The sequence below is a fragment of the Trachemys scripta genome, chromosome 4, assembly GCF_013100865.1.
Source record: "Trachemys scripta elegans isolate TJP31775 chromosome 4, CAS_Tse_1.0, whole genome shotgun sequence".
Taxonomy (NCBI): Eukaryota; Metazoa; Chordata; order Testudines; family Emydidae; genus Trachemys; species Trachemys scripta.
In genome coordinates, this window is record NC_048301.1 from 21,796,502 (window position 1) to 22,084,859 (window position 288,358).

At 45.2% G+C, this 288,358-nt stretch overlaps 2 protein-coding genes across 3 annotated transcripts; one reads left to right on the forward strand and one right to left on the reverse strand.

Moving 5' to 3' along the window:
• Window positions 1-1,022: 1,022 nt before the first annotated feature.
• Window positions 1,023-124,805, reverse strand: RCOR1 (REST corepressor 1). The gene is made up of 12 exons (XM_034768881.1): window positions 124,375-124,805; window positions 124,193-124,252; window positions 59,623-59,706; window positions 36,966-37,018; window positions 32,578-32,739; window positions 29,326-29,444; window positions 24,238-24,316; window positions 14,165-14,359; window positions 12,846-12,923; window positions 11,994-12,051; window positions 11,224-11,453; window positions 1,023-3,769 (listed from the first exon to the last, which is right to left on the reverse strand). The coding sequence occupies exons 1-12, from the start codon at window positions 124,568-124,570 to the stop codon at window positions 3,728-3,730; spliced, it is 1,356 nt and encodes a 451-aa protein (XP_034624772.1). The 5' UTR covers window positions 124,571-124,805; the 3' UTR covers window positions 1,023-3,727.
• Window positions 124,806-282,834: 158,029 nt separating this feature from the next.
• ANKRD9 (ankyrin repeat domain 9) lies at window positions 282,835-286,093 on the forward strand. Of its 2 annotated transcripts, none has more exons than XM_034769399.1 (2): window positions 282,835-283,244; window positions 284,862-286,093. In XM_034769399.1, the coding sequence occupies exon 2, from the start codon at window positions 284,942-284,944 to the stop codon at window positions 285,827-285,829; it is 888 nt and encodes a 295-aa protein (XP_034625290.1). In that variant the 5' UTR covers window positions 282,835-283,244; window positions 284,862-284,941; the 3' UTR covers window positions 285,830-286,093. The 2 variants fall into 2 exon arrangements, with proteins under 2 accessions (XP_034625290.1, XP_034625291.1); XM_034769400.1 differs by having other exon boundaries at window positions 284,873-286,093.
• Window positions 286,094-288,358: the final 2,265 nt, after the last annotated feature.

A 288,358-nucleotide genomic window follows, 5' to 3' on the forward strand; every position in this document is an offset into this window, starting at 1 on the left:
AAAATATACATCAGAAAAGCCACATCTCTTGTGACATTTTTTGCTGTTCATTGATCTGGAGTTTTTCAAAGTCCTTAAGCTCACAAATCCAGTGATCAAGTTAGCATAATGCACAGTTTGGCTCATATTTGGTATGCATGAATACCAACAGTATATTGGAGATTAAACTGGGGAAGGAGGCAAAACTAAAATGGGTTAAGTTTAAATTTAAAGTGACAATGAGCATATTTTAGTAAGTAATGTTTCAGATGCGTTTGTCCTGGAAAGAAAAATGTTTGTCAGGACATCACTGGGGAAAAAAAAAAAAGTTTAATTCTTGTATTAGTTTTTTAAAAAATGATGCTTTTTATTTAGAATCCAGGGGTCTTCCTGGTTGCAAACTTGTAAAAAAAAAAAAAAAAACACATTAAGAATCAGTTATCCCCATTGGTATTAAATATATCAAGACACAAACGTTGTGGCTTCGTTACCGGTTATGGCTACTATGGACTTAAGTGTTCTGATTGTACATTGTTGCTATACTGTTAAGCACAACTGAGGCATGTATTTTTTCCCTTGGTTATAAAGATTATATTACAAAAATTGATCACCGTGTTTCAGACCAGTTAAACACAATATTCAAGTAACAAGGTGTTTTAATGGATAAGTGAAAAAAAAAAAAAAAAAGTTACCTAGCACTTTACACAGCTACATAAAAATTAAATAGAACAAATGTAATTTGTTTATGCATATGTAATACACTTTTATATCTTTAAGATTTCTAAAACTAAAAGTTAAACTATCATTTGCTTTAACGATACCATATTTTTGCACAATAACTTATACTTAGGAGAAATAAATTCCCATATTCCACAAAATATATATAATTATAACATTCACATTGATAGTTTAAGAAAACAAAATTTAAGTGAATATTACATCTTATGCAGTAATCTTTGTGGACCCTTCTAATCTTGTTGTCACCAGTTGATGTATTTAATGCTTGATTCAAAAAAAAAAAAAAAGGGGGGGGGGCGAGAAGGTCTTCATATAAACAAGACCAAACCATTTAAACTTTCAAAGCTAAAATGATTTCTTGTATTTAAAAACATAATAGGTAAGAGAATAATGAAACCTAACAAAGTTAAAAATACAGGGCTATATTGTACGTATAAGACTACAATAAGATAGCAGTCCTCCAAAAAAGAATTAGACAACTTTTTTCTTCCTGATATCAAATGAATTATACATGCTATTTTCCTTTGGGGAGAAAGCCAAATACAACTTTTCTGCTCATAAGTTTGCCAGACTTGGTGGGAAGTGGGAGGTGATCGCGCAAGAACAACTCTACAGGAGACGCTTGGGCAAGGTCTACACCACAAATATTTGTTGGTATAATAATGTCTTAGTTTTGTTTGTTGCTCTGAGGTGGGGTAGACAGAAAATTGGGGGGCACTCACCACGAGACCCCACCCTTCTCTATAGCCCCACTCCCTGCGCCTCCTCAGTTAAATGCTGGCCCCGCTTCTTCCCCCCAAAGCCCCGCCCCCTGGCCAGGCTGGAAGCCTGAGCCGGGCAATGCGGGGCAGCTGCTGCGCTGGCTGGTGTCATGGTGCAGTCGGCCACAGTGCTCCCCCATCTCCTCTTGCTGCTCCTCAACTCCCCACTGCCCTTTGACTGCTCATAGCCCGTAAGAGCTGCCTGGGCAGGGGGATTCAGCTCCGGGGCTGAGAGAGCCCTTGGGGAGCAGTGAGTGCAGGGGGCTCCAGGAGCCTGGGCTGGAACAGGTCAGCCCAGACCAGGGGGAGCCCTGGATCCACCACCTGCCCTGGGCAGCTCACCCCAGCGGGCGGGAACACAGCCCAAGGCTGCTCTCAGGCACCCCAGACCTCTGCCTAGGCTTAGTTCTGTGCTGTTGCTGGCAGCGGTGTTGCCTTCAGAGCTGGGTGGCTGGAGAGTGGCGGCTGCTGGCTGGGAGCCAAGCTCTGAAGGCAGCGCTGCTGCCAGCAACAGAAGTATCTGTGTAAGGTTTCACCTTTGCGCTGGGAAGGGTGGCTACAGGGGGGCTAAGGCAAATTTTGGGGTGCTCCTCTTCCCCTTTTAATTGCATATTTTGGTTCTGAAAATGAAAGTGATGCGCGCTATAGAGCAGCAGCTCCCAAACTTCACTGGTTCACGTATCATCATCTTAAAAAAAAAAAAAAAAAAAAACCACCCCCCCTTAAGTGAATAGATGGAACATTAAGCAAATATACCAGTAGTGGTACATGTACCATAGCTTGGGAACTCCTGCTTTAGAGGAACTGGAATTGCTTCCAAAACCAAAGTGGGTCAAACTTGCAATGATACAGGGAAACCAGCTGTATCTTCCCAGAGCATTATTCTTGGCGCACTAGATCAGTTGTTTCTCAACCTTTTTGATACCAGGGACCAGCTTGCTACCTTCCTAAACTGTCTCAGAGAAATCTCAGGGACCAGCAAGGAGGCTGCTACGAACCGACGCCAGTCCATGGACCGATTGTTCAGAAACATTGCACTAGATTAATCAGATCACTTCCAGGTCCTGTACAGTATTGAGAAAGGAGATCAGAGTGACAAAAGGGGGAACAATACAGAACTGAATGAGGTCAATGAGATGGTCCTTGTCCTCCTCCACGCAAGATCTCCTCTAAGACTGAAATCTACATTTTAGAGTTGCACTTTCACGTCAACCTTTCCCCACCCTTCCACTGAGATGAGCAATTTGGTGGCTTTGGCAACCTCAGTGCTCTGAAGAGGACGACAATGACACTGGAATAAAGTGACTGTATGGTAGCCTAATGGGGGGTGGGGGGGAAGGGAAGGACATTCCAAAGGGAGAAGCATCAGCTAAAGTTGTTTTGACTTAATCCCACGGAGAGTCAGGAAAAAGGAAGTTGCGTGGCACTCACTTAAAAAGTTACAATGTGAATGCCGAATGCCATGGGTTATATATTGTATCTGACAGATTTCAGGTTATGTATTCCCTTTTACACTAAATAAAAGCTTTTAAAAATATCCAGGAATAAAACACTCAACCAGTTAGTGAGCTTTCTATGAAGCAAGAACATGTACAAACACAGCGGAAAGAAAGAATTGCACAAACCAGAAGTGTAATGAGTTATGTTTACAACTGTAGATAGACCCCAACCTTAGGAATAACCTTTCACATCACTTTGCATTATTTAAGAATGCTTGCTAAAATGCCTTGTAATTGCAGAGTAAGTATGATGCCATTGGCATGTGCATAAGCCTCTCCTTTATAGAAAGCTCACTAATAATAGTGTCATTGTAAGAATAATAATTACTTTATACAGGAAGCAGAGATCACAACGCCATGCAGCAATACATACTTATACCCTAGGGAGAGGACCAAGAGCTCCTACTGTGTAGCATTAGTGTGAGGCTGCTAACACCGGAGTTCCTTGCTGTGCAGACTTGCCAGATTTTACCCACGGGTGTAACTGGTTCTAGAAGTCCCCGTGCTTAAGCAGGATATTGATGAAATGGAACGCTATCTGGGAGCTTTTGAAAGAAAGTGGAGGCAGTATGGAGGAATGAGGAAAAATTAAGGCAGATGTAGCACAGGACTGGAAGCGTTTGCCTTTTTTTGGTAATAGCTGCTTGTCCACATAGATATGATGCAGATGGCTGTCTGAGGTTTGCTAATACCTGATATCCTGGATAACACAGTAGTCAAACACAAATTGTTCTAGTCTACACGAGCTTCTCATGAAGCAGATGCATATCTGACATCAAGAACAGAAGTAGCCTAGAGGGAAAAAGAAGAGACATTTATTTAACTGTGTATACACACACACACACACACACTTCCAAACGTCTCTCAAAGTGTAAGATACTGAAAGCAAAGACAGACAACTCTGACATACAGCAAGGCGACAGCAGCATCCTCTGCACTGAGATGAAACAGGACTTGTCAGCAGATTGTAAATAAATAAAGCTGAACTCAACACTAAGGCCACTTTATTGTCAGTGATTTCACAGGAAGCGTAAAGGTGACCGTTTGCCCAGGGCCGGCTCTGGCTTTTTTGTCGCCCAAGGCAAAAAAGCCTCCCACTGCCCCCCCGGAGCGCAGCAGGGGAGGGCGTTGAGCCCGGCCGCATGCCGCTCTCCCCAACTGGCCAGAGCGCCGGGGGAGGGCGGCGAGCCCACTGCAGCTCTGCTCTCCCCTGGCGGCTGGAGCACCGCGCCCCGCCACCCCCCTCCAGGTGCCGCCCCAAGCACAAGCTTGGTGGGCTGGTGCCTGGAGCCGGCCCTGCGTTTGCCATGAAACAACAATTCCAGGGGAAACCAAGGAAGGATGGGTTATTCACCTCAGATGTGTTGCACACATGCTCCATGAGCCCCAGACCAGAAATTTTTCCTTAGCAATGTCTGTCTGGTCCGTGCATGCGCCCCTGCTCTCCTCGTGCTCTGCACCAAGAGAACAAAGGGGGCTGCCAGATCCTCTGCCATTTTGTTTCTTCTCTACTGCCAGTTCACAGGAAGGGAAAACCAGGCAGTGACAAAGAGCGCTATCCAACCGTCCTTCACACAGGGCAACATAAACGTGCCTTTAAGAACTCAGGTTACCACAAAGCAAGCAACCCATCCTTCTATGAGTGATTGTCGCTGTGTGTAGTGCGCTTCAGGTTGCTTCACAAGCTACATCTCTTTAAAGAAGATGGATGCCTGGAACCTTATGACACAATACACTGCAGAACTCCCCTACCTAGAGAAACAGTTGTTTACACCAGTGCATAATGCCTAAAAATGGTGTGAACAGAACTCCAAGTCGCTGTCTGCTGATGTCAGTAAAAGGGACATCGGTAAAGGAAGCTATTGATGTTGCCTGAGCTCTAGTTGAGTGCACACTCATACCCTGCCTTTGAGGAGACGTTCATCTCGTAGCAGAGAAGGATGCTCCCTGAGATCCATTTAGTGTCTGGGAGGAAATGACCTCTCCTTTCACACACTCTATGAATGACAGAGTCTAGGACAGCGGTTCTCAACTAGGAGTACGTGTACCCCTGGGAGTATGCAAAGGCCTTCCACAGGGTATTCAACTCATCTAGATATTTGCCTAGTTTTATAACAGGCTACATAAAAAGCACTAGCGAAGTCTGTACAAACTAAAATTTCATACAGACAAAATGAGAAAGTAAGCAGATTTTCAGTAATAGTGTGCTCTCTTTTGGATTTGTATGTCTGATTTTGTAAGCAAGTAGTTTTTAAGTGAGGTGAAACTTGGGGTATGCAAGACTAATCAGACTCCTGAAAGGGGTACAGTAGTCTGGAAAGATCTAGGAGACTTCTGAAAAGATTTTATTCTTTGTGGATAAGGCGTAAGAGCCCTATGCACATCCAGTGGAGTGTCACACCACCTCTTCCCTGCTGGAATAACGTTTCGGGTAAAACACAGGTAGATGGGTGCTTTGGTTGATGTGAAAGTCCACCACCACCTTAGTATGAACTTCAGATGTAGTCCCATAGATACCTTGTCCCAGTGGAACACTGTGGGGGTGGGGAAGGGTTGGGGAGGTGGTCAGCTATGAGTGCACCTAGCTCCCTGACTCTTCTGGCCATCATCATGACCAAAAATGCTACCTTCATAGAAAGAGGCAGCAAGGAGCTGGATCCCAGGGGCTCAAGTGTCAACTTAGTAAGGGCTGATAAAACAAGGTCCAAGTTCCAGGCTGGTACAAGTCTCGCCTTTGGATGGAAGACTTGAATCATACCCTCCGGAAGCTGGTGGTGATTGGGTGGGAAAATAAAGTGTAGGTGTCTGCCAGTGGATGAAAGGCACTGATGGCTGCCGGTTTTATCCTGGGAGAGCTAACAGCAGTCCTGGACAAAAGTTAGTCCAGTGTACCCGGAATCTCTGCCTGTAAGGGTGTAGTTCCTTGTCTGTTATATATCACAATTTCAATCATTCCCATTTTGCTTTATAACCTTTCCTGGTAGAGTCCTATCTACCGCTGCACAGGACAGCCTGGACATCAGCCAAACAGGCCTTTTCTCACTGCGACATCCAAATAAATACCATGGGCTCAGGTGAAACGTGGCTGAATTGGGGTGGCAAGTCTGTCCTTCATCCTGGGTTAATAGCGGACGCGTCAGGGGAAGACAGAGAGGAGATTGGGCGGACAGCTGAAAAGCATGGAGGGTACAGGAACTGTCAGGCCCAACCCAGTGCTAGGAGGATGGCTTGCACCTTGTCTTGTCCGATCGTCTTCAACACCTGAGGTAAGAGGGAAATCTGCATGTGTTGATCCCAGGGCCCTGACCATTGCATCACCCAGAAAGCCTGGGCTATAACTCCCTCTGAAGCACAAGTCTTTTCCCTTGTTCACATGGGACACAGATTTGTGGATGAGACACCCACACTCAAAACACCTCCCAGACAGGGGAGTTCTGCAGCTCCCACTTTTGTTCTGTGGAGAAATGTCCACTCAGAGAATCCGCTAAGCTTTGTGGATCTCTGCCAGGTGCGCAGTGTCAAAGATCATCTGCCTGGGAATGCACCAGTTCCAAAGGGCAACGGCCTCCACACAAATCTGGGAGAAGTGCGCTCCTCCCTGCTTGTTGATGAAGGAGACTGCTGCCATGTTGTCTGATAACAAGTTCATCCACCACCTAAAGTTCAGAATGGTGTTAAGTTCCCTACAGTCCAGAATGGGTCTTCATCACCCTGTCTTCTTGGGGATGAGATAGTAACTCAAGGAGAACTTCTTTCCCCTTGCTGTTGGAAGATACTAGTTCTAGCACCCCCAGTTGAAGCAGCAACTCTGTCTCCTGCTGAAGAATCGTCTTATAAGGGATCACTGAAAGAGAAGGGCATGGGGGAGGGGAGGGAAGAGAACTGGATTGTGTACTCCAAGGAGATAGCTTCTAGTACCTTCTGTCATGATTTCCGTCCCAGTAGATAGGGAGTAGCTCTCCAAAGGGAGGGGGAAACAAAACAAAACAACCCCCCCACTCCACAGTGTGTTTGTGCTGATCTGGAGGGACAGCTGGTGCATGGCTTTCAAAGTTCCCATTAAAACACCAGTTTCAAAGGTGGCAGTGGTTGCGAAGTGAGAGACTGCTAACTTGGGGCACCCTTTCTATGCATTGGTTTGACGCTTGCACATCCTAGGCCATGAGCAGTAAGAAGAAACTGAGATAATAGTGGTCCGCCAGCCCTCTCTATTCCCTTCGTGCAGAACATGAGGAGAGCAGGGGTGCATGTGTGGACCACACTGACACTGCTAGGGAAAAATCTTCGGTCCTGGGAGCATGTGCAACCTGATGGACACTATACATAGGGACAATCAATTGAGGAACCAGAACTTGGATAGGGGTTTTGGGTGCACTTACTGGGCAGGGGCAGAGAAAAGCCCCAGAGCGGAGGGCATGGCTGAGGTAGAGAGTGGAGGAGATAAATGGGGCCTTGTGCCAGGCCAGCTAGCATTCTTGTATGCACTGTCAGACTGATCCTGAAGACTAAACCAGTGAGAGCAGAAGAGCCACAGACAGAGGCAAAGTGCTGAGCACTCCAGGACTGGGCCTGCCACAACAGTGCATTGCTATGCAGGAGGGAGGGCACAATCTCCTTCCTGCCCCATACAGAACTGACCTTCTTAGCGCATAAAACTATACAAAGTGGGAGCAAACTGATCTGGCTCTTTTGGAAATTCAGCTTGAGGACTGGATTTTGTTTCCTCTGAAGGCAATGAACACCATACGTTGACTGCCTGCTCCGTGAAGTAGCAATTGTTCAGGTAGGTTTTTGGCCATTAGTTTCATAGTACAACAACATTGCATCCCACACTCTTGTACTGGCAGGCAGGGCAAAAAGCAAGGACTTGTCTATTTTCAAAACTCTCTCCATAAGGTCAACACTTCTGCCTCCTTCCAGCAAGACATACCCAACAAATGAGCAGGAAGAGAGTGGAATCTTAGGTTGGCCCGTGGTTTACATATGCCTTTATCACATGCCTTTTCTTTTAGAAAATACGATGCATGACCCAAACTAATTTGTTCTTGGTTTGTGGCCAGTTACTAGTACTGGCACACGATTGTGCATTAAATGTTACATCAAAAGGAGAGAGGCATCTTTTAAATCCCTTGGTTCTGAAGCACCACTTGAGCAGCATGCAAGAACCTCTTCTATAGAAAAGGCTTTATCAGCACCGTAACCCATCTGGCATTGATTAAGCAAATGGCAAACCAAGACCTGCATTTTCTGCTCAATTGTTTATTTTGTTACCTCACCCTGCCACTCCTCCAACCAGTTTGTCCATTGTATCCTCCTATCACATCCTGCGTCACCTAGACTGCAAGTGCTTCTGGGTCACTGGTCTGTAAAGTGCCTAGGAATGCCTGGCCCTACTGTACTGAGCTGCAAATAAATAATAATCCAACGCTTCATAGCAGTCATTCCTCTCAGTTCTGCCTCCTCTCTTCCTCCCTCCGTTTAAAGAGGCCCTGCTGCTACTCTCAGGGTCCACTTTCCAGTCACATCTTCCTGCCTCTACTGATATTCCCAACCCATCCTCTCTCCGCTCCAAGCTACCTCTGCATAATACTCCCACCTCCTCAATGGAGGAAAGTGTAATGTATCCTACTCCACCCAATCCTCCCACCTCCTCAACAGCTGCTCCACCCTAGCCTGGCTTTCACATCCCTACTCTCCTGCCACTTAGCCTCTCCCACCTCCTCTCACTCTATCCAACCCTGCTCTGCACTAGCCACCAACTCCAGGCTGGCCTTCCAGAGCCCTTGTGCCTCCTGGAACAGATCCCAAGCTTTTAGCTGTGGCTACACACTGCATATACTTCCTTCTGTATCCACCCACTCACCTCCAGTCTCAAGGGAGATTCCATGTTTTAAAGAGGTTATTTAGGAACAAGGGTTAATCTGAGGCCAGGATAACTCCCTAAGGAATCGGGGGGGGTGGTGGATTGGGGGGAGGGAATGTTTTCTACAATCAGTAACACCGACTAATACACAGTAGCCCCTCATCCATGATGGGTAGAGACACCTGGCATCAAACAGGTAACTAGTTCCTGGCTACATATTTGAAATACATTATAGAGCTGGAGCAAAGGAACAACAGAGGTACTGGTGGGAGGTGAAGGGGTGTATGTATGTATGTGTGTGGGGAGGAGAGGGGGGGAGACACGGAAAATTTAATTATTCACCTTTCTACAGAAAGGGTCTTTACCAAGCTCTGGATATTTTTATTTAGGGACATTAATTCATTCACTCAAGGACATCTTTAAAAGTGGCCTGAAATATCAGTAGGATTGATGCAGCAATGAAGTGGTGTTCATTGTGTACCTGAAGTTAACTGCTGGTGCTGCATGCGCTAACTGTGCATGTTAAGAACAGCTGAGAAACAACATAAGCAAGGACAGTGACAGAAACCTTTAGTTCAGTAGGAGCCAAATTCTGCCACAGGTCATCTCAGGCCATGTCTATACCACAGGCACTGTAGCGGCATAGCTATGGTGCCACAGTTATGCCACCGTAACCCCATGGCATAGACACCCTGGAAGGGGTTCTTCCATCGCTGAAGCAACTCCACCTCCCCGAGTGATGGTAGCTGATTGATGGAAGCATTCTTCCAAGGACCTAACAGTGTCTACAGGAGGGGCTAGGTTGGGATAGCAACGGTGCTCAGAAATGTGGAGTTTCACACATCTGAGCGGTGTCGCTAAGTCAATTTAAGTTTTAAGTGTAGACCAAGCCTAAGGGTAGAATTTGACTACTGGACAAAGTTCTCTAGTATGAATTAGGACTAGGTCAAAGACAGCCCAAAGTCCATTTCAAGTGTAAACTCCAGTTTTGGTTTTCCTATTGCACAACTATAATTTATATTAAATCTTATAAATAAAATACCATATTTAAGAACTATAAAGTGTCTGGGTTATCTTTAAAGGCACAATCTGTGGAGAAATATTATCAAGAAAGAGACAGATGGAACAGTCCCATTGCACCCATCTGCTCAGAAACCCCATGAAGTCACCAGGAGTCCTGCTCATGGAGCAGCTGCGGGATCAAGCCCAAAACAAGCAGTTTTCACAATCCCACCTTGTTATTTATATACCCCTTTGGGCATACACAAACATACACAAGAGTAAGGTTTCCGTCTTAGAAAGTTATACTTGAGTCCAAAAAACCAAACCCTAGACTAGGAGCTGAGTAATTTAAGTCCAGCTGAAGCCTCCAACTGAGCTACAGAAAGGAATGAAGGTGAGAGGGTGCCAGTGATAGTCATAGATATTGTCAGAGCCTGCAAATTAGGAGGTCTCATCACCTTAAGTTACCCCTGGAATTTCCAATATTGTCACTGGGAACTGCATACACAGGGGAAATCTGCTCAAATACTTTATTTCATGTGTGTATATATATATATATATATATATCTATATATATATAGTGACAAAGTTCCTCCTCTATCTTGGTGGGTCCTGCGCTTATTGGCGGATTTTCTTGCCTCAGAGATTCGCCATGTGGGTTGGGGAACAGCCCAGAGACCTTCCCCTCTGGAAGAACCCACAGTCCAGGTCAATTGGGAGGTTTGGGGGGAACCCGGGCCCGCCCTCTACTCCGGGTTCCAGCCCAGGGCCTTGTGGATTGCAGCTGTCTATAGTGCCTCCTGGTACAGTTGCACGACACCTACAACTCCCTGGGCTACTGCCCCATGGCCTCCTCCAAACACCTTCCTTATTCTCACCACAGGACATTCCTCCTGGTGTCTGACAACACTTGCACTCCTTAGTTCTCCAGCAGCACACCCTCTCACTCTCAGCTCCTTGCACCTCTTGCTCCCAGTTCCTCACACCACAAACTGAAGTGAGCACCTTTTAAAATCCAGGTGCCCTGAGTAGCCTGCCTTACTTGATTCTAGCAGCTTCTTAATTGGCTCCAGGTGTCCTAATTAGCCTGCCTGCCTTAACTGGTTCTAGCAGGTTCCTGATTACTCTAGTGCAGCCCCTGCTCTGGTCACTCAGGGAACAGAAAACTACTCATCCAGTGACCAGTATATTTGCCCTCTACCAGACTCCTGTACCCCACTGGTCTGGGTCTGTCACAATATACATACATACATACATACAAGAATATAAGTTGGTTGAATGCTGTGAAAAATGGCTGTTAACAGTTTGGAATTCATTTATATATTTGAACCTAAAAGCAACCAGCATTTTACAGTCCCAAACTCTTTAGTAACAGATTTACCTCATTTTCCTCTTCTGACATTTTAGTGGAATTATCAGGCGATTTTACAGGCTTCTGGTTACTAGGTCCATTTGTCTCCTCTTTGCCATGTTCTGCTTCCCACTCCTGTAGAACTTCATCTATGTTGAAACGACGCCGGTAACTTACAAAAAAATGTTTCACTTGCACCACAGATTTATTTCCAATCACATCAGAGATTGCCTGGAAATCTCGGCCATACTTCCTGATTGCTGAAAACGGAAGAAGTAGAATTATATAAACAGTGACAACAGCTAGAGATGGGCATGAGCCACAATCCAAGGATCCAATGCTGAACTTCCCCAAGATTTGGGCCATCTCTGGTTACACCACCAAGAAAGATGGTACAAAGTTGGGAGTGGGAGAAAGAGATGGATGGTAGAAGAGTTGGGAGCGGAGACAGAAAGAGAGCGGCAGAGTTGTATATAAAAAGGAGTCATGTCGGATGAGCCAAACCAGAAGTCCTAAACCCACCAAATCTACCTGTAAGTTGCATGTACAAACAGCCTGGCAGTGACTGCACTAAGAGTGTCACCGTCTAGAAGCAGCGGAGTGATCTGTTTGCCCAAATGAACACGGCATGCCATGCATCATAAAAGGGAAGGAGTGTTAACCCCTCTTTCTTTGGCAACAATATATAGTAATGTCAAGATTTTTTCCATTAGCCACCGAAGGAGAAATCCCAGCTTGACCTGCAATAGGGTTCAACTGTACGTCACCTGCTGAAGTAGGAAAGATTTATAGTTCCATACCTTGCACAGCAAGAAGCTGCTCATCTGTGGTCCAACGTGCATTACATTTCTGAACGACCTAGGTGTCAAACAAAGTAATTCATTTCCTTAAGCAATGGACTTCTACTCATATCCGAGTTTGTAAATTCTTGTATGAATGCAGCAATGAACTAATTGCTAGATCCTTCAAATATGGTATTTTTCTTCCATTAAAATATTGCATTATTCCTTTTAGCAACAAAAGGAATCAATTCAGTTAACTGACAAATAAATTGATTCCATAGTTAACTGTTAATATGACACAGAAGTGTGGGGCTTGGTCCATGCTCTGAGTACAGGACTGGGAGTTAGGAGTTCCTCTTTTTATTCACTGGCATTGCCCACCAACTCCCTCTGTGATCTCAGTCAAATTTCTTATACCCTGATTATTAGAGGTGCCAAGTACCCAGATCTCCCATTAACTATGATGAAAATTGTGGGTGCTCAGCAGTTCTGTCAGTCACGCCACTAACTTCTCTGGCCAGTCCCCCAATCTGTGGAATGGGCTAATAATTACCTCTCTCAGAAGGGTGTTACGACAACACTCTGAAAAGAATATGGTGAGTGCGAAGTATTATCAGCAATCTGAATGTTTACATTTGAGACATGTTTTACAACCAGCCAAAGACAGACTGAAAACTATCTACTATTACCCTCTTCCACCCTCCCCTCCCGCAAAGACCAATTACTGTTAGATTGGTCTCCGGGTTAGTTGGCCGTAGATAGAATGATTGTATCTACATAGTGCCAGCTCTGACATTTAAGCAAGAATTAGGACTTGCTATTGGGAAATGCAGAAGAGATGCATACATAGCAGTATGTGAACTGGCATACCTCTGGAAGTCTGTATTGTTCTATTCCACCTTCAAGTTTTTCTTTGAGAGCGCTATTTGTCTGCTTGATATTTTGAATCTGGCCAAGGGGGAAAAAATGGAGCAGTGACTTTAAGCAAGAATAAATATGTTTCAACAAACCCTGTACCAGCCGCCCAGGCGAACACCCTACCAGTTTGACTTTGCAGTTCTCCCTGCATCCTCTTTTTATGAAAGGAGATTCTCATCTGTACCCCAAGTACAAGAAAGATCTGGTGCGATTATTAAATCTATTTACACTGTAAGCTCTTTGGAGCAGGGTCTGTTTCTTAGTCTACGTTTGTACAGTGCCCAGCACAATGGGACCCCAATCCTCTGTTAGCCCTCGGTTCTACCTTAAAACAATAACAAACACAATAGTAATTCAAAGCTAACAATGACTATAGTAGTTTGAAATGGACCTGAACTGGCTCTAAATACTGAAGTCAAGGGAGCATTCAGATCTAGAACATAGGCAAAAGGACTAAACCCAGGATGCGATTCAGTAGCACTTCTGTCTTGGCTATTAGATGTTCAGAGAACATTTGCCATTAATCAGTTTAAGACTGATCTACTGGCAGTGCAGAAATATGTGGGGAAGCTTGCCCAGTGCCTGCCTGCAAAAAGCACATGTCAAACCACAGGAGAATCTCAGCTTTGCATTTTGGGCTGATGCCAAAACTTACAAAAGGTGAAGGTCCAATTAAAAAACAAAAACCCCACCATCTCCCCTGATGCACACGCTCCACAGACTCAGAGTGAAGAATTGTGTGTTTGCCCAATGCAGAGTTCAGCTCCATCAGGGCTTCCTGTTTGCCAGCATGCAGGGGTGGGGGGACTGAAAAGATGCAACAGGGCTGTGGGAGATGCCACAGAACAGATCTATAGCCAGAAGTGGAGAGTGGCTCTGGCTATTCCAAAGGTGACATGAGAAAAACGTGAAGAAAACTAAATATGGTAGATGCAAAGCAGTTACTGTTGGAAAATACTCAACCCAAAGCAAAATTCAAGTTCAAAAATATGAGCAACACCAGGTTACAAGACAGACAAAGGGCTCACAAACTCTTTCGATCAAAATGAACTATTTCTTGCTGCTTTGCAACTACAAAACTAGATTTAAACAGTACTGGGCTAATTCACTTTGGTAGGCTGTCAGCTTGTTAATTAAGCCACATCCTGTTGTAAGCCATCACAGCCATGCTATAAATCCCCAGTAACAACCCACGTGATGACCGACCGCAGCACCTTTAAATTTATCAGATGACAAATCTACTCCTGAGCTGCCTTTGGCGTGATTCCTACCTGTCGCTTGATTGAGACCAATTCCATATCCAGTTGTCTGAGCACAGTGGTAGCAGCAGTGGCGTTGGCAGAAACGGCCTCCACATCCTCTTGAGAAAGGAACATTCCTTTGGGAGGTTTCCTCTTTGCTCTGTTTTTAGCCTGGGTACTGTGCTTCTCCTTCTTCACCGGAGGCATTGTCTCAGGTGGCGGCACCTGGGAAGCAGACATTTTACACAAACTGTTCTCAAAAGAAAGACAGACTCTCACTGAGACGGAAGTCAATGGGGTTGAGGCTCTTTAGTCACAAAGATGCCTTTGAAAATTACATCTCATCCTTCAGTTCTGGTGGAAAACAGAGTAAGTTGCAAAGTAACAGGAATTAAATCCTTTGTGTGATAGCATCATGCTATGGGGCACTATGTTCACAAATAAATGATGCTACATTAATCTTTTCTACACAACAACAACAGTCTTCCCAGGTACAGATATTTCTGTTGCTTTTTTAGTTGGCTTCCATTTCTGGTACAGGTGCCTAATCATCAATTAAATGTCATGGCCAGGCCTCAATATGTCAGTTTAATTCATTCCCAAAAGGAAATTCAATTTGATGGGGTGAGGGTGGGTGAATACAACATAAGAGTTTATGGAGCAATTTCCTATGTGCCAGACGCAGGGAAAAAACAAACACAACCCAATTTAAGACTGAACACGAGGGTTGAGGTGACTGCAAAGTAATTCTTAAGAACAATAATTGTAAGGAATTTTTACTCACTTTATTTTAGTACAGTGTTGACAAACAGAAGTTCCATTAGAAAGATACAGAGTTCTGCCTGTCTGAGAAATTCAAACTAGAAAGATCTCTTTTCCGGCGAAGGAGGGAGAGGGGGAGTAGGATGGTAGCATGGGGAAGGGGATATATTTCACACACATTAACCTCACATTTCTATAAAGAATTAGCTACCAAGATGATCAATCTATTTTGACCCAAAAAAGCTATAAATATTTTCCCACCTGTGTCTATAATCAGAGAAATCTTCTGGCAAACCACTAATTTTTCTAACCATTTCAGCAGTTTATTACATGGAAAAGTCATTTTATTACCCCTCACACTTCCCTCAAAAAAGCACATTTGCATCTCTTTAAGATCACCTCCAAAAAAGATCATATGTTAACTTGCAAAAAAAAGTCCTCCATCCTAAGATTAAAGTTGTTGTATAGGGGCTGGAATAGTGCCACGAACATAAACAAAAAAATGAAATGAGACCGAGGAGGACCCAAAATTGCATTCCTATATTTGCTCATCTGCAAGTTAAAATACTGGATATGGGTCTGGTTAGTGACACCTTATAACTGCAAATCAGGAAGAAAGTTTCCTCATGCTGTGCAGTGTTCATTTGCTAATTAGAAATCTTTAAACACTGAACACATATGCATGAAGGCACACAGAGTGAGGATCCAAATCCATCAGGCCCTAAGCACCTAAGCTAGCCCAGGAGCAAGAAGCTATTCTGCTTAGGAAATCTGCCTACAACAGATCTTCTTGCACAGGGGGCGTGGGAGAATAGCAGAAACACACTGCAATAGCCAGACAGATTTAATGATGGACCAGTGAGGCAAGTTTTGCATTCAGCTTTAGAAGTGAGAGCTTTGATAATTAAGTCAGCTAAATAGTTTGAAGTGAATTAGAGGTTTCAGATTGGTGAGTATTTCATCTACACACAGAAATTCACAGGCCTGTGCATGAGTCTAGTACAATGGACTCAAGCTACAGGATGACAACACCTAGCACCAGCAGAGTGAATCTCCCATGAGGCTGAACATCAAATGTATATTCCTTTGTAAGTGTAAGCAACTTCAGATTGTTATTCTACTGAGTTCACAGAATATGCAGCTGCTCTTTATTATGGACAAGAAGTCAGAGCTCTAGCAGAATAGCTTTTGACAGCTCCAAGCACATCGAGACCCTTAGTATATTGTGCAGGCTTTGAGAATTTAAAGATCTAACCTATCTTGGAAAAGTTGCTTTGCTGGCCCTAGGTATATCTTTGTAGAATTCAATCAACTTAAAAACCCACAGAAGAGAATCTGGATGTCAATATGGAGATCGGCAGTGCTTACATAGTGTCACATATGTACACAACTGTTCATAGATATCAGACAAGGTCTCTGTACCAAGGCTGAGGATTTAAATTGAAAAAAAAAAGTAAAGCTATCTCATACCACTTAGAAAGCAAAGAAAACGAGACATTAACTAACTCCAAGAAAGGGGAGGAGTTAAGAAAAATGGTTACAGTTTCATCTGTTGTTCTTTGAGATGTGTGGCTCGTGTTCATTCCATTCTAGGTGTGCGTGTGCCCACGTGCGCAGTCGTCAGAGATTTTTGCCTTAGTGGTATCCGTAAGGCCGGCTGTGCCGCCCCCTTGAGTGCTGCGCTCATGCATCATATCAGTGCCACCGGCCCCAAGCTCTCTCAGTTCATTCTTGCTGGCAACTCTGACACAGGAGCAAGAGGGCGAGTAATGGAATGGACATGAGTAACACATCTCGAAGAACAACGGTTACAAAAGGTAGGTAACCGTTTTTTCTTCCTCCAGTGCTTGCTCATGTCGATTCCATTCTAGGCGACCCACAAGCAGTGTCAATGGAGGTGGGCTTGGAGTTCACAATCTTGAAGCATGCAGCACTGTTCTGCCAAAGCCAGCATCGCCCCATGTCATCAAGTGCAACGCCGCCAGGCTCGGTTGCAGAAGACTGCTGTGGTTCTGGGACAGCAGGTCTAGCCAGAGAGACAGCCGCAGCAAGGCTGCTACCGAAAGGTCCAGCTGCATGCCGAGCCAGTGTTGGTGAGGCCACTTGCGGGCCATCAGGATAACCTTCGCCCTGTCCTGTTTGATATTCATGAGGACTCTGTGGATCAATGGCACTGGCGGGAAGGCGTACATCAGGGTCCCCAACCACGGGAGCAGGAAAGCGTCTGACAGGGAACCCCTGTCCATCCCCCCGGAGTGAACACCTGACATTTCCTGTTCTGACGGGATGCGAACGAGTCCATCCAGTGAGTCCCTCACTGTTGGAAGATAATACTGACCGCCTCTGGATGGAGCAACCACTCGTGGCAAGATGAGAAGGTCCTACTGAGGCAATCTGCAAACACGTTCCTGGTCCCAGGCAAATACATTGCTACCCGATGAATGGCTTGCTGCACACAAAAATCCCAAAGGTGGAGAACTTCTTGGCAAAGGGTTGACAACCTGGTGCCGTCCTGTCTGTTGATGTAATACATCGCGGTGGTATTATCTGTGAGGACCTGAACCACCTTGCCCCTCAGGTGGGGCAAGAAAGCCTGGCAGACCAGGCAAACCACTTTGAGGTCCCTGATGTTGATATGGATGGCCAGACTGTCTTGCAGCCAGTAACCCTGGGTGCTGAGCTCGCCCTAGTGGGCTCCCCACCCCAGGTCTGAAGCATCGGAGACCAGGGTCAGCGACAAGGCCGCAAAGGGAACTCCCTGCAACACCAACCCGGGGTTCATCCACCAATCTAGGGACAATAGGATGTGATCTGGCACCCTGACTATCCGGTCTAGGTCATGCCTGTTGGGGATGTAAACTGATGCCAGCCATGCTTGCAGAGGCCAGAGATGAAGCTGGACATGACTGACCACATATGTACAGGTGGCCATGTGGCCCAACAACCGCAGCAGGTGTGAGCCATGGTGAGCAGGTGGTTCTTCACATGGGAGATCAGGTCCAACATGGCCTGAAAACGCACCTCCGTAAGGAAGGCTCTGGCTCGCGTGGAGTCAAGAACCACCCTAATGAACTCTATTCATTGGACTTGCCTTAAGGTGGATTTTTTCTTGTTTACCAACAGACCTAGGTCACGGCAGATGGAACGCACCAGAACGAGGCTTCTCTGCACTTGCTCCTGAGACGTGCCCTGGATGAGCCAATTGTCGACATACGGGAAGACCTGGACCCCTCGACGTCTCAGGTAAGTGGCCACTAGTGCCATACATTTTGTGAAGACCCTTGGGGCCAATGAGAGGCCAAAGGCAGTGCCGTGAATTGGAAATGGATCCCCCACTATGAAACGGAGGAAATGTTTATGACCTTGGATTATGGAAATGTATCCTTCAAGTTGAGGGTGGTGTATAGTCTCCTGGATCCGAGGAGGGGATGATGGAGGCCAGGGAGACCATCCGAAACTTCAACTTCTTGAGGCGTCGCAGATCCAGAATGGGTCCGAGGCCCCCTTTTGCTTTCAGGATTAGGAAATAATGGGAGTAGAACCCCTTCACTGACATGTCCTGAGGGACCTCCTCCACCACCCCTAGGTTCAGGAGGTTCTCAACCCTCTTGAATGAGGAGTTGCTCATGAGACGGGTCCCTGAAGAGGGACAGGAAAGAGGGGGTTGGGAGGGAGGGGCAGCCGAAAACTTTAGGGTGTAGCTGGACACGACGTCCAGCACTCAGCGGCCCAAGGTGACCCACGATCAGGCCAAATGGTAGGGACGAAAACAGTTGAGAAAAGAACTGGATGCATTCTGGGAGTTGACTGGGGGGGGGGGGGGGGAGATCCCTCTCAAAATGAGTGCTTCTGGTGTCCAAGATGCTTTGCTGGGCCAGGCTGTGCGGGTAAGCGGGAGGAGAAAGGGTGGCGGTGGTTGAAACTTATGTCCCTATCCCTTCTCCTTGCAGACCCCATACGAGGCTGCCAAGGCCTTGATAGCAGGGATGGCCGGAACTGCTTCCGTGCAGACTACGGCGTGTGCATGCCCAGCAAGCAAAGGGTGGCCTGTGTATCCTTTAACCCATGCAGCCTCACACCAGGGTGCTGTATTCTTGGGCAAACCTTGCAGGAGAGACACCTTGAACTTATGGAGAGAGTCCCGTAAGTTAAAATTGTATCTGCCTAGGAGGGCCTGATGGTTCGCCACCGAGGAATTGTAGGCTGTCAATTGAATACATTTTCCTCCCAAACAAGTCCAGTCTTTTGGCCTCTTTGTTTTGGGAGCTGCGCTGGTATGCCCCTGCTTGTCTTTTTCATTGGCCGCAGAGACAACCAGTGAGCCTGGGTGAGGGTGGGTAAAAAGATACTCGAACCCTTTGGAAGTGGGAGGGATGGACGACTGGGTTTGCCAGAGGGCCTTGGCAATGTTGAGGACTCCGTCCATGCGACACGGGCAGGGGCAGAGGTTGAGAGGATGTGGAACAAGATATCCGCCTGCTTGTCCTTCTCCACTTCTAGACCCAAGTTCTCAGCCACCCATCGAAGCAGGGCCTGGTGTTCTTTAAAATCATCTGGCGAGCTGGTACTCGAGGGTCCTGCACCCATCTCGTCCGGGGACGAAAATGACGACTGTACCACCGGGGGAGGCCCTGGGGCATCGTCCACCGCAGGGAAAGGAGGTTGGGGGGGGGGGGTAAGCAGTCTCCTCTGCCTTGACCTCCGAGCATGCTTCATGCACCAAGCCCAGTGCCATCAGTGACGACAACTGTTGCTTCGAGGCGGCAGCAGATGAATGGGGTGAAGGGGACACTGCCATGACTGGCATGCACCAATAAGGCCACTGAGCTGGCCACTGGCCGTGCTGCCAAGGCAGCGCCATCCATGTCGAGACAGCCTCAGGTGCCCAATCGTGCCAGTGGAGTCTGTGCGAGGGCCTAAACTGCCCTTCTGTGCCAGAGGAATCCCCTTCCGGTGACCACGGTGGAGCTGTTGATGCCCAAGTCTGCCTGCTGACCATCGCCGCTGGAGACTGGTGCCCAGAGTGAAAAGACTGGTGCCGGTATCAAGCGGACCGGTGCTGGGAGGACTGGAGACATGACGAGGAGAGCTTCCATGGTGCAAGTGTCCGAGATCTGCGCCGAGAGGACGACCGGTGGGAGGGTGAATGATGCCAGTAGTACTGAGACTGGCACCTCCTGCTAGGCAATTCGCGTTGAGACAGTGGGGATCGCAAACGTGGTGCCGGTGACCGAGGGCGAGCCCCAGAGGATCTGTGCTGCAACTCTGGGGATCTGCAGCGGGGAGGTGGAGAGCACTGTCTTGTCTCGGGGGATCGGCAGCGCTCCACTGCCCCCGAGAGCTCTTGGAGACTGGCTTTCCCTCATGGGGAGCCTTTGCCATTTTCTGCAGCATGTGCAGTGTCGGTGCCGCAGGCAGAGGCATCTGCTCTCTCGGCGCCGGGGGAGCTGGGGAAGGCGTCTGTGCCATCAGCGGGTTGGGTCCCATATCGCTCCTGGGAGTTTGTGGTGGACCTTTTAAGGGGCTAAAGGACCCGATCGGGGAGGCACGCACATGTAGTTCCGGAGTGGCCAGTTGGCCTGAACTGAGTCCCTTGCCCAATGACCTGTGGCCTTTCTTGCATGGAGCCACCCTAGTTTTCTTTTTGGGCACCGGTGCTGGGAAGCGGTGCCGGATGGAGCCCGGGGTGCACTGCGTGCCAAGGCACTAGGTGAGTCTTGGCGGGATGGCTCGTAAGCCAGGAGAAGGGCAGACTCCATGAGGAGAGCCCACAAATGAATATCCCACTCCTTTTGAGTTCTGGGCTGAAAGTTTTCACAAATATGGCACTTGTCCTTCACATGTGATTCCCCCAAGCACTTGAGGCAGCTACTATGGGGGTCATTTACAGGCATAGACCTGTTCAGTCTGCACAGGGCTTAAAACCAGGAGATCGGGGCATGCCCCGCCTCGAGCGAAGTCCTTGCTGGGACTCTAACCTCTAACTACTAACTACACTTAACAACTACTATAAACAAACTATTTACAAGGCCCTAAGGCTCGAAGTCAATAGAAACGAAACTGCAAGCCCTTGCTATGCAAGGAAAGGTGCTCCGACTAACCACCATGGGCGGTAAGGAGGAACTGATATACCGACCCATGAGCGTGGCACTCAAGGGGGCACCACTGCCGACCCTACAGATACGCTAAGGCAAAAAACTCTGATGACCGCACACCTAGAATGGAATCTACATGAGCAAGCACTCGAAGAAGCAGCAGCTCTTATTCACTAATTCCGTGTGATGAAGTTATGATTATGAGAAAGCCTCAATCATTTCACAGTTAAACTGAAAAAGAAAGAAAGTATAATAAGGAAGCTCCCCATCTTCTCCTGAAAAAGGAAACACTAAGACCAAGCATTTTTGAGAGCCCTCCAACCCCCTCTCCAAGTTGTATGGCCCAGAGAAATCCCCGTATTGCCTAAGAAGTCATACAGAGAAGTCATACAGAGAACTCTGAGTCTCTGAGCTGACAAATATTTTTTTGTTTGGGTTTTGGGAATGGGGTGGAGGGATGATTCACTGCGATTACAAACCTGACCAACTCACTGCAGAAGTGCAATGATGAAGAACATATCCACCTTCTGGACTGTTCTGCTCTCTCTCACAGTATTTTGGATTCAATCAGCCCTCAGGCTCGGGTACTGCAATATCAAACCTAATTAACGCTGCACAGGCTATGCAGATTGTAAAGGAGAATAAAATGAAGCTGGCAGTCACTTTCCAGTGACAAGCCCTCAGAAGGCTGCTTGTCATTGCACATAGAGAGAGTGACTGATTGTGCTTGGTGAGCTTTTTCGGGGGAGAGTGGGAGGGCAAAAAAGTGGTGGCACGGACTATCTGAATTAGAGAGTGAGAAATAAATAGGATATATAATCCCATGTAAAATACTTTGCTACAAAAGGGACCTGAACCCCAAAATTGTGACCATCTGTTTCCTTTTGGAACGCATGTAGATACAAATGAACTTTGACTTTCACCATGCACAGCTAGATCTGTAAGAAGCCAATAGTAACCCAATGTTTTAGATGGGTGAGTAGAAATAAAAAATGAATAGTAAAAGCTCTCTTTTAGATTCAGAGTTTCTCAAAGAAAATTTCAGTTTGAAATCTTAAATCACTCAAAAAACTGCTTATTATCCCTTATTTATTTTTTATGAACAGATACTACTGAAGATTCACAAACAGCAGAAAATGGAAATGGGGGGTGTTAAGAAAGAAGCTCTTTTTCACTAATTCTGTGTGATGAAGTTAGGATTAGGAGAAAGCCTCAATCTTTTTACAGCTAAACTGAAAATGAAAGAAAGTATAATAAGGAAGCTCTGCCACAGTGTACAAGATGATCAATTGGGTAACTAAAGTTTAAGATGTAAATTTATACTCAGTGCCATAGTAAACTACCAAATGCATGCCTTTTGCATGTAGCTTTGCACTAACTGTACTGGGATTATGACATTGGAGTGTGGTTTTTAAAAGAGATTTTATTGCAACAACGGGGAATTTTGTCTAGTTAAGTATTTACTTCTTTAAAAGACAAAACAGTGTAAGTATGTGCACAGGATACGTAGGAACTAATTTACAGCAAGTATATTATCAGAGTTCATCCTTTATATGAGATTGCTTTAGAAGTGACATGAACTGTATGCAAAATTAAGATTTTTGTCTTGCTCAGCCCCAGTTAAAGGGTTTGCTAAACATAACCCATAAATACCTCTTTCCAATCCCTGTTTAAAAATTATTTAGAACAAAACCAAAACTCTGTCAAGGTATTTTCCAGACATTTTCCAATTTTAACACTGATGTATGCCACCATCTTTGATAGTTCAAAGTCACGTCTTTCTCTTTATACACTGCTTTGTTACTATAGGACCACCCTCCATGAGTGCCAAAGCTTGTAACCGGACTCCTTGTTGTTTTTGTGGATACAGACTAACACGGCTACCCCCTGATACTTGAAAGCTTGTAACATTAGTTTGAGGTATATCCCTGGCACATTTGTTTAGAAAAATAACACAAAGAATCCCATAGACTTTGCAGATGCAATACAAGTCAAATTTAAGTAAAATGAATAAACCCATTCCCTTTGATATAATTTAAGACACAGGGAAACTCTATTTCTTAAATCTTAACCATCATTTCTCATTCTGAATGTTTGGATCGTGCAACAGGCAGCTGCAAAAAAACCACATTTACTTCAGTGGAAATGTGTGTGGGTGCTGGGATCAGCCCACATGGATACAGTTACACAATCACAGCCTTCATTTGTATCCGAAGGCCCCAGGCAGCTAGGGTGAGTTCTGCTGTATACTGCAGTGCCTCCTTTTGTCCCGGTATGGATTAAGGTACCACAGTCCTTATACGTGCTATTTCTGAAGGAGACAGGCTGACTACCTCTTGCCAAGAGCAGTCAGTGCAGTTCTACTGACTTCAGCAGACTTGCACCTATTACACCACTGGTGAGTCAGGCCTGCATCACCTAATCACACAAAGCTCCTACACCGTGGGACTTGTGGACGTTACAAGAACATAGCTTTCCATAAAAGTAAATGTCAATTTTCCAGTTCACACCCAGCCCTGTTCCAATGAAAGTCAATCGGAATGTTGTCACTTCAACGCTCTCAAGAGCAGGCACCTTCTGGATGGATAGGCTATACAGAAAATGCCCACAAGGACTGAGAGCTTAAGTTAACTTCAACCTGATGCGTCTTGACTATAAATGTTATTTTTCTACTAGGAAGGAAAAGAAGTCTTTTATTAGGTCACTTAATTCCCCTAACAGTTATTTTAATAAAACATGTAACATCAAAAGAACAGGCATGTAGCAGTTAGCATATGTTCCAACCCTGATTACAGTTAAAAACATGTTAACTATTTTCTCCCTCCAACTCCCTGTTAAAACACTATGGGCTAAATTTTCAAAGGTAACACCTATCTCCTCCCTGCCCCCCAAATTCACAAACAAGGATTCGGGGGAGACTGTTGTGTTGCCCAAACACAAAATTTCAGTAGCCAGGTCAAGGCCCCTTTGGAAAGGGGAAGGGAACATTCACAGCCACACAATCTTTCTCCTTTGAAGTCACTCAAAGTCTTGGCATTCACTTCAAATGGGATCGAGGATTTTGACTACTAGTTACTCTAATCAGAATTGTGAGTCCCTATTATTCCTGTGCTGAATGTCAACTAAGCACAAGCACAAATAAAACTGGGCTCTGTCAGATCCTCTGTGGCACAACAGAATAGTTCACAGTAACAGGTGAAAACTTTCATTAGCCTTCAGTACAGTATTAGGGAAAAAACTACCTACCTCCTTTTTGCTCTCCTTGTTTTGTTCAACTTCAATATCAACAGGGTTAGTTCCATTTGTTTCCTCCATTTCATCCTCACTGAAAGACAAAAGCAAAGCATGACCATATTTCTATGAGAATTTCTATTTCTCTACAATAGTCTGCTGGAAGTCAGGCATGGATGGAACATTCAATCCAATGGCTTTTCTTTTTGGTGAATTTTAAAGTCAATTACCTCTTTAAAATAACCACATTAGGGACCATGCATTTAAAAGCTTTTACATAAACTTTTCTGTGGTATATCTGGGCAAAATGAAGTCTGTTCAACCTCAAAGGCAAAAATAAAATTAAAAAACAAGTCAGAAATTCTCTGACTGTTAGAGTCAAAGAAAACTAGCTGAATATTTTTTAACTTCAAGCAAACTCAGACAAACAAGGATACAGAATTAGAGCAAACAGCTTTAATGTGGATTTCATACATTTAATTAAAAATCTTAAATGTAACAAAAAGCCACATGCACAATTAGTTCTCCCAGGGATTTAAAAAAAAAAAAAAAACACCACCACCAAAACACACACAGAGACATGTTTAGCACTCCCATAATCTCATCTTTAATTCCTCCCTTAGTGGAAAAAAGAAAAGAAAAGCATATTCTATCAAGTACTGAATAATAATAATAAGCAGCATCAAATTGGGGCCATACTGAATGTGACCTTGGAACACCTAGCCAGTTTAATTTTACTGGAATTCTAATTTAGTGTTTGACTACCATTCACATTAAGGTATACTTCCATGTATGGTTTAGAATTAGTGTTCCGTATATTGCTGAAGTTAATTGCTCTGCTTTTTATGATGTTCCCAGAGTGCAAGGATAAGATTATTTGGCCTATGTTTATTTTAAAAAGGACACATGCAGGTTTCACTGGTCCCATAAAATCCAGCAACCCATTAAGTTAGCCAAGTTGTAGACCACCTAGCCTCCCAGCAATTATAGTCTTGATTCAGCCAGACCCTTATGTATATGGTGTACACATGATGAAGAAGAAGTCAGAAGTCAGTATTTAGTCAGCATTTTATGACATTTAGAAGCATTATATTCTACATACCCTCTTAAAATTCCAGAGTACACTGTCTGCACAGTCCAGTCATTTATTCACCATTTAGATTTCAGTTTTTATTTGCTTTATTATTTTAAATTATAAACCAAGTGAAGAGTATGAACAAGACACGTGCATCTGTTCTGTCACTGAGGGACACATTTTAAGGTGGCATTAACGGTCTCCATTTTCAGTCACTTGTACAAACCTTCCTTTTCCTCTAAGCTGCACGCTTTTCTGTACAAAACTGATTCCCAAGCTAGTCTGTGCATGCAAATTGTCAGTCACTTCTAGGCGCAGAAGACTGCATGTACAGAGTCCCATGCACGCAAATAAGAGAACAGGTTTTGAAAACCGAGTCCCACATTTGTTTGTGGTTATTTTAAAGTGATTTTAGTGCTGCTGAAAGATGCCTTGGGAATTCCTCTGTTTAGTCACAGAACACATTCAGCGACAGGGCAAGATTCCTCTAACTGCCCCTTTAATTAGCCTTAACTATAAAGGGCAAGAGTGCAATTTTACCTCCACACTGATTCAGTTTTTGGTGTCTGCTGAGACCAACACCAAAAAGGTGCCAACTGTGCTGGAAGTTTGTGTCTAGAGGGTCACATAACTACTACGAACTAGACTGAGACCACTAAACCGAACCCATTTTGCAGAGGTTTATTACAGTCATTACTTAACCTAAGCACAATTTAATCCACAAGTGAACAGGCCTGGAACACAAACTAGCTTTAGAATTCACACATTCTAGCCTCAGGCTCAAATGACAGCACTGCTCTCCTCCCTGCCCCACAAAGCAGAGACACACATTCCATAATTTTTTTCCTGCAATTGTTCTACTTGGCCATTTGATTTTTAACTAAATTAAAAACCTTCCAATCATTCTTTAGCTTGCTAAATATGGAAAGCAAACACTATGGCTTGGTCGACACCTAAAACTTAAGTCAACGTAGCTATGTCAGTCAGGGATGTGAATAAGTCACATTCCTGACTGATGTATCTTTGCCAACCTATCCCCGGGTGGAGATGTAGCTAAATCAATGGACGAATGTTTCCAATCAACATAGCTTCTGTCATTCAGGATGGTGGTTTTCCCTATACTGATGGGGGTGGAGGGGAAAATCAAAACAAAAACCTTCCACCATCTTAGGCTGCGTCTACACTACCAGGTTATGCCAGCATAGCAACGCTGACGTAGCTAACCTGATAGAGTATATCTACACTATGGAAACTACAAGTATCTCTGCTCCTGTTGCTTCTCTCAAGGGCTTTGAAATTCAGAAATGGAGCAGCCCATCCACTCGCTCTCCATGAAGTTTATAGCACCTTAGATACACCATCTATAAAAGACTATACTATAAAGATATTTCTGGGTGGCAGTAATTTCAGTGTGGTTTACAAGTACAGAAAAAATGCCAGATACAGCCTTTTTGAATACTAAACTATACAGTATGAACTAAAAACAAGCACTCCTTTTAGGAAATGCAATTATTTTTCCACTGAATAAAGTTAATAAATAAAACCATTTGGGGGATGGAGAAAGAACAGTATGAAAGGGAGGCACAGAGAAAGGAAAGCCAAGCAAGTAAGGGATTAGTTGGATGGTGGTGTTCTTCTTTGAGCCCACTCTCTTCTTTCTAATTAAGCAGGTGTGGTGAATCCAGCTGGAAGATGAAGACAGTCTTGCTGGCTCATTGTTGCAGTGTGGTTCAATAAACTCCACCATAGGAATGGCCCTCTTCCTATAGGGATCTCCTATTTGAGGCACAGGAGCTAGGGTCTGGCTAAGCAGTCATGAAATAGGAGCCGTTTGATGGGAGGCATGTGCAGAGCATTTCCAGCTTGTGACAGATATCTCCTTTCCTGGGATGTGGCTCTAAGAGAAGTTCTGACTCTACAAATGTCTAGATTGTGTTTTAGGGTGGGTTGGGAAAAGCACCTGTTCACACGGACAAGAAACATCTGGAGCACGGCAAAAGCACCATGCTACGTAGAGAGGGGAAAGACAAGGAGGAGGAGGATGCAGAGAACCTTTGCAGACCATCAAACCCCTCAGTGTGCCAAGGAGCCATGGCCCACCGAGGCCCCAACTGCCCTAGGTTCAAGTGGGGTTATCCAGAGAAAGAGGATCTCTATCTCCAGGAAGTATCTGTGTAGCTAAACACATAAACTATCGGCCAAACCTTCCTGAAGGGTGCTGCAGTGTGTGGTAGGCATGGCAGCCATGGAGACTGCTGCAGGCCTGAGGCTGAAGTAGTGGGAACAAAGAATCTATTGAAGCTCAGTGGCTTAGGGACCTGTAGAGTGGCAGGTACATTTGTACAGTAAAGCACATGCACAACTAATGGAGGGGTGGTGTAGTGAGTCGGTGTGGCTCCCCTCCTGCCCAGAAGAGGGAGCCCCCGTGCAGGCACCAGAGTGGGTGGAGCCACTGCCGCCTGTCCCCGCCCCCCCGGAAGTCAAGGGGCGGGACAGGAAGTATAAAGGCCGGCCGCAAGAGCTCAGTCAGCGGCCAGCCGCCACAGGGAGCAGACGTACGTCCGGGAGCTCTCGGCCAGGAGACCTCCGAGGCCAGGACCCTAACTGGCCAGAGCTACCCCGGGCCCGCTACGAGGAGGAGCCGCCGCAACCCGTCCGCTCCCGTCGCTGGGAGGAACCCTGGGAGCCCCCCTACACCAACCCGGAAGGCGAGACTGCACCCGAACCCCTCCGCCCCTGCTGCTACCCGGAGGAGCCGCCCGAGTGCAGTTGGCCTGAGTTCCCGGCGGAGCTACCGGACCTGCCACCAAGCCCTGGCCGAGAGGAGCCCATGCAGATGGACTGGCCCAAGCCCGGTGCGACGAACGAGGTAGGCTCTGAGGGGGATCCTGGAAGTAGCCCGGGGGTAGCCGACCCCGGTCCGGCTTCAGACGAATGTGAGCCAATGTCAGTGTGTTGCGGTCTGGATACCCCACTGACCAGCAGAGGCAGTAACTGCTGCTAGGGCCCCAGGCTGGAACGCAGTGGAGTGGGTGGGCCTGCATTCCCCCCTGCCACCCCCCGCTCACGGATGGCAGGCTTCCCCCTCACCCAACGCTCAGCTACAGAAGCCTAGGCGTACCCTACCTATTTGCTTGCTCGCTCAGCCCCTGCAAACAAGGGCCTGAGCTTTAACTGTGTTTGCCCCGCCCTGATCCAGGGCCTGGGCTCCTAAACTGTTTTGCCCGCTCAGCCCCTGCAACGAAGGGCCTGAGCTTTAAACTGTGTTTGCCCCGCCCTGATCCAGGGCCTGGGCTCCCTAGCTGCTTGACTGCTCAGCCCCTGCACCAGAGGGCCTGAGCCCCAGACTCCCGATTGCCTGCTCAGCCCCTCCCTGAGGGCCTGAGCCCCAAGTTAGCTGTCGGCTTTGCTCCGCCCCTGTACCCGAGGGCCAGAGCTTCTGGACTAACGGACTGCTTGTTCCCACAACAGTGAGTCGGTGTTGCTCCCCTCCTGCCCGGAAGGGTCGAGCCCCGGCAAGGACCTATTATAGGTGGGTACAGAATTCCATCCATCATAGCGAGTGTGAGCTCTTCTCGCTCCTCCTCTTCCCATCACAAAGCCAGTCTACTCGACCATTGCACTGGGTAGAGAATTTGGCCCTGAAAGCATTTTGCTGGTAGCAGCTTTCTGCTGGGACAAGTATGTAGATAAAATGAAGAGAGGGGAGTGCCAAACGTTGCCAATCTTCCACTTAGCATGTGCTCCCATTCTATGGAATGTTACATTTAAGGCTAAAAACCTGCCCTCGAGTTACCATTGTGATCTCCCTTTACAGGGACTTGAGAGTTGCATGTGAATCAGATGGTAGAATTTGGTCATGAATGTTTACATGGACACAGATTCCGGTTATAAAAAGAGAGAGGCACACCAGGAAGTGTCTGGGGGGAAAAATCCTAGTTCTCGTTCTTTACAGGCTACCAGAAATTCCAGGATCATCATAAAAAGATTTGAGTGGCAAGACACAGTCTTTCTCACTGCAAACGTACCTTTCTTCCCGTTCCCTTTTTTGTTTACGAGCATGGCGGTCCATCACGCTGGTTTTAGTCCTTGTCTTTTTCCAGGAGTAGTAAAATTTCACCAAACTGGCTATCGATTTGTCAGGAAGCTGAAAATAAAATAGTTACACTTTTTAGAAGTCTTCATAGGTTTACATGTACAGCATTACCTGGATTTCACATCAGATGACTAGGAGACTAGAGGAGCTTGGGTTGTTTAGTCTGACAAAACGAAGGCTGAGGGGGGATATGATTGCTATCTTTAAATATATCAGAGGGATAAATACAAGGGAGGGAGAGGAATTATTCCAGCTTAGTACTAATGTGGACACAAGAACGAATGGATATAAACTGGTCGTGGGGAAGTTCAGGCTTGAAATTAGACGAAGGTTTGACTGTCAGAGGGGTGAAATATCGAAACGGCCTTCCGAGGGAAACGGTGGGGGCGACGGACCTGTCTGGTTTTAAGATTAAGTTAGATAAGTTTATGGAGGGAATGGTTTAACGGTAAAACATAATAGCCAAGGAATACCAAGCAATGGTAGGTAAATAGTATAATGGCTAACAGGGGTCAGGCTAGAGACTCTTGCCTACATGCTCGGGGTCTTACTGATCGCCATATTTGGGGTCGGGCAGGAATTTTCCTCCAGGGTAGATTGGCTGAGCCTCTGGAGGTTTTTCGCCTTCCTCCGCAGCATGGGGCAGGGATCACTAGCAGGAGGGTCTCTGCCAATTGAAGTCACTAAAACACAGGATTGGGGATTTCAACAGCAGAGTCCAGGGAAGGGGTAGGGACGGTTTTGTGGCCTGCAGCATGCAGGGGGTCAGACCAGATGATCATAATGGTCCCTTCTGACCTTAAAGTCTATGAATCTATGAGATGAACCAGTTTTTGGTACATACTATGACAGCCAGCAGGAAAGTCATAGCCAGCATCATAGGGTCGCAATATCTATTCAAATTAACAAAAGAAGTTTTAAAGGATGCAATATTGGTTCTTTCTACAACGTTCGATAAGCATGTAGCAAGTTGTAATATTTTCATTCTCGTTGTCTTGTATGTCTACATGACAAGCCTGCCTTCCATCAAGCAACTAAATCTGTATTAAGGTAGCTGACTCATTTGAGTTCTGCAGGCTACCCTAGAAGTGATCTGCATCACTCTTGTCCCTCACCTCACCTCATGCAAGAATAACTTTAAAGGCCTGATCCAAGTTCCATTAAAAATCAGGGAGCTACAGGTGGAAGTCAGATCCCTCCTATTTAAGGACCAAAATTTCAAAGTTTGGGCTTTAGATACTTGCTATTATCAATGGCAGATTCAGCATACACTGCGGGCAGTAAATAGCCCCAAAACTGTACATTTGTTCCCCTCCATGGAATGAGTTTCACACCTCTGCTCTAAAACGTGCAATTTTAACACTGGTCAGCACCCACGTACTATGCAGTTTATTTCCAGATACCAGCACAGGCTTCCTCAGTGCAAATTCAAGGATGAGGTTACTAAGAATGCAGCTAATTTGGAATAGGTAGGTCAGAACACTTGCACTTACACTTTTGTTGTATAGCCAATACTTAGAATATAGTGCACTTTTAATATAAACGACTGTCAGAGTGTTTACCCAGCACACTCAACACCACAGGATGCTACATGCATATCAAAAGTTGCTCAAAAAATGTCCTGTAATTCATTATTGAGAAGCAGTATGAGAGTCTGGCATTAATGCACTGTAATCCACGTTCACCAGGAGACAGAGTTACGGCCATTCACCTGAACTGCGAATTTCCTAATTTGATGCTTACCTGTGCTACATAACGGGCTCCCTTATATGTTTTACAATCAGTTTATAAATGATATTACTGAGGGATTCTTTTATTTTACATTTAAAAGGAAAAAATGGGAAAAAACAGAAAGGTGCTCCACTCTCCAGGCCTTCAGAGCTCTGCTAGTTTTGCAGTCATCCAGATCCTAGAATCTGGAATTATTTGGCAGGGCACCACAGGAATCCTGTTCATACGCCTGCATGAGGAGCTTTTAAGGGAGGACGAGAACAGGACCTAGTCCTACAAGCCTTATAAAGGGGCATAGCAGCCCTCCCTACCCTTTGGAACACTTTTTACTATTCAGCAAAGTTAGCAATGCATGGAGCACCGCTAGGGTGAGCAGATAGCAAGTGTGAAAAAAAATTGGATTTTTTTTTTCTGGGTGGGGGATGGGCCAGAGTTAATAGTTGCGTATATAAGACAAAGCCCCTAACAGAAGGATGTCTGGTCACCCTCAGCACTGCAGCCTTCCTTAGCGGCATACTTTACGAGCGGACCAAAAGCCTTGTGCAAAGTATGCTGCATATGCTAGTTTTCAAAGGGTCGGAACTGTCCAATCAAAGCCAGACCTTCACTAGAACAGTCAAAGGGATTTTCACTTGAGGGATAGTTTTCAACTTTTAAATTTCAACCTCCCATCCCAGTTGAAAAACTGTTTAAAACTTTCGTTTCATTCCCACTCTCCATCCCTTCCAAAATGAATTTTTGTGTTTTTGCTGAAAATTTCCTCTCCCCAAAAAGTTCACTTTCAGGCAGATACCAAGCCTAGAAAATATCAGCTCCAAAGGTAAAATTTCATAAAGACTGAGTGATTGAAAACAGGGAATTAAATCTACAATTCTCAAGCATGGACGCTCCCATATGATACTTAATAGGCACTTATCGCCAATGTAAAATGCATAAAACTCCTAAAAAAAAAAAAAAAGTTAAAAAAAAAAGGAAAGCAGATTCAATAAAGCTCTTTGGGGAAAGGACTGTTTTTTCATTAGATAAGTGTACCATTCAATGCACAATGGGGCCCTAAACCCTGATTTAGGCCTCTAAATACTACTGCAATACAATAAAATGAAGAGTGGCCCCATGAGTGACAAATTAATACCAATTCTATTGCCAGAACGGTGTCTCCAGATTGTAAAAAATAGTCAGATTCTAATTCTAGAAGACTTTCTTTGGATGACATGCGGATTCTGTGTCTGCTGCTAGAGGAATGTGAGGTGATAAAAGTAATAGTCCCTCCCCCCTCCCAAATCAGTATAGTCCTCCTCTGAATGACAATGCAAGAGTCAAGCTTTTCCCCAACAACCCACCCTGACACCAGACAATCTTCAAAACGAGCAGTTACATGATTGCTAACAATCCTGTATTGGACAAGGTGACCTCAACAGTTTTTTCCAGGTCTAATTATTATGATCCTACTTACCATCTGCTGAATTCTATGAAATGTTTTCCCATGGAAACTAAAGGCCTGTTCGAACAAGACCTTGTCTTCCACTGTCCACTCGTCTGGGAATGGAGTAAAGTTGGGCAAATCAGCCAAGGATTTTTCAATATTATGCTTGTGCCAAAAGAGCATTCCAAGGGCCTGAAAGAAACATGGACACAAGAGAAATTGAGTTGCAATGAGGCGGGGAGAGGGAATATACAGTCCTCACACTGATACAAGTAATAGGGTGATAGGGCAGCACGAAAGTTGCAAAAGGGCCATGACTCTGACCTCAGATACACTTGTGTGAGGCTGCAGAAGCTTAAGTGACAGTAAGAACCTGGCATCTGACCCATCACCACTCTGGACTGTGGAGCACCAGAAAGGCCACGTTGCAACCCCAAGTCTCCAGTTCAGAAAACAAATTACACACACTGCACCCCCTGGCACTAACGAATGCTTGCCCTAGTGAGCCCTCTAAGAGGTATTCACTCAAAATCTACCACCCTCCGGAGGTGGATGGCAAAAAGAGCATTCTGACCCTTCACTCTGATGGAGTATTATTTTTTTGGTGCCATTAGCCTCCCCAGAGTCATTTCAGAAGGGCCTGACCCTACCGTGCTACAAATATTTAAAATAAAAATTTGCAACTTGTTTCAGAACTGCTGTTAAGTGAAAACGATCCCCGATCCGCTGACTAAAATATTACCTGTTTGACATATGCAAAGTTGACTTTAGTTCTGCCACCATAATTCTCCCCCGTCTAGCAGTTTCACCCAGTCCATTCAGACTGCCGGTACTACCTTTGAAACTGGGGTTTCCCCATCCCACTTTGCTATGCAAAAAAAAAACAAAAAACAGTTCCTTTCTGGGCACAAAGTTCTCGCTCCAGTAGATTCTGCAACTATATGACTAAACGCTTGCTTCACCCCAGATCTCTTCCTCATGAAACTAGACTCTCCCTGCTAAATATCTAGATTTCTTCCCCTTCACTATGATACAGAACCAGAAGAGTCTTTAACACGTCATGGTTTTGAAGATGTCACGTGAATTAAAAAAAGACAACTAGACAGTTGGGAGGGGAGAGCTTAACTAGCTAGTAGAGAGCTAGTAGTAGTAAAGATTTTACAAGCCTTATGGTTTCTTCTTTTTTAACATCAGACCCAGTCTCACCTGGCCACCTCCTGAAATATCCCTATGTGACGCTATACAAGCTGGACATTAGTACAGAAATACATTGCACAAAGAGGAGATATGCTGAAAGGGCAAAATGTTCTTAAAGAGGGGAAGTTGGCTCACATGCCAACCTCAGACAAAGGGCATGGAACACAAGTGTGATTTTTTTAAATTTTTTTTTAATAGGTCAGGCTCTTAACACTTACAATATTTTTTTAAGCAGACATTATTTCTAGAAGAAAGACATTTTACAAATAAGCTGCTTTTACACAACTAGCAATAGTGCCCACAGGGATTTACCAATTCAAAGTTCTTCAACCCACCCCTCCTCCCTAGGAAAGAACTCTACTTGTCCCTCCCCGCATGTATCCGTTTAGCTGTTGATACAGAACCCAGCTACAAGTGAGGGAGAGAAGGAGAGGGCCAGAGCAGACGAGCTGCATACACAACAAATGCAGCCAGCTGAGCTTTAAGGAAGAGTCCCATTCACCCTTCCAGAGAAACCTGCTCCCTATTGCTACATTAACAAGCTGGCACCTGTCTCTCCGAATGTGATGGAGGGCAGGATCCTCAAGGCAATTGCTACCTTCTCCTCTGCTGCCCAATGCCTTGGAGGGAGCAAGCTTTGCAAGGTCATTGCCTCCTTGGCTGACCACATACTTGGGATCTTTCTAGGCCAGTGGTCCCCAACATGGCACCCGCTGGGGCATCTATGTGTGCCCGTGTACTGCCCGGCGGACGAGCATCCCCCGAAATGCCGCCGATAAGTAGCATCAACCAGAGGCATCGCCACCGAAATGTATTTCGGCAGCGACGCCTATTGACGTTGCCTCTTCTCAGCGGCATTTCGGCGGATGCTCGTCCACCACCACGGTCCGCGGTGGCACGTCGTCTGGCACCTGCCAGACGAAAAAGGTTGGGGACCATTGTTCTAGGCGGTCACCTGCTATAGTGTCCTGAGCCCTAGAGGACTGGCTCCCAGTAGTGTGTGTGTGTGTGTGTGTGTGTGTGTGTGTGTGTGTGTGTGCGCGTGCACACACACACGGTCAAATGCTTGCCACCACCATTGGCTAATAAGCTCAGAGCCAGAGGCAAAAGTCCTAAAGCTGGTTGTCTAGGCTTGAATGGTTCCCTCAAATTCTCACTCTTCCCCTCCTCCCCTGAAAGGATCTCATGTCCAACATCAATCTGAAAGGGGAAGTGTCCATGGTTATGCAATTTTTTCCTGGGAAAGTCCAATTTCAAAAATAAAATTTCTATAACATTGGATTAGTAGGACTATTTGCATAAAATACACAGAATGTCCTTCCAGGATGGTTATTTCCTAGCAGTGCTTGGTTTTCAAATTCTAGGACCACCAAAGTCTTTGGGGGCATATGTTGCCCTGCAAAGGAAGAACAGTGGAAGTTTCTCTTCCACGGTTACCTCCCCAAGACAATTCATTATGGAGAAACAGGAACACAGGAATTGCCATAATGAATCAGACCCACGGTCCCCCTACTCTAGCATTCTGTTTCTGATAGTGGCCAGTACCAGATACTTCCGAGAAAGGGGTAAGAACCCCACTGTAGGCAGATTTGGGATAATCTGCCTTCCCCAGCGAGAGATCAGAATGAGACCTAAGTAACAAGAAGAAATGGCTGGGGACAGAACAAATCCATTTAGTAGAATAAGGGGAAGGCAACTGGACAGAGACCATCAGCTCATTTCACAGATCACTGTAAACCTGACATCGAATGTTCAATTGCCACCAGCCTGGCTGATCACAGGCTCAAATCATGACAAGTGAGCAGCGGGACAGAACACTGAGAGCTTAGAAAGTGCCAGGTGGTACTGATCATTCAAGCACATAGTTACACAGCTTAGTGAGTGGTCATGCCTCAATCCAGAGAGCCCAGTAGCACAACACACACTTTTCTCCTTCCTCCTTCCCCTTAACCAGACATTGCCATCCCATCCCACCCACTCTTCCGGTCAAAGCATCACAGCCACAAAAATCCTTCCGTTCAAGGAGAAGACATGTTTTCAAACTTTAGACAGCTCTCACGACATCTAAAAACATAAGTGTGTGTTCAGTTTTTAAAGCTTCAGACCTGGCACCTGGCTGCACCTCAGTTTTATAAAAGTTTTTTTAATTTTAAACAAAGTCCGATCAGTTTTCACTTTCCAAAAACATTCACCTTTCGACTGAAATCAAATAGAATAAGTTGTCACTCAAATATGAGGAGCTTAGTTTTTGGAGGAAGTTATTCATGACTTCACATATCAGAACAACACACCTATCTGTTTTGGTTTTTTTTAAATAACAAAGAGGGAAGAATTAGGCTGGTGGCTATTCACTGCTTTAAGTGGTTTTATTATTAATTATTATTATTTTTGGTCCTAGAAATATCATGAATGTCAGCTTTGATCTTCCCTAGTTTTGCTGAAGCATCTGCTGGACAGCTCAGAGCACAAGTATTGTACGGTTTCTCACACCTTAACTGAGAAGAGAGCAGGAATGCTGAAACTTTAAGATGTCTCTTCTCAAGAACGTTTAAGACCTACACTTCCAATGGCTAACACAAAAATAAGGGCTTGGTCATCTGACTAAAACCTCTTCCCCTCTTAATCACTCACCCTTCAGTCCCATTGCTTTTGCAAGGGCATAATTTTTCTAATTCTCAAGTCAGAGTCCTCCAGTAGAGACAATACCTTTATTCCCAATACAACCAGCAGAACCTATCCCTCCTCCCCACCACACAACTTAATGCATGAGATGTTCCACTTAATTCAGAAGAACTTCTCAGGTGTATGAAGCTACCCAACTGTCAAAGTGTTTGTCGAGATGGGTCTTAAGCAGGAAACAGAAAAAGCCAGAGTGAAATCTGGGCCTCACTCGAGTAAAGGAAAGCCTTGTCATGGGCTGCAATAAGACCAGAATTTTACCAACATAGACATAGATCAGACTGCAACACAAGGGCAAATACCACAGAAAATCAAGGGGAGGTTTGCATCAAAATACTGAAAAAAGTATTTGGGCGTTTTAGTGACTATCATTAATGAATTAGGATGAACTGCATGTCCTCAGAAAATAAATGTATTATTATACTGGATGAGTGGAGGGAAGCAAGTTTGCAGTGTAGCAGTTTGCTTTAAATCAGGTTCTAGTACCTATTGGGGAAAAAAGGTCAGTTTAAATACAGAAACGCAAATAATCATTTTGTTACCTGTTCCATGTTGTATCCATGTTTCTCTTTAGCAATGGCAATGTATTCGTCCACTGAAAAATAAAAATAGGTTCTGAAGACATTTCACACATGGGCCTTCCCCCACTTTTCACCCTACAAGAGAGGATCTAAAATCCAGCTGCTTGGAGTCTAAACAGGGAGGAGCCTACTGGTTACTTATTACCTATATTATTCACCTATTGCCCAGTAACAGACATCACATCCCCTGTGGAGAACTTGGGGAAAGAGTTAGTTATATTTAAAAAACATGCAAGCAACAAAAAAGAACCACATGGTATCCTGTTCTAATACCTTCCCATTAGGTTGAGTTGCAAGAATCAGTCCATAAGCCTGCATTCTTAAGGCTCAGAAACAGTTGAAGGTTTCAACCAGGCAAAGATATTTAATTTAATCTTGCTCATATAACCTAATCCTGCCCCTTTATGCTCATGCATGACAATACACAGCCTTTAGGGACAAATCACCATTTGTTTGTTTTAATAACCACAAAGGCCTCCCGCTTCATTTCATGAATAGGATGGACAGCAAATCAGGTAGTTGTTTATAGGACTATTGTGATTTGCAGCTGAAGTTGAAAGGTGGTTATTAAAATGGCAAGGGGACTGCAGAAAGAGAAAGGATAGGCGCCTGCCTGAATTCTGTTCTCTTTGGCTGTGTCACAGGCTTTTTACATGCTGGACAAATTACTTAACTCAAAAATCTTCAAAATTATCAACTAACTGTTGGTTCCTTGTTTTCTGGATGCTCATCTTGGGACACCTAAGAGCTGGTTTTCAGATATGCTGAGCTCTTCACGCCAAGTGAAATCAACAGGAGTGGAGAGGGCTGATATACATAAAATCTCAAGCCTAAGCATCTTCAGTGGGTACCCAATATTAGTAGACCCTTAATTTTGGCCTAGATATCCATGTCTCAGCTCCCCATCTGTAAAATTGGGACAATACCTTTCTAAAAACTCAGGGGCACTGTAAAAATAATTTCATTCATCTTTATGAAGCAGCTAGTTACTATAGTGATGAGTGTCATGGAAAAGCCCATGAGGAAACAAACAATTCCATATTCAGTGGAACTTGGATGGGGTGAAGTAAATAAAGCATGAGGCCACAAACTGAAAGAAATACTGTACAGTTGCATCATTCCCCAAGTACCATCGATCCTGTCCACCAAATGGCATAGGAGTCCCGTGGAAATTTTCTGATCACATCCCATGTAAGCGTGTATCGCAATCCAAGTACTGTACACAAGTGGGCAGAATTAGGGTTGCACAGGAAACCTTAATTAGGATGTTTCCCAGCTTGAGTGTTTGACTATGCACCCTTAACTTTTCTTAATGTAGATATTTTATATGCGATTCATTAAGTGCTTTGCCTTAAGGTCCAACAAAAAGAGTTAAGTTTTAGAGACAGTACTAAGCTCTTGGGAACGCCAATCACTTGGGGAAAGGATTGTTGCATTAACTGGCTATTCAAGTGAGAAAAGATCTATAGTTCCAGATACTATTTCACCATTTTTATCCATAATTTTTTCCCCTTGGAGATTTAAAGAGTTTTCCCTTCCAATAAATTACTTAACATTTTAACAGCTACAGCAATTAAAAATCACATTTTTTTTTAAAAACCATTCACTAATGTCTTTTCTATAAATTCCAACCTAGCTAAAAAGGACAGGAAGAGGGATCACTATAGCGATAGCAACATTAATAGAACTTAGTCACTTTATAGAGGAACTCAGTATGTGGTGAAGCAAACTACTAGGGGCATCACACCAGGCCTCTGGACAGGAGGCACAGAGTGCATGTGTGTGTGCATGTGCGCGCGTGCTGGGGAGGAAAGACAAAGGGAAGGAAGGAAGAGGAGAGGAAAGCAAACAGTAAAAGAGCAACTTTCATATACTGAATGGACACAGGGAGGATGGGAGGGGTGGTGGTGTTATAATCTATTGTGTCAATAAACCAGGAAGTTGCAAGTAGCAAATGAGGCCACTTAGTTCATGCTCCCTGCCATTTCTCATATAAGTATTACCTCACTCTTTCTTTGGAGCTCACACTTTGAGGGTTCAGAGGTGTTTGGCAATTCTAGATTCTTTGCTCCTATCTTGTAGGTATTACCCTTTGCATTAAGTAGGGCCATGCTATTGCTTATGGACTTGAGTCACTCATTGGATCCTTTTAGACTCAATTCCTCAATATTACCAGATATTTGAATTGCCACAGCTGAGACCCACATATGCCACACAAAACACACACCCTTCCATCTTGGCCTTGTCACAAAGTTGCACACCATTCTGGAAGACTTGGACCTGCCCACAGTGATCTAGGCATTTGCGACCTTCAAGCTCAATTACTGCAACTACTCCCTGGGATTTAAGCCACTCACCCTGAAAAAGCCTCAACTGGTACAAAGCATAGCAGCTCCTCTGCTTAGCAATGCAGATCCCCCTGAACACATCTCACCAGTGATCTCCTCATTCAATACAGAATCCAGGTCCCACAGTCTCCATCTTGAGATGGAAAGCCCACCATGGAACTCTCCCTAGCTACCTGAGAGATTACCTCTCCTGCTGCATGACTTCCCAAACCAGGAAGACTTTAGGTGAGGGGTGTGTGTATGTAGGTGAAGAATCTACTGGCTGCTGTTAGTACGTAAGCAACCAGACCTGACTAACAGAAGTTTGCAGAGTACAAGCTGTGCTGTAAAAACAGTGCAGACACATTCTAGTTGTTTCTTTATAGAACCACTGCACCACATTCCTTTCTAGTGTAACCTCAGTGACCTGAGTGCAGTTACAACAAGGAGGAATCTAGTCTATTGTGTTTAAGAGCGTGCCCACACCACAATCATAGGTGTGACTACAGCATGTGTAGACATACCTGAACTAGCTTTAATACCCAAATTAGCTAGATTGAGGGTATGTCTACACTTAAATTGCTGCAGTGGTGCCTCTGTAGCATTGACACTACCTACACTGACTGAAAGGTTCTCCTGTCAGCGTAGGCACTCCACCTCCCCGAGAGGTGATAGCTAGGTCGACAGAAGAATTCTTCCAGCAACCTAGCACGGTCTACACTTTGGGTTAGGTTGGCATAGCTACAGCTCTCGGGGGGGGGACGGGGGACGGACGACTTCTCACGCCCTTGAAGGATGTCGCTCTGCCAATGTAAGTTCCCAGCGAAGACAAGCCCTAAAGCTAGTTCAGGTATGTCTAGACATGCGGCAGTCAGACATCTGATTAGGGTATGTCTACGCTGCAAGGACTGGTCTGCACTACAACGTTAGGTCAACCTAGCTACAATCACTCAGGGCTGTGAAAAAACTCACACCCCTAAGAGACTTAGGGCTTGGCTACACTTGCAGATGTAGAGCACTAGGAGTTAAACCAGCCTTCGGAGATCGCAGCAGGGAAAACGCTGCCGTGTGTTTACACTGTCAGCTGCAAGCACACTGGCGTGGCCACATTAGCAGCTCCTGCAATGCCACAAAGAGCAGTGCATTGTGGTAGCTATCCCAGTGTGCAAGTGGCTGCAACGTGCTTTTCAAATGGGGGTGGGGTGGAGTGTGACAGGGAATGTGTTGTGTGTATGTGGGGAGGAGAGACAGTGCGTTTTGGGGGGCTGAGAACGTGTCAGCATGTTGTCTTGTAAGCTCAGACAGCAGCAGACCCCTCTCCCTTCCCCCCTCTCTCACACACTCATAACAGCAGCATTCCACACTAATGGTTTGCTTTGTCCCGGGGCAGATAAGCATGCCAGCTGTCAGAAACAGAGCTTTGAAAGGGGATATCCGCATGCCCACAGATGATTTCAAAACTATGACTATAGTGGCCACTTGACTTCAGGGGATTATGGGACGTTTCCGGAGGCCAATCACAGCACAGTAATGCAACACGCCGTCCAGGCGTTTCAGCTAGGGCGCAGCAAGCTTTATGCTTCTCGTGGAGGTGGATTACCAGGAGCACTCCAGCTGCAGAGTCCTGGCGCTCTACGTGCCTTGCCAGTGTGGACACCTCAGGAGTTAGGGCGCCCAGGACTACTTTAATGCGCTCTAACTTGCAAGTGTAGCCAAGCCTATAGTTAATCCAACCTAAGCTCCAGCATAGGCAGCACTAGGTCAACAGAAAAGTTCTTCCATCGACCTAGCTACCACCTCTCAGAGAGGGGTCTAATACAGCGATGAAAGAACCCCTGCAGCTGTGCCACTGTAGCATTTCCAGTGTAGACATAGCCTATGCTAGACTAGCAAAATGCCTTTTTGTCAGTATAACTGTGGTCTGGTCTACACTACAGACTTTCACACCCGAGCGACATAGTTCTACTGACCTAACCCCCAGTGTAGACAGCGCTATGTCAGCGGGAGGGCTTCTCCTGTTGATATAGCTACTGTCTTTCAGGAAGGCGGATTAACTATGCTGACAAGAGACCTCTCTCTCCCTCGGCGTAGAGCATCTTCATCAAAGCATTGCAGCGGCGCCGATGTAGTATGTTAAGTGTAGACCTACCCTGTGTCTGCACTAGGGCTTCTGCCAGCACAGCTGTGTCTGTTGGGGGGACAGGGTCACACTCCTAAGTCCTGGTGTACACTACAGGGTTAGATCGATGTAAGCTGCCTTGTGTCGACCTAGCTGTGGAAGGGTCTTCGCTTAAATTTGGCTCCTCCTGACAAAGTGCCTCTCTACGCTGATTTAGTAATGCCACCTCCCTGAGCGGCGTAGAGGCACGGTCAATGTAATTGGGTTGACGTGTTGCTTACTTTGACCGTTACTGGCTTTCAGGAGCTGTCCCACAATGCCCCACACTGACAACACAATCGATACAAGGACTCCTGGTGAAGACACGCACCACCGACACAAGAACCCAATTGTGCACACACACAAGCAATTTAATAACTGCGGTGGCTTTATGCAGACGTAAGTTAGGTCGAGAATTCTGTAATGTAGACATGGCATAACTCAGTGGTTCTGAACCAGGGGTATGTGAATCCCTGGGGTATGCAGAGGTCTTCCAGGGGGTACTCAACTCATCTAGATATTTGTCTAGTTTTACAAGAGGCTACGTAAAAAGCACGAGTGCAGTCAGTACGAACTAAAACTTCATATAGACATTGACTTGTTTATACTGCTCTATATACTATACACTGAAATGTAAATATAATATTTATATGCCAAATGATTTATAATGATGTAGTACAAATGAGAATAAGCAATTTTTCAGTAATAGTGCACTGTGACACTTGGGTTTTTAGGTCTGATTTTGTAAGCAAGTAGTTCAAGTGAGGTGAAATTTGGGGCTATGCAAGCCAAATCAGACCCCTGAAAAGGGTACAGTAGTCAGGAAAGGTTGAAAGCCACTGGCCTAATTGACATAACCATGGCAGCAAGACTTTCCAGTGTAGACCATGCCAAAGACAATGATGCTTAAGAAATGACAGTTATGTGACAAATGAAGTGTCTGATTCCTACGAGGGCCCTTGTTGCTATTAGAAACCAGATCGTGCAACAGGAAGATTCCTGTACATCTTCAGGAAGGCTCCTGCTTTCACGGGTTTTGTGCTTGGCTGGTGCATAAGAGCAAACTCACCCCCCTCAAAATGTTCTGCTCTGGCCAGCTCACAGGGTGGGAAGCATGTGCTTACCCAAAGATCCCCTGTCTACAGCTATCCATGCCCAATAAGCCTCTCTACCCTCCACCTCCCAGGAGGATGGTCAGGCATAAAAGGCTGGAAGAGCAGAATGCTCCTGCTAATGGCACCCTGCTCTGCCTGTATGCTGCAGGCAGACAGAAGTGGGAAACATTTAGACACTTGCTAATCACCTCTCTCCAGTGCAAGTGGGAGCTGTTAGGGCAACCACCAAAGGAGATGGACAGGTTGCACCCAACCTAGCATCAGTGGAGAAGGAGAGAAAGGGAAGAGACACTCCCCCAGCATCTGGAGAGAGAGAGAGGGGATACTTGCTGGGTTTCCCACCAGTGCATTTCTCCGTTAATCTCACTGGAAACCCTACCTCCACCTATATTGCATGTCCTGACTTTTGGCTGGCTAGGTGTTTGGTAATAACACCCCCCCACCCCCAAGTCCTGTGGGTGTTATTCAGTAATGCGCTGGCACTAACGGAGACTTTGTTAGCTGCTAGAAGGAATGGGATAGGAACAAATAGCCACACTGCTCCTCATTACAGTCCCAACTCTAAGACCAAGGATTTGAGTGATTTTAAATACATAAAGGAATGGTTTATTTAGGGGTCTATTATCTGAAAGATAGGAAATGCTTGGAAGCAGCTTTTTTCCCAGGCACATTCCATCAAATATAAACAACACTCTATAGAACATATATTTCTGTGGAATCTTCCACAGAATAAATATTTGCTTCCTGACAGCTTCACAAATGTCACTTCATGCCTAGCAGAACCATGGACCCCAGACAGGGTTTGCAGGAGACAGAAAACCTGGGGAAAGCAAAGAGAATGCAGAGGTAGAGCTGCGACTGTAACCTCAATTCACCCCGTCTACTGAGGTACTGCAGGAGACTCTGAACACTTTGCATACTACGTGATGTAATACCCTGAGAGAACAGGGTGAAATAAGGACACAGCAGCAGCCTTAGCAGCCCTGCTGTAGTGTGCTTCATACTGTTTGATCAATGCTAGAACGTGTAAGATTTTGATCGTAGCTGTAGATTTTTATCTCCTCCACCAAAAAGAGATGAGGAATAAATCAATTTTGTATGATCCACATTTGATTTATTATTCATACACAAAATGTGAAATAAATGTTCAACTCCAAAACGTGATGGAAACAGGAAAAAACAAAACAAAAAACCTTTTGCTATAAAAATGAATAGCAGCATTGGCCAAACTGCAGCACAGACCATTAGTAAAGCAATTATGCCACCTTGTGGCCACAAAACATTTTTAAAAGGGAAACAGACAAAAGTATATTCAAGTTTAGAGAAGACCTGCAAAAAAAAAAAAAAAAAAAAAAAAAAAAGGGAGGAATATCAATAAAAAGGATTTGTCTAAAGATGTTCTGAAAAAAGATTACTCCTGGGGGAATTCTGCGCCAAAAATTAAAAATTCTGTGCACAATATTTTTAGATTCTGCATTTTATTTTTCAAAATAACACTATGTAATCACAGCAGTTTCTTATTATTTTGGTAATTTATTCAAAACACCTGTCAGCAAGTACATCTGTAACAACACAGGCAACAAAAATGATTCAGGAAATGTAGGTCAGCTGAGGCTCCCACCCACTGTCAGTCCTGGGTGGCTGGGGCTGAGAGTGGGAGACCCTCCACCCATTTTCTGGTTTATCCAGATTTTTGGTTATCTAATCAAGCCCCAATTCCAATTCAACTGGATAATCAGGGTTCCACTGTATGTAACAAATACATCTGAAACACGCAAAAATGGAAAAAGGAAGCATTTTGGTGAAAATCACAAGTTGTGTGTGAAAAAATAAAATTCTGCAGGGAACATTAATTCTGCGTAAATTCTGCCCTGCGCAGTGGCACAGAATTCCAGCAGGAGTAAAAGATTTTATCCCCCAAAATGACCCAATCCCACCCTTTGTTTAAATTAAAAGGTTCCCTCTGCCCTAGAAGGCTGATAAGTGAAATGCGTAAAATCACGACTGATGTCACAAGAGTGATAAGGGCTGGTCTACATGCAGGTTTTGGACTGCTTTAAACACCTTTATACTGGCATAACTGCATCCTCTCTATGGGGTTGTACAGTTTTAGCCATATTGGTTTCTAAGGCTTAGTCCACATTTAATATTCATTCCAACATAGCTACCGGTATGTTGGTTAGGGGTGGGGGTTTTTCCCCCACTGACATGGCAACACCTGCCTAAGTTTCTAGCGTAGACCCAGCTTACACCAGCATAGTAGGTCTTCTGCTGTTATAGCTTGTGTCTCGGAAAACTGATGAATACTATACCAGCAAAAGAATTTTTATGTCGGCAAAAACCGCATCTCCACTCAGAGTTATTGCCGGTATAGCTATGGTATAAACTTTTCTAGTATAGACAGGGCTTAAAACTAATCTAGCTATAGCAGTACAAAAAACTGCTTAGACAAGCCCTGAGCTACAGAGGGCATGTCTACTTCACAAATAGAGGTGTGATTGCACCATGTATAGACATTCCTAAATCTGCTTTAATCTAACTAGCGTAAATACCAACAGCAGCAAAGCCGCAGCAACGTGGACTTCAGTGTGGGGTGCACAAACCTGCCAAAGATTCTAGGTACCTACTCCAGTGGCTATAGGGTGACCAGACAACAAATGTGATAAATCAGGACAGGGGATGGGGGGGGGGGGAATAGGAGCCTATATAAGAAAAAGATCCAAAAAAATCGGGACTGTCCCTATAAAAAATTGGGACATCTGGTCACTCTAAGTGGCTAGCCCACAGCAAAGTCTGTGCCGCTGCAGCTTCACTGCTGTCGGTACCCAAGCTAGCCCAGGTATGTCTATACGTGCTGCAGTCAGACTTCGGATTGTAGCGTAGACATCTGAAGGGACATTTTTTGTGGTTTTAAAACATCAATAATGTTTTGAGGGTTCTTTGTTTTTCCTAGTATTTACTTAACTTCAGGTACCATGTAACTGAAGGTGGCCACACTGCCCAAACTGCCTTTTAGGTTTCTAACGGATACTCACTAAAAAGCTAACCAATACAAATACTTGTTAATTGCATGACTTAGCCACTATTTTACTATTTTTTCCTCTAACCTAGTATTTTGTGTGTGTGTGTGTGTGTGTGTATGTATGTGTATATTTGTGAGTGTACCCCTACTAGAAACTTTTGCTGGTACAGCAGTGGCAGTGAGGAGTATGACGTTAACAACACTGTTATAGAAGTAAAAACCCTGATGTGTAGACAGTTATGGCTGCAAAAAAGTGTTTTTGCCAGTATAATATCACCGCTCTTATATAGTGCTTTTCATCAGTAGGTCTCAAAAATGCATCACAATCTTTAATGTATTTATCTTCACAACACAGCTGCAAGATAGGGAAATATAGCTTATGTCACTCACCAAACCAGCATAAGCTATAATGGTAAGAACATTTTGTTGCCAGTGTAACTAAGTCTACACTAGGAGGATTTGTCAGTATATCCCATACCACCAAAAATTTTCTAGTGTAGACTAGGCCTAGGGTAAGTGGCAAGAAGTATTTGCAGTTAAATAACCTTAGTATTTGGAGATATAGCTATAGTAAGTATAGGGAAGTACAAGGGAATACTGAAGATGCTGAGGCAAACATAGCTATTACCTAGGCAAAAGTGGCAAGTTTTTAAAAAGGTCATGACTATCGTCTGGCTGCCACATTCCACCCGAGGTGGTATCTGCCTAACTAGCGAATGAGGTGCGTGTTGGGGTGGACAGTAGTTTAGGACTCTTTGGGTTGATAGGTGCTACAGATGTGTTATAAACATTATGCTGTTATTCCTATCGTAAATAATAATCTGACTAAACTCTTGGTGTTAAGTCAAATTCCCGACTCTAAAAACAATGGTTTTCATCCCCTCGTAGTAAGATAGAGAGCCCCTTAAGGCATGTTTTCGCTCCAGAGTTATCCCAGTCTCTTACCAATGTGCTGCTCCTATTCCCACTCCCATCCACACACAAAACCTTCTCACTCATGTTGGGTGGACTTCCAACCTGGTCCAAAAGGGGATGCGAGTTGAAGCTTGGGTTCTGCTTTCACTCGGTCTGGTAACCTGCCCATTTTGCAGCTCACAGCGCAGGCTAAAAGTCACTCACGTGTTGACAACCCTCCAATGCCTTCCCAGAATTCCCCATGTGCCCAAAAGAACAGACACGTTCTCCCACAATTCAATGGGAAAGAACCAGAGCAGATCAACTTACTGCAGCACAAAACACCATGGGATATGCCCCCAGAAGTCCTAGCAACACACATGGATGAACGCAGCACCCGTGAGAGCACGGTAACTCGGGTAGGGCTGTGCAGTGTGGATCTGTGCTCCTGGACACCAAAGTTAAACAGTGAAGACTCAATTAACTTCAATTCCTACCTGGAAATGATGTGCATAATGGCAACATTCACACAGTGACATTAGACAGGGTAAAAAAACTTATATCTGATCTTAATCCTCATGCTTCAGAACACGAGCCAATAACTAATTATCTTCGGAAGAAACTTCCCTCATGGGCATGTTATTGCCAGGTTGTGGACTATGGGGTTGGGGTTTGTTTTTTTGTGTGGCACATTTCTCCTTAAAATTATGTATGGTTTCAGATACTATTTATGTGAGGATTCTGGATTAAGTCAGCCATTAGTCTGATCCAGGATATAGCTCTTAGACCGTTTTCCTTCACCAGGATCTCACTGGTTTGAAAAAAAAAAAAGAATTCCCCAATTATGGGCAGCAGAACAGAAAGCAATTTATTCTAAGTGTTGCAGTCCTCGTACAAAGACTCTAGCGTCAGCCTAGGAATGTCCCATCACCTCTTCTCATACTCCCAAAGTTAAGCACCAAGAGTGGATCAACCAGTCAATAAGGAATTATCTTATTGTGCCAAAAATCAGTTTCTAAAAAGGTAAGTAAGTGTCTGAATTTGTTAGTGAAAAGGCAGTTCTGGTCAGTGAAGGATGGGTTACTCACCTTGAAGTAACTTGAGTTCTTTGAGAAGTGTTGTCCCAATGCATAATGCACTTCAGATTGCATACGTGTTCGATGCACCCAAGACTGGAGATTTTTGGTCATTTGGTCCATGCATGGCCACCCCACCCCTGCCCCATGCTCCACACCAAGAAAATAAAGGGGACTCCTGGACTGCTGCCCTCTCAGGGCAGGTCTACACTTAAAACGCTGCATTGGCACTTAGGTGCACTTAAAACGCTGTGCTGCTGTAGCGCTTTAATGGAGACACTAAGTCGATGGGAGAGAGCTTCTCCCGTTGCCTTAGTTAATCCACCTCTGCGAGAAGTGGTACCTATGTTGGCAGGTGAAACTGTCCCACCAACCTAGCACTGTATACCTGGCACTTAGGTTGGTATAACTGTTGCTCAAGGGTGTGGATTATTCACACCCCAGGTGACAGTTATATTGAAGTAATTCTATAGTGTAGACCAGGGCTTAATTCATTCTCTACTGCCAGTTCTCAGTAGCAGCAGCGGGTGGAAACCAGGCAGCAAGGAAGGTTTGGGGGGGACCAGGCAGCAAGGAATGTTTGGGGGGGATGGGGAGAAAGGGAGAGTGAACTTCACAAGGAAAAAACACACCTTTAAGAACTCAAATTACCACAAGGTGGGTAACCCATCCTTCTTTGAGTGATCATTGTTATGTCTAGAGCACTTCACATGCTTCACAAGCTACATCTCTTTAAAAGGAGGTGGATACTGTAGTCCTTTGACACAAGAGAGATTGCAGAACTGCTCGGGCAAGAGAGCAATCAGTTGTGTCAAAGGACTACAGGATGTGTGCTCCCTAAGCTACTAGGAATGAGTCTGTGGTTACAGTCTTCGTTGGAAGTGGGGAGTTGAATGGTACCCTGACATATTTCTTTCCTCTGTCCACCCACTATGTAGGGGAACTTGGAGGCTAAGACCCTTTGGGGAACCATGACTAGCAAGTTGAGACCACGTTTGCCCCTAGTGTAGACAACCTGAGAAGCTCCCTTGCAAACTGGGTCACATAACTAATTGTGACCACATAAGCAACAGTGCCAAGAAGGAATACACAGACATCCAGGGGGTTGAATGGATCCACTGTATAATCCCAGCAATGGAGATGAAACACAGCTGGTAAGCATGCTCTGGCCGAAATGGTACCCAGTCTTGCCCCAATATATTTGATCGAGTGTGAGAGTTTCGGGGTGGATTTCTCCAGGTTTACTCTGATACCCAACCTCTCAAATAGATGTAGCAGCACATCAGTTGCTTCTCATCTTTCTTGGGAAGACTGTCCCTTCCAGAGACAGTCTAGGCAAGGGTAAACCGTCACCCCTCATTGGGGAAGTAAGCTGCTATCACAAACAGCAACTCAATGAATTTGGTAGGGCCCTATCTATGATAGACCCTATCTATGCACCTGGATTATGCCAAGGGATCCCTTGAGGGAACTGAACCCGGATGGAATCGTGGGAGTCCTGGTACCAAAAGATTGAGATCCTGCAGCGGCAGTACTGGGGCCTGAAAGATCCAAGAGACTAATGCCCAATATACCCAACTTGTGAGACCAGGGACCCAAGGAGATCAAGGGCTTTGAGAGAAAAGAGGGAGGAGCTGCTTTTTCAGCCTCCTCAAAAAAAAATTTTATATATATAATAATAATAAATCACTAGTCTTGGGCACACACAGCACATGTGCAACCTGAAGTGCCAAGGGACAATCACTCAAAGAAAGACACTCAAAGCCAGTACCCTCTTTCTACTGCAAGCTCAGGCAGCTACTCACTGCCAATCAACATCAAAAGGCACATCAGGGCATTCTCACAGTGAAAGCGTAACCAAAGTTGTGAGATTCAAACTTAGGCACGTGGTTCAAAATCCCTCCCATGCTGTCAAATTTACCCCATTCTCCATCCTCAGCTGGATTTTCACAAAAGTTTAGACAGGAGCTTTCCAAAGACCAGTATTTCAGGTCCCGTCATACCAGGAACACTAGCTAATAAAGGCATCATACAAAAGTCAGGCTACATAAATAGTTCCTGGAACAATTCCATTATTCCAGAGCATGGTGTGTGTGTGTGTGTGTGTGTGTGTGTGTGTGTGTGTGTGTGTGTGATAGGGTGGGGTGGGGTGGGGGGAGAGTGGGAGTGTCATGGTGCGTGTGTGTGTGTGTGTGCACGACGGGGGGGTAGAGGAGGGTGGGACAGGCTACTGCTTGCGGGGAGCATGTAGGAGTGGACTTGCCATAAGGTTAAATTACAGTTCATTATTATTGTTGCTGATAATAAAGCCTGTCACTAGAGTGTGGAACCATGCTGACCCTTTATAACCGGTACAAAAGCAGGAGAAATGTACAATTTGTCTCCTAGCTACCTCCTTGAAGAATGTCACTTAGGCAAAAAGGAAGTATCACTATTCACTGCTTTGGCTGAAAGGGGAAGACAAGTCAGAATCATGCCGAGGAGCTGCCTATAGCCGTGACTGCTGGAAGACAGAGCTTAAAGTGAGAGCAACGCACCACAGGGCTTTGTGAGGACAGAAAGTCTCCAGATGGAAATTGGCTGGTTCCAGCTTCACAGAAGCCAGAGTAGGAGAACCTAGTAGATCAGAGTGGGAAGTGGTCTATTCACAGGAGCATGTGTTCCTTTTGCAGCCCACCCCCTCACTCCCCAGCCCAAACTAGGGGAAATGACATGTTGCGGACAATGGTTCTCAGCACCCAGAGGCCCACTGAACTTGTGTTACCATCTGTAACTGCCGGAGTTGATTGGACAAAATTTCCAGCACCGTTCAATAAAGCATTATATGGACTTGATGGAGCCAAGTTTGATATTAGAGGGAACCAAATCTCGACCACAGATTGCTGCTGAAGACAGTTTTGCTCCTTCTGCATTCACAGGTAAAGAATTTTCAGAACTGGTTTAGGCAGGGCCCTTTTGATCACATTTGAGGCATTCCCACAGAGGAATGCCATTAGTACTCCCAATTGCAAGGGCCAAGAATCAGTGAGCAGCTTTCTCAAATCATGCCCGTTTGGGAGGCTCCGTTTTAAGTAAGGGGAGGTTTAGATAATGCATCTATTGTGCATGTAGAGTGAGTCGATTAGGGAAGGAATCTTTGATAAAGGTTTAAAAAGGGGGAAGAAAGATATGAGGAAGAGCATGGCATAAATGCCTCGATTAGCTGGAGATAAATGGAACCATGCAGGACTGGAGATGAGCATAAAAATATGACACTAATCTCAGTTTGCTGAGGTGGGAAGCATTAGGAGTATTGTCTGAACTGAATCAGAGGAACAGCACCAAGTTGATTTTCCCAATGCAGACAGGCCTGAGAGGAGACGTTACTAGCACAATATCCACCTCTGCATTTGATTACAACCTAATCTTGGGTGGTAAATCTGAGCCCTGAGAACATTTTGTAGAGAGATTGGAAAGCTAGTTACAGTAAAGTGGTAGCTTGCCTATCCAGAGCTCAGATGACACCTATGCTTTGCAAGCTGGCAACCCAAAGGATTAGTGTCATATGTTCAGGAGATTTGAATTGAAAACTATGCATAAGGATGAAGTAAATATTAAAAGCCAAGTTACAATTCCATGTTTAACTCACTCTTTGGTGTGTTACATCTCCATCTAGTGGAAGGTCCCCAGAGGCCAAGACTCTACAACAGCCAATACCAGGAGTTAATCCATTAGGTCAAGCGGTAGTAGCTCATATTTTTAGCACAGGAGGTTCAATCCCCAGTAAGGACACATTTTTCCTGATGATCTCAATGAACCACCACCTCAAGACAAATAATTTCCATATTAAAACACAGCATGATGTAGCTGCAATTTGGCCTGGTTCTCGCTATAGTGGTTCTACAACTTATACTACAGATCTGATGAGCTGGAACTACTCAAATGCATTTCAGGTTATGCCTAACGGCCACACTACTTCCCCAGTATTATTACTGTACTGTCACATTACTGGTAGTCAAATATACATTACACCATCCAAAAGGTTTTTCCCTAGAAAAGCTTCCCTCTATTGAGAACTAGTTCAACTCCCCTGGTGATAGCAGCAATGGGAGCACAACTATACAAAGGCTTCAAGGTGCCAGTTGGCATTTTAACTAAGTCATCTGAACCTGCTTGTGATGGGGTGTTTAACCCACCTTGGTTAATGCAGATGAGGAATGGGACTAATTAACTGACAGGCCACAGGTGAGAGGCATCAGGTGGCTAAGCAAACCCTGACTCCAGGAGGGAGCCCAGCTGGGATGGATGTATAAAGACAGGAAATTGGAAACAGAAGGGGTGGCTGGGGAATAGGATGCAGTAACTCCTTGGTGGAAGAAAGGTGTGTCTGGGGCTACAGAGACAAGTAGCCTGCAGTTGCTCCCTGAGAGCACGGAGTTGTGAGGCTGGTTACCTGGGGGGGAAAAAGAGAACCAGATAGTAAGGAAAGGGCTCAGGGCAAGGCAGTAAGGTCTAGAAAGGAACAGCCCTTGGATGCTGTGTAGAGGGTCCCTGAGCAGGAACCTAGAGTAGAAGGTGGGCCCGTTTTCCGCTGCCAGCCACAGAGGATGTGGCACTAGGGGGCAGCGAGTGGGAAGACTGCCTAAGCTTGCTGAAGCTTCTGATATCTCGGAAGGGGGACATGCGTATAGTGACCTGGCTGGAGGACTGAGTCACGAAGAGGCAGCAGCAGCTCGTGAAGCGTGAGAGGAGCAGCATGCTGAGAGAGTGAGGCGGAGAGATGGCAACTGTGGGAAGGGGCATCGACCTTGCAAAGCTAATCCCCAGAACAAGCAGGAGGGGGCGCCATCTAGCAGTGAGTAGAGCACCTTGTGACACCGCTCAGAGCAGGTCTGCAGGACAGGTCAGTAAGAGTGTTGGTGCCTTGGCTAAGCTAGCACTTCCACGGACTGGCTGCGAAGGGAAGTGTTTCTGAAAACAAGACTCATGTGGGACAGGACAGAGCAGGAAAACTAGGAAATACACTTCTCTAGCCAGGATGCTGGTGCTTGGTGCATCCTCCCTTGCCATTTCTTAACACTAGCAGCGTGTGACCATGAATGTTGAATCAGACCCCTCGAATGTTGGATCTACAGCACAGCATACACATCCCATTGCAATGCTTGTACTCCAGGGATGAAGTACATGGTAGCAGAATAGAGCCGACTACATGAAGCTGACTGCCTCCTCCCCACACTCAACACAGGATCCAGGGACAGAAGCTCTTCCAGGACAGCATGGATACCTTTGACCCCCCCACACCCTGAATCTTTCAAATACAGTACAAGCCAATTACTTGATTTGGTCAATAAAACACCAACTACTTTCCTGGTTCCAGTTTGAACCATTTCTGAACCAGATGCATCAGTGAAAGGGTTAAATTCAAATCCTAACTGAAATGTGTGTTTGGGCTCCAGAGATACCAACCTGCAGTAATAATGATGAAAGAGCTGGTCTGAGATTTCACCTGGCATTGCAACAGCCAGCAAGCACCACATGGTGGCTAACGAACAAAAGGAAACTCCTTCTTAGGCTGTGTGTAAGTAGCCCAGACTCTTATTTGGAACATCTTAACCTTTGAAACGGAGGCTGCACTTTTGCTGTTTACAGTATGGTCTCCCCGGCCTCCCACAATATGATCACTTGTAAACACTCTAAACTTACCCCAGGTTAAAGACAGAAGCCAGGTCCGTTAGCAGTTCCCCTTTATCCTTCAGACCTGTCTTTTGGGTATTTACATCACTGCTGCAATTGCCACTGCCAATAAACGGCAGCTACTGTGATAACATTTCTACAATTAAACTCCCAGTGAATGTTAAGTTAAACCTCGTTTATCTTGGTTTTGGATTCATGAAGTTGTATTTTCTAGCTCCAGGTACTATATTTGTGTCCAAGTTTTATGCCTGCCAGGTTCACTGTGTACTATTAAATTTGGATTAGGAATAAACACAAGCCCATTCTGCCTTTCCATTAATCTTTTTTTGCTGTCAGTGCGAGGAACCAACAGGCTGATGTTAGTAGGGGGACAGGAAGGGAGGGAATAAACAGCATTATAAGTACTGTTAAGCTACCTTCACTTTACTGACACCCCCCCCCCCCCAAAAAACACACACACACACACACACACACACACACACACAAGCTCTGGGCAAAAAAGTTACAGATCCAGAAATCTAGCACGAGAGTCTCCTGGAAGTCTTTGCTCCATCATGCAGATCTCTCTGGGGGGGGACAAAACAAAAATACTAATCTCTCAGGTCATCTTTATCCCTCATGAGGCAGCCATAAAAAGGGCACAAATCGAACGTTTTTAAAAAGAGTTCGCAGGTAATCTTTGAAGTATTAATTCCATCAATTTAAAGGAACACTGTCAACCTGAAGCCTTCTAATTACAAAAGCAAAGTACTGAGTCAGAAGTGCCACCTGCCCCAGAGCCTCCCTGCCTTTTTGTGTTTTATAATCACTTTTCTATGCTGTACTGCAGACACCCTTCACCCTCCCCAAAAGAAAATGGGAGCTGACCATGGCCTGATCTTGCTAAGAGAGCCACATCTCTACAGAACCTTGTTGATTTCAGTCTGTGGCTTTGCAAGGATATAAGTGTACATCCATGAGGTTGGATGCCTTTACATAGCCAAGCCACGATCCTGCAGAGAAAACAGTGAAACCAACTATTCACAGGGCTGTCAAATGCACTCCGTACCCTGAAAAAAAGATAGGTATTTTCTCCTCCTCTAATCTTTGTCATGCATTTTAAATTACAAAAATTCAGATTAAGGGAATTTTAAATTGATGGTGCATCAAATTCTAAGCTATCCTGCCATGTCCCCTTGACATTAAGAGAAGCACGATCATACCTACATGTTCTTTGCAATGCTTAGCCCTGCAAAATGGTTAAATATATGGACCATGGCCGTTTAAAGGTGACCTACATGGTGACAGTTCGGGCTTTACTCAAAAGGACAGAGGATGCGAGGAGGATTTTCTCAACGAAGTGCTGGTTTCTCTGAAATGGGATACAGTGCTTTTGTTCTGTGTCTGTACAACGCCTAACACAATGGGGTCCTGGTTCATGATACATACATAATATTAATCTTTCCACCAGGCTGTCCTCACCCTCTGTTTGCTGAGGTCCTCAGCAACCTCTCCCAAAAGCCTGAACCATAAGGTCACAAAAGCCGTAAACCAAATTACAGCTCTCCCCCACCCCACTGCATGGCCAGCAGAGGCCACTTCTTAGCATCAGTCTCTAACTATTGCTAATGGAGTTTGTAATGAGCTAGCAGCATATTAGCTCTAAACACTATGACCAGCCCTCACATGGTTAATACTTCGTAACAATGGCAACCAAACATTTCCCTCCCCACCAGAGGCCTAGGCTGGCACATAGCTGTCTTCCCAGGGCCAATTCACCACACTTGTTTTGCATTGTCGACAGGACCGCAGAATAGTGCTTATGTAACTAGTTTGGCCAGCCCAACCTCCTCACAGCATTCTGTGCATTATGATACCCTAGTGCGCATGGCTCCAAGTACTGCTGGTTCTCCTCTGCAGGCACATCTGACAGGCACTCTACTCCCCCCGACAAAACAATGGGACAGCGTCCAGGTTTTCCTAGAATTTACCAAAGCAAATGCACTTAGGCAGGGGAGAAGGCACAGGTGCATGTCAATGGTTGCCCCGGGGCGTAAAAGAAAAAAAGCTGCTGTGTGGATGCAGCTCAGCCACGTTGGTGTAACCAGGTCAGATGTATCCACAACCAGGTTATAAGAATGCTGTTGTGCTGGTAATGCTCATGGAGCCTTGCACTGTACATTTCTTTCCATTTTAGTTACCCCAGAGATTACAGCTTCATGGGATCCACTATTCACATTCTCAAGAGCTCTTGACAAGAACAGCCAAACAACGGAAGGTGGAGAAGTTCTTCTATATTCTAATAGTTTAAAAAAAAAAACAAAAACCAAAAACACGGGGGAAAAAAAAAACCCCAAACCAGATTTGTATGGGAATGAAGAAGATAGGATGGACTTTGGAGACAGTTGTTGTAGATAGTAAAGTAGCAGCAAAAGGCAGCTTCTCACTTTGTGGGTCACATTTAAACTATATGCCCATGAAGACGATCACCAGGATCATGTCATTACCCCGACTACTTGATAGTCAGGCTTCCTCGGAGGCTACTGGAACAAGCCAATGATGCTTCCTCATTTTCACACTAGCCCAGTGTTGTTATGGTAAAGCCCAGTGAAGTACTTGGCAATGCTGTTTTACAGTAAAAGCGGTTTTATCCAGCACTGTGAGGGAATGGGGGTGTGCCGGTAAGTGAAAAATGCCAGTTAACTAAGAGGGAGGGAGTTTGGGTGTGGGAGGGGGCTCGGGGAAGGGGGTTCGGGCGTGGTCCCTAGGAGGGAGTTTTGGATGTGGAAGGGGGCTCGGGGTACTGGTTCCAGGATTGCTTACCTTGGGTGGCACCTGCGGAGCCGCTTGCTGCGCCACCACCTAGGAGCGCCATGACAGGCCACTGCTTGCAGGGAGCTACCTGAGTTGAGCACCCACCAGATGTGGCACCCTGAGCCCCCTCCCGCACTCCGAACCCCTCGTGGCCATTTCTCTGCCCAGGAGCAGCAGGGACATGTCACCACTTCTGGGGAGCCACGTGGAGCCAGGAAGGGAGCCTGCCAGCCCCACTTTCTATGAACTTTCTATGAAGATTAGAAATGTTGCTTTATAGAGCTTTCCGATTGGTACAGGGCCTGATAAACTATTTACAGTAAAAGCTGTGTTCACAATGCCAGCCTGGCTTTATGTACTGAGAGTTTGCTCTAGACCAGGGGTGCACAAACTTTTCCTGTTGCACACCCCACACCCCCTTACCGTTAATAGACTCTCTCTGTGCTCCCCTCCATTACTGCACAGTTGGCTCAGCAGAGGTGGTTGGGCTGAAGGCGGAGCTGGGCTCCTGCTGAGTGCTGCTCCCTCCCCGCCCCCTGTGGGGGCTAGCCTGGGCCCTGCTGCACACCCCCTAGGAGGGGTGTGCCCCACAATTTGGGGACCACTGCTCTAGGCCATGCCATGGTATATCATTAAAAAAACAAACAAACAAACTTTCACCATTCCGCAACTCAGCTCCCATCTGCCAAACAGATTAGTTCCTTCGCTTTACTTAGCTCTTCCTCTGCCTTGCTCAGCCCTGCCTCTCTCCAGTGAGATCTAACCTCCCAGCTCTGCCTCCATTAACTGCTTCTCAATGCAGGCCAGAGCAGTTCCCTGAAGTTGAAGCAATTCTTCGGAGAAATCTCTTAAAAGGTCTAAGAGTGCGAGAGCAGAGTTTTGTAGCAGGTGTGGATGGGCTACATGGCACAGAGGAATGGACTGACTGGGCAGAGATGAGCACAGCTATTTTAAGAGACAATTGGGAGCTGACCTAGGGCAGACTGGAGGGATTTTGTTCTTGCTCTACTCTGTCAAAGCATACAACATTTTATTGTTCAGTCTTTGTTCATGAAACTGCCAGTGGGTACAACCACCTCAGTGACACTCTGTAACAAAGGGTTTTTGGAGATCAGGAGCACACCTATAACCCCTTATTGACAGCACTCAGTTCAGAGTGTGTGGAGGAGGGTGAAAGGGGCAGAGAAGTATTGACTCCCAGGAATATGGTTAACAAGCCAAAGGATGAAAATAGCCAATATGCCAATAAATAGTAGATAGGGCCAAAGCCACTACAATATCCACCACTTCAATATATTCCTCCAGCATGGGTAAAAACACTGTTCCATCTTTAAACACACATGGTGCAACTATGTTTTAACTGACCTGTGCTAAAGCCTTGGACAAACAAGTCTATACCACAGTTAAGATACACCATTTCACCACAGACCGGACGGCGTCAAGGGACAATGACTGTAACCTGGTCCCCCAACAGTTTTTCTGTAGTTTAGACAAGCCCTTACTCAAATCAAATTACTGAAATCTTCATGGAATCTTTCAGCATCTGCCTCCATTTCAACGTATTGCTATACTCACTAGGACAAGGATATATGCTAACTGCTGTTTATTGTGCTTACTTTGCTCTTCCCATTAAGCCTTGACCCTGAAAGTAAAGTAAAACCTTCAGCAGTAAGATTGTGTGTAAGAGCAGGTATGGTCTGGGGTCCTGGAGCATGAACCAAGGTAGTACTGCACAGGTACTAAAGGATTTGTCTAAGCCATCCTCACAGCCCTGATTTTTCAGCCATAACTCCCCTTCACATCAAATAGCCCTGCAATAAAAAGAAATTCTATAAAGACTTGCTGCACTTAAATCCTTAGTGGGGAGGGTCTCCCCACAGTATGGGAGATTGGTACAAGGAACCACCCCTCCAACACTGTAAACGCTCTGAAAGGAGAGGAGCAGGACCAATATGGGGCCAGTTCAGATTTTGTACGGTTGTAAATCATGGCATGTTGCCCCGGAAGTCAGCATAGTAAAATTGCTGTATGGTCAGACACAGACAAAGTTCATTTGGTATGAAATTTGAAAGGAGAAAGTTCCTAGACACTCGTTGTCCAAGACCTTGCATCTTTGGAGCAGAGTCAGTCATTCCCTCCGGGGGTAATTCACATGCATTATATCCAATGGTACCAGTGGCTACAACCTTCCACAGTTGGTAACGTACAGCCACCCCCAACTACACTTATGCTCACTACCCCCAGCCCAAAAAGAAATCCAATTCCTATCAGCAAGGGGCTAAATATTGCAAAGCTAAAAATCAACCCCCACATCTGAAGCCAGGTACTTGCAATCTTTCGCGATTTTGCAGACTACCAAATTTTGGAGGGTAGCCCAGGAAGAAATAACACATTTGTTTCCATCTGCAAACTCCTCACAAGAGACACACACAAAAGAAGGAAGCACTCTCCCCTCCAGAGATTTTATACAATGCACACAAATAGGAATACAAAGTCCACTAACTGGCAGTTTGACCCCACCACTAGGGGAGGAAGTAGAAGTTACATTTATAGGGCACTTTTCATCTGTAGATTTCAAAGCATCATCAACCTTTTACAGATGGGCAGACTGTGAGAGAGTAAGTGAACTCTCCACTGCAGAAAAGTCACCCAGCAGAACTCAGGCCACCCAGAATATCACTAGTCTGATGCCCTATACACTAGATTAAAAGTGCTAAAGAAGGCAGTATAGGTAGTCTTCAGCAAACCCTCACAATTGCCTTGTGAGGAGTATTACCCCATGCAGCCAGTGAAAACGAAGGTCAAGCGATTTGACCAAGACCATAGAGGGAATCAGTATCAGAGCTGGGAGCAGCACCTTTAGTTCCTTGCTCCTGGTCCTGTGCTCAGGTCACAGCACAGAAAGTTAAAATAAAACAAAATAAACCCCCTCCACTTTATTAAAGCAAGTTACCATTTAAATGCTAGCTATGTTAAAGACACTGTAATTCTTCAGGAAGTGAACCGCAATTAGACATTTCTATCACTAGTTCCGCCATGAGTTAATGGCCTTTGGAAACCTGTTCCCAGGGACACATTCAGTTTACAATTTGCTCTCACATGGAAATCAAAGACACTAATTGTTCCCACATTTTAAACTTGCGTTCCAGGTATGGGGTTACTGAGGGTTTGGTTTGTTTTTTGTTTGGCCACGATTTCTTCCCTCCCTCCCCCAGAAATGCCTCTCCTTCTGGCCTCAAACTTTATTTCTGCTGCCTTCTACAGCACTTGCAGCATATGACTGGAAGATCACAGCAGCTTGCTGATCAAGAGCCTCAAAAATGCATACCAAGGAAGGAAATCATAAGAGGTCTTTCCTCCTCCCCAGTGGATATGGTGTTTTGGGCATCTGCTCAGCAAGGAATGAAACTCTGTGTGTGGCACTTTTTTTAAATTCCCAAATTCATTTTGAAGCACACTGAGAAGATCACACTGCGTAACCACTCTCTGCTGTAAAAGGTATATTCACTTTCTTAAAAATAAACCACTTAAACAAAAATAGGCATTCAAAATAGACTTACATTTTGCCTCGGACAGATTCTGATTAGGTGACCAGACCAGCATGCCAAGGTTCTCTCTCTCCTGACTGCGCCTTGCAAGTTTGGCTTAAGAAAAAACAGATATACAGCAAAGTTAAAAACAGACTCAAGAAACTTATCGCCAGCTAGTACTGAAACAAACTGGGCACAAGAGTGGGTTATCATCCAGCTTTTAATCAGTCAATCTAACAAGGTTAAAAGCCTTCCTCCCTCTACCCATTTAGATCAGAGGTCTCCATTTGTCTCTTCTATACATCACTCTTAATACATTGTGACAGAGGAAGTATATTCACCCTCTTTCGTGCAGGAAGCTCTAAATTGTAGAAATGTTAATCAACATTCCTACATCAACATACTTGATTATTTCTCTACTGCCTTTTGTTAAATGAAGGGGCAGAGCAAGAACCAGATGCTATGGATACAAGATCCTGAATGCTGTGGTCACTTCCTTGTGTAGTTAGGTCAAGACTTCAGGACAGGCACATGGAATGAAGAACGTTCTGGGATTTTTTTTGCAAATCCCTATTAAATTATCTCAACTCATCCTCCAGTTCCAACTAAGTATTTCCACACCGACATTCCATACACACTGGACCAGATTCAAATCTCAGTTATATTGAGGTCACTGGGATTAGAATCTGGGCCTTTGTTTGTACAGTTACTCTAAACAGGGAAATGGCGCTCTTTGTTCATGGGTCTGTTACATCACAATAAAGAGCTGCCCAGCAGAATGCATTAAAATCTTCAATTCAAAGCCATGTGCATGTATGGTTCCTGATCTCTTGCTATTCAAGTTGCTCTTTCTGAAACCAATGCAAGTCTGTGTACAGTACAGCAAATTTTGGACAGTCTGCTGTTCAATTCCTTACACCAGTAGCCTGGTACAGCAAAGATATTAGAAGAGAGAGTTATCAAAAGTAGACACACCAAAAATGGAGAGAGCAGAACAAAAAGCCTTGCTCTGTTGAGTCAGCACGTGTAGTTAAATCCATTACTAGTATTGGCAGCACCACGTTAAGAGAAAAACTCTCATATCTAGTTACCAGTGGAGTACTGGGTATTATTATTCCTACTACAAAACCTCTATGGAGTGCTAAAGATCTACAATGCTTTACATACAGAATGACACATACCCTGCCCCGATCTGATTAATAATATATAAAACACAACAGGACCAAAGTTCAGAAGAAGAAATTCTTAGGGTACATCTGCACTGAACCGCCTCCTGCATCAGTAAGTCTCAGAGCCCCGCTCTACATACTTGGGCTCATGCTGTGGGGCTAAAAATAGCAGTATAGATGTTCCCACTTGGGCTAGAGCACAGGCTCTGAGATGACCCACACCCCGTCACTGGGTTTCAGAGCCTGAGCAGGAACAGCTGTAGTGCGAGCCCCCGCAAGCCTGAGTCTGTAGACCCGGGCTGTGTGTCTTTTTTGCCATGTAGACATACCCTTAGTGATGAGAAGCAGCGAATAGCGACCCTACCCCAGGTACTACACAGGTGAAGTAAGCACAGGATCGACTTTTATACCTCATTTGCAGCAGAAACAGAGAGTTATGGTCTCCGAAAGCTTGGTGCTGGTAAGTAAGTGTTCTTCAACAGTCAGACTACATCAAAACATTTGGTGGGTGCATGCAATGAACTTTAATGTTTTGACCACTCAGGCTGTGTTGATTTTTAACATTGCCTCTCTTTAACTTGACATTAGACAACAAACCTAAGTTATTTTTTCAGGTAACAGTTTAAATCCCAATAATACCATTTTAGAAACTCCCATGTTATTAACCTCTAATTTAATACAAAAGATACCGATTATTTTTACTCCCAATTGTCTGGATGCTGAAATTTGCATCATCTCTACACCTCAGCACACTGATGCAAGAAAGCTTATTTTTGCTCTGTTCTGCCATGAAGATGCTGAGAAATTAATGACCCTTTTCTCTAGTATTTTAAGAAGATTGGCAACTGCATCTTTTGAGTCACATTCAAACTCCAAGTATCTGGAAGACTCTGCCTTGGAATATTGTGAGCAGTACACATTTTTGAGACTTTCTACATTAGGCAGAAAGTGGAGGGGGGCAGGGGGAAGACACGAAAAGAGAAGCCAACATTCTCTGGAGGAGAATGACAGGGTGGAGATGGGATGTTCTATAGAGACTATAAAAACATCTTAATTTAGAACAACAATAACTGGACTTTGAACAAAACTTGCTATGATCTTGAAACGTTCGGGATTAAGCCTCACTCTCTCATCTGTCCCTGACAAATCAAGATTATGGAGTTGTGAGAAAGTAAATAAATAGGTAATCCTGACACCAGTCGGTTGTAGAATACGCTCCAGTGCATTATGCATCTCACTTTTACTCACCCATTGTTCAGCCTACTACAGAAGTATCTGAACGGGGAAAAAAACAAAAATCCCTACCACCATAAGAGGTTATATCTAAAGAGAACCTCACACCATTTATGGATACACAAATAAATGCACAAGAACTAGTGAGAGACTCCAATTAAGATTTACTTTAAGCCGTGACAGTCGACTATACACCCAAAAAGATGTAATAGGCTGTATTTTGTCAGTTAGGATTCAGGAATCAGTTACTTAAATGCCAAAAAAAAGAACTTAGTTAACAGAGTTAAGGATGCCCAGTGGTGCTTCGTGCCCCTCCGGGATGTGAAGAATAGCTAAATGTAAAGCCTCTGAAAACCAGGAAATACCTTATTTACTGGTTTTCAGAGATTAAATTTAGCCACTCTGCACATTACGGAAGGGCACGAGGCACTACCTGTAGCAGCACAACTACGGTATTGCAGATATGCTGTTATAGAGGAGACACTTCCTGTCAATAAAAGGGATTTTTCCTTCGATAAAGAAGGAAATCCACCACTCCAAGAGCTGGTAACTAGGTCAATGGAAGAGTTATTCTGTCAACCTACTTGTATCTACAAGTGAGGGTAGGTCGACCTAAATACATCACACAGGGCATTAAATTTTTCACAGCCCAGATGATGCAGCTGGGTTGACCTACATATTAGGTCTAGACTAGGCCAGCGGTTTTCAGCTCATGGTCCACAGACCCCTCGGGATCTGCGGACTGTGTGTAACTGGTCTGTGAAAGGTTGTCATTACCACAGAACAGTGGTTTTCAACCTGTGCTCCATGGATGGGGCTCTGCAGACTAGGTTTAAGATTTCCAAAGGGTTCTGCATCTCCATGTGAATTTTTTAGGGGCCACCTATGAAAAAAAGGTTGAAAACTACTGGACTAGGCCTAATTCTGAATTAACAATGATTGGGGGCTTTTAAGGTTGTTTTTTTTTTAAAAAAACAAGGAAAAGGCTTTCGCACCACACACACACACACACACACACACACTCTCCTCCTTCCTTGCATCTGGCGCCTTGGCAAAGATTACCCCACCCACAGAACACACTGTATGTTAAACCCCTTCGCTGCAGCTGCATCACCCTCTCTTCTCCCCTCTCTGCCTGTCCAGCACAGCTTGATTCCCCCTCCTCCCCACACAGAGAGGCAGGCATCAGAATGGGGCCCACAGACTAAGGAGCTAGGAAAAGGTGCAGAACAGTGGGGATATTTTTGAAGGGGTGGGACAGACATGGGGGGGAAATGAATATGGGTTTTTGAGGGGTACAGATGACGCCTTGTCTGACCCCCTTCTTTCCACAGCCTTCCAACCCCCGATATTCTCTCCAATGTCTCAGATTTCCCCCCAGACTGCTCTGAGATGGCTCCAATTCCAACATTACCGCCATCACACCCATTGCTCATCTTAGTGGCTGTTCTCATCCCCTTTCCTTTGGGCATTTAGTATCCCTGCTAACACATGGGGAAGGTGGGGAGATGGGATAAGACTACCCTGCCCCCAACAGAGGTATAAGGGGCCCCAAGATATTGGTTTACACATGGGGGAGTCCCTGCCCTCTCTGACACTGGGTGAAGCTGCCACCCCATTCCCAAATATAGCCTAGACTAGAGGTTTTCAATCTGTGGGGCTCAGCCCCCTAGGGGGGCATGAAGAAACACGTGGGGCTCAGGCCAGCCTGGGGCAGGGCTTGGGGAGGGAGTGCCGCCTCTGACTGACCTCAGCGGGCCACCCAGCCTGTGGATCAATGGCACTACCCGTCACAGCCACACCGATTTTTGCTTCTGGCAGCCTCCATGCCCAGTGCTGGCTCTGCCCCCAGAGACCTTCCCATGCACCTTCCCCCACCCTGAAAATCCGAGGGAGGAGGGGCAGGTATTGTGTATTTTTTTCTGTGTTGGGGGAGGCGCAACCAAAAACTAATACAAAGGAGAGCTCAGCTCAAAAAAAAGTCTGAAAACCTCTGGCCTAGACAAACCTACAATAAGGTGGGTGCACAACTGGTTAGAAAAGCGTACTCAGAAGGCAGTTAGCTATGGTTCACAATTAAGCTGGAAGAGCATAACGAGAGGGGTCCCACAGGGATCTGTCCTCGGTCTGGTTCTATTCAATATCTTCAAGCTGGGAGGGGTTGCAAGTGATTTGGAGGACAGGGTTAAAATTCAAAATGATCTTGGGAAACTGGAGAAATAGTCTGAAATAAACAGGATGAAATTCAGTAAGGACAAATGCAAGTACTATACTTAGGAATGGACAGTCAATTGCACAAATACAAAATGGGAAATGACTGCCTAGGAAAGAGTACTGCAGGACAGGATCTGGGAGCTATAGTGGATCACAAACTAGATAGGATTCAACAATATAATACCGTTGGGGGAAAAAAACCACGCAAACATCTTTCTAGGGTGTATTAGGAGTATTGCCAGCAAGACATGAGAAGTAATTCTTCTACCCTATTCAGAGATGACGAGGTCTCAAGTACTGTGTCCAGTTTTGGGTGCCATGCTTCAGGAAAGATGTGGACAAATTGGAGAAAGTCCAGAGGAGAGCAACAAAATGATTAAAAGTCTAGAAAGCATGACCTAGGAGGGAAGCTTGAATAAACTGGGTGACTTGAAAGAGGGTGATAAATTGTTCTCCTTAACCACTGAGGACAGGGGAAGAAATAATGGGCTTAAATTGCAGCAAGGGTGGTTTAGGTTGGACATTAGGAAAAAAATGTTCGAACTGCCAGGGCAGTTAAGCACTGGAACAAGTTACCTAGGGAAGTTGTGGGATCTCTGTCATTGGAGGTTTCGACAGATACCTGTCAAGAATGGTCTAGATACTCAATAGGCGGTCCATGGGCCAAATGTGGCCCACCAAGGCTTCCTGTGTGGCCAATCAACTCACCTCAAAAAATGTTTACAATTACACCTCTATCTCAATATAACGCTGTCCTCGGGAGCCAAAAAAAAAAAAAAAAAAAAATCTTACTGCATTATAGGTGAAACCGCATTATATCGAACTTGCTTTGATCCGCCGGAATGCGCAGCCCCGCCCCCCCAGAGCACTGCTTTACCGCATTATATCCGAATTCGTGTTATATTGGGTTGCGTTACATCAGGGTAGAGGTGTATATTCATGAACAGCGATGCACAGCCTATCATTTGCCTCTGACTTCCTTAGTAAGTAATTTACTGCTGGATCTTAAGTTCTTGCAATAGCACTGGCTACGATTGAGCTAGGACACTGCCCATTTTTTCAACAGTGATGGCAATGGAGCCAAAAATGAATGCCAATATGAGTGAATGTCGCAAAGTTGACAGCCAAAAACTGAGCTTTTCACCCAAGCTGGACAGTGGATTATACCACCTCATTTAAACGCAACACTTGTGTCTAATGTGCCAAACCACTGTATCCATCTGTAAAGTCATCAGTGTGAGGTGCCACTTTGAATCAAAGCACAGTAACACTCAACATGGCCATCCTGGCAGTGTTGCGAGATGTGATAAAATTGAACATCTGAAGTCTTCGTATCACACTTCAAATGTCTCCTCACAATATCAGTGACTGTGCAGGACAATGTAACAGCTGCTTCTCTTCAGATACTGTTGGTACTAGCTAAAAAGAGAAAGCCTTTCCTGGATGCTGAGCTTGTGAACAAGTGCACATCAGAAATACTGGAGGAGCTTTTTGCTGGAGATAAAAACAAAGATGATATTGTGAACCGTGTGAAGCAAGTTCCCATCTGATTCCCTGGCAGCACAAAGATTGGAGGTAGTTTACGAGGACTGTTTATCAGCACTGCTGTCCAATTTAAACAACAATGTCTCTGGCAGTGGATGTATCAAGCGATTTAAGTGGCACTGCCCAGCTATTGCTGTTTGTTAGATTTTATGATGGTGAAATTTTCAAGGAAGAATTTTTATGTTTAATTCCATTAGAAACCTACACCACAGGAGAGATCATTTTTGAAAAGGTAAATGGATTTTTTGAAAAAAAATGCTTTAGATCTGCAGAATATAAACTTGCTTGTTACAAACGGAGGTCCCTCCATGACAGGAAAAAAGAGAAGGACTTTGCTTCACATTTGGCAGCGTTACACCCTTCATTAAATACACTTCACTGCATCATTCACCAGAGACTGTCCTCTGCAGTAAGTTTTCTGGGGACTTGAAAAAAAAAAAAAAAAGGGTATTCTGAGGAGATTGGTGAACTACATATGCACAACTTCTAGCTTGCAACAGCGGCTTTTTAAAAGCTCTTCACAAGATGTTTCAGCCAAATATAGCGAGTGACCTGTCGCAGCACAATGATGTTCACTGGTTAAGTAGCAGGTGTATGTGTTAGAGAGGTTTTGTGCGCTTCAGACTTTCTTTCAAAACCACAAGACAAACAAGGTTTGTGAGTTCCTAGAATTTATGAATGATTTCCCCTCTATGTCAATCTGTGTGATATTACTGGTCACATCAATTCCCCTAAATTCTAGTTCCAAGACTGGGCAGGAAGTGTTGGGGATGGGTTTGGAAAAGTTTGCACCTTTCAGAGGAATCTTGAAATCTTTCAGATAGACTTAACAGGAAAGATGTACTTTCCTACATTTCCTGTGAAACTACAGATGAAACTTCGCTGAAAACGCTGCAAGAATTCCCAAACAGTCTGATTGAGAAGTTTACAATTCCAAAGGATTTGTTTTTACTTGTTTGTTGTCTTTGCCAATACACTTTGTCATTCTGAAGCAAAGAACATTCTTGATTCAATTGATGAAGGTGCTTCTCAATTAGAAATTGTAAGGCTCTAGATCTCAGATGTCTTGGAGGCAAAATTCAGAGAAGTGGGACTTAGCAATTTCTGGACTCAGTATGCTGACCAATAACCAGAATCCAGCCATCTGTCTTTTAACAAATGTTCAGATCAACGTACCACTGCAAATCTGGGTTTTCTACCATGAACATTTTTTTAAAACCACCACAATCGCTTGACAGATGAGCATCTTCACCAGTGCACGTGCCTTGCCCGGACCTCCTACAAACCACTCTTCACAAAGCTTGCCAGAGATCGTTGTTGTCCCCTCTCCTATTAGAGATTGCCACAAACCCAGGTAATAATGCTGATTTTATAAACTTTGTTATAAGATAGAAACACTAACACTTATGTTGCAATCAAAATCTTTATTTATTGGCAGCTGAAGGGGGGGTGGTTGTTATTATTTTGTCAACCTTCTGCGCAAATGGCCCGCCTCTTGTCATAAAATTGTCGAGTCAGCCCGCAAGTAGATCTAATTGAGTAACACTGGTCTATATAATACTTAGTCCAGCCTCAGTGCAGGGGACTGGACTAGATGATCTATCAAGTTCCCTTCCAGTCCCACATTTCTATTATTCCCTTACGTCAGGTACAACTCCCCTCTGGCCCCTAGATATTGCCCTGAGAAATGGGGCTGTGAATGACATCTCCTACCAGGACCCAGCCTGTCCAGCAGCCTTAAACAAGAGAGGAGAACATGAGAATAAAAGGTTCCCCACCACCCTAATCATCCCCCATTTCCTCTGCCACCCACCCCATCCTCCACTATAACAAGTGACACAGCTAAGAGCAGTTCAAGCGCTTGTCTATGCTTGGAAATGTATGGATAATTATTCCAGAACAGTTATTTCAATATAACCCCCATGTGGACACAGTTAGTCTCTAAGGTGCCACAAGTACTCCTGTTCTTTTTGCGGATACAGACTAACACGGCTTCTACTCTGAAACCTGTTATTTTGGAATTGTTATTTTGGTACATTTCTATGCACAGGCAAGCCCTAAGACCCACCCATGTTGGAGGAAACTAAGCCCCCCTTGCACCTAATTCAGTGCTTTGACAGGGTATTCTGCCAAAGAGCTAACCCTGGCACATGACGTTTTATTAAAATCATCCCTTTAATTAAAGCTGGTTTTAGGACACTTGTGCGGCTTTGCGCGTGGACACTCTTACATTGACTTACATTTGGTTTATAGCAGTTGAAACCTGTAAGTTTAAATGTGTAAGCTAAACCAATATAATCAGTTTTAAACAGCTATACAAGTGTCCACGCAAGGGTTCGCAACTAAACAACTTTTTAATCAATGGGTTTTACACCCATTTCAGTTAAACTGTTTCAAGCTGTATTTTGACAATAGCAGAGGAGGAAGTGCTGAAATTCAGTTATAAGACCGAGCCCTGCATTTTCAGCTATCCTATTTAAATGCTGACAAAGTAGTTGAGTTGCATACAGACACCCAATACATCACTACCTGAGAGTGAGTCTCGATCACAGTTGCTAGATTCCTAGTGTTACGGAGGGGGAAAAGAAGAGCCCCAATTCGCCCTTCTCCCAAGCGTTGTTCATATCAGGGCCTTTGCACCTTGTTGCCCTCCCCTCCGCCTACCACCATTGCTGAGCTTGAGGCAAGTAGGAGCCAGAGTCCTTCCTCTATCCGCAGCAGAAGGGCCTGCTGCTGCATCCAGCCATCCCGGCACAGTCCCAAACATCACCACTCCCACGAGTCATAAATCACCACTGTTCCCAATGGAGCAATGCAGCCCTACTGTAGATTCTCAGCAGGGGCACAGCTTTCTGGGTGAGGCAGATAGACCGTTGGAACAAAGCAAGCTGTTTATTAGTTTATGCTGGCTGTTTGCATTTTTTGCCTTTGCTTTTCTTTGTGTTCTCTGTTTGTTCCTAGTTCAGGTGTGGTCAGGCTTCCCTTCCTGTCTCCACTAGCTCACTGCTATCAGCATGCATCGCATGCAAGACAGCAGCGCAGTCTGAAGGTGCAAAGCAGGAGCTACTCCTGGGGGCATTCTGCACCAAAACATTTTAAATTCTGCAAGTTTTATTTGTCAATCAATCAATCAATAAATAGAGAGGCTCCAGCATGGCAGTAGGGAGCACAGGCCACTGTCTGCACGAAGATGGAAGATCACCCTGCAGCCCCACCCCACCCCCAGGACACAGACTCAGTAGTGAGGCTGCACCCGACCCGGATATAGCACAAGGCCTGGGCCCCCAGAAATACCCTGGGGCCCTGCCCCTCTGTGCCAGGTGCACCAGGGGTGGGACAGGTAGGCTCAAACAGGCAGAATCCAAGTGTGGAGGGGCTCAGTGTGGAGGGATCCAGGTGTGGAGTGAGAGGATTCTGTGTAGGACAATCTGAGTGCAGGCAGCTCAGTGGGGGGGGTCTAGGTTGGGGGATCTGGATGCACAGAGGCTCGTTGTGGGGGGAGGGAAGGGTTTCCAGGTGAAGGTTGTTGGGGCTCACAGGGGTTTGGGTGTGGTGGGGGGTGTGGTCTGGGTGCTGGGGAAGGAACCACTCTTACACCAGACACACCAGAAGACTAATTGTAAACTGTCTTGGCCCATTCGGAGAGACAAGCTGGATGAGGCAATATCTTTTATTGTACAAACTTCTGTTGGTGAGAGAGAGACAAGCTTTCGAGTTTATACAGCTTCCCAGTCCTCAAGAGGACCCCTGTGTGGCTCGAAAGCTTGTTTCTCTCACCAACAGACCTTTGTCCAATAAAAAAATATTGCCTCACCCACCTAGTCTCTAATATTCTGGGATGGACTCGGCTACAACAACACTGGATAATGGCCCATTCAGTCCTTCAAGTTTGTATTATTTCCCTGCTGCGAGGGTTACAACAGGGCAGACTCATCCCCATTTTCTAACTCTTCTGGGGCCACCAGCCATACAGTTGGCCAGTTTTCATTTGGATACTAAAGAGCTAGACAGAAGGGTGTTAGCCCTCTTCTCCCCACTGCTTAAACCCTTCTGGAAAAACACTCCCCAGACCTGGATAACCAGGCTTGGTGCAGAAGGTTCAGAGAAGGTAACGGGGTGGGGGGCATGAATAATTTCCCCATCCCAAAAAAAACCATCAGACCCACTCCACAAGACGTGTGCATCCCTATGTATATATAGTGCAGAAGCGAAGGGATCCCCAGTTGGCCCTTGGTCATGCCACACCCCCCACTGGGGTACAAGGCGCTCCTACAAAGCAGTGCAATGGAGGTTCTCAGTCCTGCCCCTACTGATCTCACCAAGTGTGGGAGCCTCTTCAGGGTAGAATCTGTTGAGCAACACTGTGCCTTCAACAATGTGAAGGACTTTTTCGTTAGCCATCTGCCTTAAACGGACTTTCATCCCAAGACACCTACATACTAACGAATATAAGGTCAAGTCCTTTTCCCATTGAAGTCAATGGGAGTTTTGCCATTTACTTAGTGGACAGCAGGATCAGGCCCTTAAAAGTAATCAAGATGCTTTGCAGAAACTGAGTGAGCAATGTATGGCTGCTATTAAAAGTACCTCATGCCAAACACACAGGCTAGCTAGTCACATACACAATATTGGATCTTAAATAAGAGAGTTCTCCAGCAGATACTGCAATTTCCTATTTTCTTAAGAAAATGCTAGTTCTGCTGTCACTGGAGTCAGGTGTATGCAGTGTGTGATAGAATATTAAGTTCTCCAGCAGATTCTAATCAACATGAATACATCTAAGTTGACACCAAGTGATATGAGATGGGTTGAATCATCGATTCCTTGTTAGAGTTCACTCAAGGACTGAGAAAAATATAGCATGTGTGTGTTCTACAGGCAGTGTAACAATGCATTACAGTCACTTCGGGTCATGTCTCCATGATCCATATGCAGAAAGCCCATCTTCTGCATCAGTGCCCCTCCTTTCTGCCCCCCACCACCAGGGTTGTGCAGTCCAGGATCTATGCAAGTGTGTGGGGAGGGGAAATTCACACACACACACACACCCTGGAAAAGGATAAACAGCCTAGAGCTCTATTACAGCTTTCCCATGAAGCCTCATCTACAGAACAGAAATACCCTTCCGCCCCCGCCCCAAACAAGGGCAAGACTTGGAACAGCTGCAGTCGTTGGTGGGGGAAGAGAGGGAAGAATGCTTACTAGCCATATTGTGCAGCTGGTCCCAGTCACCTGCAGGTACCCCCAAGACACACCCCACCACTGTCTGTAATGATCGGGGAGGATTTCTGCCAAGCCGATCCTCCAAGTTTCCTTCTGCATTACACCTCCTGGGGGCTTTACCGCTACAAGGGTGAGCCAGTCCTCTATTTTATTTATTTATTTATTTGCCTCCTGTGGAGGTCACTACTGTGCAGAGAGCTATGGAGTTTACCTGCAGTGACATTACTCAGAAGCACCTTGCTACCAGCCTAGATATAACCAGATCTGCAGTTAGCAAATTTCACTGTTCCCTAAAGTACTGGAATTCTGAAGACATGGAGTTCACAGTATCTATTGTTAGAGAACAACATGAAAGGCTTTCAGCACCACCACTGAACTTCGTTGAATTACTTAAGTTTATGTGCAGTACAAACCTGAAGTATTGATGGTGAGATTCCAACACTCAAAAGACTACTGAATAACTAGCAACAGCATTTACTGAGTCTCTGTCATATCTGGCAGTAATTAATGTGTTGATGTTTTATTATAATAGGAGTATAGACTTTTTTTTTATTGGGGACTAGAATTAAATGAAATAAAAGCTGTTAAATATTGCTTTCATGAGTAGTTGCATACCTCCACTAAATATAGCCACTTTTTAAATAAAGTGATATAAACATGCTTCTGTTCCAAACCCAGCACTTTCTAATTTATTAATTAAATCCTTACATTTTTGACTGGGCAACTCCCTCCTCCATATACACACACACAAACTTGTCTACATCCATGATATAGAATAGAAAAAAAAGTCAGCCTTGGCGCCAATCATTTCAAAAGAGACCATTTTAAACTCAATATTATTGCCCAGTTAAATCAGCATTACTGACTTCAGAGTGACACTGCATTTCAACAAGAATTAGCTTTAACAAAAGTTGCGGTGATGCAAAAGAATTCAAACCATTTTGAGAACAATTAAAACAGGAGAAAGGTTTCCCCATCCTCTTTCCCTCTTGCTAGGGTTAACTGTCTCAGGCAATGATCCAATGAAATTCAAAGCAGGGCTCTGGTACACGGCTGCTTCCTATTGCATGTGACTTATCCTTGGTCAGCAGATTATGCTTGTGACCCCCTTTCATTTCTATTTCAGCAGGACTGCCGAGATTTAACAGCTAGTATCTTGATGAAGCAGTTTTGTACATACTGTAGTAGTGTTAAATGCAGCAGAACATTTCTAGACCAAAAACCAGTAAGTCAGGGGCCTTTTTAATTAAAAAAAAGTTATAAATTAAGCAGCAGTTAGCTCTTCCTATACATAGCTACACCTGATTGGCACTATAATCTATATGCAAATAAAGTGCTGAGGGCAAATTTGTATCCACCCGTGAAACAGAAGCTACTATTTAGATTTCTATATATAAAAGCAGCACCCTACACCACAGGAGTAAATGAAGGTGCTGTACTACAAACCCAGAGGTTGATGTAATAACCATTAAGAGTGTGTGAAAATATTGCTTTAAAAGTTACTGAGTTAAGGAGTAATCATCCAGCACGGGTTAAGGAGGTCATTTTGCACTTCTAAATGAAGAACATTAAAAGAGCTGAAGGAAAATGAGCTCCGTAAGAGAGACACTATTCCATTACTAAGAATGAAGAAGTTCAACCCAAATCTAGGCTGAATTTAATGTATTTAGTTTTTTTAATTATCTGATACAAGATGCTACTTTTTTTTAGTTTGATAGTTGGAGGAAGCTGATTAAAGTGCAAGCAAATAAAAAAAAACCCACCCCAAACAAAAAAATGTATCTTGATTTGCTCACAGTCAAATTCAGCTTAAACAGTGTTACCATTTTGAGGCATTCCCTTGATTTTTTTTACTTTATGAGTCCACTCCTTCTTTTCTGCAGGCAGGTGGCACCAATGTGCAGCCATAGCAGCTGTTTGATCAACTATAAGTGAGTGGGCTTTATACACAGAAAATATAGGTTTATATTTTATATATATACACAGAACTGGCCCGAATTCTGCAGTGAACTCTGCACAGGCAGACCCCTGTACCTACACACAGCTCATTTCAGGACTAGGTCATAATTTAATGCACCTATGAATTTTAGTGCACAGCATTCAGAAAATCCAGTAATATTCTAATCACCATGCAGCAGCCATCTTCCACAAAACTGTGCCACATGATACATTATTGTAGGACATCTGCTTACAGTTTTGCTATTTGTTAGAGCCCCAATTTTGGATTTCTTAATTTTTGGACATGTCTCAGCCATAGTCACATTTATGTATTGTTTATACATCAACAAGCCTAGCCACTTAAAAGTCATAAGCTGTAAACAGATACATTTCCTTATCCATGTCACTGAAACTTAGATTATCTGAAGTTAAATATTTTTAAAACCCCAGACTTGGTTATTATTTTGGATCAATTTATTTATATTTTTTCCTCAAACTGAGGAAATTAATGATGTCAGTTTCAGTTTTGTTGATGGCCAGTTTCACTTTCAGGTTTTTAGTGGTGCAGCGTCTGGGGTGTTTTTAAGTGCAGACCGAGTTTAACTTTTCAAAAAGATATGGTCAACCCTAGCTACTAACAACCCACTAACATTTTTTAAAGGCTGTAAAACCCATCTATACTAGTGCTGAAAAGTGTGAAGGCAGGTCTACATAGGGCAGGGATGGCCAACCTGTGGCTCCAGAGCCGCATGCGACTCTTCAGAAGTTAATATGTGGTTCATTGCATAGGCACCAACTCCGGGGCAGGAGCTACAGATGCCAACTTTCCAGTGTGCTGGGGAGGAGGCGGGGGGGAGGGTGTGCTCACTACTCAACCCCTGACTCTGCCACAGTCCCTGCCCCTACTTCACCCCTTCCCCCAAGGCCCCCGTTCCTTCCTGCCCCCTTCCCTGAGCCTGCCATGCCCCCACTCCTCCCCCTCCCCCCACAGCCTCCTGCATGCCACAGGAAGCATGGGAAAGGAGGGGGAGGTGCTGATCAGCGGAGCTACTGATGTATTACTGAGGCTCTTTGGCAATGTACATAGGTAAATTCTGTCTCCCTCTCAGGTGCAAGTTGGCCACCCCTGACATACGGAGAAGCTACTCGGGGCTATTTCCCTATGTCCTCCGTGTAGACATTTATTCCACACACAGTGTGTCTTTTTGTGGTTTAGATTAATCCATGTACACATGTGGAGCCAATGCAGAATATCTTCTGCCTTTTAAAAAAAAAAAAAAATAAAAAAATCACACCCTAGCTTATTTTGCAGTAGTCTCCTTGTGTAGAAAAGCCCCAAGTTAACACTATTTACACTTTCTCAGGCCTTGTCTTCATGCACACCCAGTATGTTCTTTACTAGGATTTTAACTTAACTTTTAGTCACGACAAGGCAATTGTAGTTGTCACATGAGTCAGCAGGTTGAGTTTATACTTCCCCATAACAGGTCAAGTTATTCCCTGTGGGGGGAGTATAAACGCAACCTGTTAAGTCCTGTGACAGCTACAATTGCTTCATCTTCATTACATAAAAATGTATTAACTCAAATTAAAATCCTACTGAAGGGAGGCCTTTGTCCAGACAACCAGAATTTCAAACCAAAAGGAACTGGGTTGGGAGGTTTTTTTTGTTTGATGTTTAAAGAGAACGGAAGCACTGGATTAAAAAAAAAAAAAAAAAAAAAATTGTAGAGTGGAAATGTTTGCTGGGCTTATCCTTTATAAAAGCTTGTTTTTACAAAAACCCTGAATGCTGTTTAAAGTTTAAGAGTAACAGTCCATTTAAGTTCCTTTTAGTTTTTTTTGTTTTTTTATTAAAGAAAGGACTAGTGAGCAACTGTTTACTGAAACAACCATGTGCATGTGTTTCATTGTACAGTCAACCACACTTATGTACAAACTTACAACACACATTTCAGTATGCAACTACCCACATGCTTCCGCCTTGCCTCTCAGCAGGGGGCAGAACTTCACTAACTGCACTGAAGGCTTCCCTCTACCCATACCCCTGCCACTTTCAATCCAAAGCAAACCATACCCAACAGCCACACCGTAATTACACCTCTACCCCGATATAACGCAACCCGATATAACACGAATTCGGATATAACGCGATAAAGCAGCACTCCGGGGATCAAAGCAAGTTCGATATAATGCGATTTCACCTATAGCGCAGTAAGATTTTTTGGCTCCCGAGGACAGTGTTATATCGGGATAGAGGTGTATTACTGTAATTTAGAAGAACTGTTCAGGAAATCAAGTCAGAATTCATTTTTAATCAGAAGTATTTTAAAAGCCAGTTGATAAATTAATAAACGTGAACTCCAAATAATCTAAGAGTTGCTTCTATTCCCTTTCTTCAAGAAGAGTTACTCCACACAACAAGTGTTCGCCCTCCCATTTCCATGCCATTAAAAACAAAACAAACAACAGAGTTAGGATCCAATCCTGCAGGCAGCCTAGTCATACAAGTGAGTAAGGAAGATACGACAACAAGCATGGGTGTTGCAATTTCTTCATCAGTTATCACTCACGTAAGAACACAGCCCAATGGGGCAGGTAAAGATACCTGTGCCACCAGGCCAGTTTAACTGTTTTATAAGACTTATCAATAAGGAAGTAAAGACAAGAAACCTTCTTCCTGTCCTTCCCCAGCACAACCTATCAATTCTGCTTTCCCACCCACGCAAATAATCTGACAGCCTCCAAATTGGACATGTCCCTGTGTTCATAAAGTCTTGGCTCCTTTATGTAGTAAATCCTCTGGTCGCCTCTCTCCCCTTCCTACCCACTAATGAAAGGGCCTCTTCTGTCATTCTTCTCCCCTTCTGCTCTTCTTCAGGTGGGCCATTCTACTGTCCCTCCCCTGCAGGGAAGGAATCAGAGGGGCCCAAATGCAAGCCTGTCTCCAGCTCTCTCCCCCCTTCCTGTTAAAGGAGCAGCTACTTCCTTCTCCCTCCCTCTCCTCCGGGGAGGGTTTCTGGCTCAGCTCTTGCCAGAGAAAAATTTCTATTCGCCCTGGGACAGCAGAGAAGCATCCCACAGCCTTGATGAGGAAGCGCAAAACCTAGTTATCAATAGGAATGTGTCCACAATTTATTTGAAAGCTTCAGCTAAGTTGGTATGGCCTTTACAGTCCCACGCAAGTAGTTGCAACCCGAGTATCGCAGCATCGTGCTAGTGTGTGCAAACGAACTACAGCGTTACTACATCTCGAAATGGAACCCGCTGGCCTGTTTCAGTTGCCCAGTGTAAGAAACAGCATAAAAAGTAAAAAGTTTCCATAGTCTGAAGTGTTAGCAAAACAAATGGATTGCTTTGTATTTTGGGAAGAGGTGGTGCTAAAATACACTCGTTAGCATGCCTGCCTCCCTTTAAGACAGCTTGTGTTGATTTGTGGAACTCTAAGTAAGTCTCTGGAAAATGCCAGTGTTGTTATAAAATGCAGATATTTGCTTGGCAAAAATAACTAGAAAGAAATGTTCAGTGTTTCAAAATCCTTACTGATGGGTGGTCAGATCCAAATAGCAAGGAATTGGAGTCCAATTTAGATGGAAAATAAAGTTTCCTGAGCTCTCTTTAAACTTCAGACAAATCAGGGCGAGCTATTCCTTCTGAGCCTTCCAATAGCAGCAATCCTGCTTTATAGAACATGACACTGATGGTACTACTGTAGCTTCACCAAACAATAGCAATGAAGTGTGCTAGTACAGAACATTCTGTGGTATCTCCGTTTAACAAGATTTGTCCCCAAAAGTCCAAGGGCAAAGTACATGATAAACCAATATTCACAGCATCGCACTAATACAGTCAAAACAAAATCATTCTGCGCAGAAGAATAAAAACTATAAAAGCTGAGCAACAGACTAATTTCCGGGATAGGTATAGATTTCCCACAATAATAATTAAAAACAAAACGGTAAATGCGGTTGCGATTTTGGCTCTTTTGAGGACAGCGGGTGGGCAAATTACAGTACTAAGGCCTAACATACTAAATTAGAGGAAGCACCAGCATAGGAGATGCTTACACAAGATCCCGTCCAGCAACCTGACATCTCCCGGGCTCCACTGTAATCAATGCGGCTTCTGACAGGCACACGGGTTCACCCAAACAAACCTAACTAGGACTGTTGGAAACATCTACCTAAGGTACTCCAATGCCCCCAGCTCCACAGGACCTGAGCACCTCACAAATTTTGATGCATTTACCCTCACAACACTTCTGTGAGGAAGTACAATTAGTGAGGAAGTACAATTACTGAGGCCCTGCGTAAATCATCATTGCGTGGACTGCAAGGAAACCAGGAAGTTAGCCCAATACCGTGATTTTTCCAAAAGCTAGAAGACAGACGTGGCTGCTCATGGGGGTTAACAGGACGGTCCCATCCTAGGAGTGGGGGCACAGAAGTGCCAGGACAGTCCTATCCCCTGGATAAGGCTGCATGTCTCACTGTATGGTGCCAGCTGGTTCAGCCCAGTCTGCCCAGGGCAGGGATTGTGGACCGGCTCACTTCCCGAATGGCCAGTGTGTGTGTGTGTGGGGGGGGTGAGAATGGGACTGTGAACGTGGCAATTAAGAGCCCCAGCCCACCCCACAGTGCTCCCTGCTACCCCAGGGGAGACATTGCAGGAGATGAGACCACGATCCATCCCCTCGCCATGGCCAGCACCATGGCCGCTTGGAATTAGGGTTACCAACTCTCTAATGGCAGAAAATCGAACACCCTTGCCCCACCCCCTGCCCCACCCCAGCTCACTCCATTCCCGTCCCTCGCTCTCCCCCACCCTCGTTCACTAGCTCATTTTCACCAGGCTGGGGCAAGGGGTTGGGTGCAGGAGGGGGTGCGAGTTCTGGCTGGGGGTGTAGGTTCTGGGGGGTGAATGGGGGTGAGGAGTTTGGGCTGCAGGAGGAGCCTCCAAGCTAGGGAAGGGGATTGGTGCAGGAGGGAGCTCCAGGCGGAGGGCACAGGTTCTTGGGTGGGGCCAGAAGTGTGGGGTTCAGAGCTGGGGCAGAGGGTTGAGGTATGGGAGGGGGTTCGGGCTCCAGGAGGGAGTTTGGGTGCAGGGTATGGGCTTCAGAAGGGGGCTCAGGGATGGGGCAGGGAGTTGGGGTGCAGGAGCAGGTGAGGGGTGTGGGCTCCCGGAAGCAGCCGGCATGTCCTGCCAGCTCCTAGGCAGAGGGGCCAGGGGACTCTGCACACTGCCCCCACCCTGAGTGGTGGCTCTGCAGCTTCCAATGGCCGGGAACTGCAGCCAATGGGAGCTGTGGAGCCGCCGCTCGGAGCGGGGGCAGCATGCAGAGCCCCTCTGGCCACCTCTATGCCTAAGAGCCAGCATAACATGCTGTCCGCTTCCGGGAGCCGCATGGAGCCAGGTAGGGAGCCTGCCAGTGCCACCAACCAGACTTAACAGCCCAGTCAGCTGTGATGACCAGAGCCGCCAGGGTCCCTTTTCGACCGGGTGTTCTGGTCAAAAACCAGACACCTGGCAACCATGCTCAGAACATGAGTGAGTATGAGAAGGGGGATGGATCCCGGTATCAGCTCTGCACCAGTTGGAGCTGTTGTCTCTCCTCTGGAGCTTTAGGGTGTGCTGGGGCTCTTAATCAGCCCATGGTCAGCTCTGCTCCCCCACCAGCTGGGCAGGAAGCAGTAGCCAAGCCAAGCACGGAGCAAGCCAAGCCCTGATCCTTGCCCCAGGCTGCACAGGCTGGCACCATGTGGGGAGAGCTCCCCCACCCCACTCTCCAAAATTGGACCATCCCACCACCTCCCCACCCCATTCAGGATGGGAGAGGTCCCCATTAACTCTGCCAAGAGCAGCTGCAGTGTGTGCTTCCCCATGCACACACTTTTGGAAAAAAAAAAACAAGCTGTTTGGGGGATGGGGAGGGGGGAGAAGACAGGGGATTAAGTGGCTGTGCATATCCCATGAAATTCAAACATAAAAAAAAGAAAAAAGAACCTATGATTTTCTCAGGACCTTAACTATTATTCCTGTTTTACAAAGGGGGAACTGAGGCACACAGACTACACGACTTGCCCAAGCCTACACAAGACATCTGTGGCAGAGCTGGGAATTGAACCTTGCTCTGAGTCCTAGGCTACTGCCCCAGGCACTGGCCAGCCCTTCTGTCTCATCATTCCATTCTCAGCTCTGAGGGACCAGACAAGATATTCTGTGAAATTTAAAAAAAAACTTGCCCATTATTTAATGAAATTTAAAAATAAAAAGGGGGGGGGGAATAATTGATCTGTGTTTTTCAAAAGCTCTTTAGAAGAGACTACTGTGTTAATTCAAACATGGGGCAGTATTTCGTTTGCCCTTGAAATATGCAGGCGGCTCCTAGGAGCTATTTGGTTTGACAAGTTTTCCTTCAGATTTCAGAATAAAAAAAAACAAACCATGTTCTCCAAACTTCATGGCAGTTTGTTTATATTTTTTACATATAGTCTCCGCTAAAAATACCAACCATGAAGGATCCCACAACAGTGCTAATCTGAGTTTTGCTAACACTTCACCCAAAAAACCCTAGCACTACACAGGCACAAATCAGTCAAGACAGATGCTAGCTCTGGAAAGTTCTACATTTATCAGTGGCTCTCTACCTATTTACCATGTGGCCTGCATATGCAGCTCTGTGTGTGTTATGTGGGCCGCATCCACACAATATATATATATATACACACACACTCACACCCCTCTACCCCAATATAACGCGACCCAATATAACACAAATTCAGACATAACGCGGTAAATCAGTACTCCGGGGGGCAGGAGGGCTGTGTGCTCTGGTGGATCAAAGAAAGTTCAATATAACGTGGTTTCACCTATAACACGGTAAGCAGGACCGGCTCTAGGCACCAGCAAAACAAGCATGGCTGGCGCCAGAATGCCGCCCCTAAAAATGTGCCCCGGCCACCCTAGCTCACCTCCACTGTTGGCACGCAAAACAGCTGATTCACCCACCGCTGCTCGCCCTCCCTTTCAGGCTCTCAAACCTGGGAGGGAGGGGGAGATCCCAAGCGGCTGCGGCGCGCGAAACAGCTGATTCGCGTGCCGCTGCTCCCCCCCCCCCCCCAGGTTTGAGGAGGGGGAGACCCCAAGCGGCTGCGGTGCACACACTGTTTCTCCCCCTCCCTCCCTCCTAGGCTTGAGAGCCTGGGGGGAGGAGGCAGGGCTGGGGATTTGGGGAAGGGGCGCAGTTGAGGAGGGGCTGGGGTAAGAAAAAGCGGGGGGTGGGGGGGGAGAAGAGCGGCCAAAATTGTTTTTGCTTGGGGCGGCAAAAATCCTAGAGCCGGCCCTGACAGTAAGATTTTTTGGCTCCCAAGGACAGCGTTCTATCAAGGTAGAGGTGTGTACACACACACACACACACACACACACACACACAATATCTGTGGCCCTGAGATGGCACATGGGCCGCAGCTGTGTGCTGATTGGGCCACAAGTGGCCCACAGGCGGAGAACCACTGATTTATATCTTAATACTATATATCCAGCTAGAATAAACTAAAAACTTAATTCTTCATTGCCTGGCACCTTGTGTAGGCAATTACAACAATGCAGAATCAGAGCAAGAGACAGTAAAAGCTGTGTTATCCGGCACTTTACCAACCAGCATTTCTGATATCTCCCAATACAAATCTCCAATCTAGTAACCAGGACTAGTATACTGCCCAGGAGATTATGCAATTGCACATTCTGCACTATACTTTTATGCAAAAGAGGCAGAAGACAAGTAAGCAAGCTGATAACAGGGATTTATTCAGAGAAGCAGCTTCCAGGGTATGTTTTAGGGTCATTACAGATTCAGCCCAATGTCCTACACCTTCTACATCCACAATGATAATTGATGTTGATAATGATGACCCTGAGGCACTGCAAGATCCGGAAGTGCCTTCTGAATCATCGAAGAGAGATTAAATTATGTTCAGTATAGTTTTAGTGATCTGAGTGTACGCCATGTGCTGCTTGCCCATAGTGATATGTAGTGTCATAAAATAATCTACTGTATAGAAAACTTTACCTGTATACACCCAAGTGCTTCAAGAAACCAACCACTCTGCAGTGCAGTACTACTACTGGCTTGATGAGTACCTGTATACTATTTCATACTTTATTCATTTTATTGTATTCTAATTCTTTGAAAAATGGTATTCCATTGGTAAGTATAACTCTCAGGCTAGGTCTACACTACCGGGGGGGTTGGAGGGATCGACCTAAGATACGCAACTTCAGTTACGTGAATAGCGTGGCTGAAGTTGCGTATTTTAGGTCGACTTACCTGGCTGTGAGGATGGCAGCGAGTAGACGGCAACGCTTCTGCCTCTTGCCGCGGTGGATTTCCAGCATCGACGGCAGAGCCATCGGGGAATCGATTTTATCGCGTCTTCACTAGACGCGATAAGTCGATCCCCGATAGATCGATTGCTACCCGCCGATCCGGCGGGTAGTGAAGACGTGCCCTTAGTTGGCTAGAATTTTTGACTAATGGCACCCCCCCATTCCCCCAACATGCCAGATAAAGCTTTTACTGTACTAACTCGTCTCATTTACAGCTACTGTGAAATGAGGTTGTGAATGACTACACAAGGTGCAAGCCAACAGAGTATCCTCAGCGGCAGCAGCAGCAAATGGGCTTCTCAGCCAGACTAAAGCAAAAATCCTGAAAGCATGTTGGATTTTGCCGAGCTGCCTTCACTTTGGGATTATGAACGTTCCACCTCTGGTGCCAACCCTCTGCATACCACCGCATATTATAACGCAATCAATTAAGGCAAAAGCAAGGAGGTAAACACGAACCAGAGACCCACGATGTATGGCATGCTCCTCTGATCAGAACATAGCTCCCTCTCTGCCTCGATCAGGGTAGGTAACCTATGGCACGCGTGCCAAAAGGCGGCACGCAAGCGGATTTTCAGTGGCACTCACACTGCCCGGGTCCTGGCCACCGGTCCGGGGGGCTCTGCATTTTAATTTAATTTTAAATGAAGCTTCTTAAAACATTTTAAAAACCTTATATAACTAAACTATTGTATGTAAAGTAAATAATAGACTTCTAGAAAGAGACCTTCTAAAAACGTTAAAATGTATCACTGGCACGCGGAACCTTAAATTAGAGTGAATAAATGAAGACTTGGCACACCACTTCTGAAAGGTTGCCAACCCCTGGCCTAGATGTTTCAGGCAGAGAAGAGCAAGCCAGGTAGGGCTTGTCTTCACTGAAAGTTGCACTGGTTTAGCTACAGATGTGAATTTAAACCAGTTTAGTTCAATAGTGCAAACCCCTGCAAGGACAGTCATGCACCATTTAAGTTTAAAGGGATGCAAGGATGCACATAGGCAAGTGCTAAGCAGCACTGATGGTCTACACTGCAATAAAAGACCTGCTGCATGGCTGGGGCTGGCCCGACTCTGGTTTACAGGACTCGGGCTGCGGGGCTAAAAAATTGCAGTGTAGACATTCGGGCACGAGGGGAGGGGGTCTCAGACCTCAGGCTCCAGTCCAAGCATCTACATTGCAAATTTCCCGCAAGCCTGAGTCAATTGACCCATGTTCTGAGACTCAGTGCCATGGGTTTTTTTTTTTTTTAAATTGTAGGCATAACCCGAGAGACAAATTAGCATTGCATATCTGGAGCGACATCCCCAAAGTGCAGAGGGAGGGGGGAGACAGGCAGCTGGAGCTGGAGAAAAGAAGGAATGGCTGGTCAAAGGCAGGGTGAGAGACAAAAAAAAAGGGAAGTCAGGAAGAGTGAGAGCGACCAAGAGAGAAGGGGGATTAGAATGAGGATAAGGCAAGGCAGAGAGGGACACAGGAGGACAGAGAGACATGAAGAGGGAGAGCAAAGGTTGGCCAAATAAGGGGCCGCCAGCAAGGAGGACAATCTGCCTACTTAGATAGCCGAAGATTCTTAGTCCCTCATGGGAGGAGCAGAGTGGCTTGCACATAGGAAACTGACTTCTTATGAGAGACCACGTTGGAGCTTGGTTTGGTTCTACCGCGAGGGAGGGAAAGGTGGCTATGCTAGCTCGCGGGGTGTTAAATTTGCATGGCATTCGCCCACACTGTAGCTGGTGTGCACGCTCACACTCATCTCACAAGTTTGCTATATAGCCGTAAAATTTACTATTTCCCTATGTTCAAGCCATAATCTTTCTAGTCTGGGGACCGAAATCCTGTTAAGAACTTAAATGCCGCTTTCCTGAGGCTGCAATTCTTAACTTTTCTTCAATTAAATACAACTAAAAGGGGTTTTAATTTAGAGGAAAAAGGATGTGTCTGCATCTTCTACAGCACCAGCCATACTGTCAGTGCTAAACAAAGTGATTAATACTACAGTACCTAGTACAAGGGGAGCCGATCCATCGTTGGCCTCCTAGGTACGCCCACAATACAAACAAATGCAATACCCAGTGCACCAGCAGATCTCATTTGGAACCCTCTCCTGCAGGGCTCCCGAATAGAAGAGAGTTGCTATAAATCCAGCTGTGTGCATGTTTGGAGAGGTTGGGGAGGGGTGAGAAGATTATTTTTGGAGTCACTCTTTCACATGGGCAAACCTTTAACTAGTATCTGCTAGTACATGGCTACACTTGCTTAAGTGTCCTGGCTTCCATCGCTGTGGCATTACACCCGCTAAATGTATTCCACCTTCAGAACAGCAGTTTGGGATCACGGCTGCGTCCAGATAAGTCTCCATCACTCTCCAGAATGGATGGTATCCTGCTTAGGAACAACTGGGTGTCTTAATCCCCCTGCTGCTTGGTCCGAAGCCAGGGAGTTCCGCCAAGTGCCAAGAGAAAGAAGCTCCTGAAGATCCCTAGTGGGCTCCTGAAACATTTCCCTCTAGGGAATAGGGTATTTCCAGCATTTGCTATCCAAGATCATATGACTGGGGAGCCTGGGCTTTTACGTGAAGCCGCGAGGCACGCTCCCCCTCTCCCTCTGCCACCCCCCCCCCCCCCCCCCCCCCCCCCCCCCCCCCCATTCTTTAAATGGAAGAAATCCATTTACGGTCAACCAGGCTGAGCTAGTGCTCTGTCGTAGCCCTTCACATAGGGCAAGGACAACCTGCCTTTGCTGATGCTGTAACCCTTCCACCCAAGATTTTCCTCCCCTGCAGAAGCAGGGCAGTGAGGTGTTTGGGGAGAAGGGCAGTGCAGGGCAGACCACCATTTAAAAATGCCTACTTTTGTTTCGCCATCTTCTACCATCTTCAACTGACAGACTACTGCAGATGCGGAGTCAGATTTTTTCCTTTTATTTGTATGCTACTAATATTTAATCTTGATCAATCCCTTTAACTAACCCACTGCAGTATACTTTGGGTCAAGAGTAAGTGACCATACAGGTCATTCTGATTCCTGGATAATTGAAGCAGCACTTGGCTGTAATTCCACCCAGGATTTCATGGGTATTGCTACTTGTCTGAATTGGAGTATCCAGTTAGAGGATAAGATAGATGAACCAGGTCAACATCAGAAAATTTGCTGGTACTGCAATATTGGTTAGCCGTGTGATTTTCTGTGACATTTCTATATGAACAAAAGCCCTACTGTCAATGTGGTTATACCACCATATCTTATTTCACATGTGGAACTGGGAAAAGCTACATCTACACCAGGAGGGTTTGCTGGCATACATATTCTGGCAAAAAATTTAAAGTGCAAACTAGGCTTTTATCTCTGCATCTAGATGGCTTCTAATTGAATACATCAGAATGGGCCCCCACCCTGTTGTTGTTTGGAGAACATTAGGAATTTCCCTTTGTCCTTTTTGTTCTAGTGATTACAAGTCCATTCATGGAGTCCTGTGACCTTCTCATCCATTTCAGAGCCGTAATTATTTATGTGGGTGGAGTGCTACAAACTTGTGGAGTCCCAGCAGTGCCCTGCCCTGAAAGGAACAGTTTAGAACCAGAAGGGAATTCAGTTACCACATCAATTCAATCCTTGGCCTTTGTGCAAAGACAGCAGGCTGGATTGACTGTGTGTGGACACCTGTCCTCTCTAGGAACTGCATGGAAGACACCAATGTGCTTCATAAAGACCAAAACAATATTTATTTCTGGTCACTAATGATCTTGGTTATTTTGAACTGGTGACCAAGAGTTCTCAAGTCATCGAGCCCCCATGAATCTTCCTTATCCACCTAATTTTACCTTCAAACAGAACCAAAGAGCAGGGGAAATTTATTTCTTCTGAATAGGGAAGATAGGTTGCTTGGAATGGAAACTCCCAACATCTTGTTAATGATTTATGAAAATCTATACTTAGTGTTTTGCTGTTCTAGCAGAGTTGTAAAAAATGTGTTTATTTTTTTCTTTTTGCCAGACTTAAAAAGAAACAAAAACCCCCTAAGAGGCTACAATTCCCATTACAATGCATATGTATCTGTAGCCATTCTTTAGAAAAGACTGTATTGTCTGAGTGCTGGAGTGAGTTGGTGAAGGCAGGACATAAGTCTCATGAGAGAGATTCTGGGGATACTCTCACTTTGGAGAACTCTTGAAAAGACCTATCATTTAGGGGATACGACTGTGTTCAGGGGGTAGGGCAAAGATTTGGACATAGGAAAGCTGTGCTCTTTTCTTGGATCTGCCTGGCTAGGTCATCTTTGGCAAGACACTTCACCTCTGTACCTCAGTTTCCTTAATCTGTAGAGCTAGGTACTACTTATACTATAACCTTATGCATTTCATCAGCAAGATGCATTAAAGGATGTATGTGAGCCAGGGATAAAAGTACCATACACTGGAATATCTATGAAATCAAACCCCAAGTGAAAAGAATGCAAATAGACAAGTACATTACTGGCCTCCTGATGCAGGGTGGGGAGGGGAGGAAAAGAAAAAAAACAAACAATATTTTATATTATATATAGTGCATTCTTATCGAGGGAGATCAAAAAGGCAACAGTAACAAAAACTGATCCAGCTAACATATCAGAAGAAGCAGTTTCTCAAGACTAAGAGTATGTCTACCCCAGGAGACTATGCCAGGATAGTGATGTTGCTGTAGCTATGCCAGCATAACCCCATAGCATGCAGCCTCCATCAACAGAATGGGTTTTTCCCGTTAGTATGGGAACGCCACCTCCCCGAGCAATGGTAGAGACATAGCTGCATCTACACTGGGGGTTAAGTCAGCATGGCTACACTGGTCACCACACCCCTAACAGACCTGGTGCTTGAATGAACTGCAAATGCAACAACAGCACAGCGTAGGGAGAGGTTCTTCCGCTGGCGTAGGAAATCCACCTTCCCGAAAGGCAGTAGGTTGCTGGAAGAATTCTTCTGTCAACCTTGCTAACACTATCTACAGGGGGACTTGGGTCAGCTTAACTATGTCGCTCAAGTGTGTAGATTTTTCACATCCCTGAACAACATAGCTGGGTCAATCTAATTTTCTAGTGTAAACCAGCCAGTATCTAGGTCAACCTGACCTCACAAAGGAGATGCTATTCTCAAGTTGGCCCTAAGTAGCATACAGGAGTGGCTTAAATAGTTGCTATAGACCTCGTCTACATGGGGAAGTTTTACCAGACAGACCAGTATAAGCCCTGGCATGGGCACTTCTGTACTGTGCCTTCTTCTCCCCCTCTCCCGAATTTAAATCTAAACCCCTTCTCAAATGATAGAAGCTAAATAGAAAGACAAAAAAAAAAAAAAAACATTCTTACACCAGGTTAAAACTTAAAATTTAGGTTGACATAGCTATAGCTCTCGGGGGAGGGTGAAAAATCCACATTCCTAAGAGCCATTGCTATGCCAACCTATCCCTGCTGTAGATGCAAGGTCCATGGAAGAAAGCTTCCATCGATCTAGGTGTTCCTACAATGACAGGAAACCCTCCACCCTACGGGATTATGCCAGCATAGCTATGGCACTGTAGCTATGTCGCTATAGTCTCTGCAGCGTATGGATGGCCTTATCCCAGCCTAAGAGGCTCACACAAGGTGCCTTATACCAGTGTAACTACAGCTGTTTGAAATTTACTCCTTAGCTTATACCAAAAAAGTTTTCCCATGTAGACAAGGCCTAAGTCAGAGGCCTTTTATATCCTGCAATTCTGTGGCCACAAAGCTATGCTACAGAATTTAAAACCTTAAGATTAAAAAAAGCCAAAAACACACCATTTGTTTCTAGCTTTCATGGTTGTGACTAAAGGATGAAAAAACGTGAGTGAAAGCAGTAGCAAAGATGCTGGATTGGGGCTATTTTGCATCAAGCCATGTGAACTGCCTCATTCATTTTAATGGGGCAGTATCTTTGGTTTCAGAGCTGACAATTTACAGCATACCGAAATGTGGGGGTGAAGTAAAAAACTACATTTACTATTGAAGGGAACAAAAGAGGAGTTGTAGTACTGATGTACATATGAATGTGAACATCATGTCTTTTAAAACAAAAAAAGATTTTAAAAGAAAAAGTTGCTGAAGCTGCTACAGGACACTCCAGTTGCTAGAGAACCCAGGGACCTTGCTGCAGAAATTTGATCCAGCCTGCTTCAGAGTTGACAGAGCCTTTGCTACATCTGGTGCACTATATAGTAGCTATCACAGGTTTTGAACTGGTATAACGGTTTTGAGAAGGGATCTGGATTTCTTTAACTGAATAGTTACATTGGTACAACCCCCAGTGTGGTACAACTTTTGTGTTTAGACAAGGCCTTTCTACACTGGCAAGTTTCTGTGCAGTAAAGCAGCTTTGTGTTTAACTCCTGAGATGTACAGGCTGCCAAGCCACTTAGTACGCAGAAACTGTGCAGTTGCAGTGCTGTAAAAAACACCCCGATGAGAGGCGTACAGCTTTCTGCACCAGGGTGAAGTGCCGCGGTGCCACTGTAGACACCCTGGTCGATTACAATGCTGTGATTGGCCTCCGAAAGGTATCCCACAATGCTTGTTCTTGCCTCTCTGCACATCGGTTTGAACTCTACTGCCCTGCCCTCAGTTGACCAACTGCTTCCCCATCCCTTAAATTCCTTGGGAATATTGAAAGTCTCCTTCCTGTTTGCTCGGTGATGCATGCAGTGGTCTCAGCACAGGTGGCCATGCCTGCTCCACGCACCAAGCGATCCCCCACTTGGAGCAATGCTGAGTTGCTGGACCTCATCAGCATTTGGGGAGAGGCAGCTGTCCAGTCCCAGCTGCACTCCAGCTGTAGGAATTATGATACCTACGGACAGATTTCACAATGCATGACAGAAAGGGGCCATGACTGGGACACACTTCGGTACAGGGTCAAAGTGAAGGAGCTGCGGAACGCCTACCACAAGGCACAGGAGGCAAACTGTTGCTCCGGTACTGTGCCCACGAGCTGCCGGTTCTACGAAGAGCTGGACGCGATACTCAGCAGCGACCCCACCTCCACTGCGAAGACCACTGTGGATACTTCGGTGGCTTGCGTGCCAGTCGAGAGTGGACTAAGCCAGGAGGAGGAAATCTTGGATGAAGATGTGGAGGGGGAGGGGGACCCAGAGGACAACCCGGAGGTCAGAGATGTATGCATCCTGGAGCTCTTTTCTACCCCAGAGGAGGTTAGCCAGTCACAGCTATCGGAGCTTGGCAAAGCGCAAACAGAAGAGGAGGCCCCTGGTAAGTGGCTTTGATTTTGGGAATCGCTGAAGCGAGTTGTTGGGGGCAGGAGGGTTGCAGAAAGCAGGCTTGTGTCTGAGTGATGCATGTACCACCACATGCCTAGTCTGAGCAGCGGAACAGGGTGTTGATCGACTCCCTCACTTAACGGGAATCTGCCTCAGATCTCCAGAAAACTCTCATGGAGATACTGGGCAATCTGCTGCCACAGATTCTTTGGCAGAGCTGCTTTGTTTCTTGCCCCCTTAAGGGTAACTTTCCCGCGCCACTCTGCCATTACTGGGGGGTGGGGGGGGACCATTGCTACACACAGGCGAGCTGCGCAAGGGCCAAGGCGGAAGCCGCAGTCTTGGAGAAGACCCTCCCTTGATTCCCTGCTCACCCTCAGCAGCAAGATATTTTCCATAATGGACACAGCCTGTGGAAAATGTGGGGACAGGAATGATTATAAGGCCCCTCCTACAGTGCTGGCTCTCCCCAAGAGCCACATGCCCAGTGTATAGTACGGTCCTGGAACACTGGTGAGTAACCACAGCGGAAATCATTTTGGGGTCTTGTGGCTCACGTGTGCTTGCCTGGGGTTAGTCAGTTAGTGACAGGTATGTGAATAGTGGCTGTGTTTTAAATCAGTGGTCTGTGTTTTGCAAACAATGCTGCTTCTGTAAAATGTTGCATTTTGGCTTCACAGATACGACCTCGGGAGTCCAGCCTCCCTCTTTGTTATCGCCAGCTGAACGGCTGCTCAGAATTAGAAAGCGGCCCCGAAGAACTAAAGAGGACTTTCTGTGTGATGTCATGATGCAGTCTGCGGCTGAAAAAAAAACAAGAATTGAAGGAGTGGCTGGACAGCGAGAAGAGGGACCGAAAGGACAACGCACCGAGCTAGAATGAAGCCATGGAGCGGCTCTTAAACATTATGGAGCATCAAGTGGAAAGCTCCAGGCGCTACTAGCTCTAGCTCTGCGCCGCCCTCCCGAGCCGCTGTCACAAACTCTTTCCCATACACCCACCGGACACCGCCAACACACTCTTATCAACTTCCTGGCTTCAGTCTGTACCCGCTGCATCCCACTTCTCCCCCCCTCACAGTCCAGCCCTGCAGACTCCCATTACCCACTGCACTCAACACCTGTACTTCAGCAGGGCTAAACTGCAGAGGGACAATACCCACTGCACTGTACTCCAAAGGAGAAGGTTGGATATGATACCTGGGCATACACAAAATCTTTAACCGTCCTGAGACACCCCCCACCCCCTCCTGGAACTCTTCCTTCTCCCATCCCCCTCAGTGATGATGTGGTTTTTTTTAGTTTGTCTCTCTCCTCTGGTTATTGTTTTTTAATAAGAGAATTGTTTTGGTTTGAAAGCAATCTTTATTCCATTCATTGAAAGCAAACAGAGCCCTGCAAAGCAACAGGCAATTTTCTTACACCTTCATAGTGCATCGTCTGCACCAATCACAATCACCTCCTAGGATTACAAACACTGCACTCCCAAGGATAGCAACAAATATTAGGAGCTTTCAGCTTCAAATTGCTGCCTCAAGGCATCCCTGATCCTTATGGCCCCGCACTGCGCCCCTCTAATAGCCTGGCCTCTAGCTGTTCAAATTCAGCCTCCAGGCGCTGAGCCTCAGCGGTCCAGCCCTGAGTCAAGCTTTCACCCATCCCTTCACAAACATTATAAAGCATACAGCACACGGCTATAAGCATAGGAATATTGTCATCGGCCAGGTCCAGCCTCCCATATAGGCAGCACCAGCGGGCCTTTAAATGGCCAAAAGCACACTCAGTCATTCTTCAACTTGCTGTTGAACCACTCCTTGCTGCTGCCATACACGAGGCACCTTGACTTCATAAGCCACAGCATTAAGGGGTAGGCGGGGTCTCCCAGGATCACAATGGGCATTTCAACTTCCCCTACGGTGATCTTCTGGTATGGGAAGAAAGTCCCTGTTTGCAGCTTCCTGAACAGGTCAGCATTCCGAAAGATGCATGTGCCATGCACCTTTCCAGACTAGCCTGCATTAATGTCCGTGAAACATCCACGGTGATCCACAAGCGCCTGGAGAACCATAGAGAAATACCACTTGTGATTAACGTACTCAGTGACTAGGTGGTCTGGTGCCAGAATTGGAATGTAGGCGCCATCTATCGCCCCTCCGCAGTTAAGGAAGCCCATTTGTGTAAAGCCATCCACAATGTCACACATGTTGCCCAGAGTCACGATCTTTCAGAGCAGGATGCAATTAATGGCCCTGCACACTTCCGTCAACACGAGTCTAACGGTCGACTTTCCCCACTCTGAACTGGTTAGCGACCAATCGGTAGCAGGCTGGAGTAGCCAGCTTCCACAGTGCAATCACCACTAGCTTCTCCAACGACAGGGCAGCTCTCATTCTCGAGTCCTTGCACCACAGGGCTGGGGAGAGCTCATCACACAGTGAATGTGGAATGAGGAATGTGGCTTTCCTCATCCGAAAGTTCTACAGCCACTGCTAGTCATCCCAGACATGCATGACGATGTGATCCCACCACTCAGTGCTTGTTTCCCCAAGTCCAAAAGCAGCATTCCACTATGGCCAGCATCTCCATGAATGCCATAAGCAATCTTGTGTCGTAGCTACTATGCGCAGCGAGATTGTCGCACTCCTCTTGCCTTTGTAGTTTAAGGAATAACTCCACTGCCACTCATGACGTGTTAGTCAGAGCGAGCAGCAATTGGTCAACAGTGCGGGATCCAATCCCGCAGACCGAAGAGGCAGAGCGTGCAGTACACAAACCATTGAAAGATGGCGCCAAATGTGGATGAAAGCACAGGGATTGCCGGGATGTGAAGCAATGCATCACCGGGCATTGGGACAGGATCCAGGATGCCCCGCAACCCCCTTTGCCTTCTCACAACTCTTAATGGCAGAAGAGGAAGAGATGCTCTGTGGGATAGCTGCCCAGAGTGCACCGCTCCGAATACCGCTGCAAGTGTGAACACGCTATTGAGCGGGCAGCTGACAGTGTGAACACACAACAGCGGTTTCCCTTCAGCGCTCTCTGAGCGGCGCTGTAACTGCCGGCGCTGTAACTCTGCCAGTGTCGACCTACTGTAAGTTTAGCATCTGCTGGAAGGGGACCATCCCAAACAGTAGTACTATGAACATTAAGCTTCAGTTTCTGTGCTATCTTTTTTAACTTCCCCTTTCAAAAGCCAAATGAGGAAGTTGGCATCCCTGGGCTGAGCCTAGAGACTGCTTCGGCATTCTACAGTAGCGTCACAGAAGGTATGCACACCACTCAGTTACCAAAAATAAGGCAATAGGCAAATACAGTAACTCTTCAATTAACGTCCTACTTATGTTCTTTAAGCGAAACCATGTTAAGCGAATCCAATTTCCCTCATAAGAATTAATGTAAATGAGGGGTTAGGTTCCATGGAAAAAAAATTCGCCAGACAAAAGACATTATATACATACATATATAGTATAAGTTTTAAATAATTTTTTAAAAAAATTATACTGTACTCACCAATGATGATTGTGAAACTTGGTGGAGGCAGGGGCGTAGCAGGGTCGGGGTGCAGGGGCTTGCCCACTCCCCAGCTGGAACGCCGGACAGGCAGAACAGGGCAAACCCCCGCGCCATGACCCCACTCCCCGGTCGGAGCACCAGGCAGGGGAAGCCAAACAATATAAGGGAACATTGCAGGACTTTAAAGGAGTATGTTCTCTAATAGGTCAGTGTCCTAATAACAAAACAACCTTAGCCAGGCCAACGTAAAGTAAGGAGTTACTGTAAGAAAAAAATAATCTATATGGTTAAATGGGAAAGGCTGAGTGGCTATTCATGCCAAATAGATAGCCTTAAAAAGTTTAACCTATCCCAGTACAAGAGAAAAGCACTTTAGCTATGGCAGATAACACGTTAGATGGAAATCAAAGAGCAAATAGCTAAGTTATGTACATGTATCAGAAACAGGAAGCCTGTGATAAAGTCAGTGAGAACTCCCCAACTACCAAGGAATAAAGGGAACAGTTGAGGATAAGGACTTTGATTTAGATGAATCATTTTAAGTTCTCTGCAGAGTTCACAAGAGAAAGTTGGGGAGAGGCCTACTCTTTTCACGCAATAAAGATTTCAAAGACTGAGGTGTCCAAGGAAATAAATAAAAATTGATCAACTAAAGAGCAACCAGTCATCTGGACTTGATTCCATGTATCTGAGAACTTAATGAAATAGACTAGCTTAAAAACAAACACCCCACCCCCCACGCCCACCTCACCCAGGGGTAGTCTACATGGGGGGAAAGCCTACAGTAGCTAGTTTGTACTAGCTCCTTGTGTGCAGCTTACTAAGAATGGCTTAATGCGCAGTACCTTTTGAAGTGCATTAAGCTAAACTGCCCGAAGGCACTCAGTGCATAGTAAGTGTCCACAAGGGGGGTTAGTACAGAATAGCTAATGAGCTTTAAATTCACACCCTAGTTAACTGCACACTAACTTCCCCATGCAGATAAGCCCTCAGTTACTTAGGTTACAAAATGTTGTGCCTTTTTCAAAGCCAGGCATTCAGCGGTGATCCTGGCAAACCCTTCAGATCCAGGTACAGTGGATGAAGAGATAATTAGAGAGTCATAAAAACACCTAAATTAATAAGGACAGACTTGGCATCTATAGAGAAAAAGCACAACTCTTTAGTCTACCAGAAATTTTCTCTCTCTTATTTTAAGATTGGCTACACAATGAAAAGCAGAATTTGTTAACATTTCTCCAAAGCTTTGACAAAGTCTCTCACAAGATGCAGTTTTGGGATGCGTAGGGTGATGGGATGAGACGCAAAACTGTCATGGATTAGAAAATGGTTAAAAAGACAACACATGGTAGCAATAAAATGGTCACTCTACACTAGGTAGGATTTAATGGGACTTTTTCCATTGACCCTATTTGGTTTTGGGTCAGGCCCATTAATCCTCACATTTCAGAGCATAAGTCAACCACTAACTGATAGGGTCAGAATTAACTGCTCAGAAGTTTCTATGATTATGACTACTGGGTTTCTTTTATCTTCCTCAGGCCTTGTCTACACTAAAGGGAAAAGTCGATCTAAACTATACAATTTGAGCTATGTGACAAGCATAACTCAAATTGACGTAGCTTAGATCTACTTACCGCAGGGTCCACACTACGCGACGTCGACGGGAGATGCTCTTCTGCCGACTCCCCTTACTCTTCTCAATCAGGTGGAGTACATGAATCGACAGAAAAGCGATCGGCGGTTGATTTAGCGAGTCTTCACTAGACCCACTATATCGATCGCCACTGCGTTGATCCTCTGGTAAGTGTAGACAAGCCCTCAGAAGCATCCGATATAGGTCACCATTAGAAACAAGACACTGGACTAGTCAGATCTGGTTAGCAATTCCTAGGTCCTTTTAAAAAATGATCCTTGGAAGAGCTGGTTTTAGTAGTATGCAGAGGGAAGGGATGACGAAACTGAAAAAGCAGATTACACAGACACTGGATCATTACTGGCAAATGCATTTCTTAGGCCTTGTCTACACTAAAAAGTTAAGTTGACTCAGCTACATTGCTCAGGTGTGTGAATACTCCACAATGCTTTATGGTGTAGTTAGGCTGACCGACCCCCTGGCATAGACAGCGCTAGGTCAATGGAAGAATTCTTCTGTCCATCTAGCTACTGCTTCTCAGGGAGGTGAACTCCTACACCAATGGGAGAACCCCTTGAAACGCTACAGCAGCACAATGCAGTTAGGCCATTGTAGCATCTCAAATGTAGACAAGACCTTGCAAGTGCTGGACATTAAGTATTGCATTTAAAATACCTATAACTTCATTTCCTGCTTGCTCAATTGTACCACTACAGCCAGAATACGGATTTCTGCACTAAATTCCCTTGGGGGACCCCCAATTTAATTACTCTGAAAAATTAACCATAGAATGTATTACTGAAGTTCCAGAATGCTTTCAGAAGAGAGATGGTCACAAACCAAAACTAGACACTCAGACTTCTAGTGGTGGTGGGGGGTGGACGGGAGGGTAGATCAGTCTTGCACCTGGCCTCGCTCTTTAAAACAGGTCTATCCAAACTCCCTCAATTTTAGTAGGTTGAGTAAAGGTCTGAAGTTTGCACCCTGAGGTTAATTTTGAGGGAACCTCCCACTACTAGTTTAACTACACACAAACCCTGACTATGCCACACACACACCCCTCCCCTCTCAGGAGACACTTCTGAATAATGCGTGTACGATACATAGGTACGTTTATAAACAAGTTTGTTTCTAAGAAAAGCAGCAAAGATTAATGCTAGTTTTTGTTGTTGTTGCAGATAGCAGGAGTGGGGTGGTTTGTATTAGCAGGTTGCAGGTATAAGACTTGCATTTGATTATAAGGCTCTCTATAGGGGCTACTTCAGACTAATAATTTCAATGTCTTTAAAGGTAAATCACATATTTCCTATAACTAGCAATGCATATCAACTGCAAAAGACAAGCTACTTTGCATACATATTTCAGCATATTGGCTGAATTATATTATCTCAATATGTTCTCTTAGTCCCTACCTCTGCCCCCCACATCAGTACCATCTGGCTCTGACTGTGCTGGTGACCACAGACCACTAGTTTAGGCAAATGTTCCTGTCTTTACAGTTACATGTCACCCACACCACCTATGTTGGTCTGTTTATTCACCTGTTGTGTCAATCTCAAACTAAGGTCTATGGGACAGTCTTTGGTCTACCCACCTGTAGAGCGTCTGACAGTGAAGGCCTGACTGGGGCCTCCAAAAGTCACTCCAGTATAACTATGTAGGTTAACCAAAAAATCCACACGTTGTTGTATATACAGGGACCTAGGGCTGCCTTACTAAACTAGAGAAGAAAAGAATGTTTCCCCGTCTGCTAAAGACTTGTTTTTGGAGCCCTGAAGAAATGTTTATTGGGATCGGCCCTTACCTCCTGATTCAGAGATTTTTGAGTGTATTCTCTGTCAGAGTTCCAAATGACTGACGCGTAAACACCTTGTTTAAAAATGCCTTCTGTAGGAGAATAGAATGAATCAGAGCCACTGACGGCTCTAATGCTGCTCTTTCTACCTACTTCAAATGGCAGTTGCAGACGCTCAGCACCTTTTGGCTGTTTTATGCGTTGCAGAGGACCAACGGCTGTAGTTTCTCTTCTAAAGCAACTGTCATTTTTGTCTCGAAGGTGGACAAGTGCCAGTTGTCATTTCATAAAGATTTGGAATTTGCTCCCCCTTTTATTTAAGCTGCCGTAGGGGAAATTAGCTTAATTTTCAGGCATGAGGTAATGTTATGCCATACACCAAGAACCTGGTGTACATTTAAGCAGGGAGCATTGGAGAAACTCAATCTCGGTTAGGAGTCTTCTCAATACCCAGGTATCAGCAGAGCACTGCTGATCGCTCCTCTAGCCAACCGCCATCCCTTTATGTGGAAGGAGGACGGAGTATGAGAAATCCAAAGCTTCAGACACTGGCCTGCCTAAGAAATCAACATCCTGATCACAGCTGCTGTGACCCTCTCCTTTTGAGGAAGTAAGGACTTCCCCCTTTTCCATTGCAGTTACTGGTGGAAAAGAGGCCTGTAGATTCTCAGAAACCCCGTTGTGATCCAGAAGGGTCTACCATCACCAGGAGAAACAGACACACACACATACTTGAGTCACATCCTTCCCCCACTTCCCTCTGAGCTTCCAGAGACTAACATTGTTTTTCCTGAGTCACCAGGAAAGCCCCAGTTCCAGGGCTGTGGCTGGAGCTCACTACCATCCATAAAGGGAATGGGCCGGGGAGGGGGGAGAAGAGGAGAACCAGGGGTGAGTGTGACAGTGCTCAGGGTACCCAGGACTGAGAAAATCACTTTGTTCCTCTCACTGGCGGCAGGGTGTGAATCTTGCCTGTGACTGCTGGGTGTTCGTTCCCTATGCCAGCCCTGTCTACATCTTGCAGTTTAACAAGTGCACCCCAACCCTCTTGATAAATTCCTCTGTGACATCCAGCCCCTGACATTGACTACTCACAGAAATCCCAGATCATCTGCTTCCAAAAGGAACAGTGTACCCCGATTTTACCTACATCACCGCACCTGTATAATGCACAGCACTTGTGAACACTTATAATAAACCAAAAGAAAGAATAGAAACGAGAGATGGAAACAAAGAGTTACAATATAAAACCATCATAAAATGTGAACTACAGCCTACGTTTATTAATAGGCACCAAAGTGCCCTACCTGCTGCACCATCCTGTCTCTCAAGATCTACCCAAGGTCACACTGCAGATCAAGCCATGAATCTTTTACTGTTATATAAAGGTCCAAATGGGGGACACAATCTGAAATCTGGAAAGGTGGGGGGGGGGGGGAAATCTAAGAAAACAGTTTGATCTTAGAAGACTACTCCCTCCCCACCCCATTCATAGAATCACAGGGCTGGAAGAGACCTCAAGAGGTCTTCCAGTCCAGTCCCCTACACTCAAGCCAGGACTAAGTATTATCTTTTAGACCATCCCTGACAGATGACTGTCTAACCTCCAATGCTGGAGATTCCACAACCTCCCTAGACTATTTATTCCAGTGCTTAGCCACCCTGACAGTTAGGAAGTTTTTCCTAATGTCCAACCTAAACTGCCCTTGCTGCAATTTAAGCCCATTGCTTCTTGTCCTATCCTCAGAGGTTAAGAAAAACAATTGTTCTCCCTCCTCCTTGTAACAACCTTTTATGTACTTGAAAACTGTTATGTCCCCTCTCAGTCTTCTCCTCTCCAGACTAGACAAACTTATTTTTTTCTATCTTCCCTCATAGGTCATGTTTTTTAGACCTTTAATCGTTTTTGTTGCTCTTCTCTGGACTTTTTCCAATTTGTCCACATCCTTCCTGAAATGTGGTGCCCAGAACGGGACAATACTGCAGTTGAGGCCTAATCAGCGCAGAGGATAGAGGAAGAATTACTTCTAGTGTCTTACTTACAGCCATCCTGCTAATACATTCCAGAATGATGTTTGTTTTTTTTTATATGCCCTTCCAGCTGAGGACTACTGATGATTACTCACTGGGAACAGTATTCCAACCAGTTATGCACCCACCTTATAGTAGCTCCATCTAAGTTGGATTTCCCTTGTTTGTTTACAAGTAGGTCACTCGAGACAGTATCAAAAGCCTTACTAAAGTCAACATATACCACATCTACTGCTTCTCCCCTATCCACAAGGCTTGTTACCCTGTCAAAGAAAGCGTTTAGGTTGGTTTAAACACAATTTGTCTTGACAAATCCATGCTGACTGTTACTTATCACCTTATCTTTTAGATATCTGCAAATTGATTGCCTAATTATTTGTTCCATTATCTTTCCAGGTACTGAAGTTAAGCTGACTGGTCTGTAACTTCCCGGGTTGTCCTTATTCCCATTTTTACAGATGGGCATATATAGTGCCATTTTCTCCCCGTCTTTCATGACTTTTCAAAGGTAATTGCTAATGGCTCTGATATCTCCTCAGTCAGATCCAGCCATGTCTAGATCACTTATGCCAGCAAAATTGTTGCTCAGGAGGGTCCCCCACCCACCCGAGTGACATAAGTTTTGCCAACATAAGTGGTAGTGTGCCCAGCGCTATGTCAGCAGGAGAGCTCTCTCCAGTCAGTATAGAATGGCTACAGGAGAGAACTTATAGCGGCGTAGCTGCATCAGTACAGCTGTGCTGCTGTAAGGTCTCTAGTATAGACGTGGCCTCCTTGAGTATTCTAGGATGTATTTCATCAGGCCCTGGTGACTTGAAAACATCCAACTTGTCTTCAGCCTTGTCTGCACTACACAGTTTTGTCAATCAGATGCTCAAGTCCCTGACTGTGCTGCATTTGGAACACATGCCTGCTCGACTCCCCCTGCAATCCATATAGAACTGACTCCATGCCCTCCCCTCACACATTCCCAGCCTGTCACAGTACCCCTAGCACTCCACCCCATGGACATTTTTCCATAATAGCTGGACTTATACACAGCTGTGAGATCTTCATTTCAGAGAGTGCTATTCACTGCCTTGTAAGAAATGTTAATCGGTGTATTGCTATTTAATAAAAAAATAGTCTTACAAAAGACCCTTGCAACAGAAAATTCATACATGGTGGCAAAGCAGCACATTTGCAGACTACAATTAACACTCAGGCATGAATCATTACAAGGATCATTCAAGATGGCAAGTAAGCAATGCCTGGCTGAATGCATTATAGAAAGACACATTGACAAAGAGCAGAGTAAAATGCTGCTTCAAAGCCTCCCTGATTTGAATAGCCCTTGTAATAGCCCTGGTGTCTGGCTGCTCAAAATCAGCAGCCAGGTGATCCACCTCAACGTTCCACCCCCCGGAAATTTTTCACCCTTAGTTTCACAAATGCTATGCAGCGCACAGCAGGCTGCTATGAACATGGGAATATTTTTCTCACTGAGGTCTAAGCAGGCAAAAAAGGCAGCACCAACGACCCTTTAATCTGCCAATCGCACATTCTATGGTCATTCTGCACCAGTTGAGCCCATTGCTGAAGTGCTCCTTGCTGCTGTCAAGGTTTCCACTGCAAGGCTTCATGAGCCACAGGAGTAAGGGGTAGGCTGGGTCTCCCAGGATCACTATGTGCATTTCCACATCCCCTGTGGGAATCTTCTGGTCTGGAAAAAAAAAGTCCCTGCATGCAGCTTTGTATACAGGCCAATGTGTCTGAAGAGGTGTGCATCATCACCTTCCCTGACCACCCCGGTTGATGTCAGTGAAATACCACAGAGAAGCGGCTATTTCTGTCGATGTACTCTTCCACAAGATGGTCTGGAGCCAAAAGTGCACCATCTACTGCCCCGCCACAGTTAGGGAATCCCACTGCCGCAAAGCCATCCACTATATCCCGCACATTGCCCAGAGTCACAGACCTTCGTAGCAGGAGGCAATTAATGGCCCTGCACACTTGCATCACCACAATCCCCAAGGTGGATTTTCCAACTCCAAATTGATTCGCGATTTACCGGTAGCAGTTTGGAGTTACCAGTCCACCCCAGTCTGGAGTTGCCAGCTTCCACATAGTGATCACTACACACTTTCCACCATTAGGGCAGCTCTCATTTTGGTGTCCTCACACCACAGGGCGGGGGCAAGCACCACACACAGTTCAAGAAAGGTGGCTTTGCGCATATGAAAGTTCTGCAGACACTGCTTGTCATCCCATACCTGCATCACAATCTAATCCCACTACTCATTTCCTTAGTCCAATAGCGATGGTCCACCATGTTGAATTGTTTCTTTCTATGGCACACAGCAGGGCAGGCACCACAGATTGCAGTTCAGATTCATAGCTCATGAAATACTGTAGGATCAGCCACATTGTGTTCATAATGCTCATCATAAGACTGGTGAACAGTGCAGGATCCATGCTTTCAGGCAGAGATGGCGGGCACAGTTTACAGGGGCAGTTGAAAAACAGTGTTAAATGTAGTCGGAAGCCCTTGGAATTATGGGATGGCAATTCCCTCCCCCATGATACACTACTATCCATTCCCAGAACTCCTAGCGGGAGAAGGTGGAGATCTGCACAGTGGTGATAGCCACCCCGGTGCACTGCTCTCTCCGTCGATGCTAGAGTGGACGCGCTCTGCTGACACAAGGAATGTTGTGTGAACATGCACAAGCGGTGTAATTACAGCAGCTTATGACCATCAATGTAACTTAAGTCAACTTAATGCTGTACTGTAGACATGGCCTAAGTAATTTTTAACTTGTTCTTTCCATATTTTAGCCTCTGATCTTACCTAGTTTTCACAGGCATTCATTACATTAGACATCCAATTGCTACTAAACTTTTTGGCGAAAACTGAAACAAGTGGAAATGGCAAAAGTACAAAATGACATTTTCTGTTATTGTCCTCCCAACTCCACTCCCCGCCTACCCTGTCCTTGGTCTTCCGCTTGCTTCTAATGTATTTGTAGAATGTTTTCTTGTTACTCTTTGTGTCGCTAGCTAGTTTAAATCTTGTTTTGTGCCTTGGCCTTTCTAATTTTGTCCCTATACATTTGCGTTGTTTATATTCATCCTTTGTAATTTGACCTAGTTTCTACTTTTTGTAGGATTCCTCTCCTGCCGGGTGCCAATGTTCTTTGCTGAAGGGCAAAGTAAACCCAAACCAAGCTAAGGGAAACTTTGATTATTTTCCTATTTGCAAATCAACTGTGGGGTGCCTTTTATAAGCAAGTCACTGGAGTGAAGCAGCCTCTATGTACTATGTGCATTATGAATTTAAATTACCCACCCCTACCCCATTCTGTTAATCAAGGGAGCAACCTCCCCATTCATGTATGATCAGTTACTGGTACAAAGCTGCGCTGGGCATAGCCAATTCTTGAGTAACAGCTACCAGAAGCATTTTAAGACAAGCTATAGCTGGCCCCGGAGCAGGCTACGGCATGCAGGTGCAAGCAGCCAGGCACCACCAAAAGCAAACGAGCGCTCCGAGGCACTAGACATCCCTAAGTGGAAAGAAGGAACACATTCCTCACACCATACCAATAGAGCTGGCACAGCCTGCATGCTGCCCCTATATGCAAGAGAGCTCCAAGAGCCACTGGCCTCCTGGAATTGGTACAAAGTGCTCTGTCCCCATATGCCCCTTAAAAAATTAATTAATTAACCGTCCCCGGAAACCATCTTTCCCCTGCTGCTGTATTTCCATATACCAGAAGGGGATTTTGATAGACTTGTGTGAGTAGAGTGCAAGACTGTTCCCTGTAGTCCACCCCAAGTCCAGAGGCTTTTGTGCCGTCTAGTTTCAAGTCTCATTGTTTTACATGCCCTTTCCCCATAATTGCTAATTACTCAATAGCTAAACAAATGCTTTTTGGGGGTAAATTGAGTTTCTCTAGTCAAATTCATTCAGTGGGATGGCTATGACCATTAGAGCTAGTTCCCCCTCACACACATACCCCAACCTGCTTCAGTTATTCTCTAGCTTTGTGTGGCTGTTAACCACACATACCCTTCCAAAGCCAGGGATCTTATTTATGACTATTAGGCTGTGTTTCTTCACCAGTCAAGCCAGTCTATACTCCCTTTCATCAGTAAATAATAGCTGCATGCTGATAATTCACTACAATGCAAATTAAATAGCCATTTAAACATCTGCTTTGACAAAGATCCAGTTGTCACGCTACTGTAGGGGGACATGGATGCCTCTGTGAAATAACAGGGTGTGACTGCATATTGTGACTTGAGCATGACTGGGTAGTCATGGCTGTCAGTGCAACTAGTCTCACTGCCAGGTGACTGGTGTCCTGTAAACTTAGTCTAACTTTAGGATCACTGTCATAGGTGCTTACGCTGGCAATACTACAATGTCAGAACAGATTCCTGTTCTTTATATACATAAAACAGTAACTTGGAATGGGTTTAAAAAGGGAGAACATGGGGCTGTTGAATGGGCCCATTGACAGCACTGCACTGCTCTGGGCACCTGGGTTAGATGGTGCTAGTCACACTCAGTGGCGTAGCCAGGTGGAGGGAAGAGGGGGAGCGGGGGGGAAAAAAGAAAAAAAGGCACCACCCGCTGCGGCGCTTTTACTGACGGGGCAGCGCTCCGGGTCTTTGGTGGCACCTCGGCCGCGGGACCTTCACTCACTCCACAGGTCTTGGGCGGCATTTCGGCGATGAAGCTTCAGTGCCGCCAAAGACACCCAAAGCGAGTGAAGGTCACGGCGCCCAAATGCCACCGAAGACCCGGAGCGCCGCCCCATCAGTAAAAGCGCCACAGCGGGTGACGCCTCTTTTTTTTCGCTCCCAGGTGAGTAAAATTTAAAAGGCGCCACTTGTGCTTGGTAGGGGAGCGGCTGCACCCCCGCTTCCCCCCCAGCTACGCTACTGGTCACACTCTCAGATGCTTTGGACCAACAGAGAGGAGTTGGAAAGGTTATAGCTACAGCAATCAGCCCCATACGGAAGAGACTGTGCCTTGAGTAGCCATAACACACACCGCTTCTTCAGTCAGGGAACACGGCATTGATAGGAGTGCAATTTAGCCCACCTATGATATGGGACGGTGGTTGCAACATAAGGGTAGAAGAAGAGATGACCACAAAGAATACAGGATGAAGAGATGGGATGAGAGAAATCCCTCCAAGACATAGCTTTGATTTACTCAGCTAAGAGATTTGAGGGGGGCGAGGGGGGGGGGACACACACATAGTTAGACTTTAAAAAAAAAAAAAAAAGGGTCCGAGTTTTTTGAACATAGTAATAGACAGAAGCAATAGAAATGGAAAAATCCACTCACCAGCGATGAGCAGGAAACTTGTTGACAGGATGATGGCATAGCCATCAACTTCTGCATAAGTTTGTTATTACTTTTCTAAGTCTTACAATTGAGGGGGGGAAAGCCTTCCCAATTTGAACTGATGCAGTGCCCTCTTCCTGAATCTGCAAGCAGACAGCTCCTCTGCTGTTCCCGGTAGCAGTTGCTTGGGAAAGCAGTAGCGTGAAGCTAGGTGGTGACACTGCCCCGAGTGTGTACAAAACCTTGCTAAAGTAGAAAAACTGGGAGAAATGTTGATTTCACTAAGCCATGGTGGAGCTAAGAGTCAGTTAGCAGCCACGGCAGCTCAGTGTTTTGCCCTTGCTATGGTTGCTTTCCTGTGACTGCTCCAGCCACACTTTCTGCAGCGTAGATGGGAATCCCAAGCCATATTAGGCATTGGTTAAAGCTTGATCTTCCTCTGTACTGCACAACATTTTGATTAAAAAACTAGAAAGACATAAAAATCAGTATAGCACACATTAAATAGATAGAAAGTTCTCTGTGGTGGGACAGCCACACCCAGCTCATGCCATCGTGAATACATCTTACAGTCACCATATCCCTGGTTGAGTCACGATGGATTAGCTGCCCAGATTTTCCCAGAATGCATGGATGCAAACATGGGTGGGCTGCTTGACAGATGCAGACATACAAGACACTGAAATGATGGCAGAAACTTGGATGGACACACATTGACCTGTGTTATTTGTAATGGACTAAAGTCAACATGCCTCTAATTGTTTAGAGAAGTTTAGAAGTATTATCATGAACAGGGTTTCAGCTGCTGCTTGGGAAAAGGCCTGAGCAGCTGTGGGAATGGGCACCAAAGCTATTATGGGAAAGGAGATGCCCAGAAGCGTGGGTGGGGGCTGGAAGAAAGAAAGGCTGGGGAAGAGGTAGAGTAACAGATACAGGTGTTTCTACACTAGATATTTGGCCTGGTCACACTCATCAGTAGCTACCCACTGGTGGCTGCACCAGTGCAAAACCCTGATGTGGAGAAAAGAGGCCTCTATTTGCTCCAGTGGAGGGTTTCTCTGCTAGACGCTAGGGTAAGCTGCCTCATTCCATCATGCAAACAGCAGCTTAAACAGGTTTGCCCTGTTTACACTAGAGACTTCCACTGGTGCAGCTACAACAAAAGCAAACCACCAATGGCTGTGATCAGGCCAAAAGCCCAGGATGCACAAAGTCACAACCTCCTGCCTACTGGATGGACGAGTAACAGGCAGCTGCTAATACGTACAATCAGGAGGCTCTGAAATGGAGAGAGCTCTACAGATGCCAGACAGACGGCTTCAGATCTGTTAGTCATTTACTAGTCCAGTAGGAAAGCTGGAGACTGCCCTCCCAACCTCCCCCCACCCCAAAAAAAAGTGTTTTAGGGAAGAGCATCTTGTCAAGAATCCCCAAATCCTTCCAGATTTTACTGGTGGGACAGTCTCTTATGCCCCCCCACACACACACAAAAAAGTAGAAGAAATATTGTATCCATAAGATTTTTCAATCTCCAAGCATTTCTATAGTGATCTTTATGTCCAAGACACCTCAGACCTATTTAAACTTCACAGCAGCTGTGCAACACTAGATAGGTTAAAGATTAGCCTCATTAGGATGGGGCAACTGTGACCACTCTACACAATGTCTGGGGCAGTGCCATCAACTGAGGTCACTCTGGCTGGTGCAACAGCCCTTAGTAGACGACGCATATTTTGATGATGAATTGTGACAAAAAGGTTGCAACTTACGCAAGACCAGAGAGTCAGTGAGTGCACTGGATTAGTACTTGCAAACTCAGCCTCCAGCCCGTGCTCAAACCACTGGACCAGGGATTGGCAACCTTGGGCATGCAGCCCGCCAGGGCCAGTTTGTTTACCTGCCGCATCTGCAGGTTTGGCCGATCGCGGCTCCCACTGGCTGCAGTTCACCGCTCCAGGCCAATGGGGGCTGCAGGAAGGGCGGCCAGCACATCCCTCAGCCCACGCCGCTTCCCGCAATCCCCAATGGCCTGGAGCGGCAAACCGCAGCCAGTGGGAGCTGCAATCTGCCAAACCTGCGAATGCGGCAGGTAAACAAACTGGCCCGGCGCATCAGGCAGCTTACCCTGGCGAGCCATGTGCCAAAGGTTGCCGATCCCTGGTCTAGACCGCACTTCACTGGCAGTTTGCTAAATTAAAGTGTCTGAAGCACCCAGGTGTGGTGCCAAGCCCTAGCCAACATTCACGGGTCTAAGATTTGGATCCAAAAACACCAGTGGAAGGGGGATTGCGCCAATTGGTCTTAAGAGGAACCCTCTTCTCAACCCTTATCTTTTGTAAAGATGGATACCAAACATAGGGCCCCTGGGAAAATGGGATTTAGAATGCATGTGTGAAAGCAAAAACTGGGACACCACAGTATTAAAGATTCTGATAATATGAGTTTGTTGTTTGGTTTATAAGCTGGAAAAGATTTTAGTTTGCTATTTGATAATCTAGGCTTTCAAAAGGTAGCACTAGGTACAAAATGCTCTCCAAACCTTATAAAGATACTTGCCATGTTGCGACATTCCCCCCAGAATGTCTTAATAAAAAATAAAATAAAAAAATAAGTTCACATTACAAATTCACCGAGGGACCCTGCTCTCCAAGTCAAAAATAAAAATGGATCTGCATTGCCATTTCAGTGGCGTGCAATCCATGTACTCTTTCAGAATGCCTGGAACAAGACAAGTGAATACGAAAGTGTTAAAGGGAAAGAGGAGCTGAATTCCATTAGGAGCTAGTAGTAAAGAGGATAGATTTTAAGAAGGCATTTTCCAGTTGCAGTCACTTTTGTCCTTTTATTTGCTTATATGACTTCCTGTTTCCTCTCTTCTGACATTCTAATTCTCCAGTACCACTCACCTTTGGAGTGTGCCTCATTTCTGCACTGTCACTGGCCTCTTCCCCCTGGCAACGCCTTTCCCTTCTGGCCTACGAAGCCTTGCCAAAATATGGTAAAGCAGGAAGAGAAAGATCAGCCTGGCTGTTATTCCTGCTCCTTTGTTTAACATTTATGGCATCCAGAGGTTCATTTAATCTTAGCCTCAGCAAAGCAACAGAGTTTAGCTGACAGTTCTTTACTGTATTAGAGTTATGAGGAAGCCAAATTGAGATTTCAGACTTTTTTAAAAAAATTATATATATTTTTTTCTTTAAAAGTCTCTGTAGCATCTTCAGAACACTCAAAAGTTGTTGAAAACTGGGCAACAGAATGACTGCAATTTGCATAAAGCCTAGAAGCAATTCTGCCTACCCCCCTCACCCTCCAGCTTTCTCTATACAATCACACAACAAAATTTCAAAGCTACTTAAACACTTGATCACTCCATGATCATAATACTCCAGTGGCCATTTTGGTTAGTAAAATAGGATTTTGATACTCAGTTTCTAGCCAGTACTGACTGCTGTCTAACGCTAGTGACATAGTAAGGATCTGAACAGAGAGAGTTTTTTAGTGTTTATGGTATTGGTAATTTATGATTTGATAATTAATAAAAAGTTTAACACTATTTCTAGCATGGTATTACCTAGAGACCTTGATCGTCCCCTCTGCCCCCCCTCCCGCACCCACAAACAATAACCCCATCGTACTAGGCACCGCACATCTAATCAAGACTGCAAGCTCTCCTTATCTTGCACAGTACCAGAGTTACCTGAACAGTATAGGGATGCTTACGGTCTTGTTTCGGTTTTATGGGTTGCCTTTAAAAAAGCCTCACTCTGTTATAATTCTAAGAAAAATGCAAGTTTTGCTAAACAAGTATTTATGGACAAACGATAACGCACAACTGAATGACCTCATTTTTGTTGAGGACATTGTCCTCCTTAGTTCAACACATCACTTAATGGAAGAAAAGACCCAAAACAATTTGGCTTATCAACAACCGAGACACAAAATATATGGCTATCAATATCCCCTAAATCAACCACCAGAGTAGAAGGAGAAACGCTAGAAGTAGTAAGTCATTTTATTTATAGAGAGAATATTTTGACCAGCTTCAATTTCCAGCCCTCATGTTTGCAGAGATGGCCTGCCAAATCTGAAAGAATAGTGCTGTCTTCCTAAGTCTGACAATAGCTCCAGTGCCTCTGTTGTCACTCAGTTTTACCAAGCTGAAACAAAGCCAAGACTGACCAGTTACTTTTCCCCCCCACTGCGGATATTCAGACCCCTGGGAGAAGCAGGGAAAGACAGAAATCAAGTCAGTTTAATGCTGCTTGGGGAAGAGTAGAAGTTACTGCTACTCAAATCCCAGTGAATAACATCCTCTTGCAGCAGCCGCAATATTGAAGCCAGGGTAAAGTATAGTAGCAATGATAGCAAAGCCACTCTCCCCTACTGCTGCAACCAGTACACCATGAGCAGCACCCAACTGTTCTATCCCTTTAAGTTGCAAGGTGTGCAACAGCACAGATGTTTTCTCTGTAGCTTTTATGTGGCAAGTAGATTTTCCTAGCCCTGGTTATAGCAACATGAACTTCTACAGCAAAGAACAGCCATTTTAAGATACATCAGGGAAGAATAAAACCAACTGTCAAAGACAAGAATAAAAACCACCCTCTTCAACTAACATCCATCTGAGACGATCAAGTTCTGGGCTGGCAACTGCTGTAAGTCCTATAGATAAATTATCAATAGCCACCATATTCAAACCCTGGGTTCTTGTGTGATGGCCTTGACAGACTCCCCCAACAGCCATTGAAACAGGTTCTCAAACAATGCTACTTCATCTGACAGCCTCCTAGTTCTGCCCCTAGACAAAGATGACCCAGTGCTGTTCTAGAGACTTGCTCCAGGCAAAGTAGCAGCAATTCCTACTGAAGCTGGTGAGAATGAGATAATCAGATAAAGCAGCATTCCACATAATCTAGTCACTCAATGTTTAGCAGGAGCCATCTGGGTGCAGGACAAAGATGTCTGGTTGTGATCGTGCAGGCCCCAGTAGTCTAAACACAAGGTCTTGACGAGGGGATGTGAAAAGTTTTCAGGGAGTTTCAGAACGGCAAAGATTCTAGCAGATCCCGAGTCCCTGGCTGCAATAGAAGGATATTTTTACTACCCCTAAATAAACTTGGAAGGATTAGATTTTTAATCAGTAAATGTTGATTTCACCACACACACGGGAAAAATATTTCCATCACCCCAATAATCAAACTTTACAGATAGGCAAAGTAAGAAAAATGCTGTTTGACAACTTTATTGGAGTTTAAGGATACTCGCTTTGTATATCTGGACATGTGATATTTTCAATTTTTGTCTTAATGGTTATAAAAAGCTTTAACCTTCTGAATCTCAATATCAATGGTCATTAAACAATTATTGTCTTACACCCTACATAAATTTTTGCAGCAGCAGGAAATTAAGTCTAAATATGCTTAAAAACTAAACACATCAATGTTATCTGTTGACATTGTTTAAAAAAACAAAACAAAAAGTGCCACCCCTACTTATAAAGATTTTTTTGTTAGGGTGAGAGGATTTTGATTGAATACACTCCCACACTACCTTGCAATAACTTAGACAAGGCGCAAGTTGCAAATGCATTAAATTGCTTAATGTATCTTATACTAGCAACAGTCACTCTGGAGGATGTTTAAAAAAATAAAAATTAAAAAAATTAAAAAAACCACATACTACTAAAGTTAAACATTTTTTTAAATCAGCAGGTATTGCCTTCAAGAGTTTTAAAGGAGCTGGCTCAGAATCTCGCTGGACTATTAATGTTGTTTTTCAATAAGTTCCATAACACTGAACTAAAACTAATGTTGTTCTGCCAGTTTTTAAAAAGGATAAATAGGATTACCCAGGTAATTATAGGCCTGTCAGCTTGACATCAATCCCAGGCAAGATAATGTTGCTGCTGATAAGGGAATCAATAAGGAATTAAAGGAGGGTAGTGTAACTAATGCAAATCACTGTGGGTTTATGGAAAACAGACCTTGTGAAACTACCCTTATCTTTTTTTGATGAGATTGCAAGTTTGGTTGATAAAATTTTGACGTAATAGTTAGATTTCTATAAGGCATTTAATTTGATACTGCACAACATTTTGATTAAAAAACTAGAAAGACATAAAAAAATCAGCATAGCACACATTAAATAGATAGAAAGTTGGCTAACTAATAGGTCTCAAAATGAAATTGTAAATGAGGAATCCTCATCGAGCAAGTCTGTTTCCAATGGGATCCTGCAGGGATCCATTCTTGGCCCTATGCTATTTCACATTTTTATCAATGACCTGGAAGAAGACATAAGATCACTGATAAAGTTTTCAGAAGACACAAATAGGAGGTGTGGTAAACAACAAGGAGGAGTGGTAAACAAAGAGGAGAGGTTGCTGACACAAAGTGGTACGGATCACTTGGTGAGCGGGGCGCAAGCAAACAATATGCATTTTAATATGGTTAAATGTAGATGTATACATCTGGAAACACAGACTGCAAGTAACATTTACAGAATGGAGGAGTATCCTGGGAAGTAGCAAGTGAAAAAGATTTGGGAATTGTGGTGAATAATCAGTTGGACACGAGCTCCCAATGCGATGCTGTGGCCAAAGAGTTAATATAATCTTGGGATGCACAAGCAGGGGAATCTCGAGTAGGAGTAGAGAGGTTATTTTACCAGTGTATTTGGCATATTGTGTCCAGTTCTGGGGTTATCAACGTTCTATTTGAATTGTGAAGTTGGAAAGGATGCAGAGAAGAACTACAAAAGTGATTACAGTATTAGGAAACCTGCCTTACAGTAATAGACCCAAAGAGTTAGGATTTATTTAGATCAGCGGTAGGCAACCTATGGCATAAAACCATACTTTTTCTAGTATGCTTATAAAGGTAAAACAAGTTCGCTAACTGTCCATCTTTGCTCCTAGATAAGAGCCTGAATATTATAGAGCAGTGGTTCTCAACAGGGGTACATGTACCCCGGGGGTATACAGAGGTCTTCCAGAGGGTAGAGCAACTCATCTAGTATTTGCCCAGTTTTACAACAGGCTACATAAAAAGCACTAGTGAAATCCGTACAATCTAAAATTTCATACAGACAAAATGAGACAGTAAGCAATTTTTCAGTTATAGTGTGCTGTGACACTTGTATTTTTATAGCTGGTTTTGTGAGCAAGTAGTTTTTAAGTGAGGTGAAACTTGGGGTAGGCAAAACAAATCAGACTGCTGAAAGGTGTATACATAGTCTGGAAAGATTGAGAGCCACTGCTCTAGAGTACTTCCTGGTTGTACCCAAGTGACCAAATAGCCAGCGTTCCACACCACAGCATTTTTAAATTACAGCCTGAGTGGCTTCTGTTCCGGTGGAAGTTGACAAGTCATTTTTCACCTGAAACTGCAACTGTAGGACAAAACAGGCTTGGTGACAAAGAACATTGGATGGGGTCCTGGATGGCATTTGCTTGTACTTTAAAAGAATCTATGTCTAACAGGTTAGGGATAGTTTTTTGAAAGAAAAAAAGAGTTGCTCAAAATTCAAACCAGAGCAAACAGGAAACTTTTGGGGGATGGGGCGGGGGGGGGAGAAGAGGAGGGATCTTATAGTCCCCTCAATTGTCTTAATTACTGCACAAACTTAGGAGTAACAGGCTGACTGCTTCCCAAGAGATACACACAGTTGTGTTTCTCAAGGTGAGTATATAAAGAATGAAATCCATTAAAGTAGTTGACATGTAATCAACAAAAAAAGTCTCCCCAGTTGACTTCAGGGGGTTATTCTGATGACTGTTCCTATACCTCCAAAGTTCTCACCTGCAGGATCTCTCCTCCATATTATTCAATATTTATAGAATGCCTGGGAGAGCTAGTGGAAGAATCGAGCTACATGCTGCTAATAGATGAAGCTGAACCTATCCAAGACTGAGGCAATGCCAGAGAGAAGGTGCTTCAAAAAGAGTTGGTCAGCTCATCAATATATCCATCTATCACAGCTATCTGCAGCCTTGGGGTCCATTTGGACTTAATACTATTGGATCCCCAAACTGCCATGAGGACAAACACACACATCAATCTTCAGATGGCCAGGATGAGGTACAATCCGGTAACTGGGGCATCTCTGGGCAGGGCCTTATCAGAACGAGAATAATGCAACAAACATCTAGTTGCAATTGCATTAAATCACTGCGACTTCAGCTGTTGGAGAATCCACTTCAGGGTCCCTGCCCTGATCCCGTGGAGTGCTCAGAGTATCACACCTAGCTAGCCAAGAGATCAACTCTTTCCCCACAGCCATGGCCTTCATGGCAGCTACAAACCACCGGAAGAGTGAAGCTACAGACCAGGAGAGGGAATGTAGTGCCGGGGAGGATAGGGGCGGGGTGTGTGTGTGTGTGTGAAATTTCTACAGCATAGGTCCAGTAGTTCCTGTTAAACATCCACAGACATAACCTTGCTCAGAACCCATTTCTGTGACTTGGCTTCTCCAATGAGGTATGTTTTTGTCTGCCCCCCTACTTCTCCCCACCCCCCAAAAAAAGTTTTAAAAGTTGATAAACTATTTCCTGTACAGTCTGGGAACGCACATCGATATTACTATTGAAGTACCTGGGAGGTGCTTAGACAAAGGCGAGGGGAAAGCACACGAGTAATTGATAAGCATCTACTTAGATTGTAGACGCTTTGGGGTAGGGTCCATCTTTCTGTTCTGTGTTTGTATGGCGCCTAGCATCAGGCAGCCCTGGTCCATGACAGGGGATTTCTAGGCATTGTGATAATACAAATAAACAAAGTTCTGCTAGTTTTTGTTTTATTTTTATTTTGCTAAACAGAGGGCTCTGAGTCATCAACCAGAAGAAAGAGGTCGTGAGAGGGATTTTAAAAATAGTTGTGGAATAGATGCAGAATAGGTGCAGAGATGATGTTCCCATGGGATAGGGGAGGGGAGACATTGCTGGAAGAGAAGGCAGAAAACACAGTGAGGGACAGGAAGAGTGAAAAGTACAGGAAATAGGCTAGAAAACGCAAGTAGTAAGGCTGGGGTAAGGAGAACAAGGTCATGGAATAGGTAGAAGACAGATGTATTACCAGCAGAAATCAGAAGAATGGCCAGGACGTGCCACAAGCATGGCAATTCTTCAGAGGGGCTGATTACAAGAGTACTTGGGGCAAACCAGGCACCCAGTTTTCTGACAGTAGGGAGTTACAGGTCATGTGCAAATAAGGACAGCTGAACCACTGTAAAGGAAGTAGAAGCTGGAAGCGCAACTTTCAGACAGGTTGCTGTGAGAGATGAAGCTAGATAAGAGGGTAGATTTTGCTAAGAAAGGGATGAGCAGGTGTTAGTTGGGGACATCTCTAGGAAAGGATTACTAGAATGGGAGTGATGGCTGTTGCATCATGAGCATCACACACACACAGCCCAGTGGCCAGAGTGCAACCGATTATTGCTGCAATACATGAAACAAAGGTTGAGTAGCAGTAAGAGAAGAAATATTGGGGTCTGAGCTTAAGAGGCACCAGCAACTCCCATTAACTCTGATCAGAATTATGGGTGCTCCGTGCTTCTCAGGATCATAGCTGTTATTTGCCATGTATCCCCTGCCATATCTTATGACAGACACTGAAGATGGAACAGGGAGCAATCCCTTGCACTACTTCAGGTACTGAATTTCCCTCACCTCTTGAATGAGGAATTCTGAATCCTAACTTTGAGATGTTGCATTTCAGTGATAGGAGAACTGGATACACACACATATTTGGACACAAACTTTTGTAAGGTACATTTATGTGAACGCTGTTAGTATTAATTAGAAGCCTTTGCAGATTTAAAGTTAATATGCCTGGTTATCTTGCCTAAGTCACAATTTATATTTTCACAGCAATAAAGATATTTCTAAACTCTTTAGATATGTGGAGCCAATGACCTTTGTTTAGAGTGTATGCTGTTTTTAGTAGTATGTATTTTTAACACTGATTACAATACTGAGGATGTAATGCCTTTTATACTGCGTGATTTGAGTTTCACGTGTCATGTATCACCATCATATGGTACTTTTTTTTTTTTGAAGTTTAAAATGTATTGTCAATAACCGAGGTCACGTCCATCCATTCCCCAACCAACTCCTTCCCCATCCTTAAGCAGAGAGCCACCACACGTGCTACTGTCCAGATGCTGTTTTGTGTCCGTCCTTATCATGCCATCTATCAGACAAAGAAAATCCAGAGCCAGTTAAGAACAAAGTTCTCTTCCCACACAAAGAGGTGGAATATCAGAACACGTTTTTTTGTTGTTGTTAAGACTACTTAATACCAACACTGAGGCAGCCTGCCTAGCAACAAGTTGAAGTTAAACTCATATCATCCTACTTGTGTTCCCATGGCTACTGTCACGAACAGAGCAGTGGCAGCTGCACAAATCAGGAAAAGGGGTCCCATTAGAGACATATTTAAGATTCTGAGACAGAAAACAATACCAAGAAGGTATGAATGCTGTCTGGTACACTTTCCGCTACAGCCCATCTCTCCATCCCTAAAACTGCTCTAAATAGCCTTCCGTTAGAGCAGTGGGTTCTCAAACTTTTGTACTGGTGACCCCTTTCACACAGCAAGCCTCTGACTGTAACCCCCGCACCCCCTTATAAATATAATTTTTAAATGTTTTTAATTTAACAGTGTGGATTTGATTTAAATCACTAGTCAGGAAGATTCAATTTAATCACTGTTTTCTACATAAAAGCGCATTTTTGTTGGTTATTATAACCTTAATATATATTCTTCACAACTCAGATGTAGGTTTCGTTTTTAGAAGGTACACACTATATATTTTTAAACAGTGATTTATTTTGAAAACTTTTCAGATTAGTTTTACAGCTGTATCAGAAAATGAATCATTGTTTGGTTATTTAATTTACCAAAGGTAATTGAAGCAGGTATGTATAAAGCCATTGGGAGGTGAACTATCTCCAATTCAACAGGTTATTCAATAATATTTGGAAGATTTTCTTGCCATGCTGTATTAGGAGGAGAACATCACCAGACAGACATTTAAATTGTTTTATTTAAGTAAAACAACAATGTTAAGTATTCTGGATTTTTTTCTTCAACAGCAAACATAGAATATTAACAAGCATATGTCCCTCACTTCTCACATTTACCTCCAGACTTTTCTCCTTGTCCAGATCTATTACACCCCCAATCTTCTATTCATTGAACTTTTTGAAACTTTGCACTTTTAGAGAGAGGTAAGGGATTGACTCTGTGTACACAAATTTGCAGGGGGACAATAGAGTTGAGGTCTGTTATTTCTCACCTCTATATATTTATTTAAAAACATTTTTGCCGTTAAACATGTTATCTCTGGAGACACCAATCCACAGTTTGAGAACTGCAAAACTAAGCATCTCTGATAGTATCTTCTAAACTGACCACTGAGTCCCATTGGGTAGATAGAAAGATTAACCTAAATAATCTACACAGAAGCCTGTGGAACCCCATAAGATTGGGTCTCTAATCCATGAACTATTGGAACTCCTTTACAAACAACTTTTCTTAAACATTACATGAATAAATTGTCTCATACTATAGAATTAAAATTTATAATCCCTATTCCATGATGAGGTATCTTTAGATAATGCTTTTGGAGGAAAAAAAAAGTATCAAAAAAATCCGGTTTAAATCAAATTAAAAAAATCCAATAAAAAAAAAAAATCATTGATTTTTATCCACTCTGGTTTCCAACACCATTATAAATGTTGGCAATGAAGCAAGGTTTGGGGTGGAGGTTGACAGCTCGCGACTCTCCCCCCCCCCCCCCCTAATAATCTCGCAACCCCCTGAGTGGTCCTGACCCTCAGTTTGAGAACCCCTGTGTTAAGCCTGTAAAATATTAGAGTGGTTTGTCATCTAGAGAAGTGATTGACCCCACTGTTTGTGAGGAATGCAGAGTGTTTTTTCTTTAAAAAAAAAAAAAAAAATGAATTCGAACTACAGTTGTGCAGCATGACTGAAAACAGCCATGAGCTCCTTACGCAGCCTAAACAAAAGATGTAGCAAAGGCCACTTGTCAAAGTTGTTTGGAAACAGCATGGTCTAACAGCTTTATTAGTGTTCCATTCTTTTTTCTTTAAAAGTTCAAAAATCGTAATGAAGGGCCCAAGCCAGTGTGCTCCTGATTCACAGGAAAGGCAATGAAACTAGAGGGCCCAGAGAGAAAGCAGAAGAGTGGAGGGAATTCCCCAGTTCAGTTCACATCTTGAGGAAAAAGGTGGATAAATAGGTGAACTATGAATCCAGACTTTTCCAATCCTGACTTGACTGTTCCCCCAAGATGAGAAACTGCTTCCCTCTAGCACCATTTCCGTCTTAATCTTTCACTGTTTATAGGATCTCCATGAGGTTGAGTCTACAGTCCATGCTTTTTCAAATTGCAATGACTAATTATTTCTAACAAGGAAGGAAGCCAGCCAGTCTCTTATGTAACAATATATAGTTGGGCTAATAGAAGCAGAATTGCTATAGTTACACATTATTCACTGGCCTATGTTTTTGCAGACTAAATATACAATATCTAAGAGAACGATGTTTTAAGGGCATATACAGGTCTGTCACATCTTACGCACATTTAATATGCGCGATTTCAGCTTTACGCGGTCGGCAAAAAATAATAATTTTAATACTGTACCTGTAGTGCGGGCGATTCCGCCCACCATTCAACTCAATGTAATTTTGACTATACGCGGTTTTCACATTACGCGCCAACCGCGGAACAGAACCCCCACGTAAGATGAGAGTCGCCTGAACAAACTTTTTAATGCCCAATATTTAAATCCAGATTAAAAATATATATATCTGTAAATCAGTATAGAGTGAAGTCCAAATGGACTCAGCTATCAACCTGTAGTATAGACGCAGAACCGTACAATAATGGGCATAATCTAGATACCTATACAACAGCATAAATGCACAGATGCCATAGGTGGCATGTGGTTAGATTCTAAATTAGAAAGCTATACTATGAAAGTAACAGAGAATCTCTTATGAGAATATAATCTGTGAAACCTCTCCATAGTGAGGAGGAACTTGGGGTAGGGGCACTTCTACTAAAGACACAAACTCACTTCCTTGCACTGTTCATTTCCAACACTGCTGCCACTCCACTGAAAGAACGACAGAAGAGAATACCAGTAGCGTCCTGCGTGGAAGCTCCTAATGAACCATGACCAGATGTGATGAAATAGGAAAATGAGATGAGTATACACCAGATCTTCCTCTGAACAGGGGATCTTTGTGATTAGATGTTATCAGTCCACTGCAGCCTCCCACTCCCTCCCCCCCCATCAATGCAAGACAAACTCCATTTACTAATACTTCCTTTTGCAGAGTTCAAAGAGTTTAGCTGCTGTGCAGCACTGAATGTTTGAAGATGCTTGGCAGAGTGGGTTAGACACGCTAGCTTGGTCTCAAGACCTTAGACCAGAAATGAAGTGAGTTTGGTGGTCTCAATGTACCTTCCGTACTAAAAAAAAGTTTATCACATCACTATCAGTCACATTTCAGCACAACTAGTATTAGGTGCTCAAGAGAATAGCCGGGGCTATATTGGAAAGGAAGTTTCCAAAAGGAAAGTTAAAAACAAAACAAAGAAAAGGGCTATTTTTAAAAATTTAAAATAGAATCTAAATTGTCCTGCAAGGAGGTTTTTCCTGTTCATTATTTGAGAAAATTTTAGTTCAAAAGTCAATTTCATGTTTTCCAACACACACATATTTAAAAAGAACAGGAGTACTTGTGGCACCTTAGAGACTAACAAATTTATTAGAGCATAAGCTTTCGTGGGCTACAACCTACTTCTTCTATAAATTTGTTAGTCTCTAAGGTGCCACGAGTACTCCTGTTCTTTTTGAGGATACAGACTGACACGGCTGCTACTCTGAAACACATATTTAAGAGCACAGACATTCTCAGTTTGCCATTTGTTTTAGTTAATTTATATATAGAGGCTCAGAACCTCAAAATGTACAAGAGCAATTGGTAAAGATTTTACAAGGAGAGCAGTCAAAATCCAGTTCTGCTTTCACAATTGGAGGTTCCTTGCTCCAGGTCCACTGAAGTAACCAGTCACTCTAATTATGTTAGATTACAGGCCACTCAGCACTTAGAATTTGTCTTATTTTAGAATTGTAAAGCACCATGAAAACCTAGGCTGCAGGATCACAAATAAGGAACATTACTAAAAATTAAATTAAACAAGTTTCCAGAGAACCAGCTGCCCCAGCTGTCCTTGCCTAGCATCTGTTCAGAAACCAATATGGATATTCAGAAGCGACACTGCACAGTTGAAGTGTTTTACAAACCACATCCAGTTATAATACTCCAAAGGTATGTGACAGGACAGAGCCCCCTTAAGTGCATTGTACAGTTCCCCTTGATCAGAGGCAAGATTTCTGAGCTAATAATAAGAACTAATCACAGAGAGCTCTAAGCCTTTCACTTGGCCAAGTTACAAAACTAAACTAGGCTGAAAACAAAAGTTTTAAGAGCAACTCATTAAGCAGCAGAGACCAGCTACAACAAAGGATCCACTTTTCATGACTATCAAGTCAGTCCCACCATTAATACACTCATCAAAAAGTGAAGCAGTGACAAGCTTATTATGCAAATATTGCATGAGCCAGGCAGAGAAAGAAGCCACAGGCTCTGGCCACACTGACATTTGTATGTTTACTACAGCATTCAAGTTTTAGAAGGACGTTCTTCATGCTATTTAACAGCAGATAATCTCCGAGACCATCCGCATCCCAGCTCCAGGCATACCCAATGAGCACCTCCTGCTCTGTAAGAGAGTAACCAGACTGACTGAAGAAAAGACACAGACCCAAGCAACCTTAAAAATGGTCTCTAAGGGCTAAGAGGCCCAGGGTACCAAAGCAACGCTGCATTCTTGTTGGGCTGTAAGAGTTGCATTCAACACATTCCCATTCTACTCCTGTAGTACAACTGCTATAAAGGGTGACATAGACACGACATCAAGGCTCATCTGTGTGCTGGTACAGAGCCCCGCACAGAAGCCCGGGGGGTGGGGGAGGAGGGCTTAAGTCTCCCCCTGTTCTAGGGTTGCTGGGTATTAGTTCAGCCTTGAGAGCTACCCTAACTTGTACCCACCCATCCACGACTCCTAAGGGCCTTGAGGCAACCAAGAAATAAATACTTAGGACAAAGGAACCCCTCAGCCACAGCCTCTCCCCCATCCTCAATGCACTCCTTGTTAAGGCTCCTGTTTGGGGGCCTTATATCTGCTCTGCAGCATAGCTGGCACCATGGGGCTGTAGGGCACTGATTAATTGAGCCTTGAGGGACAAGGTAGCAGAGAAAGATGGGTCCTGGAAGAAAGCAAAGGGCTGAACAGTGCGGTGCTGCCCCTGTCACAGAAAATCTGAACAAAGGCAGTCACCTAAATTTTCCACAAAAAATTATTTTTGTCAGAAGTTTCAATATAGAAGTGCTCTGTCTGAAAGCCAAGATACTTCAATTTGGAAGTGCTGCTGCGGTAGCTGATGGGACCTGTTATTTGGGTGACAAACTCCCATTCTCCTCTATAGGCCAGGCTCCCTGGTCAGACTTAGTCTCCCATGAAGCTAGAGAGCTGCTAAGTTGATTTCACGAGGGGGCCTCATGACCTCCAGTAACGAGACTGTTGGAGAGGCCTCTTGGCATTGCCCAGTGAAGTGAAAGGCAGCATCTTTGGGCTACTCACTTCACTGGGCAAAGCCAAGAGCTTTGCAGCAAGGGAAGCCATACCAAGAGAAACAAGATGAACCATCTAGTTCATTATACTTTTCGCTCCGATTCCAAATGGATGACCAACGTCTAACTGCCAGAGAGCTGCACCCAAGCTTCCTCCCTGCCCAGGCATGGTCCCACAACTTCCAAGAGTTACTGGGACTGAATGTATTAGGGGCAGTATGAGCTGGGTCTCCCTGAGGCAAGATTGTACTGACCAAGTCTCTCAAAGCTTTAAAGAAATCAAATCAGCTGCCAGCAAACTAGCAGGGACTTGGCCATTCAGGAGGGACAGGAAACATTTGGATGTTTATGTGGCAGTTCTTAGTACCTGACCAAAGTGGGGTGCATTCCCAGACCTCCAGCATTTCAAATGGCACCTCTTCACATTAAGCAGTTTCTCCCACCTTCTGTATCCCTGGATCCAGATGCTTCTAGGGTGCTATTGTAATTCCTCCCTTAACAGGAATACTTCCCTAAGTCAAGAGTGCTCTGGTTTTATTCATTTATTTTTGTAGTATAGCAGGCAAGAGACTGGTGAAGGCCAGCTCTGCTGTAAGCAATCCACAAAGGGTTTCTCCCTCTCTGTCTCCCCCTGGTATCTCCATCATAGATCTGATTGAATTAGGGCACCCTCTGGATTAACCAGCCATTTGTCAGGAGTTCACGTCTACCGGAAAGAAAACAGGAGGATTCTCTCTGAAGATGACTGGACATAACAGAAGTCTGGAGATATAAGAACTAGCTCATACTTGTACTGCTGTAACTAAGATTAAAGGTACTTAGTTGCACTACAGCCATGAGAAGGAGAATTGCACAGGAGAAATTGTTTCTATCTTCTCTATATTTATAGATTCAGAACAAGTTGTTCTCGTCAAGAAATTATATAATGCTTTTCAAAATCATTGAAACCTAAATCTTATTTAAAAGTTATTAGCTATGCAAAAGAGTAAAATAAGTAACTAGGTTCCAATATTTCAGCACATACAAGATGAACAAGCAGAAAGCGATCAGGATCAAGTAACATGCACGTTTTTTGTTAGTACTCCTCTCCTCCTCCCCCCACATAAAATAAAATAGATTTCTATTCAGCTTTCAGACACAAAACATTCCCTTTCACTAAGTTTTTCCATTAAACACACAAGTACACACAGCTTTTTGTTCTCTTTTTTAAATCCTCAGTTTCTCAAAATGGAGAACTCACAATATATGCTGGCCTACTGATAATACTTTTTATCAGCTAGCTGACAATCAAATGTTGGACTCACAATTCTTTATATTTACTACAGAGGGCAATTGAGGGGGAGGGACAGCTTTTCTCAATGTATTCATTAACTCAAGGCCAAACAGCAAAACTTATCAATATATAAATATTTATAACACTTATGAACAATTAAAAACTTACTTTTCTATTTAAGACAATAAAAGCAAGTCCTGTGTCAAGCTACCAAGACCTGGTTTACCAAAGCAACATGTAGTTGCAATACCTTACATTGGGCCAATGGGTGGGTAGGATGAGAAAGGAGAGAGAGACCGATATTAATTTAAGGAAAGATTCTATAAAACTTTGTCCATGTGACCTAGTCCTTAGAGCCTGCATGGCTACAAAATTTGTATCCCTATCCAATCCACAAAAAATGGACCGCGGATGTGGATATCCAGATTTGCAGGGATGTCCTACTGCCAGTAGCCAATCCACTAAAGTCAAGGAGCTACAAAGTAAGGACTATTGCTCCACATGCATAAGTATTTGCAGGTTCATAACCTTGGCTTTCAAGAATCAGACAGATCATCATCAGGCCCCTGCCACATTCAATTTTAGCCATTATAACTTTAAAGAAAATTAAAAACCACCCAGAAAGCCACTTTAATTTAGAAGGAAATCTAGTTAATTTTTGGCTCCAAAAGGAATCTAAAAATATATATTCTAGTTTTAGTATTTTTCCTAGCACTACTAAAAACCTCTGTCCCATTACAGGAGGTTAGACTAGATGACCCTTCTGGTCCCTTCTAACCCTATGAGTAGCCGAAAGGTGAGGGTTCTCTACGCACTTTTTAGAAGTTTTGTTTTTATTCTGTTTAATAGTTTGTCATTGTAAATCCAGAGAGTAATTAAGGAGACCTTATTCTTGATTTCATGTTGTACAGTATTCACTGCCTCTTTGGTCTGATCTAACTAATGTAATTACAAAATCTGAATCAACATCTTGTTAATGTCTTGCTCGACTTCACTTTATTTTGCAGAATGTACTTCTGAAAAGCCTTCCTAGTTTAATATTCTTTACTATAACTGCCTCACACATGTGCATTATATTTTTATATATATACACACAAGAAACAGACTGGACAAACATGACTGCTACTTCTGCTTCTTATACTAATTTTGACTGTAAGCATTCAGGGCAGGAACTGCCTGTTACTCTGTAGGGTGCCTAGCACAATAGGGCCCCATTTTTGGTTGGTCTTTAGGCACTAGCATAATAAACAAACATGATTAATAATAAATATATCAAAGACATACTTAACTTTAATGCTGAACTGTAGCTAAAAGCATTTACAGTCTCTATTCTAAGATCATGGCCATGATGCAAAAAATCTGGTCTACACTGAGTTTCAGCCTCCAGTACAGCTGCAACAGTGCAGATCCCTAGCGTACACACAGTTTTACATTGGCGCAAGTTTACCCAGGGTCAAGGAGACACTGTTTATACCAGGAGTTTGTACCAATGCACCAGCTAGAGTCCCAGAATAGTCCAGGGCAAAGAAACAACAGGTTTTACAATCCTTTGTTCCCTACTAGAAATAGGATGTTTGGTAAACTGAACCTACAGTCATCGTGCATTATTATAACACTATGCTGTTTGAATTTAGTAGTCATAGGAATTTCCAGGCTAAACAATTGTTTAGGGTTGAGAGATATAGACTCTAGATAACTAAAATTAACACTTTTTGTTGAAAGGTCAAGTTTGACTGGCATTATATTCCAGAAGTACAGTTATTTAGGAATGCATACTATTATTTTTAAAAATAAAATAAATCAAATAAAAAACTGAATAGGGACGTTCAGAGGAGAAAATATACATTTTTGTGAACAATGTTTAATTGCAAAACTATCGAGGTAGTTTGGAAAACTAATGCTAAATTTTATCAATCTACGCAAGTAGAACATAGATGCGAGTATACACTAAACTCTTAATTAGGTCTAAAAATTAGTTGCACAATAATGGCCCAATCCAAAGCCCACTGAAGTCAATGAAAGTCTGCTTATTTACTTTATATCAGGCCATTATGGACTAAGTACTGCATTGTTTACTCAGGCTGAACTTCCACTGAACACTGAAGTTGTGTAAGTTAAATTTATTTTTCCAGCTGTGTCATACACTTCCCACCCCACTTGGAAGAAAGATGAGTCAGTAATTAATGCAATAACTTCTACATAGGTAAATCTACAGCATTAACTGAAAACTAGAATAAAATAAATGCAATCCTAAGTGTATTCAATTCAGTCATAGCAATAAGGGGGGGGGGGAGTTGCTCTAGTAGAGAAATGAGGTAAGCTAGAGAATTGATTTGCAAGGTTCAATGAAAAGTGTAAAGTATTGTTGCAACACTTGGCTAGAAGCCAGTAGGATCCATGTACGTTACAGCAATGTTGTGCTTGACCTACAGAACGAAAAAGAGGGTCAATTGCTACCCAATAAGCCCTTCCCCCAGTGGTCAACCAAAAAATGGGAGTTCCCATGTGCAGAGAGACCTTGTATCCTATTCTGTCAACCAGAAGAACCAACGAGAAATGTCTACCCAGGAAGAAGACAGAAGAGACAGGCAATACAAATAAAAAAAATCTGTAAATAACTATATGAAATGCTGTAACTAAAAAGATGTTCAACCTGGGTATCCACAAAAAATGCATAAGTTAATTGATTTGCAGAGACTGCAACAGTGTAAAAATTGAGAAAAACCAACCTATTCCATTAAATAAAAAGGCACCCAAAACATCTTTATCCTCTGCATTGAAAAGCTCAAGAATATATATTTCTGAATTTAGATTGATATAATAAGTCAATTAACAGCAGGAGTTACTCTCTGGTTTGTTCTGAGAAATGAACTATTGTTATTTTCAAGTCATGTGTTTTGTTTTGTTCTGAGAGGTACAGAGGATTCAATTAAGTTTGAGATATGCAAAAGGCAACTCCAAGTGTTAAGACCTCCAGACAGTAAGAGGGTTTTCACTAGCTTTAACCTACAGTTACAAAAGAACAATTAAAAAACACATTTAAAAACTAAGGAAGTCGGCAGTCTACCTTTCCACACACAGCTGTAGACACATCTATACTAAAATGTTTGAATCGCATGCCTTCCAGTACAACTACAATTCCTTTGTTTGCTCACAATTTGCTTCCATACCACTTTAAATTAGCTTACAAAGAACTGCAGCAGAATAGATGGAATGTGGAACATTTTGGCAACCAACTGGTTCTTTTTAAGATTTTTTTTTTTTTTTTTTTAAACAGCCACATTAGTTTGACTAAAATAGCCATATTCGAATAGATTTCAAAAAGAGGAACAGGCATTTGTGACTTCATCTTTTTTATTTCTACCCTTATGGTCGAACCCACAAACATACAAGTCGTGTGGAGGGGGGAGCGGAAATCTAACTGCCATTTACGGTCTCTCCTAGCCAAATCAGCTTCTCTGCTTTTCTCCCTGTTTGCAAAGCGCCCTCTGGAAAGCATCTGGACTTCTTTTATTAACCGTTGGGGGGGGGGGGTCGTTGTTCTCCTCTGGCCCTGAATGTCTCGTTTTGGGGGAGGGGAGAGGGTATATGTGTGTGTATTTTTTAAAAGTCCTGGGGGTAGGAGAATAGAAAACCCACTAAAGGATTCGATTTCATATTAGTGCCAGGGAATTTGATGAAAGTCCTTTTAATTAGTGCCATGATAGTCTCTTAAAGACCCAGATCCCAATCCGATCATCGTGAATATGAAACTAACCACACCTGAAGAAAGAGAGAGAGAGAAAAAAAGGGGGGGGGGGGGGGGAAGAAAGTAGCGCGGCTAATCCCGCTTGCTTCCGTGCCACAGAGTAAGATATTCCTATTTCCCTGGGGGAGGGCGGGGGCGAGGAGGGACGTAAATAGATCTATAGCTATAGTTTGGGTTCTATTTCATGGAAAAGGAAAGATCTCCCTTCCCCCTCCCCCCTAGTCTGGAGGCACGTTTCCCCTACACGTTCCCCCCTTGTTGCTGTTCTTGCCTTGGACAGCAGGGTGAACACACACACAAAAGTTGTTGATTTCCCCCTCCCTTTTTAATTACGACAAATCTTATACAACAAAGTGACCTCTCCCCCATCCCCTCAATAAAACAGTCTTATGTCCAGCGGATCAATCCAACCACTAACCCCCAACTCCCAAACGCAGGATGTCAGATCTCCAGCCAGAGACAGACACACACACACACACACACACCGCCGTTGGAGGCTCCTAACCCACTCACACACAATGGTGCTGAATCCTTAGGAGACGCTAGAAACAAAATAACTCACCCGGATCAAAATCAGGAACCACGGCTTGGTACTGGGCTCCAACTCTCATGCCTCCTCCTGCTAAGATGTCAAAGAGAGAGTCCGAGTTAGAAAGAACGTGCTTCATTGATTCGTGTGGGTGAGAGAGAGATTAATAAGAAAATCCCGGAGCGAGTTTGAGGCTCCCACTTCAGGGGACTTACCATGCTCTTCATCACTAGAGGAGCCAGAGCTGCCTTCCTCCCAGGAGTTGCTGCTGCTATTTCCATTGGGTGCTGCTGCCGCTGCCAAACTTTTATTATTCCCATTATTATTAGCACTGGCGGCAGCAGTGGCATTATTATTCCTGCCTCTTCTCTTCCCTGAGACCTCTGGGCCCTTCTCTATCATGGCTGGCATTTGGGGGTGAACCTGGCAGAGAGATCAGAGTTAACTTGGGGGGCTGGAGGGGAGGGGGTAGAGACAAGGGGCTGCTGGAGCCTGGGAGCAGCAGAGGCTGGCAAAGCCCCCGGCTGGGGGGAGAGAGGCGGAGGCGCTTTCAGTGTGTGGCCGCTTTAAATCCCCTGCACGGCGAGGGCTAGAACTTTGAGGCTCATCCCAGCGCTGCACTTCCCTGCACTGGGACACTCGTCAACCTGCGCTGCTGCCTGCACGGCCCTGCCTCCCCCTCCGCTCCCGCGGCCTCCCATTGGAGGCCCCCACATTTTGGGAGGCAGGTGCCTTTGCCATTGGCCGCCCCACCCCGTCCATCAAGCCGGCCCGGCGCTTCCGTTTGTCAGGTTAGGTGGAGGCGTATCGCCCGCTGTACGTGGTTGGGTTTTGCAATCTCTACGCCCAGTGATACAGCCCCTTCCAAGGCTACATTGTATCGGGGAGGGAAGGGGGAGTTTCACGCCTTGGCCCCAGAGGCGCTTCCGAGACGCAGGGAGCTTTGGGGAGGGGCTTGAAGAGGGGGAGGGGATCGGGCGGAGGGGCCCCGGCGAGGGGGCTGCAAACCTCCTGCTTTGAACTCATCAGCATCGGGCTGGGAACTATTTTCCTCCTAGCGGAAGGTTACGCGGAACACGCCGCTCAGTTTGAATGGAATCCCCATACAAAGAGAGAAACTAATTGCTACAAAGTGTCCCCGGGCTGGGGCCGGCCGCCGCGGGGGAAGGGGGGCGCTGGGACCAGGCGGCGGGGCGGCAGCCAGGCTGGCGAGACCTGCCTATGCTTTGGCCGGGCAGAGTCGCCCCTCCAGCGCCAAGAGGAGTTTGGTTGGGCGGGGAGGAAAAGTCCTTGCAATTGCTGGAGTTGGCCAAATTGCCCCCTCGGTGGCGCCGGGTGGGGAGGGAGACCAGGGCATTAGCCGAGGGGCAAAGCAGCAGCTGCCACCCCACCCACCTGAGCAGCAGGCGCCTGGCAAGGGGACAATGGGCAACAGAGTTTAACGAAACAATAAAAGCTGGAGGGAGATTGGTGCTGGCCGACTGGCACTGAAGTCAGCAGGGTGCCACACAGGTGTAGGGATCAGCCCTTGCATAACTGATAGCAGGATCAGGCCCTTGAGGGCCAATCCTACAGACTCTTGCCCACATGGCAAGCTTTGTTCATAAGAGCTGTCCCAGAAAACTGCTCATGTGCATGTTTGCAGGGTCAGGTTCTTAGTCCCAGATCCTCAAAGGCACCTCGTTGCCTACTCTGTCCCCATATCTACTCTGGCAACAGCATCAGAGGACCCAACCACATCAGCCACACCATCAGGGGCTCATTCACCTGCACATCCACTAATGTCATATATGCCATCATGTGCCAGCAATGCCCCTCTGCCATGTACATTGGCCAAACCGGACAGTCCCTCCGCAAAAGAATAAATGGACACAAATCGGACATCAGGAATGGTAACATACACAAGCCAGTAAGTGAACACTTCAATCTTCCTGGTCATTCTATCACAGATTTAAAAGTCACTGTCATTGAACAAAAAAACTTCAGAAACAGACTTCAAAGAGAAACAGCAGAACTAGAATTCATTTGCAAATTCAACACCATTAATCTGGGCTTGAATAGGGATTGGGAGTGGCTGGCTCACTACAGAAGCAGCTTTTCCTCTCCTGGAATTGACACCTCCTCATCTATTATTGGGAGTGGACTACATCCACCCTGATTGAATTGGCCTTGTCAACACTGGTTCGCCACCTGTGAAGTAACTCCCTGCTCTCCATGTGTTTGTATATAATGCCTGCATCTGTAGCTTTCACTCTATGCATCCGAAGAAGTGAGGTTTTTACTCACGAAAGCTTATGCCCAAATAAATCTGTTAGTCTTTAAGGTGCCACCAGACTCTTTGTTGTTTTCAAAGGCACCAAATATCTTTAAGGATCTGGGCCTTACATCTTACAGAAATAAGGTCCTTGCCATGAGGAGTTTGCAGTGTAAGGTTTGACCTTGTAGAGCTTTCTCTTGTGACATCAACTGGCTCACTCCCATGGAAACTGCTCTTCTAAGGATTCCCAGGTTGGGCCCTGACAGACATATGGCTCGCAAACCATACATCACACTCCACATTTCTTCCACTTCCAACCTGCAAACAGCTACGTGGGCAGACACTTGTGCCTGTGCAGATTCAACAGCACGACTGGGGTTTTGAGCCCTAATCCTGCAAGGAGCTCTGCTCAGGCAAAAATCTGAGCCCACAAAGACTCCCCTTTACTGCTCTAGGGCTTCACATGGGTGCTGGAATCTATCCACATGGAGGCAGTTGCAGGATCAGGGACTTTTGTTTTCATACCCGTACAGTTGTGGTACAGTGCCTACCACAACAGGGTCTGATCCTAAACTGAGTGGTGCTACAGCATTATCAATATCAAGCAATAATAATAATAGCAACCACAGTTTGGTAGGGCAAGGGCTGTGAAAGGAGTCAGAGGACAAAACAAGGGGAGAGAAAGAAGTGAAGCTGTAAGCGCACTTTTCCTATCTTCCCCCGTTTCTTCTGAATTGCTTCCCGTGAATGACGTTTGTTCAGGGGAAAAAATACTTTTACTCTTACTTTGCGAAAAAAGTCGTGACTATCCCTGCCAAAGAGAGACAGTTGGAATGCACAAGCTGTAAAGGTGTATTTACTATTTGAACAGTACAGTAGTATGAGGTAAAGCAAAGTAAATCTAGGATGGCTTGTACCTTCTATTACTAATTCAAATTACCTCCTGCAGCAGCTATTTTTTATTGGTCAGCAGCACAATTAAAGCTGCAGTTTGACTAGCTGCAGCTATCTGAATGTCAGACAAACTGTCTCCAGTCACACCCCACCTCCCCCGCCCCTCATTTAAATGTGAGGGAACTTGAAACGGGAAGAGAGAAAGCCTGCTGATCGAGATATTGTGGGGGGGGTTAATATATTTGGCTTATTTACTATTTTACTGATTACTCTGCCTTACACTGGACAGGTCTACACTACGCAGTTTTGCCAGGATAGCTATGGTGATTAGGAGTGTGAAAAGCTCATCCCAAGTAAATTAAACTAAACCAAATTAAGGCCACCTCAGTTCTGAATGACAGCATCCAAACAGGGGTTTAAGGTAGTTTAAGGGCTTGTCTACACAGAGGATCTCAAGAAAGTTAATCCAAATTAACTTTTTTAATGGATTAGTAAACCACATTAAAACCTCTGTGTGGACACTCTTATTCAAAATTAAAGTGGTTTTACTTAAACTAAATTGAATGAAGGCCATTTTAATTCTGAATGTGTCCACAAAGGCATTTAATGCAGGAGTCTAAAAGTTAATTTGCATTAATTTTCCTTAAGGCTTGTCTACACTACTGGGGAGATCCACGCTGTTGCAATCGATTTAGCAGTAGATTTAGCAAGTCTAGTGAAGTCCTGCTAAATAGACGGCAGAGTGCTCTCCGGTCAACTCCAGTACTCCAGCTCCCCAAGAAGGGTAAGATAAGTCAATGGGAGAGTGGAAGGGGTAAGTCGACCTAAGCTACGTTGACTCCAGTTACGTTATTCCCATAGCTAGAAAGGAGCACCGTAATTTAGGTCAATTTACCCCAGTAGTGAAGACAAGCCCTTAAAACACTACAGCGACATATTTCAGAGTAGCAGCCGTGTTAGTCTGTATCTGCAGAAAGAACAGGAGTACTTGTGGCACCTTAGAGACTAACAAATTTATTAGAGCATAAGCTTTTGTGGACTACAGCCCACTTCTTCGGATGCATATAGAGTGGAATAAATATTGAGGATGTATATATACACACATATAGAGAGCATAAACAGATGGGAGTTGACTTACAGCGACATACCTTTCTTTGATCTAGTGCTGTTTACACAGGGATTTAGGTAAATTTAACAATGCTACTCAGGGGGTGTGGCTTTTTCACACCTCTGAACAATGTAGTTATTACAACCTAATTTTCTAGTGTAGACCAGGGTGTGGCTTTTTCACACCTCTGAACAATGTAGTTATACCAACCTAATTTTCTAGTGTAGACCAGGCCTGTGTGTCCCCATGTAAACAACCCCAAAATGATTTTACTTCTAGATAGCTGCTTATCTCATCAAAGAGGGTCTTGTTTAATTTTCATCACTATACTTTCTCCCTTGACACCAGACGAGAAAGAAATATATAAACCAGCCCCTGTGAAATATACGTCAGCTTCCTTCAGAATAATGTCCTCTTGTCTATATTCATCTCCATTACATATACCCAAATTATGCCTACTCTTAAAACACTACAGCAGCACAGCTGCAGTGATGGCTGTAGCGCATCAGTGTAGATACTTACTACAGTGACAGGAGAGGTTCTCCTGTCATTGTAGTAAATCCACCTCCCTGAGAGGCAGTAGCTAGGTCATTCGAAGAATTCCTCCATCGACTTAGCATTATCTACATGGGGGCTTAGGTCTGATTAACTACGTTGTTCAGGGATGTGGATTTTTCACACCCCTGAGTGATGTAGCTGGGTCAATCTAATTTTCTAGTGTAGACCAACCCTCAATGTATACATTTTATATATACAGTAGAACCTCAGAGTTATGAACACTAGAATTACGAACTGACCAGTCAATCACACACCTCATTTCGAACCCAAAGTACACAATCAGGCAGGAACAGAGACCAAAAAAAAAAAAAAAAAGCAAATACAGTATAGTACTGTGTTAAACAAACTACTAAAAAAAAAGGTAAAGCAGCACTTTTCTTCTGCATAGTAAAGTTTCAAAGCAGTGTTAAGTCAATGTTCAGTTGTAAACTTTTGAAACAACCATAAAGTTTTGTTCAGAATTACAAACATTTCAGACTTTCAAACAATCTCCATTCCCAAGGTGTTAGTAACTTTGAGGTTCTACTGTACAATCAGTATATAGATAGATATTTATCTCAAATTCAGTATACATGTACTAGTAGCTGCAAGCCTGTGCTTTCACACAGGTGTAATTCATAGAGTCAAAATAACTAACATCATAAAAATAGGACAGTAACGGACCACGAATCCCAGTGATGATTGAATCTGAATGATATTCTTTACATAAAGAGCTCTCAGCCAGTCTTGTATCTCTTCCCATTGCTTCAGACTGATTTAACAGACATTCTAGGCTCCACAGTGATAATCCTGGAGTCTTGTTATATAGATACACATACACAGTTTGTGTGTGTATTTTTAGATAGATTCGATTCAATACACATACAGTTTGTGTGTTTTTTATATATATATATAAAATCACAGTATATATGTGCACATATAGAAAAAATCCACAGTGTTTTATATTCTCTCCCAGTATATTGTAAAATTGGTTATTTTGGCAGTCAAAATGTATTACTTTTTCACTAATTCAAAAAACTAATTTCACAACAGCAATTTCTGGTTCCACATTTTTTTTCACAAGGATGTTCTAAATCACGGGAATAATAAGTGATGCTCTCAAGCTTCCAGCATAGCAGCTGCAAATATTTCTTGGTGCAAAATGTGTTAGTTTTACAGTATAATACACACATTTCATGAGAGACAGAAATGCAAACTTGGCAGAATGCTAGTTATCCTTTTCTGTATTCTAGGCTCCAGTATTTCTACTTCAGAAATGTGGGTGGTGGGAATAGTTTCTGATTTTCCTTTGAAAAGGACTTTGAGTTAGATACAAAACGAGTTTATGTTGACACTGAGGCCCGAACCCTGCAAAGACTCCTGCATGTGCTTACCTTTATACACTTGAGTAGATCTGTTTAACTCAGGACTAATCATGTGCTCAATGTTAAGCATGTGCATAAGTCTTTGCAGGGTCACAGCCTAATTTTGTATTTTTTCTATGGTTATATCTCTTATATAGTACCTTTGGTGACTATATGCTCAAAATTAGGACTCAAAATTAAAATATGGTTTTATATTATAGTATTATGTATTTTAATAATAAAGTATTGATAATTTTACTTTCCTAACAACTGTTCAAACAACACTTACTGCCAATTTTATAAATCATTTATTATTTTCAAACTTGATTGAATTGTACTACACTTACATTAAGTAGCATTTAGTAGGAGTTTTCCCACTGATTTGAATTGGAGCAGGATTAAGTCCCATATGTCCCTACTCCTGCACAGAATACAAGTGACAAGGTGGGTGAGGTAAAATGTTTTATTGGACCAGCTTTTGGTGGTGAAAGAGAGAAGCTTTTGAGATGCACAGAACTCTTTTTCATAGAGTTCTGTGCAGCTCCAAAGCTTCTCTCTTTCACCAACAGAAGTTGGTCCCATAAACAATATTACCTCACCCACCTTGTCTTTCTAATAGCCTGGGACCAACACAGCTACAACAACACTGGAACAGAAGTGGCAGATGCCTCCCACGCAAGAGCCATCTGTTGGGATGATGGGGAACCCATTACCATTCCTGTTTCCACAGGCCGTAGTCCCTCCCCAAGCCTGAGATCTGCCCTGGATAAGGGGGACTCCCTCTCTACCCACCCAAGCAGAAGAGTTTATACATGAGATCTATGTTACAGCAGTGAGCGTCCATGTTAACACTCCACCGAGATGAATGGGACAGCTGATGTCAGTCAGAATTGTTGTTTGAGCTGTTTGCAGACTTAGGCAGATATCGCTGCACTTTTCCAAACTTTTCCTTGCGAACCCTGAGGGCTACAAAGGTAACATCATTCACGTAGACAGGCCCTTAAGCTTCTAACTTTTAAATGTTTGTTCCAACTCCCCCTGCTCCCCCCCCCCCACCTTTCCCACCAAAACGTTTTAAGCTTTGAGAGAATATAATAACACGGTGTAACAATTTGTGGTTTTTGCCCTATGGGACAAACTTAAAAATCCATCCCAAACAATATAGAAAACTCTGCCCAGAGCATCGATGAGTGTGTAGGCAGGAACCACATACACACTACAGAATTTTATTTTATTTTTTACAGATAACAGTGGATGCACTTTTGGCTCCCCATGAATACTGACAAGTATCAAGTGAGAAAAGTTTAATGCAACAAATTCCATTCCCCCAGTTTACTTCAATTGCCCTTGATACAGTTGATCTTAGGAAAACTCTACCATTCTTAGTCCTCAATCCTGCAAGCTGATCTGCATGGGCTGACATATGAGCCTGCACAGAACCTTCACTGACTTCAGCAGGGACCCCTGCAGACAGAACATTCTGTCCACATTGTTCAGCTTGTAGGATTGGGGCTTTAGCCCCTGCTCCTGCAATTGAGTGCATGCAGGTGCACCCATGTACAGTAACTCCTCACTTAACGTTGTCGTTATGTTCCTGAAAAATGCGACTTTAAGCAAAACGATGTTAAGCGAATCCAATTTCCCCATAAGAATTAATGTAAATGAGGGGGTTAGCTTCCAGGGAAATTTTTTTCACCAGACAAAAGACTATATTTTTTATATATAGATAGATAGATAGATACACACACACACACACACACACACACACACTATAAGTTTTAAACAAACAATTTAATACTGGTACACAGTGATGATGATTGTGAAACTTGGTTGAGGTGGAGGAGTCAGAGGGTGGGATATTTCCCTTATTGCTAAATGATGAACTAGCACTTGGCTGAGCCCTCAAGGGTTAACTCTCTCAGACTACAAGCAGCAGGAATGGAGGGAGATATGCGCATTTCCCCTTTAAGTACACTGCCTTGTTAATTAGATCAGCTTGCTGAGACCCCAGCTGCTGCAAGTCCCTCCGTCCTGAGCCCTGGTATTTCCCCCCTGCAAGATGGGGTAAGCGGGGTGCAGGAGCAGTGGGGAGGGGAACACCCTGACATTAGCCCCCCTTTTCCTTCCCTCCTTCCTGCACAGCAAGCAAGAGTCTCAGGGAGCAGCTCCAAGGCAGAGGGCAGGAACAGCACATGGCAGTGCGGGGAGGGATAGCTGCAATTGCTAGCCTGCTGGGCAGCTGCTGCACAGGGAACTTAGGGGAGTGGGGAGCTGATAGGGGGGCTGCCGGTCCACCTTGGTTCCAAGCTCCCACCAGCTAGCTGCAACGGGCTGCTCTTCCTGCAAGCAGTAGACAAAGCAGGCAGCTGCCAAACAACATTAGAAGGGAGTATTGCACAACTTTAAACAAGCATGTTCCCTAATTGATCAGCAACAAAACAACGTTAACCGGGACGACTTTTAGGGCTGGTCCACACTAACCCCCCAGTTCGAACTAAGATGCGCAACTTCAGCTACGTGAATAACGTAGCTGAAGTCGAAGTATCTTAGTTCGAAATACAAGGTACTTACCGCGGGTCCACACACGGCAGGCAGGCTTCCCCGTCGACTGCGCATACTCCTCTCGCGGAGCAGGAGTACCGGTGTCAACAGCGAGCACTTCCAGGATCGATTTATCGCATCTAGACAAGACGCGATAAATCAATCCCAGAAGATCGATTGCTTACCGCCGAACCCGGAGGTAAGTATAGACGTACCCTAAGTGAGGAGTTACTGTACCTACACAGAGCTCCACTGAAGTCAATGGGGCTATGTGTTGGCTCAGGTGTGTGTTCACATGCAGTCAGTCAATTGAAGACTATAAATGTTTTGGAGCAGGGACAGCTTCTTCCTAGCACAAAGTGGCCCTGATCTTGACTGGGGCCTCTGAGCACAACTGTAATATAAGTAAACAAACATTGTTCATCTGCTCAGCAGTGAGGACACCAAAGCAAAAATCTTCCCCTCCTTGTAAACATAATGATCTCAGTTTTGTATATTCACTCACTGATGGGTATATTAGTAGATCTTATTTTCAAATAACTTTTGAAAAAGTGGATGATTAGTTTTGCCAAGCAGTAGGGTTCATCTACTGCCAGCCAATAAATGAGAACCTTTTTATTGGCACTGATCATATTAGGCACACAAGCAGCATATACACTACATATCAATCAGTGTGATCAGGAGCCATCTGTGGTAAAGACAGCTAAACTATTAACTGGAGTTAGAGAGGAAAGATGATTTAGTGATTAGGGCACTAGCCTAGGACTTGGGAGACCTGAGTGCAATTCCCTTCTCTGCCACTGGCTGCCTGCATGACATTGGCCAAGACACTTAGCTTCGCTGTGCCTCAGTTCCCCATCTTACAGATGGGGAGGATAATAACACTACCCTAGCTCACAGGTGTTTTGAGAGAATAAATACATTACAGAATGTGAAGTGTTCACATACTACAGTGGTGGGGGGCCAGATAAGTACCATCGATAGACGTCATTCCCAAGCAAAGTCCTCTGCTCCGCCATAGGGTCAAGAGTTTGGATAGTCCATCAAGGTGACAACACTGAAGTTACACATGCACATGGTTGTCAATTGCTGTAAGAAAGGGATTACTTTACAGAAAACCATTCCTAATTTCCTCAGTCTTGAGAAGCAGCTCTCACCATATGTATAATGTATTTCAATATTCTTGTTTATACCAGGTATATATATTCTAGTAATGGCCATGCTGCAGCAAATGAGATAACTTTGGTCACTCATAGTAGAAAAGATAGTTACCCTGTCTGCATACTGGATTTAATACTTAATATTATTCATATTACTATCACACCTAGGGCCCTAGTCAGAGACCAGGACCCCATTGTCGTAGGCAGTGTTCAAACACAGAACAAAAACATGGTCCCTGTCCCCAAGGAGTTTACAATCTAGGTATAAGGCAAGAGACAACAGATAGATATAGACAGACGGGGAGTACAAGTTAATACTGTCTTGTCGTTTGTCAGCATGGCATGGTCTCTGCACATTAAATGACTATCAGAAAAAAACATTAAGCATTGAACAAGATGTCTCAGAATAAACATTAAGGTTCTTTCTCTAGGTGTTAAGTCACTGTGGAAGCAGATCAGAAACTGATTTATAATCTCATATTAGAGCTCCATGACACCAGCTTTACACAAGATGTAGGCTGGAATTTTCAAAGCAGTTTAAGGAAATTAGGTGCCCAATTCCTATTCACTTTCAATGGGATTTGGGTGTCTAAGTGCCAGATTTTCAAAGGTATTTAGGTGCCTAAATATACAGATAGGTGCCTGGTGGGACTTTCAAAAGCACCTACACACCTAGCTCCCATTGAAATCAAGGCCCAGTCTACACTTTGACACCCTCCCCCATGTAATAACCTCGTGACCCCTGAGGGGTCCCAACCCCCAGTTTGAGAACCCCTGCTCTAGAAGCAGTCTTTGGTTTCCTGTGACACACTTCCGGCTAGAACAAAGAAGCCCAGGGCAGGGCAATAGCAGGCTGAAACTACACAGAGTAGTAGGAAGTTTTGCTATCTCAGTTCTGTGCACAGTTCCTGTTCATAATAAAGGGTTTATCCTGACACAGCTCAGCTCCTCGGCAAGATACAACAGTCATTAGCTGTTATGGTTGTGGAGAAAGCTCCCAACATGTGAACCAAGTGTAACCCAGTTCTGTAACTATGCAGAAAGCAATAGCACTGAGAGGTGTGAGCTATGACATTCAGTCTCAGTGATGTGTTAACTCAGATGCCCAGGGAAGATAATTTAAATGTAAATATTGCAAACTTATTTTTCTCCCCCAATCAAGAAGGAGCCAAGCCCAAGGAGTGTAACAGTGCCCAAGGCATATTCAAGCCTTACCAAGAGAGAGCCAGATTCAAGGAACCCATTGGAGTAAAACAACGACACAATGATATTTTGAACAGCTTCACAATCTATTGTGTGTGGCATCTTATTTTGGCCAATCACATGGCTGGAGTTTATTTTGGGGGCAGAGGCTGAAAGAGTACCACCACCTTCTCCGCCTACCCCACCTGATCCCTGCAGATGGGCAATAGTGAAGGAGATGAGGTGGTTGACACTAGGATGGGATAGCGAGAGATTACAAAAGGAGGGCCCAAAGGAGATGCTGTGGGGATGGGAAAAGAGGGGAAATGCTGTGAATGAAGCAAGGACCAGAGTTAGGGGAGGTAGAAGTGCCATGGATATGAAATTATCATCACATACACTGGTGCCCTTGCTGGAAGCCTCAGCAGAAAAGCGAAGCACTAAATGTACACACAGAGTGGTATCTTCTCCCCTCTAGAGGTGGTCATGCCAGGTCGGGATTGAGGCACATTAGCTAGTCACTGTGGGGAATCTTGCATGGCTGCCATCTTTGCTTTAATCTAATCTATAGATAAACAGAGGGCTTCAGGCTTCAATCTGACACCTTTCAGAAGCATTACATTTCAAATGAAAAACCCATGTTTTCAAATATATCTCACAGCATAGACCAGCCTTGGTGGGCTAAACAAAATGCAAATGGGTTTCTTTTAAGTAGCCCATTTAGTGCAGGCTAATGTAACAGATGACCTTGAAGATCATCACTATCTTTTCATAAACTTTTTTATTACAATTCACATTTTCACCCTATCTTCAATAATATATAACAGGGGTAGGCAACCTATGGCACACGTGCCGAAGGCATTACATGAGCTGATTTTCAGTGGACACTGCCCAGGTCCTGGCCACTGGTCCGGGGGGCTCCGCATTTCAATTTAATTTTAAATGAAGCTTCTTAAACATTTTAAAAACCTTATTTACTTTACATACAACAATAGTTTAGTTATATATTACAGACTTATAGAAAGAGACCTTCTCAAAACGTTAAAATGTATTACTGGCACGCGACACCTTAAATCAGAGTGAATAAATGAAGACTCAGCACACCACTTCTGAAAGGTTGCCGACCCTTGGTATATAACAACAAACAGAGATCCTGGGTGTAACTCTGGCCCTATTGAAGGCAATGGGAGTTTGAAGACAGGTATCAGCCAATGTCTTTATCTTCATACCACCCGGTCTAGTGCAATAACGGAACATGTAGTGTACATCGCATACACCTGACCAATGAAACTGAAAGGTGGCAAATTCAAAACTGATCAAAGGAAATGCTTTTTCATACAGAACATGATTTGCCTGTGGAACTCTTTGCAACAAGATATCACTGAGGCCAAGAGTTTAATGGCATTCAAAAGGCAAGTAGACATTTGTGTGAATTACAAGAACATCCAGAGCTATCAGAGTAAATGCTATTTTAAAAAAGAGCTTTGGAAGGGATATAATCCCTCATACATCAGAGTTTAAACCAATCTTGAGTTACTGAGGCTTGGGAGAAAGTTTTCTGCAGGGAGCAGGTATCCTAGAACTGCCTACTTACTGCAGGGTTTCTTGCATCTCTTCTGAAGCATATGGTGGTACTGACCATTTTTGGTGGCGAAGATAGTGGACTAGATGGCATATTAGTCTGACCAACTATAAAAACTCCTATGTACTATTGTCTCATAGTTGAGCAGTTCCAGTGCTTTCACTGGCCAGGATCTTGTTGCAAAGATCCACATGTGAGGAGTGGCAAGTTAGCACAGAGGGAGAGGAGTGCCATCTCTGCAACCCCTTAGATTCCACTCTTGTGCAACTGTCTTACCACTGGATCACCACAGGTAAGGGACTCCATAGATTTCTAGGGCACAAACGAGAGCTCTGTACAGATTTCCAGGAAGTAAAACAGCTGGGAGTTCCATTACCTCCCTCTGGGCCGCCTTTGCAGCTGCTTACTGAGTAGCCAACAGCGGGGGAGCTCAAATAGGAACCAGGAAGGGGGGCCCTGCTGAGCAGCAGCTGTGCCTGGAGGATAGCTCCTAAATCCTTACTAAAGGGTTTCTGATTTGTGTAGTTGGGAGGATGGGAGGCCTCCTATAACCACAACCCCCTTTGTTTCCCCATCCACCCCCATCTCCTCCCACCAGAGGGAAAGGAAAGTTCTGCAAGGGAAACTATATTGAGTTTCTCTCCTCCCACAGACTTTTCTGTAGGAGGTGGCAATCTGGCCCGTTGTAAGCATTAGAAAATCACTTGAAATGGCTCCAAAACACCAAAAATGTAGAAGGAGCAAGGAAGATATTGTAAGAGTGAATGGAATCTGCATGAAAAATAGGCCCCAGAACAATGGGCTGTTCTGATTCACACCAGTATAAATTGGGAGTGACTCCACTGAAGTCATTGCATTTCTCTTACACCAGCGTGAAACGAATCAGGCCCAGTGTGTCTATGAACAGATTGTTGACTCTAAGGCAGGCTGTCAAGACTGTAGGGTCAAAATAGCAAAAGCATCAGTGTTGTTTTCTAAAGAAAACCTCAGACACATGCAAACGGAGAGAAGATAAACCAGTAAAACTTTGATTTAGTGTCAAATGTCTGAGGGATTATCAGCATCTAAGGAACAATTTAAAAATTAAGAAAATGTCATGACAGTACCTTTTAAAATAACAATAAAACAAATGGCCACACACTCCTGAGTCCCTTGCTTTTCTTACATTTAAGACTGAAAATGCTGGATATTTCCCTCTTCCTCCACAAGAGCAGCAACCATGTGGCTAAAATGTTGTTTCTTGCATACTGGGTTCTTTTTGATAAAATGTTATACTCTCACAACAACCTGTTGTGGAGATTCATCTCAGGAAACAAGGAGGGTTGGGCCAGCTTCTGATGTTTCTATCGACCCCTTCATTTTCAATTTTTATTTTATTTAGTTTTTGCCAGGAATTTATCAGTGTTTATTACAACAACAACAACAACAGGTGAAAATCAGTGCAAAAAACTATTAATAATTTTTCTGGGTAAATATCGGGATTTATTTTGGTGGACGGAAGGACAGGGGAAAAAAGTATTCAGTAGATTAATGCTTTCATGAATGGAATGTGGTTTGCTGCAGAACTAAAACAGAACTCAAAACACAATGCCACTTCTGAGTTTAAGAAAACCATATATCTCTAACCTCCAAATAAAACTTTTTATTTGAATAAACTGTTTACTGTTGTAGACTTAGAACTATTAGCCTGAAAATATTTACATTTAATAATTTGCAGCGCATATACTTAACCCGTTTATCCTGTTTTTGTTTTTTAAAAACTTTTGAATACTTCATTGGGTTCTGAAACATATTCTGATACAGAATTTTGTTTTCTTCTCATTTAATGTGTCAGATCTTTAAACTGTTATCTGCTAACCGCTTGAAATGTATACGTGGTGTGCATGAGATTCATCAGTACGTGCAGATGCGCATACACTTCAGAGCTTGTGTGCATGCCTGTTTGTTTACTGTGTGTATCTTCTAGACTAATACATAGCCTTACTTCAACAGGCAGGTTTGCATATACACACAGACTAATGTAGTATCATAATATATATGTCATGCAATGTACTGTATTTTCCTAATAAAACAAATTATTTTAATATATTTGAATGATATAAAAGTAGGGTGAAAATTGAAAAAAAAACCAAATAATACTTTTTGTAAAACCTGGGATTTTTTCGGTAAAAAATGGTTTAAACTGAAAACGAAGGGGCTTATGTTTCTAGCTAAATATTTATACCATGCTCACCACTATCACATATCAGAATAACACCAGTGTAAATCTAAAGTGACTGGCATAAAACTGGCATAACCCCACTGGAACAATGGAAATATTCTGGTTTGACATCAGTTTATTCAAGAACAAGAATCTGCCCCCTGTTGCTTCTGTGTAGTGTGGTATTGGTTCTGATTGTTTCTCTGATAGAGAGGCCAGGTGGGTGAGGTAATAGGGTTACCATTCGTCCGGATTCCCCCGGACATGTCCGGCTTTTTTCAGTTAAAAATAGCATCCGGGGGGAATTTGTCAATGTCCGGACTTCCCCCCCCCCATGCAGAGCGTGCGCGGCGTACAGGGCAGCCGGCCGGATGATGCCACTCGCTCGGGGCTCCGGCAGCCAAAGCCCTTCCTCCACTTCCCCCTCCTCTCCCCTGCAACTTGAGACCAGTCCCCTCTCCCTCCCCCTCCCTCCCTCCCCCTCCCCCCTGCATTCGCAGATCGCCGGCCGGCCATTCGTCTCGGCCTCCAGCAGTCTGGAGCTCCGACCCTGCTCCCCTCCCCCGCTGCCGAGCGCGCCGCTCTGCGGCACAGTAAGGGGGCCGGGGGTCAGAGAAGCGGCAGGGAGGTTCTGGGGGGGGGTAGTCAAGAGACAGGGAGCAGGGTTGGATGGGTCAGGAGTTTGGGGGGGGCTGTCTGGGGGTTGGGGGTGTAAGGTTTTGGGCAGTCAGAGTACAGGTGGGGGGGGGTCTCAGGAGGGGGCAGTTAGGGGACAAGGCACAGGGAGGCTTAGGTAGAGAGTGGGGTTCTGGAGGGCAGTTAGGAGCAGGGGTCCCAGGAGGGGGCAGTCAGGGGACAGGGAGCAGAGGGGTTTAGATGGGTCGGGAGTTTTTGGGAGGGGGCTGTCAGGGGGTGGGGAGTGGTTGGATGGGGCGTGGGAGTCCCAGGGGTCTGTCTGGTGGTGGGGGTGTGGATAAGGGTTGGGGCAGTCAGGGGACAGGTAGGGGGTAGGGTCCTAGGGGGCCAGTTAGGATGTGGGGAAGGTCTCAGGAGGGGGCAGTCAGGGGACAAGAGGTAGGGAGGCTTAGGGAGGGGGTGGAGTCCTGGGGGGCAGTTAGGGGCAGGGGTCCCAGGAGGGGGCAGTCAGGGGACAAGGCGTGGGGGGGAGGGTTGGGGGTTCTGAGGGGGCAGGAAGTGGGAGGGAGTGGAAGGGGCAGGGGCGGGGCTAGGGCAGGACGGGGGCAGGGCTAGGGCGGGGCTCCTCCCGTCCTCTTTTTTGATTGTTGAAATATGGTAACCCTATGAGGTAATATCTTTTATTGGACCAACTTCTGTTGGTGAGAGAGACAAGCTTGAGAGCCACACTGAGCTCTTCTTCAGGTCTGTTTCTCTGATCGGCAGTAGTGATTTAAAAGGAGCAGTTACAGTCTCATGTGTAAATGTGAATAATACTTGCTCTTTAAAAAATAGAGTTTTCACACGACAGGCACTAATGGGCCTTTCAGAGCTGTTATGGTCTATCTTGTCAATTTGGTTTCCATTCACACATGCTAAGTGAATTTGTATAGCTTAGCTAGGAATCCTCCAAAATATGCTTTATACTGGAAAAGCCGCTGTGACTTATTGTGAGTCGTGATATGATATCATCCCTGCTCATGGGAAGGTAGAATTGGGAAATCAGAATTTCCTTTTTGGTGCAGAGAACGTTACTCCCCATCACTCTTTCATCTATACTGAAAGGGAGGAAGGAGAGACAGACAGAGTGGAATTATCTCCTCATTACAATACTGCTTCAGAGACAGCTTCTCCAGCTACTCTCTGCATGAATTAGAGTTAGAGGCCTGATTGTCAGAAGTGCTGAGCAGCTATAACTCCTGTTAAAGTCAACAGGAGGTGCGGGCACTCAGTAGCACCTTTGAAAATCAGGCCCAATGTGCTTTTAACCAAAGGTTTTTAAAAAGCCTTACATGAAAGGGGAAAAAATTATTGCCAGAGCTTCATTGTGAAAATGGACTCTCAGTATAGATTCAGGTAGATTGATTTCCCTGTGGCTTCCACATTACAAATTGAATAGTACATATACTAGTCTCAGTATTGTTACCGGCTTCTTACACTGCCAGAAGAGAAAAACAAGTTGCCTTAATTGTCTTCCCATTCACAAAAAAAGCGTATTTTTCATGCTATGCCAGTTCAGATCTGAAATGTGAATAATTTTATATCAGCTAAATACTGCTGATCATCTACACTGTACAGAGCAGATCCACACCAATATTCAGTGGCAGTGTGAACCTGCTTTATGGAGCTGAAAGTAGTAAAAGAAAAAAGAAGATATCAAATGTCATTTACTTATTTGTTCAGATGTATTAACTGTAGGCTCCTGGGCGCCTGACAAAACAATTTGATAATGAACACCATTACAGGAGCTGATTCTCAGCTGGTGCAAGTCGGTGACGCTCCATTGAATGTAATGGCTCTATGCTGATTTACACCAGCTAAAGTTCTGGCCCAACACACCTAAAAAGGCCTACATCTATAGATCATATAAGCAAAAGATAGACCTCCGACATTGTCTTCCCAAAGTATTTCTCCCCAGGGCCCACTCACTACTGGAATCATAGACTTGTCTAGGTGCTTATACCTAGTTCCCATTGCTGTACTATTTGAGCGTCTAATCATTTAGTAGCCCTCTCCAAGACTCTCATTTGAAAAGGCAGAGAGCCAAATCTGGCACAAACAGATCAGATATGTACAAAGGGAAATCTTGACAGCATCTGTGAATAAAGAGTTTAAGAGAAGGGAACAAAATAATACCACATATGTTAACAGATTGAAATGGTAGCTATGGTGACCACAGATAGACAAAGAACAAACCAATTTGATTGAATTCAGCCAATTCTCTCAGCTCACAAATTGCAAATATAAAACTAAATTTTTAAAATCTGTGATGAAATGATCATACCAAATACATTTTGCACGGTTCTGTTTGTCTGTTTTTTAAACTTTTAGTTACAATCACTAAATTCTCCCTCTTAAATTAACTAGATATTCAATCAAGTATTGTTTACCCCATTAAAATATGGATTTTTTTGAATTACTGCTCTTTGTTTGCACTTCCTAAAATAGCCAGAAATAATGAGTGTAAAATGACAGACAGAAAATAACTCAGGGTGATGTCCTCTTTATGGAACAATGGGTGAATTTCGTAGGCTAACGGTTTGTCTACACACAAAAGTTGCACCACTTTAACTATACCAGTGTACAACGTAGCTATGAAAAGCCAGTGGCTTTGTTTACTGTGTACTGCACCTTTAAATGTCTTAAGAACTCCGCAGCAGCCATTTCGTTCTCAGAGTTATAGTCAGTATAGAGGAGACACATACTGTGCTCTCCCATAGAGACTTTACTTTGATTCTATCTAAAATAGTCCCAGCTTTAGACTAGTTGTTCTTTGTGCATGGAAAAACATAACAATGTTCCTGTCTGAGGCATTATAATCTTTTTAGGGGCAGATACTTTCCTCCACCCAGCCCTTCAGTCCCACTCTGGCAGAGTACAGGAAGGAGCTGGCATTATGCTGCAAGAAGCCAGGGGAGAACTCCCCGCGAGTGCAGACACAGCATAAGGCTGCTGTAAGTGGCTCTGTGCTACCCGTTTGCAAATTCCCACCACAAGAGGTGTGCAAGGGGCAAAAGAGGATTGTCCATAGTGCACCCCTCTTGAGAGATTCTGGAATGCTTAAGATTGTGGAACATCCCATAAGCAGCCCTCAGGCTGCTAGGGTAAAGCAAGGCATGGGAAGACTGTTCTGACTTACACAGGATGCTGTTTTAGCCCCCACAGGGGGGGGAGGGGCAAATGGGGTCACATGCAGGAGCGGCGGGAGGCTTTTTTGCCTGGGGCGCCAAGCCCGGCCGCGGCCACTCTCCCTGACCGGAGCGCCGGGGGGAGGGCGGTGAGCCCACCGCGGCTCTGCTGGCGGCCAGAGCACCAGGAGGAGGGCGGAGAGCCCGGCCGGGGCTCCGCTCTCCCTAGTGACCAGAGTGCCAGGGGGATGGCGGAGAGCCCGGCTGGGGCTCCGCTCTCCCCGGCAGCCAGAGCGCTGGGGGGAGGGCCGCTCGCTCCGCTCTCCCCGGCGGCCAGAGTGCCGGGGGGGAGGGTGGCAAGCCCAGCCGGGGCTCCGCTCTCCCCGGCGGCCGGAGCCGGAGCACCGCACCGCCCCCCTCCAGGTGCCGCCCCAAGCACAAGCTTGGTGGGCTGGTGCCTGGAGCCGGCCCTGGTCACATGTCCCCCCGATTTGCTGCTTGACTGCAGTGAGCATGCTCAGTAACACTGCTGAAGACTGCTGCCCTCACTCTGCACTCCTCTCCCCCCACACACACACACTATCAGCAGACACAGATCATCTCTGCTCCTGCACAAAGGTGACTTCAAACCATCTGTATTTCCCTCATCTCAGGGATGTGCATTCTATAATGGGCCTCCAGGGGCACAGCACAGAATCTCACCCCCTAGTGAGCAGGCAAGGCACTTCCATTCTCATGACAGACTTAACAGTTTAGTATTTAACAGTATGTCTACAGTAGCATTTTGCAGTACACTGTAGGCTGTTAAATTGATAACAATATAGATTTGCAACATGGCATTGTTGATGTGGGTGCATTAACTTAGAGTTTCCTGTTTTTGCTGCACTGACATTCTCAGCTGTATTGTAGCATTTTTGTTCTGTTTACTTTCATTGGGAGTTTATAAAGAAAAAAATTAAACAAGAGTGATCACTGTTCAAATGACTGTATATTATGTTGCCTGTGTTTTATGTAAGAGAGAAAGGATGGTCTTAACTAGCTAAGGCCTTGGATCACAACTCAGGAGATTGAGTAAATTTCCAGCTATGCCATACACTTCTTGTGTGATCTAGGGCATATCACTGAATCTCTCTGTTCCCCATCAGTGAAATAAGATGATAATACAGCCTTTCGCCTCCTTCTCCCCCATACTGTCTTTCTTGTTTAGTTAGATTGTAAGCAATTTGAGACTGTCTTGGACTATATGTTTGTACAAGCTGTAGTACAGTGGGGGTCTCTAGGTGTTGCTGTAATGCAAATAATAATTTCAAGGTCTGGCAGGGAAATTCAAGTGGGCAGGCACACGGTGTATCTGGAGCTCCACACGTCTTTACTAAAATGCTCAGGCAAGGAAATTAAAGGCAGTAGGCCAAATTCAAACCTGTTGCAATTCCAGCGAAGTCAATGGAGTAATGCCAAGTCTGAATCAGACCAAGTATATATTTTATGATCTGGTATTTCTTAAAAAGAGGAAAGGTCACCACATAATCACTATGTACAACACACCAGTCCTACATGGATGGCAATGTTATTGTTTGCCATAGTTAGGACTACAGAATTAGCACATAAAAATAAAATGTTTGGTCACTTTTACCTAGAGAGTTCCATGCCTAGATGAAAATGCTAAAAGAACAGTTTCATCACTTTTATGTACAATAAACCCTCACTAGATGGCTCCTTACAGCAAGCAAATATGAGCTCAACAGCAAGAATACCAATGCGATGTTATATGTAAGAACACACACAATTTTATGCTAATTGGGCTTTCTAGCTGTTTGAGTGCAATGTACATACAGGGTACATAACACACTGGTTTGTGGCTGAGCAAACAAGTAGCTACATGAGTTACCAGTGACACTATTTTATGACTGGCAAACCATGACTCAGACTGGCACTGTCATCCCTCTCAAGTTTAATACGCCCCATGCCCTTTTGTATGCATTTTTAAGTAAATCTGTTTCACATTCAGCTGTCTAATTCAGAGAGCAAAGGTGGGCTGGGGCAAGGAGGCTGGTGGGAACAGCAGATTCCAGTTAAGGCAGTAGACATTTTCAAGTCTGGAGTCCTATATGTCAAGTAAGCAAAGAGGTGGCATGCACCCTAAAATGGCTCTTTAAAGTCACTATCACAGGAACATTTTATCTATAACACATATATTAACAGGTTGCTCTGTGCAAAAGAACAAAGAGAGAAACAAACTTGTTTACTTCTCATTCATACTTCACGCACACAGTGTGGTTCAAGGTTGTGCAAGTCAATTGTGCATTCATTAATGAGTGACAGCAATTGGTGCATATTCCATACTTGGATAAACATGTTTATTACATGTTTGGAAGATGTATGTGAAAGTGGTGGTATTACACAGGAAACTAGAGACAGTTTACACTGTAGAATTAAGGGTCTGATTTATAGCCATAAAAGGAAAGGTGCATTTGATACTCCACCCCTTTGCAATACTCTTAGGCCTATCAGTGGTTCTCAACCTGCAGCCCAATTAGCACACAGCTGCAGCCCATGTGACATCCTCAGGGCCACACAGGTAGTATTGGATGCGGCCCACAATGGTAAATTGGTTGAGAACCACTGGCCTAGATGCTCCAAGGTCATTAGGTACCTACCAATCTGGGCCTCAGTATTAGTGGGAGCTGGATCAGGCCCAGGATCTCCCTATCAGCTCCTATAATTGCTTTATTCATTGCTTCCCCTTTCTATTCTGCCTCTGTGCTGGGCATTGCGTTCACTGAGAACTAGCTGAGGTATGCCAATCTATTTTACTCAGTTTAGTCTCTTTAAGGGAAGCATTGGAAACAAAGTTTGAAATACGAGCAAACTCTCACAGTTCAAGGCGTGGCAGTTTATTTCTGAACACAATCGGTATAGATGTTGAAAATCAACATAGATAAAATACGGTGAATATATTTGTAATCAGCCCACAACGTTGATGTAAATGTTCAGATTCGAGAATTATAGCAATTACATTAAATAACTCACTGGAACAATTTCATTATTGGCGGCCAAAGAGGATAATAAAAGTATCCCAAACAAACACAAGCTGCACTGGACCAGCCCAAGAAGTGGTATCCTAATATGGTAATAATTGATCATCTAATTAATAAAATTGTTGTCTTCCCCTAACAACTCAGGGCTTAGAATTTTTAGACAGAATTTGTATCATGTTTATTTTTTTTAAATGGACTTTGTTTTTCTCAGCAACTTTCCCTTGAAATGCAATTGTTTATGGCAGGTCTGAAAGGCTGGATTAATAGGGGGAGAGTTTGCCTTCAAATTATACACATAGATTTTGTTGTTGTTATTTCTACAGTCACTAACCTATTAATAAAACCCTAGTGTAATAACGCTCGAATTCCACTACTTACTTTACCTCATATATTTTGAGATTACATCTCTTTCATACAACACAATATGTTTCAGCAAACAGTGATGAATTATTATTAATTGCCCACAGCTTCATACGGCAGCCAGAAGGATTAACTCATGAACTGGACAATAAAAGAGGAGATGGCAAGTCATCACCCAATAATCCTTCTGAGATGGGCAATAACAGTGATGTATCTAGAATATCCAGGGAAGAATTTCTACTGTATTCATTTATATTTAATGCGATTTATTGCTGTTGCCCTCTCTGTAGGCAAACATCTAGATGATTGAGATTTGAGGAAGAGATTGAAGAATTCTCATCTACATGTCCCAGACACTGTGTCTTCAGGGGCTTTTGGGTTGCCTTTCAACAGCAAGAAAGATGGTAGCATCTCCTTTGACAGCTGTTTGATGGCATTGACTAGGTGTTCATGGTTATAGCCTGACTTACATCCTTGCACATCTTGTTTTTCTTCTCCCTCCTCACATGCTTGAGAGCCTAAAGTGATCATGTAATTGCACCAAGGAAAGGACAAGACTGATCTCTCAGCATCATGGAGTTCTGGTCCATCGGCAATTGGATATTTAAAAAAAAAGGGGGAGGGGGAAGGAAAAGGAAAAAACCCACTCAACTTCGTAAGTTATTTAACTGTTTAAGGTTGCTTTAACATTCCTTATGAAGAAATAACAGATACGGATTTGGAAATCACTTGCGGTTCTTCAGTTTTTACTTACTTCAAGCAACTGCGTAGCCCTTCAAGGCAATTTTAGGCTAACTGTACCAGGGAAATCTATACATTTCAACCTTTTTAGGCATCTGCACCAGATTAAAGGTTTCAATTGTTCCAACTAATGATTACATTTAAGGTTATGCCTTTGGGGCTGGGGAAGAGTGGAAGCTTAGGGGAACAATGAAGTGAATTCTTTAAAAAAAAATATTGAACAAGACAAAGGGTAAAATGTTCAAGTCAGTTGGGTGCTTCTAGGAGCTTAATTCCCCATTTTCTGGAGAGACTGAGAGTTTGTCTGCCCAATAAAGTTTTATCAGTTATACCAGTTATACCCCCCCCCCACACACACACACACACACAAACAACTTACAACTGGGGCACCAGTTCAGACTTTGGTGGGGAAGGGGCATGACTTTACCCATGATTTCAGGGATTACTTAGGCACCTGAAAACTCTAGGGTTGTTTTTGTTTTGTTTTTTTGGTTTGGGGTTTTTTGGTTTTTTGTTTTGCAGATAACTTAGAAATTAGTTGACAGGAGCACTGTATCTAATTCCTATATAAAGGAAGAAAAAAATATATACACAAACACCAATTAAAGCCATATTTTAAATTTATATGTAAATTTAGAACAATCAGGGGATAATACAGCAAGATATTCCCAATCCCAAGCCTTGAGATATCAGTTTTGGAACCTTAACACATAGTTACTCATTCTCTGACTCCAGATTAAATTTTATCAGTTAACAAGAACATTTTTTTAATTCCTACCCTTGCTTAACTCTGAAATTCAAATTGGGTTCTTTCTGCTTCTTTCATCTTCACCAGCAATGCATTCAACAATTCCGTTGATGTATGAGGCCAAACAGAATACAGTTTGCTTTCCTTGACTGATATTGGTTCCTGCACCATTAAGAGTAAAAACATGTTTGTATCCATAAAATAAACAGGTTTGACTTGAAATAGAGAAAGTAGATGTATTTCATTGTAAAAATGTCACCACAGAGCCGCTTTTCTGACCACAACTGGACTTTAAAGAAAAACCCACATTTTTTTTGTCAGGCTGGACATACAAGATATGCCAATGAACATTCTTATTATCCATCATCTGAGGGTACGTCTACACTATCCACCAGATCCGTGGGTAGTGATCGATCTATCGGGGATCGATTTTTCGCCTCTAGTGTAGACGCGATAAAATCGATCCCCGATCGCTCAGCTGTCAACTCCGGAACTCCACCGCGGCGAGAAGCGGAAGCAGAGTCAACAGGGGAGCGGCAGCGGTCGACTCACCGCCGTCCTCATGGCTAGGTAAATCAACCTAAGATATGCCGACTTCAGCTACATTGTTGCGTATCTTAGGCTAGGTCTACACTGTGGGGAGAGAGGGTCGAGCTAAATCATTAGCTAGGAGTGTGTGCAGTCTTGAGGGTAGAGTAGCAGAATGGGGAGCCGGGCTGAGACACATTTCCAGTTCTAATACTAACATGTTCTGACATCTTGTGGCAAAGTCACTTAAGGGACACTGGTTCGGTTTAAAATTTTAATGTATATTCTTACTTTGTTACTAACTCTTGAATACAACAATTGAAACAATTGCAGAAAAATCTTGATTACTTTCTATCATTTAGACTACTTACTTTTTGCAGTTCACCAAGCTTGGAATAGATCATTTAACATTTGGAAACTTCTTACTAGTGCAGTGGGTCTCAAACTTTTTTACTGGCGACCCCTTTCACATCGCAAGCCTCTGAATGCGACCCCCACAATAAATTAAACACACTTTTTAATATATTTAACACCATTATAAATGCTGGAGGCAAGCAGGGTTTGGGATGGAGGTTGACAGCTCGCAACCCCCATGTAATGACCTTGTGACCCCCTGAGGGGTCCCGACCCCCAGTTTGAGAACCCCTATACTAGTGCAAGGCCCTACGAGTTTATATTGCACCTGCCTGGGGCTCTAAGGGTGTTACCAGTACAAATAATAATAGACTAGAAACTGACTTTAAACAGGAGTCAAACTGACACTTTCAAGTCACTTTCGCTTCTGTTTAAAGACTAGTTACTTTCCAGAAGGCTCATAAACACAACAGGGCAGTGATTGAGTTGCAGTTCTCACAGGAAAATATTTAAAACCAAACACCAAGAAAATTCCACATTTTAAAGTTGAGAAAAAAATTGAGTCTTGTTTATTATTTAGCATTTGTATATATGTATTTTTAAAACACCATTCTGTGTTTGGATGACGTGCCTCAGTTCCCATTGCTGTAAACTGGGAATACTACTACTTGCCTGCCTGCCTGCCTGCCTGCCATATGGAATTATAAGGATTAGATTGAGATCTGTGGGGCAGGAACTGGGCCTTCTTATTGGTTTGTATGGTGCTGAGCACAATGAGGGGTTCCTACTGATTAAGGTCTTTAGGCGCTGCTGTAATATTAGTCAGCTGTTGAGATGCTTGCTGGTGGTAGCTGAACGGGACTTACCAGGCGGTTGGGATGTTGGTGGCATACAGGTTGATCTCTGTGTTGGCCAGCAGCACAGCCTTCACCCCCCAAGAGCTCAGCACCTGCTGGCAGAATTTGCAGCATACTATGGACATACACCTTCCCTTGAAGGTGCAACTGCTAGTGGACATGATGGCTCTGGATGAGAAGGGTCTGTCCCCATTCTCTTCCCACAGAGACATGAGGGTGCTCCCTGCTTCTCTGAGGGCAAACAGACCCCAAGACCCACTTAGCTGCTCCTAGCCCTGCACCGTTCTTCAGCTCCCATTCCCTAGGGATCCTTGCCCCAGGGACTGTTTCCCCTCAGCTGCTCTTCCCACACTCACTGCCCACTCCCGAAGGACTTACCCCTGGAGATTGACTTCCCTTTCCCACTCCACAACTCCCCCCACCACTAGTGGGGGCCCTGTGCTCCCCCTCTGCTTCCCACCACCACCAATGGGGTCCTTCTGCTTCTCCCGCCCACACTCAGCACAGGATACCCTGTGATCCCACCACCACCAGGGACCCTATGCTCTCTGCTCCCATCCTGACTGACCCCTTCCTTGCCTGCCCCACCCCCAGAGGCCCTCACTGCCCCTCCCAGGAGCCGAGCCTTGTTCCCTCTAATGACAAACTAAGGGTCCCAGCTCTCTCTGCAGCCCTGATACAACACCTATCTGTCTACCTCCTGTTCCTTTTAGTGTGACAAACCACACTGATAGATGGGCTAAGCAAAATCCTGCAGCATGACACTGGTGTCTGAGAACAACTTTAGATTCATTGAGGGTCAAAGCATGTGCAAATAAATAGGAAGGAGGCAGCAGTAGCATACAGGATCCCAGCACAGATTGGATTAAAGCCCATATCATCCCCTCCCATGGTGAAACCATATAGGAGTCTGCAACCCAGTGAGGAGAGGGAGGATGATCTGGTGTTAAGGCACTAGAATGGCACTCAGCAGGTCCAAGGTCAACTTTCAGCTGTACCACAGACTTCCTGCGTGACCTTGGTCAGGTCATTTAATCTTTCTGTGCTCAATTCCCCATCTGTGAAATGGGGGTACTACTTCCCCAGTCCTCAGGGGTGTCATGAGGGAATATGCATTAATGTTTTGGAGGAGTTAGAGAGCATGGCAATGGTGGCCATAGAAATAACTAGATAGAGATTCCCCTGACAGAATTCCCACTGGATTGTTCGCTCTGAGTGAAAAGTTTATAGGAGGATGATCCTGCAAAATGCATGGCTGTTAGGGCAGCCACTGGAGCCCAATGCCTCTGCACTACCCCTCAGCATATCCTGACAGCACAAGACCCGAACTGCCAGCCCCTCACCTTGCCTGTGGCAGCCCCTGGGCCTCCACCCCTCTCTGAGGTTCATCAGTTGGAAGGGGCTGCATGCAAAGCTAATACCAAAGGTCATTATTAAGTTATGTGCAGCTTTCCTGCAGGCTTTATGGGAGATGGTGCTTTGTCCTGACAGCCCCCAACAGAAAGATCCAAAATCGACGTTGTTGGTTTTCCCTATTCCCCCAAAAAATCAATATAACTGAAAAACCAAGAGTTGGACCCCTCTTGCCCAAAAACAAGTCGTGCGTTCTTACAGACAGACTTAGAATTATAACCTGCACAATGGCTAGGACAATCCCGTTTTTAGCCACGATGCCCTGCAACGTGATATACCTCCCAGCAGGACATCATATATACTATTTTATCTCCTAGACACAAACCACCAGTTACATAACAAGCTGAAGACTGAAGAGGAATTGTGGCCAAAGAACATTTACCTATTCAACCTGGATTACATAAGAGTGACATTGCACCTATCTTGTGAGTGACAGTGTAACAGTTGCCATTTTGGCTGACACACTGGGGATTAAACTGGGGAAGTCCAGAGCTAAAAGCAGGAGCTGTTACAGTTTGAGATAAAGACACAACTCATCTTAGCTTGCTGGTGCTATAACAGATTTACACAGAGCTGAGCTGGAATGAGATTTTTCGTTCTGCAAAAATTTCCAAGATTTTGGGGGGGGAATTAGTTCTGTAGTGGAATGAAAAACAATAATTTTCTCAGAGTTTTCACAGAACAGTTGCTTGGCTTTCTGGCCAGCAGCCAAGGAGCTGAGTTACCCACCTCCACTCCAGGAGGGCAGCCCAAGAAGCCAGGCAGGTGGGGAACCAGCCATCTGGCTCCCCCGGTAGCCAGCCAGATGGAGAACTGGTCACCATCTTGCTGAGGAGCTGGTGTGCCTGAGTCCTCTAGGTCCTAGGGAGCCCTGGAACCATGACAGCCCACCTAGCGAGCTGCTAAGGAGCTGGGGAGCTCTGGGGACCCTAATTCCAAGGCAGCCTGTCTGGGAAGCTGACCCAGAGCCAGGGACCCTATAATCCCTGCAAGATCCGACTCTACTCATATGGTCTGCAGATTGGGCACAGAGGTGGATCTGTACCACACACTGACCAATGAGTTACACTAGCATAAGTCTCAACTAAGAGAAAAGCATTTTAAATGCCTAGCTTAGGCAGAACACGTATTTTCATGTGTATTAGCCAGCTGAAGGCCTAGGTTTTATCTCAATCAGCCAACACAGGTCAAAATACAGCTTGTCCTGCCTACACCAGGTGTTTAAAGTACATTGGTTAAAATATGCTAGCTACCATCTTTTTCAAAACACCTTTTTGCTAGTCTAGACATCTCCCAAATGAGTGAGCTAGGCCTCCTGCTGACTGATGTAAACTACAAATGGTGCACATTTGTGCATGCAAAGCAAATGAATTCAGATACATGTGTAAAAGTGGTCAGACAAAACCATATGGTCTGTAATGTCCAGATTCATAAAAGTGGTAGCCCTGTGTGTGTTTGTTCTGCTAAAGAAGCAGTTTTGACTGAATGAAGCACAGACCACTAGAAAAAATACATGCAAGATAGGTCATTGTCTCTTGGGCTGTCATGTGCTATGCAGAGAAAGAGTTTCCCCATTGGATAAATCCCCCATAATCCACAACATTCAATGCCTTCTGGCAGAGTGAGGGCAGATATAAGCCCAAACTCTGTGCATTTTCCTTTAAGAACACCTTGTGTCAGCTAGCTTCTGAGCCCTCCCTCATGTCCTCATTTCAGTGTTTTCCCTCAGCATTCTCAGCTGAATCACTCTTGCATCACTGACATCACTGTGGGCAGCTTTCCATATGTAGGTGTGGCAAATGGCGAGACCTCCAGCTCAGAGCTGTGAATCTTTGCCAAGGCCCAGAATCAGAGTTCTGTAGGGACTTGTGCAATTTTTGCATCCTGAATCAAGTTTTAAGCTTAAAAAAGAGCAGATCTGGGATTCCCTTTCACACAGGCTGCAGATATTGTGTTTCATGGAACAGATCCTTTAGTCTTGGTATCTTGCTGGAGTTGAAGGCATTTGTATTCAAATCCTTATTTAGACTCTAATGCTATTTAGTACTGGATACAGGGATTTTATACTGGAAATGGCACAGTTGACTTTACTATTGCCCAAACACACAATTAAAGCTTTAAGATGCTGTTTCCTCTCCATTGTGTTTACATTGTCCCCGATACTCTCTCAGAAAGTGTTATTATTCTGCCACATTTACTCTGCTAATAACATTTACTCTGCCCAGTGTCTCTCCTCCACGTTCTTTTCAAGACTTTCACCAGAGTGAAAACGATGTAAATACATGTAAAATGGTTATCATTAGTTCAGGTGCCACTTACAGTACTTTGAATTTACTTAAACATATGCCACAAAAGTATATATTATAGCACCACTATACACTAAGTTGTGTCAGGCATTCCCATTGTAAAGCCCTCTTTTCAGGAGTTAAACATCTTTACTGATTATAACAATACATTGCTCTTATGGCTTTGCTACATTAGAAAATGTGAGCTTGGTCAAATATGGTTGTGAAAAGTGAAGTTAGAGCATGCTCTAATAAATTTGTTAGTCTCTAAGGTGCCACAAGTACTCCTGTTCTTTTTGCGGATACAGACTAACACGGCTGCTACTCTGAAAAGAGGTATATGACTCACTCAGGCCTGGTCTACACTACGAGTTTAGGTCGACTTTAGCAGCGTTAAATCAAATTAAGCCTGGACACGCCCACATGACGAAGCCCTTTTTTTTCGACTTAAAGGGCCCTTTAAACCAGTTTCTTTACTCCACCTCCGACGAGGGGATTAGCGCAAAAATCAGCCTTTGCGGGTCGGATTTGGGGTAGTGTGGACGGAATTCGATGTTATTGGCCTCCGGGAGCTATCCCACAGTGCTTCATTGTGACCGCTCTGGACAGCGCTCTCAACTCAGATGCACTGACCAAGTAGACAGGAAAAGGCCCGCAAACTTTTGAATTTCATTTCCTGTTTGCCCAGCGTGGAGAGCACAGGTGACCACACAGAGCTCATCAGCACAGGTGACCATGATGGAGTCCCAGGATCGCAAAAGAGCTCCAGCATGGGCCGAACGGGAGGTACAGGATCTGCTCGCCATATGGGGAGACGAATCAATGCTAGCTGAACTCCGTAGCAGTAAACGAAATGGCAAAATATTAGAAAAGGTCAGCGTGAAAATTAAGGAGCTAAGGCAAGTCTACCACAAAGCCAGAGAGGCAAACGGAAGGTCTGGGGCAGAGCCGCAAACATGCCGCTTCTAGGGGGTGCAGTCACCACTACCCCAACCGTGTGCTTTGACTCCATCAATGGAGAATCACGCAACAGGGAAGCGGGTTCGGGGTATGCGGAAGATAATGATGATGAAGAGAATGAAGATAGCTCACAGCAAGGAAGCGGAGAAACCGGTTTCCCCAACAGCCAGGATATGTTTATCACCCTGGACCTGGAACCAGTAACCCCCGAACTCACCCAAGGCATGCTCCCAGACCCTGGGGGCACACAAGGGACCTCTGGTGAGTGGACCTTTGTAAATATTACACATGGTTTAAAAGCAAGCGTGTTTAATGATTAATGATTAATTTGCCCTGGCAATCACGGCCAGTACAGTTACTGGAAAAGTCTGTTAACTTGTATGGTGATGGAGCGGAAATCCTCCAGGGACATCTCCAGAAAGCTCTCCTTCATGTACTCCCAAAGCCTTTGCAAAAGGTTTCTGGGGAGGGCTACCTTATCTCGTCCGCCATGGTAGGACACTTTACCACGCCAGGCCAGTAGCACGTAGTCTGGAATCATTGCATAACAAAGCATGGCAGCGTATGGTCCCGGAGTTTGCTAGCATGCAGACAACATCCATTCCTTATTTCTCTTTGTTATCCTCAGGAGAGTGATAACATTCACGGTCACCTGGTTGAAATGGGGTGATTTTATTAAGGGGACATTCAGAGGTGCCCGTTCCTGCTCGGCTGAACAGAAATGTTCCCCGCTGTTAGCCATGCGGTGGGGGGGAGGGGTGAAGTGATCATCCCAGAGAATTGGGTGTTTGTGTGGGGGGGAGGAAGTTGGGTTTGTGCTGCATGTTAACCTGGAAACCGCAGCCCCTCCCTTTACATTGCAAACCCATTTTAAATGGCCAACCCAACGGGTCCTTGGTATGGGAAATGAGGGAGCTGCTGTTTGAAACCATTCCCACATGTTATGAAGGTTAAAAAAGCCAAAAGACTGTGGCTTACCGTGGCTGCCTGCAAGCCGAATTCTGTTGCCTGGCACTGCGTGAGTGATCTCTCACGCCAAACCGGCAGGCCCTCAATATAAGAGGAAAAATGCGACCTTGTAACAAAAGCACATGTGCTGTGTAATGTGAACAGCAAAATTTAACGTGAAAGAGTGTACCCATTGTTCTCTAAAATGTGTCTTTTTTAACCACCTCTCCCTTCTCCTCCACCAGCTGCAAATGTTTCTCCTTTGCAGAGGCTAGTGAAGATTAGAAGGAGAAAACGGCAGACCTGGGATGATATGTTCTCGGAGCTCCAGATGTCCTCCCACGCTGACAGAGCACAGCAGAATGTGTGGATGCAGTCAATATCAGAGTGCAAAAAAGCACAATATGAACGAGAGGAGAGGTGGCGGGCTGAAGAGAGCAAGTGGCGGGCTGAAGAGGATAAGTGGCGTCAGCTTGCTGACAGAAGGCAAGAGTCGATGCTCCGGCTGCTGGAGCATCAAACTGATATGCTCCAGCGTATTGTTGAGCTGCAGAAAAGGCAGCAGGAGCAGAGACTGCCACTACGGCCCCTGTGTAACCAACAGCCCTCCTCCCCAAGTTCCATAGCCTCCTCACCCAGATGCCCAAGAACACGGTGCGGGGGCCTCCGGCCACCCAGCCACTCCACCCCAGATGATTGCCCAAGCATCAGAAGGCTGGCCTTCAATAAGAGTTAAAGTTTTAAAGTTTTAAACTACAGTGTGTCCTTGTCCTTCCCTCCTCCCCCACCCCACCCGGTGCTTCCATACTCCCCCACCCCTCCCAGGCTACCTTGGCAGTTATCCCCCTAGTTGTGTGATGAATTAATAAAGAATGCATGAATGTGAAGTAACAATGACTTTATTGCCTCTGCAAGCGGTGCTCGAAGTGGGGAGGGGAGGGTGGTTAGTCTTCAGGGAAGTAGAGTGAACCGGGGTGGGGAGTGGAGGATTCATCAAGGAGAAACAAACAGAAGTTTCACACCGTAGCCTGGCCAGTCACAAAACTCGTTTTCAAAGCTTCTCTGATGCGCACCGCGCCGTGCTGTACTCTTCTAACCGCCCTGGTGTCTGGCTGCGCGTAATCAGTGGCCAGGTGATTTGCATCAACCTCCCACCCCGCCATAAATGTCTCCCCCTTACTCTCACAGATATTGTGGAGCGCACAGCAAGCAGCAATAACAATGGGGATATTGGTTTGGCTGAGGTCTATCCGAGTCAGTAAGCTGCACCAGCGCACTTTTAAATGTCCAAATGCACATTCCACCACCATTCAGCACTTGCTCAGCCTATAGTTGAACAGGTCCTGACTACTGTCCAGGCTGCCTGTGTACGGCTTCATGAGCCATGGCATTAAGGGGTAGGCTGGGTCCCCAAGGATCACGATAGGCATTTCAACATCCCCAACGGTTATTTTCTGGTCCGGGAAGAAAGTCCCTTCCTCCAGCTTTCAAAACAGACCAGAGTGCCTGAAGACGCGAGCATCATGTACCTTTCCCGGCCATCCCACGTTGATATTGGTGAAACGTCCCTTGTGATCCACCAGGGCTTGCAGCAGCATTGAAAAGTACCCCTTGCGGTTTACGTAGTCGGTGGCTTGGTGCTCCAGTGACAAGGTAGGGATATGGGTTCCATCTATCGCCCCACCACAGTTTGGGAATCCCATTGCAGCAAAGCCATCCACTATGACCTGCACGTTTCCCAGAGTCACTACCCTTGATATCACCAGGTCTTTCATTGCCCTGGCAACTTGGATCACAGCAGCCCCCACAGTAGATTTGCCCACTCCAAATTGATTCCCAACTGACCGGTAGCTGTATGGCATTGCAAGCTTCCACAGGGCTATCGCCATTCGCTTCTCAACTGTGAGGGCCACTCTCATCCTGGTATTCTGGCGCTTCAGGGCAGGGGAGAGCAAGTCACAAAGTTCCATGAAAGTGCCCTTACGCATGTAAAAGTTTCGCAGCCACTGGGAATCGTCCCAGACCTGCAACACGATGCGGTCCCACGAGTCAGTGCTTGTTTCCCGGGCTCAGAATCGGCGTTCCACAGCATGAGCCTGCCCCAGTAACACCATGATTTGCACATTGCTGGGGCCTGTGCCTTGTGAGAGGTCTATGTCCATGTCAATTTCCTCATCACTCTCTTCACCGCACTGCAATCGCTGCAATCGCCTCCTCGCCTGGTCCTGGTTTTGCTTTGGCATGTTCTGGCTCTGCATATACTCCAGGACAATGCACGTGGTGTTCATAGTGCTCATAATTGCCGCGGTGATCTGAGCGGGCTCCATGATCCCAGTGCTATGGAGTCTGGTCTGAAAAAAGGCGCAAAACTAGTGTCTGACAGAGGGCAGGAGGGTGGGGCGAGTGACGACATGGCGTACAGGTATAGGGAATTAAAATCAACAAAGGTGGCTGTGCATCAGGGGGAAACACAAACAACTGTCACACAGAATGGCTCCCCCAAAGATTGAACTCAAAACCCTGGGTTTAGCAGGCCTTTGATTTCACGGAGGGAGGGGGAAGCAAATGAATACAGAACAAATCGGGTCCATCTATTTTTACATCTTAAGCTGGCAGCAGATGGTGCAGCATGACTGGTAGCCATCAGCATCTTCTGGGTGCTTGGCAGAAAATGCTGTATTACAACTGCTAGCCATCATCGTCAAGACGGTTCAATAGGACTGCCGGGTATCCAGGAGACAAAATGAAGAATCAGATGCCCAGAGTGGAAAGTTTGGTTCAGTATTTCTTAGAGGAATCTGCTGATGAAGTTTCCCGGGTGCCTCTGATTGAACACACTGAGGAATATGACGATGATAGATATCAATCGTAATACACCATCCACTGCCAAAAGGCAAGGAGCTGCTGCTGTGTAGCAATGCAGCTCCACGTCTGCCAGCACCCAGATAGCCGATGACGGCTACCAGTCATACTGCACCGTCTACTGCCAAAAGACAATTAGCTGCTGCTGTGTAGCAATGCAGTACCACGTCTGCCGGCACCCAGATGACATATGGTGACGCTGAGCTGAACTGAGCTGAGCGGGCTCCATGCTTGCCATGGTATGTTGTCTGCACAGGTAACCCAGGTAAAAAGGCGCGAATCGATTGTCTGCCATTGCTCTGAGGGAGGGGGAGGGGCCTGACGACATGTACCCAGAACCCCCCGCGACACTGTTTTTGCATCATCAGGCATTGGAATCTCAACCCAGAATTCCAATGGGCGGCGGAGACTGCGGGAACTGTGGGATAGCTACCCATAGTGCAACGCTCCAGAAGTTGACGCTAGCCTCGGTATTGTGGATGCGGTCCGCCGACTTAATGCACTTAGAGCATTTTATGTGGGGACACACACAGTCGGCTGTATACAACCGATTTCTATAAAACCGGCTTCTATAAATTCGACCTAATTTCGTAGTGTAGACATACCCCCAGTTACACCACAAGTGAGTGACAAGAGTTAAGAACACAACTGACTCCCAAGGCCCTACTCCGACAACTAAACCACACTTCCTCCAGCAATGCACTGGGGGAGGAGTTCCCTTAGAGGCCCCCAAACCAGAAGCAAATTTATTTAAATCCTAAAATGGTTAATACATGCAAAGGATTAACTTCAATCTTGTTTTATTCTCAAACTCACTCACCATTCTTACTTATGGTAAATCTCACCTATGGGAGCTTTCAAAAGTTAACCAGCAAAGAAATCCTTCCTAAGCCTATGTTCTGTGCAGATTTAAAGGTTGTGTCAGTGTTTGCAGTGAAATATAGCACCATCATTTCTCTCAAGTGTAGAAGGGAGAGTAAGTTCATGAAGAGCTGATCACAGGAACTGGGCCAAACTGAGTTTGAGTTTACAGAAAGGATATGCTTTTTTTTCCCTTGGAAAAAATACAGAGTAGGGATGAGATTAAAGTTTGTTTCATATTCACTGTGTAGACCAGGGATAGGGAACCTATGGCACGCATGCTGAAGGTGGCACGCGAGCTGATTTTCAGTGGCACTCACACTGCCTGGGTCCTGGCCACTGGTCCGGGGGGGCTCTGCATTTTAATTTAATTTTAAATAAAGCTTCTTAAACATTTAAAAAACATTATTTACTTTACCTACAACAATAGTTTAGTTATATATTATAGACTTATAGAAAGAGACCTTCTAAAAACGTTAAAATGTATTACTGGCATGCGAAACCTTAAATCAGAGTGAATAAATGAAAAGGTCGCACACCACTTCTGAAAGGTTGCCGACCCCTGGTGTAGACAAAGAGCAGCATTGTTCTAGGTCCAGTGGCATTCCAAAAAAAGCACCCCAAAGTGTTGGTTCCCAAGTTCTGAGGCTTCCAATTCAGCTGGGGCATCCAGGCTCCTGGTTCTCCTTCAGCCCCCCTGCCAGGAGTCAGGCAACCCAGCTGGCCTGGGAGTCAGGAAGCTCTGTGGTTCTGGCTCCAAGGCAGTCAGCCTGGCATGACCCTGGAAGATCAGGGATCCCAAGCTCCAGGGACATTCGCATTGCAGGTCTGACATGGACCCTGGAAGCCCATGCTACAGAGGAGCCAGCGAGTGAGCTGGAAGGAAACCAAGCAGGTTTCAAAACCCTGCCTGGTTCCATTAGAAATTAGTTGAAATTGAACCATTTCTATTAAACATTTTTATTTAAATAAATGGGCAAATTATGATGAAAAAACTTTTCATCTGAATTTTTCCAACCAGCTCTGGTCACATACCTCTTGATGTTAGTAAAGCTGGAGAAATACTGCAAAATGTTGTCCACAAGTACTTGTTTGAATTTTAAAATGAATTCTTGTGGACTGTGTTTGAGCTCCATTGTACTTGCATTGTGTGAAAGTTCCAGCTAATAAGCTTACTGGCAGGAATGTTCTCAGAACCACAGAATTTTAAAATGAATGCTATACAATATTTCCAGAAAGCAATTTTTGAATTAATAGGCACAATCAATCACAACACCAGAGTCCTGATTTTAGCAGCTAAATTCATCCCATCAGGGGACCAACTCATACCATGTGACTTGTATGACCAATCAAAACAGCTCAAATGTTAACTACAGCTAACTGCTTGATAACACACAAATTGCCAAGTATTAATTACAGAAATTTAGGGAAGAGTTATGAATAAATACATTCAAGATTATTAGAATTTGCTTGCAGACAATTTGTGATAGAACACGTTATGATTTTTGTCAAGTAAATTATTCATTGTGAATTATTTGCCCAGCTGGGGATGTTAATTGATACATTTCTTCTTCATGTATTTGATACACAAAAAATGTTTGTGTTAACCAAAGCTAACATCACAGCACTGTTGGGAAGAGAATTTTGCCAATGATTACTTCCTTTAAATATGAAATTGGGATCAAAACAATAAGGTTCTGATTTTTCATCTATTTTTAGTATATATTTAGTATATTTATAATATACTTCTTCATTGATAGTGATGAAATAATTGCAATAGACATGCTATGAATTTACAACAGAGTGACATCTTTAATGCTTTGATGAAATATTTTTTCCACAACTGCTTTGTCTTCTTCAATCTTCATATTGATTTGGGCTGTAATCCCCCCTGCACTGCACATGCACACACACACACACGCGCGTGCACACAAAGCCCAACTACACAACATTGGTGAGGGGGAACTCTATGGCAGAGACAGAGCACAGTGGATTTGAGCTAGGGCTGTTCAAATATTTTCCATCAAAACTGTTTTCATGGAAAGTTTGGGCTTTGATTAAACAAACATTTTCACAGAAAGTGTCTGTGTTCCCTGGAAAATATTAATATGTAGTTGAAAAACCAAACACTCAAAAACTGATTTTTGTGTTTGTTTTTGCCAAAAACAAAAATATTTCAGTTTAAAATAAGCACTGGTTTTCAATATTTTGCCAAAAAGTCAAAAGTCACCACAACAAATAATCTCTTTTCTGATCAGCTCTAATTTACACCTGACTCATAAGCACACTCCGTCACAGCTCCTTTGCAGCTGTAAGTCCAGCATCTGGGCTGGTACAGTGGACGTTGTTCTTCTGCCTGGTTTTTGGGTTGCTGTGTCTACATAAGTGTAGATTCAGCAGCATCTGTCCATTTTCTAGCCAACGCCCAATGGGCTGGCCTATTTAAGACTGGCATAAAGACCTGCTTTTTAGTGTTCTCCAGTACTCCAGTACTGGTATACATCCTAATAATCCCAAACCACACCACCATCCACACACAGATGGCTAACATTGTTGGAGGACCTTACACACACAGCACACATGAGAGAATTTCACTCTTGATTGACTAGAAGCCATTGTTTAGTATTTGGCTTCCTATGAAGAAGTCCTATTCAGCCCATTTCTAATAGAGGTCTTACAGATAATTTAGAGTTCAGTTATCATCTGCGGTATAATAAAACAAACTGCAGTCAGGTAATCTCTTAATAAATGAAAATTTGCAATAAACTATGTGAGCACCACAGAGACATGGAAAGGATGAATAACCTAAAGGTACCAGCCCGAACAAATGCACTGTACATATATTGCATACAGTAGTACTGGTTCTTATATCCAGAAATCCTTGATAATAATTTTTCCATCTAAAACACAGACAATTATTATAATGGCATAATTTGTGCCACATAATTAAATAATACCGGCATTTTTATTATAAACCCCTTTATCGGAGTCTATAAATTACTTTTAAATGTATGATGTAAACTAAAATTTGGACACATGTATTCTGTGAAATGTAATGAACATTCTCTCAGCTGCCTTTCTTTTTAGAGGGGGTCAAGTTCTTAGGTTTATTTGTTGTCGTTGTTTTGTTTTTGGGGGTTCCCTAAATGCATAGGTGAAATCATATAAGTCTAAAATGAGTTTTGTTTCAAATTAAAGAAAACAGAAGAGAACAAAAGCAAAGTTTTCATGAGAGAGAGAGAAGCATAGTGTGTGTGCTTCCTCCATACAGTCTGCCGCAACTCTGAGAACAAAATGGCTACTGTGGCTGTATAGCAAAAGTGTGCTTAAACATTTAAAAATGCAGTACAGAGACAACAAAGCCACATAGCGCACTGGCAAGGCCGGCCCTAGACCAAATGGCTCCCCAGGCAAGAAGCGTCTTTGGCAACCGCCCCCCTCCATCACTTTTCTCACATTTCCATTCCTTATCTTCAGGTAAATCTGCTTTGGGGTCATCTTTTATTTTCTACTGGGGAAAATAAACAGTATTAGGGAGAGCAAATGTCTATGTTTCGCAGTCTTAGAAAGTCATCAAACATTACGTGTTAAGTATGGCAAAAGAAGTAACAGTATTTCTTTTATATTGTTGCATAGACAGGGTTTTTATAGATATCTCTGGCATCTCATTAAATATGTCCTTTATTAGTAGCTACTTACACTCTTCAAATCTTAAAACACAAGTACACTTTCATAATTACACAATAAAACAAGGTTCACAATATTGCAGCTGAGCTCTCAATTTGTTCTCATATCTCACTGCCTGACTGACGATGCCCTACCCGTTATATATTTGCGAGGGCATGGCTGACAACATTCTAGGAGGTTCAAGGAAAATGTAGTTCTCAGAAAGTCTGGAAGGTTCCACGAGATTCTACAAAGGTCCAGAACATTCTAGGAGGTCAGTGAAAAATTAATCCACATACGGAATAACTGAAAACATTCTATTTTCCCTTTTGTCACTAACAACAAAAAGAGGACCCCGAGGCCAGCACCCCAGGCTGTCGCCTGCCCCGTAAATCTGGCCCTGTGCACTGATATACTGCACACTTCCCTCAGTTGGAATTCAGCTGCCACTTTCATTTAGCCTGATCCTGGCAGAGGCCAGCATTCTACCTTGAACTACTGGGATTCAACACTGCCTACATTCCAAAGGGAGGGGAAAGAATAGCTCAATAACATATTTTGTAGCCAATCAGGCCCAAATCTTGAGCAGCTTTCTGTGGTCACCTAAGAACCAAACACAGCAGAAACCATACAGGCTAAACCTCCCCGGTGCAGCCACTGCCAATCTACTGCTGGATGCCTGGGCTGTGGGGGCTCCACCTGTGCTCTGCCTTTTCCCCGAGGGCCTCCACCTCCCACCTCTGTCTGGCGAGTCCCTCCTTGCTCCTCTCCTCCACTCCACCCCCCCTCCAGAGGTCCCCATTGCTCACCACGTCCCTCCGCTCCTCCACCCCCCTCTCTGCGAGACCCCCACTGCATTCCTCTTCATGTCCCCCATCCCATGAGACCCCCCCGCAGCCTCCCTCCTGTCCTCCACCCCTCTCTGCCACATCCCTCCTCTCCTCCACCCCTTCCCCCTTGAAATCCCCCTGCCCGCTGTTCACTGCATCCCTCCTTACCTGCCCCCATCCCCGTGGGGGAGGAGGGTGGAGGAGAGGAGAGATGCAGAGAGCGTGAGCAGTGGGGGCCTTGGGGGAGGAGGAACATGGAGCACGCGAGTGGTGAGGGCCTCATGGGGGAGGGGGTAGAGGAGAGGAGGGATGAGGCGGCCTCGTGGGGTGGAGGAGAGGAGGAATGCAGTGAGCAGCAGCGAGGAGGCGGAGGGCCAGGGGGCGGGGCCTGGAGTGGAGCAGGGGTGGAGTGTGGGTAGGGCCGCGGGTGGAAGAGGTGGGACAGGGAGCTAGCCTTCCCTAGGAGAAGCTTCACCTGCTGCCCATGGGCGCTCTGCATGCTCATGTACCATTGCAGGAGGGAGGAGATATAGGTATATTGGGGCACGGTCAGAGGGGTGCATGCAGCACAGATGTATAAGGACAAAACTCTTTGGGGAAAGCAGCAGGCTTTGTCTGAACATCTTCCCTCCCTATTCTGCAGTGGTGGTGGGCTTAGACCTGGCTGTACACCAGGGACTGCAGGACTTAGTCCTTCAACTTTGTGATTTCTGTGCACATTTTCTAGAGCAGTGATCTCCAAAGTGGGGTGCAAGAGGATCCTTCAGGGTGTGTGGCAAGAGGAGCACCGCCAGAGCAGTGCCGCTTTTTTCTCCCCCCTCTCGGCAGTTCGGCCAGGAGTCCAAGCGGCTTTTTTCTTTTTTTTCCTTCGACAGTTCGGGCAGAAGCAGGGGATGCGTGCTCAAAAAATGTTTACTGATGGGGTGTGTGATCAAAAAAGTTTGGAGACCACTGTTCTAGAGTGCTTGGCTTGCCTCAAATCATATCTGTCTTCTGCAAGATTTGGCCCCGGGGCCTTATTTTGAGTCTGAACTCACAGCCCTTTCCCATGTAGGATCCATGGGACTACTCAGGCGAGGAAGGGCAGCAGGGGCAGGCCTTTCCTCTTTGCATGCTGTTTGTTTTTATTGAGTTTTGCATATCACAGCAAGACAAGACTGAGCAAAGGCAGCTGAATACAAACAAGCAGAGCCAAATGCAGGGTCCCCTCTAGCTATCAGACTCTCCAAACAGGCTCCTGTTGGTGTTTCTTTAAAGGAACATTAGAACAAGCGAGTAATGAACAATGGGAAACTGACACTTGTTTGCATACAGTGACTTCTATATGCATTTCTGATCACTTTCATACTAACATAGCAAGCTCCACACACCATATAGTATTCATACCCACTGCAATCCTATGCAAGTCTCTGGGATTGCACGGACAGCAGATCAGCGCTGAATTCAGGCCATTGTGTCAAACCTCCAATTGCTAACCCCTTCATAATACCATCTGATAATCCTAGCTGAAAACAAACAACACTTGAAATGCTTATCAGTATTCCCAACCCCATTCCAGTACCTCACACATCAGGAGGTGCGCAGTCCTACACACAAGCTCCCTCCCCTCCAAACCAAGCCAGGATCATTGATTAAGGGTTTATGCAAAGAGCCCTGGCCCCCTCTATAATGCCTGCTGCAGAAAGCACATAACAACAACCTCCCTGCAGCTTTGGGGAGGTGGAAGTGGCGAAGCTAGAGTAGAGGCCCCTTCATCCCCATGGTCCTGCCCTCAGGCATGAATTTATTGGTGGATGAATATGTGCAGTGCCTGATAGAATTTGGCCTTGTGTTTGAAGACAAAAAAAAAACAAAAAACAAAAAAATGCCCATAATGGCACACAAGTTCTATCCCAGGCTCTGCCACTGATTTCCTGAGTGACCTAAGGCAAAACACCTGGAGTCTCTGTGCCTGTTTTCCTACCCGTAAATAGAACACAAAGATACTATCACTTTTGGGGACAGGTGCAAGAACTATGGGCGGAAAATGCCACATGCTGCTAAATGGTGCTAGGTAAACCAGTGGTCAGGTGCTTTTCAAAGACTGGTGCCCTGCTCAAGAATGACCTATCCGGGAGCATATTAGGAATTTCAAGCCCTGGCACCTTCAAATTAGAATAGCACTGAATGTGTCATTTTATTATTAAAATTATGTATTTACTTATTTATGTTATTGACATACGTGTATTCCTGTAGTGCCTAGGAACCCTCATCATGGTCTAAGACCACATTGTGCTAGGCCCTGTACAAAGAAACAATAAAAAGATTCATAGATTCTAGGACTGGAAGGAACCTCGAGAGGTCATCGAGTCCAGTCCCCTGCCCGCATGGCAGGACCAAAAGATGGTCCCTAAGAGCGTACCAAAAGACAACAGATGAGTAGCCAGGTAGACGGGGAGTACAAGAAGAAATTGGTCAGCATGGTGGTCTCTGCACACCAGCGGTTGTTGTCAAGTTTTTTGTGGGCATCACAGCAAAGGAGAGTTTAGAGGAGGGATTTGGATGTGGATAACGAGCCATAGTGCCACATTAATAACAAGACACACCTGCAGCATGGCTTGCCTGCAAGTACCTTCAGAAAAGCCAAGATCAATCATATAAAAACAGAAATTAAAATGAAAGCTACAGGAGAGAGCTCCTCCGCTCAACTTTTTAACCTGCATGTTACTGCTTGCTGAATAAACATACTCTCTTTTTAATCTCTTTGTGCTGCGCCACCCTCATGACCAACAAAAGCAAAACCTTTTCTTCAGATCAGATTATGAAAAAAATTATGAACAAAAAATTTAAATCATTTCTCCCTGTTTGCAGTAAGAACTTTAGAAAAACAGAACAGATTATCTGATGTCTGGCAGCCCCTTTGTATCTTTTAGGTAGCACAAAGTGGCCAGGAAGCAGGTAGATCTGGATGGCTGAGAATTCCTGCAGTGTTAGAGAAATCTCAGCTGGCCCAGAGCCAGAGTGCCTCACCCCCCCAGCCCTAGGGAAAAGCCCATTAGACAGGGAGGGGTGGGTCTAGAAAACCACCGCATTGTTGCCAACACTTGCTGTTTTATTGCAAGTCTCATGATATTGGATGTTTTTCTTAAAGCACCTGCTCATGGAGTCATGTGGAAAGTATTGCAGCTTTCATTTTTCAAAAGCCCTCATGGTTATGGAGAAAAGCTTGAAAACAGGACCCAAGTGCACTCTGTAGGTTAATAAAAAAAACAAAAACAGAAAGAAAATAGAAAGAACCCAAAATGTATTGTGCTTTTTTTAAAAAAAAAAAAAACTCTCATGATTGCTATGCCAATATCATGATTTTCAGGAAACCTGACTCAGATTTTTGAACACTTGGGGTAGGCAATACTGGAAGTGCTACATTCTATCTAGCCTCCCAGTTGGTGGGTGGACTTTTTGGGGACCTCCTGGTATAGGTTAGAATAGCACCTAGGATGATTTCCCTGCACTAGGCCAGGGCCGGCACTGATCAGCCCTGGATCGGGGAGTCAGCACAGGCTTATTACATTGACTTTATGGAAATTACTCACAGTAGCAGTACTGCCAATCACAAGAATTCAAAAATCATGAGTCAGGCCCCGCAAAACCATGAGATTGGTTTAGCAATTAGGAGATTTAAAATCAGTGCTGGGTTTACAATGGTGCCAGTGGCTCCATGGAGCCGGGCCCATGCTCAGAAGGGGCCCTGGCCTTCTCCACTTGCACTGCGCCCCGAGACCCAGCTGGCTCCCCCTGCCCACCACTTGTTCCTCTCAGCCTGCCCGCTGGCTGAGGGTTCCTCTCAGCCCCCTGGCCGGACCGCAGTGCACCTCCAGCTCTGGGCAGTTTCTGCTTCCCACCACCTGTGGGGTCCCACCTGTCTCCCCAGAGCTGAGCCGCCTGGACTGGTGCAGAAGCCTGGCCAGTCTCAGCCAGGGATGATGGGTGGAACAGTGTAGAGAGCTTGGTTGGGCCCCTACAGGCAAGTGCGTCTTGAGGGCCTCTGGCCGGGGCAGGTTCTGGCCTGGCTTATCGTGTCATTCCCGAGGGGACGGAGCAATTCCCAGCCCTGGGACCGGCCCTGGCTGCACTGCCGGCTCAGCCCAGCAGACACAGTTACCTCCCAGCAGGGCCAGTGAATGCGGCCAGGAGGCAGGGCTTGGAGGAGTGGGTCTTTGGGGCATGTGGGGTGTGCTGGACTGTGAAGGAGCAGCGAGGATCTGTGTGTGTTGGGGCACTAGGGAGTGGGGGGTGCTGGGGCTGTGGGCAGGGGTGGTGCTGTGCATATGTGGGTGGGTCCGGGGGGGCCTCTGGCCATAGGGAGTTGGGCAGGGCCGGCTCTAGGATTTTTGCCGCCCAAAGCAAAAACAATTTTGGCCACCACCACCACCCCCGTTCTTTAATTACCCCACCCCCGGCCCCGCCTCAACTCTGCCCCTTCCCCAAATCCCCAGCCCTGCCTCCTCCCCCCGGCTCTCAAGCCTAGGAGGGAGGGAGGGGGAGAAGCAGCGCCCGCGCTGTGGCCACTCGGGATCTCCCCCTCCCTCCCAAGTTTGAGAGCCTGGGAGGGAGGGCGACTAGCGGCGCGCGAATCAGCTGTTTCGCGCGCCGTGGCAGCAGCAGCGGAGGTGAGCTAGGGCGGCCGGGGCACATTTTTAGGGGCGGCATTCTGGCGCCGGCCATGCCGCCCCTAAAAATGTGCCGCCCCAAGCACCAGCTTGTTTTGCTGGTGCCTAGAGCCGGCCCTGGAGTTGGGGGTTGTTGGGCGGGGGGGGGGATGTGTGGTGTGGCATAGGCCCACCTCAAACGGGAAGGGGCATGCTGGCAGCACAGGCCTGGGCAGGCCACTGTGTGTCTGGCAACTGCCAGTTTGTAGATAGTGCCCTCACGCTGGGCGGAGCGGGGCCGCCCCTGCCATGCCATCCCATGCCGCATTGCCTCTGGCTGGCCCCTCGCTCCGGGGACTGATCTCCCCGTGCCATGCTCCACTGCCTCCATGGGGGCCCACAAATATGTTTGGTGCCAGGCCCTGTTTAAAATAGTTTTTGGGGTTGGGTATTTCCCTTTTTAGAGCCGTATAGTCCATCTTTTCTCCATAACCAGGAGCACTAAAAACTTGCTGTCAAAGGCTGGCTGGCAAAATGAAGCAGGTCCAGCCTCGCTGTGCTAGAACAGGTGATCCCAGATTGGCCAATGAACGGGGCGGGTCAGCATCTGGGGCTATAAAGAGCCAGGCTGCCAGTAAGGAAGGGGTGCAGGAGCAGCAGGAAGTTCCCTGGGAAAGGCTGCCAGAGTCCCCTGGGGGGGTGGCAGTGGGAAACAGTTGGGGGAAGAGAGTCTCTAGGGAGAAAGCCCAGGGAGGTGGTGCTCAATAGGGAGGCCACTGACTTGTTCAACTGACGGTCCTCTTTTGAGATGCTTGTCCCCCCTCCAGTACTGGACATGGTTTGTCCGGTATTGGACAGGGAACACATGCTCTGCCCCCTCCAACTCTTAAAAATGGCACCACCCATAGGGCGTAGGAGGTCATGCCCCCCCTTGCGGCCTGACCTCACACACAGCATCATGCTAGCGGGGGTGGGTCACGTTGGCAGGGGTGTGCCCAGAAGTACCAGAATGTCTGATATTCTGGGAACATGTGAGTGGCCACCTCAGTGAAAAAGCAAGAAAGAATCCTGCAGGAAGGCAAAGGGGAAAGTCCACAAGCTGTAGCCACGGAGGGCTGAGGAACTATTTTTGTGCTTTGCCCATGTTTGAGAAATAAAACTGGGCCTTGAAAGAGACTCTGGGTGTGGCAGTAGGTACTTCAGGAACTGGTGATGAGCCAGCACTTTACACTTGCTTAATTTTTTTCAAATGAAAGCTGAGAGTCTCACACAATTCTGTGATTCCAGGAGCTGGGGCTTTAAGAAAAAATACCAAATATCACACCACCTGCAAAAAAATTGCGAGCTGGCAACACTGTGTAGTCAGAGTCACACTCAGTACCCAGCCTTTGTAGGATAAGGCCCCATTGTATGTTGCTGGCACAAGAGTATGGACAAGGTTTGCTTATTTCCCCCTCTTTATTTGATTTTAATTTTTTAACCCACACTAGACAAAGAAGACTATAAACCACCTCATAGAATCACCAGGGCCTTAGGACTACTCTACACATTAAGTATACTGATATAGTTAAAACAGTGTATCTTTAAAGGGCTACAAAGCCCGCAGTGTGGCTGCAGTTCCACCAGTGTAAATATGATTATGCTGGTCTAGCTTGTTCCCATATGGAAAGAGGAGTCAGCTAAAGTGTATAAGGCACCTTAATACCAGTAGAATTGTGCTCACATTAGGGGTTGTACCGGTATAATTATTTTGGTAAAAAATCCCACCACCAACCAAAATAGCTATGCCTCTACAAAAACTGCCTGTGGGCTAGACCTTAATATATATGGAGATATACCTATCTCATAGAACTGGAAGGGACCCCAAAAGGTCAACAAGTCCAGTCCAGTGCCTTCACTAGCAGGACCAAGTACTGATTTTGCCCCAGATCCCTAAGTGGCCCCCTCAAGGATTGAACTCACAACCCTGGGTTTAGCAGGCCAATGCTCAAACCACTGAGCTATCCCTCCCCCTAGACTAGAAGACAGTATTTTGTTAGTCAGTTAAGTGTTTTAAGAAATCCTGCATCACCGGATGGATATCATACCACACCATTTCAAAGACCCTGAGTAGCTTCTTAAAGGTACACACACATCAGTAAATCCTCTTCAATTCTTTATATGTGTAGAACTTTATTTTCAGCAGGTACTCAAGATAACGCCTTTGTTCTAGCTGAAGCTCACGCTCTTGATGCAGTGCCCAGGGACCAGTGCCTGCCAATAGTGGGAGGGATGGGGGGAGCGGAGTGAGGGCAGCGGCTTCAGCAGTGTTACTGAGCATGCTCAGTCCGTGTGCGCATGCTCTTACAAGCCAAGCAGCAAATCTGGGGGGCAAGGGGGTGACCCTGCACGCCCCCCATGCATTCCCTATTCTATTTCATTATTAAGACATCCCCAGTGAGAACTGCTAATGTTATATAGGGGAAATTTGCACCTGGGTAAAGTTTAAAATGAAGAGAGTGAAAAAAGGATCGGGCCAAAAAATTCAATTCCACTCAAAGACATGCAAAGCTGCCTTCACTGTGAATTTACTCTGGATGGGGGTGATAAACGGCCAGTCATCAAATGTTGAGAGAATGTGATGTCCGTGTATGGAGAAAGGGCTAGCATAGGCCCATCCCAGCCCAGCTGGGAGCTGTGCACAGAAACCGGTAAACAAACTTCTGCTTCAGGGCCTGAAATAGTGATTTTTTTTTCACCCTCATTCAGGTTTGTCAGCATCACAGATATCTAGTGTGGCTCTGTTCAGTTTTGCTGATAAACACTTTAAAGCCCAAGTTCACGGCTTTTAACTTGTACAAGGCTGGTGATGGCAAGGGGAACCCACATCTATTTAATCTGAGCCCTCTGAAAAGGCAGATTAAAGGGGGCTGCCTCACCCTCCCATTCTCCCCCTAAGGGAGCATCTCATGAGTTGGGAGTACTTAGTGCCTAGCAGGATTGTGCCCCCAGTGAGACTCTTTCTAAAACACTGCCAAGTAAAGCTATTTAGTACCAGTCTAGCATTCATACCCTATGCCAGCAAAGCTGCTTCCAGAAACCAGTATGTGTTAGCTGATTTTCAGCTTTTGTGGCCTTTGTTATGCAGGAGGAAGATCCTTGCTGGCCTTACAAATCTATGAATCATAATGTGCCCAGGAAGTCGCTCTTACCCTGAAGCCCCACCCTTTGGATGAGGCTATAACAGTAGCGCTTACCTCTAATGGTGCATCACACCACATCAGAGCTGTATCTTGAATGATGCATGGCTCTAGAAATGATGCAGACAAAAGGATCGGGTTTGGGTTCAGTCTAATCACAGGATGAAAGAACTGTCTTTGCTAAGATGATACTTGGCATGCAAATTTGGCCAAGGTCTGAAATGAAATTTCTCAGCTCCGCATGTTGAACAGTTTGATGACTTTCCAAGAACACAGGGGAACAAGGGATGTTTTCTACAACTTTTGTTTGCCTCCTAGAAGGATTGCCAGTGTATTTTAGGGACAACAATCAAACAGCCACAGATCTTAATGCTCTACTAGAACTCAGATTGGGGTATAGACTGACCAGTAACGTAGCATTATCGCCAGTGGATGTTTCTTAAAATCAATATGCATTAGTATTGTCTATTCCAGCTAAAATCTAATATTATCCCAGTGGCACTGCCTACCTCCATATCTTAGTCAGATGCCTTATCAATTTTACCTGTTGCTGTATATTAGCTATGCAGGAGAGCGCCTATGTTCTTTCACCATCCTCTTATTGCCAGTCTGGTATATGGAAGAATCACTGCTGCCTCCGAGTCAAAGGAGAGTGAAAGATCAGTTTGTCAGGAAGCAAAACAATCCATCAGGAACTGACACAGCGAGATTTGAGGGGAGGGGAATATCTATACTGCTTGTCTGGTTAGAAGGATGGGAGCGATTAATACAGAATATCAAGTAACAGCCACCTTAGGCCAAAGATTTCCAGTGCCTTGCTCAAATTGCTGTACTTTTCTGTAATTGATGGCTTTCTTTCCATGTCTGCAATACATGGGGTCTGTCTGATAGGATACAAATTAAACAGGTATCTGAAGACTGGGGGCTTGGCTACACTTGCAGATGTAGAGGCTGGAAGTTAAACCAGCCTTCGGAGACTGCAACAGGGAAAACGCTGCCGCCTGTTTACACTGTCAGCTGCAAGCGCACTGGTGTGGCCACATTAGCAGCTCTTGCAATGCCACAAAGAGCAGTGCATTGTGGTAGCTATCCCAGCGTGCAAGTGGCTGCAGCGTGCTTTTCAAATGTGGGTGGTGGTGGAGTGTATTGTGTGTATGTGGGGGGGAGAGACAGTATGTTTTCGGGGGCAGAGAGTGTGTCAGCATGCTGTCTTGTAAGTTCAGACAGCAGCAGATCCCCCTCCCCGCCTCTCTCACACATACACACTCACAACAGCAGCATTCCACACTAATGGTTTGCTTTGTCCCAGAGCAGATAAGCATGCCGGCTGTCAGAAACAGAGCTTTGAAAGGGGATATCCGCATGCCTGCAGTGGAGTTCAAAACAATGACAAGAGTTCAGGGGATTATGGGACGTTTCTGGAGGCCAATCACAGCGCAGTTATGCAACACGTCGTCCACACTAACACCCGGGTGCTTCAGCCGGGGCTCAGCAAGCTTTATGCTTCTCGTGGAGGAGGATTACCAGGAGCGCTCCAGCTGCAGAGTCCAGGCGCTCTACATGCCTTGCCAGTGTGGACACATCAGGAGTTAGGTCACCCGGGGCTGATTTAATGCGCTCTAACTTGCAAGTGTAGCCAAGCCTTGGGTAGGTCTATCCCTGCACCCATCATTTCCCACAGTTCACTCATTCATTTCTTTTCAGCATCATGAAAGGTATTCGTTTCCTAACTAAGAAGCTTGCTGCACCCAGCAGAGATAAATCCAGAATGCCACAATGTTTTCTGCACTTCAACAGGCACCATTAAAATTCTCTTCCAGAAGCTGTACTAGTGGGATACTGAAGCCATGAGCAGCAGTGAATTTAATTCATCCCACTGAACCACACACTAGCATGTGTGTGAGAGACTAGAAGACAGTATTTTGTTAGTCAGTTAAGTGTTTTGAGAAATCCTGCATCACTGGATGGATATCATACCATACCACTTCAAAGACCCTGAGTAGCTTCTTAAAGGTACACACACATCAGTAAATCCTCTTCAATTCTTTATATATTGCCATTTAAGAGGAAATCATCATTAAAATGCAAAAGAATGTTTGAAGCTGAATCAATCAGTATTTGATGTCAATTTTTCTTTTATAGAAATAGTTTAGATCAAAATGGTGAAAGAGTCCATCTGACTGTTTTAGAACAGGCTAGGGCCCATTTAAATGAAGGAAAACTTAGAGGCCTGCCAACTTCAGCAGCTATTCCTTAAAAAAAGAGACACTGCAGGTCAGGTATACACTGTAATACACACACACACACACACACACACACCATTGTATAATAATCAATTTACAGCAGGCTTGTGTGGACAGGCAAGACACATTTTCATTGCTGCCCCATCTACCAGATCTGGTACTTCAGTGCGATTTCAACTTGCATAAAACAAACAGAACTTCAGGGGAACAGTTCATTGCACACCAAACTCAGAAATAGTAGTAAAGAATCAGGAGTATCAATAAGATCCTACAGCAGTTTAGGTATAGAGTGGACTGTATGCCAGATGAGCCCCGATAAATATCTTTAACCTGTGTGACTTCTGTACCTTGGGGGAACACCCAGCACCCCCATGTTCATCCTTATAAGATGATTGTGTGGTATCTAATGCAAAGTTTGTCATGTTGGCTGTCTTCGGAAGGCTCATGATGTACTGGGCATTGTTGTTATGGTAATCATTGTTATTGTAATGTTATAGGTTGTAATTTCATGTATATGGTTATGAGGCTGAAAATATGTCCTCATGGCTTAAATCAAGCCCAGGCAAAAACTCTCCAGAAGCAGAGGGGCAGTTCGCACCTTATCAGGGCATGTATGGAACAAATCCAGCCCAACCTCACAGGAACAAAGGACACTGGCCTAGGCAACAACAAAGGATCTGTTGGACTCCTGAGTGAGTCATCCCCCCTTTCTTTGGTCAGTTTGGGACTGTGATGAGGTAATGTTCACCTAACTCTGAAGCGGGGGGTGGGGGGGCAGAGCCAAGAGGGAAGAAAGAACATGGGAAAAGGGAGAGACGTTTGCCGTGCTCTTCCTCTCTTTTCCACCTTCATCTACAGCCATCACCACCCAGCAACTGAAGCGCTGATCAAAGGGGAGAGCCTGGCTGAAGGGCAACCAGCCAGCCTGTGGTGAGAAGCAGCTAAGTTTGTAAGGGGATTGAAAGTGTTAAGATCAGCTTAGAATGCATTTTGCTTTTATTTCATTTGACCAAATCTGACTTGTTGTGCTTTGACTTATAATCACTTAAAATCTATGTTTGTAGTTAATAAATCTGTTTGTTTATTCTACCTGAAGCAGTGTGTTTGGTTTGAAGCATGTCAGATACTTCCCTTGGGATAACAAGCCTGGTACATATCAATTTCTTTGTTAAATTCACAAACTCATAAGTTTGCAGCATCCAGCGGGCATAACTGGACACTGAAAGATGGAGGCGTCAAGGGTTGTGTCTGGGACCGGAGATATTGGCTAGTGTCATTCGGTTGCACAATCCAAGGAGCAGCTTACATGCCAGAGGCTGTGCATGAAGAGCCCAGGTGTGGGGGTTCTCACAGCAGAGCAGGGTAAGGCTGGCTCCCAGAGTCAAGGATTGGAGTGACCTAGCAGATCGCTGGTCCAGACATGCCAGGGGAATGTCACAGCCTGGATCAACATTAAAGGCACAAGGGTGGAAGAGTAGAAAGAGGAAACTGAATAGGCAAATGTATCCTTTTGATATCTAACTGTAAAATAGTGTCCATTGCTGTATGCAGTATAGTTGTAGCCATGTTAGTCCCAGGGTATTAGAGAGATATTAGTGATATTAACTTGTCTTTCTCACTAACAGAAGTTAAAAGTAAAAGATATTACCTCACTCACCTTGTCTCTTAAAATGGATAAGAAATCTATTTCCTTATCTGACAAGACTTTAAAGCAGGGTGGTGCAGAATATTTTGTCCAAATGCTCAAGACTGAATTCTAGCATTGATATGATGCCATAGGGTCAGGAGATTCAGTGTTGCCAACTTCTTTGATTTTAATAATGAGCCTGGCAACATTTGGGGGTTTGATTGGGTGAGAATTTCACCTTGCATTAAAAAAAAAAAAGTTTCTAGTCCTCATGGTGCAGGAAAAAAAGCTTGAAAATGCTCCTTGAGTTTAATGCCCAAGCCCAGGACCCTGAAGGCAATGAAAAAGAACCCCACCTGAATTTGGTTTTTTTAAATCTCATGATTTTAAAGCCAATCTCATGATTTAATGGGAGGAGGGGCTGATTCATCATTTCTGAACATTTGGGTTTGGCAATCCTGGAAATTTAAACTAGACCTTTTTTCTGAAATCGGAAACAGAGCCTGTTAATCCAGTGTGTGGCTATAATGTTCTTTTGGCTGCAAATGTTTCCAAAAGAGATGTCTACAATTCTTTGTGGTGTGCAAAGCAGCAGATTAAAACCAGTCAGTCAGTCATTCACATTTGACTTAGAACAGAAATATCTGGCAAGAAGAAATTATCCAAAACTGAAAACCATGTCAACTTTACAGTTAGAGCATAAAATTATAGAATCTCAGAAATGTAGGGATGCAAGGGACCTCAAGAACTCATCTAGTTCAGCCCCCTGCACTGAGGCAGGACCAAGTAAGTCTAAACCATCCCTGACATGTTTGTCTAACCTGTTCTTATAAGCCTCCAGTGATGGGAATTCCACAACCTCCCTTGGAAGCCTATTCCAGAGCTCAACCAGGGGCAGTGCATAATAGAGGCTGAACCTCCCTAAACCTCATGCCTTGGGGGGAGGAAAAAGAGGTGGAGTTGGGACAGAATGGGGGTGGGGGAAGGGGCGGAATGGAGATGGGGTATTGTGGAAAGGGTGGGGCCACAGGCAGAAGGGGCCAAACAGGGGAGGGGCTCCAAGCTCAGAGCTCCAGCCAGGGCTGAGACAGCTCCACCCATCCTCCATGGTCCCAGCGGGGGCCAAGCTCTCAGCTCTCTTCGTGGCCTGGACCGAGCTTTCAGCCCCCATGCCTTGCCCAGGGTCATGGTGGGGAGGGGCTGAGCTCTCAGGCCCCTCCTAAACACTGTGGGCAGGGCCATAAGGGGGTGGGGCTGAGAGCAGCAAGTGGGGGTGGGGCCTCAGCTGGAAGAGGCAGGGCAGGGGGCTAGCCTCCACAAGGGGAAGTTTCAGCTGCCGCCCATGAGCTCAATTATCATTCTAGTTAGTTAGTCTCTAAGGTGCCACAAGTACTCCTGTTCTAGTTAGAAAGATTTTCCTAATATCTAACCTAAATCTCCCTTGTTGCAGATTAAGCCCATTGCTTCTTGTTCTATCTTCGGTGAACATGGAGAATAACTGAGTCATCTTCTTTATAACAGCCCTTACATATGCTTCTTACATATTTAAAGAACCTCTTCTTATTGCCTTTTGTGTCCACGGGTGGCGCGTATAAGGCTAAGCCGCCCCACAATAAAAAAGCCTGGCTACGCAGGGGGCAAATGCCAGATGTTGCACAGGTCATCACCCTTTGGAAGCCCACCCCCTTTGCACCAGCCAGGAGTGCCAGAAGCTCCCTAGAAGTGGGGGAGCCACTGGTACCCGGATGGTGGCCCTGCCCACGCTCTGCCCCAACCGCTCAGGGCCGGTGCAATGATATTTTGCGCCCTAGGCAAAACTTCCACTTTGCGCCCCCTTCCCCCCCCCAAAAAAATAAATCACATACATTATACACAATACACGGTCACAGAGTAACATGTTATAATTTAGAATTTATGTTTCCATGCTTTAAGTTTAGCAAATTTAGAAACAAGTTCCTCCAAGTCAATGCGGTGAGCAATGTCATGTTCTATTGACAAGATAGATAGCGCAACAAGTCCTTGTTGCAACATTGATGTTTGCATGTATGTTTTTATCAACTTGAGCTTCAAGAAGTTTCGCTCACCACTGGCCACAGAAACTGGGAGAGTCAAGAGGATGCAAAGAGCAATAACTGTGTTAGGGACACTATCTGTCAGCTTATTTTCCCACATTCTGTCCAACCAGCCATGCACCTCCAAATGATTAAAAACATCAAATGGTACAAACTCAATTTGAATGAAAAGTTCCATTTTCTAACTAAATAGGTCACACACTCTCAAATGGTTGCCAAGTGCTCTCTGTGGTGGTATGCTCATCTGCTCTAAATGCCTACTAACTTCCCTGTGAGAATAATCTTTGACTTTGATCCAATGAAAGCAGGATGGAAAAGCCCCCCCAGAAGACCTAAGACATGCTGGCTGGATGACATAAACAGACACCTGTCCCTCACAGACACTACCTCATAACATGCCAATTTTGCTCAGAACAGAACATCATAGAGGAATATTATGCATTCAGTGGTCTCTACACTGGCAAAGCAACAGCATGACAACTAACCTAACCAGTCCATCCAACTTTTTTGACTGCTTCTTGGGCACTGGTGAGGGGTAGCGGTGCCAGACTGAGCCCGGTGACAGGGGTGCACTACAAGTCTACAAACTGAGGCAAGGTGCTGGGCCTAGAGTCCTGCTGAGACTGGTATCCTGCGCCAAGTGGAGCGCAGCCTCCATGAGGAGAGAACTCAAACAAATATCATGCTCCTTCTGCATGATTCCCCCAAGCACTTATTCAGGCAGCTGTTATGGGGGTCACTCACAGGCTTAGGCCTGCCTGTTGCAGGCATAACACAGCAGCAGGGCTTAAAACTCAGACAGGGCTGCCCAGAGGATTCAGGGGGCCTGGGGCAAAGCAATTTCGGGGGCACCTTCCATAAAAAAAAAAAAAAAAAAAGTTGCAATACTATAGTAACATGTATTTGGAAATGTAAAAAATAACTAGTGAAATACATTCAAAATTAATTTGTAATAATTTGAAAATACACTAAATACATTATTTAAAAATATTAAAAGCTGTAATGGTATGTATACATTTTCAATTACATAATGGGCTGTTGCTGGGTGATGGTGATGGTTGGTACCAATGGGCTGTCGCTGCCTGGGGGTGGTGCTGCTGTTGCCCAGGGCTGGGTGGGGAGCTGGGCTCTGGGTTGGGGGGTTCCTGGCTCACAGGGGCTGGACTCAGGGCTGTGGGGGGATGGGGTCAGAGGGGTGTCTGGCTCAGAGGGGCTGGGCTGAGCCAGGAGGCAGCCGCCCGTTTCCTCCACAAGCCCTGCTGTCGCACCCGTTGCCGGGCTCGTACCACGTGCGCTAAGCAGAGCTGCAGAGCTCTGCCCAGCCGCCGACGCCCCCGCTGGCAATGACAGGAATCGCATGGGATGGAGCGGCCGCTGCGCTGGGAGGGAGAGGGAGTCTGAGCCACACACCATGTCCGCGCGCCAGCGCAGCAGCCACTCAAATGCTGTAAAAAAAAAAAAAATTGGGGGCGCTGCTTTTTGCTGCCCCCAAATCTTGGCGCCCTAGGCAACCACCTAGTTGGCCTTAATGATAGCACCGGCCCTGCAACCGCTCCTGCTCGGCCTCTTCCCCTGAGGCCCAGCCCCCACTCCATCTCTTCCCACCTGCCTGCCCCCAGCATGGGGCTCCAGCTCTGCCCGCCAGCAGGCACGTCTCCAGGCTGTCCGCAACACTGTGCTCAGCCAGGCAGGAAGCCTGGGGCAGGACACCAGAATGCCCATGCCCATGCCCAGCTCCCCTTGGTGCTGACCCAGGGAGGTGGTACTTCCCTGGCTTGGTTGGAGCCCGGCACTGCTCAGCGGTGGGAAGTGAATGAGCTGCGCCGCCCTCCACGCTGCAACGGGAAGCAGCAGTGGCCGTGGAGCTCCGGCCTCCTGAGGTTGACACCGGCATAAAACAAACTTCTCAGGCAGCTGCACCACATCTGCTCTGCTTCCCCCCGGCAGCAGCCTGGGCCTCTCCCCTTCCCCAGGGCCTCACAGGGTGTGAGTACGGGGAAAGGACAGGACAGGACTGAGTCCTGGGGGACATGATGGGGCAACAAGCCCTGACGAGGGGGCAGTAAGGAGCGGGGAGGTGGGAAGGGGACAGTAAGGAGCCTGGGGGGGACAGTAAGGAGCCCATGGGGGTTAGGAGGGGACAATAAGGAACCCAGGGAGCAATGAGGAGGTAGAGGGCAGTGAGGAGCCCCGCAGCAGAGCATAAGGCTGGGGCTGCACAGCAGTGCAAAGGTGGGAAGAGGTGGAGTGAGAGTGGGGCCTCAGGGGAAGATCTCAGGGGAACCTTCTAGGGAGCTTCCAGTGCTGTGTAACCTTCCCAAAGGAAAGACTCACGCGCTGCCTATGCTTGTGTCCCTTACTAGCTGTAACTTATTTTGTGTCTTAGCCTTTCTGATTTTATCCCTACATGCTTGTGCTGTTCTTTTGTACTCATCCTTCGCAATCTGTCCATGTTTCCACTTTTTGTCGATTCCTTTTTCATTTTCAGGTCATTTAATGACCTGATGGAGCCATGTTGGCCTCTTACTGTTCCTCCTATCTTTCCTTCATACCCGGATAGTTTGCTGTTGCTCCATTAATATTGTCTCTTTGATAAACTACCAGCTCTCCTGAACTCCTTTTCCCTTAGATTGTCTTCCCATGGGGCCTTGCCTACAAGTTCTCTGAGTTTTTCAAAGTCTGCTTTTTAAAAAGTCCATAATACTTAGCCCTTCTGTTCTGCAGTCAGCACAAATGCTAGTACACATCGGTGGCATACGCCAGTGGATCCGTTCTGTCAATGGCTAGTTAGAATATTACTACGCACAGCCAAGTTAAAATAGCAGGATCACCACTAGGTTATGTGGGGCCCTGGGCAAAGTCAGGTATAGCAGGCGGAGAGGGCCTTTTTATACCCTGTACACCTGAGATGGGTTAGGGAGCAAAGGTTATCACAGCAGGTGTAAATGCAGAGCTTTTGCTTTTTGGTGTGGGACATAAGAGTACATGCAGTGTTAGTGTCCCGCCACTAGAAAGGTCACCTATATATAGGGTTACCATCCGTCTGGGTTTCCCCGGACATGTCCAGCTTTTTCAGCTTTAAACGGCTGTCCGGGGGAGATTTCTAATAAAGTAGAAATGTCCGGGATTTCCCCCTTCCCCTCATGCAGACTGCGGTGCGGCTGATTGGATGGCTGGGCCTGATTGAAAGCCGCTCGCAGCCACTGGGGCCTCTAGCAGCCAGAGTCCCTCCCCCTCCCCTGCCTCCCTCGCAGAGCAGCGCGGCACAGTATTTGGCTCCACGTGGAGCCCGCAGCTCTCCCTCTGCCGGGGGAGCAGGGCAGGCGGGGGGGTGCAGAGGCTGCAGGGCGAGGAGGAGCAGGGCAGGCAGGGGCATAGAGGCTGCAGGGGCAGGGCAGGCAGGGGGTGCAGAGGCTGCAGGGCTGGGGGGGTGCCGGGGCTGCAGGGCAAGTGGGGAGCAGGGGGCACAGAGGCTGCAGGGCCGGGGGGGTGCCGGGGCTGCAGGGAGCAGGGGGCACAGAGGCTGCAGGGCGAAGAGGAGCAGGGGGCATAGAGGTTGCAGGGGCAGGGCGGGGGGGGGGTGCAGAGGCTGCAGGGCAAGGAGGAGCAGGGCAGGCAGGGGCATAGAGGCTGCAGAGGCAGGGCAGGTGGGGGGCACAGAGCACCCAGCATTCAATAAGAAATGTGGTTCTCTCTCTGCCACTTAGCCCTGGTCCCATTGATACTATACATAGGTGTAACTGCAGAGTAACATCAATGGCATTACCCTGGGTTTGCTCTACTGTGAGATCAGGATTTGGTTCACTGAGTCCATGATTATTAAAGAAAACCCAGCTACAAGCTCTTTCACATAGCCCTGGGCTACACTGTGGGGGGGGGGGGGGGGGGGAAATCGATCTAAGTTACACAACTTCAGCTACGTGAGTGAGTCGACTGCTGCCGCTCCCCCTTTGACTCTGCCTGTGCCTCCCGCGGCACTGGAGTACAGGAGTTGACGGGAGAGCGCTCGGGGGTCGATTTATGGCTGCCTGCCTATCCAGCGGGTAGCGTAGACATACCTTAAGTGTCTGCGGATTTGGGTTCTGTCTCTTTGCTCTTCCCTTCCTCCTTTATAGGACCTTGATTCTGCTTTTCACTGGCCATGTTTCACTCTCAGAACCATCTTCCAGATGTTTTCCATGTTTATGAGTTGGCAGTTTTATCTTCCTTAAAAACCCACTCTCCTCTTTCAAGAGGCTTGCTCTTTTCTCCATACGTGTGTTCTCACATTCAGTCTCTTTCCCAATTTCTCTCTCCTCCCCCTCACAACCAAACTTTCCTTGCTTAAACTGCAGCAAGGGAGGTCTAGGTTGGACATTAGGAAAAAGTTCCTAACTGTCAGGGTGGTTAAACATGGGAATAAATTGGCTAGGGAGGTTGTGGAATCTCCATCTCTGGAGATATTAGACATTTATCTAACCTACTGTTAATCAGGGATGGTCTAGACCGTATTTGGTCCTGCCATGTGGGCAGGGGACTGGACTCGATGACCTCTCGAGGTCCCTTCCAGTCCTAGAATCTAATGAATATTTCTGTTTTGACCACTCATTTCCCCCTTAATTTCTTCTTTAAAAATTTCTCCCTCTGTCTCACAATCAACTCAATCTCTCTCACTTCCACCTTCTCTCCCCCTCTCATCCCCATTTTCCCCATCTTTGGCCTTCCATTTCCACCTACCTCTGGGGGAATACTTGGGAGTGGGAAAAGACTAGGTGAAGATAAAGAAACCATTCTCCTTGGCTCTTCATACACACACCCCTCTCTCTCTCCCCCCCCCCTCCTTCCATGTCCCCTAGTTCTTTTATCTAGTTGCTCTGCCATAATTTTTGCTCTCTCCCTCAGTCCAAAGCATTTTTCCTCTCTCTATCCCCCCCACCATTCTTTTCCCCTGGCATTTTTCCCCTCCTGTCCCCTCTCACTATATCTAAGGGGGCTGGGGAGCATTCAGAGCATTCTGATGAATGTGCCACTGTCAGTAGAACTGAATTGCCTCTCAGCTCAAGAAGCTAACCCCTCTGTGCTGTGTGCATGTGTGACACTCCACAGAGCATACGTGCAGAGCTGACAATGAAGAGCACCCCCAGCGTGGGGGGCCTCCCCAATTAAGAGAAAGAGGTCAGGTAATTAACAGCAGGACAGCCCTTCAGATATCAGATCTCTCCCTGTGATGCTCTTCTCCTCTCTGCTCAGAGCACAGGGCTTTTTTCACTTGCCAGCCCTAGGTGGGCTCCACAGTTGGACTCCTGGGACCGCTTCAATCCCAAGTCAAACACTCTGCATCTGCCCAGGAAGGACCAGCCATGCTCAGTATCCACAAGGGGGAGAGTTTGAAGACACACCAGCCAATATTACTGAAGTCTCAGGAAGGGGAAAGAAACAACAGCAAGAATTTCCAGAGTTAAGGCTGCTGCTCTCTTTTCAACTCACCCTCCTGTCCTTGTTATGGCTGGCATCCAGCTTCAGGCCCAGAGATAGCATGACCTAGGAGCAGAGTTGTAGTGAATTCATTCCAGGATGTATAAATAAGACTCAATATTAATGAAAGCACTAACAGCTTTATTTATGTCAATAATATAAATATGGTTTTCATTAGTTCTAGTTAAAACTGGAGAAAGAAGAGGATATATGACCCCTTGGGAATTTAGTGACTCCCATGGGCGGGGGGGGGGGGGGCGGGGGGGGAGAAGAGGGGGAGAGTGTGTGGTATTTGGAGTTGTGTAACAGAGATGTTATTCTGTTCTCTTTGCTGTTTTTCCATGTAGAAGAGGCTCCCCTAGAACTGGGGAGGAAGTGAGTTTCCCTATCTCATGAATAATTTTGAGATATCAAAAAAATTTTCCCATTGTGAATCAGGATAAAATGTCAAAAAAAAAAAAAAACTAAAAAAAAAAAGTTTGTGAACTGAAAAATCAAAAAAAAAAAATTCAGTTTGAGTCAAACAAAACATTTTGATAATTTAGGGATGTTTTGTTTAAATGTGAATGGCTTTTAAATAAAATACCCTTCTCAACATTTAGCTTAAATTTTGAAACCAAGTTATTTTGAATGGGAAAAACTGATTTTTTCCCCATTTCAAAAATGTCAAAGCAAGACATTGAGAATTTCAAAACCATTTTTTTTTTCCCCAAAAAAATTCCAGTTGAAATATTCATCAAAACTGATCTTTCCTGGGAACAGTTTCGACAAATCAGCATCTTTTGACAGAAACAATGTGGAGTCGGAAAATTCCCATCCAGCTACTCTTCATGCTTCTCACAGGGGCAGTCCTGAGGCAGCCATTTTGTGCTGTCAGTTGAGATACAGAATGTTACAGAGCAAGTAATTGTGTAATTCCCTCCTCACTCTGAGCCATCCCACCCCACCCCAGGTGTGCTCGCTCCCACACACATACACACACTTTATATCCATTTTCTGTTTTCCTTAATCTGAAATAAAAGTCCTCCATCCTGAGCAAACTGTATATTTTTGCAGTGGAGAGGAAAGGACCAGAATTCTAGCTTCCAAACCCTTGAAAAAGCCTCACTGAATTTAATAAGGAGTAAAACCAACAGGGTGCTGTCAAAAACTAAACTAAACATCCATGGAAGCCAAGACAAAAATGCTTAACTTTCCTTTACTTTTTTTGAGCCACCCCTGGAATTCCATAGCAGGGATATAATTTTTCTATTTCAATCCAAAGGATGTTCCAATATGCCTATAGAATATGGATCATTAAATTCTATAGGATTTTTCCTTAAAAGAAAACCCATCAGGTGATAGGAGAGTGCAGAGATAGCCATTGGTTAGGGTTTTCCCCCAAATAAGGAGCAATCTTATACATTCAGTCTAAAAATGACTTATTTTAGCACAAGGAAAGTCAAGAACAAATGAAGGTAAAGCCCCTCCCTAGAGCGGGCTGCCCCTCTCCTCCACTACAAGCAGTGACGCTGAGAACAAAATGGCCGCCCCATCCATACACCAGCAGAGTTCTTACACACTTCTGGCACAGAGCAATAGTAAATGAAGACATATGAAATGCTGTAGCTACCTATGCCACAGCAATCTCAAGTCTCCAAGGAAAAGGCAGGCAGCACCACACAATACACCTGTACCGTAGCAGTGGATTTTAGTAACAGATACGCAGGCAGGAGCAAGGGGGCAAACACGGTGAGGAGGCTGAGGCTTAGCAGGGGGGAAAACTAGAATGAAAAGATGGGTTGTTCCCTCTTCTGTGATTTTTCTCTAAGATACCTGGGAAGGCTCAAGAGCTCATTTGCTAATAACTGGGGCTTTCCTCTGCAGGGAAAAGATGAGACATATTTGTATGTCTGAAGGATTAGGGGAGCTTCTAGTCTGATTTAGGGGTGATTTGCCAGTGGGGGGGAAAAAATAAAAACCACATATAGCTGTTCTGGGATATGAATGGATATAAAGCAGCAGCTGAATGAATTTAATAGGGAGTAAAACCAACAGGGTGCCATCAACATGAAACTAAATACCCACGGAAGCCAAGAAAAAAAAAAATGCTTAACCTTGCTTTAGGTTTTTTTGAACTACCCCAGAATTCCATAGCAGGGATACAATTTTCTATTTCAAGCCAAAGGATGTTCCAACATGCCTGTAGAAAATGTATCATTATCTATTAAATTCTATAGGATTTTTCTATAGAAGAAAGCCCCTCAGGAGAGAGGTGAGAAATGAAGGGGAGAGAACGGCTAGAGTTACAGACACCATATACAGGGCCAAGTTTTCAAACCTGCCCTCTAGTTTTGTAGGTGTAACCATTTTTGCTCCCCAAAATAGGAGCACAGCCATTTTGTGTACAGCCACTTGTGAGCATAAATCACATACTCTGCCCCCCACCCCCACCTGAGCTGACCTGGCAGCTTTTGCCTATGCAAGACAGTTGCATGTCTATTTTCTCACCCAGAACCAGCTAGGCATGCAGAAATGGAACACAGCACACAGAAGCTCCCTGGCAGTCTAGCCACAGGGAGAGCATTTTTGAGATGCTGCAGGGAAAAGGCCCCTTTGCACTGGGATGCCCACTTGCCAGTGGTGAGTATTAACCATAAGCTGCTATATCTAGTAATGCAAGTCTGCAATATAAACCCTGTGGGAGGTTGGAGCTGGTATAGAGGCTCACACCACCCCCTCATTCGCAAAACCTGACAAAGGAGACATTTCTGGGTGAAATGATACGTGGCTGGTACATATTATAGTAACCAGGTCTGTAAGCTGACCCTAATTGGAAGCTCAGCTGTGAAAAGTGAGTAAAAGGTAATAAAAATCTCACAATAACCTACAACAGGTGTCAGCAACCTTTGGCACACGGCTCGCCAGGGTAAGCACCCTGGCGGGCCGGGCTGGTTTGTTTACCTGCCGCGTCTGCAGGTTCGGCTGATTGTGGCTCCCACTGGCTGTGGCTCGCCATCCCAGGCCAACGGGAAGTGGCAGCCAGCACATCCCTCGGCCCATGCCGCTTCCCACCACCCCCATTGGCCTGGAGCAGTGAACCACGGCCAGTGGAAGCGGCGATCGGCTGAACCTGTGGATGCGGCAGGTAAACAAACCAGCCCACCAGTGTGCTTACCCTGGCGAGCCACATGCCAAAGGTTGCTGATTCCTGACCTACAACAATAAATGTTCATGGGAAAAGGTGCAAAAGAGGGACAAAAACTGAGTTAACAAAAAGGCCTACTACTATAATTCGAGGACTGTGTTAAAATCATGCTGAATAGACATGAAATGTGTGGGACAGAAAAATCAATACAGCAAAAATGAGGTCAGATATTAGGTCTTACTGGTAAAGAAAATAATGAGGTGATGGGCTATTCCACTCCCTTTTGGAGTTCATAAGGGACAGAGACTTTTGGAGGAAAATTAGCAACAGAAGCAGCTATCTGCCAACAACCACTACAACAAGTGTTACACTCATGGCTGCCACACACACCCATCTCCTGCAACCCCAGAGACTACCACAATACTACTGGGCCTTCATTGTGCTTATTCTGAGAGATGTCCTCACCAGGCCAAGCCAAAAAAAAGGAACCCAAATACCACCACCTCCACCAGCTTAATTCCAACCACTAGCTCCGAGCCTTTGTCATTTACCTCTTTGTGGGTCTCTATCCCTTTATTTCTTTCCTTCCTACCGCTCTGTCCTTTTGCCTTCTGTTTAATAAGAGAGGCTCAGCTGGCCAAGAATGTAGCTTTGCAAAATGCACAAACAGAAAAAGGCAGGTCTCAGCAATGCCCCAACCAGCTCAGTAATGGTACAAGTTGCTAGATCTCAGAATGGCTAACAAGACTGTGTGCCATACACAGGGTTCTCTCACATTGAGGTTACAAATAAAGTGCAGAAGCTGCATTTTAAAAATCTGTCTCCCCACTTGTGCATATTAGCCTTGCTTTATCTTTTAAGAAACACACACAGACTTCAAGAACAGCAGCTTCAGCCTCTTTTAGCTAACTTCATTTTTCTCCTATCCCAGGACGTTCCTTCAGCTACACACTATACCACACTGCATAGCCCATTTGGGTGGTCTCTTACTCACAAGCTACACAAATCCATTTCTTTTCCTCATATCTATCTTTAATCTTTACATTCCCAGCATACTAGAACATAGCATGGGTATGTATCAGGGAACACCTTCTACCCAACTTGTTCTACCATGCCCAGCTCACTCTCTGAAGTCCCCTCTCACCACCTGTTCCTACTAATTCTATATCTTCCCTTTTTAAGCTCATTCACCCAATCATCAACAATCTCCTCCAGAACAGGTTAATTGCCACCAGTTGAGTCGGTAATCTTCTCTGTTATGCGATTACCTAAGTGACCAGGGTACTACAGTTAGCACTCAGTCACAGCCCCAAAAAGGACAATTATTATCCTTAATATCATCTAAAAGACTGTCAGATAACAGGGTTTCCTTTTGATAGCTCTCCAGAGGGGAAAAGTTAACAAGGAATGTTGTTAAAACAAAAGCCTGACTTAATACTTTATACTTCAAATGCTCTATCTATTTGGGTTTTTTGTTTGTTTGTTTGTTTTGTTTTTTGGTGGTTGTTTGTTTTTTTTGCATCTTTAAAAAAAGGTTTTAAAGATTTTTAATGGTATATTTGCCATGGTACTAAGCCGGCTGAAATCTTTGTATGCCTAACCCTGAATCTTATTTAACATTGTTTAATATTGGACAGTAAGAGGATCGTGTTAACACCTTTGACTCTTTAGGCCCATATATCTCATCAAAATTAATACAACATTTCTGGCATCCCAAGCTGGGTGTAAAGGGTTAATACATACACAGGAGCTGGTATCTTAGTAAGCCATCAATTGTTTTCAAAGTTGGTTTAAAACAAAAGTTTGTTTTAAAATCCAGAAATGTGTTAAGCTTGTTTGGAACAAACATGCAAAGCAAACAGTTTTTTGCTTTAAAAATAAGTTGAACGATTGTTTTAAAGTTATTATTTTTGTAAAAACTGCCTTTTGTTTTGTTTTAAGGTTTGTCGTTTCTGTAACTGGTAATAATTTTGAGAGGTTTAAGAAAAAAGTATTTTTAAGAAAAAGCAAAAGTGGTAAAAATAAAATGGTTTAAATTGTTGCTAAAGCAGACTTTTACTAAATAATTCATGGGTAACCCGTCTTCCCAACCTTGTTAACAACATGCCAGCTTCATTCAGGGCTGCTCTTGCATTAACTGTAAATTAAGTTTCAAACCACCTGACTCAAAAGCTGTTGCAAACTTTTTTGTACTTTTGGTGACTGTTTCGTTTCTGCAATGTCTTCTTTCCTTCTTGTTTTTGCAATTATGTTGTTGTTTTACAATTTTTTTCCTGTTTTGTTTTTGATGTCAGCAATTTTTCTTATCGTTGTCCTTGTGCACTGATGCTAAAAGTGTTGCAGGTTAAATCCCCATGGTGGGCTAAGTTGCCACAATGGCCATGTTGTCCACCCAAATGTCAGTGGTGAAACAGTTGGGCAGGGTCTGTCAGAGACTAAAAATACCTGCAAATTTTTACTGCCTTTGGGGGATTGAAAATGGCTCATCAGTGCAAAAGTGCTTCCAAAGGAACATCATCTTATTGCTTCTTTGTTTTAAAAAAAAGGGAGGGGGACATTATGCTGAGGTAAAAATGCTATACGGGCTACAAAATTCTTCAAGTAAGCAAGTTTAACCACTAGTGTGTAAAATTGTCACAGTTTGTGCAAAGGTACTGCGTTAAATGTATGAATGGCAAAAAGAAGGGTAAAGGTTTTTTTCCAGTTTTACCCATTCTGGGCATACAGCCAAAGAAGTAATAAAAGCTGGTTTGTTTTTAAATATCTTACAAACTTATAACAGCAGCAGCTCAGGGTTTGTTTTAGCAGCAAATAGAGTCAGTTGTAAGTCCTTCGCTTGTTAACATCTAGAAGGTTTAACTGCAATTTTTGTAACATCTAATCACATAAAATTTGTAAATCCCAATTTAAGAATAAAGATTTTGCAAACCTTAAAATATAACCAAACGCCATTTTCTTTTTCTTTGTTTCTATGTGCTTAAATTAATATACAGTCTTTATTTTAGGAATTGTAATTTTATGGACCAGTGTCCTATGGTGAATTGGTTTGTGAAAGAAAGGGATTACGTTGTAATAATTGGGGTGACAAATTTACCCTAATTGTAAAACTCCAGTATGAAAAGTGAGCAGAAGTTCATGAAGTCTCACAATAACCTATAACAAAATGTTAATGGGAAAAGGTGCAAAAGGAAAACAAAAAACCTTGAATTTATACCAACAAAAAGGCCTAATAATCTAATTCAAAGACTTTATTAAAATCATGCCTGGTAAACAAGAAGAGTATGGGACTAAAAATTAATAAACCAAAATTGGTGTGTTGGATATTAGGTCTTATTGCTAAATAAAATAACAAGGGATGGGCTATTCCACCCATCACTCCCTTTTGAGGTTGTTGGTTTTTTTAAAGACTTTCAGAGAAAAATTAGTAGAAGCAGCAGCTGTCTGCCAACAACTGCTGCAGCAACCTTTACCATTCTGGCTGCCACCCCCCACGGTCTCCTGGCACCCCAAAATCTACCATGACACCTTTGGGCCTTCATTGTCCTAATCCTAAAATGTGTCCTGACCAGACTAGGCCAAAGAAAGGGACTCAACATTGCCAGCTCCACCAGCTCCAGATAAATCCCAGCCACCACCTGGGATGTGAGACTTTGTCACCCTTCCTTTTGTGTCCTTTTCATTTCTCCCCTTCTCACTTCCCCTTATTTCTTTTTTGTCCTACCTCTCTCCTTTTAGATGGCCAAAACTGTATTTTGCAAAACTGCTTTAAGAGTGAAACCAGAAAAAGGCAGTTAACAGCAATGCCCTAAACAGCCCGGTTTTTGTAAAAGTTTCCAGGTCTCAGAGAAGTAATAATACCATGTGCCAGGCCTGAGCCTGGCTGTGAGGCAGTGAATACAACCGGAAACAGAAGCTACAGTTTCTATCTTTGCTGTTCTTTTCTCTTCCCTCTTGTGTGTGTTTGTTTGGTTTTGTATTTTAGGGAAAGGAATCGGATTGCAGCAATAACAGCTCCAGCCCATCTCAACTGGCTTCTCTTTTCCCTAAAAAGGACAATTATTACTATACTTAATTCCATCTAAAAAACTGTCAAATGAGAGAGGAGGTTCCTTTTAAAACTCTCCTCAGCTAGAGGGAAAGAAAACAAGAAATAAAACCCTACTTAATACTTTACCTTTCAAATGCTTTAACTGTTTTTCCTTTTTTTCTCTGTATCTTTAAGAAAAGGTTAAAAAGATTTTTAATGGTGTCTCTGTTTAATGTTGGACAATAAGAGGGTCACATTAACACCTTTTGACCCTTCCTTCAAAATTAATACAACAATATGCCCCGGCTCTCTCCGTCCCTGGCTGGAGGAACGGGTGCTCGGGGCTCTGCACAGGTGTGTGTACGTAAGAACATCCTTCAACATGCATTAACTCATGTTGGGGATGGGACTGGGCTCCACTAGCCAATGGACCCAGGGGCCACCAAAGTGGCTTAGAATGATCATTGCCACCCTGGCACTGCTCCTAGTGCAGCTCAGCTGATCCTGAGAATCTTGCCCAATGGAACAACCCACACGAGGGAGGATTTGCCAGATCAGCCTCAGAGTTTTAAATATGCCCATAGGTGTACTTTAAAAAAGTGAAATTATTGCCACTACTCACGGCAGTTGTCCTTTAACAAGTTACACCACACTAGTTATCTGACTGCTATTAGGTTTCCAACCCAATTCTTCCCTAACACCACACCTGTCACCAGCTGACTTGAACCTGAGCCAACAGTGAGTTCAGCTGTTTGATTTGCTTTCGGTTCCCACCCCTCGTGTTACTGGAAACAACTTTATCAGCATATCCCTAATATTGATTCTCTCCCTGGGATTCAGCATGTTATTTCTTGGACCCTTCTTTGTTTCTTCTGCACTGATTTAAAAGGTTACATCATGTAAATACCACAATGCAGCAATGTTGCTGCAAGATTCCCAATAGAAGAGTCAGCCTAGTCATTAATCTAACAGCAGGTGTGGGTGAAGGAATACCAGGAGGCTCCTTTAAATTGCTCTTTGCTTTTCCCCCTGCTCCCTCAAGGAGGCACTTTCTCTTGGGTGCAGTGATGAAATACAGAAAATCTTTGCTTCAGCTGAGTCTGTATGTGGCAGGAATACAGGAGGGCCCTATCTTATGCTGCGCACTGTCGTTGGCTTCAGGAGGAGTTGAAAGGACCATTGCAGCCCTTTGCAGGTTCAGACTCAGTGTTACTAAGGTCCAAAAAAAAAACCAAGCAAACAAAAACGTAGCCAAATTTCACTAGGGCTAGGCACAGGGAGCCATTCCACCACACACTCCAAAGTTAGAGCTAAGGAGCTCTAAAGAGCTAAGGAGGGAGAGGGAACCAGCATCCCAGAGCCTGATTACAGACATTTAAAATACACAGTGTTCCAGCATGAAGCAATTCTAAAGAAAACTAGCCCATGCTAACTGAGCAGGTAGATAAACTGCAGCCGAGGGTGCTGCCAGCCAAGAAGACAGAGTTCTGGAAAGGGATCTGGATGCCAGGAACGGGGTCAATAGAATGTGCTGTGGAAATGCTGGGACCATCTGGGGCTAGGGGAGAAGGCCAGCAGCACCAACTCCTTACAGACCCTTTTGCAATCATTGTTCTTAGGCAGAGCTTGCTGGAAAATGGGGGGGGGGGTTGTTCCCACAGAACATTTTTGTGAGAAACAAAATTCTTTTTTCACAAGATTTTCAGTGGAAAATTTTGACTTCTTGTTGAAAGACCTAAATCTCTAATGCTGATTTTTTAGATCAACATTCAGTTTGCTGATGAAAAATCAGACAGTTTGAGGAAAGCTGACACACTCTATGAAAATTTCTGTTGGATCAAAAAAACTTTTTGACAGACATTGGGGTTTTGACACAAAATTTCCACTAGGCAATGGTGCCCAGTGACTAGCGCACTGGAATGGGAAACAGTGCCTACTGGGTGACCTTGGGCAAATCACTTCCCAGTCTTGAGGCTCAGCTTCCCCGGCTGTAAAATGGGGATACTGATCTCATTTGTAAAGCACTATGAGATCTGCTATGTAAGTGCTCAGTGTGGTTATTATTTTCACAGGTTCTGGCCCTGCATGGAGCCTTCAACCTGCTGCTTGCACTTGAAATCACTTCTCAGGTGTGCTCAGCATAGGACTGAGTGAACCTCACCTTTCCTGCTAACTGTAATTAATAGCTATACTGAAGGAAAATAAGACTCAAAGACTAGTAGCTGAGTGGCAGTGCTGCTGGATGTCACCATGGGAAAAAACTGCTCGTGGGGTCTTACTCAGAAGGCTGGTAGGTACTGAGATTGCTTTGGAAGTGTTGCACTGGGGAATGGCGAGAGAGCCTCATGCCACTGAATAGCCACCTCAGCTCTATAGCAAATGAAGGAACACTTTTAACTGTTCTTGGTTGCTGTGAATTACGGTCCTGACAGGGGCTTGAGCATAGGAGGATAAAATAATGAAAATAGGGGAGGGGCGGGCGTTTACAGATCTCCATCAGGATAAACAATGCAAAGTACAAGGTGATCACTGGGGTACCGCAGAGATGAGTGCAATATAAGAACCTGAATAGATAGGCCCAACTCCTATAGATCAGGCAAGTGGACAAAGAAAAGGCATTTTGTGGACTGCTCTGTCTCCAGGAGCTGTGCAAGCTGCACCTCTTTCATCACTATTAGCAATATGCCATAATGAGGCAGTACAAGGAGCAGTTTGCTCTCTCCGCTACCAGGGGCAGTGGGAGGCAGGAAAGGGGAAGAGGTTGGCTGGAAGCAGAAGGCAACAAAGTAGTGGGACAGAATATATAGCTAGAGAAAGACACTATAAACTGTACCTAAGACCCAGTAGACAACAGACAGCTCATTCATTGATCCTCAGGTACTTACATATAATATACAGTCTTACAATAAAAGTACTATAGATGGATGTGAATTTATCATTCTAGACAAACAGAGATTTATTTATTTTGCTTTCTTTGCTGCAACCAGAAAAGAATGTAGAACACTGACATTTCAAATTAGAGGAGTGCTCCCTTGGTTTTGCTTTACAAGATACTGTCTGTGCTTCTGAAATGCAGAGACAGAGGCTCATCCAGAAACCTGGGGCATGCAATCATCCCTTTATCACAGTTAACTAGTGAAAAAGACAGGTTCCTATTGAAAATGCTATTGCTAAAAGTGGTGAAGTATGATTTTTAACCAGCAAATTGCAGCCTGGGTTATAAAGGCAGATCTAGAGGAAGTGGGTACGTTCTCACTGAGTCAGTATGAGAGGGTAACCGTAGGAGGCTAGTTTAAATAAAGCCAAGGGGCTGAGTGGTGAGCTCTGAACTGTATGATCCTTTGTGGCTGCGTTGGTTACATTTATAACTGCACCCAATCACTGTGGTGACTGGCTTTTTTGTTGTGAATCAACATTCTATTGTAGTGACTAGGATATATTGCTCCCTCTGCTGGATGGACTCAGACCTGCTTGTGTGTTCCGGTATTAACTGGGAAAAGCAGCAGCCCTTAGCAAGTCCCACTGCTGGAGAAGCAGTTGCCTGGCACTTCCTGAAGATCTAGACCTGTGGTTCTCAGCGAGGGGGTATGTATACCCAGGGAGGTTCGCAGAGGTCTTCCAGGGGGTACAGCAACTCATCTAGATATTTGACTAATTTTAAAACAGGCCACATAAAAAGCACTAGCGAAGTCAGTACAAATTAAAATTTCATACAATGACTTGTTTATATTGCTCTCTATACTATGCACTGAAATGTAAGTATAAAATTTATACCCCCGATTGATTTATTGTATAATTATATGGTAAAAATTAGACAGCATTTTTTTCCAGTAATAGTGTGCTGTGACACTTTTGTATTTTTGTCTGATTTTGTAAGCAATTAGTTTTAAAGTGAGGTGAAACTAGGGGCACACAAGACAAATCAGACTCCTGAAAGGGGTACAGTAGTCTGGAAAGGTTGAGAGCCACTGATCTAGAGGAGGTCACCTGTAGGGAACAGGAGCATGGACCACCCCAAAACAGAAAAGGAGTGTCAAGGCCTGGAGTGAAAGGATTTAGGGGAAGAGAGAGGAGATGGGATTTTTCTTGGGGATTTAGGATAGACACCTTATATGTCAAGTTCATAAACAGCAGCGTCGGTTTCAGTTTGTATCGCCCATATGACCTGACCCCAATCTGGCTTACACAGGCCCTTGTGAAATCCCTAACCAGTGTTGCCAACTGGGGTTTCAAGAAAAACACCAAAGATTGCATTGTAATGATCTTGGGGTTCCTTAATCAACAAACCAGTGGATGAGAAAGGAATAAAACTTTTAATAAACTAGAGAGCTTCTGTGGTGAACTGCTGTACACAACTACACTGTGTTCTCAACACAAGCTTCTAGGGCACATCTCTAAATTCCTATATTCATAATACTGTCCCTTATGAGGGAGCGTCTCTAAATATCTCATATCATATCAAACATATCTCTACAGCATGGCCTGCTATTTGACCTTTGGCAAGTCACTTCATCTCTCTGTACCTTTGTTCCCCTGCCCTCCTCCCCTTCCCCCATCCCACCTGTTTCGACTGTCAGCATTTTGGGGCAAGGATTGTTTCTGACTATGCATTAATACAGCACCTAGCACAATGGGGCCCCAGTCTCAGCTGATGCTTCTATGTGCTATTGTAATACAGATACTCCTAAAAACCTGAGCTGTTGAGTTGTGAAGGGACAGAGACCTGGCTTTTTATTTTACTTTTTCTCATTTGCATACTTCTAGCCCATGAGAAGTACTTGTTCTGTTGCTTTATTTCAATCACTAGCAGTCAGGTCAATGTACTGCTATCTGCTAGGCCAACCTGTGGATAATAAAATTGGATTCGGGTGAAAATTGGTAATTTTTGAGTAAGCAATTGTGGGTTCAGAAAAATGTCCTCTTTTAGCTGGCATTCATTAAAAGATACACAGATTATATAAAAGAAGAACAGGAGTACTTGTGGCACCTTAGAGACTAAACAATTTATTAGAGCATAAGCTTTCGTGGACTACAGCCCACTTCTTCGGATGTGAACCCATTCTATATGCATCCGAAGAAGTGGGCTGTAGTCCACGAAAGCTTATGCTCTAATAAATTGTTTAGTCTCTAAGGTGCCACAAGTACTCCTGTTCTTCTTTTTGCGGATACAGACTAACACGGCTGCTACTCTGAAACAGATTATATAGAGATTAGTTCCAGCTGGAATTTTGGATACAGAAAAATTCTGGGCAGGTGGAACTCAGTTAAGAGAAAACACAGGAAAAAAAATAAGATATTGTAAAATGTTGATCTGCAATTAAATTTTGCCCTCTTGCTAACATCCAGGAAGTGTTAACGGAATCTCACACATACTTATACCCAAGGGAGGGGGGCAGGAGGGAAGGACTTCAGGCACATTTGTGCTAATAAAATTAAGATGATCACCCAAAAAGTTAAAAAGAAAAAAAAATGGAACAAATGAAGTTAAACTTCACTGGAGAACTTCTCAGAACAGCTTCTCTTTGTTGTTTTCCCAAGGTCAGAGTTTTTGCTGGAGAGAATGTCAAAGTCAGCAATTCACATCTTTCATTTATGTGCCATTTAACAGCAGGGTCCACATGAAATTTAACGGGTGTAATTTTCAGGCAAGGCACTAGTCATCAAGGCATGGCACACCACCTATGGGGAGCACTTAGGTGAGGCATGGCTGCAACATAGAAGATTCATGTCTTGGTCGCAGGCCTCGACATGGAATTTATGGGCCCAGTCATTATCCGACTGAAGTCAATGAGAGTTTTGCCACTGGCTTTGGCAGATCAGGATTGGGCCCCTATGCCTTCAGCTAGTTTTGAATCACCAAGATGTTTAACACAGCATCACAATGAGCAAGGACAATATAGTAAGGGAGAGGCAGGGGCGGGGGAGCGGAATGGCAAGTCAGTACCAGAGTAAGCTCCAGCAACAATGAGTGAAACGCAGCAGCACGTCCTACAGAAACTCTGACATGTGGATGAACACAAACTCTGGGACCACTTCCAAAACCTGCTGCCTTCCGCATTTGAGACAATGCACAAGAGACAGATGAAGATCTGCTCACTCAAATGCATTCTTTCAGACTTCCGTGCATGGACAGAAAAACAGAGAGGGAGGAGCCATTCAGACAATAGCAACAAAACATTCAGGAACATTTTGGCTATTCAATCTGTTGAGGAAGCAGCACATTTCAGGAATGGTTCAGCATGAGAAGAAAAGGAGGCAGTACTGAGCAAATTAGCTCCCCTCAGTGGTGCAGAAGAGCCAACGTGAACACGTCTCTCTGTGTAGAGTCTTACATTGACACTGACACAAAACTTTCCTCTTAAACCAACAACATTCCGATCCCACAATGGGTCACCAAACCCAGCCTGCCGAGCACCAGTAGTTCTTATGGGCTAGGTTATGAAAGGAAGGGAGGCAAGCATGCGGAAGATTGAGCAGTGGTGCCTAGAGCAGCATTTCTTAAATGCGGCCACCAGGGGCTTTTCTTGCAACCACACCCTCCTGGGCGGTGATTGGCGGGGGGGAGGGAGAAGCAGCCCCTCTTCCATGGCTGCCAGCAGTGGTTGGGCCCTGCTTCCCTCTGGAGACACACAAGCTGGAGAAACAGGCAGTCAGTGAGTTCCCCACCTTCCTAGGGGTGGGCTTCAACTCTGGGACAGCCGGTGGCAGGCTCCAGCCACGAGGCTTTGAGCTCCTTTCCCAGGCTGTGCGGTGGTGGGCTCTGGCCCCGAGCTCACCATCTCCCTGTCACACTGGCCTCCACTGCTACCCCCAGTGCTTCCATACCCACCTCCCCCATCCAGGGCTTAATTTGTCCCCCGGGCTGAGTAAGTCTGCTGTGAAGTGACATTTGTATGTTTGTTAATATCCCTTTTCACAGCAGACTTAGTAGCTAGCAAGTCTTAAAAAAACAAGAACAAAAAAGCAAAAAGAAACAGGAAGAAAAAAGACAAGAATATGCAACGCACCTTATTTGTGTTTCTATTCTGTTTAGGTCCAGTAAAGAATAGAGACAACTGTATGTTATTTTTATTATTAAATCTGCCCCAAAAAAACCCTACATAAATAAATTACAATGATTTGGATCTGTAAAAAGTGACAAAGAGTCTTGTGACACCTTATAGACTAACAGAGGTATTGGCGCATAAGCTTTTGTGGGTGAATACCCACTTCGTCAGACGCATGAATGATTTGGATATGTATATGTGCATATTTGTTTTTCCTAAAGTTAATTATTTTGGGAGAAATTGTCAGAGTGGCCACCAGTGAAAGATGGTGGCCGCACTCTGAGGCCACCAAAATTTTTTTGTGAGAACCTCTGGCCTAGAGGCACCAGTCTAGAAGGTACAGTTGGTCTGGACACTGTACAGAAATCTAATGGCTAACAGTCTAAGAAGTAACACATAACAGGTGGAGGAGACAAACAAACAGGTCAGGGTGGGGGATTGACATGACAGGGTAACAAAAAATAATAGGAAATGAATCATAGAAGTGTAGGACTGGAAGGGACCTCAGTAGGTCATCTAGTCCAATCCTCTTCACTCCAGGCAGGACTAAGTAATAACTAGATCAGTCCTTAGTCAACCAATTCTTAGTCAACTAGGACCGGGGATCACAACTCATCCGCAGCACCCGCCTCCCCAAAGAAGAAGTGGGGGGGGGGGGCATGGGTGGAGCCATAGCCCCTCTCTCACTCCAGGCAGTGGGAATGAGCTGATGCCAAAGGAGCACAGGCTGTGTGCTTTTGAAGGGTGGAAGCATCCCCACTCCAAGGTGCACTCCCTCCGGGCGCAGAGGTGGCTGGCTGATCCAATTTGTAACCCGTTAATGGCCCAGCTGGTTCTCAGGTGTTTGATGACCATGCAGGAGGGTTACTTGGTAAGTAGCCATGGAAGCTGGCAGAGCTTGCTCTTGCTGGAGCCCTAGCCCAGCGTGTTCCTATAACGAAGTCACTGTGATTGTCACTGCTCTGTGCTGATACAAACCCCTAACCAGGATACCCAGTCCCCCTGTCTCCGGGTGTTAGGACTTCCCCATGTGTATGTTCTAGCCCCTCCGCCCCCATTCCTTCTGCCTGCCTGGTGCATCCACTTGTTGCAGCTTGTGGACAGTGACAGAAAAAGCTTACAGCGTGTTTGTACAAGTGTTCCCCAGTCCTGACCTGGGCCTTTAGGGGCTGCCGTAATCCAGGTAATAAAAACAGCCCTGCATGTTGCTGGTGCCACTCTGCATGCGCATCCTTGGGTCCCTGGCCCCTGCTGATACACCAGCTGGTTGGGGTTGTGCAGATTGTCTCAGGAGGCACTGATACAAGCACAGCTAGGCAGTGTGATGGGTGCACACACTCAGAGGACATATAGGAACTGCCGTGTGGACACAACAGAAGGCTGGTTGTAGCTAGGAGAGATGCAAGTGACACAGCTTGGTGACCAAACATATTTAGTGATGGCAGATGTTTCCATTCCCCACCCCACCCAGGTCGAACGCCTCTGGGTGCTCCTGTTGCTGTGCAGCCCCTCCCTTACAGGACAGCCAGTAGCTTGCACAGCTACAATGGGGGAGAAATCAGGAATTTCTTTCAGTTTATGGTCACACTTGTCAATTTTATTGTGAAACTAGCCTGCCATTTTAATCTTTAGAAAGAGCCCCCACCACTGTTCCACCTTGGATGTATTGATCTATTCCCACGCAGGCTCTTTTAGTCAGAGCAAGGACAAACAGTTGTTGCACCTGCATTTCCTTGCCATTGCAGTGAAACGAGCTGTAGTCATTGAGAGTACATTTCTTGTGTCATTTTACTGTCAGTAATTAGCCCACATCCCTGCTTATACCAGCAATTCTCATCACGCAAGTTATCTGACACACTGGGACAACCTAGGGTTGACTGACACAGTTCCCCCTCCCCCCAGACACTGTAGTTTGTGCAAAATCTGTTGTCATTCTCTATTCATCCTGAGAATGCATGGAAAGCAACTTCACTCCATGAAAAAGGAAGGCCCCACTTCATAAACTTAGACTGTAGAAGGGCTCTGTGAAGTTTGAAAGCTTGTCTCTTCCACTAACAGAAGTTGGTCCAATAAAAGATATTACCTCACCCGCCTTGTCTCTCTCTCGTTTTAATCATTTCCCCCCATGCTTCAGAAGAACTAGCATTTAACTCTCACTCCCAGGGCAGATCATATTGCCCTCTAGTGGATTTGACAAACATGACAGCCTGACATTACTGTGGCTGAAAGGAATCCAGGAATGCCATCACTCTGCGTAACAATGGGAAAACCGAACCCCTGGAATGTGCAGTCTCTCATCAGCATTGCTTTGAAGACAGCTAGAGCTGCTGTGCTAAACACAAGCATGTCAAAGTAGGCCACAACCCTGCAGTGTTGAAAATAAAACCTCACACACGTGAGGAGTTGCACTCTGAGGCCAATAAGATCTGACAGAGAACGACCCGAGCATGCATCCATTGACAGCACTAAGCCAAGTGAGCTGAAGTGAATCATGGCAGAGCTACACAAAAAAAATCCTTTCATCAGCTCGGTAGTTTCTTAGCAATGGAAAGCCAAATGCAAACCACAAAGGGGAGTATCACCCCCAAGAGAAGCAGGAGTTAGTTTGGATGTAACTAGAGTCCATTTACTAGCCCCGCTCCTGGGGAGGAAAGGAGAGGAAACACCACCTGCATAAGTTATTGGCATTTCATCCCTTAAGCTGCTGAGGAGCTGATATGACACGCTAGCTAACAAGTAAAATAGAGGCTGCATGTGAGTGTAATGTGGGGGGGCTGGCTGTTTATAATAGGAAAGGAGATAGATAACAGCTTACTCTATAGTGCTACTTATTCCATAATAAGCAAAGTAACCTTTAGAGATCTGGTGAACACAATTAATTTACAGTGCTGGTTCCCCTTTGTCTTTAGGGCTAAACTCTGCCTTGTCCACAGACTGAGGCACTTTGAATAAACAGCACCAAAAGAGATGCCTTTAAGAGGTGATGGAGTTGCCTCTGACAGCAGGGGACTGGAGTTGATGATCTAGGAGTCCCTTCCACTCCTACAGCCTCTGCTCCTTAAGAGATGCCTCTTCCCTTGGGTAGGAAACTGATTTCATGGGTCTGGACTGGCATAGTCATCCACCTGTGAAGTGCAACTGCTTCTGGGGTGAATGCAGCAACTGTGCAAAAACACATAACAGGATAGGACAAGAAGCAGTTATATCAGCTGACATCAGAGGGTTTTAGTTGACTAATTGCATTGCTCCTATGCTGGAATTTGACTGGGACACTAACTGGAATATCCCATAGGGTGGGGGTGGGAGCTGTAGATGTGGTACATCTTGATTTTAAAAGGCTTTTGGCACAGTCCCACATGACCTTCTCATAAGCAAACTAGGGAAATGAGGTCTAGATGAAGTTACTATAAGGTGGGACCACAACTAGGTGAAAGATCATACCCAAAGAGTAGTTATCAATGGGAGGGTATGTCTAGTGGGGTCCAGCAGGGTCAATCCTGGGTTTGGTACTATTCAATATTTTCATTAATGACTTGGCTAATGGAGAAGAGAGTCTGCTTATAAAATTTGCAGATGACACCAAGCTGGGAGGGGTTGCAAACACTTTGGAGGACAGGATTAGAATTCACAATGATCTTGCCAAGTTAGAGAACTGCTCTGAAATCCACAAAATAAAATTCAATAAAGACAAGTGCAAAGTAAAACTCTCAGGAAGGAAAAATGAATAAATGCAGAACTACGAAATGGGGAATAACCGACTAGGCAGTAATGCTGCTAAAAAGGATCTGGGAGATCTAGTGGATCATAAATTGAGTATGAGTCAACGATGTGATGCAGTTACAAAAAAGTCTAATATTCTGGGGTGTATTAACAAGAGTGTCATATGTAAGACATGGGAGGTAATTGTCTCACTCTACTTGGTACTGGTGAGGCCTCAGCTGGAATACTTTGGGCACCACACTTTAGGAAAGATGTGGACAGATTGGAGAATGCAGAGGAGAGCAACAACAAAAAAAGATAAGATTTAGAAAACCTGACCTCTGAGGAAAGGTTAAAAAAACTGGACATGTTTAGTCTTGAGAAAAGAAGACTGGGGTCAGGGGGAAGAGCTGATAACTATCTTCAAATATGTTAAAGGCTGTTATGAAGAGGATGGTGATGAAGGTAGGACAAATAGCAATGAGCTTAATCCACAGCAAAACTGATTAGATTAGATATTAGGAAAAGTTTTCTAACTATAAGGGCAGTTAAATTCTGGAACAGGCTTCCAACGTAAGTTCTACAATCCCCATCATTGCAGGTTCTTAAGAACAAGTTAGACAAACACCCGTCAGAGATTATTTAGTTTAACGTGCCTCAGCCCAGGGGTCCCTACATTTCTATTATTCTAAGATATTCAAGCATAGGGTCCTGGCACTGAGCCTGCTCCACCTTGCTCTCAGATACGGGGCATTGTGTACCTTGTAAAGATAAATGCAATGCAAGTGTGCATGTACAATATACTGTGGTCAGTTGTACAAGGTTCATGACATTTCCCTGGGTATCAAACAGCAGGAGGATCAGGCTCGGAGCCTCTTTTCAAAGAGAATCAGACCCGATAGTCTGGAGAACCATGGCCTAAACAAAAGTGAAACCTTAAATATTCCTTTTCCCCCAGGAATTGTGCAACAGACGTGATGATTGGCTCACCTTTGTAGCAGAAACTTCACAAAATGAATCTTGCTTATATTCAGTGTAATTTGTTAAGTAGCTTGGTAAAGGGCTTGAAAGGGGACTTCGGAATATCACAAAAATGGAAGCCATCACACATCTCTGGGAAGGCAGCTCTGAACCACTGCATTTCAGTGAGGGACGGAGGGGAATTCAGAGGGGCTACTCAAAAGATCCTTTGCACTGCCAGTGTGGTGGAAAGCAGCCTCAGTGGAAATGAGAATCAGACCCCCATGAGTCTTGTCAGTAAGTTTCAGTGTGAGATGTGGTTCATTGTGACAAAGGCCAAAAATCTGGACACTTCAGCACACCAGAGTCAGGCTAATGGCACACACAAGAGCCTGACTCTCCTTGCATTTACACAGAACTCCCTGCAATAGACATTTGTGAAAAACTGGTGCAAATGAGAGGAGAATCGGGCCCTGAAATGATTGATGACTAGTAAAGGTCTAGAGAGCCAAGGATGTGTCTTACAGGTCACTACAGCCTGAGAGCCGCTGGCATATATTAGTATCATAAGATCTGCCTGGATCCCATCACTGCAAGGCCCCAGGCTTGTCATGCTGAAGGAAGCAGAGATACACAGTCCATTCCCTTGCTAGCCGGAAAGGAGAGTGATCTACTCCTTTAAATGATAGAATATTTCTCCTGCTCACCCACCTCTTTTAGGTCAGGATTATGCTAGAACCTTTTGCCAGTATAGTAATGTCGAGGGGCTGTGGGGGGGGGGGGGGGAGCCGGGGTGTGGGTGTGTGCAACATTTATGCCAGTATAACTATGTCTACACTAGAGCTCTGATAAGATAAAAAAGTGCATTTGCTGGTACAGCTTAATTTTGCTCAGGGACCTGCTATAAGCAGTACTGGCAAAAGCACGTTGCCAATATAAGCTGCGCCTCTGCTAGGAAGCTTTGTTGCTACAGCTATACTGCCAAAGCCTTTCTAATGCACACAGGGTCTTAGTTTCCACCGTGCAGCCGCTATTGCAGCAACTTTAATGAAGTACTGCTCTCTCGGGCGCCAGCTGATATGAGTCAGACCTGTTAGAGGCCAAAGTCATACAGGTGTGGCAGAGCAGGATTGCTGCCTAGTGGTTAGAAAAGGGAATTTGTTCTAACTATGAAACATTTAGCAAATTACACAAAGCAGCTTAAGTGAAGTAGGTGCCCAAGTCCTACTGAAATTCAATGGGAGTTGAGCACCTAACTCCCTGGGGCATCTTTGAAAATCCAAGCCCGCAGATTACACCACAGACTTCTGCCAACATGGCTCTGTTGGTCAGGGGTGTGAAGAGGTGCAATCCGTGACGGACACTGTTGTACCAACAGGGGCCCCTGGTACAGACACCGTTATACTGGCAAAACTGCACTTGTACCTGTACAGCTTGTTTCACTCGTGGGATGATTTTCCTGCACCGTTTTGACAATACAGCTAGGAGCGCTTTGCTGGTATGGTTTCTATACTGGTGAAGTGCTCCTAGTGTAGGAACCCCTTTGCCTCAGTTTTCCCTCACTGTAGCCTAGAGAAAATATCCAGCCCTGGAGGAGAGGTACTGTTGCCAGTACCAAGTGGGATTTAGAGTCAGTCACTATAGTAAGCCTGGCTCAAAGCACTGCCTTAAAAAAGTTCTCCAGTTCCCTTGCTATTGAAGAAAACACAGAGATGGTTCTAGGCAGCAGCAACAAAAGCAGCTGGTATTGTATTAATATTTCTGAGCTGGAGCAGGGTGGAGAGGGGGAGGAGAAAAGGAGTCACTGCCCTTGGGTGTGAATGCACTTTCTTTTTTAGGCCTTGGGCCAGGCCCAGTAGATAAAAGGCCTGTGCTCTCCCTGTGGCAATGAGAGTCGTAGAGAAGAGAAGTAATCAACCTCTCCCCCTGAGCAACTTGCTTGTTCTGCAGTCTGTGTTTTGTACATTTGTCCTAATCTTTCCTCTCAAAACTCTCTGTAACTATAACTCCTAAAGCATTCTGCAAGCAGAGATAGTTTGCCTGAATTTATGGGGTTAAGCAAGCTTTGCTCAACCAACACTTAACTCTTATATGGAGATATACCTGTCTCATAGAGCTGGAAGAGACCCCGCAAGGTCATCGAGTCCAGCCCCCTGCCTTCACTAGCAGGACCAAGTACTGATTTCACCTCAGATTCCTAAGTGGTCCCCTCAAGGATTGAACTCATAACCCTGGTTTTAGAGCTATCCCTCCCCCTAACTGTATGAGTACATCATAAGGGGGAGGGATAGCTCAGTGGTTTGAGCATTGGCCTGCTAAACCCAGGGTTGTGAGTTCAATCCTTGAGGTGGCCACTTAGCGATCTGGGGCAAAATCAGTACTTGGTCCTTCCAGTGAAGGCAGGGGGCTGGACTCAACGACCTTGCGGGGTCTCTTCCAGCTCTATGAGACAGGTATATCTCCATATAAGAGTTAAGTGTTGGTTGAGCAAAGCTTGCTTAACCCCATAAATTCAGGCAAACTATCTCTGCTTGCAGAATGCTTTAGGAGTTATAGTTACAGAGAGTTTTGAGAGGAAAGATTAGGGTCCCTTCCAGTTCTATGAGATAGGTATATCTCAATATTATAGTATATATAAGCCATTTGCAATAAGTGGTGTCCAGATGAGCTATCAATACTAGAATATTTTTATTACAATGGGTCATTATGGACTGCAGTTTACACTTGCCATTGTACCATGTTATGGAGCAGAAGAATAGTCTCTTATCTCTGAAATATGATCTATTTGTGTCTTAATACTTCAAAGTATTTCTAAAAGCATCCACGCACCCCTCTGAAGTGGGCCTGTCAAGCAAAGTCTGGGCCTTCCCACTCCTTGCCGACATTTACTCTAACCCCTCTAGCACTTCTCCCCTCACGCAATGTACCAGAAACCAGCCACCAGGCTGCAGCAGGCTTTGCTCAGTGCTTCCTTTCTTTACACCACTTCTCTGCAGCAATAGCTTTTTGGCTGTCCCAGTGAGACATGAGAACTCTGCCTTTTGATTTAGTGAATTCAGTCCCCATTCAGTCTCTGCCAAAAGCCTTCCCCGCAATTGGGGTTTTGAGTGGAGAGGTGGATTAAAGGAAAACCACATCCGATTTCCCTCTGTCCTGCCATCAGCCCCTGTTCTAGAGATGAACTACACAGCTTCAAAAAGAACAGGAGTACTTGTGGCACCTTAGAGACTAACAAATTTATTAGAGCATAAGCTTTCGTGGACTACAGCCCTCTAATAAATTTGTTAGTCTCTAAGGTGCCACAAGTACTCCTGTTCTTTTTGCGGATACAGACTAACACGGCTGCTACTCTGATACACAGCTTCAGCTCATCTCAAATTTCAAGTGGAGCAAGGGGTGGGAAAGGGGATTCTCCTCAAATGTTCCTAATTATAATGTCCAGGGCTGGCCCTCATGGTCTTCTCATGATCATAGGGTCAAGTATTGCAGTTGATCAGGCAAATATTCCCATCAGACTCTGACCGTGGATGTTTTAACTTCTTTTCTGCTTACATACACACTTCCTTGCCTGCTTTAGTTTCCTCTCCTAAGTCTCCCTGTCATAGTCACATGTCAGTTTTACACATGTGCCAGCCCTGGAATATCTCGCACATTTGGCAGCCCCGTCACACATTCCCACAGCCAACTGGAATCTCACGCGCCCGACTGGGCTGAGGGACAGCTGCAGGCATCTGCTGAGCAAGCAAGGTACCGACCCAGGGCCAGGAACGAGCAACTGGGAGGAGGAGGCGGCAGCAGATGGAGAAGGTGGCTGGGGCACAGCCAAAGAGGAGGGGCCCAATACACTTGCCCTGGTTCCCTTCCCTTGCAGCCAGCTGCATCAGGCTTCCCCCAACCCCCTGAACTCCAGGGGTCCAACTGTACCTCTGTACATCTACCCACCAGTAGCAGCCCCAACATTTCCTGCCCCCACAAGAGAATCCTGCTCTGCAGCAACCCAGTACCCACCCCCCCCTACAGCAGCCCCTTAACCCACAGTAGCACCAGCCCCCACCTACTCTCCAGTAACGTCCCAGCCCCAGTAGCCACCCATCTAGCTATCCACTCAGATTCCCTCAAGTACTTATCCATCTACCCATCCCAGCCAGCGTTGCCAAGTTTTGTGCAGCTCCTTCAACACTGCTCAGGGCAGTGTGTGTTGATGATAAGCTTACATTTGTGATTATATGCAAATGTTGTTAATGATGCAAATTCATTCATTCAGTACTTTGCATGAGATGTCACATGGAGCGGAACAAATCTCGGTAGCTATGATACGCCAGGCCACGTTCTCAGCCAGCCTCTAATTCTATGCACATAGCTGATAGTGTCTGCAGAAGGGAGCAACATCTACTTTTAAGCAGAGAAGTGTTATTCCCTAGCTTTAAGAACATAAGACCATAAGTACACCCATAAATTCAATCCATGGTACCCCCACACTTTCAATACTGCATGCTGTTCTGGCCACCCCATCTCAAAAAAAGATATATAAAATTGGAAAAAGTACAGAGAAGGGCAACAAAAATGATTAGGGATATGGAACAGCTTCCATATGAGGAGAGTTTAAAAAGACTGGGGCTGTTAATCTTAGCAAAGAGGTGACTGAGAGGAGATATGACAGAGGTCTGTAAAATCCTGAATGGTGTGGAGAATGTGAATAAGGAAGCATTATTTACTCCTCCTCATAACACATGAGCCAGGAACCACCCAATGAAATAAATAGGCAACAGGTTTAAAACACACATAAGGAAGTACTTCTTCACACAACTCATTGCCAGGGGATGTTGTGAAGACCAAAAGTATTATTGAGTTCAAAAAGGACTAGAAAAGTTCATGGAGGATAGGTCCATCAATCGCTATTAGCCAAAATGGTCAGGGATGCAACCCCATGCTCTGGGTGTCCCTATATCTCTGACTGCCGGAAGCTGGGACTGTACGACGAGGTGGATCACTCGATAAATTGCCCTGTTCTGTTCACTCCCTTTGAAGCATCTGGCACTGGCCACTGTCAGAAGACAGGATACAGGGCTAGATGGACCATTGGTCTGACCCAGTATGGCCATTCTTATGTTCAGGTGTTAGCTCAAGCTAAGCTAGTGTGGGTACATCTATGTAAGCTGGGAATCACACCTCCAAGATGAAATGCAGATGTAGCTTCACACTGGGGTGTAATTCCAGTGACTTAATTCGAGTTGCTCCTGATCTGCACCTATAGGAGAGCACTATCTTCTCTGTGGAAACAGTAGTACACTATGTAGCTGCAGAAAACTCCCCCTCACCCTTGCTCTGCAGGGACACTGAAAATTTGCCAAGCACACTGCATCTTGATGGACAATCAGATTTCATCTGGAGGTAGCAAGAGAATTTTGGTGCAAAACTGAAATACTCCGCTGGCACATTCATACTGTAAATGGATTGCTGCCAGCACTCCTCCCTGCTGTGGAGAAACTTACAACGGCATCACATTCTCTATGTTACTTGCATGTGTCACTAGGCAAAGATGTAGTAGGGGACAGTAAGCTCCGATAGTGTGAGCTCACTGTCTCCCTATCCAGGAAACAGCATGCAGGGTACAAGACTCCGCATGCTGGCTTCAGCTGTTCAAATCTCTAACACAGGCCACAAGGTCAGATTTACACAAGCAGGAAGCTAAAAGTTACGGACAAAACTAAAGGAATAAGAGGCTTAAGAGTGAATAAAATATGTAAATGAAGTGACTGGGATAGCAGGAACAACCCTCGCGCCACAAGATTTCAGAAATTAGCATGACCCTGGCAGGGGATGCTGCAGCAAAGAACACTGCAGCTCATCTCCTCAACAACACAGGCATATTATATATATCCTCCACTCTGCACTGGCTTCCCATAGAATGTCAAATCAACTTCAATATCTCAGTCCTTATCTTCAAGGTGCCCTGGACCCAGGATATCTAAGAGACCATCTAAAGCTTTGGGATGGAGACCATGGTTGACAACTTCGCTCCTCTAGCACAATGGAATTTTCTGCAAATGAGGGTAGAGCTCCTCTGTGCAGGAGACAGAGCTTTCCCCGGGAAGGGTCTGAGACTGTGGAATGACCTCTCCCAGGAACGGAGGATCATCACAAACCTCGCCACCTTCCACTCCAAGTGCAAGGCACATTTCTTTTACCTTGCCTTCTCTAAAAAACATAGCAACATGAATATTTTAAAAAGACAAACAACCCACCCTACCAAAACAAGATACTCCATTCCATACAGAGCGAGAACTCTCCTTGCAGATAGGATGAGAGAACAAACACCATTTGATGGATGCTAGTCACATTGCTCAATGCACTGTTGGAAGATGGTCAGATACTATGGTGATGAACGTGATACAAGAACCTATCTAGAACAGAACAGAATGTGAAGAGAACTAAATCTCTAGGAAACTGAGGCTCCATCTAGTGTAAAATTTGCAATAACTGGATCAATAGATAGTATGTAGCACTCAGAAGAGAGAGAGGTTTGCAAGGAACATTTAGGCACAGAAACACCCTCCAAGAACTAACAGGGTTTTATTACAGACCTTGCAGCCATTTCTCTTTACTGACCAGCTTCACTCTTGCCAAGAAGATATGAGCACTATCATTGCCAGGAGGTGTGGGAGATGGATTAACCGTGTGCTATGGATGGAAACTGATTCCATCTCCAAAATAGCAGTAAGATGGACACCTGAAGGCAAGCAAAAACAAGGCTGCCCAAAAGCAACATGGTGCAGAGCTGTGGAACTTGAGCTGAAAAACCGGGGGCACAGCTGGGGAACCATTGAAAGACTTGCCAGAAACAGACAGGAGTGGACGAGCTTCGTCACTGCCCTAAATGCCAGAGGTATAATGGGTACCAACTAACTAACTTCACACTTGCCTTGCCTTGCCTTTCCAGAGAATGATTGGCTGATTTGGGTATTGTTCTGTCCTCAGTCCACCTTGATCTCTTCAGTTCTGGTACCTCTGGCTGTATCACCTAGTGGAGGGTAAGTTATTGTAAAAAGCCTGGTCACCTGGGACCTGATCTCATATTGCTAGTCTATTTCCTTTTTATAAATGGGACCTGAACCAAGCCCCTGGAGCCAAACCCCTCTGAGCTTTGGAACACAGAATCCATCTCTACTTTTCTCCAGCATCTCTGCTGATACTGACACACCTGTCACCTGGTCTCTTTCCCTTCTCCCCATAGGAAAGAATGGAGCTGCAGTCCCACTAGATGACAATGAATTGGTCACATTTTGTATTATGCCGACAGAGTTACTTTGACCCCCGCAAACAGAATGTTCTTTAGAATTCAGTGTAGGGTGCTACTATAGTTACCACACCTGCACATCCAGGAACACTAGTCCTAGAAATATGATCTCAGTCTCCCACAGATCTATTATTGCTAATTGATGCGTCAAGAACGAAGCTGTGATCTCAGATGAAAGTCACGATTTTAGCTAAAAATGGCAGCCTACATTTAACAGTATTGCCAATCCCAAATGTTCAAAAATCATGAGACTGGCTTGGAAATACATTTTGGGGTCTTTTTATGTGCCTTTTGAGTTTTTTTTTTTTTTAAACTTTAGGGTACACTCAGGTCATATTTTCAAACTTTTCTCTGCAGACAGAAGGACTAGAAACACACTTGTTTTAAAAATGAAAGCTGAGATTCTCACATATTCACATGAATCCAGGAGCTGGTGCTTTAAGTAAGAACACCAAATATTTATTGTGAGATTCACTATAAAAAAAATGGCAAGAGTTAACTGTGCAGATTACTCAGATTGTCAACTCTTTGGCACAGAGGCTGGAGTTGTTCCGTGTTTGTGCAGTATCAAGCACAGTGGTACTAGGTACTACCATAATACAAATAATAAATAACTTACTCCGTTGCTCTGTGCCAAAGTTTTGCTAACTATAAGGTAGGGATATAATATTCACCTTTAAGTGCTTTGAGACCTTGAGATGAAAGGTCATAGGTGCAAAGACGGCTCATTAAAATAAGAGAGTCTGTGTAGAAAGGCTAGGAGTCTAGCAACAGTATGTGTGTTGCCATATGGAAAAATCTAAGTTCGGAAGAAAGCAGAAGGTAAATGGCTAACAGGAAAGAATGCTCCACCCAAGAGGTAGTTATCTGCACTTCAGAGAGGAGTGAAAAGTCCACTGTATATCCTACCTCAAAAAACAGTTATGACAGCTTTTATTAGTATGTCCATGAAACACCTTGATATCAAATGAAAGGCACTATCAAAGTATAGCGTAGTCCCTTCCAAAACCTTAATAGTAATAATCAATAATAATACTGGAGGGTAGCTGATGTAATACCAATTTAAAAAAAAATTCCCAGAGGAGCTCCTGGCAATTACAGGCCGGTAAGCCTAACTTCATTACCAATCACATTGACTGGAACTATAGTAAAGAACAGAATTATCAGACACATAGATTGTCTGCACTTTCAGAAAGCCTTTGACAAGGTCTCTTAAGCAAAGTAAGCTGTCATGGGAGAAGACAAAAGTTCTTCTCACGGATCAGTAACTGATTAAAAGACAAGAAACAAAGGATAGGAATAAATAGTCAGTTTTCAGAATGGAGAAAGATAAATAGCTGGGTCCCCCAGGGATCTGTTCTGGGATCTGTGCTGTTCAACATATTCATAAATGATCAGGAAAAAGGAGTAAACAGTGAGGTGGCAAAATTTACAGATAATACAAAATTACTCAAGATAGGTAAGCCCAAAGAAGACTGCGAAGAGTTACAAAGGGATCTCACAAAACTTTGTGACTGGGCAACAAAATGGCAGATGAAATTCAATGTTGATAAATGCAAAGCAATACACACTGGAAAACAATCCCAACTATACATATGTAAACCTTCTGCCAGGTGAAGCCAGTAGCAGGGCTGGGTTCAGTATCTAGGGGTTTCTTTTCAACAATACCACACAAAACCTGCTCGAGCCCCCACCCAGTGACCGGGGACAATTACATACCATCCCTGGGCACCTCTAAGAGGCAATACTTCCCCTCTCACAAGCACAGAGTCTGAGGCCTGGTCTACACTAGGAGTTTATCTCAAGTTTAGCAGCGTTAAACCAAATTAACCCTGCACCCATCCATACAACGAAGCCCTTTACTTCAATATAAAGGGCTCTTAATATCGATATCTGTACTCCTCCCCGATGAGGGGAGTAGCATTGAAATCGGTATTGCCATTTCGGATTAGGATTAGTGTGGCCGCAATTCGACGGTATTGGCCTCCGGGAGCTATCCCACAGTGCACCATTGTGACCTCTCTGGACAGCAATCTGAACTTGGATGTACTGGCCAGGTAGACAGGAAAAGCCCCGCGAACTTTTGAATTACATTTCCTGTTTACTCAGCGTGCAGAGCACAGGTGACCATGCAGAGCTCATCAGCACAGGTAACCATGCAGTCCGAGAATTGAAAAAGAGCACCAGCATGGACCGTACGGGAGGTACTGGTTCTGATCGCTATATGGGGAGAGGATTCAGTGCTAGCAGAACTACGTTCCAAAAGACGAAATGCCAAAACATTTGAAAAAATCTCCAAGGGCATGATGGAGAGAGGCCACAATAGGGACTCACAGCAGTGCCGCGTGAAAGTTAAGGAGCTCAGACAAGCCTATCAAAAAACAAAGGAGGCAAACGGTTGCTCCGAGTCAGAGCCGCAGACATGCCGCTTCTACGCTGAGCTGCATGCAATTCTAGGGGGGGCCGCCACCACTACCCCACCTCTGACCATGGATTCCGAGGCGGGGGTAATCTCAGCCATGCCTGAGGATTCTGCGGATGGGGAAGAGGAGGATGACGACGAGCTTGCAGAGAGCACACAGCACTCCATTCTCCCCAACAGCCAGGATCTTTTTCTCAGCCTGACTGAAGCACCATCCCAACCCCCAGACAATGAGGCCATGGAAGGGACCTCCGGTGAGTGTACCTTTGTAAATATAAAACATGGTTTAAAAGCAAGCGTTTAATGATTACTTTGCCCTGAGGACTTGGGATGCATTCGCGGCCAGTACAGCTACTGGAAAAGTCTGTTAACGTGTCTGGGGATGGATCGGAAATCCTCCAGGGACATCTCCATGAAGTTCTCCTGGAGGTACTCCAAAAGCCTTTGCAGAAGGTTTCTGGGCAGTGCAGCCTTATTCCGTCCTCCATGGTAGGACACTTGACCATGCCATGCTAGTAGCAAGTAATCTGGTATCATTGCATGACAAAGCCTGGCAGCGTATGGTCCTGCTGTTTGCTGGCATTCAAGCAACATCCGTTCTTTATCTCGCTGTGTTATCCTCAAGAGAGTGATATCGTTCATGGTAACCTGGTTGAAATACGGGAATTTAATTAAGGGGACAGAGGTGGCCGTTCCTACTGGGCTGTTTGCCTATGGCTGAAAAGAAATCCTTCCTTGCAGATAGCCAAGCGGGGGGGGGGGGGGGGGGGAAATTTTCCCCAAAAACAGCAAGGGGGGGGGGGGGGGGGGAAGGGGGACACGCCAGAAAAGGGNGGCCCTCAGCTTTTCGCGTTTGGCTAGCAGGGATCTTCCCTGATACCAGCCATGCGGTGAGGGGAGGGATAAAGCGATCATCCCAGATAATTGGATGGGGGGGGTTAGTTTGGTTTCTGCTGCTGCATGTTAACAGGAAAACCGCAGCACTCAATGGGCTTTGCTTGGTATGTAGGAAAGGAGGGCACTGCTTGTAGGAAAGCTGCAGAAGCCGAAAGACAATGACTTACCATGGCCGCATGCAAGCCGAATTCTGTTGCCTGGACCTGCGTCTATGCTCTCTAACACCAAAGCCGCAGGCACTCAATATTAAAAGATGCAAAATGCAACCTTGTACTGAAATCACATGTGCTATGTAATGTGAATAGTGTTGTTCACCGTGAAAGAGTATAAGCATTGTTCTGTAAAATGAATCTTTTTAAATACTTCTCTCCCTTTTTTCCCCTCCCTCCCGCAGCTGCAAATTTTTCAAGCCTCCCTCCTCCATCCCGAAGGCTATCTCAGATAAGGCGTCAAAAAAAGAGGATGCGAGATGAAATGGTCTCGGAAATCATGGAATCCACCCGCAATGAAAGAGCTCATCTGAATGAGTGGAAGGACACAGTATCAAAGTACAGGAAAGATGCCAGTGAACATGAGGACAGGAGGGACGCTCGAGATTAGAGGTGGCAGGCTACAACGCTGGGGCTGCTGCGTGATCAAACGGACATGCTCTGGTGTCTGGTGGAGCTTCAAGAACGGCAGCAGGAGCACAGAGTGCCACTGCAGCCGCTGTATAACCTCCCTCCCCCCTCACCATGTTCCATAGCCTCCTCACCCAGACTTGTAAGAATGCGGGGGGAGAGGCTTCGTGCACCCTCCCAATCCACCCTGGTGGACAGCCCAACCAAAAGGCTGTCATTACTTTGAACTTTTTTAGTGGCCTTTTCCTTCCCTCCTATCCTCCTCCCAAACCCCACCCGGGCTACCTTCTCAGTTCTCTCCCTCTTTTTTATAATCAATTAATAAAGAATGCATGATTTTTAAACGATAGTGACTTTATTCCCTTTGAAAGCAAGCTGGGATTGAAGGGGGAGGGTGGGTTGCTTACAGAGAACGAGTCAATCAAGGGGGTGCGTTTTCATCAAGGAGAAACAAACAATGTTCACATGGTAGCCTGGCCAGTCATGAAATTGGTTTTCAAAGCTTCTCTGATGCACAGCGCTTCCTGGTGTGCTCTTCTAATCGCCCTGGTGTCTGGCTGTGCATACTCAGTGGCCAGGCGATTTGCCTCAGCCTCCCACCCCGCCATAAAGGTCTCCCCCTTACTTTCACAGAGATTGTGGAGCACACAGCAAGCAACAATAACAATGGGAATATTGGTTTGGCTGAGGTCTGAGCGAGTCAGTAAAGTACGCCAGAGACCTTTTAAATGTCCAAATGCACATTCTACCACCATTCTGCACTTGATCAGCCTGTAATTGAACAGGTCCTGACTACTGTCCAGGTTACCTGTGTATGGCTTCATGAGCCATGGCATTAAGGGGTAGGCTGGGTCCCCAAGGATAACTATAGGCATTTCAATATCCCCAACTGTTATTTTCTGGTCTGGGAAGTAAGTCCCTTGCTGCAGCCATTTAAACAGAGTAGTGTTCCTGAAGATGCGAGCGTCATGAACCCTTCCCAGCCATCCCATGTTGGTGAAACATCCCTTGTGATCCACCAGTGCTTGCAGCACCACTGAAAAGTACTCCTTGCGGTTTACATACTGGCTGCCCTGGTGCTCCGGTGACAAGATAGGGATATGGGTTTCATCTATCGCCCCACCACAGTTAGGGAATCCCATTGCAGCAAAGCCATCCACTATGACCTGCACATTTCCCAGAGTCACGAACTTTGGTAGCAGCAGCTCAGTGATTGCTTTGGCTACTTGCATCACAGCAGCCCCCACAGTAGATTTGCCCACTCCAAATTGATTCCCGACTGACCGGTAGCTGTCTGGCGTTGCAAGCTTCCACAGGGCTATCGCCACTTGCTTCTGAACTGTGAGGGCTGCTCTCATCTTGGTATTCTGGCGCTTCAGGGCAGGGGAAAGCAAGTCACAAAGTTCCATGAAAGTGCCCTTACGCATGTGAAAGTTTCGCAGCCACTGGGAATCGTCCCACACCTACAACATTATGTGGTCCCACCAGTCTGTGCTTGTTTCCTGGGCCCAGAATCAGCGTTCCATGCCATGAACCTGCCCCATTAACAGCATGATCTCCAAAGTGCTGGGGCCCGCGGTTTGATAGAATTCCATGTCCATGTCCTCATCACTCTTGTCGCCGCGCTGCCATAGCCTACTCCTCGTCGCCTGGTTTTGCAGGTTCTGGTTCAGCATAAACTGCACGATAACGCGCGAGGTGTTTACAATGTTCATGACTGCTGTCTTGAGCTGAGTGGGCTCCATGCTTCCCGCGGTATGGCGTCTGCACTGTTCACCCAGGAAAAAGGCGCGAAACGGTTGTCTGCCGTTGCTTTCCAGGAGGGAGGGGAGGATGTACCCAGAACGACCCGCGACAATGTTTTTGGCCCCATCAGGCATTGGGATCTCAACCCAGAATTCCAATGGGCGGAGGAGACTGCGGGAACTATGGGATAGCTACCCACAGTGCAACGCTCCAGAAATCGACACTAGCCCCGGTACATGGAAGCACACCACCGAATTAATGTGCTTAGTGTGGCTGCATACATTTGACTTTATACAATCTGTTTTCAAAAAAACGGTTTCTGTAAAATCGGAATAATCCCGTAGTGTAGACATGAGTGTAGCAAAAACTTCTAATAAAAGTAGGGAATTAACTCAGCATTAATTGGGGAAAACACCGCAACTAGGGCTCATAAACACAAACCATGAGCAAAAGACCCACACCCAAGTAAGTTGGGCTGTGTCCTTTTCCCCTCAGGGTCTTAAGTCCAGCAACCCAAAAGTCCCTTTAATGTGCTCATCCCTTCTCTGTACCCCACTCACAGGTGCTGTCCTTGGCCAATGCAGCCCCAGAGTTCAGAGGTTTATCTGCAAAGTTCACCTCCCACCCTACGTGCAAAGCAGGGTGTGGGTAAGTAGGCACCTCACATGCTGCACTGCTTGTCACCCCAACGGCCAATTGCCACGCCTCTGCAGGGCTCTGCTCTAGCCCTCTCCACCAGCTTCTCTGCTGGCCACTTGCCACACCTCTCCACCAGCTGCCCTGCTGGTCGCGTCTCTCTGCCAGCCACCCTGCTAGCCACTTGCCACACCTCTCTGCTAGCTGCCCACTCACCAAGATGTTTTCAGGGCCCCCCATACTTAACAGCTCTCAGTGATTTCAGCTGTTAGTGGGGGAGCCTCACTGCTGTCCCAAAGTAAGTCTAATACTTAAACCTAGGTATCAGTGACTTTAGCTCTGCAGCATATAACAAGACTCTCAATTGAGTCTAAATTAGCTTTTATTAAACCATGGAGAGAGAAAGGATCAAACAGTGTCTTGGGCCAGCTATAAGTACCAATCCCCACCCTCTCTCAACTCATTGGTCTTTGGAACCCATGTCCCCTGCCTAGTGAGTGCTGTTCAGTTGAGGGTGAGTCCCTCCATTGGGGCAGGCCAGGTACACTTTTGCTGCCCTCGGTTCACACAACAAGGATAGCAACACTTTATTACTCCTGCCCCAATAACAAGGAGACTAGGGATCCAACACCAGCCACAAGTGATCATTTGGGCAAGCAGTCCCATCATGCTGAGTACCTAGGCAGAGTGGGCGTGTCCATGCAAATGAGATCAGCTTCTAGAGTCTTTTTCCACAGCTCATTATTAGATGTCAGGGGAGAGCTCATCCAGACTCTGCTTACACATACAAACCGATAGGATCTAAATTAGCTGTTACTACTCAAGAAAGATCTTGGAGTCATTGTGAATAGTTCTCTGAAAACATCTGCTCGATGGGAAGCAGTCAAAAAAGCTAACCGTGTTAGGAATCATTAGGAAAGAGATAGATAATAAGACAGTAAATATCATAATGCCACTACACAAATCCATCATACACCCACACCTTGAATACTTCGTGCAGTTCTGGTCACCCCAGCTCAAAAAAAAGAAAAAAGAAAAAGATTAGAATTAAAAAAGGTACAGAGAAGGGCAACACAAATGATTAGGGGTACGGACCAATTTCTATATGAGAAGAGATTAAGAAGACTGGGACTGTTCAGCTTGGAGAAGAGGCAACTGAGAGGAGATAAGATTCGTGATTTTATAGACATCTATAGTGTGGAGAAAGTGAATAAGGAAGTGTTACTTACCCCTTTACATAACTCAAAACCCAGGGGTCATCCAATGAAATGAACAGGCAGCAGGTTTAAAACAAACATGAGGAAGTATTTCTTCACACAACATATAGTCATCTTCTAGACTCATCACCAGGGGATGTTATAAAGGTCAGAAAAAAATAACTAGGTTCAAAAACGAATTAAATAAGTTCATGGAAGATAGGTCCATCAATGGCTATTAGCCAAGATGGTCAGGGATGCACCCCATGTTCTGGGTGTCCCAAAGGGTATGTCTACACTGCAATTGGACACTCGCGGCTGCCCTGTGCCAGCTGACTCAGGCTCAGGCTAAGGGGCTGTATAACCACAGCATAGACATTTGGGCTCAGGCTGCAGCCCAAGTGCAAATGTCTGCACTGCAATTAAACAGCCCCTTAACCTGAGCCCCACGATCCCAAGTCAGCTGGCGCAGGCCAGCCTTGGGTTTTTAATTCCAATGTAGACATATCTTAAGCCACTGACTGCCAGATGCTGGATCACTTGATAACTGACCTGTTCTGTTCATTCCCTCTGAAGAATCTGGCACTGGCCACTGTCAGGATACTGACAGGATACTGGGCTGGATGGACCATTGGTCTGACCCAATATGGCGGTTCCTTATTAAACGTATTTATTACGCCTTCCGCTGTTAAGTGTTTAGCCATTATTGGAAGAGCCCAACCCAGTCACACTGCTCCCTAAAAATAGTGCATCTGAAGTTGCAAGAGCAAATTAGAGAGAGACAATTCTCCTGGCTCAGTTTGACTAAAAAACTGCATGGTCATCAATGTTCCCTAGGTCTTTTTTATGCATCAGCTATCGTTAACTTGATTTTCTTTGACGCAGTCAGAAACACTGATTAATTAATGTAACAGCTGCACCTGTTCTGGCTTCTTGTGGGCAGTTGCATGCAAACATGCTTACCTCAGTCCTCACACAGCAAGCTTTCCTTTCAAGAGACTCATGGACATGGCAGCTTCCTTCATTAAATAATTCAAAGTGACAGTTTGCTGTACTGGAACGCAGTGTTCTATAGAGCACAGCATCTCCTTTTCCAGTAGTGTGCTGTCGTACAAGGAAGCACCAGCACTCCCCCAGCCATGTCGATCCCATCTTTCAACAGGGAAAATTGTAGAGCAGGAAGGAAGTCTGTGGGAGTGGTCATCATTTTCTGTGTGTGTGTGTGTGTGTGTGTACAGGAAATGTTCACATCAAAACCCAACACTTCAGTGTGTGTGTGGGAACAGCCAGTATAATTACATTAGGAAAAATGGTCCAGTGGTTAGGGTGCTAGCATAAGACTTGGGTTCAAGTCCCTGCTCTGCGACAGACTTCCTGTATGACCTTGGGAAAGTCACTCTGTGCTTCCATTCCCAGTCTATAAAGTACATTAGCATGACCATACTGGGTCAGACCAATGGCTATCTAGACCAGTATCCTGTCTTCCAACAGTGGGTGGGGCCAGATGCTTCAGGGGGAATGAACAGAACAGGGAAATTATCAAGTGATCCACCCCCTGTCATCCAGTCCCAGGTTCTCGCAGTCAGAGGTTTAGGGACACCCAGAGCAGGGTTGTATCCCTGACCATCGTGGCTAATAGCCATTGATGGACCAATCCTCCATAAACTTATCTAATTTTTTTTTTTAAACCCAGTTATACTTTTGGCCTTCACAACATACCGTGGCAACGAGCTCCACAGGTACTGTGCGTTGTGTGAAGGAGTGGGGATACCAGCACTGCACTGCCTCACGGGGGTGTTGTCAGGCTAAATAAAAAGTTTTTATAGCTCAGAGTCAACTCTGGGCATGGTATTAAAGCAAAACACCCACAGCTTCCTGTATGATGTTTCCCAGACATTTCCCTGATGGGTTTGTATACCCAGCCTTCCGAGTTTGACGATACCCTCAAGTAATTAGCTGTGGTAGCCAACAGAAATTTCCTGAAGGGCAGGCTAACAAGCCAAGTCAACGGAAGCTGTGGGATCTCTTGCTGCCTTAGGGAAGGTTTTAACCCTCAGCTTGCTAAGGGGACCATGTGGGGTTTAGCTCCAGTTACCAGCCTGGCAGGAATGGAGGGTTTCCATAGCATCTGGCTGTCAAGCCAGTTTAAACTGGTCCGGATGGACAGCCTGGATGCTGTAATTAATTCCATGTGGGTTAAGGGGTCCACATACTCTCCACTCAGGGAACCACAGTGATCAATGGGAATTATTAGTATCCTGCAGGAGAGAGGGATGGGCGCTCTTCTCACCCTAGAATGACATGGCTCTTTCAGGGCCACTAAGTCAGAGACCTTAAGTCTTTTGTTTCCCATTTCATGCCAACCCCCCTTTCCTCCCAGAATGTTCCCCCAAAGTCTGTCTGCTTTCCACACATTGCAGACAGAGGAGATTTGCCTGCTGTTATTTCCACCCTGCAAAGGACCCATGGCCAAGCATTTTGAGGCGGACGCTTCCTCCCCCAGTAGCCAAAAGCCAACTACAATTCAGCTCAGCCCCGAGCCACTCTCTAACCCTCACAGCCTCTGTACGGCAATCCCAGAAAACCACTACCACTGCTGCTCTGCAAATCAGCCATCGAGCATTACTGAATTCTCATGCTGACACCACTCTCCCTAAGACCTTGCACCACACGATTTCTCTACAGGGTCTCCTCTGCCTTTGCCATCTCGAGCCACCTGTATTAGAGGACTGAACCATTTCAATTCCAATCTGCGTGTTTTTTGTACTGTTTGATCCTGAAACATTCAGCATACCTGCACTAACCAGCCCGGGGAGATTAAAGCTGTACAGTGCATCCAGGAGCAGCACTCCCTCCACCTTCTGCTGAGCCTGCGTATGGCTCACCACTCCAAACACAGCCCTTGGAAGCAGGTGTTGCACGTCTCTCACAGTAGGCAACTACGCAGACCTGTGTAATGCATGAGCTCCTGTAGATAAAATGCATACACACATCTCCGTGTGACATTATATTACACTTCTCATGCATGTCATGATGCACACCACATAATACAGTATAACATGTGTGCACCTGGTCACATTTTCGGTCTATGCCGATCAGGGGGGGCTCCAGGCACCAGCGCAGCAAGCGCATGCCTGGGGCGGCCTGCCAGTCCCTGAGAGGGCAGCAGGCGGGCGGCTTTTGGTGGTTTGCCTGCGGGAGGTCCACTGGTCCCACGGCTTCGGCGGCAATTTGGTGGTGAGGACGCCGATGGCGCGGCACCAGCGGACCTTCCACAGGCATGCCGCCGAATCTGCATGACCAGCGGACCGTCCACAGGCGTGCCACCGAAAGCCGCCTGCCTGCCGTGCTTGGGACGGCAAAAAACATAGAGACACCCCTGATGCCGATCTTTTAACAGGTCTGTCCTGTCTTCAGATTGCAACACTCTGAAGCATGGGCTACACCCTCACACACCTGGCTACTAGCCCTTGCACCTATTCTCAATTGACTCTGCAGCACTGTTATGTTCGCAGCACACACACACACAAGTTAGAGAAAAACAAATACTCTTGATGGAAAGCTGCAACATAACACTTCTTTATTTGTTAAAATTCAGACCAAACCACACAAGAACCCCAAAACAGAGAGGGAGAAACCAGGCTACTTCCTGAAACAGTGAGGCACAACTCGACCCACCTTAGTCTAGGCTGGCTGACTACAGAATCTAAACTGCCTACATCTAAGCCCAGATATCACACTTCCCTTCAGAGCCCCATTGCCTGCAAGCAGGACCAGGAAACTTTACTCCTAAAGCAGCGGTCCCCAAACTTTTGAGGGTCACACCCCCCACCTTACCCATCTGCACCCCCCAGGAGCTAGGGCTGGGAGTGGGGCTGAGGCTCCAGAAGGGGGTTGGACCCAGACAAGGGTAAGGGGACCGAGGCTGGGACTGCAGCTGGGGGTGGGTCTGGGGCCCAGAACGGGGCCGCGGCCAGGGGCTGAGACCGGGGGTGGGAGCGGAGCCGCAGCAGGGCTGCATGGGGGGCTGGCAGTCGGGCCCTTAGCTAGTGCAGCTCCGCTCCCTGCCTTGCCCCCAGGCCAGGAACAGAGCCATGGCTAGTGGCCGAGGCTTGGAGCTGGAACAGGGCCAGAAGCAGAGCTGCACCGAGGCTGGGGATGAGGCCAGGCCTGGGGCTGGGAGCCAGGGATGTGGCTGGGAGTGGGGAGGGGCTGGGAGGCGCTCCCTCCCCATCGTCATGGGGACTGGTGTGGGCCTTGCCCTGCCCCCCTGGATGTTCCTCTACATCCCCGTTGGGGGGGCACGCACACCCCACATTTTGTAGACCTCTGTCCTAAAGGGACAGCTTGCAATTCCAACACAGTCCTCAATACACCACAATAAGGAATCCTCAACAGTGAGAACTGGCATCTTTTGGGCCATGGCTCTTCATCCCTCCAGACAGTCAGCAGTGCTCAGTGGCTGTGTAGGAGACAGGATACTGTCTGCTCCTAAGGGACAGTGCAGGGTGACCAGGGCCGGCTTTAGGACCTGCGGGGCCCGATTCCACGGTCCGGGTCTTTGGCGGCACTTCGGCGGCGGGGTGTGTGTCCGCGCCGCGTCTTCCCCGGCACTGAAGGGCCCCTGCCACCGAAATGCTGCTGAAGACCCCAGAGCAGCCCCCCTCCCCGCCGCCAAAATGCTGCCGGAGCGGACCGCTACCGGGTGAGCTTAAGGCGCAGGGCCCTCTTAGGCGCGGACGCAGGGCCCTCTTACCCGCGGGCCCCGATTCCAGGGAATCGGGGGAATCGGCCTAAAACTGGCCCTAAGTGTGACCACTCCCTCCTGTGCTTTGGGTAACTCCAGGAGGGATTCTGTCTCCTAGTCATTCTAGTTCAAAATTAAGATAAAAATAAAGTGCTGGAGAGCATTGGGTTTGAGCCATACATCTCACCAGATCTCTCTTTGCACATGGGATCTAAATAACATTAGGAAAGTTCCATCTAACATAAGCCCCTGGTGTACTAATAGCTTCCAAACCAGTATTAAATGGGGCTTAATGTAAAGAAGTCACACTTAACCCTGAAGTTTACATAGCAATTCACTAATGGAATTTTCAGGGTCACAAAAAGGAGACCCTAGCTACATAATCAGATTTCATCTCACTAAGAGCATTTCCCACATAACATCAGGCTTGATGGGGGAAGCCTTTCCTGGAATAAGAGGCCTCTGTACATAGCACAGCTGCCCAGAATGTGGTTTGTACAGATATTCTTTCCATTTTAAAATTGTCACCTAAACACATCTGCAGATTGTAAAACTAGTAGGGTCAACTGGTCTTTGGAGGGTGCGAGTGACCTACTGGAAGGCACTCAAATACTACAGTGATGACTTTAAGAACCTAAATAGAACAGAACAGGAATTCATTCCACATCCATTCAGAAAAAGTTGAATTGAAGTGAATAGTGAAGCACTTCTGTTTTATTGCTAATGTTGCACTTTAAAGACCACACAATTACAATACACAGGCACATTGTTAGCAAATCAGGCAGCTGGTTTTATGAGCTTAACAGAAACTAACTTCCGATGACTGGATCATTAGGGGAAATCTTGCTCTTAGTTACCCTGGTAAATCTGGGGTAACTAACTCCACAGAACTCAGTGTGGTTACTCCTGATCTACTTCAATGGAAATAAGATCATAATCTAACCCTACTAGTTTTGAATTTTTGGGGCTGACTTTATCCCAGATGCAACTCTACCAACGTAAGTTGAATTACCCCCAGGATGAATTTGGCCCACTGTTGCTACTGTAACCCAGTGGTCTTTGTGTTACATTTCCCTCTCTATGTTTAACCCACAGAGCTTGTGAGTCTGTTACAGCCCGCCTCTTTAGCTCAAGCAGTAAAGGTTCCTGGTTTAACCCCTTGGTGTTGGCCATCACATCATCGTAAGTGCAGTCCTGCTGGCAGTACCCAGGGGCAGCAGGTTTGTATAATTTTTGGTGGTGCCCAGAACAGGTCCAAGTCCCGCTCTTCCCCCCCCACACACACACCTGCCTTGTAAGCTGATATATTTTTTAAAATAATGTAAAAATGTGAGGGCTCTGGAGTGGGGCAGGGAATGAGGGGTTTGGGATGTGGAAGGGGCTCAGGTAGAGGGTTGGAGTGCAGGCTGCAGGGTGGGGCTGGGGATGAGGGATTCATAGTGCAGGAGGGGGCTCAGGGCTGGGGCAGAGGGTTTGGGTGGGGGGTGAGGGCTGTGGTTGGGGGTGCAGGCTCTGGGGTGGGACAGGGCCAGGGATGAGGAGTTTGGGGGGCAGGCAGGCTGCCCCCAGCTGGGGCCAGAGAGGACTCCCCCCAGCCCTCTCCCCCAGCAGCACACTCACCTCGCACCACTGTCACTGCACGTGCTCCTAAGGCCCCTCTCCGGTCCAGGAAGCCCCCTCGCCTCCCTGTGGTGGGTGAGGGGGGTGCCAATACATGTGCGCCTCCTCCCCTGCTGCTGCCCCTCACTGTAGCCTCAATTGGGGTGGGGGATGGGACTGCCTCTTGCCCAGCGTGGGTCAGGAGTGGTAACTGCAGGTGGGAGGGGACGCCTGTGCTGGTGGAGGGTCCCGCCAGAAAAGGGAAGGGTCCATCCATCCAAGGCGGAAGGGCAGAGGCAGCCTGCCCTGGCACTAGTGGAGGGGGGGCACTAGGACCGTGCGGCAGCAGTTGATGCCGGGAGCTGGCAGAGCAGAGCACAGCGCAGAGCTGCAGGGGGCAGCCACCTGCTGCCCAGGGCAGGCAGGGACCCTCGGGGGAGGCACACGGGGGCAGCAGGTGGGGCTGGGGGAGAGACCTGGCCCCAAACATTGGTGGATCCAGGCCCCCGGGCCCTGAATATTGATGGAGCACAGGCATCACAGGCCCATATAACTCACTGCCCCTGGAAGTACCACTGTAGACAAATGTGATGGGGTCCCTCACCACGCATGGCACCTCCTCCTGGCCATCCTGGGGATAGGCTCTGCCAGGTGCTACACCCACCTCCCCCTCAGCAGTCTCTCTACCCACCTTCTTATCTGTCTGCAGCCTCTCTCACTCTTAGAGTGGCAACTTCTGGTTCATGGCCCCTCCGGCCAGGTCACTCAGCTCCTCTCCTTCTGAGGAAATCACAGTCCTTCCAGACCAGTTGTCTGGGTGACATCTCCAACACCGTGTGCCATTACCCAGTGGCTGCTAGGGGAACCCAGCCCCACCCTCTACACTGGGTTTCAGCTCAGGGACCCTATAACATGCAGCCTGTGCTATCTTAGCCCTTGCTGCTGGGCTTCTTCCTCAATAACTGTCTCCTTTCCCTCTTTGGGTTTTCCAGCCCACACACCCTCCTCACAGGACCAGGACCAGGACCTACTCTACTCCAGCCCAGCCACCCCCATTCCTACTTGCAGGCTGCAGCTCCTGGGCTTTTTATAGTCCCCTTCTGTTCCTGCCTGGCTGAGCCTGCTTCTAACTAGTAGGCTACAAGAAGCCCACATCTCTCCCCCACTTGCTGCTTAATTAGGCCTGCCTGGCCTAATTTACCATCTCAGGGCCAGCATAGGGAATACACCTCATCACAGCAAGCAACTGGTATTTTAACCATTGTTGTCTAGCCCCGCTCAGAACAGGTCTGGATAACATAGTGGTTAAATGCTGAGAGGTTCCTGGAGCCCTCTATACCCTAGTACAGGGGTTCTCAAACTGGGGGTTGGGACCGTTCAGGGGGTCGCAAGGTTATTATATGGGGGGGGGGGTCACGAGCTGTCAGCCTCCACCCCAAACCCCGCATTGCCTCCAGCATTTATAATGGTGTTAAATATATAAAACCTTTTTTTAATTTATAAGGGGGCGGGTCACACTCAGAGGCTTGCTGTGTGAAAGGGGTCACCCATGCAAAAGTTTGAGAACCACTGCACTAGTACAACCACCCACGGACCTGCAACAGTGGGAAAGTTCACAAAAGTCTAGCATAAACACGGCCTTTGTTGTGTTGTTTCTTCTGTCTTCCCTTTCTTTATATTGATTCTCTTCCCAGCCTTGCCCTCTGCAAAGTGGTTTCCCATTGGAAACATCAACAAAGCCAGTACTTTTAAAAGGAGCCTCACACTAGACTGTGAATTTTGCAGGTCAGTATTCTAACAGCTCATGCAGGTGACAACCCCAGGGGCCCATCAACCGCTGTATCTTTTTCCTTAGCCCCTGGAAGTATTGAAATTACCGGAGCTCATTATTGTTTTGACTCAGGTGAAGACACATAATTTCTTGGTCCCGTCTCTATTCTTTTTAATTGTTTAGGACTTTTAAAAACAGAAGGAGAGCAAACAGAAATGAAAAATACTTCTCTAAGGCCCGCTTGTTGTTGGGCACATTCTCTGTCACCTAGGGGACCTATATCCTGCCCGTGTAGGAGAGATGGATTCAAAGATTAAATAGGTCTAATTGCTATCTATGATCCTAGAAAAATTTAGGCCTGAAGCAGTTACTTGCTGAATATGGTGCCAAAAACCAGCAGGTCCATGGTGAGCGGGCAGAAACGCAGCAGCCTGCATGGGATTGTTAACCTGAGTTTGCAAAGGAGAGAAACCCGGAACTGGGCCAATGGACTGTATAGCACATGGATTACAACCTGACCATCTCTAGCAGGGATGGGGGGCAGGCTATACCAGCATTAGCTTTGACTGCTGAGGGAGCTTCTACCCTTTCTTTGTAACTGGAACCTACTTGTCACCTGACGTTATCCCCAGCAGTGCAAGTAGGGCAGTCCGATCCGTTACGCCGTACAGCAAGAGATTTATAGCTGGTACGGCATATTGGAAAGAGGAGCAGCAGAACTTGGGGCCACTGGATGGCCCCACACTCACAGATCTGACGCAGCTACACTGCCCCCAGCCCTTCCACGCAGGGTCTCTTCCGTCTGTACAGCAGCTCCACTGGAGGACAGGGCTGAGGGGAGGGGCTGGGGGCAGTATAGCAGCCATGCCGGAGGAGCTGCGGGCGTGGGGTCACCCAGTGGCCCCATGTTCTGCTTCTCCAGCACAGTGGAAGGACAGAGCTCCTCCCCCCCATGTAAGGGGGGTGGATCATGAGGAGGGGATGGAGAGAGCATGGGGGCCCCAGGCTGAGGGCGGGGTGAGGAGGAGTCATGTGGAGGGTCATGTGAGACGTTCACATGCCCCCCATGACCTCCTCCCCCCATACTAGTAAGAAATGGATTCCACTTGTACCATTAGTTATCTCACAGGGCTACCTTGGGCCTGGCCCTACATAGGTACACAAGGATGGGGGAGAGGGTGCCAGGAGAAGCCTTTCCCTTTCCCCAAACAGGGGCCAGGGACAATCCCATTGGTGAGTGTAGGGACTGCTCCTGCATCACCATTTCTGGCTTCCTGAAAGAGGGTGGAGTAGGACGAGGACAGAGTTCCATCTCCTGGTTTGAGTCTGACCTTGCTGGCACCTGCACAACTATTGATTTCTGGACTCTAACTCATGATTCACACCAATGTGAGATCAGAATCAGGCCTAGAGAGCAGATAATCAGTTCTAGAAGTTTCTGGTACCAATCACTGTTGTCAACCTCCAAATGTATAAAATCTCAGCCTCTTTCTGAAACATAGCTGCAATGCTTTAGACATTCAACCCCCAGTCAACCTGTGGGACTTGTTGCCAGGTGATGTTCTGAAGGCTAAAAACTACAACTGGGTTCTAACAAGAATTAGATAGCCTCCATGGATGTAGGTCCATCAATGGCTATTAGCCAAGATGGTCAAGGACCCAAACCCGTGCCTGAGATGTCTCTAAGTCTCTGACTGGCAGATGCTCGGACTGGACAAGAGGGGATGGATCACTCAATAATTGCCCAGTGCTTCAGTGGGAATGAATAGAATAGGGCATTGGCCACTGTCAGAAGCCAAGATGCTGGGCTAGATGTACCAGTGGTCTGACCCAGCATGTCGTTCTTGTGTTCTTATTCCATAGCCAGATTCTGTGGACCCTGATGCATGAACTGATTCATTTCTATTCCATTTGTTCTCTCTCCCTCAACATATACGTCTCTATTTCTACCTCCCATGCCATCATCTGATTTTGTGTTCTGTTCAGGGGTGCCAGAAAACAAGGGGGGCCAGGGGGCCATAGCTCCCCCATTTTTTACTGGCCTTAAGGGTGCGTGATGGGGGGAGAGGTGTGGAGAGGAGCGAGCAGGGGAGCAGGGACTCAGGGGAAAGGGGCAGCATGGGGGGAGGGCAGGGCTACAGTTTGGGCATTGGTGGGGCCTCCCCCACTTTTAGGGACCTTCTACTGCTCCTGGTTCTGTTACTTGCTGCAAAAAAGCAACTATAAAGCATTCTTTGTTCTGAAGTAAGATAATGATCAGTAGTCACTAGCATGTCCCTGTGCATACATCTGTGTACCATCAACAAAATAGTTCACACTCCTGTGCAGGCATACGACCAGGCAGATGTCCTTATATCAGAAATGGACCTATATCCAAACACTCTAACAAAGGCCAGATCATTTCCTAATCTTGATCAGAATAATGTGGCTGGCCCTTGTCTCTAGACGTAGAGCGATCAAAATCCTAGATCCAAATTCTACTGAACTTCGGGGAAGTTTAGACCCAGAAATTAGTTCCAAACTTTATGTCTTGGACTCACTGCTATATTATCTTGATTCAATAAAGCTTTTAGTGTTTGTGTCAAGAGAAAGACACGTGAACATCCTTTAATTTTCTTCTGCTTGAAATCAGTTAGGTCACAAGTAAAATGAGTTTGTTAGCATAAATCTAATCCTTAGGCACCAGACATGAAATTACTAGGGCTGTCGATTAATCTCAGTTAACTCACACGATTAACTCAAAAAATAATCACGATTAAAAAAATTAATCGTGATTAATTGCCATTTTAATTGCACTGTTAAACAATAGAATACCAATTGAAATTTATTAAATATTTTGGATGTTTTTCTACATTTTCATATATATTGTATTCTGTATTGTAAGTGAAATTAAAGTGTATATTATTTTTATTACAAATATTTGCACTGTAAAAATGATAAACAAAAGAAATAGTATTTTTCAATTCACTTCATAAAAGTACTGTAGTGCAATCTTTGTCATGAAAGTGCAATTTACAATGTAGAGTTCTGTTGTTACATAACTGCACTCAAAAACCAAAACAGTGTAAAACTTCATAGCATACAAGTCCACTCAGTTCTACTTCTTGTTCAGTCAATCGCTAAGACAAACAAGTTTGTTTACATTTATGGGAGCTAATGCTGCCCTCTTCTTATTTGCAATGTCACCAGAAAGTGAGAACAGGCATTTGCATGGCACTTTTGTAGCTGGCATTGCAAGGTATTTACATGCCAGATATGCTAAACATTCTTATGTCCCTTCATGCTTTGGCCACAATTCCAGAGGACATGCTTCCATGCTGATGACACTTGTTAAAAAAATAACATGTTAATTAAATTTGTGACTGAACTCATTGGCGGAGAATTGTATGTCCTGTTTTACCCACATTCTGCCATATATTTCATGTTATAGCAGTTTCGGATGATGACCCAGCACATGTTCATTTTAAGAACACTTTCCCTGCAAATTTCACAAAATGCAAAGAAGGTACCAATGTGTGATTTCTAAACATAGCTGCAGCACTCGACTCAAGGTTTAAGAATCTGAAGTGCCTTCCAAAATCTGAGAGGGACGAGGTGTGGAGCATGCTTTCAGAAGTCTTAAAAGAGCAATGCTCCAATAAGGAAACTACAGAACCCAAACCACCAAAAAAGAAAATCAACCTTCTGCTGGTGGCATTTGCCTCAGATAATGAAAATGAACCTGCATCGGTTTGCACTGCTTTGGATTGTTATCGAGCAGAACCCGTCATCAGCATGGACGCATGTCCCCTGGCCCGCTGGTTGAAGCATGAAGGGACATATGAATGCATCTTTAGTGCATCTGGCATGTAAATATCTTGTGACATCGGCTACAACAGTGCCATGAGAATGCCTATTCTCACATTGAGATGACATTTTAAATAAGAAGTGGGCAGCATTATCTCCTGCATATGTAAACAAACTTCTTTGTCTGAGCAATTGGCTGAACGAGAAGTAGGACTTGCAGGATCTATAATTTTACATTGTTTTATTTTTGAATGCAGTTTTTTTGTATATAATTCTACATTTGTAAGTTCAACTTTCATGATAAAGAGATTGCACTGCTGTACTTGGGTTAGGTGAATTGAAAAATACTATTTCTTTTGTTTTTTTACAGTGCAAATACTTGTAATTAAAAATAAATATAAAGTGAGCACTGTATACTTTGTATTCTGTGTTGTAATTGAAATCCGGTTATTTGAACATGTAGAAAACATCCAAAAATATTTTTAAAAATGCTATTCCATTATTAACAGTGCAATTAATCATGATTAATTTTTTTAATCGCTTGACAGCCCTAGAAATGATCACATAAACTGACAAAGTGATCTCTCTTTGCTCAATTCTCACACTAGAGCGTGTCTGGGTTTGGTCATGACTGAGCTGTTTTAGCAAAACGGTACAGAACCTGCTCACACTATGCGCAAAATTCAGTAAAACGGAGTAATTCATATTGAAATAAATTGGGAGTTATGCCTACTTATTCCAGGGCTGACTTTGGTACTGTAGATGTAGTTCTAAGCTTCGTATTTAGTCTGTCAGTTGAACAAGCACTTCCACTTAGCATTTTAGAATACAGGAGGAAAGACGAATGAGCTGCTTGTCATCTTTAATTCATAAAACCCAAAGTTGAATAGGATCAAAATCAGACACATTCACTAAATCCCTACATGGTGAGCGCTGTGACAAACAGCCATATTTTCACATACATATTTACATTCCTGGAAATGCAAATGTGACATAAATTATTGCTAGATAAATGTAACAGCTGAATGAGGTCTCATATCTATAACAACAATTTGCTGTACCCAGAGCTAAAAGCTTATACGTTTATATCACTGTCAACTGAATTCAATTTGCAACTAGCAAATTATTATTTGCTTGTACAGCACCTTTGAGCTGAGGATCTGAAGTTGCTTTGCCAAGTGGAGTAGGTATCATTATCCCATTTTCCATCTGGGAAAACAGAGGCACTGAGAACTCTGCAGTGACGAGAAGCCAACTTGCGCTTTTACTTGGGTGTTGCCCCTAGCCTAGCTCCTGTCTCATCTGAGTTTAGTAGTGCTTTAAATTCAGGTGAGCTGCCCCATTTTGGGGTATAGGCGAACACTCGAGTGCTATTTGCACCTACTTTGCTGTGAGGACACAGGCTAAACCACATAAGTGCTGATAGTCCTCCGGAGCCTTCCCGCAGTGGTTCCTGTGTGCCCAGAAGGACAGACACAATTCACTGGAAAAGAATCAGAGCAGCTCACTGCAGCCCAAAGAACTGTGGGATATGCCCCCAGATGTTCAGTGACACACATGGTCGAGTGCAGCACCCCCCGCAGTCACGTGGACACACTCAGGTATGGCTTTGCAGTGGGGTTGTTCACACCTAAACTAGACTAACTGAGATGCTCAGACCAGGGTGCTGATCACCTGAGTCAACTCTGCAATGAAGACATACCCTGGCAGGTTACCTGACCATCCACCATCATGTAGCATGTCAATGGCAGAGCCAAGAATAGAACCCGGGTCTCTGGAGTCCCACTCAACTGCTCTGTGTGTCACAAGGAGGCTACACAGACTCTTATGGTTCCTATCAATCAAGAAGCACTAATTAATTATTTAAAAGTTGCCATATTATTTAAATCCATGTCCTGCCTAATAGGTGGTGGAGTCTTTTGGGGTGGGGGGGGGGAATTTCTAGAATTCCTCCTCCCACCCTGACTGACTTTCTGCAATGTCATAAAAAGATGGCCTTCTCCTGACAAACAGCAATGATGTCTATCATTCATAAGAGGGTAAAGATTCTTCTCCACGTTCCTCAGTTGGCTGATGTCAGTAAGGGCCCAGGCATAAGGTGTTGAGCAGTTTCCACTCCTGTTGAATACACTCAGCTCTTCACAGGATTAGGGCCTCAGTAAAGACCACAACATTTTGACACTTGTTTCTTAGGCCCCAATTCAGCAAAGCTTGCAGAACCCCCACTTACCCTGAAATACATGGATGATCCCATGTGCTTAAATCCCATTGAAGTCAATGGCGTAATGCATATGTTTAAACATTTTGCTAAACTGAGGCCTAAGGACTCAGATCCAACTCCCATTAAAGTCAATGCAAAGACTCCTATTTGGAGGACTCCAAAGGGAATTGGATTGGAGCTGCATGTAAAATAATTTGTGAATACTCTCTTGGCCAGGTCATTGTGGTGTTTACTGTATGCATATATTGTGTTAATTCACTGACGGGTTTGTTAGGAAATGCACCACGGAAGAGAGGGTGGTTCCTGATATTCACATCTCCTGGAAAACACGTCAACAGATAAAAGACAATGCAGAGTCATCTGCTTTGAAGAGCCCTTTGGACACCCTGGTGAACTCAGGGCCGGCTCTACCATTTTTGCCACTCCAAGCAGGGGAAAAAAAAAAAAAGCCGCTCGGACTGCTACCCGAACTGCCGAAGGAAAAAAAAAAAAAAGCCGCCCGGACTGTGCCGCCCCAAGAATGGACGGAATGCTGCCCCTTACCATATGCCGCCCCAGGCACGTGCTTCCTCTGCTGGTGCCTGGAGCCGGCCCTGGGTGAGATGCCCAACCCAGTTTAAACCAGGCTCAAGAAGCACAGGAGAGAACAAAGAACATAGTCTCTTTTTAAAAAGAGACACTCTCCCTGAAGCAGGGAGACAGGGTTTTGACCAAAGGGGAAACCAGACTCCAAAGATTGGGGTGTCTAGGCTAAGACAGGCCTACCTAGGACTATAGGTAAGATAGCTATACATATAGACTTTAAAAAAAAAAACTCTTCTTTTATGTGCTGTCTTGTTCCTACTGTTAAGTTTAAACAATATTTTGTTTTAAAAAGACTGTTTTGGGTCACTGTGTATTCACCACTGGTCACAAGCTCCTAGAGGGAAGAACTGCAGATACTGAGTCCAGAAGGACAAGCTAGGGAAGTCCAGTTGGTGCACAGGATAGTGTAGCCTAACATCTGGTCTAAGAGTGGGAGAACTGCAGGATTCCACCTTAAGGAGGTAAAGGTGTGAGGAGTAAGACCTGGAGGAAGTGCATTCAGAGACCAAGGAAGGGGTCAGAGGCGCAAGGTAGCTTTGAACTATAACATATTGACTGTAGTGTAGTGGGGTGGTGTGACAGTGGTGATGTTCCACTGAGAGACCATAGCAGTAAAAACATAGTGTCGGAGAAGGTAAAAGCAAGAGAAAAGTGTCTGGTATGCTTTGTGAGAAAAGAATAGGAAAAGACACACACAAAATAAATTATAAGCAGTTTAAGAAAGACCAGTTAACAGAGATGTGCAAAGACAAGTAGTAATTCTTCTCCTCTATTCTGCACTGATTAGGCCTCAACTGGAGTACTGTGTCCAGTTCTCAGCACCACATTTCAGGAAAAATGTGGACAAAATGGAGAAAGTCCAGAGAAGAGCAACAAAAATTATTAAAAGTCTAGAAAACATGGCCTGTGAGGGAAGATTGGAAAAAATGGGTTTGTTTAGTCTGGAGAAGAGAAGACTGAGGGGGGACACGATAACAGTTTTCAAGTACATAAAAGGTTGTTACAGGGAGGAGGGAGGAAAATTGTTCTCCTTAACCTCTGAGGATAGGACAAGAAGCAATGGGCTTAAATTGCAGCGAGGGAGGTTTAGGTTGGACATTAGGAAAAACTTCCTAACTGTCAGGGTGGTTAAGCACTGGAATAACTTGCCCGGGGAGGTTGTGGAATCTCACTCGTATATTTTTAAGAGCAAGTTAGACAAACACCTGTCAGGGATGGTCTAAATAATACTTGGTCCTGCCATGAGTGCAGGAGACTCTCGAGGTCCCTTCCAGGACTACGATTCTATGAAAGAAAGAAAGCTACACTCTAAGGAGCTTAACAAGCCAGCGCTAGTGACTTTGCTGCATGAAACTGACCCAAACCAGTAGTAGCAGGGCAAGGAGGTGCCCCAGGGAACTGGGGGAAGAATAGATGACCAGGACAGGGAGAGTTTGGGGATGACTTCCCAGAAGGCAGTGGGAAAGAGGACCACAGGATTGTATGCAGTGACTGGAGTAGCAACTGGGGCCCATCCAGACTGAGTTCACCATTCAGCAGAGGCTGACATGGAAGACGCTGCTGCAGAGGCTGCAGCTTGAGAGAGAAAAGCTGCACATGGAAGCTAAACAGCTTGCTGAGTAGGAACAGAAGAGAACTGTCCAGGAAATGCATTGACAGTATAAACTGGAATTGGAGAGAATGTGCCAGTAGCATATCAATTCAGTAAGTGGGAGGCAGATACCGTATAACTGGCTCCTTGGGCAGCCCAGATTTTAAGTTATTATCCTGCTATAGGATGAGGATGGCACACATGTATTTTAAATGCTTTTGAGTGAGTTGTGAATTGAACCAGGTGACCGAGAATATGGCTTTGGGATCTGTCTTTTTTCTGATAGAGAAGACCCTGGATGCCTTCAGTCATATAGTGAGGGAGGATCATGGAAATTATGAGCATTGTAAGCAAGTTTTCCTGCAGAAGTTTAACACCAGAAGTAGATAGGAGGAAATGTCAGGAGCTTCAGAAAAAACGAGGATATGGATTATGCTGAAGTTGCAAACCAATTTAGGGATTACATGGGGGAATGGAAGGGCAGGTACAATGGGTGATGAATCTTATAACATGAGGGGCTTGGAGCAGTGTTATAAAGTCTGCCTTCTTGACCTAAAATCTTGGTGGATAGACAGAAATCCTACAGATGTGTATACACAGCTGGCCGATGGTCAGAAGAATGCCTAGAGAACCAGTCTGGGTTCAATAAGAAATGTAATGATAATGAGGATGGAGAGGGATTAGAGACTGGGTACTTGGCCTAAACAGAGATACCCATCCAGCAGAGAGGACCTACTCCACTGGGAGGGAGACCCCCTCAGAGGGAGAGTAGGGAGATGCGGTGTCACACCTGTAACAAACTGGGTCACGTCACCCCGAATGGCCCATCTGTCCACTGAGGGCAAGTGCAGTCCTGGAGAAATCAAGCTTGATAGTGTTAACTGAGTGACTGAGTCTCTGGAGCAGTGATTCTCAACCTATTTGCCATTATGGGCCGTATATGCAGCTCTTTGTGTGCTGTGTGGGCTGCATCCACACAATATATATACCACCTGTACATCTGGCAGCACGGCTGGGCTGAGAGCAAGGCCGAGGAGCCTGCCTGCAAAGATGGAGGGCCCTGCCCGGTGCGGGGCACCCCTCATCCAGGGACTGCCCCCCCCCCCCCAACCCCCCCCCCCCCCCAGCCTCTCCCCCCAGCATCCAGTCACTGGGTTGGAACACGTGCCTGCCCTGCAGAGACAGGGTGCCCTGACCAAGGCAGAACAGCCCCCACCAGGGACTGCCCCCTCCAGCATCCAGTCCCCCACCTAGGGACTTCCCCCCATGTACCCCTCAGCAACTGCCATCAGCCCTCAGCCCCCCAAGGACTGCACCCAGCACTAAACCCCCCCATCCAGGGAGTGTGTCCCAGTATCTAGCCCCCATCCAGGGAGTTCCCCCCAATGACCAGCCCTACATCTAGTCTGTGTCCCCCACGCACCGGCTGCACCCCACTTCCCACAGCCCCAGCCCCCTGCACACCCCTCCCCGCACCTGTTGGTCTTCTACCAGTTGTGCAGCCCACCCTGCCCACCCGCCACTGCAGTCCTAGTGCCAGGGAACCTGCTCCAGCTGGGGTTACTGGACCTTCAACCCTGTGGGTTGTGGGGGCGCTGAGCACCCTGGCCTCCTCCTGCTGCTTGGCCCGATCCTGTAAGGGGGGCTGACTCTGGGCCCAATCCTGTAGGGTTGGCATTGCCGCTTGCCCCCTTCCTGTTCCTCCGCACCCCGCTCGGGGTCGTACCCCACTTTTTTGGCAAAACTGGCCATTTGTCCCATTTGCTCTTGCCATTGATGATCAGAGTTTTGCCAAAAAAGTCAGGACAGCCAGGACAGGGCTTAAAAAAGGGACCGTCCCAGCTAAAACAGGATGTATGGTCACCCTACTTTGTACCTGGCACTGGGCAACCCAGACAGGAGTTACTGATTCATAGAATCATAGAATATCAGGGTTGGAAGGGACCTCAGGAGGTCATCTAGTCCAATCCTCTGCTCAAAGCAGGACCAATCCCCAACTAAATCATCCCAGCCAGGGCTTTGTCAAGCCTGACCTTAAAAACCTCTAAGGAAGGAGATTCCACCACCTCCCTAGGTAACCCATTCCAGTGCTTCACCACCCTCCTAGTGAAAAAGTTTTTCCTAATATCCAACCTAAACCTCCCCCACTGCAACTTGAGACCATTACTCCCTGTTCTGTCATCTGGTATCACTGAGAACAGTCTAGATCCATCCTCTTTGGAACCCCCCTTCAGGTAGTTGAAAGCAGCTATTAAATCCCCCCTCATTCTTCTCTTCTGCAGACTAAACAATCCCCGTTCCCTCAGCCTCTCCTCATAAGTCATGGGCTCCAGCCCCGTAATCATTTTTGTTGCCCTCCACTGGACTCTTTCCAATTTTTCCACATCCTTCTTGTAGTGTGGGGCCCAGAACTGGACACAGTACTCCAGATGAGGCCTCACCAATGCTGAATAAAGGGGAATGATCACATCCCTCGATCTGCTGGCAATGCCCCTACTTATACAATGATTGGTTAAAACCAGCTTTGCAAGAAGCCTGGACTGTCATGACCATCCAAACTGATCAATGGGGTGCTGTGATCATACCCCACGAGCAAGAGGTATGTCAACATACACCCATGCTGCCTGGCACATTAGGGGATTGCCACTCTTTTCTCTTCTGTTTGTCTTCTAGAGAGAGAAGTGACAGGGGCAAAGCTGGCACAGGAGGGCGTGTGAAAACTCCCCATGTATGCTAGCAAGCGCACACATCCAGTTTGATCTAAAGGGGCCCCTGAACCTTAACACTCTAGGGGGCAGACTTTCAAGTGCTCAGTGCCCACAAATGGGACCAGATTTTCAAAGCAGCTCAGTTCAGTAGAACCTCAGAATTACGAACACCAGAGTTACGAACTGATCAGTCAACCACACACCTCATTTGGAACTGCAAGTACGCAATCCAGCAGCAACAGAGACCAAAACATTTTTTAAAAAGCAAATGCAGCACAGTACTATGTTAAATGTAAACTAGGGTTACCATATTTCAACAATCAAAAAAGAGAACACGGGGTGCCGCCCTAGCCCCGCCCCAGCCCCACCCCCTCCCACTTCCCTCCCCCCTCAGAATCTCCCTACCTGGCCCCTGCCTGCCCTCTTCTGAGACCCCCCCCCTAACTGCCCCCAGGACCCCACCCCCTATCTAAGTCTCTCTGCTCCCTGTCCCCTGACTGCCGCAACTGCTCTCTACACCCCCTTCTCCTGAAACCCCCCACTAGAACCCCCGACCAATCTAATGCCCCGTTCCCTGTCCCTTGCCTGCCCCAACTGCTCTCTACACCCCCTTCTCCTGACAGCCCCCCCAGAACCCCTGACCAATCTAACCCCCCCGTTCCCTGTCCCTTGCCTGCCCCCCCCCCCAGGCCGAGGGAGAGCTGCGACCTCCACATGCAGCCAAACACTGTGACTCTGCTCTGCGGGGGAGGAGGGAGCGGGGGAGGGGGAGGGACTCTGGCTGCTAGAGGCCCCAGTGGCTGCAAGCGGCTTTCAATCAGGCCCAGCCGTCCAATCAGCCACGCCGCACTCTGCATGAGGGGAAGGGGGAAATCCCGGACATTTCTACTTCATTAGAAATTCCCCCCGGATGGCCATTTAAAGCTGAAAAAGCCGGACATGTCCAGGGAAACCCGGACGGATGGTAACCCTAACTACTAACAAAATAAAGGGAAAGCAGCATTTTTCATAGTAAAATTTCAAAGCTGTATTAAATCAATGTTCAGCTGTAAACTTTTGAAAGAACAACCATAATGTTTTGTTCAGAGTGCCGAACATTTCAGAGTTATGAGCAGCCTCCATTCCCGAGTGTTCGTAACTCTGAGGTTTTATTATACTTCCATTGTGTCCAGATTTTCTGAAGGGGGCTCAGAACCCAATGTGGCCTCTTATTTAGGTGGCTAAATGGAAGCTAACCTGCCTGAAAATTCCAGATTAAAAGCATAGATCCACACTGCCCGTGTCCATTTTCCCTAATATGCCCACAGCCAAGGGACAGACAGCACCAGAAGAATATTAATATAATTCTGTACACACACACACAAAAAGATGCCGAATGAAGCCATATAATTGGGGCCTGATTCTCATCTTTCACTGGTGTAAATAGGAATAAAACCAATGTAACAGAAGACAAGCAGCCCATAATGCTGACTTTTGCAAAAACTTTTCTTGGGTTCTATCTGTGATGTTGCTTTCTAGAGACACTAGTTTGCCAGGGTTTGTGGGGAGAGTATGCTTCCCACAACACTGTTGAAAGTTTTTGTAAGTGGCTGGCTGAGTCCCCATTTAAAATGATTATTTGCTTAGTTATATGTTGAGGCACTTACAGCATTTTATAGGCATCTTTTTATTATTTAAATCTAAATAAATAGAAATAAAATTAAAAAACCCCAACAATATGACCTAGAATTATTTCTAAAAATCTATGTTTCCTAGGCAGAATTTTGCAGAATAGATTCAGTGGCAGTATACTAACCCCACATGTACTATATCATAGACAAGCCTAGCAGTACTGCTTATAATTTAAGGTTGCCTGACACCTCCTATTATAAGACTCTGTTTTCAGTGGCTTAAAATTATAGTTTTGTTAGTATCCACGTATTCACATATGGTACTTTTTATAGATTTTTAACAAGGCTTTCAGAATATACATTGACGGCTGTTCAGGATTTTGTTCTTTTAGTTCTTGTTTCTGATGGATCTACCCACTTGTTTGACATTGCTCTGGGAGAGAAGGCTAAAAACAAGAGTTTATTAGATGTTATAAAAATGATAGGCTGATGAAAATTTATAGCTTAGCTGAAGCATGAAGAAGATGAAAAATAGCTCTCCATTTACACGTTTGACAGTTATTTTTGCAACCAATTGGAGAATTCAAGTTTAAACACAGAGAGAGAGAGAGAGAGAGAGAGAGAGACCGCACACTGGTCTGAACTATACTACTTCTGAGATCCCAATATAATTTTTTGACAAACCTCGTCATGGTATCTGAGCTCCTGTTTGGATGAAATACTTGGTAAGATGGACTATGACATCTACTACTACTAATGTATTATTATTAGGGCTGTCAAGCGATTAAAAAAATTAATCGCGATTAATCGTGCCTTTAAACAATAATAGAATACCATTTATTTAAATATTTTTGGATGTTTTCTACATTTTCAAATATACTGATTTCAATTACAACACAGAATACAAAGTGTACAGTGCTCACTTTATATTTATTTTTATTACAAATATTTGCACTGTAAAAAAACAAAAGAAATAGTACAGTATATTTCAATTCACCTAATACAAGTACTGTAGAGCAATCTCTTTATAATTAAAGTTGAACTTACAAATGTAGAATTATGTACAAAAAATAACTGCATTCAAAAATAAAACAATGTAAAACCTATAAGTCAGCTGAGTCCTAATTCAGCCAATCGCTCAAACAAACAAGTTTGGTTACATTTGCAGGAGATAATGCTTCCCACGTCTTGTTAACAATGTCACCTGAAAGTGAGAACAGGCATTCACATGACACTGTTGTAGCCGGCATCACAAGATATTTACATGCCAGATGCAATAAAGATTCATATGTCCCTTCATGCTTCAACCACCATTCCAGAAGACATGCGTCCATGCTCATGACGTGTTCTGTCCTGTCCTCCAGTGGTTAAGGAGAACAATTTATCACCCCCCTCTTTATAACAACCTCTTCCGTACTTAAAGACTATTATCACATCCCCTCAGTCTTCTCTACTCCAGACTAAACAAACCCAATTTTTCAATCTTTCCTCATAGGTCATGTTTTCTAGACCTTTAATCATTTCTGTTGCTCTCCTCTGCACTTTCTCCAGTGTGTCCACATCTTCCCTGAAGTTTGGTACCCAGAACTGAACAGAGTATTACAGCAAGGCCTTATCAGTGCTGAGTAGACTGAAAGAATTACTTCTTGTGTCTTGCTTACAACAATCCTGCTACTACATCCCAGAATGATGTTTGCTTTTTTTGCAACTGTATTATATTGTTGACTCATATTTACTTGAGATCCACTATAACCAGGGCCGGCTCCAGGCACCAGCCCACCAAGCTTGTGCTTGGGGCGGCACCTGGAGGGGGGCGGCACGGTGCGGCGCTCCGGCTCCGGGGAGAGCGGAGCGCCGGCCGGGCACTCTGCCCTCCTCCCAGGGCTCCAGCTGCCCTCCCCCCCAGTGCCCTCCCCCTGGCTTCCAGGGAGAGCGGAGCCCCGGCCGGGGCTCACCGCCCTCCCCCCAGTCGGGGCTGGCCGCCGGGGAGAGCAGAGCCCTCCTCCCAGGGCTCTGGCCGCCCTCCCCCCCGGAGCTCTCCCCCCGGCTGCCGGGGAGAGCGGAGCCCCGGCCGGGCACTCTGGCCACCGGGGAGAGTGGAGCCCCGGCCGGGGCTCGCCGCCCTCCCCCCGGCACTCTGGCCGCCGGGGAGAACGGAGCCCCGGCCGGGCACTCCGCCCTCCTCCCAGGGCTCCAGCCGCCCTCCCCCCGGATGCTGGGGAGAGCGGAGCCCCGGCCGGGGCTCATCGCCCTCCCCACGGGGCTCCGGCCGCCCTCCCCCCCATGCCCTCCCCTGCCAGGCGGGAGGAGAGGGGGGCGGCCGGAGGCTTTTTTGCCTGGGGCGGCAAAAAAGCCAGAGCCGGCCCTGACTATAACCCCCAGATCCTTTTCTGCAATACTCTTTCCTAGGCAGTCATTTCCCATTTTGTATTTATGCAATTGATTATTCCTTCCTAAGTATACTTTGTATTTGTCCTTATTGAATTCCATCCTATTAATTTCAGGCCATTTCTCCAGTTTGACAAATTCATTTTGAATTTTAATCCTGTCCTCTAAAGTGCTTGCAACCCTTCCGAGATTGGTATTGTCTGCAAACTTTATAAGTGTACTCTCTATGCTACAGTTGAACCTCAGAGTTATGAACACCAGAGTTACGAACTGAGCAGTCAACCACACACCTCATTTGGAACCAGAAGTACTCAATCGGGCAGCAGCAGAGATGATTTAAAAAAAAAAAAAAGGCAAATGCAGTACAGTACTGTGTTAAGTGTAAACTACTAAAAAATAAAGGGAAAGCAGCATTTTTCTTCTGCATGGTAAAGTTTCAAAGCTGTATTAAGCCAATGTTCAGTTGTAAACTTTTGAAAAAACAACCATAATGTTTTGTTCAGTGTTACAAACATTTCAGAGTTGCGAACAGCCTCCATTCCCGAGGTGTTCGTAACTCTGAGGTTCTACTGTATTATTCAAACCTTTTAAGATGATATTGAATAGAACTGGACCTAGGACAGATTCCTGCAGGACCCCACTCGCTATAACCCTTCCTGCTCAATTGTGAACCATTGATAACACACACACACTTATTTTATTGTCAGAGGCCAGGGTCCTGCAATGACATCTCCATGGACAGATCTGTGCACCAACACAGATTCCCAGTAAAGTTAATAAGGCTTCCTGCCTGGATTCAGGAGTCCAACCATGTGGATCTTATCATTGGATTAGGGCCAGATTTTAGACTTGGTTTTACCTTGCATATATGGTGCTTCCTCTACATAATTCCCAATATTAATGGCCTGAATCTCAAGCCTACTGTGCAGAACTGACAACGAAATCATTAGATCTGAGATCAGAGGGACTGCAAGGTGAAACCCCAACAGGGTCTCAGATCTTCTGATTCCTAGCCCTTTGCCCCATCTCCCTCTGCCTCATTCAGTGCCATCAGAAATACAGAATCAGGACATTCCAGATTGTGGAAATCTTTATTACAGAAATGAAATCCCTGGGATTTCATGTTCCCTCTGTTGCTTATGTCTTTTTTTCTCCCTAGGATGGCGATATTGTCCTGTTTGATAGGCCCGTGTGGTAAATATGAACTCTGTCAGACTGAGCTGTGCTGGCAATACAACTTAGTCCTGACCTGATTGCAACAGTCTTGCTATGCCAGTCTCTGTAGCTCAGATTGCCTAAGTGTCCAATGAGGCGTTTGCGAACCGCTCTCTTCCACGACTCGTGTGTGACTGGTCACCTCCGGCACACTGTGTTGCTTGGGCTCCCTGGTTCTAAAACTGAATTTGTTTAAACAGAACACCACCCAGTGAATGATACATTGTGATGATGCCTGTCCATGCTCAAGCATCTTTGCTTGCCTGCCAACATGGCTCTCTGTACTAAGAACATCCATTCCCCTAACACTGCTGCAAACAAAGACTCGCTTGTGTGACTGTTTACCAAGAGCAACTGGACAGGGCACAGTAAGCAGGTGGTGCCCCCAAACCCCCTCCAAACACCACTGCACATACTGAGAGCCAAAATGAAGTCACCCCTCCTGGGGTGTGAGTTAGTCACTCAAAGGTACTTCCAGAATCCCACAAAACCCCAGCCTAAGCCTCATCCTTATCCCAGGCTTAGCTGCCCCTCCTGACTGGGTACACTGACTGTTTCTTCTTTCTGGATCAGTCTATCCCCCAATTGCTCTAACTCTTGCTTTGTCTAAGAGCTGCTCCCCTTTGCTTTATACCTGTGTGGGGAAAGAAGCCAGCTGCACCAGTGAGTCTGCAAAGCCCAGCGGGCTCACCACCTGCTAACAGGTGTGATTTTCAGGCAAACTCTGCCAGCCTGATGCAGTGATCCAATTAAGCAGCTGTTAGGAATCTGAGTGCATGTGCTTGTAAATACGGTTTTGTAGTGTCCCCCCAGCTCCAGGGAAGGATTTACACACCCACTTGGAGCTCTGAGGCACCCCTTTGCCTGGGTACATACCCAGCCTGCTCTTGCAGAGGTGCACACGATGGACAGAAGAGGCTATTTTCCCACCCCCACTGTGTACCTGCAAGGAAGACCAGAATTGTGCCCTAATTGATGCCTCTAGAGAGGTGAGCACTCAAGAATTCACATTTCCATCTCATTATTTCAAGCGCCAGGTATCACCTGTAAACAAGTAACCAAGACAGATGCTTGTAATCATCTCTCTGCTTTGGTTTAAGTAGCCGTTGAATGGATAAGGTCAGCACGTCCTTCCTTGGAGCCACTAAACTCCAGTGGAATGGCCAGAATAAACTGCAAAGAGAAACAGAGTGACTCTGATCACCGGCACGGCATAGACTACAGGGTTACAGAGAAACCCAGCTCTCTTAATGATAATACTTTGCACATCGCATTAAAAAAACAAAACAAAATAAAAACCTCCTGGTGATTTAAAAACATTAACTAATTAAGCCTCACAACACTCCAATGGGGTTTTATTTTATTATAGTAATTTCACAGATGAGCAAGTTGTTAATTGACTTGCACAAGGTCACAGAGCAAGGCACCAGCAGAGCAGAGGCTAGAATTCAGGAGTCCTGAGAACGATACCCCTGCTCTAACCACTAGAACACTCTCCATTCCACAAGAAAACCAACAGCAATTTATGGAGGAACTAAATCAACTGGTTAGAACAGGCACCTGGGAATTGTCTAAGTCGGGACATAGCTGGGGTCAAGAAAGTGACTTCCGCTGTAAGGACAGTGCTAATGACAGTCTCTAGATTGGATGATGCAAACAGCTTCTGAGGGTAACAGCTGTTTCGTTTCCCTTCCCTCAAATCCGTAGCACATTCAGCGCTGCTGAGATGGATGCACAGAGGAATGACTCACAAAGAGCCCCAACTGGTTCTGTGGGATTTGGCTTCCTTACAATGAGCTGTGATTTTACCAGCAGATGCAGTGAAGGAGGGGCACTTGGGAGTCCTCCAACCCCAACAACTCCACTATTCCCTTCACCGTCAGCTCTACTCCTAACATGCTACTTATGGTGAACATTCCTCCTCTGATTAAAAAATGCTACTTTCTCCTACAGTAATACAAATCACACGGTCACAGATACTAACGGCATTCCAGAACCCTGCAGCATAAAATCACATTACTGCCAAGAACAGCCCAGGGTCCAGGCTCCTGTGAAGGCTTCCCTCCTAAAGCACTCCTTCCTGCTGGGAATTGAGCAAGAATCTGTCCTAGAGCATTTGCCTGCTACCTATGTTAATATGGCAGTAGATACGAATCTTATGTAGCCTTGGCCACTGGTTAACTTTAAAGATATTTGCTCCATTGCCTTTTCTTTTGGCTGTGCTTTCTGATAACAGTATGGCCCTTGATAGGATTTGCAGGTGTTGCTCTCTGTTTCACTGCAATCATTGCTTTACCCTCCAGTAACAGTGACAAATTGCTCTTGAGATCTAGCAATCACAGACAAAATCGCTGATATGAAAGCCGCCCTCATCTTTGCTGGGGGAGCGAGGCTTGAATCCGAATTCAAATCCAGATCCAAATCACACAACTAACCTCTGTTTCTATAATGGGTTGAATCAAAATCCCCAATGGACAAATAACCCATATTTTGAAGTATTTGACCCTCAGATCAAGTTCAGAAGTTTGTGACTAACCTACTTGCAAGGTAGAGTATGTCTACACTGCATTCAGAGGTTTGATTGTGGCATGTGTAGACAGACCTGAGTAAGCTTTAATTTAGCTAGCTCATGTATCAATAGCAGTGAAGCCACGGCAACATGGATTACCATATGGGCTAATTGCTCCAGTATGTATCCAGGCTCCCTAGTGGGCTTGAACTCAGGTGGCTAGCCCATGCTGCAGCCTGTGCTGCCGCAGCTCAGCTACTCTTGGTGCCCAAGCTAACTTTAATCTAGCTACACATGGTGCAATCACACATCTTATTGCAATGTAGACATACCCTTAGCAGGCCCATATCTATTTGCAATGTGTTTCAGTCCTGCTCTCTCCCGCCATGGTATTGGAGAATGTTTCACAGTTAAACATTCTGAATAAAAACAAGATGTTCTTGAGAAATGACTGCCAGCCATGATGATTGGTGTGGTTGTTTTGTATCATGGACTACGCCCCACCAGGGACTTAGCCATAGTGACAACTTAAATTATATCACTTGTGACTCATTTCAAATTGATGGAAGGATTCTACTTACTCCCCCTCCTGTCCTGTAACTCACATATCTATTAGGGGGTGACACCCTCCTACATTTCTTTCAGTTCTTTAGTGCTTGCCATGGAAATATCAATTGGTAAATATTTCTCTTGCATCTTTTTATATATAAAAGAGGGCGGTCATAGAAGTTCTGATCATTCTAGTCAAAGAAAGACTATGTTTCATGAATTTTCTTAGTAGAATTATAGCAAAAAGTTATTTACTCTGATGTTCATTTCCATCTTTATAGGAGAAATATTTCTTGCATGAAAAACAGCAGGAGTGGCTGATTTTTATGGCTCATTTTGTCAGCTATTAGCCAATTCGAGTGAGCCAAATATACACTAACAACTGAGAGAATATTGATAGGAATCTCAACACTTGACACGAACTGTAAGCTACTTCAACAAAAAATGTTTAGACTATATGGGGACATGTAACAAAACGAAAAAGGCAACAGTGCCAATAATACTTAATTATGGAGAAATGAAAGGAAGCCTTTTACATCTGGTTTGGCATCATCCCAAAACACAGAATTAATTCCTGAGAGGGTGAGAGAAGACATCTAGAGAGGAAACTGAAAACCATGATAATGAAGGGGCTGAAAACTTTTAATTGACCAGATTTCAAACAAGGAAAACCAAGCTTTGTCCCTACCAAGAGCTGCACTGGCGGCTATACAAGAACTCAGGGGCTGCACCTAGAGGAGAAGACTGCAGCCAATCTCAACTTGCAGGTGTGACCCACAGAGACCCATAGAGACTACAGGTCCCAGCATGCCAGGTTCTCAAAGTCAGACCCCCTCAGCTCAAGATGGAATATAGCAGTGTTTTCCAAAGTGCGTGGCATGTCCTGCAGAGGAGGTGGCATGAAGGACTATCTCAAGGGCACAGACGGGCATTTCAATTGTTTTCCAGAGTCTCACCTTTCATTTAAAAAAAGAAGTCCCTAGCTGTTAATGGTTGTGAAGTAAACCTTGAAAATGTGACCTTAGTGTAACCAAGGCAACATGTGCCTAAATTTTCAGACAGCCTGAAATGTGAACTACCCCCAATAACTCACCTTGGGTAGGCCTTTAACAACACATGGCAGAGTCAAAAAGGGGGAGTACAATTCATTTTATTTTACTGAAGGCAGGCGGAGGACCTCAACTTTTATTAAAGATAAGGTGACCATATTTCCCAAAGGGAAAATGGGACACCGTGTGGGGCTGACCCAAGCCCCCCTCTCCGCCAGGTTGGCCCAAGCTGCTAGCCCAAGCCCCCCTTCCTGCGCAGGGTTGGCATCTCTGCTTGCTCTGCCTGCCCCTGCACGAGGCTGACGCTGGCATTGCTGCTCATTCGAGCCCTGCCTCCCACCCTGCGCGGGGCTGGTTTCGCCAGTTGCCCCCCGGCACCCCACTTTTTTGACAGAAGTGGGCATTTGGCCTGTTCCTTTTGCCTCTGATCAAGTTGGCAAGAGAAAATGGGACAAATGGCCACTTTTGCCAAAAAAGTTGGGACGGCTGGGACAGGGCTTAAAAAAGAGACTATCCTGGCCAAAACAGGATGTATGGTCACCCTAATTAAAGATGAACGTAACCAGGGACACACGTTGGTATGCAGATCATACAGCCCTGATTTCGGGTCATAACTTCCAGTCTGGAATTCCCAATGGAGGAGTGAAAGGAGTGGAAGAGCTATACCTAGAGGGATGGATATTAGATCTATCATAGGGTATTTCTAATGCACCAATCACTGTGGTATCTAGCCATGAGTAACTGATGGAAAAGACCTTTTTTGCTTTCATAGTCCAGGGTCGGACGGTCACATGGTGTTTGGCTGAGGAGAGTGGTAACACTGCAGTGTCACAACAATGGAGGTAGTTGGCATCACAGTGGCCTGGCTTCTTGTTTGAACAAGCTTAATAGTGACAGAGAAGGAGGAGGATTTGTACACGGTCATAGGTAGGGAGTGAACCTGTGGTTGGGATGGGCACCCATTTGTACATATTTTTAGGCATTATAACATGATCTTCAGCCTTGCAAATCTCTCTGAGCAATTCTCAATGTGGTTCTAGGGAAGAATAAAAGTGCCAAAAAACGAGGAATTTTTTTTATGACATTAAGGGCCCAGTATTGCTCTCAATGTAGACAATGAAATTTGGCCTGGATTTTAACATGACAACTTTCTTTTGTACATGTAGAAAATTTGTTATCATAAGTGAAAAGCAATCTAGTTCTCCTTGTACCTGCAGTTACTTTAAATTAACTGCAGGGGGTAACCTTTTGCTGCTGATTTGTACTTGTTCATATATCAAGAGAAACTGTTCAGTTTAACTGGTTATACAGCAAAACCAGCTTCTATGAAACATTTTTGTCAGAATCTAAAAAAGAAACCCTGGAATTAGGCACAATTGTAATTTGTTTTATACATTAAGTTGTTTTTGAATCATATACATTCCACTGTTTGGTCTAATCCTTACTATTCAGGGTGAGGAATATACGTATTCATACGCACCTGCTGCAACATGCAACATTAAGATTTGGTTAGGTAAAGATTTAGAGCTCTGTTGCAAATACAGCATAGACTCCTGCAAACCCTTACTCACATGAATAGTTCCACTGAGTAAGACTTACTGGACCAGATCAATGCTTTGAATGCCATAAAGAATATGTAAAGTAACTGAAATTTCAGGTTAAAAAAACTAGATTTATTGGCAAACTATTGTTCACAAAACTTCCAAACAACAGTTCTTAAATTAATGCAATAGAAATAGATTCAGTTCAACACAATGGGGGTGTACAGCCCAGAACCCCTCAACTGTTAGCTGATCAATAACGCCATGTCTTTTACAAAAGTTACTGGAGAAAACCCTGTAACAACATACTCTTTCGATTTTTAACTAGAAACAAATATCATTTGTAAATATAATTTAATTCCCTCCTCCCCTCTGGAAAGTGCCTAATGGCAGCTGTGCCAAATAATGCAGGACAGGGAAGCACTCATTTAAATTGCTTGTGTTGGGCCTGTTTTAAACTCACAGGAGACACCGTGTCCACAATGCCACAGAAATACAGCACACCCTACTTGACAATGACTATTAGTTAAAAGAATTAAAAGCCTCACAAATAGAAACCTCTTAAAAATTACTAGCACATGCTCATTTTACTGTTGCAAACTCCCAACCTGCATCTATTTCAACCATATGTTGCATCCAGCAATGTTACCAACACTTGCAGTTTTATTGCAAGTTTCATAACATTTTTTTGGTTTTCCTTCTATCGAAAGTACTTATAGGGTCACAATTACTGTAGCATCTGAACACAGCACACACTTAAAATGTATTTCTCCTCCCACACCCCACTGAGGTACGGAAGTACCATCATCTCCTTTTTACAGATGGGAAAACTGAGGCATGGCGAGGTTAAATGACATGCCTGTGGTCACACAGAAAGCCTGTGGCAGAGCAGGAAATTGAACCTAGCTCTCCTAAATCCTATGGTAGTACCCTAGCCATTGCACCATCCTTCCCCTCACCTCATGAAGTTGTGATTATGTGAGACTATCAGCTTTTATTAAATAAAATAGAGTAAGTTTCCCACCCTTCTGTTTGCAGAGAAAAGCTTGAAAATGTGAACCCTAAAACTCCAAAACACAGCAGACAAATAAAAAGAACCCAAAATGTATTTTTAAATGTTATTTTTAAGCCAATCTTGGCACCTGACTCATGATTTTTCAATGCTTGGGGTTGCCAATACCAAACCCCAGCTTAAAAGAATTCCAGTTGTTTGAGAAATACATGTGTTTCCAGAGCTGGTGACACACAAAGAGTAAACAAAATGAGCCACAGTAGTTTCATCTTCCTTGGAAACATTAAGAATATGAAAGTTTGCCTAGCAGAAAATGGCAAGGCTAGTGGAGAAAGAACACAGAATCATATAAGTGCAGGCCTGGAAGGGACCTTGAAAGGTTTTCTAGTCAAGTCCCCTACACTCATGGCAGGACTAAGTATTATCTAGACCAGGGGTGGGCAAACTATGGCCTGGGGCCCACATCCAGCCCTTGAGACGTTTTAATCCGGCCCCTGAGCTCCTGCCAGGGAGCGGGGTCCGGGGCTTGCCCCGCTCCGCACGTGCCGTGGCACCACGTGGCTCCTGGAAGCAGCAGCATGTCCCCCTTTCCTATGTGTAGGGGCAGCCAGGGGATTTGCATGCTGCCCCCACCCCAAGTGCCGCCCCCACAGCTCCCATTGGCCAGGAACCACGGCCAATGGGCGCTGCAGGGGCGGTGCCCATGGACGGGGCAGCGCAAAGAGCAGCCTGGGCTGGGCCTCCTCGTAGGAGCCAGAGGGGGGAAATGCCACTGCTTCCGGGAGCTGCTTGAGGAAAGCACCACGCAGAGCCTGCCCCAACCCCCTGCCCTAACTCTGATCCCCCTCCTGCTCTCTGAGCCCCTTGGTCCCAGCCCAGAACACCCTCCTGCACTCCTAACCCCTCATCCCTAGTCCCAGCCCAGAGCCTGCACCCGCAGCTGGAGCCCTCATGCACCCCCACACACACACCTCAACCCCCTGCCCTAGTCTGCAGCCCCCTCCCACACCCTGCACTCCTCATTTCTGGCCCCACCCTAGAGCCCTCACCTTCTCCCACACCCCAATCCTGAATTTCGTGAGCATTCATGGCCTGCCATACAATTTCCATACCCAGATGTGGCCCTCAGGCCAAAAAGTTTGCCCAGCCCTAACAGGTGATTGTCTAACCTGCTCTTTAAAATCTCCAACGATGGAGATTCTACAACATCCCTAGGCAATTTATTTCAATGATTAACTAACCTGACAGTTAGAAAGTTTTTCCTAATGTCCAACCTATACCATCCTTGATGCAATTTAAGCCCATTGCTTCTTGTCGTACCCTCAGAGGTTAAAGAGAACAATTTTTCTCACTCCTTCTTATAACAACCTTTTATATATTTGAAAACTGTTATCCTGTCCCCTCTCAATCTTCTCTTCTCCAGATTAAACAAACACAATTTTGTTACTCTTCCCACATAGGTCATATTTTCTAGACTTTTAATCATTTTTGTTGCTCTTCTCTGGACTTTCTCCATTTTGTCTACATCTTTCCTGAAATGTGGTGCTGAGGACTAGACACAGTGCTCCAGGTGAGGCCTAATTAGCATGGAGTAGAGTGGAAGAATTACTTCCCATGTCTTGCTTACAACACTCCTGCTAATACATCCCTGAATGATGTTTGCTTTTTTTGTAACAGTATTACACTGTTGACTCATATTTAGCTTCTGATCCACTATGACCTCCAAATCCCTTTCCGCAGTACTCCTTCCTAGGCAGTCATTTTCCATTTTGTCTGTGTGCAACTGATTGTTCCTTCCTAAGTGGAGTTCTTTGCATTTGTCCTTATTGAATTTCATCCTATTTACTTCAGACCATTTCTCCATTTTGTCCAGATTAATTTGAAATTTAATCCTATCCTCCAAAGCACTTGCAACCCCTCCCAGTTTGGTATCATCTGCAAATTTTATGTGTGTACTCTCTATGTCATTATCTAAATCACTGATGAAGATTTTGAGCAGAACCAGACCCAGAACTGATTCCTGTGGGACTCCACTTGATATGCCTTTCCAGCTTGACTGTGAACCACAGATAACTTACTTTTTGGGAACGGTTTTCTAATCAGTTATGTACCCACTTTATAGTATCTCCATCTAGGTTGTATTTCCCTAATTTGTTTTTGAGACGGTCCTGCAAGACAGTATCAAAAGCCTTACTAAAGTCAAGATATACCACATCTATTGCTGCCTTCCATCCACAAGGTTTGTTACCCTGTTAAAGAAAGCTATTAGGTAGGTTGGCTTGGTATTTATTCTTGACAAATTCATGCTGACTGTTAAGTTATCCCCTTATTATCTTCTAGGTATTTTCAAATTGATTGTTTAATTATTTGTTCCATTATCTTTCTGGGTACTGAAGTTAAGATGACTGGTCTGTAATTCCCCGGGTTGTCCTTATTTCCCTTTTTATAGATTGGCACTATATTTGCCCTTTTCCAGTCCTCTGGAATCTCTCCCATCTTCCATGACTTTTCGTAGCTAATCGCTAATGGCTCAGATATCTCCTCAGTCAGCTCTTTGAGTGTTCTAGCATGTATTTCATCAGGCCCTGGTGACCTGAAGATATCTAACTGGTCTAAGTAATTTTTAACTTGTTCTTTCCCTATTTTAGCTTCTAATCCTACCTCATTTTCACTGGCATTCATTAAATTAGAAGTCCAATTGTTACTAAACTTTTTGGTGAAAACTGAAACAAAATCATTTAACACTTCTGCCATTTCCACATTTTCTGTTATTGTTCCCCCATACACACCCTCACTGAGTAACAGGCCTACCTTGTTCTTGGTCTTCCTCTTCCTTCTAATGTATTTGTAGAATGTTTTCTTGTTACCATTTATGTCTCTAGCTAGTTTAATCTCATTTATTGCCTTGGCCTTTCTAATTTTCTCCCTACATACTCGTGCTGTTTGTTTATATTCATCCTTTGTCATTTCACCTCGTTTCCACTTTTTGAGTTTCAGATCATTGAAGATTTCCTGGTTAAGCTATGATAGTCTCTTGCCATACTTCCTATCTTTCCTACATATCACTGCCAAGCTTTTAACAGGGGATTAAAAACAAGTGGAGAGTTTTAAAAAATAATAAAAGAACATAGCAGACAGTGCCCCTCAAGAACCTACTCAAGTAAGCATCCCCATTCAGGATAGCACTTTAGCACATGCTTAACTCAATGGGACTTAAATTCGTGCTTAAGTTCATTCCTGAACGGGGCCTAAGAAATTAGATCTGTAGTCTCTGCTCGGCACAAACATTTGATGTCATACATTATCCACAAGCCAAATAAATTCTAAGGCAATGTGTTTTGCTCCCAGTAATTAACATATTTAATGCGTGCAAGAAAAGACCCATCTAATGATGGTAGGAGCTGCAGAAGCTGGGAATAACTGATCTGACCTATTTATTTATTAAAAAGCCTCTCATGATAGTTGAAACTATCAAATTGTGAGCAAACAGAGTATACAATCACAGAAATATAGGGCTGGAAGGGACCTCAATTTATGATCCACTATAACCCCCATATCCTTTTCTGTAATGCTGCTGCTTAGCCAGTTATTTCCCATTTTGTATTTGTGCATTTACATTTTTCTTTCCTAAATATGGTACTTTGCACTTGTCTTTATTGAATTTCATGTTTTATTATTTCAGACTAATACTCCAATTTATCAAGACCGTTTTGAATTCTAATCCTGTCCTCCAAAGTGTTTGCAAACCCTCCCAGTTTGGTGTCATTTGCAAAATTTATAAGCATACTCATCGTTCCTTCATCCACATCCTTAATGACAATATTGAATACCAGAATCAGGATGCACCCTGTGGGACCCCACTTGATATGTCCTCCCATTTTGACAGTGATCCATTGATCACTACTCTTTGAGAATGGTCTTTCAGCCAGTTGTACACCCACCTTATAGTAATGTCATCTAGACCATATTTCCCTAGTTTACTATGAGAATGTCATGTGGGACTGTGTCAGAAACCTTACTAAATCCAGATAGAGCATGTCTACAGCTTCCCCACCCCATCCAGTAGGCCAGTTACACTGTTGAAGAAGGAAATTAGATTGGTTTGGCATGATTTGTTTTTGACAAATCCATGTTGGCTATTACCACCTTATTATTCTCTAGGTTTGAGCAAACTGATTCTTTAATAATTTGTTCCAGTATCTTTCTGGGTATCAAAGTTAGGCTGATGGTCTATAATTAATTCCTTGTGTCCTCCTTTTCAAAGATAGGTACTATGTTTGCCCTTTTCCAGTCATCTGGGACCTCACCCTTTCTCTATGAGGTCTCAAATGTATGTAGCCATGCGATCGTATTATCCTCTCCCTTGTCCTCCCTCTCCATTTTCTTTTCCTATTGTTTGTCATACTTACTTGGGGCTCGATCCTGCAAAGTTCTGAGCACTTTGGCCCTGACCCAGCAAAGCACTTAAACATGTGCTTAACTTTGCATATGGGAGTAGTCCCCCTGAAGTGAGGCATATGCTTAAGTGCTTTGGTGGGTCAGGCCCAGAGTAGTCAGCAGGGCCGGCGCCAGGCACCAGCCCACCAAGTTTGTGCTTGGGGCGGCGGTGCGGTGCTCCGGCTCCGGCCACCGGGGAGAGCGGAGCCCCAGCCGGCATTCCGTCCTCCCCCCGGTGCTCTGGCCGCCGGGGAGAGCGGAGCCGTGGCGGGCTCGCCGCCCTCCACCCGGTGCTCTGGCCGCCACTCCGCCATCCTCCCGGCGCTCTGGCCACTGGGGAGAGCGGAGCCGCGGCGGGCTCGCCGCCCTCCCTCCGGCACTCTGGCCACCGGGGAGAGCGCAGCCGCGGCGGGCTCGCCGCCCTCCTCCCGGCGCTCTGGCTGCCACTCCGCCCTCCCCCCAGCGCTCTGGCCGCCAGGGAGAGTGGAGCCGCGGCGGGCTCTCCGCCCTCCCTCCGGCACTCTGGCCTCCGGGGAGAGCGGAGCCCCAGCCAGCTCGCTGCCCTCCCTCCAGCGCTCTGGCCGCTGGGGAGAGCGGGGCCGCAGCAGGCTCGCCGCCCTCCCCCCGGCACTCTAGCCAGTCGGGGAGAGCGGCCTGCGGCCGGGCTCGGTGCCCTCCCCTGCCACGCTGGGGGGTGGGGGGTGGCGGGCGGCTTTTTTGCCTTGGGCAGCAAAAAAGCCAGCGCCAGCCCTGGTAGTCAGCACCTTGCATGACTGAGCCCTTGTTAGCTCGTGTGTCAAATTAGTAAGCCCTTAGGGAAAGGGAATGCTTCTTCCTAAGTGTTTGTACAGTGCCTACCACAATGGGACCCCAATCCCAAGTGATATGAGTACCCCAAATTGTTTCAATGTATTCAGCACAATTCTGGTTATGGGGCAATTACAATTCTGCAGTGGGGTCTGCCTGAATAGAGTTCATTGCAGAACTAGGGCCATAGTGAGGTTGTTTTGTGGGGAAAAAATTATTTAATTACAAATGGATTTCACTATATGTATAGATTTTGCTTTGCTTCACCCACTGTTGAGTCACCTCTATATAAAGTTGTTTTCCATAATTTTAACGTTCCTCTACCATTTCTCATTGCCTCACTTTTTCTGCCATTGGCTTTTGTTAGATGTGATTTTAATGGGAACAGGACTCTTGACATTAGACTTTCTGACTGCCATCCATTTGGGAAAAAATGATGGAGAATATAGTCTTTGGGCTGGTCTACAATGAAAAGTTACATCAGCACAACTAAATCTCTCAGGGGTGTGAAAAATCCACACCCATAAGAGATGTAGGCTTTGTCTACACTGCCAATTGAACAACAAAACTTTTGTCATTTACAGGTGCCTAAACTCCCCCCCGCCCCCCGAAAGACAAAAGTTTTGCTGCGGCAAGTGGCAGTGTAAACGACTTGTTGTTGGCAGGAGCACTCGCCTGTCGACAACGCGAACCCCGCTCGTAGGGGGTTGAAGTATTCTGTCAGCAAAAGTGCCGACAAATAGTGTTTACACTGCCCGACATTTAGGGACACGGCCGTGTCAATATGGCCGTGTCGCTAAAAGCTGTGTAGTATAGACAAAGCCTAAGTCAAGCCGCTGTAAATCCATGTGTAGACAATGCAAGGTAGGCCTCGCAGAGGTGGATTACCTCCAGCGACGGAAGGGGTAGTAAGTGTCTACACAGAAGCACTACAATGGCACAGCTGCAGCTATGTCTCTGTGGAGTTTTAAGTGTAGACGTAGCCTTAAAGAATACAAGTAAGAGAGTACCTTTCCAGTGGACACTAGATGGGTGGCTGGAGCTTTACTCAAACTACATCTCATTGGAAAGAGATTGGTAAAATACAGGAGCGGGGAGATTTATGGGAAAACACATGGAAACTAGAAAACTGTTGAGGGAGTCTGGAATTAAAATATGGAAATAAGTAATATTACTAAGTTTGTTGGAAGGGATGCTACATAAATAAATGTGAGAGACACAGACAGATCCCTCTTTGGATGGTTTAAGTTTGTGAGTTAAGGTGTTTAGGAATTAGATAAGTTGGGTTCTAAATGTAATTGGGAGGGGGTAATATTGATATTATTGTCTTTTAGTTGTCTATACTGTCAAAAAGAAATCTTAATAAAAAGAACAAATACTTAAAAACAAAGATAAATGGACAATATTTACCAAATATTTGTGGTGGTTGATTTTGGTCTAAATACCACAAACTACCCAAGGCTGTTCTAAGGGCACATTTTAAAACATCTTTTAACCATTTTCATATAATTATATTTTTAAGGTGTGTGTGTGTGTATATATATATATATATATATATATATATATATATATATGGGGGTGTCCATCCCACACAAGGCCTGAAGGGGTTAAGGTGGCCAGGTGGCCCAATAACCACCTAGGCTGCATCTGGAGGAAGGACTAATTAGAGATGAGGCTCAGCTGGACAGGAACAGGAGGGGCCTTTATAAAGCCCAGTAGCTGAGGGCAGAAGGGGGCTGCAGAGAGAGAAATGGCAGCCACTCTCAGGGTGAGAGAAGGTAAGGTAAGGTAGGAAGTAGTCCAGGGATACAACAGTAAGGGTTAGGACCGTACAGACATTGACTGCTTGTTGTAGGGTCCCTGGGCTGGAAGCCAGCATAGAGGGTGGGTCTGGGTTCCCTACCAGCCTCTGGGCAGCGGTGCCTTTAAGGGCAGTGAGAGGAAAGAAAGCCTGGGACAGTGAGTCCCCAGAGACTTTGATACCCCAGAAGGGGCAAACTACAGTGACCTGGCTGGAAGGCCAAAGCAGGAGCAGTCAAATCCCAAGCAAGCAAGGCAGGGGAATGACAGCATGAGCAACCACTGCAGCGACGTCTGACTGGCAGAGCTATTCCCCAGACACTGCCAGAAGGAGGCACTCTAGAGAGAAGTAGAACACTCTGTGACAATATAACATTATCCACTTTGACAGTGAATCCAAAATGCATATGCCATGAAGGAGAAGAAACCAATACAACGAGGCTCATTTCACTCTACTCCTCTGATCCCTCAGACTCCGTACTTATGCAAATATCCTTTTCTTTACTGTTACCTCATCCCCAATTTGTCTGTTTATCCACCTGTTGTTCATTGTTATAGTCATAAAACATGAGCTCTCTGGGGCAAGGACTGTCTTTATTCTACTCCATTTGTGAAGTGCTAGCACAATGGGGCTTTGATGATTAGCTAGGGCCTCTGGGCACTACTTCAATCAATAATAATCATTCCCTGGTTAGAGGGGGAGTAGACACAAGAAAAGTACACCTCTATGTCAATATAATGCTGTCCACCATCATCACAGTGAAGCAGTGGTGAAAATGTATCAGAAGAACCAAGACATCGGCCCTGTCTATAGCTTTTTGCTGTTGCTGGGGTTTTTTGTATCCCTTCAGCTACGTTGACACAAACCCTCAGTGTAGATGCACTGCACCATTCAAAGAGGAGACTTACATCAGTTCAACTTACCCCTGTTTTACAAGCCTTGTCTTACATGGTTATAGTGAGCTTACTAGTATAGTCTAGTTTACACTAGGGGGTTGCACTCCTGACATCAGTACAAATTTCTCTAATCTAGATAAACCCAGAGAAAACTGGGAAGGGCACCTCTAAGTGCAATAGAGGAATGAGCAAAGAGACACTCAACTAGAACAAATAGGCTGGCCAAAAAAAAGTACAACAAATAAACAAGCCCCTATGATTCACTGGTCCTGCGGGCAAAACAAATTAAAAGAATAACCAAGAGCAATAGATCAGGAAAAACAGCTTCAGAACAAAGCCTACAAAGGATTTCCCATGGGCATTAAAGGGAGATAAAACAAAACATTCTTAATGTAGGGAGTTCACTTGTGGTAGAGATTCCTTTATTTAATCTAAGTAAAGCTTTTGGTCAGGATCATGACTCAGTTTTTCTGATCTCTACACAATGTTTATTATTAAAAGTATTGACTAACAGGTCTTTCTGGTGTAACCCTTCTGCCCATCTGAGTTGACAGCAACAAAGGCTGGGTTCAGTATCTAGGGGTTCTGTTTCAATAACACAATGTAAAACCAGCTCGAGCCCCCACCCAGTGACCTGGGACAATTACATACCACGCCCCGGGCGCCTCTAAGAGGCAATACTTCCCCTGTCACAAGCACAGAGTCTGAGTGTAGCAAAATCCTTTTAATAAAGGAGGGAAACAATTCGGCATTATGTTGGGGAAACACCACAAACAGGATTCATAACACAAACCATGAGCAAAAGACCCACCCCCAAGTAAGTTTGGCAGTATCCTTTTCCCCTCAGGGTCTTAAGTCCAGCAACCCAATAAATCACCCAAAGTCCCAAAAGTCCAACACCCAAAAGTCTCTTGAGTCCAGCAACACAAAAATCACCCAAAAGTCCAACAACCCAAAAGTTTCTGTCCCTGGTCAGTGCAGCCCCAGAGTTCAAAAGTTTATCTGCAGAGTTTTACCTCCCAGCCCAGGGAGGGGGGCACAGCGGTGTTAAGGGGCACCTTATGTGGTCCAAGGCCAACTGCCCCACCTCTCCATGGGGTTCTGCTGCAGCCACTCCACTCCACCAGCCATCCCATGAGCCACTCCACTATTCCGCGAACTGCTCTGCTCCACCAGCCGCTCCGCTCCACCAGCTGTCCCGCAAGCCGCTCCAATCGTCCCACGAACTGCTCTGCTCCGCCAGCCGCTCAGCAACATAGCTTCAGGCCCCCCCCACAGCACTCAGTGATTTCAGCTCTTTAGTGATTTCAGCTTGTAGTAGGAGAGCCTCAGTGCTGGTGCACCATTGGCCCAAAGTGAATTCAGCTCAGCAGCCTGTAACTAGACTTCTAATTGAATTTAGTCTTGCATCTGAAGAAGTGAGGTTCTTACCCACGAAAGTTTATGCTCCCAATACTTCTGTTAGTCTTAAAGGTGCCACAGAATCCTCTGTTGCTTTTTACAGATTCAGACTAACACAGCTACCCCTCTGATACTTGAGAATTAAAATTAGCTCTGATATTCCACAGTAGAGAGAGAAGAAGGTACAATTAGCATTTCAGGCCCTCAAAAGGAACCAATACCATCAGGTACAAATACCTGTCCCCAGCCTCTTTCAATTCACTGGGTTTTGGAACCCATGTCCCTTGTCTACCGAGTACTACTTAGTCGATGGCGAGTCCCTCTGTCATAAAACAGTTTCATTGTCCTTGATTCACATAATCAGGGTAACAACACTTTATTCTTCCTGCTCCAATAACAGAGAAACTGGGGATCCCACAGCAGCCAAAGTGACCATTTGGGCTGCTGTAGGTTCATGTTAGGCGGGGTGGGTGTGCCTATGCAAACAGGATCAGCCCCTGAAGTTCTTTTCCACAACTCGCCACAACTCACCACCAGATGTCAATGTAGAGCTCATCCTGACTCTGCCTACATCAGGGCAGAGGTAAGTTTAGGACTCAAATATGGGATGTCTCTTGCAATGTTAGATGACAAGAAAACAAGCTTCAAACTCAGCCTGAATGGGCTGTAAGACCATACTGAATGCAGCCCCATTGCCTTCAGTGGAGTTGTCTGGGCATAATTAAGGAAAAAACTTAGCCTTTGGAATCTAATTCACACCCATAAAATTCAGACAATCCAGAGTTCAGGCCAAAGTGCTATGTATTCCATGGCCATGAAATTCATCCCTTGATCCTATCTTCCCACGGAATTGTTCTGTGGAACCTATGCTTTCTTGTATTAAAAAGTCTCCAGCCCTCATACGTTAACCTTGAAAACAGGAACCAAATATCAACAAATTCAGGGTTCTGTTCCTGAGTTTACAGATAGCTTGAAACAATAGCTCAGAGGTATGAGCTACCCATTCATCAGGTTGTTAATACTGAAATCCAAAAATAGTCATTTAACTGACATTGTTAATTGTATCTCTGACAACCATTTTAGCAGAAATACCAGCTAATGTGCTTATTCCACAATCCCTAACTCCCTCCTTTGCCTCCACAGATCCCAATATACCCCACCTGTCTCTACATGCTAGCTCACACCCTGACACCTTCTATGATATTGCTATGCATTGTCCTCTCACAAATCTGTGGCATGCTGCAAACTGAAAACATGGGAACACCAGAATTGCCAAATTGGCTCAGACCCATAGTCCATCCAGTCCAGCATCTTGTCGCCAACAGTGTCCAGCACCAAATGCTGTAGCGGGCAGTGCAGAAACCCCACAATAGGCAGATGTGGGATAATCTGCCCTGCATTAATTTTTTCATCCAAATCCCTAATTTTTTCATCCAAGGCTTAAACCTTGAACCATGAGGTTTTTATCACCCTTCCAAGAAGATTTGTTAGGATTGACTATAAAACTTTGGATATCCTTGTTATTCATATAAATGTCCAATCCGTCTCTGAATCTTGCTGTAGGACAATATAAAATACATGGAATTATACCTGGGGCTCCTGCATTGATTGCATCATTCACCTTCAAATTGAATTCAGTACAATCCCCATTTTTTTTATTTTAAATCAAGCTGCTACAGAATTTCCAACCTACTTCACCGGCGCGCCATGTAACCCAGGGCCCTTACAGCAGAATTTAGGACCAGCTAATCAGAGATTACCAGCAGCCTTGTCAAAGTGCTGGTAGGTCTTTCTTATCAGTCCATGTGTATATGTACACATACCATAACTTAATCAGCTAAAGAGCACATCTATTGACATTTTAGGATATGTATTTACATACTCAAGTCCCCTTCTGCTCATTCAAGAGCAAGTGACCTACAGGTCAACCAGGAAGCTCTCGGGTAACTGAGAGGTTAGCAGAAGGCTAACGGAGAGTCCGCTACAAAGCAGGTTTTGTTTAGCCCAGCCAGGCCTTTATTTGATTTCTATTAAATATTTCAAATTGGTTTAAGCTTCCTGAAAACAATAGTCCCTGAGAAATCTCCCCACCTGTCAACCTTTCCGCTCTCTTATTGTAAGACTTAAGTAGAGAATGTGACATTTTGGGGAATATATTTTGTCATCATGTGAATTTTTTGCTTTTATGAATAGCATTTATTATTGTAACCTCCACTATGGATTAGAACCTCCATTTAGTAGCAGGAATTTGACACCCAGAGGGCAGGCTACATCTAGAAAGCTGCAACAGGAGGCCCATCAACATGCAAATAGTTTTACCCTGGTAGAATAATGGGAGTTTCTACCAGCAGACCTATTGACTTTTAGTAACTCTCTTCCCAGCAGCAGGGCGGGAGTGGGGGACAGGGGGTTGGAGAGTAGAAATCACCAGTGGAAAAAATAGAAAAGGTGCCAGAGGTTGCTTTTAAAAGTGACAGGCTCCCTGAGCAAGAGGAGCCATTCCATGACCAGAAGATACAGCTAGAGGAGTGACTTTGCCTTCTCCCAATGCCACTGACCAAAACTGAGGACTCTTCGGAACAGTGAAGACTCTGATGGGGGAATTGCATTCAGGGTTTTGTTTTGCATGTATCTGTGCTGTCAAAGAGTAAAAACTATGTTTAAGAAGTTCCTCTGCAACACCTGTATTCTTTGCTTTAACTGCCACATAGCTCCCCAAGGGATCAAACCATAAACCACAACGACGTGGGACTCCAGGAGAAGATGCGGAGTGGCTGGAGAGGCTTTGGAGGGCTCAGCAATAGCTTCGGGGCATATGGCACTTAGACTGCGGAGACCCTTGTGCCAAGATGGATGACAGACAAGAGATCTGACCTTGCGAGAGCCTCTTTCGAGCCCCACAACTGGAAGCATTGACTGGACTCTGCTCAGACCCAGCTGGCTTGGATGTGCGTGGCATCCAAAAGTTTGGTCCAATTAACACAGTCTGGTGACCATCCACTATGGGAACTCAGTCATGACTGTGCCCGGAAGGTTTTAGTTCATGACTCCTTAATTAAAGAGCTGTTGCAGTATGTCATGTGGCCACCAATGGGCACTGCATATGTTTGGTAAATCTACATACTAAAACTCATGACACTTTCAACTAATTGGATGCCTGTTGCTTTCTTAGGCCAGGATCCTGCCATCTAATATACATGGACAGACGTTTACATCCATGTAGATTCCTGTGGAACTCAGCAGAACTCCTCAAGCCACAGGGGTCCATCCACACAGATCAGATTGCAGGATGGAGGCCTTGGTGGCCTGATCCAAAGCCTTTCCATTGACTGATAAGCTTCATCATCACTGATAAGCTTCACTGGTAGGCCAGGAGTCTGCTGATTTGTTGCCACATTAAAATATCATATCTGAGTTGTTGCTCACTTTTATTGGCCAGTTTGGTGAACAACTAGACTGTATGTTTTTCGATTGGCATAGTCTTTGATCTTCTGTTCGTTTGTGCTATCTGTATAATTCAGTTTTCTACTTTTTTCCAGGTCTTGTTGTTTCCATGCCCTTCATTTTTTTCTGATTGGTGTGGCAACAAATAGAAAATGCCCCAAAACATTTTAAACACAGGAAAACATTCAATAAAACAGTTGACACCTTTCCTGTACTTTACCAAAACTTCCATGAGGCAACACAAGAAGACCCAGTTGAGAAATGTTTAAATGTTATTACTCTTAAGAACCTAATAATCAATTCAAAGCTAAATGATTCTCAGATAGAAAAGACTATACCTCCCATAGAAATCCCAGAAAGTCTACTCTACAATCAGTTAACAGGCAAAGCACTATGCTAAAGTATAGTATTCTATAAAACCATTTTAATGGAGAATTCTACATCTAAAAATTAAGAGATTTAGCCATCCTGATTTTAGAAGTAGTTACAGATATTATGGAAAATATGCTACCCTAGACAGACAGGATAGCTATCAATTCAATAATCCCCAGAGAAGGCAAAGTCAAAACAAACTGAGCCTTCCACAATTTGATCCCCCTTTATTACAGCTTGTTTTGAAATGTGATGGGTTGATGGGTTTCATTGTAAATAGAATAGGTTCGGTGTTGGAAAACTTATTAATATTATTACACAAAAAAGGAAAAAATATTTCATCCTCACTTGACGATGAAAAATTTCTGATGGGGTAAATGGATCTCTTATTTGCAGTTTTAGGAAAAAACGGGTTTCTCAGTGGAATATATATCATGGATTGAAATCTTGAAGCTCAAGTGAAGTTCAATGACTGTTACTCAACCCCTTTACATTAAAGCAGAGGTTCATGATAGAGTAGCCCTCTTTTTCCCACTCCTGTTTGTTATTTCAACAGATCCACTGGCAGCCAGCATCAGAAAAAATGAAAAAATAATACGAACAAAAATAGGGAACATCTTCAAATGTATGCAGAGCACTTAGTCATTTTGTAAACTTTCTGTTTCCTGACATCTCTGTTTTACAGCTATGTTAGGGAGGGAGATTATCCAGCCAGACGGATCGAATCATATGCAGAATTCACTCTCTGGGAAGCAGTATGACGTACATAACCATTTTAAAATGAAAGTTGCTTGATCACATTGCTTTTCTTTTCAAAAAGGTGTATGTAAAATGATCATGCCCCATGTAAAAAAAATTGCCTAAAAATTCAGTTTGAAAAGTGAAACCTTTTTCAGGTTTCACACCATGCCTTCCCCTCCTCACCCATAAAAAGTATAAGGTAATTAAAAGAAAACTTTGATTAACTGACCATTTGGACTCAATGATCAAATAGGCCATCATCTTTACCTACTAGAGCCCTATTTACATCCTGGTTATACATGCCTTTGGAAAGATCGGATTATAATGGAAATGCTCAGAGACCCTACACAAGGAGTAGTCAATAGGCAGACCACAGGCCAAAACTGGACCGCCAGACCCTTTTGAACAGACCCTGAAATCTTTATTATTATTTTCTCTAGAGTCTGGACCTTGACTAAGAAATTTGGACCTTGACAAAAAATAATTGACTATCCTGCCCTACACTATAGCAACTTGACTAGCAACACTATAGTAATCTTACTGCTGAAAGAACATTTCCTCTTGCTTTTGCCTAAACCGGCTCCACTTGCTCATTCCTATTCTAGTTGATCAGTGTATATATACCTTTGCCAAATACAAACTGCCCAGGAAATTGGAAACCTCTGTCCTCTCATACAGTTCATATGATTCACTTATGTGCCCATTTGTTTCATACAGTAATGTATGCACCCAACTATGTCTCTACATTAGAGTGATGCTGCATAAGCCGTGTTGGGTAAGACTAATATGACGGTATCACCCTTACTGATAATCACAGCTCTCATTCAAGACAATTATAGCACATTATAAATAGAGATATAGGGATCCTGCTTGTTTTGGAATTCTCAGACATCAAGTACTTGCTGCTATTTCCCTGAATAGGGTGTGGATTTGGATGACTAGTTAGGTCAGTCTCACATTACTTACAGTGTCAGCAGCTTGTGCTAAGATGGGTCTTATGCAAGGGAAGAGGTCAGCCCTCAGCAGTACATAGCATGGGAGACAGTTCAGCTGCACTGATCACACAAAACAATGCCAGACCTTGCTTTTCTCATAAGATAGGACAAAAAGCAAAGAGTTAAAAGACTATTTGACTCCATTTGAATGTATTGATGGATACTGAATGTGAGCTCCTTTTTCACCATGAACCTGATCCAACGCCCACCAAGTCAATGGGAGTCTTTCCACTGTCAGGTCTGGGTGCTAGTTTAATGACTGTTTAGGAGTATTCATTGTGAATGGATAAAAATAATCTAGTAAAACACAGAATCACAGAAATGCAGAACTGGAAGGGACCAGTAGCGTAGCTAGTGGGGTGCAGGGGAAGCAGCCACTTCCCTTCAGCAAATTTGACCAAAGCGGCACCTTTCCAACTGTGGCCAGAGGAGCGAGGGCGCAGCCATGCGGGGGCAGCAGGCGTGCAGCCGGAGGAGCAGGGGGGCGCGGCCAGAGGAGTGGGGGGGTGCAGGCTGGCGGCCGGCAGCCACAGGGGGATGGCGGGTGCGGCCTGAGGAGTGGGGGGGCGCAGTATGGCGGCCGGCAGCAGCGGCCAGAGAAGCGGGGGGGGGTGGCCGTGGGGTTGGCACAGCAGGGCCGGAGGGGCCATGGGGGGGAGGGGCGGTGCGGCTGGAGGAGCCAGTCAAGGGGGAGGGGCGGACCAGCCAGAGGAGGAGCCAACCAAGGGGGCGTGGCCAGAGGAGGAGCCAAGGTAAGCGCCTTTTTTAGGTTTACTCCCCCTCCTCTTAGAAGCTGGTTACGCCACTGGAAGGGACCACAATTTGTCATCAAGTTCAGTCCCCTGCATTGAGGCTGGTCTAAGTATTATCTAGAGCAGGAGTCGGCAATGTTCAGCACGTGGCTCACCAGGGTAAGCACCCTGGCGGGCCGGCCAGTTTTATTTACCTGTTGACACGGCAGGTTCGGCCGATCGCGGCCCCCACTGGCCGCAGTTCGCTGTCCCGGGCCACTGGGGACGGCAAGAAGCCGCGGCCAGCACATCGCTCGGCCACGCCGCTTCTCGCCGCCCCCATTGGCCCGGGACAGTGAACTGCAGCCAGTGGGGGGCCGCGATCGGCCGAACCTGCCGCGTCAGCAGGTAAATAAAACTGGCCCGGCCCGCCACGGTGCTTACCCTGGCGAGCCACGTGCCGAACATTGCCGACTCCTGATCTAGAGCTAAACCATCCCTGACAGGTGTTTGTCTAACATGTTCTTAAAAACCTCCAATGACAGATTCCACAGCCTCCCTAGGTAACTTGTTCCAGTGCTTAACTACCCTGGCACTTAAGATGATATTTCCTAACATCTAACCTAAATCTCCCTTGCTGCAATTTAGGCCCATTACTGTTATGGACTGGGATGTAGCCAATCTGGCTTAGCAGTCAGAGCAGATGTCATGTCCAGTGGGTGGAGCAGGCATCCAGGTTGGGAAATGAAGCCACGGGTCAGCACCAGAGTCAACTACCAATTACCAGAACCAGAAATCAAAGCTGAAGGTCAGATACCAAACATGAGAGCCAAGGGTCAAGCCAGAGTCAGGGTCAGAAACTGGAGGCCAGAGCCAGGTCTGATCACTGATAATTGGAGGCGAGGTGAAAGGGCAGGAACCAGCAGAGATGCAAGGATCAAGCACAGAGCAGGAGCACAGTGGGAACAGGAGTGAAGGCAGCAGGGGCAGCTCTATGTATTTTGCCGCCCCAAGCACGGCAGTCAGGTGGCTTTCGGCAGCGCACCTGCGGCAGGTGCGCTGGTAATGCAGATTCAGCAGCATGCCTGCGGGAGGTCCGCCGGTCCCGCGGCTTCGGCAGCAGGTACGCCGAAGCAGTGGGACCGGCAGACCTCCCACAGGCATGCCACCGAAGGCTCCTTGACTGCTGCCCCCACAGCGACTGGCAGGCCGCCCCCCATGGCTTGCCACCCCAGGCACGCGCTTGGTGCGCTGGTGCCTGGAGCTGCCCCTGGAAAGCAGGCAGGAGCAGGAATCAGGAACAGGGGTAGGTGCAGGAAACGGGCACAACAGGGAATCACCTTGTTGCTCAAACAAACTTTCTGTACCTCTTTCTGCCTGAAATAGCAGGTTGCACCAGTCAGTGGAGCCAGGCAATCCTCCAATCAGGGTTCCTGTGGGTGGTGCCCTGACAGAAGCTATAGTCCTACTAGCTTCTCGGCCCACCAAGTTTCAATGGCCTTTAATGGAGGCCAGGATGCAGCACCTGTCAGGGACTCCCAGGCCTGGGTTCAAGACCTAGGTCCCATAATTACATCTTGTCCTATCCCTTTAGTGGATAAGGAGAAAAATTTATCACCCTCCTCTTTATAGCAACCTTTCAAATACTTGAAGACTGTCATCATTCCCCCTCCCCCAAATCTTCTCCTCTCCAGACTAAACAAACCCAGTTTTTTCAATCTGTCCTCATAGGTCATGTTTCCTAGACATGTTTCCTGAATTCATCCTATTTATTTCAGACCCTTTCTCCAGTTTATCAAGATCATTTTGAATTCTAATCCTGTCATTCAAAGTCACAGAATCATAGAATATCAGGGTTGGAAGGGACCTCAGGAGGTCATCTAGTCCAACCTCCTGCTCAAAGCAGGACCAGTCCCCAACTAAATCATCCCAGCCAGGGCTTTGTCAAGCCTGACCTTAAAAACCTCTAAGGAAGGAGATTCCACCACCTCCCTAGGTAACCCATTACAGTGCTTCACCACTCTCCTAGTGAAAAAGATTTTCCTAATATCCAACCTAAACCTCCCCCACTGTACCTTGAGACCATTACTCCTTGTTCTGTCATCTGGTACCCCTGAGAACAGTCTAAATCCATCCTCTTTGGAACCCCCTTTCAGGTAGTTGAAAGTAGCTATCAAATCCTTGCAACCCCTCCCAGCTTGGTATCATCCATAAAATGCATAAGTGAACTCACCATGCCATTATCCAAATAATTTATGAAGATATTGAATAGAACCAGACGCAGAGAAATCCCTACAGGGCCCCACACTTCCAGCTTGATTGTGAATCATTGATAACTACTCTCTGAATATGCTTTTCCAACTAATTGGGCACCCACCTTATAGTAGTTACATCTATATTTCCCTAGTTTGCTTATGAGAAGGTCATGTGAGATGTTATCAAAAGCCTTACTGCAGTTGAGATATCACATCTACTGCTTTTCCCCATATCCACAAGGCTTGTTGATCTGTCAAAGAAGGATATTAGGTTGCTTTGACATGATTTGTTCTTGACAAATCCATGATGACTGTTATTTATCACCTTGCTATCTTCTAGGTCAGTGGTGGGCAACCTGTGGCCCATAAGGGTAATCCGCTGGCAGGCTGCCAGATAGTTTTTTTACATTGGCATGGCTGCCCGCAGTTCCCAGTGGCCGCGGTTCGCCGTTCCTGGCCAATGGGAGCTGTGGGAAGTGGCAGCCAGCACATACCTGTGGCCCGCCAGCGGTTTACCCTGACGGACTGCTTGCGGCCTGCAGGTTGCCCACCACTGTTCTAGGTGCTTACAAAATGACTGTTTGATTATTTATGCCATTATATTTCCGGGTACTGAATTTAAGCTGACTGGTCTGTAATTCCCTGGTTTGTCCTTATTCATTAATTCATAGTCATTTATTAACAATACCTGTATTCTTGAGGGACCAAAGAGTCCTCTTTGAACTTCCTTAGATCTATGTTCAAACCAATTTTCAACTAGCAAACCATCCTATTCCCAAACTATAAAGCATTGCATCATTTTCTAACCTTTTCATATTGCTGATATTTATTAACCGCATGTGGGGAAGGATGAAAAAGACACCAACAGTGTTATCAGTGGACCCTTTGTTACAAGGGACAATTTCTCTTTCCCAAAAGGAACAGTTGAATGTCAGCTAACCAAAGCAGCTAGAAAATATGTTTAGGGATGGGAGGGGTAGAATTTGACCCCTCTGTCCCATGTTTTACCTACATGAAGGCCACGTTGCTGTACCATTGTGATAAACTTTAACACTTGTTTAACCCTGTTAAGCAAACAGATGAAGCAAACAATTACCCATGGTTGCAGACCACATCTGGTCGAACTTAATTGCAGGTTAAAAAACTGCTGATTGTGCAGTATTGCAATAGGGAATTCTATAAGCACAATGAGGGGTTTATTGGGGTCTTTTGCACAGCAGGGCCAAGCATGTTTTTTGTCCGGTTTAAAGCTAACACATAGCAGTGTGTGACAAATTGCAGTGAAGTAAGCTCACGTCCCCCTTCACTTCTTGAGTTAGAGAGTACAGATGATTCTTACGTCAGACCGTTTTGCTTCTATCTTTATGCCATGCCTTAGGCTTAAAGTGTTCAAACCAGATGCAATCCTGTCTGGTCTCCCTAATACACCTCTACCCCGATATAACGCGACCCGATATAACACGAATTCGGATATAACGCGGTAAAGAAGTGCTCCGGTGGGGCGGAGCTGCATGCTCTGGCAGATCAAAGCAAGTTCAATAAAATGCCGTTTCACCTATAACGCAGTATGATTTTTTGGCTCCCGAGGACAGCGTTATATCGGGGTAGAGGTGTATGTCCAGTATAATAAATATAACAAATGTATTTAAACTTAGAGCTACCTTTGCGCACAGAACCCAGGAGCACCCCAGTCCCCCTTTCTCTTGTCTGCTGACTTCTAGACAGACTCAAAGGGAAAACAACGCCCCCCCCCCTTCTCTGTTTTAAAGAGACAAATCTTGCATCCCCTTTGACATACTGGGCCCAATTAATCCCTGGTGTAACTTCAAGGAATTCAATGGTATTTCCCAAAGGATGAATATGGCTCATTCATTGCAAGTATCAGAACTCAAGACTTAACATGGACTGGACTGCAGACCTGGCCAAAATAAAGAAGAGGCTGTGAGGTGGGCTTGATACCACTGCTGAGAGGCAGTGTTATGGCTAAATCTGAAAAATTGCCCTCCCCCTCCCCCAAGCTGGCAAGCAGGAAGCACAGTATTGACAATCCCCACCACATGTGATATTTTCCTGTACCTTTTTCTGATGGGTACATGCAGGACTGGCCCTAGACCAAATGGTGCCCCAGGCAAGGAGTGTCTTCGATGCCCCCCACATTTGTTAAACTTTTGAATACCTTATTTTTTATTGCATTTGTCACCCATTTCACAACTTTGATGCATGATTTGCATGCATGATTTATCCCTGTCATATAAGACAATAAATTAGCACACTAGGATCTGTAAATCTCTATTTATTCATGCCATATATAAGCACAAAAAAATTGTTTCCTCTAAGCTTATAGAAACTTTTTAATTTTAAGAGTAACTGAAATGTACTAACATCAAGAAATTAAACTGTCCTCACACATTACATGTTAAGCATGGCAAAAGAAGTAACAGTATTTATTTTATATTGTTGAGTAGATAGGGGTTTGATAGATATCTCTGGTGTCTCATTAAATATGTCCTTTGTTAGTCACTACTTACATTCTTCAAGTCTTAAAACGCAAGTACACTTTCACAATTACACAATGAAACAAGGTTCACAATATCACAGCTGGGCTCTCACTTCATTCTTATATCTCACTGCCTGACTGAAGACGGCCTGCCCCTTACATACTTGCGAGGGCATGGCTAACAACAGTCTAAGAGGTTCGAGGAAAATGTAGTTCTTAGAAAGTCTGGAAGGTTCCACGAGATTCTACAAAGGTCCAGAACATTCTAGGAGATTAGTGAAAAATGAATCCACATACAGAATACCTGAAACATTTTACTTCATACATTTTAATTTCCCTTTTGTCACTAACAACAAAAACAGCACCCCGAGCACAGTGCCCCCCAAGCCCAGCACCTGGGTCGTCTGCCCTAAATCCAGTCCTGGGTACGTGCACCAAAAATGGGGCTTGGAGGCACTTCAGAGAGGAGCTACATCTTATGGGCTTATTTAGGTTTCTCTCAGGCTTTTAGGTGTGGCAATCCTGTTCTTTGTTAAAGGACTGGTTCAGCAACCTCACTGCTTTGGGAATAATAGGTCTTCACCTTGCAGGAATATTTTTTTAGTTTTTTATAAAGTGACATGAGATCCTTGAATGGAAGGTGATATAGAGTTGTAATATTTAATAATTATTACCAGTGAGCCACCTGTAATAAAAATATATAGCATGTAGATGATAATCCTCAATAGTGATGCAACAATGGTTAATAACATTATTTTAATTTATTCTATAATGTTAAGTTGTTCTAAACTTGCCTGCGTTGTTATTAAATTTGAATACTTGTATAAATGTGGTGCATGGAAAATGACACATATATTTGATTTTAGTTGCTTGTTTTATTAAATGAAGTATTCAGGCTAGTTACAGAAACAGGAAATGTCTGCTTTTTCCTAATAAGTGACAGGCACAAGAAGCTTCAAGGAGAATACCTCGTCCTTGCCCATAAATCTGTCTCTCTCACCTCCAGGTCCAATTGCAGAGTCTGGAATGCAGTTTCATAACTTTTTTGTTATATTAATTTACATTATTTACTTTTTGTAATATTAGAGAGTTTTGAACATTAGTTGTTGTGATTTGGATTTTGTACAGAGTGTTTAGTGGGTGTTTTTAATTATGAATTGTGGGTGAGGCTACTGTAGATTGTAATCTTGAGTACTGTTTGGTTAAAAGGCAGACACCCAACAGGAGTGCCTTCTCAAAGAGCCAGACACTTGCCCCTTGTTAAGGACTGTGAAGATATTCTTCTCCCATCTTGAAGAGAGGTGGTATATAAGCTCGTGGTTTGTTAGGGCCACAAAAAGCAGAAAGAAAAGTCTCCTTGATCTCCCTTCCCACCCCTTTCTCTCTTCATAAAGAAAAAAGTCTGTTTCAAACACACACACAAAGAATTCTAGGATATGCTTACTAGAAACTGGTTCCTTGTAATAAGCCATCTAAGGTCAATGTGTAACTTTAAGGAAAACACATGTACTTAGGAAGCGTTTATTTGCAAATGTTTTTGTATTTATATGCAAGCCTCCTGATAACTGCCTGATACCACTGCTATATAAATAGTAAGATGTTTTGTGCACAAATATGGTAATGTCATTTAATATCCTGGTTACTTACATAAGAAGCCTTTAAGAATAGAATGTTTTTGGGCATTAATTAGTTATCTGGCAATGCTTGAGCAACTTTCTGGCTAAAAAGAGCCACCTCTCCAAGAACTGTAAAAAATCAATACCTTCTTTGAGGACTATTTAAGCTAAAGACCTTCTTTAAGAATCATGTACATTTAAAAAAAAACTATTTTAAAGCTAAAAGGGTTTCATATAAAAAATAAGGCTGTTTGGACTGGACTTACCTGAAACCAAATTTCAACTCCTATTAAATGCTAATAAAACTAAAAGAATTTCTCGGAAAATGGACTAAATACAAGAAAGAGTTAAAACACTAAACTTTAAAGATGTTCTGAGAGTTAGTTTCCTCTACAAGAATAAAGACAGTTACCACACTGTGGAATATGCAAATAGATTGTTCATTCATGATCAAGGTACCACCATCCCATGAAGGTCTTAAGCCAGGGGGAGTATGTCTACACAGCCCAGGTCAATAGACTCAGGCTAGCAGGGCAAGCACTCTAAGAGTAGCTGTGTGGACAGTGCTTTGAAGATGTGGCTCGGGCTGAAGCTCAGGCGCTGAAGGTTAGGGAGGGTTTTGGGCTTCAAAGTGCTGTCTGTACAGCTATTTTTAGAGCACTAGCGTGATCCCCGCTAGCCCAACTCTGTCACCCCTGGCTGGGTAGACATACCCCGAAAGGATAAGCAGTTAATAGTTAAACCTAGACAAGGCCTAACAGAGGTGTGTCTTGCACCACCAGTGAAACTAAGAAAGAAGAGTATAAATATCTCTGAATTAAGCAAGCAGCACACTTTGCTCCTATTTCCCAATGTCAAAGGCAGTCCTGTCTCAACAGTCTGATCTTGCCTGGGCCTGTACATCTCATCTCTTTCAAGCAAGCAAATTGCATAAAGAAAACAGAGGAGCCACCCTACACCATCAAGAAGCAACCTTCCAGTACAGCACTGCTTCTGCCACATACTGCTATCACCAAGACGTCACCATTCTGGGTGAGAGGAAGTTTGCCAAAGCACAGTCAAAGAACTGATTTCAATTTTTCGTGTCAAAAATTTAATGGGATCTTGAAGTGCTCTTGTAATTTAAGACAATAACTGCTTCTCCGAAACACCACAATGGTTCAGACTACGTATTCCTGGAGAGAAGACGTACACTAACCTTGGTAAACGGAGAAATAGCAGATTTAATTTGAATATTAATATTCATTAATTTGCCCGTCTCAAGACAGCTCCTTGAACAGCTTGTTTTAAGTAATGTAATTTTAATACTTTCTTTGTTTTCGTTAGATTTAGTTAAGGTTGCTCACTTTTTCCCATTTATAAACAGTTAGGTTATCTATGATAAACCAAATAGGATTCACCTACCCTTAAACAAGAAGCTTTTGCCCATCTACAAACTGTTTTAGTTATCTATGATACACTGCGACAGGACTCACTACTGATTTTGGAAATAATATACTTTGGTCTTGACTTATCTAGAGAAGAGCACCCCCATCTGAGATACACCTTCTCTCAAGGGGGTCATCTCTGTTAAAAGCTCTCCATGTACAGACATAGAAAAGAGATTGTAACTGAGGTGACCATTGTTTATTTATTTGTGTTTGTTTTGCTTTTATTTTATTTTTGTTCGTTTAACAATAAAACAGTCATAGTTAACTGGGATTATTTTGCTTGTTTTTAATCATGGTATCTCCTAAGGCATGGAAAAGAACACCATGTTACTAAAATAGAATCATAGTGTTGGGCTGGAAGGCACCACAAAAGGTCATCTAGTTCAGCCCCCCCCGCCCCCCCCGCAAGACCAAGCAGAGACAACCCATAACTGCTGATAGTGTGGGGGGGAGGGGCCGAGTGAGAGCAGTGGCTTCAGCAGATGTTACTGCGCATAGGTGCTGGAACTAGGGGTGCTGGGGGTGTTGCAGCACCCCCTGGACTAAAGTGTTTTCCGTTATATACAGGGTTTAGTTTGGTTCAATGGCTCTCAGCACCCCCACCATAAAAATGGTTCCAGCACCCCTGTTACTGCACATGCTTAGTCCATGTGAGCATGTTCAGTACAAGCCAACCAGCAAATCTGGGGGGCATGTGACCCTGCATGCCCCACCACATGTCACCTCTGGGACCAAGTAAACCTAAACCATCCCTGACATCCCTGTTCTTAAAAACCTTCACAGAAGGGGATTCCACTGTCTCCTATGGTTACCTATTCCAGTGCTTAACTCTCCTTATAGTTAGAAAGTTTTCCCTAATATCTAACCTAACTCTCCCTTGCTGCAGATTAAACTGATGAAATACTAGTAAATAAACACAACTATGACATAGTTGGCATCACAGAAACCTGGTGGGATAATACGCATGACTGGAATATTGGTATAAAAAGGTACAGCTTGCTCAGGAAGGACAGGCAGGAGAAAAAAGGAGGAGTTATTGCCTTGTATAGCAAAGATGTATATGCTTGCATTGAGGTCGAGATACAAGTGGGAAGCAGACATGTTGACAGTCTCTGGGTAAAGATAAAAGGGGTAAAAAACAAGGGTGATGTCATTGTAGCATCTATTATAGACCACCTAACCAGGAAGAAGAGGTGGATGAGGCTTTTTTTAAACAACTAACAAAATCATCCAAAGCACAGGACTTGGTGGTGATGGGGGATTTTGATTACTCAGACATCTTTTTGGAAAATAACACAGCAGGGCACACATTATCCCATAAGTTCTTGGAATCTATTGGAGACAATTTTTTATTTCAGAAGGTGGAGAAAGCTACTAGAGGAGAGGCTGTTCTAGATTTGATTTTGACAAATAGGGAAGAACTGGTTGAGAATTTGAAAGTGGAAGGCAGCTTGGGTGAAAGTGATCATAAAATGATAGAGTTCATGATTCTGAGGAATGGTAGGAGGGAGAACAGCAAAATAAACACAATGGATTTCAAGAAGGCAGACTTTAGCAAACTCAGGGAGTTGGTAGGTAAGAACCCATGGGAAGCAAGTGTAAGGGGAAAAACAATTGAAGGCAGTTGACAGTTTTTCAAAGAGACATTATTAAGGGCACAAGAGCAAACTATCCCACTGCATAGGAAAGATAGGAAGTATGGCAAGAGACCACCCTGGCTTAACCAGAAGATCTTCAATTATCTAAAAATAAAAAAGAGTCCTACAAAAAGTGGAAACTAGGTCAAATTACAAAGGATCAATGTAAACAAATAACACAAGTATGTAGGGACAAAATTAGAAAGGCCAAGGCACAAAACGAGATCAAACTAGCTAGAGACATAAAGGGTAACAAGAAAACATTCTACAAATACATTAGAAGCAAGAGGAAGATCAAGGATAGGGTAGGCCCATTACTCAATGGAGGCGGGGGGGAAATGATAACAGAAAATGTGGAAATGGCAGAGGTGCTTAATGACTTCTTTGTTTTGGTTTTCACCAAGAAGGTTGGTGGTGACTGGATGTCTAACATAGTGAATGTCAGTGAAAATGAGGTAGGATCAGAAGAGGCTAAAATAGGGAAAGAACAAGTTAAAAACTACTTAGACCAGTTAGATGTCTTCAAGTCACCAGGGCCTGATGGAATGCATCCTAGAATATTCAAGGAGCTGACTGAGGAGATATCTGAGCTATTAGCGATTATCTTTGAAAAGTCATGGAAGACGGGAAAGATTCCAGAAGACTGGAAAAGGGCAAATATAGTGCCAATCTATAAAAAGGGAAATAAGGACAACCCGGGAAATAACAGACCAGTCATCTTAACTTCTGTACCCAGAAAGATAATGGAGCAAATAATTAAGCAATCAATTTACATACATTTAGAAGATAATAAGGTGATAAGTAACAGTCAGCATGGATTAAGTCAAGAAGAAATCATGTAAAACCAACCTGATAGCTTTCTTTGACAGAGTAACAAGCCTTGTGGATGGGGGGAAGTGGTAGACATGGTATATCTTGACTTTAGTAAAGCTTTTGATACTGTCTCGCATGACCTTCTCATAAACAAACTAGGGAAATGCAACCTAGATGGAGCTACTATAAGGTGGGTGCAAAACTGGTTGGAAGACTATTCCCAGAGATTAGTTATCTGTGGTTCACAGTCAAGTTGAAAGGACATAACGAGTGGGGTCCCACAGGGATCAGTTCTGGGTCCGGTTCTGTTCAATATCTTCATCAATTATTTAGATAATGGCATAGAGAGTACACTAATAAAGTCTGCGGATGATACCAAGCTGGGAGGGGTTGCAAGTGGCTTGGAGGATAGGATTAAAATTCAAAATGATCTGGATAAACTGGAGAAATGGTCTGAAGTAAATAGGATGAAATTCAATAAGGACAAATGCAAAGTACTCCATTTAGGAAGGTACAATCAGTTGCACACATACAAAATGGGAAATGACTGCCTAGGAAGGAGTACTGCGTAAAGGGATCTGGGATTCATAGTGGATCACAAGCTAAATATGAATGAGCAGTGTAACACTGTTGCAAAAAAAGCAAACATCATTCTGGGATGTATTAGCAGGAGTGTTGTAAGCAAGATCTGAAAAGTAATTCTTCCCCTCTACTCTGCGCTGATTAGGCCTCAACTGGAGTATTGTGTCCAGTTCTGGGCACCACATTTTAGGAAGGATGTGAACAAATTGGAGAGAGTCCAGAGAAGTGCGGCAAAAATGATTAAAGGTCTAGAAAACATGACCTATCAGGGAAGACAGAAAAAATTACATTTGTTTAGTCTGGAGAGGAGAAGACTGAGAGGGGACATGATAACAGTTTTCAAGTACATAAAAGGTTGTTACAAGGAGGAGGGAGAACAATTGTTTTTCTTAACCTCTGAGGATAGGACAAGAAGCAATGGGCTTAAATTGCAACAAGGGGCAGTTTAGGTTGGACATTAGGAAAAACTTCCTAACTGTAAGGGTGGTTAAGCACTGGAATAAATAGTCTAGGAAGGTTGTGGAATCTCCATCATTGAAGATTTTTAAGAGCAGGTTAGACATACACCTGTCAGGAATGGTCTAGATAATACTTAGTCGTACCATGAGGCAGGGGACTGGACTAGATGACCTCTCAAGGTCCCTTCCAGTCCTATGATTCTACGATTTCTTGTCCTAACTTCAGTGGACATGGAGAACTATTGATCAATGTCCTCTTTATAACAGCCTTTAATATAATTGCAGACTGTTTTCAGGTTCCCCCTCAGTCTGCTTTATAATGGAAGTCACATCTAGGTTTGCCAGCTTTCCAATTTCTCAAAACCAGACACTACATCGGGGGTACTGGAATCTCCCACAACCCCCTGCTCTGCATCTTCCTGAGGCCCCACCCCCACTCTGCCTGTTCCCCCGAGGTTCCATCCCTACTCTGCCTCTTCCCTTGATCCTCCCCTCTCCCACATCCTTCTCCCCCTCCCCCCAAGCTGTGCTTCCTTTGCCTGGAAGGGGACTACTCACCTGCTGCCCACAGAGCCAGGGCTGGGAGCTGCAGCCTGATGCAGAGCCTGCCTGCCTGTGAGATGCAGGTAGGTGGCCCAGGCTGAGCAGGTACTGGCGAGGGCTGAAGACCCAGTGCCTCCCACCCCCCGCCCTCCCTGCTCGCCCTTAAGGCAGGTAAAAACTGATGGGGCCGGGCCACGGCCCCCTGGCCCACCCTGTTCTGGCACCCCTGCACTACAGCTATGGTCAAAATTGCCTGGGCCACTCAGCTCCACCCTGGGATCCTCCCCTGCCCAGTGGACAGCAAGGGGCCAGGCCCCGCTCTCTTACCCCAGCGATGGCTCCTCCAGGCCCATGGCAGCAGCCAAGCCAGCCCCGCTCGGGGGACCAGTGCAAATCGGAACCAAAAGCGCCTCTGGCCAGAGGTGGGCCACCCCCTTCCCATGCTCCCCACTCCTGCCCAGCTGCTCTGCCCTGGGCTCTGGCTGAGGCCGCTGGGCCCAATCCTTGCCATCCATTTTTGGCCCCCTGACAGCTCTGCACTTGGGGCAACTGCCCCTCTTGCCCTGCCCTAGTTATGACCCTGGAAAATTGCAGTAACCAGATTTTTGGTGTTCGGTTAATATTTCTGACCTGAGACTACAGGTCCCCTTAAAACTGGACTTTCCAGTCAAAAACCAGACACCTGGCAATCCTAGTCAAATCCCTAAATTGGCATTAAGTGAGACGATTATTAAGATTTGGCCTCTCCCATTTCTTGTTTCTCTAGATCAGTGTTTCGCAACCTGGGGGTCGCGACCCCCGGGGTTCACAGGATGGGTTTAGGGGGTTGCAAGTGCAGTGCTGGCATTAGAGGGTGGCAAGCAGGGCAATCACCCGGGGCCCCGTGCCACAGGGGGCCCTCCAAGCTAAGTTACATGCTTTAGTTGGGTGGCAGGGCTGGGACTTGGGCTTCAGCCCTGGATGGCAGGGCTGAAATCCAAACCCAAGCTTAAGTTAGAGGGTTGCCATTTTTTCAAGGGGGAGAGGGAGTCACAATTTTTTTTAAGTTCAAAGGGGGTCACCTGCACACAAAGGTTGATAAACACACTGCTGTAGACTACAAACTTTTGTAATTTGGGGGATAAAGTTACTTGGTGCTGAACACCCCTTTGTACCCTATAGCGATATATTTATAAATGCCACATATGCAGAGCACATATGTTATATACGGAGCTTATCGGACATATATGAAAGGGGCCACTTTCATTTTATTATCCACACATATATATAGCGTATAAAAATGCAAGGTACTATCATCTCCATACATGAAACACACGTGGCCTTTGAAAACACTATCACTCCCTCCCTCATTATGATGCTATGTAGTGGCTTTTAAGCCACAGCTTGCCACAGAGCGTGTGGAGCAGCTGTGAAATGGTGGGAATCCCCTACCACAGTGTTAGGAGGCTGCAAGGGAGTGCAGACTGGAATGGGAGCCAGGGTACAGGGTGCACTCTTCCATCAGCTGGTGTGGAATGCGATTGCTCCTTCCTGTCCCTTTGGAAATGGTAGTGGTGCTGGACTCTCCCAGTTTTTGTGGTCCGGGAGCATAAGGATGACTGACAGTGTGGCTGACCACATGGCCTACGTGCAAGGACTGGGGAAGGTTCTGTAACCTCTCTTCCTAATACACCTACACAGCACCAGCTCCAATCTGACCCTATATGTAACTGCCAAACAGCTGAATAATTAAAGGGTCAGTTCCTAGTTTTGGGGAACTGCTTAGGGGTGCTCTGCTGGGAAGACTTCTGGCTACTGGGAGGGTGGGACAGTAGCTTGCAGTGAGTCCTATCCCAACTGATCCTTTATCTCCGTTGCCAGAAAATTCCTCTCCTCCTCACAGGGCCGGCTCTAGGCACCAGCAAAACAAGCTAGTGCTTGGGGCGGCACATTTTTAGGGGCGGCATGGCCGGCGCCAGAATGCCGCCCCTAAAAATGTGCCCCGGCCGCCCTAGCTCACCTCCGCTGCTGCCGCCGCTCGCGCACCACAGCACGCGAAACAGCTGATTTGCGCGCCGCTGCTCACACTCCCTCCCAGGCTTGAGAGCCTAAGGGGAGGAGGCAGGGCTGGGGATTTGGGGAAGGGGCAGAGTTGAGGCAGGGCCGGGGGGGGGGGTAAGAAAAAAAACAGGGGGGGGGGGGGGAGGGAAGGGGGCGGCCAAAATTGATTTTGCTTAGGGCGGCAAAAATCCTAGAGCCGGCCCTGCCTCCTCAAGCCTGCCCACTCAATGTGCCCTCTCTCCCGGCTGCAGCCTCCTGAGGCCATGATCCTGTGAGGCAGGCAGTGCACCCAGGGGCAGGACCACAGGTTAGAAAGGAAATAGCATGGAGCCCAGAGTTGCTCCAGACAGGAAATTGGGCAGGTGGCCTAGAGAGGAGGCAAGCCAGCAGCATAAGGATGTTAGGAGTCCTGGTACAGAGAGGGGAAGGTTCAGCCATGGGAGGAGGCAGGGAGATCTGCTCACTGGGGAGAGAGAGGAAACCCTTACTTGGTTTCCATCACGAGCATTCGTCCTGAAGCTTGGAAACTCCCTTGCTGCTTATTTCTTTCCTCATCGGAAGGCTCTGTTTGACAGCTAGTTGCTGGGGCAATGTTACAAACAAAGGCTGAGGCCGAGCACTTTTGGTGGGGAACCAGCAGCAGTAACAGAGGAACTCAAACAAACAGAAATATTTCTAAAGAAAATATTTAGCTATGCTTTCCAGGAGAGGTCAGCAAGAGCTATTACTCACAGCAGCCAAATAGCACAGCCTAGGATTGGCACTATACTATTCATGTTATATAATTCACTCCCAGCTTCTATACACAGTTTAACCAAAGGAACAGGAAATCTCAAAGCCCCACCCAGTGACAGCACACTGCCAAATGACAGCCATCATTATTATTTGTATTAATAGCACTTAGAGACTCAGCCAAGATAGGGCTCATTGTGCTAGGCGCTGCACCTATATATAGCAAGAGACCATCCCTGCCCTGAACAGCTTACAGTCTACACAGGCAAGACAGCCAGGGGAAGTATCATTATACAGATGGGAAATTGGCAGCCAGAGAGATTAATGACTCGTCCCAGAGCCAGGAACTGAACTTAAAACTCCTGTGTCCCAGTCCAGTGCTTTAACCACAGAAACCTCTCTGCAAGCTATTTCCCTCACACAAAAAATGATTTTGGTTACACTGGGTATTTTTATACTACCTTTGCAGCTCCAGTCTGACTAATGTATAAAGATTCCAGCAGGTATAGGCTTAAACAAAAATCCCACATCCAGACATCCCGGAGCTGTAAGGGCTTTTGGGTAAGGATCCAAGCTTTGCTGGGACTTGGGCCCAGGTCTAGTCTCCATTATGGAGTTTGATAAATGCTCAGTGGCCAATGTCTTATCCACTTGAATGCAAGGACTATTAAAAAGCATATACTGTCAGGCAATTTTCAAAACTGAAGTATGCAAAGGGTTTATTTTTCCCTAGAAACCAATGTTAAACTTTAACAATGTTCAACATGGTCATTTATAATGGTCAATTTCATGGTGTTGTTTTTAATTATATAGAATGCCATCTCCTTAATTCAATCACTGGTTAATTTGATCCCCCATTCAGTCAGATCATAACCTCAGGAACCAAATCATTTATATTAAAAGAATAACACATCTCTCCAACCTTTATCAATTTCAATCACTTTATGCAGGTTTTATTAAATCAATGGCTAGAGAAAAATTGCCATTTAACACAGAGCCAAAATTCTGAATGAGATTGAAGAAAAAAACGTATCCCAAGGAAGGCACATGGTAATAAAAGATTACCATAACCAAGGCCAGGTCTACACTATAAATTTACATGGGTATAACTAAATCACTGCAGGGGGTAAAAAATCCACATCCCTGACTGACACAGTTATACCAACCTAACCCCGAGCATAGGCAGCGCTTTGTCAATGGGAGAGCTTTTCTCATTGACATAGCTATCGCCTCTCATAAAGGCAGATTAACTACACTGACAGAAGAAGATCTCCCATTGGCACAGTAGTGTCTTCACTGAAGCGCGAAAGCAACGCAGCTGGTCTGGTGCAGCTGCGCAGCGTTTTAAACGTAGACCTGCCCTAGGAGTTGTGTTATTCCAATTTAGTTACACTGATGCTATAATCACTGTCATGTGCTATGGAACCTGAGATAAGCACCAAATGATCATATATGTAACAAGATCAGCTACTTAATTCAAAGTGATAAAAACAGGCTAGACTGAAATAACAAAGCAGTGTATGTGTGTGTAAAATATATATTTAACAAATTAATGATATCATGGATATCATGGTTTGTCACTACAGCTGGGCAAATTATTTTCAATAAACAAATTTGTTTGGCAAACTTAGCTTTCTTTCCTGTCTGAGCATGATCAACCAACAGAGTGCATTTTCTAATAATAGGTCATTATTCAAAGTAATTGGACAAATACTTTATGCAAACAGATAGCCTAGGGATTGCTTACAAACTGTTCTCGCTGAGGCTTCGGGTATTCAACAGTCTCAATTCAATATTTCAGCTGTGTGACTGGACACCAAAGTCACATGGTATTGTTTCTTTTCCCCACCTGAGTGGATGGCTTGGCCTTTATAAAGCATCCCAGATTCTGCTCAAAATATATTTGTTTTTACTACAAAGCAAATTTTGTTCAGTCACAAAACATATCTCTTGCCCATGAGCTCAAATTTGCTTTCCACAAACAAAACTTGAGTAAAATGGGATGGGAACATGATACCCCTAGTTCATGGGAGCCGGAAGGACTGCAAAAGTGGAGGAGGGGAGGAAGCAACCAAAAGGGCATTATGATCCCATGTGTCAGATTGCAACACCACTCACTCAAATTTGGCCCAGACCCCTTCAATCATGACAGAGGATCGACTGAGCCAAATTTCAGTGAGTTGCATTATGTCCTGGTACATGGAGTAGCAATACCACTCACTCACATTCACTCAAATTTGGCCTAGTCACCACTCTGTCATGCCAGCAGGGATGGGGCTACACTGTTATGCCACCCAGCTCCAATCAGGGCCCAGAGGAAGGGCTGGACCCCCTGTTGCACCCCTTCCAAGTTCAAGTTCTCAAAAGTGAGGGGGCATGGACCCTTTTGTTTAAAAAATGGGGAAATGGCCCTTTGCCCCCCCCTCCCCTCCAGCACTCATGCCCTAGTTGTCAGTATGTTGTACACCAGAGCCACTTACAACATTGTGGTAACAATAGAGATAGAACTCAGATAGATAGTCCTGCTTCAAAAGCAGAGGCAGTTTGCCTGATTGCAATATAGGGCCTATGACACACAGTTGATCAGTTCTGATTCCATCTAGCAGAGGGAAGTGATACACATTTGCATTAGCCAACTCATAATATATATAATTTCAAATTTGCTCAAAATAAAGGATGTAGGTTTAGCTATTTTAAAATTGTTATCATTTTGATCCTGAGCTTTTGTTCAAATTAACCAGTGACTGAATTAGTAGGATTGAATTGAAATGTAAGTGCAGTGTAATTAGCAGGAAATGTATATATACAAAAGAAGGATACTCTGTGCCTCCTGAGATGCCAGGAAATGCAATGGATCCAATATGATCCCAAGACTATGAATAAGCTTGGCAGAATTCAATTTTTTTAATCACTTTGGCAGATAATATCATTTATTTTTAAACATTTTAAAATTTTCATCTATTTAAATTTCCATAGTTGTACCAGATTATGAGTTTTAAGCATTTTTTCAATGTTTATCTATTTCAATTTTCAGTTATGAGAAATTGTGTCTGTGGTGAGTGCTAGACAATAATTGTTTAATCACAGCAGATGTTGAGATTCAAAAAGTTTTACAATGATTAAAACACAAATTGTTAACATCACATGTCAAAATATATAAAATAAATAGCCTTAAATTCTAATAAGTTCTCAAGCAGCAGTTTTCTTTACTTTGCCGGTCTGTACATTTTGACTATCATCAATGGAAATGTTTTCATTGATTTGTGTGTGTACAGTGAAACTGATATTTACCAGAATTTACTAATAAAAATCTAATCCTTTCAAATCTAACTATGAACCATATTGGGTAACTGCTGAATATATGCTTCCAGTAGAAGGCATCTCACTTCTGTATATCTCCCTCCTTTTGGATAGCTGTACTTTTGTTCATTTTCTCTCAGATATATTAGCTTGCATTTTTATATTGGAAATCTTAGGACATTATCTCCTACCCAACATTTCTAACCTCTCTAGCTCCCATTTTATTATATATCTATGTTACAGTGTTGTTAGCATACTGTGCGCCTCACATACATCTTGGAATTAACATACTATGGGCAGAGAAGCCCCACCAAAATCAAATGAGTTATGATTTAAATGTTGCTCTCCTAGCTGCACAGTAGTTCAGAATATGGACAATAAAAGGAGCAGGTTTCAGAGTAGCAGCCGTGTTAGTCTGTATCCGCAAAAAGAACGGGAGTACTTGTGGCACCTTAGAGACTAACACATTTATTTGAGCATAAGCTTTCGTGGGCTACAGCCCACTTCTTCGGATGCATAGAATGGAACATATATTGAGGAGATATGCATCCGAAGAAGTGGGCTGTAGCCCATGAAAGCTTATGCTCAAATAAATTTGTTAGTCTCTAAGGTGCCACAAGTACTCCTGTTCTTTTTAATAAAAAGAGCAGTTGTTTTTGGCAAGCTTATGTTGCTCATATGGTTTAGGGGAAGGGAATACAGAATGTAATTATCTGTTTCTGCCTGCATTTCAGTCTGGTTTAATAAACTGAAAGCCGTGAAGAAATGGGATGTTACATCACAAACTTGGCAATACTCCCTCAAGTGTACAATACATTTATTTAATGTGGGGAAAGAGCTGGAAACACCAGCAATTTTTATAGTAACAAATAGAACCAGTGCTTCCCAGGCTATGACCTCTCTGGCACCCTGAGAAGGACAGAGAAATCCCATCTGCCATCAGCGACCCCACTAGCCAAATAAGGAATGGCATTAACAGGCTCCAAGAGGACAGGGGAATCTTATCAAGTTCTCCTGGATTGCAACACAGAGAAACTGGAGGTCAAACGAGCAGAGCAAAAGCAGGAAGCACCTCATAATCCTCCGAGGGTAAGGAGGGAAAATAATTCCACAAGAGCAACAATAATGCTGGTAACCAAATATAATAAACTTAATAATTATCTGCATTCATATAATGCCTGGCATCCCAGAATCTCAAAGCACTTTACAAACATCAATGAATTAAGCCTCACTCTAGCCCTGGGAGACGGACACTGTGTCAGCGTTATATACCTATAACACTGACTACTTAGCACTTTTCATCTCAAAGTGTTCTACAGAGGTGTGTAACTATTATCTCCCAAACACACACACACACATTTATACAGCTGGAGACACCAACACACTGACCCTCCCCCCCTTGTGGGGTGGGGTTCCGCCTGGGCTCCCACTAAAGTCACAAATGACCAGTGTGATTTTATAGCCCTGCACCCCAAAGATTTCGAGCCCCAGTCAGCTGATATGTGTCAGCCGCTGATGTTTTATTGCAGTGTGGACATACCCTTGGGCTAAGCAACTAGTCTAGGGTCTCCCAGTCCCAGTCCCAGGGTGTATTCATCAGACCACACTTCTTCAATTTGTAACTAACAAATTACTCTAAGTCTTATACTCACAACCAAATGGCACTGACTGGGCAAGAACAGGGTGACCAGATAGCAAGTGTGAAAAATCAGGACACTTTTTTTTCGGGGAGGGGGTATAGTTGTCTATACAAGACAAAGTCCCTAATATCGGGAAGTCTGGTCACCCTAGGCAATGACAAGATTAAAAAGTTTAACTCCAAGCACGTGCGCCTGCAGGCACACACACACACAGAGAGTTTAAAGGACATAATTAGCTCAAGGGCAGCAACAGCTATTTCCTCCGTCCCCTTTCGGGGACCCTTTCGTGCCCCTGCAGTGGGATGGATTAATAGGCGCTTTCCTCCCCCTAACTCACCACGTGAGTGCTTTAAAGGGCAAACCTGGACTTTGTCAGAGCGAGAAGAGGGGGAGACACCCCTGCAAAGAGACGCAGCCCTGCCCTGCCCCCTTGCGCTCGCCAGTCCCAAACCTCGCAAGGAAGCGTTAAGGAGGGGAGAGAGTGGGGGAGAGATTTTGCTGGCCCAGCTCAGCTGCGCTCTCTCTGGACGAGACAGACACCCGGCCCGGCCCTGGCACGAGCCCTCCCGCTCCCCCACCCCTCGCCGTACAAAAAGCCGCCCGACAAGTTTCTTGGAACTTTGCCTGCCCTGACGCAAACAATGGAGCAGGGCCCCATCCTCCTGGAGCAGCCAATAGGCAGCTGGGGGACCCGGTTGCCACCAATCAGAGGGAGCTGGACAGTTCCCCGGTCCTGACTGACCTTCAGCCGGCTGGCGTGGGGGAGATAAAAGAGCCCAGAGGCGGTAGCGGAGGTTTGGCCGCTGCAGCTGCCGCCCGCCGTCCCTCCCGCCTTAGAGCCAGGCAGACGCGGCGCGGACCCGGCGCGGCCAGAGCCAAGCGGGAGGGAGCGCGACCCCCAAGGGGAGCTGGCCCCGGGAGCGGCCGCCGTTGCAGAGGGCTCCCGCGAAGCGCCGCCCCAGCTCATTCATTGAAGCCCCAGCAGCGCCTGGAAGCCGGGGCTCGGCAGCGGCCCGGCCCGGCGGCAGAGAGAAACCTCCCCGCCCGCGGGAGGGCGCCGCTGCCCTGCGAGCAGCCAGAGGTGAGCGCCGAGCCCCGGCTCTCCTCCGGCTGCGGCTGCCTGGGCTCGCCCCGCCGCCCCCTGCGCGCCATGCCCCGCTACCGGTATCCCCTGCGGAGAGCGCCGGGCTCGGCCGGGGAGGAGGGAGCTGAGGCGAGTCCGGGGAGGCTGAAAGGAGAAGATGGAAACTCGGGGAGGGAGCTGGAGGGACGGGGCAGGAGAAGGGGCTCGGCTGGGAGGCCGGGTGAGGCACAGGAGTGGAAAGAGGAGACTGCGGGACAGGGAAAGGCAGCTAGGGGAGGGGATCGGAGCTGGATCTGGATGAGCGGGGGGAGATATGGGGATGGGACACAGGGAGCCGGGTTATGGGGGGTGAGTTGGGGATGTGGAACAGGGAGCTGGGTTACAGAGGTAAGTGGGGGGGAGATTTGGGGACAGGACACAGGGAGCTGGGTTACCGGGGTGACTGGGAGAGATTTGGGGATGCGGCACAGGGAGCTGGGTTACAGGGGTGAGTGGGGGGAGATTTGCGGATAGGGCACAGGGAGCTGGGTTACGGGGGTGAGTGTGAGGAGATTTGGGGATGGACACAGGGAGCTGGATTACAGGGGTGAGTGAGGGGAGATTGGAGGATGGGGAACAGGGTGCTGGATTATGGGGGTAATGGAGATTTGGGGATGGGGAACAGGGAGCTGGGTTACAGGGGATGATTTGGGGATGGGGAACAGGGAGCTGGGTTACGGGGGATGATTTGGGGATGGGGAACAGGGAGCTGGGTTACAGAGGTGAGTGGGATGAGATTTGGGAACAGGGACCAGGGAGCTGGGTTACAGGGGGTTAGTGTGGGGAGATTTGGGGACAGGGAACAGGGAGGTGTTAGTGTGGGGAGATTTGGGGACAGGGAAGAGGGAGCTGGGTTACAGGCGTTGAGTTAGGGAAACTGGGACTTTATAAAATTATAATTTATATTAGCCTGTGATGGGCTGGAATTTCTCAGTCAGATTTATCAGCATATTGCATTTCTTGTTACAGTGGATTAGTTTGCTTGCGATTCCCGCTCTAGATTTCCTATCTTGCCCTTGCTTTGTTTGTCTATAATTCAGACAAAGGCGAGGAGGGTTAGTTCATCTCTACCATTTTGTATATTATTGAAAATATGTGCCCTCCTGAGTCAAAAATGTACAAGCTAGAGCAACCCCAGCACAGTTCTTTTCCACTTAGTATCTTTCTCAGGGTGGCAAAACATAAGCCTCCTTTACAAGGAAAGGCACTGTCTTAGTCTCTTGGATGCTAAAGTGAATCATTAGACACATCCCCTACCAGTTTGAAGATTGCCTCAAGGCAGTTTAAACAGGACAGTGACTGTGAGGAGACCTCTGTGGCCTTGGGAAAGAACATTTCAGTTTGGACCAGATTGGTAGTTCAGTTTGCTGAACTGATAAATCTGAATCAGCCCTGCCCTCAACATAAAAGTTAGAAATTAACTGTGATTAAAAGCACAACCAGAGTTGAAAAAGGGAAAAAAAAGAACAGGGTTTTAGTGGGGAGAGGTGTGTGTTACTGTGCTGCCCTCAGGCTCTCTGGGGAGGGGAGTGACTGACTGACTACCAATCATTAAATCACTTTTTTGGGGGGGAGTGTTTCCATAGGTCTTGGACCTAATGAGGCATTTTGACAACAAAGTGGGAACAAGCCCCTCCTGAAACCCAAGCTCAGCGATGCCCTGGAACGTCAAATGGCTGAACAGCTACAGCAGCCACAATTCCCAGTCCCAAAAGCAATGTAAGAAATCCTCCTTCGCCTTTTACCAGGCAGTGAGGGACCTGCTGCCTGTGTGGCTTCTGGAGGACATAAGAACAATGGAGGCCTTTCACTGGGAGGAAGGCGGAAAGGTGAGCACCTATTCTCCCTCTGAGGCTCTTCTCTATGCCCTGGTGCACAACCACCAACCTTACGCTCAGTACCTACTGAATAAGTTTCTTCAGAGCGCCCTGGCCATACCCAGCCAAAACTTCAGCTGCTGCCAGTCATCAGCTCCTCACCTGGCCATGGCAGTTCGCTACAACCGCACCCACATCCTCTTCAGAATACTGAAAGCCATTAGAGGCTTTCCAGAGAGAGAGAGAGCCAACTACTTGGACCGCAGGGGGTGCAGTCGTGTGGAAGGCAGCAAAACTGCCTTGCATGTGGCCTGTGAACTGTTGAGACCCGAATGTTTGCTTCTATTGCTGGGTCATGGGGCATCCCCCTGCTTACGTGACTGCGCTGGGAATACCCCTTTGGACATCTTGCTCCAGCAGATTTCTCAGACCCCAGCAGTTAACATGCGCACCAAGCTCCTCTTGCTGGACTCCCTTTTCCTCTTCATGCCTCAGGAACTCCAGTTTTCAATGAAACAGCAACTGCTGGACAATCACCAGCCCTGGCAAGATCTTTTGGGAGAGAACAGATTCCAGTGGCTGGCAGGTTTAACTCCTACATCTCTGTTCATCACGGCTATGCGTGTCTTAATCAGGAGCATTTCACCTGAACAATTCCCAGAGGCACTGGAAAATCTCCCTTTGCCACAGTTTCTGAAGCCTTTAGGCTTGAAACTGAAGAGCTAGGGGATGTGCCCAGGAGCCTCCAGCTTGTGTGGTTTTGGTATAAAGAGCTGTTAATGCAGATGTGGGGCAATGCTCTTGTTTTTATTAGAACATGTTTTTAAAAGGATTGTATCTGGCACTTTACATACCTTTTTATTTAAAGATCATTGTGGTGAGTAATTTTCACACCACTTTTTATAAAAGTATTATATGATAACTTAAGATACATGGGTGTATATATTTGTAAATAGGTGTAAATAAACCAGTGGCAGATATGACGGAAAATGGAAATCTAGTAATTTAAATTTCTGAAGTGACATATCCATGTGAGAGTGGTAGAGAGAAGCCCGTTGGTTCTGGCCTACCTTCCGCTTAAACATGGCACAATTCTGGAATAAAACAATTTATTTTTACAAGTATCCTGGTAGGAGTTGTCAGGGAAACATCACACACACACAGAGAAAGGCACAGGTGAAAAATTCTTGATCTTGTACAAAAACCAAGATATTTTTAAAAGAATCTAAACTAAATAAGGAGGGCAAGGATATACATATTAACAAAAATGGCCATGTGTATGAAAACCAGATAGTTTTTCCATAATGTTCTGTGTTCCCTTTGTCCTTCAGTGAAATCAGAGGGGCCTAGTTGTCATCTCTCTTTTTGCTGTGGAGGGAATGGAAGGAGCAGAAAACATGCTCTCGTTGGCCAAGATTCGGTTAGAGGGAGGAAGGGGGTAATATATCATGGTTTCATCCTTCTCAATCCTGCAGAAGCACCTTCACGTGAACACTGTATGTTTGAGGCGCTATCATCTTAGGGGAGTGGCTAGGAAAAGGAGCAGAGCTGGAGCGAGCCATTCTCCTTACTATTGTCCTCCTGCAAACCCACAGGGATTTTTTTGTGCAAACTGATGTCTGCATTCTGTCATGTGGATTCTTCTTTGTTGTCATTCTCCATCGCCACCCCAAACATATGTTGGCATAGGTTGTTGAAAAACCTATGGCATCCTTAGTTCCTGTGGGTATTTAGGGAGTAGTTTGGATGCACTGGACCTCCACCTGAATATCTTGACCCTCAGTGGATGACCAGAGATACATGGAATATTCCCAGAGATTCTCCAGACATCTCTGCACTGGGAGAGCTATGCCCTTGTCTGCTCTGCAAGGAGCAAACCTCGCCTTCCCCTACCAGTCATTGTAATCTTCATGGTTTCCACAGAGTTTTCCACCTACCTTTGGCTCTACAGTGGGAGGGCATTAGCTGAGTTGTAGGGTTTTTTTGGCACCCAAGACTCTTGCCATGGAGTCAGTTATTACCTTAGAGATTTCAGCCTCCTAGCTCCCTACAGGGTGAGCACAGAGCAGAAGTGAAAAGTCCTTGTTTCAAACATAAATCCTTTTGATCATTAACAAGTTTGGTGAGAAAAACTATGAAAAACACAGAGCCAGCAACTGTAAATTGTTCACAGTTCAGCTGAATAGATTCTAGAGAGTTTCTCCAATGTGGAACTCCCCTCTTTTAAAAACATACAGTTCTAGTGGATATATGATAATATAGGAAATACTAGAGGGTTGGTGTGCTTCAGAAATTTGAGATGCAACAGAGGAAAAAAATAGTTCATTTTATGCTGAGGAAATTGAAAATGCCTTCCAGAAAAAAAACAAGAGGGTGATTGCTCCAGCTAATTAACACAGGAAATGCAGATCCCTTGCTGGAAGGGGTGGCTTGAAATAACCAAAATATGCAGTCTTTGATCCCCCTGCTCCCATTACCTCAGGGATAACAAAATGCAGCTTTGTAGTAGAATTCACTGAACTGCCCAAAGCCAAGAATGCCTCTCACAGCAGTATAAATACCTATATTGCTGGATTCTTCATACGACTATATCTTTCCCATTATTCCAGAAGCACTGCTGTATAAGTGCTCCTGGAATAATACTGCTGTATTTATTGCATAAATAAACTAGAAGATAAAGCAATCAGTTTTGCTCTCCACTGCATAAACACACAAAAAAACTAGCCTTCTTAACACCATGGGCTAGGGAAATATAGGGTTTTGAAAGGATGCTCGGAAGTAAAGAACTGATTTTTTTAGCACGTTTTCTATTCCACCCAAAGGTGTTTACTGATGAGACACAGCAAAATTTGAGTGGTTTGTGCTGTCAGCAGAGCTGTACATGCAAACAGCTTCATTCTGCAGGGTTATTGTATTAATATATTTAAAAACTAGGCTATTTTATTCTCTTTCCTCTCACACCTGCTTTTCCTGCTCCCCCCAGCCCTCTCGAGGTGCAGTTGCCACTTTCCAAAGCAATTACTCACTGCAATGCTAGCATGAAACTTTTACTCACCTCCATCAGCAAGAAGAGAGGGTGTATTATGCAGAACATTACACACTCCTATTGCTCCTTCTCTAGTGAAAACAAAAGGAAAGATTAACATGAATATATTGTATCAAGATCATTTCCCAGACTCTTGTAACCATGCCTTAGTGGGTAACAACTGAGAATACCAAATTCAGGACAAACCGCTGAGAAATAGGGCAGACACA

Bases quoted from the DNA above. Each gene is read 5' to 3' on its own strand.
- RCOR1 (XM_034768881.1), bottom strand. From the start codon at position 124,570: ATGCCAGCCATGATAGAGAAGGGCCCAGAGGTCTCAGGGAAGAGAAGA. The intron at 12,924-14,164 runs GTAGGAATCACG...CCCCTTGGCCAG, and splicing joins TGGTCTCAATCAAGCGACAG to ATTCAAAATATCAAGCAGAC. The intron at 12,052-12,845 runs GTATGCCAGTTC...TTTGACACCTAG, and splicing joins AACAATACAGACTTCCAGAG to GTCGTTCAGAAATGTAATGC.
- ANKRD9 (XM_034769399.1), top strand. From the start codon at position 284,942: ATGCCCTGGAACGTCAAATGGCTGAACAGCTACAGCAGCCACAATTCC.